Source organism: Carassius auratus, chromosome 3 (assembly GCF_003368295.1).
Source record: "Carassius auratus strain Wakin chromosome 3, ASM336829v1, whole genome shotgun sequence".
NCBI classification, from domain to species: Eukaryota; Metazoa; Chordata; class Actinopteri; order Cypriniformes; family Cyprinidae; genus Carassius; species Carassius auratus.
The window spans coordinates 4,878,762-5,167,119 of record NC_039245.1 but is presented as its reverse complement, the minus strand read 5'-3'; the positions used below and the strand labels follow the sequence as shown (position 1 = coordinate 5,167,119).

At 38.0% G+C, this 288,358-nt stretch overlaps 15 protein-coding genes across 33 annotated transcripts in view; 8 read left to right on the top strand and 7 right to left on the bottom strand.

The window, feature by feature from the left end:
* The window catches only part of LOC113044469 (homeobox protein Hox-B8a-like), a 4,664-nt gene extending 4,369 nt beyond the window's left edge, over positions 1–295 (bottom strand). Inside the window, exon 1 of one of the 2 annotated variants that reach the window (XM_026204506.1) lies at positions 166–295. The gene's annotated coding sequence lies outside the window, so the exon portion shown is untranslated. The remainder of the gene's footprint in view (positions 1–165) is intronic. The other variant, XM_026204497.1, reaches the window with a different exon arrangement.
* A 3,162-nt stretch (positions 296–3,457) lies between these two features.
* On the bottom strand, positions 3,458–9,436 carry LOC113044465 (homeobox protein Hox-B9a). The gene is made up of 2 exons (XM_026204482.1): positions 7,624–9,436; positions 3,458–5,301 (listed from the first exon to the last, which is right to left on the bottom strand). Exons 1-2 carry the CDS (start codon positions 8,135–8,137, stop codon positions 5,066–5,068), a joined length of 750 nt encoding a protein of 249 aa, XP_026060267.1. The 5' UTR covers positions 8,138–9,436; the 3' UTR covers positions 3,458–5,065.
* Positions 9,437–12,177: 2,741 nt separating this feature from the next.
* LOC113044460 (homeobox protein Hox-B10a-like) lies at positions 12,178–17,689 on the bottom strand. The gene is made up of 2 exons (XM_026204467.1): positions 15,211–17,689; positions 12,178–14,121 (listed from the first exon to the last, which is right to left on the bottom strand). The coding sequence occupies exons 1-2, from the start codon at positions 15,761–15,763 to the stop codon at positions 13,850–13,852; spliced, it is 825 nt and encodes a 274-aa protein (XP_026060252.1). The 5' UTR covers positions 15,764–17,689; the 3' UTR covers positions 12,178–13,849.
* A 10,408-nt stretch (positions 17,690–28,097) lies between these two features.
* Positions 28,098–29,923, bottom strand: LOC113041533 (homeobox protein Hox-B13a-like). Its single transcript, XM_026200131.1, has 2 exons — positions 29,126–29,923; positions 28,098–28,733 (listed from the first exon to the last, which is right to left on the bottom strand). Exons 1-2 carry the CDS (start codon positions 29,787–29,789, stop codon positions 28,486–28,488), a joined length of 912 nt encoding a protein of 303 aa, XP_026055916.1. The 5' UTR covers positions 29,790–29,923; the 3' UTR covers positions 28,098–28,485.
* A 9,626-nt stretch (positions 29,924–39,549) lies between these two features.
* LOC113041524 (homeobox even-skipped homolog protein 1-like) lies at positions 39,550–41,426 on the top strand. The gene is made up of 3 exons (XM_026200121.1): positions 39,550–39,751; positions 39,992–40,233; positions 40,648–41,426. The coding sequence occupies exons 1-3, from the start codon at positions 39,748–39,750 to the stop codon at positions 41,065–41,067; spliced, it is 666 nt and encodes a 221-aa protein (XP_026055906.1). The 5' UTR covers positions 39,550–39,747; the 3' UTR covers positions 41,068–41,426.
* A 26,541-nt stretch (positions 41,427–67,967) lies between these two features.
* On the top strand, positions 67,968–71,094 carry LOC113044453 (ATP synthase F(0) complex subunit C2, mitochondrial-like). The gene is made up of 5 exons (XM_026204454.1): positions 67,968–68,101; positions 69,527–69,574; positions 70,364–70,438; positions 70,519–70,706; positions 70,780–71,094. Exons 2-5 carry the CDS (start codon positions 69,536–69,538, stop codon positions 70,892–70,894), a joined length of 417 nt encoding a protein of 138 aa, XP_026060239.1. The 5' UTR covers positions 67,968–68,101; positions 69,527–69,535; the 3' UTR covers positions 70,895–71,094.
* Positions 71,095–72,386: 1,292 nt separating this feature from the next.
* On the top strand, positions 72,387–79,290 carry LOC113044443 (ubiquitin-conjugating enzyme E2 Z). Its single transcript, XM_026204442.1, has 7 exons — positions 72,387–73,096; positions 74,067–74,139; positions 74,581–74,768; positions 75,008–75,119; positions 75,244–75,356; positions 76,030–76,120; positions 77,534–79,290. Exons 1-7 carry the CDS (start codon positions 72,726–72,728, stop codon positions 77,708–77,710), a joined length of 1,125 nt encoding a protein of 374 aa, XP_026060227.1. The 5' UTR covers positions 72,387–72,725; the 3' UTR covers positions 77,711–79,290.
* An 8,348-nt stretch (positions 79,291–87,638) lies between these two features.
* LOC113044430 (insulin-like growth factor 2 mRNA-binding protein 1) lies at positions 87,639–125,366 on the top strand. 2 transcript variants are annotated; one of them, XM_026204430.1, is made up of 15 exons: positions 87,639–88,284; positions 89,531–89,591; positions 113,385–113,433; positions 114,990–115,041; positions 115,247–115,310; positions 115,932–116,222; positions 116,366–116,500; positions 116,794–116,916; positions 117,019–117,154; positions 117,279–117,395; positions 117,584–117,700; positions 118,081–118,155; positions 118,258–118,389; positions 118,923–119,036; positions 119,179–125,366. In XM_026204430.1, exons 1-15 carry the CDS (start codon positions 88,110–88,112, stop codon positions 119,323–119,325), a joined length of 1,788 nt encoding a protein of 595 aa, XP_026060215.1. In that variant the 5' UTR covers positions 87,639–88,109; the 3' UTR covers positions 119,326–125,366. The 2 variants fall into 2 exon arrangements, with proteins under 2 accessions (XP_026060215.1, XP_026060206.1); XM_026204421.1 differs by having other exon boundaries at positions 87,640–88,284; positions 117,273–117,395.
* Positions 125,367–126,580: 1,214 nt separating this feature from the next.
* LOC113044418 (ZW10 interactor) lies at positions 126,581–131,284 on the top strand. Of its 2 annotated transcripts, none has more exons than XM_026204401.1 (10): positions 126,581–126,642; positions 127,014–127,110; positions 127,334–127,457; positions 127,556–127,716; positions 127,904–127,960; positions 128,079–128,221; positions 128,599–128,764; positions 129,167–129,306; positions 129,772–129,934; positions 130,813–131,284. In XM_026204401.1, exons 1-10 carry the CDS (start codon positions 126,620–126,622, stop codon positions 130,876–130,878), a joined length of 1,140 nt encoding a protein of 379 aa, XP_026060186.1. In that variant the 5' UTR covers positions 126,581–126,619; the 3' UTR covers positions 130,879–131,284. The 2 variants fall into 2 exon arrangements, with proteins under 2 accessions (XP_026060186.1, XP_026060194.1); XM_026204409.1 differs by having other exon boundaries at positions 127,334–127,458; positions 127,560–127,716.
* A 1,799-nt stretch (positions 131,285–133,083) lies between these two features.
* LOC113044410 (nuclear receptor subfamily 1 group D member 1) lies at positions 133,084–140,547 on the bottom strand. Its single transcript, XM_026204389.1, has 8 exons — positions 140,202–140,547; positions 137,127–137,438; positions 136,961–137,049; positions 136,646–136,790; positions 135,026–135,744; positions 134,756–134,941; positions 134,452–134,662; positions 133,084–134,090 (listed from the first exon to the last, which is right to left on the bottom strand). The coding sequence occupies exons 1-8, from the start codon at positions 140,230–140,232 to the stop codon at positions 133,894–133,896; spliced, it is 1,890 nt and encodes a 629-aa protein (XP_026060174.1). The 5' UTR covers positions 140,233–140,547; the 3' UTR covers positions 133,084–133,893.
* Positions 140,548–151,847: 11,300 nt separating this feature from the next.
* On the top strand, positions 151,848–166,634 carry LOC113044404 (protein CASC3-like). The gene is made up of 13 exons (XM_026204375.1): positions 151,848–152,140; positions 153,528–153,552; positions 153,880–153,935; positions 157,667–157,861; positions 158,088–158,224; positions 158,385–158,561; positions 159,409–160,250; positions 161,240–161,301; positions 161,980–162,088; positions 162,283–162,399; positions 164,007–164,212; positions 164,308–164,430; positions 165,137–166,634. The coding sequence occupies exons 1-13, from the start codon at positions 151,871–151,873 to the stop codon at positions 165,173–165,175; spliced, it is 2,358 nt and encodes a 785-aa protein (XP_026060160.1). The 5' UTR covers positions 151,848–151,870; the 3' UTR covers positions 165,176–166,634.
* Positions 166,635–178,734: 12,100 nt separating this feature from the next.
* On the top strand, positions 178,735–212,114 carry LOC113044397 (rap guanine nucleotide exchange factor-like 1). The gene is made up of 15 exons (XM_026204363.1): positions 178,735–179,792; positions 193,317–193,395; positions 196,262–196,412; positions 197,155–197,252; positions 197,933–198,045; positions 198,783–198,950; positions 199,164–199,261; positions 199,684–199,806; positions 201,097–201,275; positions 201,711–201,801; positions 202,165–202,215; positions 203,139–203,226; positions 205,025–205,089; positions 206,162–206,216; positions 210,114–212,114. Exons 1-15 carry the CDS (start codon positions 179,411–179,413, stop codon positions 210,236–210,238), a joined length of 1,866 nt encoding a protein of 621 aa, XP_026060148.1. The 5' UTR covers positions 178,735–179,410; the 3' UTR covers positions 210,239–212,114.
* A 150-nt stretch (positions 212,115–212,264) lies between these two features.
* On the bottom strand, positions 212,265–247,028 carry LOC113044384 (neurabin-2-like). 2 transcript variants are annotated; one of them, XM_026204349.1, is made up of 11 exons: positions 246,877–247,028; positions 243,928–245,371; positions 223,667–223,799; positions 222,471–222,591; positions 221,314–221,418; positions 220,098–220,233; positions 217,253–217,396; positions 217,026–217,079; positions 216,651–216,880; positions 216,432–216,528; positions 212,265–215,443 (listed from the first exon to the last, which is right to left on the bottom strand). In XM_026204349.1, the coding sequence occupies exons 2-11, from the start codon at positions 245,272–245,274 to the stop codon at positions 215,390–215,392; spliced, it is 2,421 nt and encodes an 806-aa protein (XP_026060134.1). In that variant the 5' UTR covers positions 245,275–245,371; positions 246,877–247,028; the 3' UTR covers positions 212,265–215,389. The 2 variants fall into 2 exon arrangements, with proteins under 2 accessions (XP_026060134.1, XP_026060126.1); XM_026204341.1 differs by having other exon boundaries at positions 243,928–245,358; positions 246,877–247,027.
* Positions 247,029–248,085: 1,057 nt separating this feature from the next.
* LOC113044317 (uncharacterized) lies at positions 248,086–256,067 on the top strand. 15 transcript variants are annotated; one of them, XM_026204261.1, is made up of 22 exons: positions 248,087–248,288; positions 248,533–248,692; positions 248,780–250,264; positions 250,353–250,492; positions 250,591–250,795; positions 250,877–250,981; positions 251,075–251,265; positions 251,339–251,480; positions 251,974–252,621; positions 252,721–252,792; positions 252,881–252,981; positions 253,062–253,181; positions 253,263–253,310; positions 253,411–253,494; positions 253,576–253,641; positions 254,163–254,221; positions 254,327–254,377; positions 254,584–254,628; positions 254,707–254,768; positions 255,105–255,152; positions 255,302–255,337; positions 255,452–255,605. In XM_026204261.1, the coding sequence occupies exons 2-17, from the start codon at positions 248,533–248,535 to the stop codon at positions 254,373–254,375; spliced, it is 3,675 nt and encodes a 1,224-aa protein (XP_026060046.1). In that variant the 5' UTR covers positions 248,087–248,288; the 3' UTR covers positions 254,376–254,377; positions 254,584–254,628; positions 254,707–254,768; positions 255,105–255,152; positions 255,302–255,337; positions 255,452–255,605. The 15 variants fall into 15 exon arrangements, with proteins under 15 accessions (XP_026060065.1, XP_026060080.1, XP_026060071.1 ...); XM_026204253.1 differs by having other exon boundaries at positions 255,100–255,152; XM_026204280.1 differs by lacking the exon at positions 254,584–254,628 and having other exon boundaries at positions 248,086–248,288.
* Positions 256,068–261,229: 5,162 nt separating this feature from the next.
* LOC113044312 (collagen alpha-1(I) chain) lies at positions 261,230–277,832 on the bottom strand. The gene is made up of 51 exons (XM_026204198.1): positions 277,611–277,832; positions 275,946–276,137; positions 275,550–275,572; positions 275,302–275,337; positions 274,599–274,691; positions 274,175–274,246; positions 273,844–273,888; positions 273,424–273,477; positions 272,877–272,930; positions 272,615–272,668; positions 272,431–272,484; positions 272,279–272,332; positions 272,147–272,191; positions 272,004–272,057; positions 271,663–271,707; positions 271,476–271,529; positions 271,037–271,135; positions 270,900–270,944; positions 270,654–270,752; positions 270,449–270,502; positions 270,125–270,232; positions 269,988–270,041; positions 269,731–269,829; positions 269,566–269,619; positions 269,338–269,436; positions 269,086–269,139; positions 268,919–268,972; positions 268,580–268,633; positions 268,426–268,479; positions 268,147–268,191; positions 267,941–268,039; positions 267,683–267,790; positions 267,447–267,554; positions 267,300–267,353; positions 267,149–267,202; positions 266,898–267,005; positions 266,710–266,763; positions 266,535–266,588; positions 266,263–266,424; positions 265,412–265,519; positions 265,085–265,192; positions 264,931–264,984; positions 264,731–264,838; positions 264,588–264,641; positions 264,373–264,480; positions 264,218–264,271; positions 263,943–264,050; positions 263,570–263,849; positions 263,260–263,450; positions 262,917–263,159; positions 261,230–262,595 (listed from the first exon to the last, which is right to left on the bottom strand). Exons 1-51 carry the CDS (start codon positions 277,690–277,692, stop codon positions 262,449–262,451), a joined length of 4,347 nt encoding a protein of 1,448 aa, XP_026059983.1. The 5' UTR covers positions 277,693–277,832; the 3' UTR covers positions 261,230–262,448.
* Between the last annotated feature and the right edge of the window lie 10,526 nt (positions 277,833–288,358).

Here is a 288,358-nt window from a genome sequence, read left to right as displayed (position 1 = left end):
CTCATATAGCCTACAATAGAGCAAATAATAAAGTGCACTGAATTAATTTATTTTAACATTGCTCTAATAACTTAAAAAACCGAACTGAAAACGTTTAATAATGATTAAAACAGAATTACAAAAATACATTATTAATCATTATATCCTAAGTCTGAGGAGGCCTACCTTAACATTTAAAGACACATTCAAAAGAAGATGTTTCTCAGGATCTTTATCACATAGATTAAGAATCTTCTGTAGTTAATGTGCTTCGTCTTTTTCGAAAGCTCCACTGTAACGGAGGTAAACTGTATGAACCTTACTTCAGTCAAGTGTAACACTGCACATGTCGCAAATGTTTTGGCCCCAGTGTTTCCGGTTTGGGGGTGGAAGGTGGTCAGCCAGTCACTTTTTGATGGAACAACATTGCCATCAAGCGGCAATTGTGTGTTACTCCATGAGCAAATTCAGACGTAATGAGACGGAAGTTCAAAAGCTAATGGTTCTATAAACAACGGACATCAAAACAGAATGAGCGAATTAACAGCTCAGTAAGTGCAAATTCAATGATGTTGAGTAGCCTACTTCTTTTCATTCTCTATAACAAGAAATCAATTTAAAACCGACCCTTGTAGGATCTAGTCTTGTGTGTTTTTAATCATATCTAGAAAAGTAATCTGCGTAGGGTTGGAACACTAACGCTAAGGTTAACCATTAAAAGCAATGAAAGTAAGTAGTTGTTTTATTCCGTCTTACTAGTTTTTTGTTCATATGTTTAACAGTATTGAGCTTAACATCTAGAATGAGGCTAAAATAGAATTACATCTGTCCATGATATGTAATTTTTATTTTATATTATTTATTTTACAGCACAACTAAAGGATATTTTTACCTCTACCATTACCAAACCTACTGATGCTGTTACTACTATTAATAACAACAGTTACAACAACAACTGACTAATAGCTGATTTTAGATGACTTTCACGAATTATTTTTATTTGCATACACAATGTTAAAAAAATTATATATATATATATATATATATATATATATATATAGATAGATAGATAGATAGATAGATAGATAGATAGATAGATAGATAGATAGATAGATAGATAGATAGATATATTCAGGCCTCAAAATAACATTTCCATGCACAAATAGCTACATCCCTTTTTTATTTGGGTTCTATTTTGGTTCTTGTGCATTATTGTATCACTAGCATCACTACAATAATACAATCATTATCATTATTATGTGGACTTTCCTTTTGTTAGTTGTCAGTACTGACAGTACTGACAGGCTTTAAGCTTATGGCCACACAATATATATAAGAATATTCTAGAAATGTTAATATCTATCTCATTCATATATATATTATATATTTATTTATACATATATATTAGAGAGATATTAACATTTCTATTTATTCAAAAGCTTTATTTCATTATTATTCACATCACTGATGATGTGGGTAGTTATATTACTCTATACAACACCAAACTACACACCACGACATGACCATAACTTTTAATGTATTTTTGCACTATCCATTAAAGCAGCTATAAACACAATAAACTGAACTCTATAGTTGTGAAATTTACTGTAATGTGTGGTTTTGATTTTGAGGGAATTTAATATTTTTTCTTTAGCAAACGGCCTTTGTATCACCATGGCACAATCGGATGTGTATCCACAAAATGTCGAAGGGGAGCCCGCTCCAAAAGGCTGTAAACATATTAGCGTTGGTCATCGCAGACGTCTCGCCAGAAATCCTTTTTGTGGCAGTTTATGGCCCGCTATAAGAGCTGTAGTGCGTTCGGAAATGGAACAAAGGGTGGGCGTCGATTGAATTGGACTCAGGGCTCTCGTGTGGAAGTCCCGATCTCACCCATCCCGACCCCCTACTCTGTAAGGAATCTGGACGATGAAAGAACAAACGCTGTACACAATAAACGACAAATGTGAGAAAGGGGAAGAAAAAAAACAGGCTCCCCCAACAGAGACACAGTGTTTACGCAAATCATTTTGCCTTACAGTTATTAGAATCCTGAAACGTTTTTCACATTTTCTTCCATTTTTCTTTTTATCGCGGAGTGTTTGCTTTACAGCCATTTAGTTCTTAACCTTCACAAATTTATACCCTATAAAGTTTTATTACAGTCATATTATTTTATTGCGGCACACCACATTGAATTTCTTTCTCTTTTTTTATGACAGTCGACTTCCCATTTCCTTCGAACATCGAGCGTACATCCTTTCTGCAGTTTGTTTCCTTTCAAAACACCAAAATAAAGGGCGTTAATGGTGTGGCAGGACCCAAAATATCTTCTCAGCCCTAGAATCACCAAGGCAGACTTATGCTGAATTAATATGTGACGAAGGCTGATTTCGCACCCACATCTGCGAGCCAGGACAACTGGCAATGTCTTCAAAAATATTTAATTGTTACAATCTGTTGAATGCAGAACTTTTTTAAGCTGTCTTCTTTATATTTGCATTTGCGTCAATTGCAAAATGGGTAGGACATTGGCTGTCTATATTTGTAGTCAAATCATTGTATTCTTAATTTTATTATTAGGCTATTATTATTATTATTATTGCTATAAAACTGCATGTGAATGGCCATATTTACCATTGCATTTGACAGTGCACATTTCATCTGCTAACAGTGGGCCTCGCGTCTTACATTATTGAGAGTCTAACTTCAGAGCCTGAAACATTTACACCTTATCCCTTTTAGTTTGCATAATTTATCATGCATCGCCTCTGCAGGCAAAATATCCTTCTTGACTCTTGATGCATAGCTTGCATCTGGAGGATGCGGTATAGCCAAATATAACACCACAAATATCGTAAGGGAATCAAATAATACGTTAAGAAGAGAGCCAAAGTAAAGATGTGTCATGGTTATTCTTCTTTCCACATGTGAGCTGCACGTTTCTTCATTCCGATTCAAGATGAATGCTCGAGCGCCCGATAACATATTTACAACATATGATTCTCATTATAAAATGCAGTAAGCATTAAAGCAGAGTAGCATGTCCTTCGCTGAAGCACAAAAGAACGAGATAAAGTTTGGGCTGGTTTACAATCAAAAAACATAAAGGGCAATTATTGTGCCAAATCGGGGAAAGAGGTGACGTGCTAAATAAATAAATAAATAAATACAGGCTGCATACATAAGCTGACATACATAAAAACCAGCAAGGCTTTAATTTCACCAATTAGTCAATGTGTCCGGCTAGTATCGATGACACAAAGACATATCATGCACAGCCATATATATTTATATTAATTATATTAATTACATGATGATTTTTTTGATTCCGAGAGACTTTTGTTGCAGTAATACATCAGGCTGTGCACTCATTTAAAGAGAGAGAGAGAGGTTACATTTTAAATCATATTGTATTTGGGTTACTTTCACCAACCTGCCTATTAGCTCTGTCCATAGAAATGACAATACCTGTGTGTGTGGTCTACATGTAAACTTTAATGAGTCCAGCATCAACAGTGCAATAGCACAGATTAACAATACAACAAAACAATAACACAAAAAGAGACAGAGCAGTCGCGTAAAAAATCTATTTAGAGCTTGCGTTGCGAGTTAAAGTCTGGTGTTGTAATTATTTTTATTTTAATAAATGTACAGAATTTAATAAATGCGTGCGTGTGTGTGTGTGTGTGCGTCTGTGTGTGTGTGTGTGTGTGTGTGTGTGTGTGTGTGTGTGTGTGTGTGTGTGTGTGTGTGTGTGTGTGTGTGTGACTGGACGTGCGTCAAAGACATTGGGAAAAGTTTATGGAGTGATTGACATCTGAAGGTGGCGGCGCTCGATTTCCGTAAAGTCAAATCACAAAAACATAAAAAACAAATCTCTAATCCAGCAGAGCAATATGAATGAACGAGCAAATACAGCAAAACATCACTGACAACGGACATGATTCTGGACATATAGCCTACATGGAACCTGTAAACAAAATAAAAGGTTACGTGGATCAGCTCATTCAAGTATGAATTATCTTATGAAATTCTTTTTACAACATATAAAACATTCAATTAAAAAGAAATAAAACCCCTATTAACGTTTTTACAATAAATTAAAACAACAATCCTTAGACCGCACATAAAACAGCTTCGAATTAATACTAACTTTTCAATAACACATACATAAGAAAACTACACAATACGTGGCATGCGCACATTTATGTAAACAACTGCGACCGAATCTGTATTAAAGGTTGTTATACATTTCAGCACGAATTGACTCTATAGGGTTACTGGCACGCTGCAAATACACTCGGAACCTGCACTCTAAATTTCAAAATGATTATTTTGGGATAACTGAACAAAAAATAGTAGGTAAAACAACTAATTTCATTCGTGTTTAATTACTTCAGTTTGATACTTGATTTTGTCCCCAAATTATACAAACATTATTGAACGAAACTATAATAGAAGCTATAAAGAAAATTATTATTTAGAAATTATTATTATTACTACTTCTACTACTACTACTATTAGTACATTTGAATCAACCAAGACAAGGCTTTATTCCGCTATAATAATAATAATAATAATAATAATTTTGTAAAAGTGAGCTCACGTCTTTAGCAAATACGTGAACCTATTTTACAGATAAGCAAAACTTCCCTTGTATATTGAATGAGGCGTATGTTTTGTTAAATACATTTTGTATCAGCACGTCTATGACGAAAGGAATGATGAAAAATGCAGAATTATAGAGATCAACTTTATGAAAAGCACAATATTTCAGCTGCTCTTAGCCTGTTGAAACCAGTTCCTTATCACCTGTTTATTTCCTGGTGAAGTGTTTCTTTCACACAAGTCATAAAATGCAATAAAAGAAGAGAGAGAGATGGCAAGACGTTTTCCCCTTCCTCTGCATCATCTCACTTCTTCCTTGTTCTCTATATGTTGAACGCTGTCCAGTCCTATGGAAAATGGTGTGTGGATGCGCGTGTGCGTTTTCTTTATGACGCAGCAACACATTCTTGCATCAGCTTCCAGATTTAAAATACTTTTTGTAAACGGCTTGAACGCCTCGCACCAGTCTGCGTTATTATTCTTTGGGCTGGTCCTTATTCATTTTCTTCATTTTCATCCTTCTGTTCTGGAACCATATTTTGACTTGTCGCTCTGTCAAGTTCAGCAGGCGAGCTACCTCGTGTCTCCGGTCTCGGGTGAGGTACATATTGAACAGAAATTCCTTCTCTAGCTCCAAGGTCTGATATTTCGTGTATGGACATCGCTTCTTCCGGGATGATCGAGCGTGTAACCAGTTGGCAGATGGGTCGTCTGCAAATGACAGTCAAAAACAAGAAGAGTAGATCATAATATTAGTACAGATCCCAACATGAAACACATTTCAAAATGCACTCAAAGTTACAGCCTTAACGAAGACGATGAATATTATTAAAACAAAGTGCTTTAGGGGGCCATCACTTACAAATGCATGAAAACCAACGCTATGATTTATGAAAACAAGGCAATTTTAAAGTATTAACTTGAGACGCAGTAATACAGTTCTATACTTAAACTGTACCACCACTTTGTACAAGAGGCAACCTAAATTCACCTGTGATAATTCATGTCATTCATCTCCCTGAAAAGGAGAATGTGCAAGCACTGGATAATATAAAGTTTTCTTTAAAGAGAAGAAAAATAATAAGAAGAAAAGGGCTGAGGGGAAAGAAAGGTTTAATTTGGAACTCTGCAGGGAGTTTAACCATACTGGAATGCACTGCAAAATGAGGTCACATGTGACATGAGATTATCTCCTTTTTAGGGAGAAATGTGGGATGAATTACGGAGGAAGAGCATCTCTAACGAGGCGTCTTCTCCCTCAGTGGTTTGGTCGGGAATGCAGATGGGAGGCTGAAAAATGTCCGTTGTGCTGACTTTTGTTAACATGCACACGGAGAAGCTGAATGTTACAGCGACTCGAGATTCACTGTGATGACGAAACTGATGTCACCTGTGCATACCTTCTGTACCTGCGTGGGTTAAATGACGTCAAGGGAACGATTCTATAATGGTGGTGCTTCGTGCTCTCTTAAAGTATTTGCATGGAAAACGTTCAACGTTTGGTACATTACTTCACTTTTCAGGGGCTCAGGCAGTTTGATTGTGTATGCTAGTAGGTTAGAAAAGGCCACGTTTTTATAGTTGTTTCTCATCTATGCGTGCAACTCCATCGCTTCTGCCTCAAGACATAGGTACTCTTCAGTTGTACATCTGCTTTCTAAGATAGGCTATCCCAAATCGCAATTGTATTTTTATAGTGATGGAATGAGATACACGCATCTAAAATTATTAATGCGCTTGTCATGTCAAGTACAGGCCTCACGGACACATCTATACACCTTGTGACAAAGACAATGGACTTCTGAGCTTAGGACGCTTATTATTGCATAAACGTATGTTTGGACTGAATCGTATTTTACTCTGATAATTTAGTTTTAACGCAACACATCCCAAAGAGCTCATGTACGATTAATGGGGATGTTGGCTCCTCTGATAACTTAATAGACTTGAGACCTATAACTTTTTCCTTCTCATGGGCAGCCATGAGCACAAAGCGGGACGTGTTGTTAACTCCCAACAACATCATTGCCTTTGCCTACAGTTTATTCTGGACTGCCGCCCGGGGTAGCACATTGGGGATTTCTGTCGCACACAATTCCATTAGTACGCAGTGCTGCTGACTATTTCACGGATTAAAATCAATGGCCTTTTCAAATTCATTGCGACAAAATCGAAAACGACCGTTGAACAAATCCCTAAGATTTTAGCTGCTTTTTTGAACTTGTTGGAATACTTTAGCAATAAACAATTTTACGGCTATGAGCTGGAATTATGTGGATTATAGCTACTCTGCACCGGCTCAAACCCACTCTTGAGGGAGCTCAAGAACAGGCAAGATCAGGGGAAAACATACAGATTTATCATTAAAAACATATTTATGTAATATTACAATTATTTTGTGGTTTTCAAACTATACCTTCACCCCTGGGAAATAGTCAATAATATGTTCGCATAAATAGAATAAGATAAATAAATTAGAGATGCAGATGAAAAGCATATAAACGTTATAATGTTTTTGATAACCAGTTTTGCTACTAAACATAAGACCAACATTTGCACTATTTAGTATACCTAAGAGACAATTTGGGGAGTCATTGCACAAAAAGCTGTTTACTGCCGACCTCAAACTGGCTAGTGCACTAAAGTGCACTGACGCGCAAATAAGGGTCTCTAACAGTGACAGAAAGAGAAAGAGTCTAGGCTACTAAAAGTTACTAAAGAATGTAATAAACGCAAATAACATGATTTGGGGAAATAAAAGCATGTTTTATTAACGTGTGAATCTACGTTACTTCAAATGGGCAGATCAAAACGGTCGCCAGCAATGCTATGAGCATAGCATGGTTAAATCATACATATTTGGGTATATACACATACTCGGATTAAAAACCTTACATGCTAGCCAAAACTGGAGAATGTTACATGATCATACTTGGCTGCGTGAGGTATCTGCTGCCCTCCGTTGCTTTGTTCTAGTTTTATGACAGCATTAAACGCTTTACAGAGTGTTCACTTCCTAGGTTTATAACTTACTTTGATCCGGTCCCTCTTTGTCCTCGCTGGCTTCGCATATGTCCTTATTGTCTTCAAACCCAGCGCTGTGAGCAGAATTCATCTCCCGTGCTGTAGAAGACTCCAAGATGTACTCATGCTGCCCGACTAGTTTCGGTGGTTCCCCGAGATGTCCCAGGAGCGGCTCCATCTTGACCTGTCCCTGACCGGGCAGAGGTTCTGCTCTCGGAGCGCAGTCGAGCCATGTGCGGAGGTATCGAGTATCCGTTGAAGGCACTGGCTGCGTCGGTATGTACGGATGGTAGACCGCTGGTAAGCCACTGGACGCGTGGGAACTGAATGGACTCCACGACGAACTGAACACTGGAGGCTTGGGCTGGAAGCTACAAGAGGGGAACTCGGGATGCTCGCCGGGTCCCGGTTGTCTAGCACTGGAGTACTGTACATTGGAGAAGCGGGACGCGTTCGGATCTTCTCCTTCATGACTTATAATAGAATCGACATAGTAGTTGCTTAGAGTTCCAGAAATGGACATTCTCGGACATTATATAACGTACTGTTCATTAAAGGGAAAACATGTACAATAGAAATGTGCTTTACTCCCCTCTTCACGGTACTCCTCTCTACTCGCTCGCCAACGAAATAGAGCCGGGCTGCTGTGGCGTGCGCTCCGAGCGAAGTGATTGGTCAGACTTTTTTCGCGAGCCTGATAAAGCGTCAATGGGGTGTAAATCAATCCGCCAAGAGGCTGTACGGAGCTCTCCTCCTCTTGAGCTCTCTATATTTCTCATCTAAATAAATTGTCTTGTTTATGCAATATGCAAAATGGGAATGTGTCCATATATCTCTTCAGATATCTACAAGCAGTCGGGAAAATGTCAACTTAAATTATGAAAGGTTTTGACATTATATTAAGGGGCAGTATATGCAGGGCAGTGACCCACAATAATAAGTGAGAGAACATTTTCGTCTATTATCTGATGTGGCATTATATCGTGATCTGTACAGTATAAGAGTCCTGAATGGGAGGTTGACAATAACTATTTAATAAAGGCAATTTATGGAGATCTTTAACAGGACTTTGAAAGGTATCACAAAAACCAAGTGACGTCTGCATATAAAGTTTACTCAACCGATTTTTTTTCTCCCTAAACTGTTGTTATACCCCCACGTGTTTAAACCTCCGAGGAGGCAAACCTCTTCCTTCGTGGGGTAATAGGAGTACGTTGAGATAATGAACAGGTTTATTGGGAAATTAACAGTCATTTTCCTTAACGAGGGCATTAAACACCACCGTGCGACAATCCTCTTGTATTTATAGAAGAAACTACATGAACTTTTTTGGTCGTTTAATACTATTATAAAATACTACATCAGGCAGCTTTGATTTTTATAGGCCTGATATACTGCCTGTGGCGAGGACCGTGGACGACTCCAGTGTAGTGTTCAATCCAGTCGCTCATTTCACACACACAAAAAAATAAGATTCTTTTTTTCTTCTATTTTATTACTTTATTTAAATACACACCAGTCAATTATACTCTTTCTGCAACATTTTGCAACAGATATTCAGAATTACGCATGCAAAAAGTCCAATGTTTCAGAAAGGATTCCACTGTCTGTGGTGAATGTCTTGGACCATCAGTGTTATACAATATATCTGTGATTTCAGCGCTTGCTGTGTGTTGGCCGTGCCCAATAAATAGTTGCTGCTTAACATACAAGAATAAATCGAGCCTGTGATGCTATTGTGCCTCAGCTATATAAAGGTGGCAAATCATTTTTTCTACACACAAAAAAAGTACAGGTACTGTGGAGTTAACTGTAAAAAGATAGATAATGCAACCGTCTTCATTCATTGTGACTTCAGATAGCCCAGCTTCGTGCTAATTTGATCAACTACACTCGTAACCATACGTAAACAGAGCACGTTTCATAATAAGATACATTTGTGCAATAAGTTGTGCAACAGAATCTCTAAAACTTCTAAAATGTTAATTACACCAGGAAGAGGCTAAATGCTTAAATCACAACCTAGCCATTTTAAAAGGCATTTAACAACACCCTGTAAAAATCAACCCGTGGTCGGTGCGTTACTTCACGTTATGAATTAAAATATATCTGCCTCGAGTGTCTTATGTTGGTACTACACAGAGAAAAGAGAAGATAATCCAAAAATGTGTATTGAAAGCTACACTTTAATCCTCCACTGTAATCGATTTGGATCATATTTCTACTATGAATAAGAGCATAGCGGAACATAAAGGCTATGAAGCTAGTCAAATGTATGACGTGATAGTCTTAAAAAAAGGAGGCATACCGTCACGCCTTAGCTAAGCATTTATTTTAGTAGTGAAACCTTTGTTTAGAGAAGCTGGCTAATGTTTGCAGTATGTGACCACTATTTATTATTATTATTATTATTATTATTATTATTATTATTATTGTTACATATTCCTGTTAATAAAGAATCAACACCTCTTGTAAGCAAATAAAATTAAATTCAAACAAGTATTAATCACAATGAAGCATCTCAGCACACGTATCAAATAAATAACAAGAATAATGTAATTTTTGACTATTTTGAATATCGTTATAAGGTTAGGTTCCGTTATTTTGTCATACAATTACAAATAGACTTACTCAAAAAGCATCAACAACAAAGATGTGTATGTGCTCTGCTGTCAAAACTCTTCAAGGCAAAGTTTAAGATGCCTTAATATCAGCACCGTTTCATAACTGTTTGTAACTCTCGTTTAATGCAGTGTAGAAGAGTGGACCTTCACTGGAAGGTTAAACTGCACCTCTCACCTTCAATATGGAGAGTTTCTTGTATGGTCTAGTAATAGATAGTTGAAATCATAATTTACATGTTGCAAGCATTTGTGTAGGACATTTTTCATATTGCAAGCAATGCATAACCTTATTCTTATGGATAAAACTTTCTAAAACTACAATTTGGTAATAGTTTTTGCTGGTATACCAATGATTTCAGCAATGCATATTGACTGATTGTCCGAATATTGTTATTATTTTAAATAATCAACAAATGCAGTTTTAAGTTTTATACATATTTTTTTTTTCCTACTGCTCTAATGAATTATCTTAGAAAAATATCACAGTTAATCAAATTTATCACATGATAAAGCATTTATGACAGAAATTATGTTGTGGATTTGCCATTAATTGTGGAATTTTATCGATAAAACTATATTTCAGTGTGAGGCTAAAAATATGCGAACACACACACACACACACACACACACACAAGTTAAACAAGAGAGAAAGCAGTCGCTCAGTGCACAGTACACAATTAAACCAACTACAACGGATGAGATCAAAAGAAACGACGTTTTTTCAGAGATCTGGTGTTTGTTGTAATATTTTTTTATGATAATATGAACAATTTCTGTTTGTATAATATAGTAGGCAAAAATGTACAGGTGATCACAATTGATTTACATTGAATGTCCTAAAACTAAAGCATTTAGATATTTCTATAATAATTTAATATATAATTGAGGCATTATGTTGGATTTTTTTTAAACAAAAAATGGGTTTTAAAATGCTCTAGGACTCACTAGCGCGGAATAAAGACAGACCATTGTGAAAATGGAGGGGAAATTATCGAAGAAACGTGTTTTGGGTGAAAAGATTTATACTGTTCGTAGTCATGTGTTCAGCATAAACAAATATATATATACGTGTATATATATATATATAGATATATATATACATATACATATACATATACATATATATATATATACGTATATGTACATATAGGCCTATATATATGTGTGTGTGTGTGTGTGTGTGTGTGTGTGTGTCAGATACTGAGTGTAGCCAAGTAATATGTCAAAGAAAGAAACAGCGCGATGTAATGGCTGCAATAATGAGCATGATCTGTAAGAAACGCTCCTTCAGATGTTATTGAGCACGTATTTTCAATGAAGTCGACACTGTATCCCCAGTCCACGTCGAACGGACGATGCTGTGTTTAACTGGAGCAATTCAGGCAGTTTCAGGTTCCTGTGAAATTAAACGTCCAGCCCAACAACTTGAAACTACCTAAATCACAGACCAGCTTGGTCTTCTCAGTGTTCAAAGGCAAGACCTGAAAGCCTGCCAGCAGTCTAGCGTCCAAAAGTAGTGAACCAGATGAGCACTCATATTTCAGTGCTATGTCCTCTAACAGAGAGCACCGTTTAACTGAGGACCCGTATTAGAGGGCACTAGAGCTAAAATCTCGAGATATCGACTGGAACATTTCTGACCCACTGTGGGGAAAGGAGATAGCGACAACTGTTTGAAATAAAGTAATTTAAGTTCACAAGCATATCCGGTTCTCTCCAGACTGTCGGCAGTAAAAGGGTCTATTGCCCCCTGTTATAAAAAGAGGCCCCTGCCTGGCCAATGACGTTGGGGATTGTCCCTTCTCAACATGGCGGTTCACCAAAGCAAAGACTGGCTTAGACAAAAGAAGAGGAACTGTATTAAGTCAAGCAACATCAGCATATGTTCAGAAATATTTCTTACGCACCGAAAACTCTCGGACAGAATTGAACAAAAGCAAACAACTGATACATTTTATCTTCACTTAATTGAAACGTACAAAAATATAGCACATCTCATAACACAATACAAATGTAATAATAAACGTCCTTCACAATTCAAAATAACAATGTTTCAAACATCCATATTTAAAGTTCACATACCTTTACCATTATATCCGGTTAACACTTCTTAGTGCACATATTTAAAAAGTAGCCTATTCTCAACCCAACTACGCTCAAAATATTTTTCGGCCATTCAAATATAGGTCTATTAATGCAACCATGAGATATTTGAGATAATGCAAACGAAAGCAGGACGTAAAATGAATCCAGATGGTTAAATATAACTTCACCTTAATTTATAAAATTAAAATCGGATCTCCATTTTGAATGTACAAGAAACTGATCCAAAAGATAGTATAATTTGTGATGCACTTACGCTATATGTTTTTTTTATATATATGTCTGGGTAAAATTAGATAGCCAAAATAAAATGAATAAAAAAAGTAATAATATATTTTATTTTATTTTGAACTTATTGTTAAAATAACGACTCCACATCGTCGTATCAAACTGAATTTCAAAAGGTTTTCCTCAAATTAAACTCAAATATATTTTTCTTATACAATCTATTCTACACCCAAAATCAAGTAGCCAAAATCTGTTAATATATCTAATAATAAAATAATTTGTTCACAATCTGCTAATAATTAAAGTTTTGTAATTTATACAATTGACAAATGCCTTCTCCTTTAATTATAAGATTAAAGAAAGCTTCATGCCAGATTATTTGTCTCCCCAAGCTATATGGTGTCATGAGTTGAATTCTTGAATTCTATAAAATAAAAATAAAAAAGTAGGCCTAATTTAGAATGTAAAGCTTGTATTACACCTTTACATTTTACCTTTATAGCTCTACTTAGTTTTCAAAATGCGTTGTCGCAATACTAAATTACAGCACTGGAGACAAAGTAATTTTCAAAGTGACCACCAAATATACTTAATACACAAACTAAACGTTTTATGGTCACGTAGTGCAAAATTTTGTTTCATGATGCACTGCTTTTCAAAACAGAATTTTTAAGAATAATAGTTTAAGTTATACATTCGACCATGCTTCAGCATAAGAAGAAAATCTGTGCCTTTTCACTCGAACCAATATAACGATACAACAAACAACATTTGAAACAAAACAACAGTACCTTTGATCGATGTAACTCCTCTGATAATGGATTTCCTTTTAGGACTTTATTTATTTCTTTACTCGGGAGTGTCCGCGAATATTCAGCCTACCTAAAATATCAAATGCCCTGTCTAAAAAATGAAATTAAAACAAAGAACCGCTTTTTTAAACTCATAACCTGTATAAAAATAAATAAATTAAAAAAAAGACAACAATAAACAGTGTTCATGGGCCTGTGTAAATATGACAAGCTTGCATCAAATAGCAAAAGACTTGTCTTCTTATTTCATTACATTTTTCTGTTCATCTTCATGCATGGTTTTAAATTGATCTCTCTTACACTTTCCTTACAGAGCACATATTGTGAAACACCGTGGTAAGATGTGACTGATCGCTTCCTCCCGTTATTCCATCAGAAGAAGCAGTTGCATCAATCCACTCGCAACTGATGATAACAGCAGTGATTTGTGCGCTGAGCTCGCTCTTTTTAACCGTCTTACAAAACAAACTAGACAGTGAAATTTGTGCAAGGGTCCCTTGTCTGGTGCTCTTGAGTCATTCTTTTCAGTTTCATCCTGCGATTCTGAAACCAAATCTTAACCTGGCGGTCGGTGAGATGTATGCTCCGGCTGATCTCCAGGCGGCGCTCGCGAGTCAGGTACATGTTGAATAGGAATTCTTTTTCCAGCTCTAAGATTTGGTGTTTGCTGTAAGGACATCGCTTCTTCCTCCCTGCTTTCGCCCAAAGCCAGCCGTTTGCAGCGTTTTCTAAAGTCACGTCTTCAGATAAAAAGAGAAAGAGAGACACGGCTATTATACTACAGTCGCCCTTCACAGTGAGCAAACAGCCACTGAGCTTGACTCTCGCGGCCATTACCTGGCTGTGGCCGACATTTTATGACAGGAAATAATGTCAGCACAGACTACACACTGTGGTCAGTGAGAGGGGGAGAAAGGGAAAAAAAACAAATGAGGAGAAAGGGAGAGAACGATGCAGGATATGAACTGCACAAACATTTTGTAGTTCATTTGTTGCAAATATTCTCTTAACTAAACCGACTTGAATCATTTATATTTTGCAAATAACTGGTTCATAAAATAGACGAATCCTAAGAAAATGTTAATAATAAAAAATAATAATAATGTATTGCCACTCACATTCCAGAGGTTGAAAAGTCATATAGGCTAGCATACTTGTCACCTTTAAAGTTTTCTAATGTATGATAACTTCACTCGTTCTTTCTTAAATTTTTTGTTAAAGGTTTTGCATCATAAAAATATCTTAAAATATTGCATTTCGGGCCAAACAAATAAAATAGGCCTTCATAACAAGTGAATATAGCCTACGCTATACACATACACCTTTTAGAAATTGTAGGCCTCTCCCACGATTAACAGAGTCCTTAAAACGCATGTAGCTATTGGTATAAAAAATAATAGTAGTTATATTTCCGTGCTGTTCACAATCTGCTGACAATAGTTTAGGTTTACATAGGCCTATCCTTAATATAGGCTAGGCCTACTCTACACACACTTTCAGCAATTATATACTAAATGAATCCAGAAGTGAGTCTCTTCCTTACGCATCAATAAAAAGTGTCCTAAAGCAATGTCACACCTGGCCCACACTAAGGTTTCCAGTTCACAATGGATCATTCCGCTGTTTTGATGTTCTGAGAAACGACGTGCAATTTAGTCTGTCTGGGGCAATTCGGTGCAATAAATTCATTTTCAAGCCCTGGCTCTCTTGTCTCAGTGGCTACACCCTTCAACAGCTTTCGGAGAGGGAAAAAATCAAATAAAATCTTGTCTTGTTCTTCGATGGGCTTGCTTAAAACGCTGCTTTCTCTTTTAACCTTGTTTACCCACCTTGCGTTCTCTCTCTGTGAGTTTTCTCGTCTGTCTGGAGAGTGCTTGGCTCTGTGTCGTCTCTGCTTCTCTGACTGATGCTCAGTGTGGTAATGATGCTCCCGTTGGTTCTGCTTCCACTCCACTGGCTTGGGTATTTAGTGCTTTCCAGCGTTAAACAATGCGTTTCGGGTTTACTGTCCGTTTCTGAACAGGAAGGCGCGGAGAAAGACAGACTGTGCAACTGTTGGGAGTCTGAGTGGGAAGAGTGCGACGGGCTCTCTGGATCCGTGTCGGTATTGAGTGATAGGAGTTTGTGTCTGGAGTAAATAGAAGCTTCTGGACGATGGTCTTCAGTACCGTTCAGAGAGCCCATATCTGTCATCAATCTCCTGAAGGCGGAGATGCCGAGACTGGCTTGCCCTGTCGGGTCCACAGAAAAATAGAAGGGGTCCTCTTTTCGATTTGAAGAGCTGATGAGGCACGCGCTGCCATGAGGAACCTGGACGGGACTCAAGTGCTCTCCATCCCAGTTCACAACTCCATGGAGAAACTGGTGACTCGGCAGAGCCATGGCTTACTCAACCGGGGATGTCTGAGTCTGTGTTACTGTCTGAAGCGCATACACTGGGTTGGTCCCGCTATTTTGGATCTGGCAGTCCAGATTAGGACGTGAGCCTCCGTACGCCTCACGCAGAGGATCCTTTAGACCTGGACTATCGGACTATCGAAAGATTTCCCCTCAGACAGTGTGATTTTTCACCGCAGAGAATTTTTCGGAGCATGACATTGCTGGAGCATATTTTGGGCAAATGCAACAGTGTCCCTTACTATTGGCTTTTGAACGAATATGGCGCACGTACGTCTCCTTCTGCTGCATGCCAGCTCAATAGAGACTGGGGTTCACGGGCAAGCTCCTCCCCTTGCAGAACTGCTTACTTCAAGTGCTTCATCAAGCTTCCATCCCAGAACATTGGGATTTCACCTTTTTTAAAGTCAAGACTATACCATTTTATTTGGGATGTTTGGAAGCCAAGAAGACAATCGTATTAATCTTGAAGATTTGAAGATTTAAATATATATATATATATATATAGTCAAGGTGAACTAAACTAATTTAGCAATGTCTTTATTTATTAGGTCAGCATGCATGTTACACTGGTTTTTTTGTGCAATTGATATTGTTAACAAATATATATATATAAAAAAAGAACTAATTGTAATTGCTGACATTAAAAGTAAAAAAAAAAAAGAAAACACTTATGATAAGAGTCTAAAATTGGCAACACGAATATTTAAATGGACCCCATGTATATATTCACAGTTGGCTAATATAAACTGAATTTATTCGCACCCACTATTTTATTATAACTACAATAAACATAGTTTTTATTTTTATTATAGATTCTGCAGCAATAGCACAATGCTTTATTATATATATATATTTTTTTTGACAAATTAATTTAGGCTATATTTTATATTAGAAAAACATAACAGATTCTAGTAAAATAGCAAACTTTGTAGGTCAAATTTTGTTTTGGTCAAATATGTAATATTAATAAATATGTTTAGTATGTAATGTCTATGTTTTGTTTCAGAAAACAAGCTTCAGTGAGAGCACAAAATATTTTAACGGTGTAGTAAAACTACATCTTCAATAAAATGTTTTTTTTTTTTTAAATGGGTTTATCCTCACAACCATTTGTCTAGATTCTAAACGATGTAAAATTAATGATTGTGATATATATATATATATCTCACAATCACAATCAATTTATATATATATATATATAAATTGAAAGATTACAAGACACTGAAAAGACACTGAAAACTTTCTCCTATGTTGCTGTAGACGGTAAAATAATGTTGACACACAACAAACAATTATTATAACGCATCATGAATACGATTACGTAACAAATCCACAAATGTGGAAAAAACGAATTTATCGGCCTCTAATGCACAAATTGTGCATTTCATAGCAGCTTTTATCAGCACGATTTTATCAACTGCAGGATTGGATTTTTGTGACCAAATTAACTTTTTGCTTATGACATAATCCACTAGATATTAGACTTAAAATAAAATACAATTTCATTATAGTTTCTGGATGGGCGAAAGCCGTTTTTCTTCCAATTGTAGTGCGCGCTCAATGTCCAGCTTTTAAAATCAAAATAAATGAGTAATATTCTCTAAAGCAAATATATTGTAAATTAGGTATTTTTATCTACCACAATATTTTGCTATCCTTATTTCCCGAGAATGGGAAGCAATACTGTTTTGTGTGATTGCTCAAGTGCAAAAATTTTAGGACAAATCTTAAAAAAAAGAAGTTTAAAATCGACGATGAATAGGATACAATAAACATTTGTCTCAACATATCGTCATATATTTCATTGCCAATTGTATTTAGTTAAAAGGGTACAGGATGCTCACAATCTTAGTCACTGGATTACTGGTTATAAATAAACAATTTACTAATTAATGCATGTATGATTGTAACATACACTTACATTGTTCTCCTGCCGACCCTCTTTCACAACTGGAAATGAAAACTGGAAAAACTGAATAAGTTTTCATAGATCCAAATAGCTTCGGCGCGAAGAGGCCTTTGGCCTTCGACATCCCACGAATGACTGCTTAGTAAAGATTTGACTTTGACATCACCTGTCTCAAGCGACTGTTTATTTTTGTCTGGCATGCTGCACTAAAACTATCTAACATTTTCTGACTGACATGCCTAACGTTTTTTAAGAAACATCCAAGACACCGTGGTCCTTTCTTCCTCGACTCCTTTTCACTTACAAATAGCCAGAAAGAAAGGGAACCCTGATCGAGTTTTCCTATATTCTACACATTCCAGTTCTATAATCACAAACAGAGTCGCTGGCCCCTTCCAAATGGTGAGAGGATCCTCGGTCAAACTCATATAACTGCAGCCATGACGACCAACAGACTCCATTGCTGTAAAGTTTTACTGCCAAGCCGTCTCTGTGGTGTGTGTCTGGTGTGGAGAGGAGAGGGGAGTTAGCTAATTATGTTTTCTCTCTTTCTCTCTCCCTCTAAAGTTCAAGACTGTTGAATAATTAACAGTTTCTTTCCATAGGCTGGTCTAGTCTGCAGAAATTGTTATATAATAAAACGAAAACTCGTGGTATTGATACACAAAAATGGACTTTGGCGTGCATATGATACGCTTGTGTTTTGCATGCATATAATATCCAGTTTTCGCGTGCATATGATAAGAAATTTGTTGTTTTCTATATGAAACGCAGGTTTCGCGTACATATGATATGCATCTACCCCACATCACTAAACCTACCCAATGCGTAGCATATGCACAACAAAGTCCATATTTTTGTATCAATATCGGGGTAGCTGACTGGAGTAGAGGGCCAGATGTTGAACTTTGAAGGCATTAATCAAGTTAATGTGGCATTATTGTCAATTTAGAAATACCCTGTTGATGTATATTAGTGCAAGATTAAAGGTTTGCCAGGTAAAACTGACGAAATTTAGATTTAGTTAGAAAATCTAATGTTAATTGATCTGGGGTGCGTTTCCCAAAACCATTGCTAACCTGTTAATAGCTTAGTTGGTTGGCAATGGGAAATTGCTATGGTTTTAGGAAACGCACCCTGGTTGTTTCATTTGTTGGATAAAAGCATATAAGAATGAAAAAACCTTCCTTACTTGCCTTACTTAAGTCTTAAAATGTGCGCCACAGAGTAATTGGCAATGCTAGGAAGGATCTATTAATGATTCATGAATCACAAAATAAATAATTTCACTAACATCTGTGCACAAAACCCTCACCATTAATGCTTTGCAAGTCGTTGTCAAAAGATGCGTATGAAATATCTTGGCGGTGAGACAAACCTTACCGTGCAAGGATCCATGCCAGTTCTGCAAACAATTACAAGTTCAAATGCATTAAGCTATATATCTGATCAAAGCAGCATGTTTTCTGCTATGAACGTCAGATGTACGTCCTGTTGTCTTCAGTGAAGTCTTTAAGACCTATTTTTGTTAAATAACTGAGCTTCATGAGGAGACTGCTTGCAACAATGGCTCAAATGTAATATTTTTACATTTTGGAATTAGTACAGACGTCTGAGAACTAAATTAACATGTCAAAAGACAATTTAATTTTTCTGAATGCAGGCGTTCATATGAACATTATGGAACTTATTGGAAAGAAAAGAGAGAGAGAGAGTGTATATGTTGTTGTTATTTATATTAAGTATTTTTTTAAACTAAGTAATGACCCAAATGTAATAATGGATAGTGTAATACAACTTTAATGTTATCAAGTCTGTGAAATTCAAAAGTGTAATTAATGCGCTGCAGAATGAAGCGTTCCCTATGTGTTTCTCATACATCATAGCCTTTTTATCTCCTAATCTTTCTGACCTTTGGAGTCCTGAAGAACAGTTTGCACTATTCGTTTACGAGACCTTGTATTTCATTTCATCTACGATTGTGTTCACCTCCAAAGCATACTTCTATTGGTTTATTTTGCCAGCAGGGGGCAGTGTAATCAGAAAGTAACCGCAAGGATTTTTTTAATAAAATAAATTAAACATAAAAAATATATGTATGAACAGATGAAAAGGTCTTTATGTGTTATTGTGCACTATTCGTTCAAAGTAATGTGAAACCCAGACATAAACATCATGTTCACTGGAAACAAGATTATGAATAATCAATAACAGAAAAACAATAACATATTCATAGTACTCTGAGTTGCTGCCAAGCTGCTGAATGGTGCTAAATAAGTTGTGGGAAACAAGCATTAAGCCAGCCAATACCCTCTATTGACACACGTGGGGAAAATGCACAGAGAGCCTCTGTCTCTGCTGGATACGAACCTACATTTATGATTTATGACGCTGCAGACCATATCCATATGCCAAAGATAAACTAAACTCTGTTCACATTATCACCACCTGTGACCAGTGCAGACATAGACCCAAAATCCCATTCCTCATGGTTAACCTCTTTGCAAAGATAACTGCTCTTTTTAACTCATTTAATAATTATTCCTTAGAAGAGATCAGATATATTTTCTGTGTTTTTATACAATGCAATCCAGTTTAATTTGATTTACAGATAGTCTGCCTATGATGTCAAGTTTTTGCATTTTTGGCAAAGATTAATAAGACTAGAAATGTCAGTTTTGCAGTTATCAAGACAATGTGCCACACTAAATTTGAATGTAAGGGACTGGTTGTGCATGACAAAATTAAACATAAAATCTTCTAATGAACTAAAAAAACTGACACGGACAGTGAGTAAATGTGCTAAAATGCATGCAAACGGATATTAAACGTTTTAATCTATGCAAAGGTAATACACTTTGCAGTAATTTGAATAATTATAATGCTGCTAATTAGGCATACTGGCATTATATGAGCAGTGTTTACAGTTTTTATATTTTTTCTTCCAGCTGATAATGAAGTCACACCTGTTTCAATAAGAAAAATTTTTAGACACTGGCACATACAACAGTTCACAACAGCCATTGCATATAATGACCACGAGGTGGAGGCATTGCACCAAAGTTAAAGTTAAAAGAACATGGGAACAAATACAGAAATAAGAGAAAGCAAATATTTCCTGTCAGCATGTTTCTCGAAATGCATTATGTCGTCGTAATTTAAATTAACTACACACGGAATCAATCAGAACTTTCGCTGACTCGTGAACTCAGTTAACTCGAAGTTATGCATGGCCTGAATCTCATGTGTGAGTTTTATTAAAGTAGTCTATGAATTTACCGAAGTAGGCCTATCGTTGAAAAAAAAAGATCATATCAGAGAAGTTAACAAAAAACGGAGCTGTGCAGAATGAGCACTTCAGTCACCTGTCCTGACCATATGGACTAGCCTAAATCGATCATGTAAAAGAAGTTAAGATATTTTTAAAAATGCATTTCTAATAAAGCTTCGAATTTAATATTTCATTTATATGCGAACAGACATCTCTATCAGTGGACATGGGTGATTTTTTTTATTGTTGTGTATTTCAGTGACGCTTTACAGCCGACAATTAAGTCAAAGAACACACGCCCAATGTCCTGGATGACTATCAGAGCGAGAACAATTCAATAAAGAGGCTTCCCGTAAAGCCCGCAGTGGGTGTCGTCATCCAGAGACGGGCGCTTTTTTCAGAATCGTAAAATTCCAAGTCGTGTTCAAATCAGAGGCTCCACAATGAAATCTGGCGTGACCTTGCTGCACTGTGAAGGGCAAACCTCCAAGTAGCGCGCGTCTCCCTCCATCTGTTCTCCGACAGAAACATCTTATAGTGTTAGACAAAAGTTACTTTCAAAATTTAAATGAATTGACATTGAATTCCACAACACAAAATAGTGTTCTTTAAATCAACGGGACAACAACATTAACGTTTTAAGCAGTAACAATATATTGCCAGGAGATGTCAGCAATGTTCATGCAAACTCATCAACAGCGTACATTCCTCGGTTTTACTACTCAGCAAATAAAGATGCAGTATTTCCACATATCCCGAAGTACAATACGTTGCAAACAGTGTATAAACATATAAAATATATTTTAAAAAAAACTAAATTTTATATACAAAAATAATTACTTCATATATTGAAGAATAAAATTAAATGATTGCTGTTGTTTTTAACCATGTCTAATTAAGAACTAGCAGGTTTATCAGACACAATATTAATAAAATAAAATAAAATTGTGATATTGTTAGCGCTATCATGTTGCCATGTAGAGTTTATAATGTGAGCACTATAAGATCTCACTGAATCCAAACGCAGACAAGAGTTTTTGCTTTTAAAAAATCCCTCATTTGTTATTCGTTTTAGTTTTATAATTTTCATATTTACTCTTACTTGTGTGATATATTTACAAGCTTACCAGAAAAAAAATAAATAAATAAAAATTGCCTATATATTTTTTAAATCCAACGACTGACCGATCAATTAGACACAATGAAACTAAAACAAATGTGTAAATATGTATTTAATGCTATATGGTCTCAAGTTCTCAACACGAAAATATTGCAAACATCCTGTAATATATAATAATTGCACGTCTTCCTGTCAAGGTGATTATAGTTATTAAATATTTATTAATAAAAATAAAAAAACACGGGTTTGGTATGAAAATGTTTTAATAGCCTAAATATTGATGTTGATTTTTATATGAATGAAGTCAACTCATGGTAAACGAATGGTTTCATTTCATCCTGAAGCACAGACACACACAGTACACACAGGTCATGTGTTTATCCTGAAACACACTGGTACTAAAATACATAACACAACTGGGACAGAATCGATTAGGCATTGTTTTTTACCTAGACACTGAACTACAAATGGCCTCGTCATAAGCGCGCGGATGATAACAACTGGATGATGACCGCATCCCTGTAGCCTATAGTGCGAGCTTATGCAGCTGTCCACTACAAATCCCCGCACAACCAACCAGATGATCCTAAGTCTGAACTTCGAGCTAAGATATGGAGATATGTTTGCAGAATTAAGTGTTTAATTTATTGGACATCAAGTCACCAAGTCCCGCAAAATTCGCGGCACTTTCGCACTTAATACAACAAGAAAGAACAAGAAAATGTGTTTTAAACCACAAACAAATGAACCGAAGCGACTAAGAATTTATATTTTTGGTGTATATCCCTAAAACAATCGTGCTCTACGATATTAAGCTCGACATAAAAGTGTAAATGATTCCAGTGTCACCGAAAATGTTGGAATAATTTAGAGCTCACAGTGTCAGAGAACTCTTCCAAAACTCCGATTTATAAGGTCAGCATAATTGTAGTGCCCTGTAAAATTTCACACATGAGTTGCATGTTGCATGCCAATAATACATTTAGTTATTTTACTGTCATAAAGTTATTTCTCTCCATGCACAAACATTTTTTTTCTAAAAAATAATAAAAATAAAAAATCCTCTTGTTCACTAAGATTATAATCACTAATTTAAAATCACCTTCTTTCATAGACAACTGTTTTGGCAATCATTTAATTCACTTACAATATCTCTTTTGTGACTGTGACTAGTCTTGAAAAAAAGAAAAATAAAAAGATTGATTGGTTATTGTTTGTGTTGAAGCTAACTGAATGAATGAATGAATGAATGAATGAATGAATTTATTTATTTATTTATTTATTTATTTATTTATTTATTTATTTATTTATTTATTTATTTATTAATCCATTCATTCATTCATGTTTGCACATTAGGACATCATAAGTGCATTGAATCATGCTTCTCTCCCAAACATCTCATTCTTGTTCAAATCACATGTTCATCTTTTCTCTCGTATAGCAGAAGCGTGCTCAGTACTCTCCAGTTAAAACTAAAATGTAAATTGACTTTTTTTAATATATGGCAGGTATTGGGTTTTATTTAAGAGGAGAGAGCTTTTCTCGGAATTTTAATGCTTTAACCTTAATTGGCCTAAGTCAAATCCAGCTGCACTGATAATGAATGAATGGAAAGGAGGCTCGTAAATGGCTTTGTTGTTGACATCACTTCAAGACCGAGAAAATTCAGTCACGGATTAGATGGAGATGTTGGCGACACTGAAGAGTTCTCAATATTGCGACAACAAATGAAACAGATTTCTACTGGTTTAGCCAGATGGATCAGTTCATGAAAACATTCTCAGAGTTTGTTTTGCGATTTTAGCTGCTTTGCGCGGCATAACGAAGAAGGTTTGCTTACAATGGATTATTTAAATTTGCTCAGGCAGTAGTTACATAATCTCCTGAATTACAAATAAAGTAATCAATTCTACATTAACAAGCAAGAGATGGGTTATGTGTAATAAAAGTGTTACTAAAATAAGCAAAAATAGACTTTTCACATATTGCTTTAAGACATCGCTTAACTCTACGCTGTACAGCACACTGTAAACGTTGAAAATGTGATACTAGTGCATTTGGGCAAATATCATATGTAAAATAAACTCAATACTTTCTATGTTAATTATGTTAAGAGAGTGATTTGTTCAGCGTGAATATAGTATGAATGCGCCTTATTTCACAGTTCTTATTTCAGTTCAATTTTCATTCGATTAAAAAAAATCGCTGGATTGCATACTCTTATCTTCATTTTAATATTTTCTGTCTATTTTTATACTATTCAAGACATGATAAAAAAGAAATTTCATTCCTTTTCATTAAGTACTACTCTCGTAACACGAATGTGGTTGTGTTTATGCAATTGTCTTAGGAAATGAATAATTAAATGCATGTAGGCTACCACAGAAGATTACCACATGCAAAGAAGCATCATAACCATACATAAGTGAATTTATTCAAATAAACTAAATAAATTAGGTCACACCAGTAAAATTTAATGTAATGGTAAGAAATAGCTCTTTAACGTAAAAAAATAAAAAAAATTATTGTAGGTTTCAACTTGTGGACTGGACTGCTGTTCTTACAAAGGAAGTATTGAAACAACCCATTCAGATATGTTCAGTTATAGTGGAAATATCAATTTCATAAAAGCTTCGTAGGAATTACGGGGAGACTAGAACAAAGCAAAGAAATGAGAGAAGTTTCCTTTCAATATTTACGACCACTCTGAACGCCAGATTGCTAGGAAAACCTGCCAATAAGTTGCATTAATTAACTAATTGAGAGAGGCATTGAACTTGACCTTTAATGAAAGCATGCAAGCCAGCTTTGGCTAAGTGCTGACCAGCTGACAACACTGCCAGTATATCAATCATGAATGGCAACTATGACCGTGAACATTTATTTTCTCCGTCGTTGGGGGCCTTTCGTGTGAAGTCGTTTCCTCTCTCCTTTTTTTCCGGAGGCCTCGCGTTACTCTACAGGTCTATTGACAACCGCTGGCCAGACAAGGTCCAGACTACTTATTGTTTACAAGATGTCTCAAGTTCAACTGTGAAGTCCGCCGCTTAACAAAAGCCTGTCCGAAATGCAGACGTGGGGGAAGAGTTTATTTAGGGCTAGAGGCAGCAGACGTCTGGACGTGAACTTGAGGGAGATGAGTCTGACATAACTCACTCAAATAGCTGGCAAAATCTTTTTCACATCCACACACTGATGTTCTTTCGACCATCAAAATAACAACACAAAGCAATGCAATTAAATTAAAATTTATTCAGAAAACTTGACATACATTTTACAAATGTAAACTAAAAAAGAAATGCAACTGTTCTAATTGTGAACAAAGATCAGTATAGTCCATATCACAGTCTGAATGTGATTAGCTGTGCAGCCTAATTGTTAAATTCAAAATTGAACAAATTCCGTGTTATTCCGCATTATACGGTGATTCTGGTTTTATGCCTGGGCTCCACGGTTTCTTCCGCGTTGTCAGCATCACAGAAATCACAGGGCTCTATGGACAGTGCAGTCGGGAAACAAGTTTTAACTGCAAAATGGAGTAGCCTACAACTACCAATAGCGGTGTGCCATGGATTAACATCACACACAAACAAGCGATTGTGTGACACGCACGTGCCAAACTGTGTCGCACGCGTTTAATCAAGTGTAATCAAAGCCCAGAGCAATTTTTGTGCATACACAAAAAGTATGCCACCAGAAAATTGTCATAACACAAGTCAATGTGGATGTGAAGTGTAATCAAAGCCCAGAGCAATTTTTGTGCATACACAAAAAGTATGCCACCAGAAAATTGTCATAACACAAGTCATATTTCACTGAAATACGTTCTTGTAAGGTTTAAAACTTTGCAAAAGATAACTTGTTTTACATTTCATTAGATGTCAACACATACCCACCTGAGCTGGACACGAGGTCACGGTTCGTTTTAGGACCCCGTCATGTTACAGCAGAGAAACTTTGTAATTGGACATTACAAATGACATCTGAGTGGATGTGAAATGAACATTAAGTTTTTGACGTCAGTCTGATTTGGATATTTGACCTGTGTTTTGACTGCAATGACTTTTGTCAAATTCAGGTCTATTGAACATCATTTGCCCACTGGAACACTTTTCAAAAAGGGATGTGGCAAATGGATGCTACTCCAGGCCCTATAAGAAAAAAAACACTACTTAAACTTAATCAGGCTGATAAAGAATTATATCTATCTATCTATCTATCTATCTATCTATCTATCTATCTATCTATCTATCTATCTATCTATCTATCTATCTATCTATGTGTATTCAGTTGCATATTTAGTATATTTAGTATATATTTAGTTATATTCTGTTGTTTCAGTTTTTTCAGACATAACACGTGACTATTTCGTCATAGGCGAAATTTCGGTGTGTCAAGTTGGGTTTCTCGTTCTTCATCCGCCGGCCCCACAGAAAACAAACCCTATCTTACAACGACAACAAACAAAGAATTTTAGTTCTCAACAAAAGCGGCAGTTTTATTGTTAGTGCTAAAATTGGGTGAGCTCTGCGCTTTGTGCGTTTTCAAAAGAGAAAATAGAGTCGCCATTAAATCGCAATGTAAACTCAAAAGCAGACGCACCGTTTGTTTGAATGCTTTTGTCAAGTTCAATGTTAACTAGAAGTGGAAGGAAGGACTTGGACATTTTATGGCACCCTGGGCTGTCAAAGGAAGGTATGGGAGTTAAATGTATAAATCTGTGTGAAAAAACAATTTTTAGAATTCTTACAAAGTTTTACCATTTTTGCCAAAAACTTAATTAGAAAAAATCGTGAAATATATAAATGCCTACAGACATCTGACAGAAGGTTTATTGATTCTGAACTCCTAAAGTTTTTAAACTTCTGTTTGCTTGTGTGCAATGCTTAGATTAAAAATAAAAATGTAGAATATAACACCTTTCTGTGCTGACCCTTCACAGCTGCGGATTTAGACTGAATAAAGAAAGAAGGAAGAGCACATCTTGAAAGTGGACTGGAGCTTGCCAAAGGTGACAACGTGAATCCGCTGAGTAACGACGCACCTTTTCCACCCTTACTAATCTAGACCGACATTAAGTGTAGGTAGCAAAGGCAATAGGCTGCGGCTCTGTTCACTGTATGACTATTAAACTGCTTGCACTTGGGCAGAAACGTAAATTAGGCCTGCTGGAGACTTAAACAAGAACATCCGTAAATCTAATGGTGAGGAAAGAGGTAACTTTACATTTCTGAACTCAACAATTATTATATAGCGAAATATAAGAAGGCACCCAGAGTATATCTTCAGTGTACAATGATGCATGCAGCATTAGCATAAAATCACTTGCATTTGGCGTGGGAATTGACAGACAGTTGCATGCAAACGGGAAGAGCACGCACCCAAGAAAGCTGTGGAAGGTAATGAGAATGTTGCCGTTTGAATGGGTGTTTTGAATATTTATAGTTTCTGGAAAGACAAAAGCTATTTCCTATCTTTAAGCATGTGACTTTCAAGGTCAAGGTTAAGGGCTGATTTAGAACACCTTCTGTAGCTACTCGAGAACCCCCGCAACATCAAAGCACTCCCGCTCTTGCTGCAATCGTGAGGAGGAAACCACATATATGAATATATATGAAAACATTTGGGATATATGCAGCTACTGTTAACTTTTACAATTTGTTATAAAAATACGAAAACAAAAATTTAAAATGAAAAAAAAAGCCTCCAGAAACGGAAGCAACATTTCTGCTGAATCATATGACCAAATCTGATTTAAAATGACATTTACGATTTTACATTGACTCAAGGAATGCGGCTTTCGAAATAAAAGCCTACACATATTTGCCTATTCAGGAGTCACAAACAAAGTGCTGTGCATTGTTTTGAAACAATTTTAGAATAATTTACATCGAAACTACATCGATTTCTTTCACACTGTCATCAATAATTTGGCAACAGAGGACTAAAAAGAGTCAATTACGCAACGTCCAATGATACATAAAACGCAGACTTTGTTATGTAATAAACACTGAATGCAATTATCATATTTATTAAGTTTTGTGATATATGTTATGATGTTTTACAAGCGATATAAACAGTATATACTGACAGGTATAAGCTATAAGACTAATACAACAACAACATTGACATACTTAACATTTAAATGCTAAAAAAGACTAAAAGACTTCAAACGAACACAGTTACATATAGGCAGGCACATGCGTTATTTACAAGCTATATTGTCCTTTCATTTTTTTCTTCTTTTTATTTAGATTAATTTTCGAGTCCATCCATTTATGTGTTTGGTGTAAATGCACTAGGAATAGAAAACATTCAGCCCTCAGTCCAAGAAAAGTCCTCGCGACGACTTTTTGCTTCCCTTAATTTAAAGTCACCGACAAAAACAAAGATTCAGTTCTGCACTATGGCGCGCTGTTCTTAACTTTGGCAACGAATTTCTTTTCCTTAACCCTCCTGTTTTGAAACCAAATAGTGATTTGACGCTCGGATAAGTTGGTTACCGCTGAAATCTTTCTCCTCTTGTCCTTTGTGATGAATTTGTTGGCTGCGTATTCTTTCTCCAGTTCCTTGAGTTGCACTTTAGTGTATGGTATCCGCTTCTTTCTACCTCGACGGAATGAGCCCCCGTCATGTTGGTGGGCCACAACATCTGGAACGAATAACAGAAAGGTTTATTATTAATGGGCTTATTCATTTTCCAAATAAACTTCGTTTCAACAAATTTTGCATTTGTATATTTTAGGATTTCATTACCAATGCATTGATTAGATTGGTAAATTGTTTTCTTATATAAATATGTTTTTTTCTTTTTTTCTTTTTAAATAAAGGCACATTGGTGCTTTTGTTTCCTGGAAAATAAAGGCACATTGGTATAGTTTCTGAAATTTCAAATCTGTATCTAAAATATAATCTGTTTCCTATCTGACCAGAAGGGTAATATCATTTTCCTTGGATATTTATGAGAGCTTATTCCATTCCATAACGCGTAAGAATTTTATTCTGAACATGCATATTTCAGAAGTGAAATTGTTCAAAAGGTACCTGCTAATGCAGACTTCCAGAGATGGCCCGCCTGACTCTGGTCTTTGGAGCAATACATCTGACTTCCCCATCCGTTAGCCAGAGCCCAGGGTTGGTAGCTATCCATAGGCAGAAGAGTGTCGTGTCGCGGCTCCCCGGTTCCAAGCGTCTGTACCACTGACATGTCCAAATAACTGGCCATGGACTGATAGGGACTGGGGTAGCTGTGGTAAAAGGCGAACTCTTTAGCCCTGCTAGGATATTCTTCAGATGTAACCGGGGTATCCATGTATTTTTCTGCAGTGTAGCTGAGTGCACTCGGCTGTGTGCAGGACTTAAGGGAACCCCGCCCCATTCTGCAAGGATAATAGCTGTTGCCAAAGTAGCCGTACGGGATGGGACCGGTGGACGAAGCCTGTGGAACCGTTGGGCAAGGTGTGCACTGCTTGCCCGTCTCTGTAGAACTTGAAGTCGATACGTCCACAGTGGAATAACTGGAGCCGTGGACGAGGCTAGACGGGTGGCCACTCAAAGCCGAGTGGGCCATCAGATTCCTGCACTGGTTGGCCGCAAAATTGCCGCTTCCAACCAGACCCTCCATGTTCTTCAGCTCATCCAAGTTATTTTCATATACAAACATAACCGTGTCTGCCCAGCGAGGATTCAGGACCAGGGAGGTGGTCATAGCACGCTCACCATTCGGACGGAAAATTATGTTGCAAAGACTCGAGTCCGAAGCAGGACATTCGGTTACATTGGTACAGCCGCATTGACGCAATGGACTTCAGTCTGCATCGCAGTGTCTCCATTGGATAAGCGTTGTACCACGTGACGCATAAAATAACCCTTGACTGAAGAATGTCAAAGTTTTTTTTATTTTTTATGTTTTTGACAAGCTCGGATTAAATGTCCAAAAGTAGTCTTCAGATGCTGCATTATTGTTGCATTGCATCTATGCAGTAATACCCTAATGCAAATTATTATTTTTTTACTCACTGAGCAATTGTTTTTGTGAAAAATATATGCTATTTGTTATTTTAATGTTAAGAAATGGTAAGAAAATATTTTTAATCATGATTATTTCAAGTATGCCCAAAGTATAGGCCTATGTTGATGACATACTGAAAGGGTCTTTGTTTTTTTATTTCTTATACTTATTCATGTATCATCTTATGCGCTAAATATGATATCTGAACTGAAGATATAAGCGATCTAACATGAAAATAATATAATTTATAGATATATTAATGGCAGATCCCTTGCTGATCGTCAAATGATCGTCAAAACGATTTCTTCCAACATCTCATTGCAAAAAGCTATATAAATTTTTAAATGGGCCATACTTTTTATTTAGGATGTAATTACACATTGGTCAAGCACACGCTGGAATGTTTAAATCATTACAGACATTTTAAAGGGCCATAATTAGCAGTGCCAAATGTATAAATTCTTTATCATTACCTTAAAAAAATGAAAAATCATAACTTGTTTCATATATACACTCGAACAACGCCTCGTACCATTTTATGAAATGTCAAACTTGAAATAACCCGCTGAAATAAAGAGGCAAAATGCTTCCTAAATGGTTCCTTATTAACTTATTTCTTAAATGTCACTATTGTTATCTGGTGCATTTTACCAGTCTTGGCTTTAACACAAAAATATAGAATTACAATTGCAGCTTTACAAGCTATACAAATATCTATTACAGATTTCGCAAGGTGTTTGAAGGTTTCTAATAATAATAATAACAAAGATAATAAATAAATAAATAAATAAATAAATAACTAGTTTTGCGCCTAATTTAGTGTTACATTTAATGAATGATTGGACGTTTTCCCTTAAAAAAAAAAAAAATATATATATATATAAAAAATGTTAACGACTAAAACTATGAACCCTCTCTCTTCGACCAAAACTCAGTATTTTACCTCTGGAAACTGTGATCTGGTGAACAAGAAAAAAAATAATAAAAAAAAAATAATAATAATAATAATAAATAAATAAAATTCGTGTGCATCGAGATGGGTGTGAATGAGTTCTCGACTGTAAGCAAAAGGCAGACCTCTCTATATGTAATTATATAAGTAATATAACTGAATACACACACACACACACACACAAACACATATACATATATATATATATATATATTGATACATTGAAAATTGGAAAGGACATGTAATTGTGTATGGAAATATGGAAATAAACTGAATATTTTGTTGGGGGAACAACAACATCCTTCCAGTTAAATCCTCCTTCCCACACACACCTCCCCAGACTGTTGTCTTTACAAAGAGGTCAGTAAAGGCCCTCAAGGTCAAGGCCAAGTTTAAAGTATAGCCCTCCCTGAAGGGCCTGTGTAGTAGGCAATGATAGACACGTCCATCCTTAGGCAAACTGTCCAAGTTCAAGGTCTCTGAATCAAGTTGGAATAATAAAGAGGCCTGCAGGTAAACAAAATTGCTTACATTTCAAAGAAATGACTCAAGCAAGAATGTAATTTAAACTCAGATGATCTGTGCTAAAACAAGATGTTAAACATTGAACCATCAATGCTTTCCCATTACCACTGCACAGATGTTACTCTGGGTTCAAGACAGAGCCATTCAGCTGAGCAACCTCACAACACATTGTGCTTGTGCGAGGCAGTTACTGTACCCAGGAAATGCCTTAATGGTTTAATTGTAAAACGCCCTGCCCACGTGCAAGAGGTCTTACAAGAAACTGTGTGCATGAACTAACGTACATCTTCAGAAGACCGACACATATGTATTCGTTATGGACTGGGTAAGTTTGATTATCAGGAATATATTACAATATTTGGAAAAAGTTTCCGCGTAATGTTAGCTATATTAAACTATATAGTTCAAATGATAGCTAAAGAACTCATAAATGAAGTGTAGTCTACTGACGGCGCTGAGCAAACTCGAATAGCCAAGTTCTGCTAGCTTTAGGTGAATTGACCATAGGTTTAATGTGGATGTAAGAGTTATTTATATCAAAAGCAACATTTTGTTTTAAACGCAAAACAAAAGGTATAGTTTTCCCCACAAATGAGGTGTTCAGCGTTTCTTTACCCAACAGTTTGTTTACATTGTGTCAGCGCCTGCATACAATGAGGTGGTTCGTGCTAAAAACAAGGAGAACTGCGTAAGATGTGGCAAAATTACATACATTCAAAGTATTAGGCACTTTCGGAGCAGATTTTCAAATAAAGTACAAGAAAGTTCATTTCTATTTATGAATCGCCCTTTTGATACATAGCCTATCAAACAGTGACTTTTTCAGTATCTTTAGTATTATTTAGTGTACGTTTGATTAACATGCGCGAGACATATAATGGATACTGGTTTTGTGAACTGATAATGTTTGTAACGATAAAAACAAACGTTTCACGGTGTAATTGAAAAATACTGCGACACGATTCCGATTGCAAAACCGCTCGTTTTCTCCATATATATATATATATATATATATATATATATATATATATATATATATATATATAGGTTATATACACACACACACACACACACACACACACAAGTATATGCAGAAAAACGTTACAAATATAAATGACTAATGATAGAGTATGTATATATATATATATATATATATATATATATATATATATATATATATATATATATATATATATATATATATATATATATTATAGCATTATAATTGTGCAGTTTGCTACATTTGTGAGCCAGGCGGTCGTAGTTACAGTAAGAGTAGACCTACATATCTTATTCAAACAATATGGTTATTGTCACTTATATATTAGTACTCTGAACACTTTTGAATAACGCTGGTGTCCGAACTACAATTACGGACCCTATAATGTATGGACAAAATATAGCCTACTCTTGTGTGATCCACAGAAGACAGAAATGCATTCAGGTTCGGAGCTACATGACGGTGAGTGACAGAAAGATTAAGATTTGGTGTGAACTACCCTTCGTTAGTTCAACTGTCTACAACATTTAACACAAAACAAAGAATTCTGGTGATTAAATAGCAAAACCCTGATATCTTCCAGAATCTTTCATGTAGCCTAGTGTCATTTAGACCAGCTGTCTAGTCTACCCATTATTGTAATAAGAATTTTAAATATTAAAAACTGAAAGATGTAATGTCTCTCATATGGTTTTAACATAAATGACATTAGCTGGGGTTACCAAAGCACTTTAGCAAAACGTTAGAAAAGCAAGCAACCTGCAAACCTTTCTTTTTCTTTTCTTTATAAGTGTACAAACAATGCGCAAATTATGGAGCACCCTCGACCTCAACCACTACATATTGTACATTGCATATATATAACATATAATATATAAATTTAATATTAATGGATTGCGATATTGTCACATTCCTGAATTTGCATTAGGCTACGGGATATAACTTCATTCTATCACCTAATAGCAGTTAAAGTTTGAAAGTTTAATAATTAATTTCACATGAAATATGATACACCATGCAATATTGTGAATAAATAAAGTGATTGTGTAAACATATCCTAAATAAACGACACCCACTCATTCATATTCCTCATTATTTTTCCTCAAATAGCAGGTTCAAATCACATGGAGTAGTTCACTGCAGTGAGGATGGGGATGTTTGTGCGCGCATAAATACATTACTGTTCTGCACGATAATAATAATAATAATAATAATAATAATAATAATAATAATAATAATAATACTAATAATAATTCAGATCTCATTTAATCACTTTACATTTGCAGTTTCAATTAGTCTCAGTTTCCGAAATAACATTGGAAATACACTACCTTAAAAAGGATGAATGCACATAACAAATGTTGCATCCACCTATAAACCAAGTACAGTGATGACGACAAAATTGTAAACTGTGTCGTGAAAAGAAAGAATTATATCGTCTATTAATACTGGCATTTTTTCTGTATCCAAGCAACACTATTGAGGGGTACTTTACACCCACGGTTTAAAACTGATCTCCCGCCATGAATTCCATGCAGTTAAATCATACTTTCATGCATCCTTTAATCTGGTCAGAGGGGTTTACTTGGGTCTCTGGACAAGGATCTGAGAACATCGATAGCGACGTTTTAAAATCCAAACACATTAGTTAATATTTACCTCAGAATCCAGAAGGGATTAAATCAAAATAATAAAAATCTAAAAGTTAAATGCATGGACTAAAAGTTTAATACACCATACATGACAAATATTGCAAAACAGTGGTGATGAAGTGAGGACATATGCAACAATACTTCATCCTAACTGAATCAGAATAGTTTTTCAAAATAACATCACAGAGCACTAGACGGCCTGTAAAACATGTCCTTATATGTTTTATATAATATAAAATATAAATATAATTATTTATTTATATAATTATAATTAAATATAATTATATAATTATAATTAAATTTATAATTATATAAAACATGTCCCACTGATTCAAGTTAAGTGATAACTGTAAACAATTCACTTCATTCTATATTTATAAAGTCACACCGAAACACAATCTCTGAATAAAAATCTACGTTTTAGTATAACCGACAGGAATAGATTTAGAAAGAATATAGAGAAAGATGGGAGAAGTTACTTCTGACCAGAAAATATTTGCATTCAATTTGGAAGCCAATTTCTACAGGATTGGTGGGATGTGGGACTCAAATTACTGTGACAAGGGAGAAAGAAGACTGATTCTGTGGGAAAGAGATGATATAGAAATACATTTTCAAATTTTGGTTCAAATGCAATTATGCAAGGTGAACTTGCAGCTCCTCTGAAAAGCATCAAAAACTTGGACTCCTGTGAAGAATGCTTGGTTTCCAAAAAATATATAAATCTGACTACTGCCCTTAATTTGCTTCCAAAAATACAACAAATTCATCCAAAAAGAGCTTCCTTGACATTAGAACTCTCAGGGCTTTCTGATAACAACTGATTTAAATGCAATCTCTTGGTGAGATTGTGTCTTTATGTACATTTCCCAAAAATGCTCTTCACATGCAAACAATACATGCTTGCTAAGAGTGCTCTCTGTTCATTTACATGATACATCATGTAACTTCATTAGTATGAAGAACCTGAGGTGCTGTTGAAAAAAAATGTTTAATTAAACAGTCAAATAATGTGAAAAAAGGATACAGATACAGACTTTTGGTACTGGGACAGTACCCTATAAAAAAATGCTTACTTAGAGTAGATTCTTAGAACAGTTCACCCAAAAATGAGTTTTTCCCTTTTATTGAGCAATACATATATATATTATTATTATTATTATTTTTTTAAATGCTGGTTAGCAAACAGTTGACATTAGCTGCTGACTTCCATAGTTCTATGTGACTTTTGCATCAAACTCCTAATTTGCTGGTTATTAATAGTTAGTAAAGTCGTTGTTATGTTTAGGTAGAGGGTTGGATTAAGGCATCTAAAATATGATCATGCCCAATAAGACATTAACATGTGCTTTATAAGTACTGATAAACAGCCAATATACTAGTAATTTGCATGCTAATAGGCAGTTAATTTATGATGAAAAACTAAAGTGTTACCAAAAGTGCTAAAGGCTAGAAACAAGCTGAGGATGAGTAAATGATGACAGAATCTTTTTTTTTTTATTTTTGTGAGAACTGTCTCTTGAATCACTATACTATGAATCTTTTAGGGGTCTTTTTGATGGAAATTTCTGAGACTGTAAGATTATTCATGTAATCTATTTTTTTTTTTTTCATATTTCTATACTTTCTGATAATTTTTTATTTTATTTCAAATAATTCATTCAAATTTAGGACATATAATATACAATTATTCATAAAACGAAGATTTCCAATAACCAAGTAAATGTCTTATTTCTGTAGCGTTCATCAGGGACATATAGACATAATATAGAGAACTATAACACTAAAAGCACATAATTAAGGCAAGTTGTTAAATATTTATTTAATTTTATTTATTTTATTTATTTTTTTAACGGGAACCATAATAAACACTGAAGATACGAAACTTTCTCTTGAATAGCAAAAAGCTCAAAAAGACCCTTTTGATCATTGTGGATTTTTTTCATTAGCCTATACCGCGCATTATTATTATTATTATTATTATTATTATTATTATTACAGACAACAGTAGTCCTTGCTCTTTTTCTTTTTTAGCAAGTAGTTTGACACTGTAAGTTATTATTTAGGTGCTTTATCTTGCTCCTCATGTACAGTTTCAATTTCAGTTAAAATCAGCCCCTAAACCAGCGCATCACGACCTATACTTGAACACCCAGGTGTGTTGGACCGGGAAACAATAATGTGCAGATCAGCAGAATTTAGTTTTCTTGCTGACCTACGTTAAAATTAAAAAGCCTACTGAGAGTTCATAGCTCCCTGTATAGCGGTTAAAGAGGCAGGTGATGCTATTATGAGTACCGACATAAGAAAATATGAACGTGTCACTTTGTACTATGTATAAAATAACATCCATACACGTCAAACTTTTCACTTTGGAACAACAAACCATTTTCAAGAACAGTCAAGATCGAAGTAGGTTAACTTATGTATTTTGGACGATGCATGTATCCAGCGCTAACAGTCAACGGTTTGTTCAGGTGCACCTGTGTACAATACAGATAATAGTGTGCCTGGCATTTTTGCACAACGCGAATAGATTTAAACCTTTTAAGCAAGAAGATGAGAAGGAAAAACAAAAGGACCAGAATGCAGAGCTAAAGCACCATGTAACATCTCTCATTCGTATATCTTAGATTTTGTTTTGCATTAATTGTTTTGCAAGAAGAAGAAAATATTTTAATTAATTAAACTACTTTTTTCATTAGATTGTACAGCCAAGCAGATCAAGACAATAATATTTTCAATATTTCGAGTAATGTCCATTTATAATGTCTAAAATAAACGTATTAATGCAGAAATCCATATATTAGATGTACTTTCAAAATTTCATGTATTTTCTACTATACATATTCATACACATAGCACTAATATTCAGTTAAACCAGGGGCGTAGATTACGCGGGGGACGTGTCCCCCCAAACACACACTTTTAATATCAGGGAAATTCATCCCCCGCACTTTTTCAATCAATTGTGTGCGCATAGATGTTTTCAAGAGCTGGTGTAAATAAATATAGATTTAAACTCAAAGAGACAGGATAGTCTGCGCATGACCTGACATTTTATTCGGACCCAGAAGCGCTAAACACTGCTGCAGTGTGTGTTTCATTCATCCTCGAAGCTGGAGGCGCTCTTGCGCAGAAAAGTCATATCAGGAAACTCCTAATATGGGCAACAGCGTCCAGCTATATGAAAACAGTTGAAAACTGAAACTTTTGGAAACACGAAGACATTAATATAGGATGGGTACAATATATGGTTTTTCAAGTAATCTCCAGCAGGTGATAAATACAGTATATCAACAAAACAGTGCTAACTGACATAGATTTATTACAGTATAGAGACTATTCTGCCTTATTATGTGATAAATAAGTGTTTGTAGTAGGCTATATTTAAAAAAAAAAAATCATTATTATTTGTTATTGTCAAGCAGTTATAGATTTCTAAGCAAATTAAAATCTAGAAATTACAGAACAATTCAAGTTGCCTATAATATCCACTACCAGTCAAGTCTCTTCTGTTCACCAAGCCTGCATTTATTTGATCCAAAGTACAGCAAAACAGTAAAACGAAATATTTTTACTAGACTATTTAAAATAACTGTTTTCTATTTGAATATATTTAAAAATTTTATTTATTGAGATTTTAAAGCTTGCTAAATAAAAGTATTCATATCTATATAAAAATCTATATTTTTGAATGATATACTGTATAATGTTGCAAAGGCTTTTTATTTCACATAAATGCTGATCTTTGGATCCTTCTATTCATCAAAGAATGCTGAAAAACAATTTACTCATGTTTTAAATATTGATAATCAGCAAATCAGCCTATTAGAATGATTTGATTTCACTGAAGACTGGAGTAATGATGCTGAACATTCACCTTTGATCACAGGAATAAATTACATTTAAAAATATTTTCAAATAGAAAATAGCTAGTTATTTTAAATAGTAAAAACTTTTAAAACTTTTACGGTACTTTGGATCAAATAAATGCAGGCTTGGTGAACAGAAGAGAATTCTGTAAAAACATAAAAAATCTTACTGTTCAAAAACTGTTGACTGGTAGGCTATAGATTACAGAAATGTTCTATTGTAATGTTTTATATTATATTGTAATGTGTGTATGTATGTATGTATATATATATATAAAAAAAACGTACAAATAGGGTAACAAAAAAAAACAATTTGAAACAAAGCAGTCTCTGCTGAGATTATGTAGATTACTGCAGTTTTAAGGATCATAGGACACGCCCACAACCAGTGCAGTAGTTGGCGTGCTGATCACTAATAGGGACTTCTTTCTCAACAGTTATCAGATGGTATGAGGTTTAGTCAACCAAACAGACTGCTCACAGGTTTGTCTGTTCATGGAAGCGCAATTTCTGTCACCTCTACGCAATATCTGCGCCAGTCTCCATACAGACAGCCCTGGAGCCTTTCCCTTAACTGACAAAGTGATCAAAGCACTGGTGCATAACAACACCACCGTGAGTGAGTTAGATAGGCTAATCTGAAGAGTCATGGATGGAAGCATATGTTTGAGATGCTGACTGAAAACCGGATATACCACAGTCTGCGTCACAGGGAAAGAGAGAACAACTCTATATTGGGTTGTTAAATAAATGTTAAATAGAAATGATAAACCACTGACTAATGTTAATCACAAATCTTAATCAGAATCCAAAACTACTGTCTACAACAGGAACGGAAACACTAGCCTATTGAATGAGAAAACACAGTAACCTGTCTATATACTCTGATGTGTAACTCACAAGAAATATGAAACCTTAATTAGTGATTAAATAAATGTTTAAAAAAAATGTTTTTTTTTAGTTAAATGGCTTTGGAACTACTTCATAAAATATTTTCTGGCGTTGATTACATTAACCAATGACAGCATATTCTGTCTGGCGAAGTTGTTTGGTTATGATATTAGTTATACAATTTGTTTTCCAATTAATTGACATTTTAAAAAAAAATCTTTATCTTACTCATACGGCTCATGAAACGCTTTAATCTCTATTATAAACTGTAGACCTCTGCGGTTTAGGGACATTACGATTTTAATGATTGACTTCCAAAAATACAAACATCAAACGCCAAGGAACAATCAGGGTTGGCCTATCTCGACGGGGAAGCCCCTGTGACAGTATGCAAAGGGAGGTCTATCTTAATTCTCCATAACAAAAAAGTACAAAGGCCAGTCGGAGACCAAAGACAATTTAACACCTCCCTCTGTCCGCGCGCCCCGGCGGCGCCGAGGCGGATAGAGCGCGTCTCTCATTAGTGACAAGATGGGACGACCTGGAAGATGCAGAGGTGAGGGAGGGGGGTGGACAGCGACTACAAAAACAACTCATCTTTCCATTCATAAACGAACTTGGCTCGGAAGACAAGCAGTGACGAGAGAGAATTCCCTTTTCTGGGGAGGGCCTGGTCTGGGACTGTTTTGAGGACCATGAGAAGCTTTTGAAAATCCATTCGGGGAATATTTGGATTGCGTACGTGGATATCAATCGTAAAATGCGTAAGTAAGCCTAAAACACTTATATTTTAACAGCATGCATTGGGGACTACTTTTAGAAAATGCGCCCGGTTCTTCATCTAAGTCAAGTAGCCTATATAGGCTTACTGTACAAAAAAAAATGCATCTGTGTGTAGTGAGTTCAGTTAGGGAATTGGGAGTTTACTGAAAACCCCGTCTTTCTGAGTGTAAAGGTGATATACGCAAAGTAAACGAATGCCTAATGTGAAGTAAACTCTTCAGTCGCAGAGGGCAGGGAGTCGCCGGAGTCTACTGTTGCTCATGCTGACAGTGATCAAGGAGAGGAAGAGTGCCCTCGTATTTCACTGCTGAATGGGACAGACCAGAGTCGGCGACACCGGACTGCTTTCACGAGGGAGCAGCTGACCCGTCTTGAGCAAGAATACTGCAAGGAAAGTTACGTGTCTCGACCCAGACGATGCGAACTGGCGGCAGCGCTCAACTTGCCCGAGACTACAATAAAGGTAATTCACGATCTAGACCTTTTAATGCCACATTCAACCTCTGGCCCGACAAAAGCTTCTCAATATCAACAGGCAGCATTTCAAGTGCATTAAAAAGAGCTCATTAAAAAATTATAATAATAATAATTGAGACTGACTTCTGCTATTCGTCGATATAATATATATATATATATATATATATATATATATATATATATATATATATATATATATATATTTAATTGAAGGTAATTTAAGAGAGGATCGTTTGTGTGTCTTGTGAGGCTGGGTAACAGCCAACTCAAGAACCCATAAAATCAGACACCGGATCTCCATCCCTGCTGAAACTGAAAATTGTATTGTACATCTACCATTACCTAATCCCAGCATGCTGTGTCCTTTACTAAGACAATTTATCCCTCTGTTTCATTATAGGTCTGGTTCCAGAACAGGAGGATGAAGGACAAGAGGCAGCGTCACAGTCTGAATTGGCCTAATCCACTGGACCCAAACCTGTGTGCCTTCATGGTGAGTCAGGCGGCTGCTGGACTCCACTACCCACTGCTACCCCGCTTACCCCTTCATCTTTACTCTCATCTGGGCATGGGTGGCCTCTCAAACCACTACAGTGCCACCACAAGGCCACTGGACACTTTGCACCTTCCTCCTTCTACCTACCCCTGGCTCACTGGACTTCCACAGCCAGCTCTCTATTCCCCCGTCCAGACAATGCACCATCCCACAGGATGCCACTGTCCCCACTGCCTGCACTGGAGACCAGACCATCTGCATAAACCAAGAGGGGGGGCTAGGACAGCCACGCAACCCAAAACCTTTGGCAGTGCTTCAGGATAAAAGAACAGTGGTGTCTTTGGCATGTTAAAAAGATAGTTTATGCCTTTTTTTCTATTGTGGGACACAAAATATTATATTTTTTTCCCCCTTATTTTGACATTTTAAGGTTATTGTATCCATGCATCTGTACAGTTATTCAGAATCTTGATTTCGTCACACATGAAGAACTGTTTTGTTGTTTATCTTCCTGTAATATAGACACCATTCTTAAAATACTTGATCTTTTGAAGTTAGTTCATAAACATTTTTGCATCTGTTGACACTTTTGCACCTGAACACTGTGGTAGATGTGTACATATACGCTTTCCAAAAATATATATGACAAATTTGATTATTAAAATATTTATGAAAACATTTTACTTCATGTATTACTGCCTTTTCTTTTCCAGATAAATAATAATAATTATATAATAATAAGGTTATAAAAGGACAGAAAACAATTAATGCTTTACTCATTAACATCCAAGCCTTTTAAGCCGACGCAATTCTAGTAATTTGCACCAACAGTTTTGTCATTGTTTAACACCAACCTGTTGACTAAACAGCACTGTAATCTTAAAGACTACTTATCAATTTACAGACACAAAGCTCCTGTCATTATACTCAATCCTAGACACAACCTGCTGAATTATGATCTTGAAAATCTAAAATCAAACAGCCTGTAACCAGACAAAACATCAGCAGGTGAGGAGCGTCTGAGACTACAGAGACGCACAGACCATGCTCTAATAAATAATGTCTGCAAGTGTGCATGTGAAATGCTTGAATTAATGCAGATAATATTACAGTGGCAACAAAATAGACTTAAGCCACACTTAAAAATAAATGAATGTATATATACATATAAACATAAACAGTTAAAATGTTAATAAAATCCTTTGGCTCAGAAAGGATGCATTAAATTGACCAAAACGGAAGGAGTTTTCAACATGTGTTGACAATGTTTCCTAAGCAGCAAATCAGCATTTTAGGATTATTTCTGAAGGATCATGTGACACTAAGACTGACTGAGTAATGAATGATTGAGCTTTTCCATCCCAGGAATACATAACATTTATCATACAGTATATATATTTTAAACTGTAATATTGCATTACATTATTGTCTGTTTTGACTGCAATGCAGCTTTGGTAAATATAAATCAAGTCCAGACTTTTTAAATGGTAGTATTTCAATTTACTGTAAGGCTAATGAGTTCTAGCTACCATTGTCTATAAAATTATGACACTGTCATGACTTTTAAGAGTATCCTACTTAAAACCACATACACACAGCCAAAAGTAGACAGACCCCACAGTTACCACACTAGAAATTAGGAATTTGAAAAGGTGAAAAGCATTATAGACAAGTTTATGTGGATGAAGGCACCTGTTGAATATCCAGGTGTGCTGGCTTATTTCACCTCCACCTGCTGCAGGTGAATTCTAGTTAAAAGGCTGCTGAATCTGTGTCTCAGTGTAAATTAAACTTGTCTGGCTTGTGTCCCGATACCCCTTACAAGAAAATGAGCTAAATGCTGTACATTGAAACTGATTTGTGGCTACCAAAAAATTTTTTGCTGTAAAAAACTACAGGGAAAAGTGTGCCATTTCATATGAATGAAATATATATATATATTTATTTATTTATGTTTGTAAGGAATTTCATAGCATCACTTTAGACAGAATGCCTTAAACAACAAGGTATTTGTAAAATAAAAATAACTACCCAACACAGTAAAATGTATATCTTTAATACAGCTGCATGTCACATCTCCTCATGTTTAGAGGTGTAAACTACAACACTTTGGATGCACAGAGACTAACAGTCTCCAGTACCCTTGTCTGAGCCTGACAATAACTCAATGGGTGACGTCTGCAGTAAAGCCCCAGCAATAGGTGGGAAATGACAGTAAAAAAACGTCCGATTCTGTGAATTGTGAGTGATGTGGTAAATTGGGATGGACTGTAAAGAGATTCTCCTCTATAGTGACTGTGGGAACACCGATTGAGCACACAGTAGCAGATCCTCTTTAGTCTGGAGAGCACTACCGTGTGATTTTTACAACTTCCTGCTCTTAATACTGCCTCGGCCCTGAGGGAGTCAGAGGTGGACAGGTTGACATGATTGCAAGTTCTCCATAAAGCTTCCTCTGTTCCCTTCAGTATATAAATATAAAAATGATATAAAGTTAAATATAAACTGTTGTCTATGTAATTGATCTATGTAGCCACACATTTCTTAAAAATCATTTTATTGTAATTTTAAGAAGGTGCTTCAAATTGCATCATATGCCATTTCAGATCAGTCTGTTGTTATTTTATTTTTGAGTTATTCAGAAACTAAAGAAAAGTTAAAAAAATAGAGAAAGGTCTCCTGCAGTTCTCAGACAAGCAAACTTTTTATTGCATTGTTCATTTGCAGCATTTTACAGGATTTTGCAGGAGTTTGCAGTCAGTGAGATTTTTATAAAGGAATTATATTTTGAATAATACATTTTAATTAATACTTTTATTCAGCAAGGATGCATGAAATGTGTGTTTTAACGTTTCAAAAGATTAGAATTTCAAATAAATGCTGTCATTTGAACTTTGTATTCATTTATAGAATCCTACAAGAAGAAAAAAAATCATAGTTTGATCAAAACGATTAAGCAACACAAATATTTTCAACACTGATAACAATAAGAAATATTCCTTGAGCAGCAAATCAGCATATTAGAATGATTTCAGAAGGAAACTGAAAATTAGAGTTATTATATATAATATATCAGCTTTGTCAGTACAATAACACAATTTTAAAATGCATTTAAAAGTTATTTCAAATTGTAAAACTATTTTAAAATATTCCTGCTTTTACTGTATTCTTGATAATAATATAAAAAAGTACAGCCTTGGTGAAAATAAAATACCTCTTTCAAAAAACTTTCTAAAAGCTCTTATCAACCCTAATCTTTTGAACAGCAGTGTATTTACTCACTGATTCTCCTACGACTGAAAACGAGTGTGCAAAAACACACTTCATCACTAAATACAGAAACATGATGAGGAAAAGCCACTATAAGTTTAAAAGGAAATTAAGTTAATTACGAAATAGATTAAGGAAAATAAACTCTCAGAGACACATTAGCACTTCAGGGAAACCTGTCTTATAGTGAAACAGATGTATTGCTAACAACTGTAATATCCATATTCTTTTCTAAGTGTAACATTTCCATGGGTCTCAGACAGTCAAGTATATGCACGGAGCTTCACATATTGCTATAGTTGAAAGTAAGATACGGTAAAGTAGGTTGGTACAGAAAGCTTTGTTTGGTTCGTGCGGCAGCCACACTGAGAAGTGCTGTGTGTGCCAACAACCACAGCTGCATCATCTTATGGCTGAATGATCGCCTGAAGCTGCCTGGAGCGATTCCCCAAAAAAATGTGCAAGCGTTTGTCCTGCTAAAGAATTTCCCTGTACAGAGACACAATTCTAAAGTTATGACAATCTCTTAAATTCAGAAAATTACTGTTCAATATTTATTAATATCCTTTAGCTGTTTATTTTATCCAAAGTATCTTACCATTGCACGAACAAAGTAGACTTGCAAGAACAGTCATTACTTTCATCCAGAATCCCTATAACCACTAAGCTACACTATATTCTACATTTTACGTGTTTTATGGTTTACAACAATTGTCTGTCCATGAAATACAATATTAATTTACATAAACCACAAATCATCCAACTAATTTCCTAAGATTAAACCCTTAAACAAATATGAACAAACACAGTTTATATGCATCAATGAATCATCCTCTGCGTCCTTGAACAAATGAAAATCTGTCTTTGTCTCTAGTCTCTCTATTGCTCTCATTTCTGCAATCTTGTACATATGATAGCATAATAGTCACATGCATGCAAATAAATAAATAAATAAATAAAAAGCAAAGGAGAGCAAGCCAGAGAGTTATGAGTATGATGTTTCTATATTGTTGCTAGGACAGAGCTTTATTGCAGCAGTAAAATCTACAGGCTTGGCCTGTGTCAACTGAAGCTATTTAAATACTGTAAAACTCAGATATAGAGACAGAGTGATGAAATCTGTCTGTGTCAAAGTTGTCTGTCTTTTTTTAACTGTCTGTTCAGAGTGAGTAAAAAGTTAAATAGTGATGATGGTTCTGTCAGAGAAGATTTTGAAGACTTGTGACTTCAAGGGCAAAACATAAGTCCATAATATGCTAAATTGAATACAAAATCTACTGAAATGCATTGAATTTATGTCAATATGCATAAAACATATGAGAAGGAAAAAGACAACAGAAAAAAGAACCAAAAAGAAAATAATTACATTCTCAAAACTAGTTTATAATCTTAAAAAATGACCACAATTTCTGTTATACCACCAAATCAAAAGTTATTAAAGCCTCATTCCTCACCGTATCATCCCAGAGCATCACAGAAGACTCCTCCCACCCTTGGACAGACTCTTTTCCTTTCTACCAACCCAAAACCACAGTTGCTGCAGTGCACACGTCAAAACCAAAAGATTGCAATGGTTTTCATTCTCTCAGACTACTGGGCTCCTCGAAGCTCTGGCATCTACTCTGAGGAGAAAGACTGAACTGTTGCACTGGTAATAACTGTATCGCTTTTCAATGGATAGTCACAAATAGCTATTTTAATAAATACATTTTACCAATGCAACACAATGCACAAATCACTTTTTCTGAAATCTGCAACGCCGTCTGGAGACTTGCACAGCTTCAAAATGCCACATTAATGCCAATATCCATGATGTGAATCCCAGGGATAGAAGTCGATATCCAATATCACTAAAAAGAAAAAAAATACTACATTATTTCACACAAAAGCTTGAACTGTATTTGAGGCCCTTGTTAGAAAAACACAAAGGTCATAGCAACCAGATTACCACTAAAACTGCTGCATCAATCTGAAATAACTGACATATCTGGTTTGAGGTGGATGCTGCTGGAATGCACAATGCAAAACCTGTAAGATTTTATAAACATGCAGTGCTTTTAATCATTAACTCGTCAAAACTCATAAAGCGGTGACCTTTGGCAATAACAAAAATAGTTTAAATGGTAAAACATCTGAAATGTCAGACAGAAAAAAAAAATACAAATGTGGAGAAAAAGCAATAGACTTGAATAAATCATACCAGGTCATCTACGATATGATATTCTTTAGTGAAATATTCCATCATTTTAATATTTTGGACCAACAACAGTTCTCAGTCATTACAGGAAAATGGATAATCTTCTGCAGAGGTGGGCACAGAATCTGACACCGTTTTAATTCAGTTTTTCTTCCAGAGTGGTGAACAGAACAGGCTGTAACAATTTCAAATAAGGAGATGATTTGACTTGTTTCGCTTACAGGGCAATAGTTAAACCATGGAACATAGATGTAAGCAGTCAAATTAAAAATAAATCTGTCACCAAGTCCCCTTGTAGCTTGTTTAAGTCAGTGAGCTAATAATTTTCACAGCTGTGTTGCATAGCTTTAGGGAAATGCACCAGCACAATAGTGGATTCCCAACAGGTTGACTAACCTGATAGCTGTTCAGTTGATACTCCAGGGAGGGGACAGTTTGGTTCTCAATCGTTCTCATTGGTCCAGTTATTTCCATGTTCAGGCCATACTGTATTTTGCACAGCAATGTCGAAAGAAAAGAGAATGGCCATGTTCATGAAAGTGAATTAGGACCATCTCCTTGTTTTTCTGAGCATGGCATGATAGGTGCATGAATTGAATATTTTCTGCTAGATCAGGCTTATTTTATTACTATAATTCTTGTTCTAATGTTTTTCACAACATAAAGTAAAATAAGATTTTTAAAGGTTGCAGTTTGGTTGTTTCTTTGAAAACAGTCAATCCAGCAAATCATCAAAAGCATTAACATATGCAATTTGGTGCAGTTGTTGTTATTTATATGGGTAAAAAATAAGAAGAAAATCTGATCGATTGTAATGTAAATTAATTAGACATTTATAAAACTACAGCAAACTACTTACATAAAATGCATGTAAATTTCAGCTGTCTCATATCTCCGAATAATATGTCCAGTAAAATGGTATTTACATGCTTTTTATTTAAATGTTTTATGATCTGTTTTCATTTTTGACTAATCCTACAGTGCAATACAATGATGATTGGAAGAGGTACAAAAAAACGTTCCTCAAAAGCCTTATGTGTCATATTTGATACACTTTACATTGCATGATTTTTCTAAAGCATTATATATAGATAATCAAGAAAACTTAAGTTGGTAAAATCCAATAAGTGTTCGTCTTCAAAAATTACAAACAATATAAATGCTATTCTTACATTCTATGAGCATCAAGATTTCACAGCAAAAATAAACTTGCACCACAATGTGGTATTTAAAATGTTAATATAAGGCCTTTTACTTGCTAAAAAAAGTATAGATCATCAAACAGAAAGCATTTAGTATATTGTACTTTTCAGCAAAGTTTTGATCATATTGATCAAAGAGGCGACACTAGGCTTTACAGCCAGGGTTAATGTACAGTAGAGAGTATGTTATTAGCAAAAGTCCCAAATATATGCTTTTTATACGCATCTAGTTTCGTAATGAGTTGATTAATGGTTGGGAAACAGATTAAATTCATGTATTTGCTATTGTAACTGCCTGAATGCTTTTACAATAAATCTGTGGCTTAATGTTCATACAGAGTTGTGGTTGTGTCCTGTGGTTGGCAGCATACTGTATGTCTGACTTCTGTCAACCTGTTAACTGTAGCTACAACCTTATCTGTTTCAAGATAAAATGCCTGTGGTCGCATATAAATTGTAAGATATGCATGTCAGTGGGTGTTTTCGCAGTCTGGAATGCTGCAGGTTAACTGTTGTGGTTGTATACTACAGTGGTTGATTTGTGTTTAAAAAAAAGCAATGGTTTCTGTGTTATCTGTGTTGTGTGCTATTAACTGGCAAGCTGGAAGCACACTGAATCAAGAACAGCTTGCTTGTACAATGAGCCTGCCAATGAGACATGCCACAAGTTTATGGGCCTCCACAGACATGAGGATTTCCCAAGGTCCTAGAGTCTGAAGCTATATGTACATTCTGCTATTTGTAGTTGGGGGAAAGTCATTCATGCTGTCCCATGTAAAAAAAGAAAAAAAAAAAAGAAATACACTTAAGTTGTACTAATATCAATGCACTTATTTTATTTTATTTTATTTTATTATTTTATACTAGATGCATAAATGTGTTCTTTTTTTGAACTACTAAGATGAACTTTTAACCAATTGCAATGCATTTTAATATAAAAGTAAATAAAGTTAATTTCTTTTTTACAAAGTTAAGCCTGCAAACAGAGAAACAAAACATTTAAAATGTCAGCACTGTCATCTTTAAGTTGTTGAATTTACTTCATCTGTGGTCTTTGAAAACTGCATTGCAGGGTATGTGAAAGGGAAAATAATTAATCAGCAGTGTTTAATATCACATGCTTAATAATTTGTATAGATATATGCATTAAAATGTATTCTTGGCCTGTTTACACACTTCATGTTGTTTTTGTGTGAACAGGCCCTTTGACTGTTCTCAGTTTACCTTTCAAAGCTTGGACTAAATCCTCACCAAGCTTGACATGAGTGTCCTTTTTCATCCTCGTCTGTCGTCACTATACAATACTATACACTGTACATAAGGTTAGAAGTGGCCCAACATCTCTACAACAGAAGTGCTGAATCCAAAGTTAGCATGACACTCAGAGCCCCAACAGTCATTTCAATAAATCAATATATTGGAGCTGGGGGGGAACGTTTATGTTTATGTTTATGTCCCATAAACATTAAGGGACCCCCCCATAAAGCGCAAAAAAAATTTAGTGGAATGGAGGAGATAGCGGGGGCTCCCTGGTTTTCATTAAAACTAGGATACTTTATGCATTCAAATTATCATACAGCCTCTGTCACAAAGTGATACTGTCCATTATTTGTCAGGTATACACGATCAGAAAAAACACATGCAAAACAGCACGTGAATGAAATGTTTAACCTGCAAATCTTTAAAGTACATGCAAATAACAGACTTTTGTGATTTCACAAAGTGCAGTGCCCCGTGAGTGTAACTCTACCACTGAGCGAATGTAAGTCGAGTTGTATAGTATTGGGATGGAGGCACCAGAACTGCAACTGAACTGATGAGCAGACACAACTTTTAAGCACTGTGGCGATGTGAAGTAGGACACGACACGGGAAGGAGGGTAAATTCCCCGAAGGGAGGATTTATTAGATGTACCGGTGAGAGAACCGCCGGTGCTGTGAGGTGGTTTGGGTGTTCGGTGCTCCGTATCTTGTCTTGGAAATGCTTTAGTGCAGTGTGGGTCCGTGCTCTCCTGTGGCGTTGGGGCTGGCGGTCACACGCTGCTGTCTAGGACAGAAGGAAAAGACAACGTTAGCCATTTCTCTTGGAGACATCTCTCACGTCTGTGGCTGCTTGCGGGGTTTAAAAGGGCAGCAGCTGATGACACGCAGGTGTGGCCGCTCAGCCCGTGATGAGTATGCGCAGGTGTGTCAGCACTGTTGCCAGGGCGACGCTGATGAGCACCTGGGACACGTGTCACCCCCCCCCCCCCCCCAAGCGTCGTCCTATACCTCAGGGGGAGTGGGGAGATGGGGGGAGGGTGGGGGGGTGGAGCCTGACAGACCTGCGAAAGCTGACCACAGGCGGGAGAGTCCATCGGCATTGCCGTTGGCCATCGCCACCCGATGTTGTAGGGTGAAGTTAAAGTCCTGGAGCACCAGGAACCACCGCGTCACCCTAGCGTTGGTCTCCTTTGCCCGGCCCATCCACTACAGGGGAGCATGGTCCGTAAGGAGGGTGAAGTGGCGGTCAAGGATGTAATAACGGAGCTCCAGGACTGCCCACTTGACGGCCAACACTTCCCTCTCTATGGTGGCGTACCGCTGTTCTGCGGGGGCCATCTTTTGACTGATAAACATCACTGGGTGTTCCTCACCGTCGTGGCCCTGCGACAAGACGGCTCCCAACCCGGTGTCGGATGCGTCGGTTTGCAGCAGGAAGGGGTGGTTGAAGTTGGGGGCACGGAGGACCGGTTCCGTCGTCAGTGCGGCCTTGATCTGGAGAAAGGCGGCCTCTGTTCCGGGTTTCTACATGAGTTTCTCCAGCTGCCCCTTCCTGGTCAGGTCTGTCAGGGGAAAAGCTAAGGAGGAGTAGTTAGGGATGAAGCAGCGATAATATCCCGCCAACCCCAAAAAGGCCTGTACCTGTGTCTTCGAGGTGGGCCGCGTCGCAGAGAGGATAGCTGCCACCTTCTTCTACTGAGGTCGGACCTGATATCCCAAATATTTGGCTTTCGGCTAGGGCCAGATGACACTTCCAGGGGTTGGCAGTCAGGCCGGCCCGGCACAGCTCCGTGAGCACCCTCCGCAGCCACTCCAGATGGTCCTCCCAGGTCTCAGAGTGGATCACAACGTCGTCAGATAGGCCGCCGCATAGGCCTGGTGCGGCAGAAGGAGGACATCCGTGAGCCATTGGAAGGTGGCTGGGGCCCCGTGGAGGCCGAAGGGAAGGACCCAGTAGTGCCAGTGGCTGCTTGGAGTGGAGAAGGCCATCTTAGGTTTTGCCTGTTCCGTCAGTGGGACTTGCCAGTACCCTTGGTAAGGTCGAGAGTGGATATGAGCCGGGCCCTTCCCAACCGGTCCAGCAGCTCATCGACGCAGGGCATCAGATAGGAGTCAAACTCGGAGACCTCATTCAGGCGGCGGAAGTCGTTACAGAAGCGGAGGGTGCCGTAGGGCTTCGGGACCATAACGATGGGGCTGGACCATGAGCTGCGCAATGGTTCGATCACCCCTAACCTCAGCATCTCCTGTACCTCCTCCTCGATGGCATGTCACTGAGCCTCCGGGACATGGTAGGGCCGCTGCGGGATGATGGTTCCTGGTGGTGTGAGGACGTCGTGCTCCAGTATGTGGGTCCGCCCAGGCTGGGGGGAGAACACATCCAGAAACTGACTGACCAGGTGCTGCAGCTCTGACTTCTGGGCGGCGGAAAGTTGGCGATCCATATCGACAACCACGGGAGTGGAGCTGGCATAGGCGGAGAGCTGGGGTCCGGTCCCGACCCAGCGCTTCAGCAGATTAATGTGATATAGCTGTTCCTCTCTTCTCCTATAGGGCTGTCGCACACGGTACGTAATGGGGCCAACATTTTCCGTGACTGTATAAGGGCCTTGCCAGGTAGCTAGGAATTTGCATGCGGCTGTGGGCACAAGGGCCAGGATGTGGTCTCCCTTCTGGAACTCCCGTGGTTAGGCCGCCCTGTTGTAATGCCGTTGCTGTGCTTGTTGTGCTCTCACCCTATGTTTCCGGATGATGGGCATCACTTTATCAATCCGTTCCCTCATTTCACGCACATGCTCGATGGTGGTTCGGTGTGTCGCCGGTTGTTGTCCCCAGGCCTCTCGGGCCATGTCGAGCAGTCCGCGGGGGTGACGGCCAAAGAGCAGTTCGAAGGGGGTGAAGCCTGTGGAGGCTTGAGGGATTTCCCGAATGCCGAAAAGCACATAGGGGAGCATCTGGTCCCAGTCCCTTTTGTCTTCAGCTTCCACTCGGTGCAGCATCTGCTTCAAGGTTTGATTGAAACGCTCGACGAGCCCATCAGTCTGGGGTGGTACACCGTGGTGCGGAGCTGTTGTACCTTCAGTAGCTTGCAGACATCTGCCAACATCTGGGACATGAAGGGGGTACCCTGGTCAGTCAGGATCTGTGACGGGATGCCGACCCAGCTGAAAAGGAGGAAGAGTTCCTGGGCTATGGCCTTGGTTGTTGACTTCCGGAGGGGGACAGCCTCAGGGTACCGGGTAGCATAGTCCACGACGACCAGGATGTGTTCTTGCCCCCGGGCAGATTTCGGGAGCGGCCCGACCAAATCCATCCCAATCCGCTCGAAGGGCACCTCTATGATGGGTAGTGGTATTAGCGGGCCGGAGGGAATGGTTCGAGGTGATGGCCGATGGCACGTTGGACAGGCCTGGCAGAATCGACGGACCTCAGCCTCGAGGCCTGGCCAGTGGAAGCGATCACGGAGGCACTGTATGGTGTTTTGGGCTCTGAGGTGACCTGCCATCGGATGGGCATGGGCGATCTCGATCACTGCCTCCATCTTGCTGCGTGGAACCACCAGCAGGGTCTTCTCCTCCCCCCACTGCTGGGCGACACAGTAAAGCAGGCCATTTTCCACAATAAAATGTGGTGTTGGTTGGGGTGCCGGTTCCTTCCCCTCGGCGACCCTCACCTGGGCCCAGCAATTTTTGAGGCGATCGTCCTCATGATGGTCCTTAGAGAAACCCCCTGGCCTGGTCACCTGCTGAAACAGATCAAATTAGAGGTTAGGATGAGGGCGGGATAACTCACCATCCCTGGGGCTGTCGGAGGCAAGTTGCATGGGAAGTCGCGGGGCCTTCCTGCGGGGCTTCCTGGAGGGTCAGTTCCCGGCCGGGCTGGTGGGCTTGGTGATGGCGGCGAGGAGGTGGTCGGACCCTGGCCAGTCTCTTCCCAAGAGGACTGGTACGGGGAGGTCTCGGACAAGCCCAACGTCTATTGGCAAAGCGCCGACCAGTGCAGTGATGGTGACTCGCCACGCCGGCACCTCCCTTGAGTGTCTGCGCCGTTGCCAGGGCGACGCTGATGAGCGCCTGGGACACGTGTCACAGCACCTATTAAGTTGTTCTTGGGGGCAGGAGTTGACCTGGCTTTCTAGTCAGGAAAATAAAATGATGATTTCTGCTAAAAACGTTACCACTTCAACAGTGTACAACTATGTGATTGGACTATTACATGCAAAGCCGATTTGAAAAGCTTTGCTCTGATTGTTCAAATTGAATGTAACAAGAAATTACAAACTTACCTAGTGTCACAAAATAATGAGGTTCCAAATCTATACACATAGACGCTTTAAGAAGCATGAAGCTATAGTAAAAGTATAATATTTTGTCAGATCCATTATGGAAACTTGTGTACTTTCAATTTAATTTGCACACAGTATTGCAAAAGCACGATGACACAAAAATGTTTTGAAGAAAATGTTAACAAAGGTTCTGAGTACGAGTTCTGTTATTGAAAATAATAACATATAAAAATACAAAACAATAGAACCTAGTAAAGTAGATCTCGAGAAGGTACAGTTGGTACATAAAATAATCCGCCCATTTAAAATAATATTTTGTTGCTTTGCCGCCTGAAATTAAGATGGAGACAGTTTTTGCTTTATCCAGCTGTATTTACTTATGACATCCAAGTGAAAGATATAACGAAAGAAAACGGAAACAGACACAGAACAAGTTGGAAAAATGACTTTTTTATCAAGGTATGGTGTCCCATACTCTGAATTTGTGCTCTGTATTTCACCCATACAAGTGCACACACACAGTATTGAGTAGTGAACACACACCCGGAGCAGTGGGCAGCCGTTCCACTGCAGTAGCCAGAGAGCAGTTGTGGATTCGGTGCCTTGCTCAAGGATCCCATCTCATTTGTGGTATTGGAAGAGAGCGCTGGTCATTCACTCTGCCCACCTACGATCCCTGCCAGTACCCAGACTCGAAGCCACAACCTATGCGTTACAATTCAGACTCTCTAACCTTTAGGCCACAACGTTAGGCCAAATGGTTCACTCTGGACCCCTCACACCCAGCACGCTCCCTCTTTGAACTTTTGCTGTCTGGTCGGCGCTACAGAAACTGAGCACCAAGACAGCCAAACACCAGAACAGCTATCCATAGTTGATTGTTTGCTTCAGTTGCACTACCAAGAACTGAAATGCTCTAGCAAAGCTCTTTTCATGCTGAGCTAATCAAAATGATCACAGGTAATCACTGTTGAAAGTCAAATGGCTTTGTGTGCCACTGAGAAGGTGATTAGCTTGTGTTCGTCTTTATGTCAGGCTGCAAAGCAACAAAATTTTATTATTTTTAAAGGGGGGTATTTCTTTTCTATACCCACTGTAGATGTTAAGACATATGTACAGATGATACCTATTCAATTGTTGTGACAAATGCATGACTGTCCCCTTCCAGTTACACTGGTATTGGATTTCAGTTTTGGAAAATGTGGAATGAAGTTTCCTTTTTCAAGGTATTTGTCATTTGTTTATTATAGTGAATGATAAAATGGTGTCATTGTATCAATACAGTCTCATGCATAGTTCCCCTCTGGTAGCCTATTTTGCCTAACTAGACTGTGGTCTATAAACATATACAGGTGCATCTAAAAAAAATGAATATAATGGAAAAGGTCTTTATTTTTTGTAATTTAATTTAAAAAAAAGCTAACTTTCATATATTCTAGATTTATTGCACACAAACAGAAATATTCAGTTTTTTTATTTATTTTTATTCTGATGGTTAACACGTAGAGCTTAGTAAAATTAAAAATTCAGTATCTAAAAAATTATAATATTCCATTTTGAGCTTGATTAGTTATTTTTGAGTAAAAATACCGGGTTCCTCTTGTGCTCGTTTTAGAACATGCAACCACAATAATGGGAAAGACTGACTTGAAAGTTGTCCAGAAGACAATCATCAACACCATCTACAAGGAGGGTAAGCCACAGAAGGTCATTGCTGTTCACAGAGTGCTGTATCAAAATATATTCATAGAAAGTTGACTGGAAGGAAAAAGTGTGGTAGGAAAAGGTTCACAAGCAACAGGGATGACCACAGCCTTGGGAAGATTGTCAGGAAAAACCAATTCAAGAACTTGGGAGAGCTTCACAAGCAGTGGACTGAAGCAGAGTCAGCGCATCAAGAGTCATCACACACAGACGTCTTCAGGAAAAGGGCTACAGCTGTCACATTCCTAGAACCAAGCCACTCCTGAACCAGATAATATTGTCAGGAGCATTTAACCTGAGGTAAAGAGAAAAAGATCTCGACTGTTGCTCAGTGGTCCACAGTCCTCTTTTCAGATGAAAGTAAATTTAGCATTTCATTTGGAAATCAAGGTCTGAAGTCTGGAGGAAGACTGGAGAGGCACAGAATCCAAAGTCCAATGTGAAGTTTCTGAAGTCAGAGATGATTTTGGTGCCATGACGTCTGCTGGTGTTGGTCCATTGTGTTTTATCAAGTCCCAAGTCAATGCAGCCATCTACCAGGAGATTTTGGAGCATCTGCTGACAAGCTTTATGGAGATGCTGATTTCATTTTGCAGCAGGACTTTAGCACCTGCCCACAGTGCCAAAACCACTTCCAAATGGTTTGATGACCATGATGTTCCTGAGCTTGATTGGCCAGCCAACTCACCTGACCTGAACCTCACAGAGAATCTATGGAGTATTGTGAAGAGAAAGATAAGTAACATCTGACAAACAATACAGAAGAGCTGAAGGCCACTATCAAAGCAACCTGGGCTTCCATAACGCCTTAGCAGTGCCCCAGGCTGATCGCCTCCATGCCATGCCGCACTGAAGCAGTAATTCATGCAAAAGGAGCCCCTACCAACTACTGAGTGTTTTGTAAAAAAAATTTTTATTGATCTTTGAGAAAATATTCCTGATTTTTTTTAGAAGTCATAACCTTCAGAATTAAAACAAAAACTCTTGAAATATTTCAGTTTGTGTGCAATGAATCTAGAATATAAGAAAGTTAACTTTTCCATGATATTGAAACTTTTTAGATGCACCTGTGTGTATGTTTTGTATCTCTTACAGTGAAGATACAGGTCTATATTCCGAGTTACTGATCAAGTTTTATTTATTTATTTATTTGTATTTATTTTATTGGTCCAAATATGATTTTTTTCTAGCTTTTTAGTGATTTGGTTTTATTAGCAGTGCTGGTCTGAAGAAACTGCTATTTGTCAGGTATTAATAAAATCTGCCTATTTATCCCTGTAAAAATATTTTGACAATCTCATTTGAGCTTTTAGCAATACATATAATAATAGTATTTAATTTTAGTACTATACAAAAATGTACGTTCATCTGTGACAGGTATGAGTATGACTTTAATATCAGGCCAGATCAAAGCTTCTTTAAGTGCTGTTTCTTATTTATTTATTTTTTATTATTATTTGTATACTTTGCAACCCAAAAATCTTCACCTATATAGTTCAATTATGGTAGTAGCTGCATTTTCTGGTTTATAATGCTGGTTTAAAAAAAAAAAATACAGCAAACTTAGAAGCCCTGTCTCGGATGCCCCCTACTGGTCAACAGCACACATGGCATCGGATTCTGCCTTGAAAGCATGTGTGAATGAGATTATTATCAGACTATATAATTATTCCCACAAATTGCAGTACAATTACAAAAATACTTTTGAGACTATTCTTATACATCATATATTCATTCCTTGCCTTTTACCTCAGAAACTGTAACATTAGTACAGCACAGTCAATGCATAAACAAATTGTGGAACTAAATAATTTTAATGACGCTCAGTTCTATAACTGGTTCTTGCAAATCTGCATTCTTTCACCAACAGAACACCTTAGTAAATACTGTTGCTTACTACAGCATAGCATTCTTAATAATTCTTTAAAAATGTCCTTGGGGTTCAGCAAAGAATCATTTTTGTTTGCACAAGGTTCATGAGTTCTTCAGCTGAAATTGTTTCATGGAGATTTAAAAAATGTGTTGAAGGTTCTTTATGTTCTTCAGATCACTGTAATGGTTTCTGGGTAAAAGAACCATGGGCATGGTTTCTAAAGAGCTAGAGAAGAACCTCTTATTACATCAGACCAGACAGCATTTTTTGGAACCTTTATTTTTAAAAGTGCAAAACAAAATGAATCATATTTCAGTTCAATTCTGTCATCATTTACTCACACTCATGTCCTTCCAAACCGGCATGATTTTATTTCTTCTGTGGAAGCATATATTTTGAGAAATGTTTCAGCGTTTCTTTGTTTTTTTCTCTTTCTCTCCATTTAATGGAAGTCAGATGGTCACTAAAACTATTTGCTCACCAAGATTCTTCAAAATATCTTCTTTTGTGTTCTGCAGAAGAAAGTACATCATGCATATCAAGTATATCATTACAAAATAGTGCAAAGACATAAACATGCATAGATTTCTACTGTGTTGTCCTCACCGGCGAGGATCTGACAGAATAAGTGAATAATTTTAGAAGACCAACTAGCAAAATAAATAAATAAATAAGCCAGATATGCTTTCCTAAAGCTGTTGAAATAAAAGAGGCAGGATTGAATTGAATTGTGATTGGCCTGCCTGTAAAAATCATACACCCTGATAGTAATTAAGCAAGAGGGCGATCTGACTTTTTGCGGTTGGGGAAGAGTCTTAAAAAAGGCTCAGCTCTTGTAAACAGCATCAGAGGGAGCTCATTCAGACCGACCTGCATCATTCACATGCCACTTATTACTCGTTCCCCAACCGTTAAGCCTTCTCTCTGCATTGTAAAAAAAAAGGTGTGCACCAGTGTGCAGTAAAGAAATCTGCAATAAACCGCCTTCACTGGAACTACACAAGAGCCCGATCTTTAACTCCCCTGACTCAGAGTCCTTCAGCAGGCTCTTGAATGTCAAGGGGAATGTGAGATATTTTAACAGGGCTTGAGCTGGTGTGCTGGGTGCAAAGGGAAGATCTTAACCCTTAGGAGACAAACATGCATCTGCTACATCGCATGGATTAGCCTGGAGCTTCTGTTTAACTACTGCTTATGCTGAAATTGATGCCTGTACAGTTTGATGACATTCTCAAAGGAAGATTATCTCCATAGAACTGGCTTCTAATGTAACTGAGCTACTTTCCAAACCTTGCACATCAAAATTTGGAAAAACAGTGCTATTGCAATGTTGAGTGATATGTTTAAAGGCTCTCCCTTGAGTTAAAGCATCTCTGTGCAAATTTCCACGCACCACCCAGGCACAACTCACCCATGTTTGGGTGCGAACGCCCCTTAACCAGGCACAGACATCAAACAAGGGCTCATTAACAGGCCAGGTTTGTAGAGGCTGCAACCCAAGACATGGCTTTCATCGTTGGTGCCTTTCAGAGGGAACCCTGGGGGGTCTGGAAGGAGAGGGATGTTGGACACGGGAGTGGTTTTTATAGACAGGTACAGTAACCCGAGAGCACTTCTCCTGCCTGCTTCAGCGTCACCCGCTTTCTTTACAGACAGCCAGCTGGCCATAACCAGTGCCTGCCTCTGGGCATCACGTCCCACCACCCTCTGCTCACAACCTCCCTCATTCACTCACTCTCTGTCCCTTGGTTTGGGAAAAGATGGAATCTATGGTGATTTTGGCCAGCAGAAAAATAAACAGTGTGTGTGTGTGTGTATTTCAAAGCATGCATGTAGTCTAATGAGTCATCATGGGGGAAAAAAACTAACTTTTTATGTTGTTTAAATTTGAGGTTCATGCAAACAACTAGCCAGGAAGATCTTTTAAAATCCTTAATTTGACATCTTTTGCCTTGGTTTTTTAAGATTTTGGGGCTTTAGATGAACCCAGCCCAGATAGTTTTGCCTAAGCCTTTTTAGAATCATGCAGTCTTTAGTGAAAAAACAAAAACAAGATTAAATAAATAAATAAATGTTAGTGTGTAGTAAACAAATGCATTAAAATACCATTAAAAAGTAATATTGTAAAATATAGTAACAATTACATTTTTCCTTTTTTCAGTTTGACTCTTTTCTATTTTCGCGATGGCAAAGCTACATCTTCAGAAGAATTACTCCAGTGTTCAGTGTCATGAACCTTCAGAAATCAGTCTAATATGATGATTTCACTTTATTATCACAGCCAACTTTTTTCCGGATTTATTTGAAATTGAAATTTTGTAACATTATGAATGTCTGTCCCGTAAAAAAAAAAAATATTGCTAAATATAAGTATTACATTTGTTATGAAAATCTTTGAATTGCAGTATTTGTTTTTCTTTTCTCTTTTCTTCAACCCTTTCTAGGAACATATCATGTCTGTTTTATCTATGATTATGTTTTTGCAATATCCCTATACTCGTAATAACTAATAATAATGATAAGTATAACTCTCTCTATATATATTAATTTAATAAAACACACACAATTTCACACTTGTATAATATTTTATAAAAGCCAGTCACTCATATTTTTACATTGTTATAAATAAACGGAATAATCCTAAAAACAGGGTTAGTTGTTGGTTTATTCAGGAGGCGGTGGATCTGTTTCATGTTTTTGATCTTCGGGACCTAGATGGAAAATGATACATTCTTATCGCCAAAAGAACGGGATAAATAGGCAGATCCTATTTTGCACTCAGCTCAAAGAGCAAAGATTAAACACATTTATTAACAAAAGTTGGTGCCACTGTAGTTTATTCTTTAACTTGCCTCATCACATTGTCTGACAGCTAGAGATGGCAATAAAGATTCACTCATGCTTACCGTACAGATTAAAGGTTAATGTTATCAGCAGAACAAAACCTTTAATCATATGCCGTGATATTTATATTTTTATTTTTTTTACAAATGTGTTTTCTACCTGATTTTTTTTCTGTAAATTAAATGACATTTCTATATTTTCTATAAAAAATACAGATAAAAAAAAACAAATGTACAAATGTTGTTAATAAAGTAAGCTGATTAGTTCCTCTATTTAAAATACAAACCCAATTCCAAAAACGTTGGGACACCATTCAAGTAAAAAGGAATGGAATATTTTACAAATCTCATATATTTTATTCACAATAGAATATAGATAATTGTGATAATTTGTTGAAAACGAGACATTTTGAAATGTCATGCCAAATATTGGCTCATTTTGGATTTCACGAGAGCTACAAATTCCAAAAAAGTTGGGACAGGAAGCAATAAGAGGCTGGAAAAGTTAAATGTACATATAAGGAACAGCTGGGGGAGAAATTGGCAACTTATAAGGTCAATTGGCAACACGATTGGGTATAAAAAGAGTCTCTCAGAGTCTCAGTGTCTCTAAGAAGTCAAGATAGACAGAGGATCACCAATTCCCCCAATGCTGCGGTGAAAAATTGTGGAGCAATATTAGGAAGGAGTTTCTCGAGAAAAATTGCAAAGAGTTTGAAGTTATCATCATCTACAGTGCATAATATCATCCAAAGACTCAGAGAATCTGGAACAATCTCTGTGCGTAAGTATCAAGGCCGAAAACCATACTGGATGCCCATGATCTTCAGGTTCTTAGACAGCACAGCATCATTTTGCAAGACCTTGCATTTTCCAACATGACAATGCCAGACCACATACTGCATCAATTACAACATCATAGCTGCGTAGAAGAAGGATCCGGGTACTGAAATGACCAGCCTGCAGTCCAGATCTTTCACATCACAACATTCCTATTCCTAAACTTGAGGAACTTGTCTCCTCAGTCCCCAGACGTTTGCAGACTGTTATAAAAAGAAGAGGGGATGCCAGACAGTGGGAAACATGGCCTTGTCCCAACTATTTTAAGAAGTGCCGATGTCATGAAATTTAAAATCAACTTTTTTTCCCATTAAAATTATACATTTTCTCAGTTTAAACATTTGATATGTCATCTATGTTGTATTCTGAATAAAATATTGAAATTTTAAACTTCCACATCATTACATTTAGTTTTTATTCACAAATTGTATAGTGTCCCAACTTTTTTGGAATCGGATTTGTAAGTAAAGCATGCATATTTATTTATTATAAATATTTTAAACTATTTACATGTATAATACAGAATGCATTTTTTTAATAAAGCAAAGGTAATGCAAGATAGGCTAATAGATGAATAAGATATAGAAGTATTGATAACGGTGTAGTGGCCAACATTTGGGACACCACAAGGGACAGAACTGAAAAAAGGAAGAACTAAAAATTGTTCCAAAAAAGCTCTGCTGCGATGGGACATCTGGTCTGCACTGGCCTTAGTGTGCAAAACTGACCGCAGAAGAAGAAAGCTGTAAAGGAAGGAAGATGAGATCATGAGCAGTATTTGAGTGGACCATCCTTATATTTGATGAAATACTTAAATCTCCTTTGTGTGGTGATGAATGAGTTTCTAACAATAGACCAATGAATGTTGAATGGCAGCCAACCTGAAACCAGCTCATCATGTCTCCAACAGCAAGGTGGCCATTTTCTCCTCTTCTTCTGAGTGAGACCTATAAATCAATACATGCCCCGTACCTTCCCTCCTCCATCCCAGTCCTTTCAATTAATCCAAATGATTTCTACAGGAAATCTGAAGGGCCAATCAATTCACCTGCACATTTCAATACTCTGCCCAATCCGTCCATAGCTCGCTCATGCCTTCATTGCTCTTGTAAAAACATTATTAATTGCTGCTCCAGCGAGCCATCCATCTTCCACGACCTCAGCAAGGGGGCCAAGCAGGCAGTGTTCAGCCCAGGAGTGTAATAATACTTTGAATGACTGCTCGGGCTCTTCACATCCCTCTCAGCCAATTAAAAAAACAGCAGCAGCTCCTCGGGAAAGCACTTGCTCACTGCGCTGACAAGGATGAAGCTGATGTCTGTGAGGAAAGGTTTGTGGGGGATGGTTGTGAAGAGAATCAAGGCATTTGTTCTATTGATTATGTGGTTTTGTTTGTGTATTATTATTATTGTGCTGTTATGGAGTGGCTAAATATTTTCTGAACACAGCAGTTGGGAGGTTTGAAACTGCTGGACCCCCAACAAACCTGTCACGAGTCTTGTATTCTTGTATTGTATGTTCAGATGTCCACGTGTGTCCATGTGTGAGCGTGAATGTGTGGCATCAAAAGGACGGGATGAGCCTTATTTACAAGAAGCTGTAACCAAGTGTTTCCCTCCCCCATCTGTCTCTTTTTCTCTCTCCCTCTCTGGCCAGAAACGAGCAGCTGGTCTCTGGGCTCCAAAGGGTTTTTTTTCTAAAGCCAAAAAGTCACACACACACACACACACACACACACTCAGAGCTAGTCATTGCCTTTACTGTTATCTGTAAGGAAGGGTTACAACAACAGAACAATAATAAATCTGAGCTTTCAAAAAATAACAAAATACACTACATTTCTCTTACTGCAAGTACAACAGATCAGACCTAATGTATCCCACATCTGCAGAAGTACAACACTTTCCTAGATAGATAGAATTTACCGTAAAATATCTAAATTTACCGTATATACACTATTCAATCATATCATAAATATTCATATTCCAACAAGATAAATACAGTTTTTGTGGACTGGGGTGATAGAACAAATACATTTTCCCACAACACATTGTGTTGGATTTAGTAAACTCCAATTAAACTTGCTGTGGATATTTAAATTCATGAAATAAAAAAGTGACCAACTCTGAATTTTGCACAAATCTGCCATTTGTTAACAGTAAGTATAAATTGATTCAAGTGAAATTTGCTTTTCTTTTGTAAATACATTTTTAAGTAAATAATGGCTATAAGTAAATTATGAATATAAATTAAGTCAAGGAACTGAATTGACTGGTGATTTTTTTATCATAAAACCTTAGCAAACTCCACATAGACCCCATCCTCTCAGTCATAATTCCTTTGTCATGCTACTTGTTCACATTCATTATAAGATTCACGTGACTAAGCTGAGACTTGTACTAAAATTAGCATGTGCATGAAGATGATTCATGGACATGATTTGATGTGTTAAGAGCAGGCTCACTGCAGCAGATGTAGTGATCAACCCTACACGCTCACTGTGAGTGTTAAAGGATGGTTCGCACATAGTATTACGCAGAGAACATTGTGAAGGCTGTGCTGATCAATTAGCACACACTGCCTCGTTTGTCAAGGCTGAGGCCGGGAAATAAGCCTAGCTGGCCTGTTAAGAGCCTATTGATTTTACACCTACAGTCAGAGGATAGTGCAAGAGCAGACGTAAGAGGCAGAATGTCGTACGAAGTAGCATTTGCAGCAGATTTGTTACCAGTTTTGTGAATTTATGTGACAAACGACTGAGTGTAAAAGATCTAAGTAGTGCTGGTTATAGATTAGCACATCGAAACTTGTGAAAAGTCCAATAACTGTCACAATCAGTGATAATTTATAAGAATAAAGATTGTAATATATAAGGTGTCTACGTCAGGCAGTAATAATATTGCTTTTACTGAGCTTAAAAAAGGGCAAAAAGTCTGTTTTTCAATTAATGTGTGTGACATATTATGCATTAATATGTCATTACATTAACCACGCCCACCACAATCCATCTGTGCCTTGTGCTTACCAGGTGTGATTTCATGGAAAAAATCCCTGTTGACCTAATGGTGCAAATTTCTCATTCATGTTCGACTGTGATACATCCTCATGTAATTATTTTACTATTATTTTACTGTGAGTTATAACAAAATGCACATGTTCAAGTGTGTTCCTTCATCCCAACACTGGCAAAAAATGATTTTCCTAGTAAGCATTTTTGCCTTGTTTTCACGTTTGCAAACAAATCCTTAAAATAAGTTAAGTATACTTAAGAAACAACACTGAATCATATGAGACATGTTTACATAGTTTATATCTTGAGTTTAACTGTAAAATAACTGTAAAATCTTTTCAATTGTTTTTAAATAGAAATAAAAAGTGATGAATCTGACAGGCCAGTAAAACAACCTACAGTTAATAATAATTTATCATAAGTAATCATACACAATTTACCAATTTAAGACCAAAAGGTTGTTTACATATTCTATAGATCAATAAAATGTTCTTCACACTAAGATTTTTCTTTTTCTTTTTAGAACTGTTCACTGAAGGGCTCTTTGGGGAACCAAAAACGAATATTCTGCAGCATCACTGCAAAAAAAAAAAAAAACCTTTTGGATCTTTTATTTATGTGTTTTTATGTTAGCCATTCTGCGTTTGAATTATCCATTATTTCATGTGCGTGCTGCTCGAGCTGCTGTTCAACAAAAGTGTTCTCTTAGACTCTTAAACTCTGCAGCGCCATATGAATTACTGTCAGGGTGGGCTGAGGGGAATTTGACACCCGTTGACCAAGCTAGCACACATTTTGGTTGACTGGAATGTCCTGTTAATGTCAGCTGTCAGTCAAACAGATCCACAAAAATGTAGTCATATGCAAACTCATTAACATGCCGTGTGCGCATGTAATAGTTAATTCGATTTTGCATTATTGCTATTATTAATCGTATTAAAAAATACCTTAATGAATGTGTGCAGAGTGATTTAATTAATTGCAGGAACAGCAAACAGAGATAGTTCCTTCCTCAAGGACAAAATGGGTCTGTGATCAGTAACTCCAACTTCTGCGATAAATTCTGCAATGTTTTTGTTTAGCGCGCCCTTTCACACTGAACTCATATGAAATCTACATGTGTGGAAAACAGCCTGAAATATCACTTGGACATCTATAGGCCTCCATGGTGCAGTTGTTGAGCCTACCTCAAAATGCTTTACTTAGCAATAATAGGGCATTACAGTGGCGCCCTCTACTGGCAGAATTAAGAAACTGACAATAAAATCACATTCTTTTTTGATGTAAAAGTTACATTTCTTGTTTCTTATTTTTTTATAAACATGCTTGCTCAATTTAATATTTTTATTGTTTCGTTCTGATTTCTAAAAGCTATTTCTCAATATTATTTTAATCCAGATAATACTTTGATGATTTATTTCTGTGTAATGACAACATTAAAGCCAATTAAATGTATTTAGGGGAAAAAAACTTATCAATGTCAATACAATACAATATCAAATGTGTAAGTATGTTTATACATGAAAATATGTAACAGTAAGGGCATCCTTTGCAAAGGAAAATAATTTATGTTTTTTTGGCATCTGAAAACCCCTGCAAACTACAATCAGTTCAGTATATATTTTGGTGGTTTAGCATACGTATTTCACATGCATTCACGTTTCTTAAATAAACCAATACATGTTCATGGTCCTGTTCACATGCAAATACTTTTTTCATTTCTGAAATGTGTGCTGGTAAACTAACTGCTTTGTTTGTTGATAAAACACTTGACATATGTTAAGTGTGTGATTACAATTACTATGGATGTCACTCTGAATGAGCCCAGTGGCAGATCTTAGACATAACTCCACAACTATGCTTCAGCTGCGGCTCTTTGTGGAAAACCTCGCCAGCTTTATCTTGTAAAGACCTGTAATTTATGGCCGCTGTCATCTGTAAAACTTATCAAATCTACCTCCTGCTGAAACTCTTAGAAAGGGTCTGTTTCTGGAATATTCAGAAAATACTTTCATGGAGACCTGCAGCCTTTTTATCAACAAATACTGCTTCAAATTCAATTTCCAGTTTATTTCAACAGGTAAAATGAATTACTCATTTACGACATTAAAGTGGGTTCGATTCTGTGTGAACATAAAATTAAGGCTTTAATGAAACAACCCTTTCTGTTTCAAACCTCAGGCGAAATCCTACTTGAATCTTTCCATTTATCTCACGCTGTACACCTCTGATGAATTGCAGACTGTATCTAATTTCTTCAAAGTATGCTAAAAATCTGTGGAAGCTTTGGATGAATTATTGTGCAGTGAAACACATTTACTTGAGGGATGTGTTCTGCTTCATTTACTGTTTAATCAGTGACACAAGGGCTACACTGTGAGATTGTATTATCTAGGGCTATTTTGGTTATTAACATTTTAAAAACAAACAGGCATATTATGAAAATCAGACAAAAATGGTATAACTTGCCAAGCGAAATGAGTTACAGCAGTAAAACGAAAATTAGATTTTTATATTCACAAAATATATGCATTAATGATTTAGATATCAAATAGGCTTATAAATCAAATATCCATTTGCATCAGTCAGTCATTCATTATCATAAATCAGTTGAAAAGCTTGTTATTGTGCACCATAAACATGTTTCTGAAGGCAGTTTTCCAAAACAAAACAAAAAATAGAATAAAATCACAATTCAGCTTTTGGGGCTTCATGGTTTCAATCAGGCAGCAGATGAAAAATGTTAAGGAGAATATTTTTTTTGTTTTCTTTTCCAACTTGAGGTTTAGAGGAAGAGTTCGATTTGATTTATCATGCCCATAATGCATAAAAGGTCTTGTTCAGAAATGCAGTTAAAATGATATAGACACACTGGGGAGTACAAATGAAACTTAAACAGAGAAAGGTGAAGATCACACCAGACAAAGGTATGCAAGTCTCAACCACTAAAAGAAGCGGTCAGATATACTGCACATCACATGAATGGAATAAGACACGAACGCATGGTACATTGAGGGGGCAAAGCCAGGTTATATGTGAATCTTTCTCAGTGAATTGTAATATAATGCATTCTTGTAAATGAATATATCTATATAAACTACACATAAAATGTATTAATTTATAATTGGAGCCTCTACAAGTTAAGTAGTTCTTGACTGAATACTGCTAAAATACATGTATTCATTGTTTTATTTTGAAATGTTTTGCAGATGTCAGGGAACATTCTCAAAACTTTGGCTAATGCTGTCACTGCACGTGATGCAAGAAACACGGCGAGAGAACCAATTGCGGGTAAGTCGTTTATTTGGGGATAATCCAAAGGGGTAAACAGTCCAGGCAGGGGTCACAACCAAACATAATCCAAATCCAACATAAACAACACACGAAGACAAAGCAAGACAAGGCAAGGCAAGAGTTGACGGACCTGAATAATACACGACATTAAACAAGGACTCCGTAACACAAACTAAGACAGACTGGGTATAAATAGACAGAAGGATAATGAAGGAACAAGAGAACGGTGGGGGACAATCAATTACACAACAAGGAGTAAGGTGACCAAATAAGGGAGGAGGAAGTGATCTGGTGACAGACAGCGTGAGCAAAGAGGACATCCAGTGGAACCCCAGGGAACAACAACCCAGACACTGTGACAAATGCTCTGGCAAGGTTCGTTCAGAGTTATCTGCTTTAATAATGCTCTCAAAATATTAGCAAAAAAAATGTTATTTATACATTGTGGATTTTTTTTTCTTTTCTTCCTGAAACATTTTATTTGGATGTTCGTTAAACTTGTTTAATGTGTTTCAGTGTGTTCAAAGAACATTCAAAAGTAAGATTTCCATAATGTTTGCAAAACTATTAAATGGAATGTTTCCTTAATGTTTGCATAACCAAGAAAAAAACTTTATACAACAGTCAGAAATAACGTTTTTATAACTTAATGGGAATATTATTTAAAAAAAAATAATAATAATAAAAAAAACTTCTGATAGCAATATTATAAATTAATCTGCATTGTTCCTATACCTGCATGAATGTATCACTTTCCTTGAGGCCAGTGTGGATCCAGTGAATGTGCTGCTGAAAATGATGAAAACACAAAGCATATATTAACTAATAATTATTATGAAGTTAGCATATGACATTTTATTATTTTGTAGTAAAATGTGCATATGCCATCTAAACCTGTCTTCCTTGCTGTGTTTCTTTAATCTGAAGTGATCGTAATATGAGGATGTACACAGAGTTTGCGGATATTTTTATATAGATAATATTACATATAGATTATATTACATACATTTTCCTTTACTAAATGGGTGCCACGAATATGACATTGTACTTAAGTTACAAACTGAATGGTCTTTTGTGATGACTACTGACATTTCAAAGATATTTGAGTCAAAAACACGAAGTATTTCTTAGTCTATACAAAATACATCCGCTGCCACCTACTCTCAATTTCACTCAGCTGAGAGAGCACGGGTCGCCCTCTAATGATATTCAGCAGCTATTGCAATTCAGCTGCAGTAACCCTGTCCTCTAAAATCTACGAAGGCAGGATTTCCACCCAGAGCATCCAATAGAAACAGGGGACACGGGATGCGATTCCCGATTTTCCCGGTGTTCTTCCTCAAATCATTTAAACCAATCAAAGAGAGGCCGCCTTCTTGACAACGCACATGATTGGGTATGTTTTATGTATTGACATGCCTTGTAGCCAATCAGAGGAGGCGAACGTGACCCTCTGCCCAATCACAAACGAGGACGTAGTTCCGAAGCTTATAAATCACAAGGTGACAGTTTTACGGCGTACTCGTTACCTCTAGGCGTATCACTGCGACCCCGGTCCTCTAGTGCTGTATCTAATAGGTGAGTCTCTGCATTCATCTGGAGACGCATAATGGGGAACTCTTTGTTAGTTTGTTGTTTTAATGTTGTGAAAGTGTGCTGGAGTTGTCGGCTCGGCTAAGATGATTAGGTTCCATTCAGAGAAGCGCGTTGCTAAAGCTCCGCTAGCCGGCCGCTTGTCAAAGTCATTTCATGTGAATGAATGAATTAGTCAGTTTGCGATCACGTCTCAGGACCCTGACACAAAGTGCAACCGGTAAATAACAAAAATGCTCCGTGTCTTAGATATTTGTATTGCTTTTTAAATGCACGCACGTTTTATTCACGTACTGTTCGTGACGCTTCCAAAATGTCTGTCTCGCGCTGGGCCCACAGCAGCCTGAGAGCTCGCGCTGCACCGAAACCGCTCAACTGCGAGTATTTTAATATCACCGTGACGTGCAATTATAAATGATGTCCGTTTCATGTTGTAAGACGGTTTATGCGTGTCTAGGTTTCAACAAAGCACCAGTCAATGCTGTCATTGACCTTGCCAGGCTGTCCGCGCGAGAGGTTTGGGGGCAAGTTCAACACCTCAAGATTAAGACACAAACTTAATTTTAGCCAATATTATTAACGTCCTTTTATTATGTATTTTGAAACAAATAGCATGGGCCTTATTCTCAGGCTGTTCAAAAGGTCATCTATACAGTCACCTGAAATAAGTCAAAATAGACAACCTGGGTAACTATGAAGAGCCTGTATGTAATATAACCCATATTGTTATTAAAAACTTGCATGAGAGGGAAATGATTGAGTAATCCGTAAATTGAGCAAAGAATTCATGAGTGGACATGGTTTGCTTCAGGTGTCAAAGTGTGGACGATTTAACAGGTTTAATCTAATAACCTCAGATTAGATGGCTTAAACTGTTCCTCCAGTCTACAGTAGTCAACCTTCGAAGTGGATAAAGTTCAACAAAGTTGTCCTTTGACAAGAACGCATTTTGAGTTTTAGGACAACTTTGAACAAGATTTTTATCCACTTCAAATGTTGACTACTGACTGTGTATATAGTGTTAGTTAAAAACTTGAATGACTGTACTCAAAGCATCCAACACATTACCTCTGTGATGATCTTGCATCCTCTGGTTGGAGATTCACTTGTCCAAGCAGATCTAAACCTATCTTCTGTGTGCATACAAGGGGTCTTTTGGTTTGTGTGCTTATGAAATTATGGAACATAATTTCATATTTCTCATTAGCTTTCTCTGAAATGGTTTGGTCTTAAATTGGAAGTCACTTCATTTGTAACTTGAATTCTTGATTGCACAGACCTTTCCTGTTTTTGACTTTCCCATCTCTGTCATGTGTATCTATATAACTTAAGGACACGTGATGAACACTACATTTAATGTGTTGGACATTATTGCTTCTCTCTCACCTGTGTAACGTCTGTTTTCCCCAGGCTTCAAGCATGTACGCGTGTGCTAAGTTTGTCACCTCACCTGCTGTGGTACGTATTCAAGCCCAAAAATGCCCAGAAAATGACCTTAAAGGATTAGTTCACTTCCAGAATAAACATTTCCTGATAATTTACTCACCTCCATGTCACCCAAGATGTTCATGTCTCTCTTCAGTTGAAAAGAAATTAAGGTTTTTGAAGGAAAAAAAAATCCCGAATTTTTCTCCATATTAAATGGGACCCAACAAGTTGAAGGTCAAACTGCAGTTTCATTGCAGCTTTAAAGGGCTCTACATGATCCCAGCTAAATTTTAATTATGTATTTGCAGAAAACCTTAATTTCTTTTCAACTGAAGAATGAAAGACATGAACATTTTAGGTGACATGGGAGTAAATAAATTAAATAAATGTTAAACAATGAAGTGAACTAATCCTTGTAAGTAATTGTCTTTATTCTAACCACATTTATAATCATGCATTTTAAATGCTTGTATTTAAATTTTACGTTTATGAATTTAGAAGGTGCTTTTATCCAAAGCGACTTGCCGTAGAGGAACATAAAGCAATTTGTTGCAGAGCCAGCAATATTCATAGTAAACTATGCCATGTTTATTTGAAAGCTAGATTAGTAAAGGAGCTAAAGCAGTGCGGGAAAAACTTCTCTTCTCTGCAAGTGCAGTGGTTTAGGTTTGTTAAAAGTTGATAACATTAACACCAACTGGATCCTTGCACTTTAATAAATATTTGAATCGGAAACGTGCTTGGTCAAGGTTTGTTGATAGAAAAACATGTGCATATGACTCAGTTCTCATTCTGAGTGTTTTGTTTTTCGTCCCTCAGCTCCGTGGAGGATCCAGGGCTTTGGCCCGGCCTGTTTCAGTGCTGTTCAGCAGACCTGAGGCGAGAACTGAGCAGGTAAGATGAATAAAAGGGCTTCCTCAGAGTAACTCACAGCCTCTCTTGCATGTAGTTAAATTTCTTGCCCTGTCTTTCAGGCTGCTCTGTTGCCAGTCAGTGAAGCAAGCCTTCTTAATGTAACCCGGGGGATCCAGACCAGCGCTGTATCCAGAGATATCGACACCGCGGCCAAGTTCATTGGTGCTGGCGCTGCCACAGTCGGTGTGGCCGGATCAGGAGCAGGAATCGGGACGGTGTTCGGCAGCCTCATTATTGGCTATGCCAGGTAATCGACCTCTTAAACTCAATTTGTTTCTTATACATTTAGCTCGTGCCTAAGTCTCTTTCTGCATTTACAGGAATCCCTCCCTGAAGCAGCAGCTCTTTTCCTATGCCATTTTGGGCTTTGCTTTGTCTGAGGCCATGGGTCTGTTCTGTCTGATGGTGGCGTTCCTCATCCTGTTCGCCATGTAATTTGGATGTCTTCTCCTCTCTCGCGGTTCGACTCATGATCTGGAGACTGGACACACAGATTAGGCCGTGGCACCGCCATTCCAACAAAACAACGAGAAGCTCTCCCTTTTTATGTTTCCCCCGTACAGTTTTTCTCGATCTGAAAAGTTTTATGTAAGAACTCACTTCTCAAGACCATCTGAATAAATGGTTGAAATCTGTTTGCGGTTTCTCTCGTTTTTTTTTCTGCTTTGAGGATGCATTGGAAAGGTAGAATGGTCTGGTGTGTTTTTAAAACTAATATTGGATTGGGGGAATGTTTATCAAAAAACTGAAATTAATTTAATGAACTCTCCATGCTGTCTAAAAAGTCACTCAGGCTAAATGTCTTAAGACTCTTTGGAGTGATTTGTTGCATGTTCGCATTTCAATATACCCAGTATAAACTATTGTTCATAAGTTTGTTAAAGGGATAGTTCACCCAAAAAGATTATAATTTTGATTTTGTGTGTGAACTATCATTTTAACATCCAAATTAAAATATTTAGCAATGCAAAGATGTGATCAAATCACAGAGTAAAGATTTCAACTGTTTTTGAAGAAAAAATTACTAAAAGGTTCATAAAAGATGCACTGTGTGCATATTGCAGTGCAATTTGACCAATATTACACCTTTTTCCAGTCTCCGTTTCACCACAAATAGCTTAAACCAGACCGTTCAACAGATTTTCAGTTTCAAACTTTACTTATTGAGTGTTTATAATGTTTACTTGAATTATAAGTGTGCTAATTTGAAGTAATATACATTGTTACTACTATGGTATAATTTATTGTACCATTTGTAAAATTGTAGTAAGTATAATTACCATAAGACATTTCTCCAAGCTCCTTGCATTGTTTGAGGGAGATCCATGTTTCGTTTCTAGAGGAATAATTGTAGAAATGTCGGTAGCCATGGTCACCTGCTAAATATATTGTGGGTTGTCAGTATTAAAGTAATGCGCAAACTCCCTTTTTGTTTAAGCTAGGATTGATGATTTAAGATAGACGTAATGATTTCGTCTAAACGGTTAACATTGACGGTTCTTGAACATGCATCAGCGACTGCTGACCAAAAGGTCCTCCTTTCAAGTGAATCAAAAACATTGAAGTAGTCTGATTCCCTAACGAATGACTCTTATGAATCGATTCGTTTTAGTGAATCAAAATCAAAGCGCGACTAATGTAATCCGATTTCAGCGGATAAAAAAACGATTCCCGGATCTTTTTAACGAATCAAACACTTAACGGTTAAATACGACTCACTGAACCCCAGGTTTAAGCTAACCAAGAATGGTTACTGTAATATAAGACCGTTTTATATAACAAGTTGACGTGTGGTTTAAAAATTCATTACACGGAGTTTTGTTATAACCAGATAAAGTAATACTGAACGAATCTTTTGACTCCATCACGACTCCGGTTTAGCCTGAATCTCCTCCTCCAGGAGTGCACCGTTAGATGGCACTGTTTCCTTCTGAACCAAGAGGAAGTGCGGAGAAATAAAACAACATTAGGCCGAAGCAGGAGAAACTACGTTTGGGTGCGTTTAGACTCACTTGCTCATTGATGTGAACGTTAAGTGCTCCTCTGAGCTCAGCTACTTCAGATACAACATTAAAATCATCGGCGTTGATTTCGACATAGGTTGTTATAATTGAGGTCGGAAGAGGGGAAAAGGTAGAATATGTAACTTAGGAGTCATTTCTCTCTTCCTGCTCTCCTCCACTTGCCCCCCGAGCGAGGAGAAACAGAAACTAACCCACAGACCGATCGATCTGAGAGCGGATCCGACGGTTTGCTCCGAACGTCGATGGCGGACAGCGCAGGGGAGGAGGCCGGCGGCTCCGGGGGCACGGCGCAGCTCCACGGGACGCAGGTATCCTCGAGTTTGGGTAATTCTGTCCCGGGGCACTCATCGGCCTCTCCAGAGCCCGGCCTGGCCGTGGTAGCCCCCGTGATCGCGCACACCATCAGTCCGGCCGTGGAGAGCGGGCTCGGTGTGTTGACCCACGCGGTGCCCCTGATGTCCGTTCCTCCGTCCGTGCAGCCCGGTCTCGGATCCGGTGTCCCGGCCGGAGCGGGCCTCCTGTCCCAAATACACGCCACCTCCTGGGATCCCACCTTAAGCACCGACTGGGACAACGAGAAGGCGTCTCAGCAGTGCATTCTTCGGATAAAAAGGTAATGCTGGACTGTCATCTAGGTCTGTATCTGTTTTGGCAGATGTAAGAAAACTTTTTAAATTAATCTGCGTGATATTTGCATTGTTAATTTACTTTCCAGCCCAAACATATGGTGAAGAAGGCAATGTGTGTCAGAAGACTGAATAAACAACTACCGATTTAATGCAAAAATTACCCCCCACCTCTCTAAAAAAAAAATTATTACTAAAAAACGAGTATTATTCATACTAGGTTGTTCTTCATTCCGATTTATTTTATTTTAGGTGTGCATTTCTTTTTTTTTGAGAATTGATGCCTGATGCATAAATTTATTATTATGATATTTATATGAATAATACTTATTTTTTTGAAGGAACTATTTCATTTTGTAGTTTAGTCGTTGCATTTCTTTAGAAACCCAACAAATGATGGCATTTATCAGTAGAACAGATTATTGCTTAAGTAGAAAAGATTATTGTATATAGGTAAAAAAATATATATATATATATGTATATGTATGTGTGTATATATGTGTGTGTGTGTGTGTGTCTGTGTGTGTGTGTATATGTATATTGCACAAACCAATAACCAGTCAATCTCAACGTTGGCATGCTGAAACATTTTACAGTCAAATGTTGCAAGTGGATTAATCTGTCATAGGCGACTGTATTTATAAGACACTATGTTGCAACTTTCGGGAATTGTCACTTGACAGAAACTTTGGCCTTGGGATGAATGATAAAGGTCCCCGGAGGACTAATAATGGAGATGTGGACACAAAAAAACCACTCGGTTACAATGAGTCAGTTATGTTTGTGTCTTTAATCCAGGCATTCAGTGATCTGATGATTTTCTTGGCAGAGCGTGCATGTGACACTTGTTTCCTCCTTGTGTTTGGACAAAAATGGTGCAGACCGATGTTTCTTCATATTAGTGACGTCTCTGTGCTTTTAGGATTCTCACACCCCTTTCTTCTTTCCTCCTTTTAGAGACATTATGTCAATATATAAAGAACCTCCTCCGGGTATGTTTGTGGTTCCCGACCCTCATGACATGACCAAGGTAAGCATCAGCACACTTCTTCCTCACAATTACGGTGATTATTTCAAATAAACCTCGTTCTGTTCTCTGCTCCCTCTCTCATTGCTTCTATTGTTATGTTCTTAAAAAACGATAAAGGCATTAATTGCATGTGCACAGTTACAGTATTATGTTTCACCAACTAACAAATGAACAGTACTTTTACAGCATTTATCATTCTAGATTAATGTTAATTTCAACATGCACACTACTAAAGTTCGGGGGTTTTTATTTACCGTTTTGAAAGAAGTTCATACTTTTTTTATTCAGCAAGCATGAAATTTTGAAATTGACTGAAGATTTTAACATTGTTTCAATGCAAATAAATGCATAATGTAGAAATCGCTGTAGTGAGTGAATGTCTCTGGTTATTCTCTCTATAGTGTTTTAGAATAAACCCTGTCTCTTCTCGTGTCTCCACAGATTCACGCCCTCATCACCGGCCCCTTCGACACACCCTACGAGGGAGGCTTCTTCCTCTTCCTGTTCCGCTGCCCCCCTGACTATCCCATCCACCCTCCACGTGTCAAACTGATCACGACCGGCCACAACACGGTCCGTTTCAACCCCAACTTCTACCGCAACGGCAAAGTTTGCCTCAGCATCCTTGGGTAAGAATGATTGCTTTCTGTGTTCTGCTTTTCCTAAATGAAGACCTGTGTACACAAAAACAATAGATATAAAGTTTTAAGATTCATTCTTATTCTAGTCCACACCACATGATCAGTATCATTGAAATCGTTTTCTGAGTTTTTAAGCAAAAGAACAATGATGATGATATGTTTATCATTATAGTTAGCTTTATCAGCTTGCCCTGTATTCAGATCCTGTTTTTTTTTTCTATCCCCAGCACTTGGACTGGTCCAGCGTGGAGTCCTGCCCAGAGCATCTCCTCTGTCCTCATCTCCATACAGTCCCTAATGACAGAGAACCCTTACCATAATGAGCCAGGCTTTGAGCAGGTACTACAGCTCCCACAATGCACTCTTGGTATAGAAGGCCTTTATGTGGTCCTCCTGTAATCTGATATGTGTTTTGTTCACAGTAAATGCTATAGTTTATTCTGCACTGTCATCTTTTTGATAGGAAAGGCATCCAGGTGACAGCAAAAACTATAACGAGTGTATCCGCCACGAGACCATGCGAGTCGCAGTGTGTGATATGCTAGAGGGCAAGGTGTCGTGTCCTGAGGCCTTGTGGTGAGTGATTATCCCTCAAACATTTTGCATAACCAAGGTTATTATTAAAGGGCTCTTAGGCTGTGCTAAACCTTTAAAAGTATTACTATTAGTGATGCACCGACATTTTGGCAACCAATCGTTTTCAGCCGAAACTGTAAAAAATAAATGTAGAGTGTGAGAAATCTACATTTTAATCTTTTTCTTTTAACTAGCACAAAATAAACATTAACGAACATGAGATGGTATGTTGAAGGAAATGGTAATTTACTGAAATGTATTTGTCTCATGTAATACATGACAGGAAAAAAATATATCGTTAAAAACAGCTTACAGCGTTGTATTTACCTCAGGAAAGACATTCAACATCTATAAAGTGGTTCGTCAATAAATAAATGCAGTCTTATTACATATTCATTATATCTTTACTTAACCTGTTGTTGTATAATGTTTATATACAAAATTCTGGTATATAAAATTTGACACACAAACTCCATTATCTACTATTTGAATGTTTGTAACTTTTTAATTGATTTATTAAATAAATTGAATTAATATATAGATTTTTTTTTTTTTTTTAATTTTCGGTTTCGGCTAAATGAAAACTTGAATTTCAGTTTCAATGTTCAAAAAGTTAATTGTTAATTACTATTCACTGAACACCCTTATAAGAGCAATGTTTTTCTGTTTCTAGGAGCGTGATGGAGAAATCCTTCCTGGAGTACTATGATTTCTATGAGGGGGTCTGCAAAGAACGTCTGCATCTCCAAGGGCAGAACATGCAGGTAATGACTGTTTGTAAATATGCTTTGCTACAATTCACATCGCGTCTTATGATGCAGGGTTTCCACGAGTCTTACAAAAAAAAGTCTTAAATTTAGTTGTTCCTCTGCATTGCAAGGATCAATTTTGTTAATACTGATTTCATGTGCATGGTGAAATCACAAATTCAAAAATTTTTACTCCAAAGATGGTGCACACTTTTAGAAAAAATGGCTTAAAGGTAAAAATGGCCATAAAACTAGTTGGAAATTATGAATTTCTATTATTGCTGTGAACTTACCACACAGAAGACAGCAAGCTGTTAGCACAATTAGAGATGAGATATCAGCACAATAACACACTCTATAGCAAAATATTATCTAATTACCATTATCGATTAAATCCCCGAAGATAATCGAAATAAATCCGGGGTATGCGATATAGACAAAAAAAAAACATTTAATTTATATAATTTTTTATCAATAATAATTGTTAAAATGTATATAATAATTAATTCTTCTTAAAATTGGCTCTAATATAGTTAAGCATTTTATAAAACGTTTTGTTTTTGTTAAAACTTGTATCTGAACTGTAAATACTGCATTTTACAGTTTAATATGGTACTATAAACATCGCCCAACCCCCCTCATATGGTATTAATTTTATTTGTGCAGGTCTTAAATTGGAGCTTAAAAATCCTGCAGAAACCCTGTGATGTGTCATTTCGATTGTCATTCGATTAACATTAGAAATATAACCTTATGCAAACATTTAGCATTGTAGCATTACAAACACTCCTATTCGCTGCGGTGAGTCACACACGTCAGCATTTACAGGAGACCAGCAGGAACAAAGAATCGAACACCTCCCAGTACAGAGTTGAGCTGAATCACTCAGCGCCAGCACACATTTCTGTGGGATTTCCAGAGTTGTTATTGTCCTCGAGTCACGCTATGAATCAGCATTCAGGCATTTTGTAGTCGTGTCGCACAAAGTTAAGTGGAGCTGTTGTTCAAACTGTGATTGAGATTATATAACTTTTTTTGTAACTATTGATATACAATTAATTATAGAGAAGGTTTAAATAATTTCAATTTTTTCACCCAGACTGAACTTATTTTAAAATGCAGTAAAACAGAAATATTATTACAGATGAAAACAACTGTTTTCTATTTAACTCTGTATTCCTGTGAGGACGAAGCAGAATTTTCCGTAGACATTCCTCCAGTCTTCAGTGTCCCATGATCCTTCAGAAATCAATCTAATATGTTGATTTGGTGCCCAAGAAACATTTCTTCTTCTTTTTTTTTCCCAAAAGAAGAGTTTTTATTTGACTTGACTTATTGGTACTTGGCATCTTAGTTTGATTTAATATCCTAAATGCTATCATTTTTGTTCTCCATCAGATGTATATTTTTTTGTAATATTTCTTGCAGGATCCTTTCGGTGAGAAGAGAGGTCGTTTTGACTACCAGGGTCTGTTGACCCGTCTCCGAGCCATCCAGAGGCGATTACGGGAAAAGTGCCCGCCCGAGGACAACAACGGCGACTCGGACTCGGACACCAGCTCTTCTGGCACCGATCCGGACAGTCAGGGCAGCTCACAGCCTTAGCGTGCCCTCTAGGGGTGCGAAGCCAGCGAGGTTAGATGGTTTCCCTTTACCTGCAGCTCCGGACTCCTCTCAAGTGAGCACAGATGTAAGGAGAGCTGAAAACCTGGAGATTCTACTGACGGAGGGCAGACAGAGTTTTGGTTAATAGTTTTCCTCTCACTCCTTGTGTGCTGGCCAGTGATTGCCTTTTGTTTTGCTGTTTTGCTTTGTTTTTCCCAAATGGAGAAGAGGTTCAGTCAATAGAGGAATGAGGTGTGTATATGTATGCGTGCGTATGTACATTTGTAAGTGATAAAGATGTATACGCCGGTCATCACATCCTCCACCTTTGACTCCATGTTTCTCTTTCCCTTCCTGCATCCCGTGTAGCGCTTACTGAAAAAAAGAAAAGGCATACCTAGTCAAATAATTAAAGATTATAATAAAAACACTCTTAAAAACAAACCGGTTTACTTATAAATTCACACATTTTGCACGTAGTTTTCGAAAGCATTTTTATTTCGCTCGTGAAATCCTTTAAAAATGAATAAGATCACACATTTAGATGCAAATTCAGAATTAATTGAATACCACACTTTAAGAGCAAGACAAACGGATGCAACTTTAAAAAACAAAATGTGTATATATAATTGTTCATAGAGACGTTTTATCAGCCGCCTGCCAAGCGTTCTAGGAACGGTTGGCTTTTGAGTGTCGTCGACTTGTTTGGTGAACTTCAGTCTGTCTCTAATTGTGAAGCTGTTGAGTGTCAGGTGACACATCTGCTCTGTTATTGTTCTGGGAATATCCTCGAATTTTCAGCAAGACGGAAACGTACCTTTACTCCCTTTTCTTTGTTATTTCACTCAGACAGCGATTCCAGTCCAGCCTCCACTCGTGGTGTCCCTCGACAATGCTACAAATGTTGTTCTCTTTACCGGGATACTGTGGTCACTGGTGTCCTCATATGCAATGGGACGAAGCTGCGTAATGCCGTCTGAGATGATAGTGGGATGATATTCAACTGTTACTTGACACAGAGGTTCATGAGTAACTGTGCTCCTAAATATTTTGCAAAAATCTATTGCAAATCCATCCCTTTAAATAGCAGGCATATAGTTTCAAATAGCAGGCATGCTAAACACAACCAAACCGGCAGCCTTTAGTATTTTGTATACATGTACAATTATAATGCATTTTATTCATGAACAAGCAGATTGCATATAGTCTTCACAAAACAACTGCTTTTACTTTCTCTGATGGGCCCAAGTACAGTTCTGAGGTTTTTTGCATGTGCTAGCATTTTGGTGCAGTTGATTTCTCTTAAATGAGAGAGAATATATTCTGGTCTAGAACATCATATTTCCGTAAGACAACACTGTTAGGTGGCTTGATTGTTTGTTTTAAATGAACAATTTGACTCTTAATAAAGTCTCTGTTTCTCTTCTAGAATGCCTTGCAACAGGAAACAGTTCCCTGACTATAAGTTTGACTTTGTGATGTACTAATGTTAGTGAAATGAGAATGAATTATGTAAATAATTAATGTATGGATCAGTTGCAACTGTAAGGAGAAAGTATATATAAATCTGGTTCTGATTACTTGTGCCTCTCTTTGATTTCATTAGTGTCTTCAACTTACCTTTTTTTTTATCATTCAAAATTGCAGGGGCAGTTGGAGTTACTGCACTTATAATGTGATTAAGGTCACGTTTTGGTAATTTATGTATTTCTATAAAGTCCCGAGATAATTTTGTAACATCTAAATTAGTTCTGGTCTGCTTGAATGTTTCTAAAACGTGCCAAAATATAAACTTTATATATTATATATGGAAGATAAAACAGGGGTTATAAGTTATTCACTTTCATGAAGTTTCATACAGTGTTTTGTCAAAACCATAAGACAACAACAACAAAACGTATTCAGTTTTTCTAAAACACTTTGGACTGTGACTGATTTGGACACCTTTAATTTAAATGTCTTGTTCAAATGTTTTATGCACATTAGATCAACATAAAAAAAGGTTACATTTTAGTTTCAGGGCACAAAAATAGTCCTTGAGTTATTTGAAACATTTATCTGATAATCAAACAATTATATATACACACATTTATTCCTGAAATGAGCTCTTTTAATAATGGAAAACAGTCACTGTGTGTATAAAACTTGTGGTAGGGACACTGCTCTGTCATTAGGGGGCAGTAGTGTGTAGCTTTTGTCCCCACAGACTTTGATTCAACTATCATAATGAAGAAAAAAAATACCCAAAGTTCTGAATTTTTCATGATTTTTAATTTTTTAGATGTGCTTAAATTTTTAGAGGCCATTTGTGTTTGTTATGTGGATGAAACCATAAAAAAAAAATTATGTACAAAACTGTCAATGGGGTGATACCCAAAAATACTAATATGTAACTATAGGAGTAAATAAGCTATTTAAAAATATATACTTTATAGCTATTGTAAAAAGTAACATATTTGTGCCTTTTTTCTGCGAGCGTAAGATCATCAACAATCTATTTGACAAAGAATGAATCTTGGTGGAGATGTTCTAGAGTTAAAACATCTTCATAACATCCCCAAACTAAATGCTTAAAAACAGTTAGAATAACAGTGACCACAAAATTACTAACAAACACACTGATAATCAACACAGAACAAGACATTTATGTCACGGAGATTACATTTTTTAACTGTTCTTTTTTCTTTTCTTTTTTTTTTACTGTTTAAACCTTTTTTCTGTTTTGATATGTGAAACAAACAGTTTTAGGTGAAGCAGGTAAATTATTTTAATTGTATTGTTATATGCTATTGATCACCCGGTGAGAGATTATTAGTTCTGAAATTATCTTTGAAAACAGAACCCCATCGTCTTTATAAGCTTCGGTTATTGAAAGCATGGACCTTCAGCCTCTCGAGTAACGTTAGCTATTCACTCGAATTTAGTTTTTAATTCTTTTCTCTTCAAAAGTATAGCCACATGTGCTTTCGCAATGCCGTCACATGGATTCTGTATGATAGCTTTCGTCTACATGCATCTTAAATCAAGTGGAGCTTCTTTGTGTTAGTTTTTTATGAATAGTGCCTCACTTGTGCGGGATTTCTTACACAACCATAGCACAACTATGACAACATTTGAATTTTAGGGGAGGGGCGATGAAACCTGACGTTCCATTACGTCACTACATCCATCCCGCGTAAATTTAAGCCATCAGAACTCTAACCAACAGAGATCTAGAGGACCAACAGGCTACAACAACAAGACCGTGCACAGGGAAACTAAAGTTGAACATGACAACGAAAGTCAAGAAACCACGAGTTTGAGTCATTAACAGTATATATTACGTTTATTGGAAGATATCAGAGGAAGTCGTGAGGAAAGGTTAGATGGTGAACAGAGGAAAGTCGTGTCTTTTTATGCTTCGTACCTAAGATTTGGACAGCATTGTGCGATATAAAGGCGTTATCCAAGCTACAAAAAGTTATATTTCTCTGAAAACGGCCCATTCTGAACTGTTTGAGTTTCCCTTGATTTGTTTATTAATCCAAAGGATTTATTTTCTAAGATAAATTATTCTCTTTAGAAAAGTCATTTGATTGCCTCGAATTCGATTTGACTTTGGTCTTTCGTTACAGCTGACTGTTTATTTAATTCACACAATTATTACAGAGAGCTGAACATCTTGGTTGTTGTAACAGATTGACTTTGCACCTTTAAAATGTTTTAATAGCTAGTTAAATACACAGGACACAGTTAAATTTGTATTATTTATTTTCTTTACACGTGCTGAAAGTAAATAACAATCTTAGCAATGTGGGGGGAAATGTCAGAATCTGATATGTAGCTATGCTGGAAAATGATATACGAATTAAGCACAACACGTTAACACAATATTTCGTTTACTTGGAGTTATTTTTCAGTCTTGTCGCGTTGAAAATATCTATAAATGTAGCCTATGTCTTTGTCAGTTAGCATTTGTGCACTTGACCAAATAAATAAATAAAACCAATACAGCCTACACGGGCTTTGGGTATCAATATGTGTAATATTGCTAACAGACCTGTCACATCCAAGTGACACATAATGAATGAAATGTCTGGTAAACAACACTTTTTTTTCTACACCCCACGTGACATCAATCTGGCAGAAGCTTCAAGTAAACGAAATCCATTCTGAATCGATTCCGAAGACGCATGCAATCTTCAACAGCCGTTTGGGATTTGCTCTCAGAATATAATGAAAATGTCACTGTGTTCGCTTGAAATAAGATATTAGACATTACATGTCTCAAAGATGAATCCGTTTAATCGATTTTCATATGTTACATGTAAACACCTGCAAGAAATAAATTAGAATATCCACTTAAAATGAATTTCTTACAGTGAACAAACAATTCTCTGCGTCTCAGTTCTTCCGAGCATGCATTATCTCAAAATGCCCGCTTGGTGGAAGCAGCCACGTGCAATACATTGCCCAAGTGGGCATAATATACTTAAAACCCCAACTTCTGACATCTAGCTGTCTCCTGATCTCGTTTTGGGGCGTTAAATATAATTTGTTTGTTTGCGTAAAAGGGAGCTGATACAACTGCAGATAAGTTAGATCTCTGATATTAGAGTCAAAAGTAGCTTGTTTTCCAAAGCACTTTCTCTCTCTCTCTCGGGTCAATCAAGCGCATTGGACACGGATAAATTAATAAACCTTGCGTATTGTGTTCAGGCTGTCAGTACGATAGAAATACTTCAGATTTATGAAGAATAACATACACTTCGAACTGAAACATAACTCGTATATGCAGAAGAGGGATATGCAACAACTAGTGGTGAGTGTAATTGTTCAGATCGTACGTGCGGGGGTGTGTTTTGTACGTCACCCGTTTAGAGGCGAAGCACTTCTCTGATTGGACACGCCCTCCCCCTCTCCATTTTGTTAGAAAACGCATATTAGCTTCATGTTGCTGGTCATAAAAACTGTTTCTTTGTTGCTGGAAAACCGGATATCGAATATTCAACTTGTTATCATCGAGAAGTTTAATACAGTAGAGGAACTGATGATATGAATCAGTCAGGTAGTTCAACAACAGTGTGTGCATTGAATTTTAGTTACTTTTTCTTTCTTTCTCATTTATTAATCTTGTTTTGTTTTATGTTATTGTATGATTGTAGTTTACGTCAAACCGTTGTAAGCCAAAGCCACTTTTCTTTAGTCTGTTAACAAAACAACATTTTTTAAAAAAGGCTTGCATGATTGAATATTTCAGTGGTAGCCAAATACAATTGTGCTATGTATTTATTTATTTTAAAAGTGCGTGTACTATGCGTTTAAATTGCATATTTAAAATGATTACATTTTCTTGTGTGCTGCTATTAAATACTTAGTTTTGTTGGAAATAATTGTCTTCCTAAAGGCTTCAAATATGTTGTACTCTAAACTTGTAAACTTTGTTTTTATAAGAGAAAGAATCATCTTATATAATTAAACTTTAGTGACTTATTTTATTAGGTCATTACATCATACTTAAACTTGTATTAGATTTAAGGAACTTATTTTATCTTGGGGGGCTTGATTATATCAGATATATCAATTAATTTACCATTTGAATTTTATGTAAAATCAAAAAACTGCTTGTGATATAGTGTAAATAAATTATATTGATTTATTTGCACTCAGGATTTTAATCAAACATTTCTATAAACCCACATGTCTTTTTCTGGGTTTGAGCAACAGGTTTTCTTTTAAAAAGTCATCTATTTTCAAAAAGACATCTAGTTTAGATGAAAAATATTTATAGATATGTGTTTATATTAAAGAGAAGACAGATTGAAACAGTTTGTTCAAAAATTTCAATTATGTATGTGTGCAACTAAACAGGAGTTTAAACATACCTCCGGGTCTTCATGCGTCTTACTCCTTAGATTAATAAAGATACAGTTGCAAGATTTTACTAACCCAGGTTATGATGTGTTATTACTCAGCAGACAGCAGAGAGGATCTCGCATCATTTGAGGGGCATCATGGGAAATCACAGGGAACTGCCAATGGTTTTTAACTTCCTCCAAGAGGGCATAAATTGCATCACTCTTACCCAGTATTTAGTATTTTAAGCTCATTATAACCGTATACCCAATGCTGTTTAAGACAAATGTAAAAGATTTTAAAAATAAAATAGATGCATAAAACTATTTGCATGGTCTTGACGGTGAAATTGTATTGTTCCTTATTCCATGGTATTTAGAGAAGGAAATAACTTTTTGAAACATTTGTGTTCTCATGTTTGTTCATGCATTAAGTATAACTAAATGTATCATATTTAAAAGGGATTGAATTCTCTTTATAAAATGGATAGTTCCAGTCCATGGTTCTGATTAGTTGAGCTGTGTTCGAAGCTGTAAATTACACTACAAACATACACTTTTATTTACTTCTGTGTTGCTCTGAAACCACTTTGTTGTGACCAAAACGGTTTCTGAGGAACTACATTGCTTGGTGGAAGAATACTGTTTTTATGTAGATCATTACTCTTTATTCGCTCTGTTTTATTCCGTGAAACCTTAGTACGTATATGGAATAACCATTTTATAAAAGCATAAGCCCCTTGAAGCCATCGTTTACAGTAAATTTATTAACAGCTAAGGGGGTTTTAGGCACTCCACTTCGCATCGTAGCTAACAACACCCCTTAGCTGTTATAAATTCACTGTAAACCATGGCTGCTCGGAGCTTATTGCTTTATTTTAACTGTCTAACTGAATTGTTTAAAGCGCTACTTCCAATTCAATATCAAAAAAAATTATAAGATTTGATTAATGATCAAAACTATTTTCAGTTATTGTTGTATTTAATTTATAATTTATAAATAGTCAGAAAAGTTAATAAAGATTGTAAAGATCTTTCAGTATTACCCTCCATGATGAGAATTGCATGAATATACATAAGAAGCAAGAAAACAAATATGGAAACATTCAAGCAGACCAGAAATAATGAAGTATTTACCTCTTGCACTCTTAGACCTTCTTCTGAAAAATCCTTGAGGTGATCATGTGGGTTGCACAAATATGCATACTAATCTGCCTTTCTTGTGACAGAAAAAAAAAAGAAAATCTATTTTGGGTTATATATAAAAAATCTTGAGGTCTAATCCTGTTCAATAAAAATCATACAATAAAAAGTAATTTACATGCAATAATGTATTCCTAAACTGCATTTCCACAATGACAAAATCACTTATTGTGTTTATTTTTTTTCTTATTTATGTCACTTTTTTTATATGTAAAGAGGCTGATTAAAAATGCATCACCGATTACATTAAAAAATCATTAACTGTCTATGATTTTTTTTTTCAGCTACTGTCTTCCCTTTCCAAGTTTAAGCTTGACCTTGCCTCTAGTTTCTATGTAAATGTTGCTTTCCAACTATGAATTGTTTGAAAATATTCTAAGAATTACAGCATAAACATATGGACTATATTGGACTTGACCAAAACTAATGTAAGCTTTATGTATCAGGTTTACCTGTACTTTGTGTCTTTCTGATTTTCTTTTACACCATTCATTAGGCAATTTTCTTTAAAAAGTAACCTTAAGTTACTGAAATCAACTGAATAGCATGTAAGCTGTAAAGAAACACTTTCACAGTCTTCGTAGAGTCAGCCCCGCTTCTCTTCAGAACTTCCTCCCCACCACGCTTTGTTCCTCTGAGTAAGATCCTGAGCCTTATTGCTAAATGCAACATGACGCAAAAGAAAACAAAGCAATTGCTCATATTTTATAGCATCTAAAACCAATGTTATCAATAAAATAATTATTTAGTGTAATAAGCATAGCAATTTGTAAGGAATTGCAAGAAACTGTTTTCACTTATGCACCATGAGACTCTTAAATTCCTTGTTGTCCTGGATGAGCCCCATGCCTGTGGTCCTCCTCACCCAGAACAGAGATGCCCTACCCCCACACCAGCTATTCCTCATCCCCCTCACAGTGTGTGGTCAGGTCACAATCTCAAATCTCAGAGTACCTCTTAAACTCACAAGGGGTTGTATTGACATGCCAATGCCTTCACAGGACCACATAGTGCACCCCCTTGCAACAGTTAGAGTGTAACAGGATTATGAAGAGAAATTAACATCTTTTGCAATGCAAGTGATGACAACTGTCTGTGGTTTTGCATGATATACTTGCCATTATAGGCTACACATGCATGTGATGCAATAACTTAAAAGCTTACTCAGTACAACCACTCACAAAACAACAAAAACAACAACCAGTGTTTAGACAGAGGACATCAGATCAGTGACCCCTTTAGTTCTGATCAGATCTACCCTGCATGTCAGCTGGAGCTGCAGCAGAGACATCAAGCTAAGGTGTGCAACTGAGTGCTCAATCTGTTAAAACTCATGTATGCCTAATAGAGTGAATTACCTTCGAATGACTTGGAGGCACGACAAAGAGCATACGTTTATGAATGGTGGTGAATGCATATAAAAATCAGGAGAGTAATCATCAAATCATCCTTTATTTACATTGTAGTAAACCTTGCGCAAGGGTACCTCGAGATGCGTAAGTGCGTCAGGGAACGTTTCATATTATTCCAGACATTAAAAAGACAGGATGATTAATCACTACAGACGTGTTACAATTCAGATAATATACACAAGCTCTTTAGTCAACTCATCCTTGAATTAGACATCCTCGCGAAGTTGTGCTTCGAGGCCGTCGTGTGTGATTCAAACATGCGCGAAGGAACTAATGGAATGGGTTTCGTGAGGATCTGCGCGCTTGTTTCGCTTAGAATGTTGCTCTTAATGCATTTCATTGAGCAGCAGTTCTGGACCATCGTAGTACTCTGCGAGACGTGAAGCGCTTCTCACTCTTTGCTGTAATGGACGGGGAGCCATTTTCTCACAGAGAGCCAGTACTGCCGCCACGTGTACAATTTGAGAGCCACGTAACAAAAGTAACCGCTTGAAATTGCCATCTGATTTGCCTTTAACTCGTTTGAATGGGAATTTGAGGTCGGATTTTTCAGACCTGAGTGTATAGCTGAAAACCCCTAGCAATGAAACATCATACACAGCGTGTACACACAAGAGGCAATGCAACAGTTGCTCACTTCCTGTTGGTAGGCGGTATCCCCGACGCTAGGCCCCGGCCTGATGTCTTCTCGTGACTCGGTTTGGAGCAACATGGAGGTGAGCACGAGAACTTTTGAGATGTCTGTGGAAATGTGTCTCTAAAGCTTCGGAGAGCTCGCTGTTGGAGCTGACCGGTTACAGTAAAACTGGATTCTGCGTTACATGCAACTGCCAAGTCCCCAAGAGCCGAATTAAAAAGGATAAAGTGTTTCAATAAAACCATGCATTGAATATGTGTCTTACTGCTTAATGTTTACTCCACCTCAAAAATGTTTGCCATAAACTTTGGTTGTAAAACTACTCTAATTAAATATTTTACTTCACCGCCCTGGTCGTGACCCACTGCTAACAATGTCGCGTAGGCTACATAAAGGCCATTGGTTTTAGTATTCAAAATACGTGTTTCATGATCAACTTAGCAAGCGACTATAAAAAGGGCAAGAATAAGTAAAGAGGCCGAGCGGCATCACAGAGGGCTTATATATATATACACACACACACACACACACGTAGACTCTTGTACAATTTAAAATGGCCTTTTTGTTCTGTAAATTGTCTCGTTGAAATACAACATGTCTTCGTGCATGTAGAATCAATACGTTGAGCACATAAGTAAAACTGAAGCATGTGTGGGCTAGTATGAATATGTATGTATGTGTGCATGCAGAGCATATACGGTACAATGTACAGAAAATGTGCTTTCCAAGCACAGCTTGAGAGAGAGAGGGAGCGCGCGCGCACGAGAGAGCGCGGAGGACCGGCCCCTTCTCTAGCTACTCTGAGACCACGTGGTTTCTTCTTTGCAAACAAAAAAATTTAGTAAATTCGACTCGGTTTTAGAGGCGGTGCCATCGCCAAGCGGTAGGATCTGTGTGACAGTGCAGGGTACAGCTTTAGGTTGAGGGGCAGCGAGAGGAAAGATTTTCTCCCGATCCCGCTACATACTCGCCACTATTCCATCGTAACAAACATCAGCTTAATTCAAACTGATATCATTTCTGCACCGTGCTGGGAATTCGCGAAGCTTGCTACAGTGAAGAATATTTACCACTCGCCTGCAGGACCTGATCAGACTTCAACGTTTACTGTTAGTCGAACTTTCCCCTTTTTATTTTGGATTGTCTTGCAGTTAGATTTTTTTTCTACCCGTTTTTAATTCCAACCGGCTGACATCTACATGATTTTATAATCTGCGGCGTGTCTTAGTCCTTTTTTTAAATTAAGAGCGTTTTGCCGAAAAGTTTTATTTTCATTTCTATTTTCGGGGGGAAGCGTTACAGTTTTTTCCACAATGAATAAGCTATATATTGGAAATCTGAATGAAAACGTGACCGCAGAGGACTTGGTTAAAACCTTTGAAGATCACAAGATCCCATACTCTGGACAGTTTCTCATGAAAACTGGCTATGCGTTTGTTGATTGCCCGGACGACCAATGGGCAATGAAAGCAATTGAAGCATTTTCTGGTGAGTAAATAGATTTTAATGGGCCTTTCGTTGCCGGTTTGCTTCTTCACCGGTTTTCTTTCGAAACTCACCTTGGTTAAGCTCCCATAAGTGTTTTTGTTTATAATTTAATTCCACTGTTAAGATAAAGATCTCGGATTTTTATTGTTAAAAGAGAATCAGTTTCTATTCTTTGCCATTGAAGTCAGGGCAATGTAAGGCACTATAGTGCAAAAGTGCCCGAGACAGTGAACTTTTAAGGGCAGATGGGTTTGTAGACACTAAAAGCATTCATGCACACATCAACCACGACTTTACTTTCTTTGCTCTGACAGGTTTAAAACATGCAGTGTATTCTACCATAAAAAAATAAATATATAGCCTATTTAGCGTGATTCTGAACTGTAGGACGGAGTTCTCCTAATCTCAATCTTTAGGTTTAGTCCAGCCTACCCGGCACAGCTATAGATTCAAGTCCCACCCCTCCCCCTTTTGGCTAATAGGCCAGTGGAGCTAAAATGAAACATGTTTCGTAAAGCCCCTATTGAGTTAACCGATACAATACTAGGGGAAACCTTCTTGCCTTTAACACATCCGACCATGTTGCATTCTTAAATCCAGACTTAATGCCTTTTCACTGCATCTGTCCCACTGACCACAAAGTCTCTTCTCGGTTCTCCACATAGGCTATGTAGCATGTGACATGTGCTCTATATAGCACGAAGGTCGCCATGCCGATAAGGATCCAGTTAAAACTATCCACCACATGAAGTCATGCACGGTCAAGATTATTTCATCTTTTCATCGCTATATGTCTCTTAGGTCTCAAGTAAACACGAACAACAAATAATACCCTACACGTATGGATTCTGTCATAGTGGACGCCAGCTTGTGTAGCCCTGAGCAGTGAACCTCGAAAGCGTCCTAAGATTTTTGTCATTTGACCTGTACCAACCAAATTATTTTTTTTATGATTATTTATTTAATTTTTAGTTTAATTACTTTTTATCAACACCTACCCTAACGACCCCAACTCCTCAAAAAGCTCGTTTTGGCCATTCGCAATGCAAGTTATACAGTAAAAAAAAAAAAATTCTGCACACAGGGAAGTATAACAAAGCATATATTAAAATCGTTGTGACACACATTTATTATGTTTTAAGTTCTTAAAGTTTATTTAGATTATTAGGGCCACTTGAGTTAACTGGTGGTCTCTTTGTGAGTGGGATTAAAAAGAAAAATATATATATTTCTTTCCTTTTTCCAGGTAAAGTGGAACTTCACGGCAAACGAATTGAGGTCGAACATTCTGTCCCTAAGAAGCAGAGGTATTTGCTTTCTCTTGAATCGTTCAACAATTGTTAGCTTACTGTATATAAAAGCTGAATGTATATATGTCGTGGTGTAAATATGAGTGCAGTGTAACCAGTACTTCGCTGTGTGCTTAAATGGTGGATCTGTTTGGTTGTATCGCTCAAGTTGTTGTTACTTTTGAAGAGTCTAGCTCTCTGTAGCTATACGAATATTCTTTGTTTCTCTTCACGTGACGGATCTTATAGTGCTTGGATATTCAAGTGGCATATGCTCGTAGCATTACACCACGTGCTGTTACATTCATAGTTACTACGGCGCTGTATAGCACTCATCCCCTACGTTATGCATATGCGTGCGTGTTTGTCAAACATATAACAATGCTGGTCTCCGTGTCATTTCAATCACTTGTTCCCTGTTGAGTAGGCCTTGGCCTACTGCAAGGCCTAGGCCTCGGTGCTTGATTCGTTTAAACAATTCATGCAACACAGATTTAGTCTCCTAGCCCGCTGTGGTTTTAAAAGCTGCTATTACTTTGGAACACCATCGTTGTTCGTACTTTTGTTGCGGATATTTAAAGGATAGACTCTGTAAGAGAACGACGCTTCAGGTCAGCGCAGGAGAAACAAAGCGTAGTCTATAATGCATGGCTATGTTCCATAAACTACAGTTTGAACGATTTGTTGTCTAAATGATCGTTTCTCCCGTATTTCTGCCATTAGTTGTGAGTGGATGTGAATTTCAGAGTGTAACTTTTGCTGTTAAAAATTAAAATGATATACAGAAATGTATTTATTTGTGTTTTGGGGAGTTTGCATGGCGCGCAGAAGACTGTTTATGTGGAACGAAAAGGTCTCCCCCTTCGTCCCCACCCAGTTCAAAGCTGTTTCTTACCTATTTACACCTTAAATGCATTTTTTTCACAACCATCCGAGCTACACCTGTTAACCTAGCGTTTAACTCGATGGTATAGTGTTTTTAAAATGTTGCATACTGTGGAGAATCTTAATGGTGAAAAGATATGTGCTAAAAAAAAATATAAATAATTTTTTTTTAGCTAATATGCGAGGATCTGCTGCTCAAATATGTTTGAATAATTATGTGGTAGGTACGTTGTTTTGATTTAAACGCTTTCTAACCAGTTGAACCAGCGCTTTATTCATATTCCCCTGCTTTACGCGCTTTAGACATACATCTTTTGTCAGGGGTGTTGTGAGGAAACGTATGCTTTGCATATTTGATATTACACTCTACCTATAATATACCTGTTTTGGGGTTTTTGCATATTTTTGATGCATAAGCATTACGCGTCTCCAAATGTCTGTACTTATAAAACTGCCTTTTCATAAAATTATTTTGTAACAGATACATGTTTTAAATAGATCTTAATGGAATTTGTTGTGATAAGTGTTGGGAGGCCACCGTTACACTGGTAGCCTAGTATGACACGTGGTCGCCATCAGTGTGAAGAGTAACTAACGTCAGCAATTGAGAAAATGGCGTACAATGTAGTCCTCTGTCGAAGGCTGTATTTGCATTAACTTGAATGAGTGCAAAATGCATAGCTACACATTCATTTGATAGCGCCATGTAAACAGTTTACTAATCCGCTAACTAATCCTCAATATAATTGTTAGGTGAGGTATTTTAGATAAAAATACCTTTTGCTCTTAAAATCACATATTTTGCCATTTATGTTTATACTTAAGGATTTTTTTCCCTCTCTCAGTGCGTATGATAATTTTAGAATTCATAAAGTCTGCTCTGGTGAGACACTGTGTGGTTCTTTTGATTTGAAAATTCCAAGTAACCAGAACGCACGTGCGCCCACACAAAACACAACCAGAGTTGTGGAAAATGCATTAGAAATGTTAATTAGAGTGGAACTGTTACTCGTCGCCATTTTGATAAACGTCTTTGTGGGGCTGGCCTCTGAGGTGCGGGACTTTAAAAAGCAGCGTACACCCCCAGGTCAGCATATATGTTGATTTGACCCTTTGTGATTGTGTATGCTTATGGGCTGCTTGAATTATTACTCTGAGGAATTCAAATATATATACATTATAAATAAATATTGTGCATGGATACATTTTCAATTGCTTCGAGATACATTTGTTGTATTGTAGAAGTGTGAATGCAGGATGAGTAACAAGATTTAGGGTGGGGCGGAGGGTCAGAGCAGCTCCTTTCCCATTGTGCACACTCCTTGCGTTTGGTGACATGGGGTCTGTCTTATGTAATGCTTGTAAGTAAAATGAAAAATGTGTTTCATTGAAGATGTCTTATTGTTGAAAATAAACAAATAAATAAACTTAAAGGCCACCAGTAGCTGATATCAAGAGCATTTTATTCCATTGTTTAAAGTAATATGCATGTAAAGTAGTTGCTGGTAAAACTGAAGTTAAATGTGTGTAAAGAATAGAGTGAAGACCATAGAGGGTGTAGTGAGTAAGCCATAATGTTTTGTGCATAGAGCTGTGTGGGCGGCTCCATGTCTCACGCCTTGAGTTTCTCCCTGCTTTATGTAATGTTGCATTGGTGTGACGGGGCCATTTGCAATGGCTTGATGGGCCACTTATGAAGTTCTTTGGCAGGAGCGATTTAGAGACAAGAAGGAAGAGCCACACCTTTATGACAATACCGGGTGTTAAAAGTGTAACAATGGCCCTTCCCCCTTCTTCCAGATGCTACTCTGCGTGCTCCCTTCCCCTTGTAAGCACCTATCAAGGTCCAGCAAGCAGCATGGGTTTTGTTGCTCTTAAAAAAAATTCTCATTGTAACACAACAGGAATGTATATTGACAGAATGTGGCAATGCTGGCAAATTCTTTGTGAGCTGAACAGAAGTAGTGCAAGAGGCCAGTATGGTGCAAGTCGTTGGTGTAGAGCTGCAATAGAAATATTTATTTTATATGTACTAATAAAAATTGCAATGAACACATACTTTGGCAAAGGTGAACTAGACTGACTGCAAAAAAAAAATAATATTTCCAAAACGGGCGTTTAAAATAATATAGCCGCTCATCTGATTGTATGTGTGTATTCTTATATATTACGGGATGGGGATGGGAGGGGGGGTAGAAAAAAAGTGTAGAACACTGTGTTCATGTTAATTGATAAATAGTGAAGGGGAAGACCTGTTGTGGTGTTTGTGTGTGTGTAGTGTTGGCAGTTTCTCCCTGTTGTTGTTTTTTTTTTTTTTCTCTCTTCATGATATTCCTTATTATGACCGTCCAGTCTTTATTTTTCTTTCAAGTGCTCAATTTTGGAGTAAGCTGGAGACTCATTTAGCATGGCCCATGTTTTCTGTCAAATCCATTGTGCTTAAATTAGAGCAAAATATCAGTTTAAAGAACAACAACAAATGGATTGGCTGTTGTCTTGCAATTAGTGAGTGCTGTAAATAGGCGGTTTTATGTTTTATGTGTGTGTTTTTATTTATATATATATATATATATATACACACACACACACACACACACACACACACACACACACACACACACACACACAGAGAGAGAGAGAGTAATACACCCAGTATCTAACAAATGCTTTGGTTGCTTTGACTGAAGGAAAAACCTACAGGCTTACAACAGAGTGTAAATAACAGCAGTTTTGTATAAGTAAGAATTTGTCCGTTTAAAGAAACTATGTCTTACCAGACCTTTGCAAAGCGGATTCAGAGAGAAAGAGGGAGAAAAAGAAGCTTCAGCTTTGAATCGAATCGCGGCGTGTCGCTGGTTAAATAAACGAATGTGTTGCGATTGCATGCTCAGGCCGTCTTAAGCTACACTTGCCTGCTCTGTCCTCTCTCTCCCTCTCTCGTTTTCTTGCTGGCTCCCTCCCTCCTTTTCTCGCTGTCCTTTTCTCTCCATCTCCGCTTGTGATTGTAGTACTACAGAAGGCAGGGGGAGGGGTTTTACGGAGAAGGAGGTGCGACCAATCGGGGGCCAGGAACACCTGTGTGCAGTTTCTCAGAAGCCGTTGATGGTGCTGCACGCGAGGCCACCTTGTTCTCATTCTTCCTCTCTCTCTCCCTCTCCCAGCAGCATGCTCGCTCGCGTGCAGTTTTTTCCCTTTTCTCTTCCTGGCTTGCACTTTTGCTCTGTCTGTCTCTTTCTTTCGCTCTTTTCCTCTCTTTGTCCCTCTGCATAGGCCATCTTTCCTTCTGCTACTAGACATGCCTTTTTGATTGATTCCCACATTTGCAGGGTTACAGAACGTGCAGGCAGGCAGTCTTGTCAGTTCGGTCCTATGACATCCTACTCGCAGGGCTTGCCTGAGCAGGAAGAGGGAGGAGAGTAAAGAAGAGAGGAGATAAGAGGAGAAGAGGAGAGGAGGGGGTGGGGTTTGAGGAGGGAATGCATGGCAGCACTTCCTTGTGGGCTTCCCTTTTTCTGCTGTTACGGAGAGCGATTCTCTCAAAATGACCGTTGTGTTGAACAGGGAAAATAAGAGAGATTGAGAACCAGGGACAAATGGAAAAATGCTCATAGCATGTAGACATGCTGAAAATGTGAAAGCTAAGTGTGTGTTGTGCCTTTAAGAGCACCCCTCCCATTTTAACCCCTCACCAATGTTGTCCTCTTCTTTCCCCCTTTCCCTGTTTTGCACCATCTGTGCTGTTTTTTTGTTGTTGTTGTTTTTTTAAATGGATCAAAGTCCCTTTACCTCAGCTTTGCACTAGTATCAGTACCACAAGCATAATCACACCCCCAAAGGCTTTTACACCAAAAGTAGATGATTTTGTGTAAACAGTTTACAACACATGATAAAAGGGAGCGTTTTTGCTGTGTGTTGAGCGAGGGTTTGGATGAACAGAGTTGGTAAGAGCTGATTGTTGTTCATTCTGTGGTCAAGGAACTAGTAATGGAGAATAAGAACATTCTTGTCCATTGATAACATTTGTGACATGAGGCGTCAGAAATCCTCTCTCAAAGATGAATATATTAACTGCAGAGGCTTGCTGTCAGAAGGCAGCGTGAACAGGTGGAGGGGACTTGGCTTGAAGTTCAGATCATTGGTTGGCGCCATTTTGCAGCATGGCTGCCCAAGTTGCTGTGGGACGGGTTTCAGTGTCTTGCCTGATTCAGATTCATATCTAAAATGTGACCCTGGAGCACAAAACCTGTTTAAAGTCACTGGGGTATATTTTTTAGCAATAGCCAAAAAACATTGTATGGGTCAAAATAAGCGATTTTTCTTTTGTTGCAAAAATCATTAGGATATTAAGTTAAGATCATGTGCCACAAAGATATTTATCAAAACGTAATTTTTGATTAGTAATATGCATTACTAAGACTTTAATTTGGACATCTTTAAAAGCAATTTTTTTTTTTTTTCAGTATTTAGACGTTTTTTTTTTTTTTTTTGCATCCTCAGATTTTCAAATAGTTCTATCTCAGAAAAATATTGTCTGATCCTCCAAACCATACATAAGTGGAAAGCTTAAGACAGGTTTTGGGATCCAGGGTCACAAATGTAAAACGGTTCAATTTTGGAACAGATTTAGAACATTTAAATATTTAAATCGTAAACACTGAATAAATTTGACTTCTGTAGTTAGTTCACATTGTGTTTAAACTGTGTTGGCTTTTCTACAAAAATGGTGCTGTTTGTGCTTCTTGGACTGAATTAATAAGAATTACTTTTAAATTCTCATGCGTCATTTTTTTTTTTTTTTGTACCTCAACCTTTTGTTTTCTTTTGAATGTTCAGATAGCATTGTGGGTATTTCCTCCAAAAGCAGTGCAGTGTGACAGTCTAGGGCTCCATGTGCTTTTGTTTTTTAGTGTGTGTGTGTGGGAGAGTTGTGAGACTAGGGGTGTTTCCCAAGGGGGAAAAAGTTCATGGTGGTTTACCCCTGTGAAGTATGGGCCCCCTGTTTGACCCCCCCATGTCTCTTTATTTCTCTGGTACACTGTTCTGAAGGCGTCGCCATCATAAACACTGGTGGATGGGGGTGCCCCTTGAACCTAAAATACTTTACATTTTTCTTTCTCCAATTTTCCCCAAATGGGCCACTGGATATGTATTGAAAGCCTGTGTCATAGTACATATGATGTTGACACAAGCGACTTGAACTGATTACTATTCATTCAAGTTTAAATGAATGCTCTGCTTGTTTAGGAGTGAAATAAATGAGTGTGTTCCAAACTGGTTTTGTTGCATTGAAAATAAAGCTATTTTTCACATTGTTCCTCCGCAGGATGTGTGTGTTAAAAATGCTGCTGGCTTAAATTCCTGCACTATTTGTGCTCCTGATCCTGCTTGGGTGAAGAAAACTCATGCACAAGCAAATGCTTATTATTCACCTTATTGATATATTTAGACAGTATTTTATATTTCCCCTCTTATATATTTGAGTGAATAATTTTCAAACTGAAATTGAATTGCTCAAAGATTGTTGGTTTTGACGTCTGTGTGCTTTTTCTTATTCTGTGTTAGTTTCTTATAGTGTTAGTTCTAGTTTAACAGCGTGTTCAAGAAATTTCCTCAAATCGCATGCTTTTTGTCATTTGTTTGCCATCTCTCTTTACTGACTCGTTCATACATACTTGCTTTTTTGATTTATATTAAGGTATACAGGTCAGTCAAAACAATCCTGTTTTCCTGAATGTTTCCTGATTCATACATGGCCAAACATTTACTCTAGCATTTGTGGAATTGGGTTATAATAGAAGAAACCTGGCCCCCATCATAGGAGGGCGAAAACTAGGCTTGGGACATTTTTATATGGCTCCTAATGATTTCTTGTGATGCAGTTTTGGTGTTATCTTCCCAAAAAAAAAATTCATACGTGCTCCTATTAATAGCTTCACTCTTTTAGTGAATTGATTGAGGATATAATTGTTCCTTGCACCTACAAATAATTAGAAACTAAATTAATGTCCTATTTGGGTTCCATCTGTTTTCGTACATTGCAATGTAACAAATTGAGAATAGTTTGAAAGCTCTTTCTCTCTCTGTTGCATTAATAATTCAAAAGGAGAAAAATCCCGGAAAATTTAAAAATGAGGATATGAGTCAAGTCCTACAGAATCACATTACTGCTGTATTAATCATCACAAGAACGTTACACCACACATTAGAACGGACGATGTTACTTATTTTCTCTTTAGTGACCATCTCCCCTCTATCTTTGTACAGTATATGAATAATATATGCATTTATATAATGTATCCATGTATGTAATATGTTTTAGAGAGCTGTGTGCCAGCTGACCTGCCATTGCTAGCTGTTCTGACCAAATTCAGCATTAAACGCAAATTTACCATTTATTTGAAGTGCATGTTATTAATCATATTGTGAATGATTCATCTATGCATGTTTCATAAAAAAAAGGTTTATCTGCAGTTTCAAATTAAAATCTCTTAACTAGGTTTTCCAGAGAAACGTCAGACTTCTCTCTGGTGAGGCATGCTGAACTTTTTCAGTCATCTAGTCCACTTAAACCCTGCAGTTGCATTCAATGCTTATTTCAAAATCCAGCCAACAACAACCGATGGATAGAATAGTTTTTTATTTTCTGATAAATCATTACACTTGTATGTACGACACAGTATGGAAAAAGACTGATCAGTATTTTAATATTTATCTGCATTAGGATTGGTTTAGTCGTTTTTATTTCTATTTGTCATTTGCACAGTTCATAATGTTCAATCTGTGTTCCTTCATGAGCTGAGGAACAGATACTTTGTCAAAACATTCATTCGAAAGGTCCACCTTTATTTTTATTTTTTTTGGTTAAAGGGATCACCGGATGCCCGTTTGATTTAATTGTTATAAGATGTGTTCCTGTAGCTCAATTGGTAGAGCATTGCTTATCAACCACAAGGTTGGGGGTTCGATTCCCCGGGAACACATGATAGGTAAAAATTGTTAGTCTGAATGCACTGTAAGTCACTTTGGATAAAAGTGTCTGCTAAATGCTAAATTTCATTTAATATAAGTTCATATGATTCTTAGGGTCTTAATGAAAAGTCTATAACATTCTTTGCTTATAACTTCTCAATGGTAGTCCAAAAGACACCTTTTTTACCCAGTCAAAATGAGCTCTGTTTTTAGCAAGCCATTCTAGTCCATGTTGCTTTAAATGCTAATGAGCTCTGCTGACTCCACCCCTCTCTGTTCTGTGGAGTGAGCAGTACAGTTTTCTTTAGCCGTGAAATTTTTTACTAGCACATATTAGGAAAGGCAGTTTGCAAAGATTCATTAAAAAAAAATCGTATACTCATTTCTTGTGTATGAAGCTCGATCACGAATGATTTGCGTGAACATAGACGCATATATATATAGATCGGGGGCGCATTCCCTTCAAAAGGAAAGTAAAGTAATGTTAATCCACTGCGTCTGTAGCGCCTCAGATGTCGGGAGTAAATGATGACTGCTATGTTCACTATTACATTCAACAACAAAAGACCTCAATCCCTTAATCGAAGATATTCTTGTCTTCCCCTGCATAATGGCAGTCAGCTCTCAGCTCACTCAGGGCGGGTCTTAGGTTAGACGGCCTTGTCAATCAACTATTGTGGGAGGGGCCTGTGCAGAACTACGTCATTCTGACAGGAATCTCAGAACAACACTGATTTGAGAGAGAGGATTTAAAAAAAACAATGGGTGAATTTTTAGCATTATAGGATGGATGTTTACACACACTTCCAACACACATTTATGTTCAAACAACAACAAAAGTGAATGTTGCATCTGTTGGTCCTTTTAGCAACATGAGAGCTAGTATTCAGTTGTCAATATAAATGAACAAAAACAGAAGTTTGTAGTTTAATTTATTAATTTTGCTGTTCACCATGAAAATCCATCATATGCATGGCAGTTTGAAAGTGACAGAGAACCTAAATGGCTGCTTCACGTCTTTACCCCATTCCTCTTCATGAGGCCATAGAGATCAGTCAACGCCGTTCTTCTCTTTTTATGCTGTTTTCTCTCTGTATCCCTCTTCCTCCCCCTCTTCTTCCACATTGCAATTCCCTCCTTACCAGTCCAAATCACTTAAAATGGAGCCTCTAGATCACATGGTCTCATAACAGGCATGTGCTGGTATGGTCATGCTATCCTCCCTTTATACGCGCGCACACACACACGCACACAAGCATTTTAAAAGCACAGAAAGGGGGGAGGGGCTGGCAACACCCCCCTTAGACATACATGGAGTCATACCTTCCTCTTGCAGGGTATAGAGCGTAGGCCTTCTCAGGGGGAGGAGAACTGCCATCTGTGTACACACATACGAATATATATGTATGTTTGTATATATTATGACTATCCATTATATTTTTAGATTGCATGCATTTTAATGTGATGGTATTCAGAGAAACACTGCAGTGGACTTTATGCTCCTGATAATTTCTGTGCTATCAAAGTTCATTCAGATATTGTTATAACTTAGTGCAGAGATTGGTGTGAAATAGAGCTGACCAGGAATTGATTTCAAATTGTAAAGACGTCTCCTGCTTTGTTTCGTTTGTGGAAGATTTGCTGTTTATACAGGGAGAGTTGATTTAAAAAATGCTGTTTCTGTTTGTTGCTCCTCTTTTTATATATATATATATATTTTTTTAATTATCTAATACTGTTTTAATACAGTAGTATAACATAATCAGGGAATAAATTGTTCATGTTTTGAATTTGTTAGTGTAGCTTCTTGTTTGGACTGGGTTTCTTATGAAAACTTTTTGTTTGGAGTTTGGACTGTGTAATTTAGTGTTTTCTTTTTCATGAGGTTGTTCTGTGGACTACTGAGCAATTTATAAACTTAATTTCTAACCCTTTTGGATGGACTAAAGAATATTTCCCCTCAAAGGAAACCACAAAAAAATAAGTCTTAGACAAACTGCAATTTCTAATCGTCATTATTTTGAAAGACATGGCAGAAAGGAGAGAGAGGAGAGATCATGAAGAGAGGTAAGAGGAGAGAGCTGCAGAGCTTGACTTTCATCAGGGGTTGACGTCACACTTTGTGAGGAAGAAGGTCCTTCACTTGGAACAAAAGAAGAAACTGGCTTTGAAAGAAAGACTCTGTCAATCCTTCTGAAATTTAAGTAAAAATGTGTCTTGAACCCACAATATCTGTTTTGAAACACAAGGAACAAATTTATTAAACATTTACAAAGTAGTTTAGTGATTTTTTTCAACTTTTTATTAATATTGTTTTAAAACTCTTTTTTTTTTTACATTTAAATGTTAGTAATTTTTGTAACTTCTTGATATAACATTGTCTGTTTAAACATACTGAGAAAGTATTCAGAGAGAAAACTGGCTTTTTTATATTTATATATAAAAACTGCATTAACAAGAACTGTAAGACAGCATTTCTTACTGTAATGTATTAATTTAATAAATTTGATTTGGCTCAAGTTTAATGTCCAATTATTTGTTTGTTTTAATATAACAAATCTGTTGAAATGCAGATCTTGTGAAGGTTGAGGTGTACTTGCTCCATTTTAAAGTTTTGTTTCTAACAATGCAATGAATTAAATATGAACAATATTTTGTGAATGAAAAGATTTAATTTGTTGGACTATGTAAGGCATTATGTAAATTAGAACATGTTGATAATTCAGAGTCTGATGAAACATATAAGAATATAAAAAAGTATAAATTTGAATTTAATAGTACTATAAGTATCTGCCTTAAAAGCTTACCTTGTTTGTCTTAATATGAGATTATTTTTCTCTTTATTATTATGTTTTTGTTCATCTTAAGAAAGCCAGAGATTTTGAATCAAGTTACTTTAAATTTGCAAACAATAAGTAGGCATATATAGTAATCGATAGAATAATTAGTTTCTTCAATTTCTTAAGATAGAAAGTGGGAATTTTTTTATTTATTTGTTTATTTAGTCTGTGCATGCAAAAATTCAGTTTTAACCAAAAAAAAAAAAAAAAAAACAGCAATTTATTTGATATTAGATGGCCTCAAAAACTTGCTGATTTTTTTTATTAATTAGCATAATACACGTAAAAATTTGGGAACAAGGCAAACTTCTAGAAATGTGACTATACTGTTATAGTGTATGCTTATTTGACTTAAACTATGCTTTTAAGAAACAGATAATTTATTAGAGTGAAACAATGTAAACTATGCTTTATGTGGGTCGAAACTGAGCAGGCCTTGCGAAATATAGACTAAAATATATGCACAAGATAATATCAGACTTTTCCATACACAGGGCATGTTCATTCACATTTGCAGTGTTTTAGACCATGCACTTAAATGAGTCGTTGTGTTTAAAATGTGACTTTCCCTAACAACCTTATGATTGCATCTTTTAACTATAATAGGAATAAATGATTTTACACTCGTATTGAATCTAACATTCATGATCAGTTCAGACTGGAACGAAATAATTTATTCGAAATTATTCCCAGGATTTTTATTGCGCGTTTTATCACCAGAACTATTAATTTGCTAATCTAATGGCAGAGACACGGCACATCCATAGGCTATGAGCTTTGCTCTTAAAGAGGACAGCACTGGAAGCAGCGCGAATTGTGACTAAATCGTTATTAAACCGTGCTGAGTCAGGTGCACTGCATTGTGGCACTTACAGCGTGGACCTTCGGTTCTGCACGAGACAGTTTCTGTTCCGTTCCACACCCCCGTTTCCTCGTCACAGCGCAGATCTCCTCTCTCTACCAACCCCCTCCGTTCCTCGGCGGTGGGCGGTGCAGTGACTGTGTGCACCGCCTCTTTCACGGCGCTGTAGTACTCTCGAGTAGCCCGGTGACTTTATGAATGAAGGCATGTCTCCCCTCACTGCCTGCGAGAAGCTGAAGCCGGAGCGCGCGCGCGTAAAGATGACTGATCCAGAGAAGCGCGAGAATCGGCTCGCCAGCGTTTGCGCAGTGCTCTAAAGACAATCCCTCACATTCGACATCATTAGTCAGATGTGGCTCATATAAAGGAGCTGGTAATGGAGTGTACAGTACTGTAATTAGCAGTGTACGTTGATTCATACACAACAGTGGACACTACACAGTGCAACAACAGTACATAATAGGCTACTGTAGTTTAAAAGATGAGGGTGGTATTAGAATTTGAAGCCATCAAATAAAACAGCAACATTGGAGTTAACATTTCATATTGTTGAGGTCACATGTAGCACTATCATATATGTACGCTATCGCAGTTTCCACATGCACGTCTTTTGTTTTGCAACAGCAGCCTTACGCAAACCACATTTTGCCTTGTGCTGACATGGATGCTTATTCGGCTCCTATATGTCACCTATGGTTTTCTAGCACATTCTGCGCCTGCTCACGTGACTGGGATGTGGTAATTGGGCGTTGTCACTGGAAGATGGCTGATCGCACACTGGCCCACATGGTTGAGATGTATGCAGGCCTATGAATGTTATCACACATCTTTCGCCTGGCTACAGTCAAATTGTATAAGTTTGCGTAACCTGAACTTCCGCGCCTACCTGTTCGCATTGGATATAATGGTATTAGAAAATAAAATGGGTAAAAGGCTAATCACGCAACAAAGGACACTGGCGAAAGAAATGTGAATGTGAATTTTAGTGCACATATTTATTGTGTGGTTCATGATTCACTATATATTTGATAAACTTTTACAGATAAGGTTATTTTACAATTTTCTTTTCTTTTTCTTATGTGTGTGTGTGTGTGTGTAAAAGCTCTGGTAAAGCTAACTGTTAAATTGCGCTTCTCATGTAAAATAGGCAACGTGATATCACCAAAATAAAACAGTTTAACTTTGATAGTCTTGTCTCGGTAAACTTTTTTTTGTCATGGGCTATGTAAAACATTAAGAATTTTATATATATATATATATATATATATATATATATATATATATATATATATATATATAATCATTTAAAAATATATATTTTTAGTGTAAACTAAAAATGTAAACTAAATATGACCAATTCAAATATAGACCAAGTTTATTCATTTTTCCACCACTGCGAGTGTGCCAGTAAATGAAAACGCGCGTGAGACAGAAACTTAAAAAAATAATAATAATAAAATAAAAAATCATTTAACACGTTTGATTATCTGAATATATCGTGTGCACGTGTATTATCCAAGAGCAGCTCAAATGTGATTCTAGACTTTTGAAGCTGAACAAGTGTGTATTGAAGTGCAACCTGCCATTTCGTGTCTTCCTGTACACTTGGCTTTCATGAGATGGCGAACATGCGAGACGGGGGAGGGCGGGATAATATTGCACTGATTTATTAAAAACTCATAAAACGTTATTCAACATTCAACACTGGAACGTCAGATTAATTTATAATTATCTTTGAAACTTGACTGGCGTGCAAGAGTCCTCATTCATTAAAGCCTGCAATGCTTGTCAGATTACGCCTCGTTAGTTAGCTTCATTCTTAAATCGTGTACGTGTTCTTTGTTAAACTACTTTGTGTGTGAATGAATAACAATGCAAATGTATTAGGACATATTAAGCTCACTTTATGTCCATGCACTCTTTAGTCAGTCATGCTGTCCCGTGTTCTGCTCCTGAGTCACAAAATGGAGGCGCGCGCTTCCATCTTCTCCACGCTGAGTAAGGCACAGCAGAGCGAAGCATGAACTTTGACCCAAACTAAGGGCATATCGCCTTTTGCAAACTAAATGGATACTCAAGTTGTTACTCTCTACAGTTGTTAATCACATACCATCCACCAAACCAACCCCACCCGAGGGGGGGGAATGCCTATACGTATGGAATTTCTTTTTAGAAAGATGCAAGCGCGCTCGTGCTCGAGTTGCTTTTCTCCGAATGTACTTCGATAGGCTGCGCACTGTTTACATAAATATCGTGCAAGCCCAGAAGAGATTAGTTGCTTCATTTATGCTAGTTTGTTCTAGTAATAAAACATTCAGACAAGTCATTCTGTTATTACTGATGAATTATGATTCAGGCAGCCCCGTTTTCAACAAGCCTTTTCACTTACCTGGCGGCCTGTTATGAGAGCGAAGGATTTTTTTATTTTTATTTTTTTTGTGCAGCTCACCACAAATGTAATCAATTGTGATTTTAATATTTACTGTTGTATGTTCTGCAATCCCTTCCCCCTTGTTAACAGAGCCGCCATACCTCTGCATAATCTGCAGCCTCTTTGAAAAGTTCAATTGTTTGCTAGTAACCCCAGTCCCCTGCCCTGCCCTACGGCTCTTTTTAAAGTCCCGGCCAAAGCGTTCCCCATCCACATTGGGGTCAAGGGTTGAGATGCAAGGTTGAGAACTACTTGCAGACAAAACTCTTTGTCGATAACATGAAATCTCTCTCTGTCTTTCTCTCCGTGTCTCTCTGTCTCAGTCAAAGCAAATGGCCAAGAGAGAGAAAGAGAGGATGACGGATGAGAGGGAGGGGTGTTTCACATGATAATGTGCAGGAAAGGACCTCAGGTTCTCTTGGCTTCACCCCCACCGGCTGCTGTTTCAGAGGCCGTTTGCATTCCTCAGCTGAGCATGTCGCTCCCTGCACACTTTGACATGCTCAAAAATCTGCAGCCGAAAGCAGAGTCGTTTCCCCATGCTGCTGGGCCCAAAGATCGGTTCAGGTCTAAACTCTGAAAACATTTTCATATCATTTGGAATTGCTTTCAGTGATTTATTTGCATATGATTCTTAATTTGGATTGTATAGATTTTTTAAATCACAGCTAAAGAGTTTGGTATATCAAGATCATTTGTAGAAAGAGAATGTGAAGATTAATTGTTGGTCTTGTAATTGATGCATTTTTAGCAGTTTGAATTGTTTTCAACTAGCATTCAAATACTTTTTTTGCTTTTGACAATGAGGGCATTCTTTCCTAATTGATTACTTTTTATAAAAATTCTATGCTGCTTTGTGATGGAACAGAATTTAGTAAAAAAAAAAAAAAAAAAAAAAACAATACATTGCAGGCAAAAAACGTAATACAAACAAATATGTAAGAACTTTATAAAACATGTCACATTTACTTTTTTGTTTGATTTCATTTGAGAAGCTTAAGCTTCAATCTAAACTTTACAAATTATTATACTGTGTATCTGTTCATCTCTCTCTCTCTCTCTCTCTCTCTCAAATCAGTGTGTGTTGTAACTTTAAGTGAAGAATGACATAATCTTATGATGTAGCTTGTAATGAAAGCAGTTACTTATTGTTGTCTTTTCTCACTTCATCCATCTTTTGGAGTTTATTGGTTCATTAATATTCGCATAATTTTGATTTATTTTAAGATATCTAATTGTAAAACATCTGGCTCACATCCTTGCAGCTGTTTAGAAGATTTGGCTTCCTCAAATCTTTGTGTTTGTCTAATCCATTTTAGAAAGACACTTTCAGTCACTGGTCACTTTTGCATGGACTATGAAATATTTACTCTGATTTTTCTGCCAGTAGCATAAAAAATTTACTGTCACTGCTCTATAGAAGTCTATGAGAACAATTTGTCTCTTCTGTTACATTTGAATGCTTGAATGTCAAGAGATACATTTCTACGTATATGTGTGTGTGTGTTCATTAAATAATCTGTTTATAATGATGCATTTGTAGTTGAATGCATTATTGCACTTTTTCCTGCTCACAATTTCATGATTTTAAAGACTAAAAAAGTTTCAGACCGCTTTTTGTTTTTCATTTTTAAGCAGTTACTTAATTCAGGACTTGAACATTTCAAATGAAAACACAAAAACGATCAGTAACTCGAGTCCCAGATTGGACGGTTTAATACAGATATTGTCCACTCCTGTCATGCTATTGGTCAATACCAGTGTTCAACGGCAAGAGGCACCTCTTAGAGGCAGGAGATTTATTTTTATTGGTTTCATTGTTATACGACTGTATTGCTGGGGCCGGCAGTAAGCAATATATTGCCCCTCGCTCTCTTCTTCTGGTATGTTACGGGTTGCATCAGCATGTGATGATTGCGAAGCTTGGGGAGTGACCTTTCACCTCTCAGAGGAATAGGGCAAGGGGAAAAAAAGTGGAGCGGCGAGGGGGAGGGAAGGCCTATCAGGTATTGCAGAGCAGAAAGCTCCACAGGGAGGAGTGTAGAAAGAGGGAACGAGAAACGGAGAATGAGAAGAAAGCAGGAAAAGGGGGGGATGGGACGTCTGTTATTTCTGGTGAAGTCGTCTCACCATTGCTGCTACTCTGTAGACCACTTTGATTTATGGCTTAACCCTTGCTGTTCCATTCAGCGACTGGTCCCCTCGGGCGAGAGGGTATCTCCAGTGCCACCCTGCATCTATAGCTTTCTGCAAACTGAGCTCCTTAATGTCATCACGAGGATGTTTTCATTGACTTGAGGAACCTCCACGTCCATCTAGACCTTAAGTAGCTTACAACGTCCCTCCGTGGACTTGCTGTTACGCAAAGAGCGGGAAAGGGAGGTGTGTGGCACTTAGGATCCGCCCCTTCCCCTCACACACTTACTTACCCGCCATTTTCAGTGTTGGCTGCAGAGGCCTTGCAGTAATGAAGCTCCGCTGGCAGTTTACTGACTGAAGTTCTGTTGCGTGTCTTCGTCTGTCACAGTGCCTCATGTCGAAAAGGTGCTTTAGCTTTGCATCATTTCAGTTTGGACTGTATATATACACGTCTATACATGACTGATTGAGTGGTATTGAATAGTATTTTTGTGTTTTTGGGAGACTGATTAGATTTGGATTTTTAAATGTGATTTTATTTATTTTTTACAAAAATGATATTTTATAAAATAAGAGCTGCTTGTTGAAAGTAAAAAAAAAAAAAAAAAAGAAAGTAACTAAAAAAAAGCGTTTAATCTCAGTTTACTTAGAATTGTTAAATTTTACTTTATCATATATGTTACTCTATTTGACATTATTTTAATTAGCCTAGCAAAAATGACAGGTTTTTTACATTTACATTTACATTTAATCATTTAGCAGACGCTTTTATCCAAAGCGACTTACAAATGAGAACAATAGAAGCAGTCAGGTCAACAGGAGAACAACAACAGTATACAAGTGCCATGACAAGTCTCAGTTAGTCTAGTATAGAACGCATAGCTAGGATTTTTTTTTTTTTTTTTTTTTTTTTTTTTTTTTATTAAATGAACAAAGACAAGAAAATGAAAAGTACTGGTGTTAGTAGGTTAAGTGCAGGTGAAAAAGATGAGTCTTCAGACGTTTCTTGAAAATTAGTAAAGACTCAGCTGTACGAATTGGGATTGGGAGGTCATTCCACCAGCTGGGCACAGTCCAGGAAAAGGTCCGTGAGAGTGATTTTGAATTTCTTTGGGATGGCACCACAAGGCGTTGTTCACTTGCAGAGCGCAAACTTCTGGAGGGCACATAGGATTTAACCAGTGAGTTTAGGTAAGTTGGTGCCGTGCCAGTGGTCGTCTTGTAGGCAAGCATCAGTACCTTGAATTTGATGCGAGCGGCTACTGGTAGCCAGTGTAACCTGATGAGGAGAGGAGTAACATGAGCTTTTTTTGGCTCATTGAAGACAACCCTCGCTGCTGCATTCTGGATCATTTGCAGAGGCTTGACAGTACATGTAGGAAGGCCCGCCAGGAGAGCATTACAATAGTCCAGTCTGGAGAGAACAAGAGCTTGGACAAGAAGTTGGGTTGCTTTTTTTTCTTCATCAGGTGCAATGTCTAGCAAACTCTTCTTGGAGTGAAATATTTCTGCAAAGCTTTGCGGTGCGGAGTTATCACGGTCTGCTTCCCTTTTTACTAGTTGATTTTTATTAAAGAAATATTATATCTTTGGATGTATTTTCCTGCATTTTTGTATTTGAGTATTTTGTAAAAGAGTATGTATTTTAAAAGAAACGCTTTGAAAGTATTTAAAACAATAAAAGTGTGGTTTATTTAATTTCTTTGATTTCTTTCAGGAACGTTTAACATACAAAAAAATAAAAAATAGCTAGGAAAATGTAAAATCTGTGCATTGTGATTATGTGGACCAAGCTGGCTGTTTAGAAAATAAATTTATTTTTTTACTTAGTAGTAGTTTTATAACAAATAGTATTTTTAAATCAAATTACAGGATTCACGAGTCCTTTGGATTTTTGCTTTTATATTTAGTAAGTTCTTTTTGGAGAAATTTAGACAATAAATTCTTCAAATTGCCACACTGGTGAACTGACTCTATTACCTGCGTGAGCGAATGCATGATGAGTTACGCGTGCTTCAATTGGAGGACTTGCAGCCTCTCATAAATGTTTTAGAAAGAATCCGGGATGCAGTTTAATTTCAGATCCCTCTGATGTTCACATGCAGTTGAAATATGGGTTGATTATTTGCTACTTAATTAGCAATGTATGTTGCATGTGTATTATCCTATTGTTATGTAGCTCCAAAAACATTGGTGACTTAAATTTCATTTGATATTTTTTCTTGTAATTCAGGTATCTGTTATCAGAGTTACACTCCAGCCCATCATAGAAATAAAGACATAAAGCAGTGAATATATATGTGTGTGAGATGCATGAATACAAGTGAATAGTCTTTATCTTGCCGGCATATTCTCTCTCTTTCTGTTCATCTGCCCTTCCCCCGTTTCTAAATCAACTTCACCTCTGATTGGCTGAGGTGGAAATGGCAAGACAGGAAGTTGCACGATGAGGGTTGCGACTTCTAAGGGGTGATTTTTGACTTCCTGTGTACACCGTTTCCTGTTGGACCTCTCACATGGTGGGCCTTGAATGGTTAATGAGAGTTAGATCACTACATTATAAAGTCCTGTAATTTAATGCCACTGCGCCATCAGACACTGAGCTAAATGTAAGTTAACGTAAACTTCAAATCACATTAACCTCCTCTGACTAGTGTATGTCAAAATATTGTAGCTCCCTGTATTTCTCCTGCTCTTTTCTCCAACAAGCGTTACTCTGTAAACAATAAATAAAGGTGTCTAAAGCTTTTAAGATGATTGCACGCTAAAGCTTTTTTAATACAGTGTATCTGTTGAGACTAAACGGAGAGCGATGCTTGTTTATTATCCTCGACAACACTTATTTGTCTTCCAGATTTGGGTCTTTTCTTTGATTTCCTTTGTTCTCCTCAGACGTGGTTGGGTGGATTTGAGCATGTTTCGTATGTTGCCTCGCACCTGTGTAGTGCTGATGGTGTAGGAGTCTGTCTGTCTGGTGAACGTCAGTGTGACACATTTGTTCCCTGCACTGTGGGGTTGTTTGTTGAAATGTTTAGATTGTGAGTCTGTCTCGCATGAGCATGGGAGTAGCAGTTTTGCTTATCGTTTGAGAATTTTCATAATCCTTTTGAAGGAGTTTTAGATACCACGGCCAGTTCTGTTCAACTTAAATGTTAATTAATACTATCATACAAGACAAACTAGAAAACTAGAGCATGTAAGGGATATAGGCAGCATACAATGTACATACTAGTGTGTGAGAGTTTGTGTTTTTGATATGGCAGTGTTAATATAATATGTGAATAAAAGAGCTGATCTGATTAAGAGAGCTCTGTTGATTCCTTCAAGCCCATCATGCATCTGGATGTGCTGGAGGTCTCGCTGATATTTAGCAAAGGTGTTGGTGGTGCACCTGCTTTGTGTGTGTGTGTGTGTGTGTGTTTGTGGATTTACTTGGCTATAGCTGTTTTCTATAACTAATTATAGAGTTACCTAAAAAAAAGACTGTTACCCATTTTTACTTATTAGTAGTTAAATGAACTATGTGCATATATAAAATATAAACAAATTATATAGCTTAATATTTACAAATTAAAATTGACATTAAAATCTAATACAAATATTAAATGCTGATTTGTATACATACAATATTTGTTCAAAAGTGTTTGTTTTTGGAAAAAGTTGCTTGTGCTTGACAAGGCTGCATTTATTTTCTAATAAAAAATTTAATAACATCAAACGTTGATATTGTGAAACATTATTGCAATTTAAAATAGCTATTTCTTTTAGAGATATTTCTGCAGTGTAAAAAATATAAGTAATAATAATTAGCTGTGGTTGCCAGAATAATTCTGTAAAAATACAATAAAGGGGGACATTTAAAAAAAAAAGTAAACAAATTTACAAAACGCACATTTTACAGTATGAAACTGTTATTTACAATAAACAGAAGCTAAATGTGCATATCAGATAACAAAAACAAAAAGAAAACAAATTATTTAAACAAAATACTTTCAAATGTGAAAGTATCACACAGGGAAATCTGGGAATATCCGTTTACATTCTTTCCTGTTTTACTTCTAAAATCTGTAATTTAGCAGTATTTTACTGTAATTATTTTTTTTTTACATGAAATGTCCAGTTAGATCTTTTACATTTTTCCCTGTGTATGTAGTATAACCTATCAACACATTTTTGTTTCCCATAGTATTTTAACAATATTTTACATATAAAATTACATTGTTTTTTTACAGTGCATGATCCTTCAGAAACCATTGTAATATGCTAATTGGCTGCTCTTAATGCTCTTTATTATTTTTGTGGAAACTGTGATTTAATGCATCCTTGCTGAATAAAAGTACTAATTAAAAAAAAAAAAAAAAAAAATTCTCACTGATCCCAGTGGTTTGATATGTCAGTATGCCCTCTTTTAAACCGCAAAGTGTATGTGTTTGTGTTTAAGTACGACTGCATGATGCATGTGTGGAGGAACTGAATGTGCTTAACTGTGTCGAGACAAGGGTATTTTGGGGGGGCTCATGTGATGCTATGTGTGTGGAGCAGGGTTTTGCAAGACGCTCAAGCTAGTTTGTTTCTCTTTACTAAAAGAATGATCTTTTTGGATTATTTAATGATTATAATTTATATCTATTTTTATCATTATTATTATTTTATTAAAAGCACATTTCAAACTCCTGTTATAGTCTGTGGAAAATCTTATCTCAGGGCATATATTCATATCTTTACTGTTTGTTAGTTTTTTTTCACATTAACTAGTTCAAGATAGGGGTAAACTTCAGTAATGTGCTGCTGAGCCGTATTGCTCCTGTAGGACAATACCACATACCAATCCTCAACATACACACACCCTCCCCCTAATGCTATTTCCTTGCCTACACAGTCCTCACCTTTGACCCTTGTAGGGGGTGAATCCTTTTTTTGTTTTTCACTCTCTTCTGTTCTTGTTATTTGGTCTTTTTATGAGCATTTTTATTGTCTTTTAGTGCTGTGTGATTGAACTTGCTGTGATTCAGCGTGTGTTGAGATTCCCATTTTAACTAAAGCCAAATCTAAACATAGATTTTATTTGCCACACCAATAAAATCCAGTGAAACCCCATGCAACTCTTTCTGGAGAACGTGAGCATGTCAACAGATTCGGTTCTGTGGTTGGTATGCCATCATACACTGCTATGGCTGGACGTAAGGCCTGCTGCACATCAGGTAAATTAAGTAATGCAAAGTTTAAGCTCGTTTTCATCTCCCCCCAAAATAGAGACCAAAACCGATGTCAGTCCTCCTCACCTCTTTCATCGGAATCTTTCATTTCCACGCCGTTGACCAATCAGAGTGGCCAGAGACTTAAACTGGTTCAAAGGTGCCAAACAAGAAGGGTTGTTTTTTTAGCATTGGGGGTTGGGCTGAAAAACTCTGTTGCGGCTGAATGTGGGTGGTACGTGGAAGCGTCAGCTTGGGGGATGGGTTTGGGAACGAGGTGATTGATCAGCGGGAGAGCGAACAGATTGGTGGTCTCACCCATCGTGTTTATGTGGCCTTTGCCTTTTGTTAACATGTGTAGTACCTTTTGGTGCTTCCCTGGTCTTAACTTAATTAAAACATGCATGAAGTCATGTTGCTTTTCTCCTGATTTGTGCATAATCTTGGAAGCCAATGAAAAAGAAAGTATGTACTCTGATAAGTGCATCAAGGCCTCCAAATCTGCATGGCCATTTTCAGTATTGGACCATGTATGATTTCAATTGGTTTCATTTGGCCTAAACATGCTCCCATTGCTGATCTTCGTGGCGTGAAACACCCTTGCAGGATTCTTTGTTCTCTGATTGGCTGTTTTGCCCGCCATTTGCATGAAGAGAGGTTGAAAGCAGGCAAAAGGCGCCATTTTCTCAGCTTGTCAACTGGTGGGCGTCAACCTTCCCGAGTTCAGAGGTCTTTAGGGTTTCAGCTCTCAGTCACAGGAAGAGGGTTGCCCCTCCCACATGACCCCTGGCACCCATTTTCCTTCTTGATCCTAAACATATGCATTGCATCAGAAGTTTGCTGCTATGCCCTCTAGAGGTTCCAGAGGGCTACAGCTTTGTGTAGTTTATCAGGTCTCCTTATGTCAATGGTGATGGAGCAATGTCATGCTGCACTCCTCTATTGAACTTTATAGTTGATCCACTCATTTTTCCTTTGTTCCCCAAACCTTGCATTGCTTGGACATTGCTTTAGTTACTTGCATTTCTTTCATTTTCTCCCTCTCTCTTTTACGGGCGATGAGTTTTGGATGCTTCCGGGGCAGCTGGCATTAAAATACATCAGTGTTTAGTTTCAATATACCCATTCAGTCTCCTCTCTCTCTCTCTCTCTCTCTCTCTCTTTCTCCTCTGCCCATTCCACCTCGCTTCCATGAACGACGAGCAGGACGGATGCGCCCAGGCATCTTCACACACACAGTTTAATATACCTATAAATAATACTTTCTAGATCATTTTGAGATATTTTGTCTAACCTCACAGATCCTGTCCTCGATTTTGCATTGATACATGCTGCTAATTTATGAACATAAATCATGTCATATTAGAATTATCTGAATTATTCTACAATCATTCTTCTTATGGTTTTAAGGTCCAGTTCCTAGTTCTGGATTGATCCACATCTAATGATTATGTTTCCATTTATACTTTTATCTTAAATGACTTGGATTGCATTATCAGTTTTATTTTGAAATGTCATTAAAAAGAAACCATGAATGTGTTAAACGCAATGACTTTAATACCATTCTTTTGTTATGAGCACACTTTTTTAATTTCTCAGTTACAATTCATCTAATTTAGTTTTTAGTAATATTTTTGTCATTTTTAATTTAGATTAGTAATTGAGTTTTGTAATGAGCTGTGTGGTGCAACTCTCCTTTTTTTATTATTATTATTTAAAAAATGGAAATAAAGAAAAATTTACTTTGGAAAAAAACATTTTGGAAATTATGATAAAGAGGTTTCAGTGTGTGTTGAGATTCCTGTTTTACCCTTTACAATTTAAGGAAAACATGTTATTACACCAGCCTGAAACTTTTCTTGAAAATTGCATTAAAAGTTTTTTTCTTTTTCTTTAATTTGAAATCGAGATGAATGCAAATTATAAAAACTTGACATGTTTTAAACTAGACATTAAAATATGTTTTGAATGCTGTCGATAGCCTGTTGATCAGTACAAAAACTTTTAACTTTACATTTAAACTTGCAGTGTTAACATTTTCCTCAAAAAATGTATCCATATCTGTTTGTTTGATTTATATCTGTTCGTTCTTATGACATGTGAAAGGATAATTTTTTTATATCAGAGTTAAAATGAAGTACCACTGATGCAAGTTACCATTCATGTGGATTTATCCCTGTTCTGACTTTGACTTTCACCTTTCCATGCATCTCTTTCCACATCATTTATATAAAGACGAGACCAGGACCTTTCTGAACACTAGCTGTCTGCGTAAATCAGCGTTTGGATGATGTTAGGTGTCATTAGTGTAATTAGGTTTTGTGTGATAGTGGGTGTAAACTTGAGCAGTTTTTGTTGAAGATGTCTGCAGCTGTAACTGCTACTCTCATTAGTTTTGTATTGGACATATTGACTGCTCTTGTTTCATGAAGCAAAGTTGACGAGGAAGCCTTTTTTAAACCTCATTTCTCTGTTTTTCTCCCTCTACAGGACCAGGAAACTCCAGATCAGAAACATTCCACCAAACCTACAGTGGGAGGTGAGTCTGGGTGTGACTTCTTCAGACTTTTTCACTTTCTCTCAATCAACACAATGATGCTCATCACCCAAGCATTCTGCCGGAGTGCCAAGGTTGCTCTTAAGGTTGTCGTTTTTTTTTTCCAGACAGATTTAAGCATAATCCTAATCAATTATTTTTACTTGACGACTCTTCTCCATTCATAGACATTATTTTAAGTATGGCATAGAAAACATTAGGAAATTGCTAAAATGTTACATTGGTTGGACAAAGAGATAATCTTAACGAAAAACAAAATAGTGCCAATAAGATACTACAGTTTTGCTCATCTTCTGAATATTTAAGCTACATGTAAGATCTCTTTGCATATTTGGTGGGTAGAGAAGTTTTTTAACATCATCAAAATTACTTTTGAAAATCAGTATTAATTACAAACTAATTATGATTTAATAAAAATGCTATTTTAAAATGTAAAAAAGTATTTTTCAATCTCTTCAAAAAATATTATTTTATTTATGTTTTATTTGAAATATTCTTAAAATGTACATTATCCTGTGCTGGATGGGATGCTCGGACGGATCTGTTTCAGTGCCACTACGTTGCTAAAAAGTTTATACTTTTCAAAAAAAAAAAAAAACAATCACAACAAAAAGATTTAAACAATACATTTGAAAATCAATCAATCCTTTTTAAAGTCTTTTCCAAAAAGAAACCTGGCAAAAAGCAGAAAAAAATTATAAATACATATAATATTGGTGTAAATTTCTGCAACACGTCTGTTTAATCTGACTCAGAGTAACAAAGTTGGAGCTTTCCCTACATGTTCTGGCAGGGGCAGTGCCTTGTGTTGATTTAAACTCCAAGTTTTATCCATGTCATTCAGGTTAGGTGATCTGTGTGTGATTATGAGATTACAGCGTCTGGGTGTGTGTGTGTGTGTGTGTGTGCGGGCGTGGCACAGTGTGTGTTTTCTCTGATGGTTGTTGTACTGGCTGATGTTGTTCTGGCGGGGCGGGGTCTCTCTTGGCTCTTCTCCAGCAGGCCCCACTTCTGCCTGCCACTTGTGCCAACATCAACCACAAGGAGGCGACCCCTTGGTGGCGAAAACCAGTCTGATGCCAACCAGGTTTTAATGGGTGAAACCTGTGGTTCAGTTTGACAGATGTACATTTTGTATGGGAAAAATTAAGCTTACTTTCATTCACAAGATACACACCTGGTTTGGGAGAAGTTTAAATCTGAGTTTGTAACTTTTTTTATTTTATTTTTTACAATACTTAAACTTCCTATCTTAATTCTTGACAAAAGATTAGAAAGTTCCGAAGTCCTAAGTGAAATTAGCATGGTTTCCAAACCAATAAGACCGGATTCTTAGTCAGTAATACAGAATGACATTGTTTAAACTCATTTTTGAAGAGAGCATCCTGGGTAACTTCATTAAATGAACTATACGCTCATGGCCCTTAATTTATAACTCTTGTGTGAAACTAATTCAGTCGGCAGGTGCATTGTTGGCTGCTACAATTTTAAGCAAAGTCACCATCTTCTCTTCTTTCACTCTCTTTTATCGATTGCAGGTTCTTGATAGTATGCTTGCCCAGTATGGAACTGTTGAGAACTGTGAACAAGGTAAATAGTTTTTAGTGCAATTTATGTTATGAATCATGTAATACTAATGAAATAATACAGCAATTTGTATTACTTATGTCCAAAATCTATGTTTAGAAATCATACTGAATACCTGGAGATGTTGGCAGTGCTTTAACGGCATCAGCAGAGATTCAGAAGTTGTAGTTATTTACACTCTTTCTCTGCTCTTATTTTTTTCCCGTAGTGAATACAGACAGTGAGACTGCAGTTGTGAACGTCACGTATGGGACACGGGAGCAGGCTCGACAGTGAGTGAACTTTTCCCTGAAACCTTCAGTTTAAAGCTGAAGTGACGTTTGGTGACTGGTGGAAAAATACTGACTTTTGTCAAATAGATTTCCCTTGTCTGCCATTGTTCGGCCAAACAGCTCCTCTCCTCAAACCCACACGTCGCTGTGTTGGGTTGGTCTGGTTTCTCAATGTTTTAAAAGTGCCACTGTGGTGTATACAATTTTTTGGTAAAAAAAATAAATATACAAAAGGCTGTCTGTGCATAATAAGGTGTGTTAAAAATAACGTATTTTAACCTAAGAATTGCACATTTCAGCTTTAAAATCACTTGTCTTTCTGTCAAAGTAGCATGCGTCCTCTCATTACGCTTTTTCCTTGTTTGCGGCTGACACCTGCTGGTGATTCAGCTGCTTTGCAAGCTTTATTCAGGTTAGCTAAATATATATATATATCTGTGAGTCTGGATTCTTCATTGGATTTAATTGTAATGTAACCATTAAATCAAACCACTTCTGTTGAACTGTGACATCTGTATGGTTTAAGCCTTGTAGAGCAGTCAGCATTCATCCACACCATCCCAAGATCCTGTCAAACCCTCTTGCATTCATGCATATCTTTCATGCTTTTCGTCTAAAAAGGGCAATCCAGAAGCTCAACGGATACCAGTTTGATAACCACGCCCTGCGTGTTTCATACATCCCTGACGAAAACTCCGATGTCGACTCGCAGCGAGGCCCAGACAACGGCCGTCGTGCCGGGTACGGTCCACGAGGACATTCCCGCCAGATGTCTCCTGGTTCTGGGATCCCCAGCAAACACCAGCACACTGACATCCCGCTCAGGCTGCTGGTGCCCACGCAGTACGTAGGGGCCATTATCGGCAAAGAGGGCGCCACCATCCGTAACATCACCAAGCAAACTCAGAGCAAGTGAGTGATTCAAATTATTAATTGTATTTATTTTTTTTGACTGATTGTTTGGATTTTCCTGGTGCCTTTTGTATATTTTACACTGTTTGTTGCATAACCTTTTACGATGCCGCCCTGTTTTCTCTTCTCCTCTCATCCCTCAGGATCGATGTGCATCGTAAAGAGAATGCAGGTGCCGCTGAAAAGCCCATAAGTATCCATTCAACCCCAGAGGGCTGTTCAGCTGCCTGCCGCATGATCCTGGAAATCATGATCCAGGAGGCCAAGGACACCAAAACGTGAGTGGCAACGACTTAATAAATAAATACATATCTACCTTGATCACAGGGATACATGGAAAACCGTTATTTTTATTTTTAATATTATTTCACAATATCAGGTCAAGTCAGCTTTATTTATATAGGGCTTTATACAATACTGGTTGTGTCAAAGCATGTGCTGATAATGCAAGAAGACAACTGAACCCAAACTTTCGATTACATTTCTTTCAACCTTCAGTTCATTGAGAGGTCATGATTGGGTCATGTCTGTCCTCAGATCAGTATTAACAGATATTGTTCACTTCTGGTAGTGCCGATGAGGTGCCTCTGAAGGTTCTTGCTCACAACAACTTTGTTGGCCGTTTGATCGGCAAAGAGGGACGCAACCTGAAGAAAGTGGAGCAAGACACTGATACCAAGATCACAATTTCACCGTAAGAAAAGAAAACACACAAACACAAAACGAAACCAGATGCATCGTTTTCTAGAGTGTTCTTAACATGATTTTGTTTTTTCTGACTTGTCTCTTGATGCAGACTGCAGGATCTGACTCTTTATAACCCAGAGAGGACGATCACGGTGAAGGGCTCGATCGAGGCGTGCTGCCTGGCAGAACAGGAAATCATGAAGAAAGTGCGGGAGGCGTATGACAATGACGTCGCTGCCATGAATGTGAGTCTGTGGGAGAGAGAGAAAAATGTGTAGGAACACAAAAATAGAGAATGATTTGTTGGGGCCAATAAACATGAGTTTTAATCCTAATCTGAAAATCTATTCCGGCTTCATCCAGCAACAGACTCACCTGATCCCTGGACTAAACCTGGGAGCGATCGGCCTCTTCCCGCCTTCCTCTGCCATGCCGCCTCCTGCCCTCGGAAACTCTGTGCCCGGTCCCCCTTATGGCCCTATGGGGGTATGATTAACTTTGTCACTATTCATAATTGTAAAAAAATCATAGATATTGATGTCACATATACTAGACCTCTGTGGCATCTTTACCTTATTATGGTCCGTTATCACAATTCTCTTTTGTGGCATTCACCGTATAGTGTGGTGGGACGCTCTAAGCAGTCATTCATTTTTTTGTGTGTCTCCCCACAGGCCTCTGAACAGGAGACCGTCCACGTGTACATCCCAGCTCAAGCCGTAGGAGCCCTTATTGGCAAGAAAGGACAGCATATCAAGCAGCTGAGCCGTTTTGCTGGAGCTTCTATTAAGGTAACCTTTATAAAAATGCATCGTGGGTAATCTGTTTGGTTTCCAACACTTAAAAAAAAAAAAAAAAAAGAGTATTTACTTTTAAAAGAGAGAGTTCACCCAAAAATGGAAATTCTTTTATTTACTTATCGTTCATTGTCTTTCCAAACCTGTTGCAATGTTTTCGTTTGGTAAACAAATAATGAAAATCAATCTTACAGGTTTAGAACAACATGAACTTTTTCTTCTTTGGGTGGTATTACTGTTAAAATAATGATTACACAGGTAATCTCAAAGCTAATATTGTGTTGATATGTCAGGTAAAATATTAAGGTACATGCTCTCTTTTTTCTGAAGTTCATAGTTGTGTCAAGATGACTCTCCGATGCATTTTTCCTCAGATTGCACCAGCAGAGGCTCCAGACTCAAAAATGCGCATGGTCATTGTTACAGGACCACCTGAGGCCCAGTTCAAGGTTTGCTTGAATGCATGCTTTGCAAACTCATTTCAGAAAATATTTGAGAGGAATATGCTGTCAGGAAGACCCAAGTCATTTAAGAAACCCTGTGTGCTTTAGGCTCAGGGCAGAATATACGGTAAGCTGAAGGAGGAGAACTTCTTTGGCCCCAAAGAGGAAGTGAAGCTGGAGACACACATCAAAGTAGCAGCTGCGGCAGCAGGAAGGGTCATCGGAAAAGGCGGGAAAACCGTAAGTGGCACATCATTAACATATGGCTGAAATATATCGATGACTTAAAGAAAAAGTGTGTTTTAAGTTACTTTGTTTAAATGTTAAAGAGATTATTAGAGAGACACTTATTAGGTGTGCTTTATATATATCAGTGACAGTATGGGTATCAGCCATAATTATGTATTATGGCTTTAAATCATTTTTAGTTATTTGATGTACTATGCCAGGCCAATTGAGATATTAATACACATTTTATGATGTTATTTGTTTTCCTATTATTGGAAGTAGCAAATAGTACACTTTATTTACCAAGCTCAATATGCGTTACCTTTTCTAATCATCTGTTAAAATGTTTTAATTGCTGATTACTAAACTAAAACCATAAAAAAGTGTTACTTACATTAAAATAAGCATTAGCTGAAAATATGTATGTGTACTGTATATGTGAGTGTGTGTATGCACGTATGATAACTTGATGAATGATGAATGTAATGTGCTGATCAGGACTATGCTGCTGATTGAATTGATCTGTATTAAACGACCCATCACAGGTGAATGAACTGCAGAACCTCACCGCTGCTGAAGTAGTGGTTCCCCGAGAGCAGACCCCTGATGAACACGACCAGGTCATCGTCAAAATCATCGGCCACTTTTACGCAAGTCAGGTCAGTCGCACAAATGTACTTCGCTTAGTAAGGAGTGGACACTTAAAGAGTTTGGTTGAGGTTGCATTTGGCTAAAACATTCAAATAAACTGGCAGCGCAAACAATGATAAAATTGTGTTTTTATTTTTGTCTCCTCTTTAGTTGGCACAGAGGAAGATCAGGGACATTTTGACACAAGTCAAGCAGCAGCAGAAAGGAGGTACAGGAGGTTCGCAGGGGTCCCATCCGCAGGGCATGTCTGAGCCGGGGACCCCTCAGGAACTGGCACAAGAACCCAGGAGGAAGTGAGAGGCCGGGGCCGCTACCCAGGCAGACGGACAGACAAATGGGAGGACAAACGAGCGGACTGACTGAGAGAGAGAGAGAGAGTGACACACAGACCCAGCGGTAGACAGGGACAAATGAGCAGCAAAACGAGAGTGTATTAAAAAGACAAAAAAAAAGATGCCTGTGAGAGGGCGAGGAAGCAAGTTTAGTGAAAATGAACAAGAAAAAAAAAAAAGTGAATTTTTTTTTTTTTTTTTTTTTTTTAAAGAGAGATAACTAGTAAACAGAGACCAGATGCCAGGCCAGGTGGAGTGACTGAGGATGCTGAGGAGGTCTGTCAAAACGGAGCGCCCTCTGGTGAGAGCTTTTTACATAGGGAATAGGGTGTAATGAAGGTCACTCAAAAGTGTGTATTCATAAAGGATTCGAGCTTCATGGGACTCTCAGCCATCAGCAGTCACTTCAAAAAAATTTCCTTTTTTTTTTTTTTTTTTGAAGATAGAGATATATGTATAGAAATCTTTATTCAGAGGTATTATTAATGAAATGCAGTGAGGTAGAGTCGGGAAAGAGAGAGCAGAGAATCCATCAAAATGTATGGTGGGGGTGGGGTCACTAATCAAGTGACTTCTCCTTGCCTATCAGAGACGAGGGGAGGGGCCACAGTTGTTAACACTGCTCATGAAGTCCCCCGCGCTGAACTGCTGGGGGTGACGAGATGAAAAAAAAAGAAACAAATGAGGTTGTAAATATAATCTTCATGACTAATGCTGCACGTTTAACCATCGACAATCGGGTCCCTGGTTTAAGAGGGTTGCAGGGGTTTTCCTTCAGCTTCCCTTTTAGGCTGCGTGCCGTTTGTCCGGCGGGACGTGCGGCGAGAGTTCAGTAAGTGTGTGGGCTAAAGGTGACCTCTGCAGTTGTATTGCAGTGGCTCAGCTTTGATGTGCGGAGACCCATCAGTTCTGTCCTAAACCACGCCGCCGATGATGGATCGCTGCAGCGCTGCTCACACCCAAACGGCATATTTTATATATATTATATATATATGATATGTGAGTTAACCTGGCCCCTCATTGCATTAGAGCAGGCAGACACTGGAAAGGAATACATTGTTCTGTGTTTTCCTGGGAATAAATATGCAGAGACAGAATCAAGTACGCCAGGTTTGAAGTAACAGGGAACAAGTCTGCCTTTAGGTCAAAGGTCAAGAACAGCTGAACACAAAATGGTTTCTGTGCTCTATCTCTCCCCCACTTTGTTTGACATTTGCCGTTGAGGTTGCCAGAGTCCTGGCCTTGCTCACTGATCCTAGAACAGATTAGATAAAATGAAATTAAGATTTAAAAAAAAAACTACCTCAGGGTATTGTTACCTCAGTATTCCTAATTTCTTCTTTCTTTTTTTTTTTTTTTTTGGCTTGCTTGCTGGTGTTTTTATATAAAAGCTGATAGTCTTGAATATTTTATTTTTTTAAGGAAGAAGTATTTGACTTTTTCTTTTTGGGTATGAGTGTATGCGTGAGTGTAATTGAGGGTGTTTTTCCTCACCTGAGCTCAGAAGGACTCCCAGGAAAAATTCTGAATTGTTTAGGTGGTCTCTCTCACCTGGGGTCCTTGAAGAGTCGCACTTGAAATCACTGTTCAATGGGACGTAGGACGGGTCATACCATCTCTGACAGGAGCATAATGAACGTTGCCATACCACGGGATTTTAAATCTGACGCATATGCGTTTGTTTGTCATACAAGCTGATCGTAGAAATCTAAAAATGGCTTCTTTTTCTAACTTGTGCCATTTATTTTTGCACCTGTGGTGTGATGTTAATCATTCTGCACTGATGGATTTTGACATCATTGGATGACTTGCTTGAAAGGGCTCGACTTACTCGCCATGCTTGAAAAAAAAAAAAGAAAGCATGATGACAATCTACAGCCCCAAGACACTGAATGTGAACCATTCGACATCTCTCTCTCCTGTATTTTTTTTTTTTTTTTGGGATTGAGTCTCGTCCTTCCCCATTGTCCTTGAGCAAGTGTGCGCGAGTGTGTTTTCTAAATGAGTTAAAGTGTTAAATCTTTATGTTGGGGAAGTGGTTTGGGTGTTTTAAAAAGGCAGGAACATAAAAAAACACTCAATTAAAAAAAAAAACTGACTGAGAACATAAAAGGTACCTTTGCGAAAACGGAAGCCAAAAAATATTAAGTAAATTCAAAAAACAACATTCACATCTCTCGAATTGAAACCTGTAAATAATTTGTTTAACGGAACAATCGGATTAAAAAGCTTTTTGTATTTTTTTTTTTTTTTTAGAATAAAATACTAATTGGATAAAGGATGGAAAGACTTTTAAGCGTTAAAGATGGATGGACACTGCCAGACCACATCCTTTTCGGGTTTCATTCAGACAAAGGGTTTGCTAGCATGTTCATGTGCTTTAACCGCTCATGGTCTTTTATTTTGTTTTTGTGTAAGCTTCCCTTTCTCACAATAGATGGCAGTCTTCTGTTTTCTGCTTGAGGACTGAACTCGTCAATGACTCCTCTCCATTGAGACACAATACAAACTGCTTTTCAGGCGGGACAGAAGCGTCTGTCCTGTTCCAGCCCGTAGACACACTCACACACTTCTGCTCTGTTCAGACTGCAGCAGCCTTTTTTTTTGTATTTTGTTTTACTTTTTTTTTTTTTTTTTGACAGCAAGCTTTATTTGGACATGACATCTGGTTGCGAACTGTTTCATCAATAAAAGACAAAAAAATATGTGAGCGAGAAATAATAGCATAACAGCAGATCTCCAAGAACTAACATAGTGTTGTGACAAAAAAAAAAGAAAAGTAGTAGATATATTATTGTAATTGCATTTTTTGTTATTTTGTGTCTTTTATTATTAATATTCTTTGGGTGAAAGGTGGAAGAGATGAGAGGGAGATGCCCTGGACCATTTCAAAGGCCACATTTGTCCCCTTCCTCTTTTCCCCCACATGTTCTTACCTTTCACCCCCTTCCACCACTCGCTGCCTTCATCCGCTCATTCTGGTTTTGTGTTATTATCCGATTCAAAAGAGACTTGGTCGAGCGACCTGTGGTTTCATTTCTGGAGCTGAGCGCCCTCTCTCACGCTGGCCTCGTTTGTGACCATTTCCTCTGTTCAGTTCAGTCGTCTGATATTGAATTTCTTTTAAGTTTTATTTTTCCTCATTCGTTTTTCAAATTGTCTTCATTTAGTTTGGATTATAGCTAGGTTTCATGATCAGAGTTCTTTATGCACAGACACCTCTTACACTGCTTCTAGTTCATTTGAAATACTAACAAATGATTCATTCTTCACGTAATACCTGTGCCAAACTGGGGTTGGTTTTGTTGTTATACTCCAGGAAAAAGGAACTAATTAAGACTGTTCGCAGTCAGGAACGGATGCAGTGCTCATGTAGATACACAGTTCCCTGAGTACTGCGAGTCGGCCTCCCGTTTGGCACTTGGAAGTGTTTTCTTCTCTCCTTTTTTATTTCAAGGTCCTCCACACGTTGTCGGTGGCGAGGGCTTGGACAAACCGTAGAACCGTTTAGCATACTTGAGCTCAGAAAAGAGATAGTATGTTGTTTACTTATGCAATTCTGTGACGAGTCAAGCGAATTGCTTTCGCTGGTCGCACGGACTGTTAAGTGTCCACTTGGAAAAGTTGCATTGCAGTGATAGATCACAGGTTGAAGCGCGGCTTAGTTGGGTGTGATCATCATATCGACGTTGCATGCCACTGTTGTATCTCACCGTGCTAGTTTCTGGCCTCTCCTTAAGGAAGACATTTGGGTGCTACAAATGACGAATCAAACCTCACATAACTAGGAACGCTACCTCAAGACTTAGCCATAAGATTGTTTTTATCAAGCAGATGAGAGCGAAAGTGCATGTTACATTTGACTTTTGAGTTTTAATTTATTTTTAGCTCTTCATTTCTGTAGACGTTTGGATAGAATACTACTCCAGCTTAGAGCTGGGACTCTTTTGCGGGGCAAGGTGGCAGGACAGGAAACGGATGTGTTTGGTGATGGTTTGCACGGGAGGAGGACCGTTGAAGAGCCTGTGAAATTCTGTTAGTGCACACAGTTAAGTTAAAGTTACGTTGTGACTTATGGTGCATTCAAGTCATGTCGGAAAGATTTATGGGTTGAATGCACATGATTGCCACCACAAAGTTGTGGGAAACTCTTTATTGGCCTTCCAAGATGTAGATGAGGTTGTTTCTTCATTGGAACAGATTTGGAGAAATTCAGCATTACATCAGTTACTCGCCAATGGATCCTCTACAGTCAATGGTTTCCGTCAGAATGAGAGTTTAAACAGCTGATGAAAACATTACAACAATCCACAAGTAATCCACAAGACTCCAGTCCAACAGTTAAGTGAGAAGCTGCGTGTTTGTAAGATTAAACCCATCAAGATGTTTTTTTTAACTTCAAACTGTTGTGAAATGCAAGCCTTTTATCCATTATATTGCTTTACTTTGTGGATTACTTGTTATTGTGATGTTTTTTTTTAACTCTCATTCTGACGGCACCCATTCACCGCAGAGGTGAGCAATTACTCAATGCTAAATTTTTCCAAATCTGTTCCGATGAAGAAACGAACTCCTCTAAGCCCTAAATTTTCAAGTCGGGGGGCGTCCTTGAGGAAAATATTGCAGGCACAATGGATCGCATGCACAAAATAAAGTAGTATTGCGAAAAATTACGATTGCAGCATGCATTTAATAAAAACATTTGCATTCTTTATACATCATATATGGAAGTAAAAAAATCTTTCACACCCATCAAAGTGACTTGAACACACCTGACGTCGTAATTTATAACTTCCCAACTCATAAATACAGACTGAACGCACCATAAGACCAGACTATTATGAAACTAATGGCACAAACGTAACCAGGCCAGCATTCGTAGAGTGACTAACGATACCTCTGTAGATGAAACACATGACTGTGCCTGCTGCGCTATTTCCTCTGTGTCCTTTCCCTTTTCGATGGCACCACACTACCTCCATGCCATGCAGCCTTGACCCCCAAGTACAACCCTCCCCGTTTAGAAGCCCTTTTCTCACTGGTCTTGAAACAGTTTCACCTTCTTTCCTTTTCGGTGAAACTGGATTTCAGTCAGCAACAAATTAGAGCTTCTACTAATATTCTGTCCTCCACCTGTAGTCCCATCTTCTCACTTAACTGCCTGAATCAAAAGGCGCGACTCCTGTAACCATGTGTTTTTCATTTCTTTTGTTGATCTACCTCTCAGAATAAATATAAATCGATATAGAATAGATCATAAAACTAAAAAGGACACAAAAAGTTAATTTTGAAAATGTTAAGCTTAATGAATCAATAATAATAATAATAATAATAATAAATGACTTGAGCAACTGGGTAGCAGCATCTCCGTATACTGTAGTGCATAGGAGTCTTTTACTTCCAAAGATGATTTTTCTTCAGTCGTTTTTTAAATTGTTCTGGATGAATTTGGAAATGGAAATGTGGGAGGGGTAATAAACATGTCAATTCCACTATCCAGTCTCTTTATTTTATAATTTTTTTTCTCCATTATTATTAAACTGACTTTATTTTTAACTTACAAGTTGTTCATCTTTCTGATTTATAGTTCTGATGGCTTTTTAAATATGGCATAGGATTGTATCTCTTATGTTTGCAATAGAATCCGCTCTCTTTCTCTGTGAACCGCAACATAATAGTATCTTTTCAGGCCGCACAGAGCAGCATGATGTTGAAATCGTTTGCATTTTTATTGTTTCATTTCACCTGTAATGATGCAACAGGAGAGGGAAGGTCTGTTGAATTAAATGGGGCACATTTTGGGAGGATGAGAGAGGAAGGAGACTACCTTTACTGGACTACCTTTATCCCTTCACTCCTCTTCCAGCAGGTGCCACAGACATTATCAGGACTTTCAGCCTCTGCCTGCCTGATTTACTTTGATTCTCATCCACAATTGTTTTGAACTCCTTGTAAAGAATACAGAGCATAGATATGAATGTGACAATAAATGATGAGTAAACCGGTGTCGTCTTGTGTCTGGACTGAATTTGTGTGTTTTTGTTGCATTTGGCTTAGAATTTCATCCTGATTTAAAATGCTTTATATTACAGTGCACCATTTTTAATCTTGACTGCTTGTGTTCTTCAGTGAATTTAATCCTTAGAAATTCAATGTAATTTTAATGCAAATATTGCTATTATTTACATAAATACAGCATGTTTTTTGATATGATCATGAGATTAATGTAAACTAATTTGACCAAGATTTGTTGTGACTAATATATATATCAGTAAATATAAGGTTTTGAGTCTGAAGTGCAGTTACACAACTATATTTTGTAAAAATTGTTTTGTATTTTGGTTTCAAACACTTTAACACAGTGGGACTACAGTGAAAGCAGATTTAAAAGAAAAGAGATTTGTATAGGTCACAGAAAGTAATTAATTTTAAATTATCTTCTAAATGAATACATTATGGCAGATTCCCATTATGATGAGTCTGACAACTATAGGCCTGGTCTCCACATATCATTGAAAGAAAAAAAAATGAGAAAGCATTGAAAACTATACATTTTCTTCAGGTGGAATTTTTTTTTTCTAAAAGTTGTGCAGACCTGAGTGTTTTTTTAAGGAGGAAACGAAATTTTGCTCCCCTCCGGTTTAATTGAGGAAGAGGATTCATTAAAAACTTTTTAAAAAAGGGTTATTACAGAAATCAGGAATGATGAAACCACGACTGATAATAATAAAAAGTATTGTATTTAAGTAATTGTTTGTTTGTTCCAAACTAGCAGTTTACTGTTGCTTCATATTTTAATATTTTTTTTTTTTTTTTGCATCTACGCATTTTTTTTATCTATTTATTGATTAGTCGTATTAAACGACTGACATACAACAGCTGAACTGTATTATTTAAACTAAATGAGAACGCTTTTGATGTACGCATAAACATTAATGTGCGCATAAAAAGTCTATTTCCTGTATAAGTCTATGTTTAAATAGATAAATATACATTATTAGCCTGTTGAAAACATGAATTAGGTTAAGTAGCCTACAGTGTGTGTGTATATATATATATACACACACACACTCACACACAATGTATGCAATGTTGTGGATATAATTTAAATACACTAATATGTTGTTATTTGGCTGTAAATTCTTGTCTTTTATGTACAGCTACATGTTTAGTTTATAGATCAATGATTGGTTGGCATTTGTGACGTAGGCGTCAATGTTCTGACCAATCAGCGTTAGGCGGTAAGTTTCAAAACACAAATGGCGACGGAAAGAATTGAAGCGTGAGTATTGTCTGTCGAACCATAAAGATACATGGAAATATTTGAATTGTTTTATAGCGCTTTATACGTTAAGAAATGCCCTTTCGCTCTAAGAATCAAACTAGTTGTCTAGCAAGTCGTTATTTGGATGGCGAAAGCTAAACGCTCGAACTAAAAGTTCGTCGCCTTAAGTCACAGCTGTAACGTTAAGTTAACTGTAGTTTTACACACTGAACCGAGTACATTTTAATTTAATAATTAAAGTCATTTAGTTATTAATGCGTATATTTTGTATATTGTAATATAATACTGACGTGCTATGGTCCTTGTTTTTAAGAGCATGAAATATGAACAAATACGATTTGATAAACACTAATATTTTCTGATTTCAGGCTTCTGGAAAGGACTGACCCTTCCTTCCTGAAATCATGCAACACCACCGAAGTGCAGGAAACCGGAGAGGGAGAAATTATGGCTCCCTATCTGATTGTAAATTTGTGTTCTGCTATGTGTAACTGTAGTTTATGCCAATAACTAATTTTTCCTTCAAATAATTTTATTTATTTTCAGTTGCATTGGCTAATACCCAATTGCCATGGTTTTATTGTAGTAACTATAACTCTAGAGCTGTGTTATAAAATTAGTTACATTAAACATATATATAAAGATGAATGAAATATTGCTGTTTTATGCTCTGTGTTTGATTGCGTAGGACTGCAGGCGAAAACAGAAGCATGCATTCAGACAGCTGTGTGTGGTGGATGACATGATCCAGCTGCTGGCAGGTCTGGAGTCAGTGGATCAGCTGCTGAGAGAGCCATGTCCCCGAAACCCAGGTGACACACACCTCATGGATCATTCTATATTACTGTTCATCGCTGTTCATTTGCTAAACGACGAGATGGTGCCTTGTTTCGTGTGTGTTGGCACACAGGTAATAATGAAGCTCGTTCCGCATGGAAGGCATTAAAAGCTGAATATCAAGAGAAAGTTCAGGAGGTGGAGGGGCTGATCAACACTCTCCAGGCTCGCACTGAGGAGCTTCAGGCTAAACGGAAGACCCTGGAGACTCTACTGTCCACTCTGCAGATAAAGGTAGACTTTTATCACTAAATTCAGGAGGAAAAAAAGCTCTTTATCGGATTTATCAAGCACATAAGATTTATGCATTGGATTAATCTTATAAAAAGCAGATTGCTGTTGTGTGGCCTTAAACTCGTGAATTTAAACACTGATAGCTGAATATAGATACATTTTTACATGAAATCTCATTCTTGTTCAGAAAGAGGAGTGCAAAGAGAAGGAGAGAATCACAGCTAAACGAAATCAGAGAGCTGAGGTAAGCCATCCACTCACTTTAGACTTCCAGTAGTGTCCACTTTTCTTCACCGAAAACGGCTGTGGGACAAACAGGTAGAATCAGCTTGCTCGAATTCTTACTCCTTTCTCTCACACAGAAACAGATCAGCTTTCAGTTGGAAGATTCCCTCCAGGCAGCGCAAAACGCTCTGAATGTGTGTGATTTGCAGCTCTCTAAGCTCAAGGATGAGGTTGAAAAACAGCACGCTCGAATTAGTGACTGGACAATATTAAGAGATGGGTGAGTATGTATAGACCTTTTTTTTTTTGCTACTGTTTTTGCTGTTATTCGAACTTAAGGATTCATCAAAGAATCCCCCCAAAAATCCCAGTTTCCACAGAAATACTGTTTTGAAAAAAAAAAAAAAAGATAAAGGTTTCTTCTGTGGCAAATCAGCATATTAGACTGATTTCTGAAGAATCATGTGACACTGAAGACTTTGTCAGGTTAGATGGCATACTAAACCTGAGAAAGAGATGCATAAATCCCTAATTTAGTCACAGTGACTGTGTTGGGTTGATGATTACAGTGAAGATTCTTCAAATATTCAAAACGTTTTTCCTGCACAAACACAATAAGCTCCCCTTCTCTTCCTCTAATGTTTCTTTGTCTCTCAGGCTGCAGACCTTGGTCTCAGTGACTCACAGAAACATGCAGTACAGGCTGCTGTCAGTCAGTTCCTCTGAGCTGTGCCTCGAGCTCTTGCCTCGTGCTGCCGAAAAATCACTCGAACCCCTGCGTGTGTCCATCACCATGACAACCAGCGATGAGTTTCATCTTCAGGTACTGTGTCTCCGCATATATTTCCCTGTAGTAGTGATGCTGAGATCTGTGATACATGAAGTGAGTGATGAATTGCCAAAGAAAGAAGGTGCTTCAAAATGATAAAAAAATATGTAGTTTGTAGTATGCATACACACACACTTCACTCACAGTACGATGATACTATAATTTGTTATTCTGAATTAAATAGGACAAGAATGCAAAAAAAAATAAAAAATCTACAGCACTATTTACACTAACAAAACTTGGAACATCTAAAACAATTTTAGACAAGCTTTTGAATCAGACTGATGCTGCCGGTATTTAAAAAACTGATATTCTGTTTATATATCTTTTTAGCCTCATCTGGTTTTAATTTTCTTTGATCACATCATTGTAAAGGTATCTTTTTCTGTGTTCCAGGTGTTTCAGGGCACTGCTGGTCTTGTCGAGGAGGCGGTGGACGGGCGTCTTAGGCACGTGAGCGCCGCCCTTGTGGAGGTGATGGAGCGGTACATAAGTCAAGGAGAGATGCTGTCTGAGATTCAGGCTCTGCACTCCAGGTACAGTTTCCTTTAAAGTCTATACAAACATCTCTCATTAATCTTATTATCATTGCTATATTTTATGGAAGTAAAGTTCAGATTCATCACAAGTTACTGATGAAGAAAAAGGTTCATAAAACCAAAAGACATCATGCAATTCAGGCCTTCAAATTGAAAATCGTTTTTATCTTTAACCTGTGAAATGTTGTCAGCCAAATTGTCTTTTTTTATTGCTAAAAAAAGACATTAATTATTTTTAATACTACACCATGCAAGTTTGCAGTAATGCATTTCATTCAAGTAACCTGTTCACCATTGTCTTTTTTTGTTTTTTGTTTTATTAGATCTCAGTTGCTGAGAAATGTTTTAATTTAACAACACTTGATCTCAGCATTCTGTTCTATAAAGCAAGAAAACTGGGTTAACACTATAAAGCAATTTACTTCCTGTATCTCATTTGCATTTTTCTGCTTGTCTGGTCAGGTTTGCGATCGATTGGTGTCCTGCTGAAAAGCTTCTGATCTTCCTCAAGACTGCGACCACTGTTTGTCACCTGAGGGTCGAGGAGGGATACCCTTCACACGGCCGAGCTACTCTCCTGTCTGTGAGGAAAGACGGCAATCTGCTTGATATCGCCCATCATCAGGTGAGGAAGAGTGCAAAGGTTTTATTACAGTTCACTAATTCATGTTTCTTTTTTACTAGTCATGACACAAAACATCAAAATATGGAAAGATCCATGTCTTTGCTGATTTATGCACCAAATTTGTGCCTTATTCAAACTTCAATATATTATTCAAAATTCTTCAAAATTGTGCTCAACGTGTTCATGCTGACCTGGTAGGTTTTTGAAAAACATTTAAAGTTTTAAGAATTAAGTATGAAGTAGTACCATATTTTTCTTACACATTTAATGCATGTGAGTTTTTAATTTCAGAAACATTTTCAAGTGTATATTTTCAAGGTAAAAAGTTAAATATATATGTATATATATCAGAAATTATTCATTTTCAGTTATCATTACCCTTTTGGGAAGTTGCCCCACATGTCATTTTACAAACCTTTTTTTTGATTAGTAGAATAAAATTTTGCCAAATTATTTAACAGTGATTTCTTTTTATGAATTGAATTCATTTAATGATACATTCATGTATTGCTTTATTACGATGTCAGAACAGTTGTGTTAGTGTATATATATATATATATATATATATATATATATATATATATTATTAAATGCTCCAAAATTAATTTTAATACATAATTTGTATTAAATTAATTGAAAGTATGAATTGCATTTTAATGCAAGTTAAAAGATCTGTCTTTTTGCATGTAATGTGAGCATGGTTGAGAGCCTTATCATGCAGCTTAGTGACCCAGCATTTTCTGAAAATATTCCCAGAGCCAAGTAATTATTATATCCCCTCTTATAGGAGGCCATGATGTTACCAGCTCAGATCCTTGCAATGTTTTTTTCTGCCATTTCTGAATTCAGTTTATTCATTCATGCATCACTGTTTTCAGCCGCCGGTGCAGCATCCTGTCCTGACAGAGTGGCTTGAGTTTCTCTCCTCCAATCCAGACATCTGACATCACCAGATTTACTCCAGCCCAGATCTTCTGGTTTGACTTCACCATGAATGTCATGAGTCAGAGTCTATTATATTACACGTAATCCACTGTACAGTTCTGGTTTCATTGCTGATACATATAAATTAATGTTTGTGTCTGCATTGTGAGTCTATATTATCTAACCAACCCAGACTGCCATAATTATTAATAGAATTATTATTGGCATAAATAACCCATGCCAAAGCATTGTAAATAAACAGTATTTCAATTTAAGTCTCATACTGTATGTTTTCAAGTAGCAAAGAGTTGTGCATTGTTCACTTCAGTAAATACAGGTCCCATGACATCTCTCTACAGTGTAGTTTAAATTTCCTGTGTCTAATAAAAAAATCAAAAAAGGTAAATAAACTGAATCTAAAATGTATTAAATGGCACCCGGTTTTCACTCCCTATTTCAGCTCTTGTTTCTCCACACTAGAGGGCAGCACTTCCTGTGTAGAGCCCCACATGCACATGCACATCTTTCCATCCACTATGGTCTGACATAACAGGTTAGGTAACGATATCTGGAGACTCGAGTTTATTCCTCTGCTGCCTGTTTATTTAATACCCTTTTTTTTAACTTCACAACAGTTGTTTAGAATCATTGTTCCCTTCTGAAGTGTTGTATAATTCAATCTCAGACACGAAAAGCTGCTATCACGTTGGCTTCTGGCTTGTTACGAAACAAGAGATCAAATTTACAGTCTTTTTTTTTCTTCCTGTGGTTGTTCTGACATACTCCACTCGACACTTGGAGCATGACTCCACTTTCTGAACCAGTTATCCGCGGCCTCAGGTGCTGCACAACAGGAGCTGCTCTCATTGGCCAGATAAGCTGTGAGGTTTGCTCTGGATTTGGCCAATAGGGAGCTGTGAAGCTGATTACGAGGGCACAGTGACCCAGTTCTGTGTGCATGTGTGTGGAGAGCATATTCTTAGCTTAGTCTGATGTCTGCGATTAGAAAGGGCCTGGACTACGTGATGTGCTTTGACAATAACCTTTGTAGATCACATAATGACTTCTGACCTTTTGAGTCCGTCGTCATCACCTCAGTAAACTATTGCTTTCTGTCCCTCTGTTTATCCTGAATAAAATCTGGTTTTGTCTATGTAATAAAAGCTTTAAAAGGATCTACAGAATTTGTAGTATCTTGTAATCAGTATTTTTTTTTTATATAGATATATTTGAAAATACTTTCTTTTTTTTATTTTCACATTGCTTTGTCATTTTAAAAAAGTACCGTTTATTTCTTGGTATCAGGGTAATGAGTTGATTAATAAATGATTGAGTGTAGGTGTTTTTTCTCCCACTTGCTCAATGTTTTCTGATTACTCATGTTTACTGTTATTGGATGTTTTACCTTTATGCAAAAGTGTTCCTGTATTTCCTGTGTTAGGTAAAGGGATTCTATTGTGTCAAGATTCCGTTTATAGAACGTCACGTATGTAAATTTCCAGTATTTAATATTTTCAATATTTCTCCACTTTTTTCCCCCTTTCATATATGTGTAACTGTTCAAATACTTGGGGTTGGTAATTTATTAATGTGTGTATACATTTAAATATTTTTACAATATACGTAAACTATATTTTTTTTTACATATTTTTTTATAGTGATTCCTGTGTTGACAGAGCTGCATTTTAAGCATCGTTACTGCAGTTTTTTGTGTCACTTGATCATTCAGAAATCATTCTGATATGATTTGCTGCTCAAGAAACATTTCAAAATATTAATTGCTGCTCGTTATTTTTTGTGGAAACCAAGCCTTTTTTTTCAGGACTTCATGAAGGGATAATTCAAAAGAGCGGCATTTATTTTAAATATATATATATTTTTAAATATACGTGTGTGTGTGTGTGTGTATGTATTTTCTGTGACTTTTGATCATTTAAACTAGTTTATTTCTCAGTCCTGTTCAATGGCAGAGCTTATGGAAAGGAATTGGCATTATTTCCTGTTTTCTGTGCTTGTTACACACATCAGCTCCCACTAGAGGACCCAGTCTCAACCTTACTATTGAGGACAGAGATGGTACATTTTGCTCAGTGCTCTCTTGACATTAAAAAGCAACTTTTTAGTATACCTAGTATACTATATATATTACTTCATGTAGGTTTTTTTTTGTCATTCAGTTAATATTTTATAAATTTTTACTTTCTTTACAATAAATGTGTTCAGTACACAGATAAACGCAAATTTATTCAAGATGCAGGTTAAAAACCTTACATAGAGATTTTTTTTTCTTCAGATATCTACTTGAAAAAGATAAAACACTACATTCTCGTTTCATAAAATGCCTTTGTGAAGAAAACAACTGAAATACATGTCTTGATATTCTATAATATGCATACACTCTACTTATATATATCTGTGCTTGAATAGATTTATCATTTGTGTTGAGCATGTGAACTTTACAAAAAAAATATATATATTATACATTTTAAAACATTTAAAGTATGTATACCATATTTACACATATTTTACAAAGTCACAGGGATGTGAATGTTCATGCCACGCATAGCTTGCATTATAGTAACAATGATCATCATTTTCTCTGAGTGTGGGTTTAGCAGGAACCCAGGCCGGACTGGGCACGAGGAGACGCTTGGTTTTTTTGTGCTGTCGTCCCCTCTCTGGAAGTGGCCTGGAGATCCCTTGCAACAGGCATTATGCACTTGTTCCCCGTGTAGATGCAGTCCACATGTGATTGTTTTTGTCTGCTTTATTATTAGCTTAATCTTACCACCCATTTCAGGCAAGTACTGAAATTGGCTCAAGGACCCTTTTATCTGCCCTATATGGTGGTTATCAAGCCATAAAGGCTACTGACCGGCCATTAGACACCAAATCATCCCTTTAAATGTGTCATCAAGAGCTGTTAAGTGCCAACGGCATGAGTTTGCTTTCTGGTGTGTTCTCTTGGAAAAGAGTTCTAATGTTTGTGCCCGCTCTGTCTTTCAGTGGCCCACTTTCACCAGCTTCTTGCAACCTCAGACGTCAATGCGGAACGAGAGCAGCTTCTCTGAGTGCATGTTATTAAGCGTGCGCAGGTCAGGGAGTTTGAGCAGCAGCTTGGTGAATCGGGAGGCGTCACTAGGGGCGTTCTTGCTGACGAGGGTTCGGAGAGCCCGGATTAAACTTTCCTGAAGCATCTCCACTGAATTCACGTTTTCAATGCCGGAACGGTCTGTGCAACAGAAACAAATAATGAAAGATTGAATTAATAAGTGGATCAAACTATGGTACACATATTTTTGAAGCTTTGGAATGACATGATTTAACTCATCCCTTTAAAGGTATAGTTCAGCCAAAATGTTTAATTATTTAATTATTTACCAAACCATCATGTTGTTTCAAACTTAATAAGGCTTTGGTTGATCTTCACAAATTAAGACATTTTTTATGAAACCCGAGAGGTTTCTGTCCATCGGTTGAAGACGTGTTTAGAGATCAACCAAAGTCTTCGGGTTTGGAACAATATGAGGGTGAGTTGATGACAATTATCACATTTGAGTGAACTTTCTCCTTAACACTAATATGCAACTGACCTGCAGACACCAGCACGACTGCAGTGAAGAGTCCCAGTTCTTCTGCTGAGAGCTCTAATGCGTTGAGTTTTTCACTGAAGTCGAACATGGTTCCCAGCAGATCGCCCATGCCCATGCTTTTCAGGGCCTCCAGGCTGTAAGTGGTGCCTGAGATGAACGTTACGGTCCTCTCTTTCACATTAAACAGAGAGGAGAAGCGCACCATGAGGACCTGCAGGAGATATTCAAAAAGAAATACGCACTTAGTAAAACTATCAAGACGTAGCTAGCATCATGATCTTGACACAAATCGACATCGACTTACCTCAAACGTTCCAGCCTTCAGCAAAGTGACCTGGTCGTTCTGGGGCAGCGTGCTAAACCCTGGGATGTGTTTGGCGAACTCCACCACCTCTCGCACCGCTGGGGTGAAGCTAAGAGAGAAGTCTTCCCAGATTTCGTGTGGTGTCTTGCTGGGGTCTGAGTAAGGATGCATGTTCATTGGGCAAGCCTGGATAAAAGGTATTTTCGTCACTTCCAACTCTTATTTACTTGGAAATCACCTTTAAAGTCATTTTAATATCAAAGTTCTTACCAGCAGAATCTCCTTGCGTTTTTTCCACGGACAGCTCTGCCCCTGGGAGCTGCTGTTCATCTCCTGACTGTGGTGGAGGCTGAAGAGGTTACTGTTTGGAGGTCGTTGGCTGTTGTTGTTGAGCTGCTGATGTTGCCCAGGAGCTTGGGAGACCTGAAAATGGAGGCTACTGTCTGGTGGCACCTCGAAGTTGTTACAGTGTTGAGCGACATTATTATCATGGTGGTAGACGGTGTTGTGGCTATTGAGGTGGTATCCAGCCATGCAGTGGTTGCTGCTTCGGTTGTCCAGCTCATCGTTTTGGGGCAGCAGTGCTGGACCTAACTTATCATGGGTGTAGACGAAGGTCTCACGGTGTGCTCTGGTTATAGCGGCGATGGTTTTATCTACACCAGGACTGGAGCACGGTGGTGGAGAAGAAGTAAGAGCCGGGGGACTCTGAGCCGGCTGCACCGATGGGGAGGTTGGGGTCGGAGGGGAAGGGGACGGTGCTGTGGGAACTGTGGAGGGCTGGGCTTGCGGTCCCACTGTAAGCCCCGTGCACGGAGATGAGGAAGAGGTGGATGGGGATGAAGAGGAAGAGCAGGGGGTGTTGGATGTGATGCTCGCCAGCTGGAATTCATTCTGAAGCTGGTTGTTCACCATGTTGTTCATGGCGTTCTGCATCTCGGCCAGCATACGCTGTTTCTCGCGTTTTGGGATACGGCCGAAACGAACAGCTAGGGGTTAAGAAAGGACAGAAAATGTCACAAACTCGTCATGTTTATGTTATATGAAAATGTTCTGTTTAGAAAAATTTCAAGGGATGCAGGATATAATGGTTCCATATCAGATACTGGGTGATATTTAAAAAATAATAATAGTAATAATTTATTTATCGTATCAGCTGATATTTGATATGTAGTGGTGTGTGCTCATTTTCACATTACTTAAGCCATAATCTTTAAAAAAAAGAAAACTAATAATTTAAAAACTAGTGCTATCAAAAGATTAATCGAGATAAATCACATCCAGAATAAAAGCTTTTGTGTACTGTGTATATATATATATATATATATATATATATATATATATATATATATATGCATAATACAAATACATGCCATGTATATATTCAACAAAAACATGTTATTTTTATATATAAAATATATTTATATATAATGTAAATATATAAATGTACATGTATTTAAAAATATATATAATGTATGTGTGTGTATTTTTATATACATAATAAATACACAAACTTATATTGTTAAAAAAAACTTTTATTTTGAATGCGATTAATCGCAATTAATCACTTGTCAGCGCTAATAAAAACATTTTACTTTTAACATTGCTTAACATTAGTACTAATATTAGTAATATTACTTTTAAGTATAATATTTAGCAAATATCAGAGTTAATATAAATTGTTATTCTGTACAATTATGTATATTGACACTTTTTGTTAGTTTTTAAATAGTATAAAGTAAGTAAATTGTATTCATTTTAATATTTGTATTTATTGGTTATAATATTTTCGAAAGATACCAGGTTATCTGTATAATTCAGAATTCTAATATCAGTGCATCCCTAAACTTTTCTCTGTATTTTTCTAAGTCTGGTTGTATAGATATTTACCGTCACGGGACATTCCCACAGACAGACACTTTTTGAAACGGCACTGCTGGCACCGGTTCCGGTTGATCCTCATGATGGTGCAGGTTTCGTTCTTCAGGCACTTCTTGTACTGGATATTCTGCTGGATGCTGCGTCGAAAGAAACCCTGCGGACAAAGCAGAAAATATAAATGTTTTTCAATTAATGCTTCTTTATAAAAAAATATATTTACAATTATTAAACTTTTTTTTTTTCCATTATAAAAGATTTGTTACAAATTGCAATCAACACTATTTTTATGGTGCATGTGTATGTAAAGCAATGCTGTTGTCTTACCTTGCATCCCTCACATGCATGGACACCATAGTGAAAACCGGAAGCCACGTCGCCACACACTTTGCACAGCAACACCATTCCATTCAGCTCTGGGGGGGGAATTCAGCTGTTATAATCTTGCTCCTAAATACCATACTATACATTACTCATGTTTTTTATTGCTTACTAGTAAGGGTGGCAACTGATTTGTTGGGTGAATTGCGTGCACTTCCACCGTCTTCGCGGCCTCTTGGGGATCCACCAGAGCACGATGAGTTTCCGTCCTCTCCTGATCCTGAACTCGAGCTGCTGCTGCTGCTGTTGCTGGTGTACATACGAGAGGAATCATGGGATCCATTGGGGGATGGTGGGAACGAAGAGCCAAAGTAGGGTTGTGAAAGGGACTGTAGGCTGCTGTTGGAATTCTCATTGTACATGGACACAGGGCTGGTGCGGTTGGGAGAGCCACCACACGATCCGATGTATGATATTACCCCACCTAGTGACAGAAGAGAAAGTCACATTTAATAGATAGTCCTCATTGCTGCAATGTGGAAACACAAAGAGAGAGAGGCCCAGCGAGAGGAAGCTGAAAATGTTCTCAGGTATTTTTTCTCCTCCCTAAAATGGCCTTGCATGCACATCCTCGTTAAAATGTTCCCATAAATACTTCTCTCCGCTATAAAAGCAGCTGCACCAAAACAGATGGTGCTATGGAAACAAGGAAGCTGAGGGAGCTAGAGAATCTGTTTTTGTGGAAAACGGATACTTTCTAGGAACTGTTATTGTAAACTGCATGGGGGCATAAAAAAAGAGAAAATACAGCGACCGACTCTTTTCTTCCTGAGTTTGTGCATCAGACGGCGTTTTTAGTGGTTTATAGTTTCAGTTGCACCAGTGTTTCATGTGAGCGAGCCACTTTTGTTCATTATTTCCGTTTATAAAACACGCAACCTTGCATGATGTGTCAGAAGCACATGCCTAACCATGTGTGCATTAATGCATGCTATTTACAACTCTGTTTTGTTTGAGTTGGATCCTGCTCATCAGCGTCCATAAACTCAAATCAGATAAGACTACTCTTAAAACCTTGGCATTGACTCTAGCATGTGCACTATTCCCTAGTGTCTGATACTTCCTTCTGCCTTTTCCGCCTGAAATTAACCACAGTCCTTCGCTCTCATTTTACAGTTTCCTCATCAATGCACATGATGGAAACGATATTTTGGTGAGATTTGTGCTTATGTTGTAAATGATGCAGTGATGGATGGATGGATGGATGGATGGATGGATAGATAGATAGATAGATAGATAGATAGATAGATAGATAGATAGATAGATAGATAGATAGATAGATAGATAGATAGATATTGCTAAAAAATGGTATTATCCTATGAGACTAGAATTATGTTGAGATGTCTTTGCAAGTATAATCTTTACAGCACTTTGAATGGCAAATGCAAACTGCTGTAGATGTTACATAACAACTGTACACTAGCACAAAAGGTCAAAAAGTCACTGTGTCAGGTGGAGCCAAGACAGAGAAATGTGCTGTAGCTTTGACTGCCCTGTGGTGCTCTAGAAAACTTGTCTCGCATTAGATTTATCAATGCATGTCCAATAACCTGCAATTTTGACTTAGTGAGTGCACTGTGGATATTTCTGGTAGGCTATGGTTATATGAAACGGTGGGTTCAGATGGTCAGATACGTGCCTTTTCTGGCTCCTGGTTGTGTTTCAGTCCAAACACATAGACTGTCAAAGGAAATGTGTGAGCACGACGCGCGCGCGTGAGCTGTTGAAGCGCGTCATTGGGGAAGCACGCCTCCCCTCCACGTGCGCCACACAAGGACCGCCTTTCAACGGGACTCACTTCTTTAGGCACGCCTCTCAAAACACACCCGCTTTTTAAAAAAAAACTTCAGCGTTGATTTACGCCTACACGCAATGAGCAAGCCTTTTACACTATACTACATTAATAAACGCTGTCAGTGTTTACGTTGTCCCGTAAGCCACAGTTAAAGGGTATTGTAAGACGATGCGAACCGGAAACCGTCTCATTCGTGATTAAAACTAAAAACTACATCGCTCAGTAAATAGTAAACATTAAATAAATCCTAGTAAACCTTTCCCCAGTTCATCATATGATTTATTAGAATTGAGTCGAAAACATTCGACGAGGACAAACAATTTCATAGGCTAATTAACTAACTCTAAAACTCTTTCCTAGTTGTTTTATTAAGTAAAGTTAGCAAGCATAACTCGCTCATAATAAATGTGTTAATTGCAAGAATCTATAAAAGGCAGAGGAGGGGATATTTTGTGACGCTGTATTCCTGTCAAAGGGAGAGAAAAAAACTGTTACGTTAAAGTGGATCAATTTCTCGTCCCACTTCTGCAGTGAACACGGGTTACAGTGAGGTCCAGCCCCGCGCATCGCTCTCCGGTCCAATCGCAGCGCGCACATGGCTCAGACTGCGGCGTCACACACGGGCTCGCGCTGGGAGGGCAAACACGGCGCGAGGCGGAATTATGTAATGAGCGCCTGCGCTTACCAATGACTGTAGGCGGAGATCGAATGAAAACAAAAAGCACATGGCTAGGCACGGCGGTCCATGTGAATCGAGCGAGGATCTTCGACGCTCGCCTGCATCACAGGGATGTCCGTACACCTGACTTTGCAGTTATGACCTAGTTCCCCGAAATTCACGAGAACAGTGCCTTAACCCGTGATGTCCTCCTTGCCATAGTTATAGTATTTACCTTCTATACATATCCAGAACTTTTATCACACCAGATACCACAGAAATATTAAAAGTATGCATGCTAGAACAGCCGTTTTCATTTCGCACATATTATGTTTTGAGAAGGCACAATGAAGTAGCCTATTTACACACGCAAAAAAGGTATTATCATAATACTGTTATGTACATATTTAAACACACCTTCGGCACTGTTTATTTCAGAACCATGTCTTAAATAGGCTGTTACAAATTGACGAGGTTATTCGTCGAGCTACACCGCTAAATCGATTTACTAACATGTCAGGAAGGGAAATTATTAGGCTATATATCTGTGCCGCCCCACTGCGCCAAGATGTGCTTATAAATGTACAGTGTAGATCCGTAGCGCAACGCACAGTAGTGTGTAATACAAACATACTAACATGCAATCTGACAGTGAAGCAGAGAGGCGATTGATGAATAATAATAACAACAACAGAATGATCAACGAAGCTGTTTCTTAAAGCAGAAAGACTCACCTGTGTTGTTTGTATCTACTGCAGTCGTCATGTTTGAGCCTCAGTAAAGTCACGCAGGTTTATGACAGAATCTCCAACGCAACACACAAAGAGATTCACTCTCTCCAGATGCACTTCAGTGTTTCTTACAGATCAGTTATTTTTTACGATAAAGTCATAACTGTAACGTAATGACCGTCCTATAACCGCATAAAATACGAGCAAAAGATGAGAAACTCTGCGCAAAGACGTCAGGGAAATTTGGTTAATTCAGTTCAAGTGTATCATACGCCAGTGCGCTCGTCACTCGCCCTATCTGTGTCGCTCTGAACTGTTCTGTCAAGTCGACCCGGTTTTGCTTTTGCCTCGTTCCAAGGAGCATGGATGAGATGAGCGCAGGCGCGCGGCTGCACGAGGCTTGAAATGTGTACATGTGACCCCATGAGCCTCGTGGCCCAGTGACACAGTTTCTCCAGAACACATCTCGGTGCGTATTTCAAAAATCCCCACGCACGTGGCTGCATCGGCATTGGGAAATGTAGTCTAATGTGAAGAGTTTGAAATCGCCTGTTGTCGAGAGGAATAGTTTGTATGACTGTATCTGGTTTCTTGCATCTCATGCATGAAACGTGTTTCTGATTGAGCCAATGAGGGGAAGTAAAGGTGAAAATCTCCGGTACCTACTCCTTGAACATTTATTCAGAATGGTGGAAGATCTTTGCTCTCGCTACAAAAACAATGCATAAAAATGTAATCGCGAATATTACAGATCATGTCTAATGTGCAATTTCAAATTGTTTAATGTCTGATATGATGTCTGAAAATAGAATTCTTCTGTATTATCACCTGAGTGTATTGATTATTCCATAGAAAAACACAGAGAAATTGCAGATAGGTGTAGGATATATATTATACAACAAAGAATAAGTCCATATTTAGATAGCTAAGTAAACGTGCATGCTTATGTTTTGGAATTTCTTGTTATTTAAATTGTTGTTATTTAATAATTCCACAGCTTAAGAACGATAGTGTAAACTTCAGCAGATCTTCTATGTTAAACTTATGTGTATATATCAGTATATGGTCATTGTTCTTAAGGTGGATTTCTTCCCCCAATCTTCCCCTATACGTGTGTGTGTGTGTGCTCTTGTTTTTGTGACATATCAGGACACAACTCTGTATAATGACAGGGGTATGGCACAGGTATTACAAGGAGAGGGTGACTTATGAGGACACAACCCATGTCCCCATTTTTCAAAACGCTTATAAACCATACAGAATGAGTTTTTTTTTTTTGAGAAAGTAAAAATGCACAAAGTTTCCTGTGAGGGTTAGGGTTAGGTGTAGGGTTGGTGAAGGGCGATAGAATATATATTTTGTACAGTATAAAACTATTACGCCTATGGTATGTCCCCACTTTTTACAAAAACAAACGTGTGTGTGTGTGTGTGGTTATAATATGCAGGATGTACAAAATCCTAATGTCTAAAGTCGTGTGTTTTGGAGTTATTTTGACACTTTTTTTGTCCCTTTTTAGCATTTGAAGCTATTTTAAGGTTATTTTCAAAACAGCAATTTACCCCCAAAATAAGTTTCCACTGTGTCCCAGATAAAGCGCCTCCCTTAGAGAAAAATGCACCAGCCTTTGGAAAGCCATTATCCTCTTTTGGGGCTCCGGCAGGCACGTGGCTGAGAACAAGCAGTGCTACTTATAAAAAAATAAATAAAAAAAAATAGACCATCTCGCAGCAATGAGATGAGTCACATCTGTAACATCTATTATGCTGACCATGGTGGCGCTACATGAGCCGCTATTGCATTCACGTGAATCACTCTGGAGCCTTACTGCAGGTATGAATAATCGGTCTCACCTGTATAAGAACCGTGCATGACGCAACACGTGACAAGCGGGTGGAAAACATAAACGTGATGATTCACTGGTGTGACGAAGAACTGTTTGCACCAAGTATTGCCTGAAGTTGTGCATTGACCACGCCTGATGCTTCTATTTTCGGACTGTGACTTTATGAATTTTTGTGCTGGTTGTTTAGACTATCGCGGACACGGATAACATAGCATAAGCGAGATGGTAAAGCTTTCGTCACATTTGCCCATCACGTTACCTTGACCAAACACAGTGTAATCAATTGAGTGGACTTACAGCTCTTGTAGCAAAAGCACGACTGTGTCCCAAGTGTGTTTGACACGTCGCTGAGTTATCACATGCAAAATCACTCCGCTTTACACGCGCCCGCACACCTCACATGGAGCGCACCGGTGTACCATAATCTTTGTTTATACTGTTACCAGACACTCAGTATCTTGGTCAGTGCTAGATTTTAAAGGCAAAACTTAAACGGAGTTTTATGTCGAACTTCGAATTTTATGCTACAGTGAGAAGCATTAAATAATAATGAGTTATTTTGAAAAACAAACAAACAAAAATTCTCCAGAAAGTGATTTGACACTTGTTTTTAAAGATATGCGTTCATTTTTAAGTTATATAACGCCCCTCTGACACACTTACATAAAATATTTAAAGCCAGTTGTTGATTCGATTGTATACAGAATTAATTAGCTGCAATACTAAATCCTACGCTGTATAAAAACCTGTAATATTAACAGTAAAATAGGCTATCGGCAGCTATGGTTGCCGGAAAAAAATGCTACATTTTAGGTTTTACAAACTTGTGATACCACCATGAGAAAGGTGATGAGAAAGGCACATGATGAACCAAAGTTCATCCCAGCTTTTCCTCAAGCTGAGAAGGGAAATACTTATAGAAGGTGCACAGTGTCATTCACACAAATATCAAAACACATGATACTGATATAATGCAATAAACATTATTTTAACAACATTAGATGTAAGATAAAACCATAATGTATATAAGAAAAAACTGAGAACAATCCTTTTTCTAAAAGAAAAAACATCAAATGTGAATTGACAGGGTTTCGCTCTGACAATGTTTTTCTTGTGTTTTGGTTCATGCGTCTATGTCTTGTTTCAGCTTTGTTTGTTTTTCTTGTCCATGTGCTACCTAAGCCCCTCCTCCTTGTTTCCTCTTTGCCACGCCCTCTTGTCTAATGCCTCGTTTCCACCGCAGGAACTTTACCCAGGAACTAGGGACTTTGGTCTGGTACTCGGTGTGTTTCCACCGCAAGAAACAGGAACTAAATAAAGTTCCAGGTAAAAAAATGCCCCTCAGAAACAGTGGTGGATACAGAACGTCATTAATAGGTGGGCCTGGTGAATATATGGAGGGGCCTCTGGTTTTTTAATCTTATACACCTGATTCCAAGGCTCCGTATTATAGAGCTTTCACACTACGCGCGGATGCGGTCCGGCGATCCATTCCATGTGCGGTGCAGTGCAGAGATCGTTTCCGCACCGAGTCTATTTCTGATGTGCTGCACGCGCTGAATTAAAGTGACAGGCTGACAGTGCATGGTTCCTCAAAATGAACACAGATTGACATGAAAATATAATAATCTCACCATAAATGCATTTAATGAAATGAAATGTATTAATCTCACCATAAATGCATTTAATTATACTCTTTTACACAGTCATCTTTTTTTTTTTACTTTAGGACCGTGGTAAAGCAAGAAAAAATAAAATTTACTTCAACAAGGCGACATAATGAACTACTGTCGTCTCATTCATGGTGGAGGTGAAAAAACAATTTCTTTGTGACATGCAATATTTATTGTATTAAAACTTAAATGCAAAAGAAAAGGCATGATAGTCGGCTGTTTTTGTCAGTTGTAAGTTTTAATTTGAAATGTTTGCGATTTAATATAAGTACTACATGGTTAAATATTTTACCACTTGTTTGAGCAACTTAATATATAAATCTATATAAGTAGCACTGAATAATACGTTGTTTAAATTGTGTTAAAACGTTTATTAAAGAGTGTATATGTACAAAGAGAATCGCAATGCTGACAAACCTTTTTTTTTATTTATTTTTTTTACTTTTTTTAATAAAAGTTTCTGATAACTTCTGGATTTGAAATATGTGGTTATGTGAGTATGTGTTTGTGGTAGCCTACAGTCATGGATCAGTCACGCACTGCACACACGGTATGTGTGTTTCACAGTGTAACAGTGGCGTTAGGCCACTTTTAAGTCAGTGCGCGCACAGAGAGCGTGTGGCTGGCCCGTGCAGGAAAAAAAAATCAGAAGACAATGAGCTGATTTTGTGTTTTAAAAAGAATCATGACAGAAAAAAACAGGTATGCTATGTGTTATATATTCACAAGGCAAACAACCAAATGCTTTTATTAATCTAATTGGGTGGGCCACCCATAAATCCGCGCCTGCTCAGAAAGTCCCTGCTGGCGAGATGGTACTTTTTCAAAGTTCCGGAACTTTCGGGGGCGGGGCTTGGAGCACTAAACATCCTGATTGGTTGAGTTCACGCAGCATTGGTTGACTTCAACCACCATTTATTCAGATCAACATTTTCAAAATATTACTGTTATTGTGTCATGAAATGTAATTTAAAAAGTATTTCAGGCGACAATGTAGTTGTTTAAAACTCAAATCTGTTGTTTAAATAGACAGCGCCTATTTAAAAATGTTTTTTCGCCGATCTCGTAGACGGTGAGCTCCACTCGATCAGCAAAGCTCAGTGATCATCTATCTGCCGAGAAGCAGCCTCACCTCGGCTAGACCTTCTCATATGTGCTGCTGGCTCTGATGTCTCTTTAGTGGTTAAACATAAAATATAATTTGTTTTGGGTAAATCTAACAGGTTATCTTTGGTCTGTATTCAATTTATTTATATGTTAAAATGAAAATAAAAAAGGCAAATCTATATAATATTTCATTTCATTGTAATGGCTGTATATACACATATCCCTGAACTAAGTACATTTCTGCAGCTGTTATTATGTTTAAATGAAAACGAAAAGAGGCAGTGGTATTTCATATCCTATTTCGTTTTATTGTAACTATACAGAGAGGAAAATTGCAATTAGCCAAAGCGAGCTGACTGAAGATATCAAGTACGCTGCTGTTTTCAGATTTACCGGATTTGCATCGTCGCGGACATCACACTCCTGAGTCGAATAAGCAAAGTCTGAACTACCAAGGATGCACGTCCAAAATCAGTGTACTTTGTATTGAGAAACACGTGCAGACCTACATCACCAGTATATTTGCCTAATCTTCCCAGTACTTTACACCGTGGTGGAAATGCAGAAAGCAACAGGTCTGGGGGGAAAAAGTTCCTGCGAAAAAAAGTTCCTGGTACAAATGTTCCGGGTAATTTTGGTGGAAACGCGGCATAATTGTGCTCACCTGTTCCTCATGTGTTTTCCTCTCTACTTATAACAAGTATGGTCTCTGCAGGAAAGTAATGGGAGTTACCAGATCAGGGTGTTTTTACACTATGATACCTGATTGGTTGACGCCATAGTGACGTTAGGTTTAGGGGTGGGGTTGGGTAAGGGGGATCATTTAGATTGCATGAAACACCCAGCAGTTTGAAAACACCCACAAGGTGATAAACGCCCACTTTTGCTCTATACAGAGACCTAAGTCTCACTTAGGCCCCGTCCACACGGAGAAGCGTTTCTGTGAATACGCACAAATTTATCGGATAGGCGTTTCGTCCACACGCATCCGGCGTTTTCTAAGGTGAAACCGCTATTTTTTGAAACCAGGTCCCAAAGTGGATAAGGCCCCGTCTTTGCGTTTTCGTCTGAACGGCTAATCAGTATATTATCAGAAACGATGACGTCATCAGCCCACGTCTCCCCCCTAGTCAGACACCTCTACATCACGTAACAGCAACAAAAACATGAACAAACACTGAACGATTGTCTTTTTATTAACTAACATTAACACAGATTAATACATGTATTATTCCATGTTCGATTGTGTACCACGGGCAAGGTTTATTAGCATAGTCCAAGTCTTCTTCTCTGTTTTTAGTGTATCTCTGTGTCAGAATTACAGCGCCACATACTGGTCTGGCATGTATACTACATCATTTTGCGGTTTCGTGTGGACGCGGATATTTCTTGAGACGAGGAAAAAAAAGATCGGATTGGGGTAAGCTCCTTCTCTGTGTGGACGGGGCCTTACAGTGCCCCTTTCCCTTTTGTGTTTGCTGGTACGTGGTCATTTCACCCCCTCTGTCACTATCTTAGTCGCTGTCTATGGCTGAATATGTGTCCCTGTCTCCCTGCCTGCCTGGTTGGTCTTGTGCCCTTATAAGTGTAGTTCCATGTCCTGTCTTGCTCCTTGTTTAGTATCTTGTTTGTTCTTGTTTTTTACTTTTATTTGTAATACTTTAGTTTTTCTATTCCTGATTCTTGGTTATGTTTGATATTCTCTTGGTTAAATTTGGTAATTCCTTACTTTTGAATTTACTCTTTATTAGTTAATTGGTTTATTTTTTCCCTTGTCTTCGGTTTAATTTGTGTTTCTGTGAAGCTTTGTCCTGTCTAGTCTTGTGTTAGAGTTCCTGACTTGTTCCCGTGTGTCCTGCCCTGGTTCTTGTATAGAATTACATTTGGTTCAATATAAATGAACGAAACTTTATGAAACAGTGAAGTGTTTTTCTTCCTTTGTAATGGCGTATTTTTGATAGTTTCTGAAAAAGTTACATTCAGTTTTATAAAGTTTCGTTCATTTATATTGAACCAAATGTAATTCCATATTCTTCCTGCCTGGCACTTGGTCTGCTTCAGAGTCGGTGGTCAACAAGTGTCTGAGCTCTGCTCTATGGTGCCTTGTGTGGTCTTCGTCATCAGCCTGGTCTTGCCGCCCCCTCTGTTGCCAAAGTATTCTGCCAGTTGTTTTCTGAAGCTGTCCTAGTGGCCTTCCCTAGCTGTTTGTGTGCCTGTTGTGGTATCACTTGTGCACTTCACTACCCTCCTGTATCAGTCTGTTTTGTTAATTAACCCTTGTTATCTCACACTGCAATTGGGTCCTCCTTTCTAGATCCCTGACAGTGAAGTGTCATGCAGGGAACTGAATGTCAATTTTTATGGGTTTTTCACTGTTATTAATACATAACTTGTTCCAAATACAGTAACTTTTAACAGAAATTTACTGTAAAATTACATTAAATGTAAATAACTTTAAATTTCTTTACTGTGGCATTTTTAGTCTTTTACTATGTATTAAAATCGTTTTTTACATTTATGTTTTAAAATACATTAAGTCCATCAGAGATATCATGAGTATTATAAATTTGAGCTTAAATATGTAGATCACATTTACAATGTTACTGCCCTTAAAAAATATTCTACGTTGTGCTCTTAAAAATAAAGGTTCTTTAATGTCATAGTTGGAACCTTAGTTGTGTATCTGTATGGTGCGTGTATATATATTTTTGTGAGGTTGATGTTTTATGGGCTTCTCCAAGGTAGGCCTAATAAAATAACATTCAGTGTCCAAACCCTGTGGCAGCTATGATGTAGAAAACTGTTAATCTCATTATGCTTAATTGTGTCATTACCATGGTGTTTGCTTTAAAATTTAGATGACACATTAAACCTTACAAGTTCTTTAAATAGCCTTATAATCCTGGCTCTCCAGAAATCACCACACCTTGTCAGCCGTGCATATTTTTAGTAACTGACATATTTTTAAAACTCAACCATTCTGCTGTAGTTTTATGCTTGTGATAAAAGCAAAACGATGAATTGAATATTGCCTATTAGATTGTTTTATTAAAGTCTACACCTCAACCCTAAACCTACTCCTTACAAAATTATTGTAGTACAGTGTGAGAAAAAGTACGCAATATTGCTGTGTGCATGCAGTAGTTTTTTCTGTATGCCATCTAGCCTTAACCTAGTTGTATCCCTGTGTTATTTTGTCCTCTTTGTGCTGTCTGGCGCAACAGCGCCCGTGCTCGACAACGTGAGGAAGTCTCTGCATGGCCAGCACTCATCAGCCTCTCATCACTGCGGTTTTCCTCTCGCTGAGAACAACAAAGGCGCCAGGACAGCCAAGACCATCTAAACGTGCTGATAAAATATTCAAGATGAGAAAAGCAATAGTCTTTGGACATTTACAGGACTTAATGATGACATACAAATAAAGCATTTCAAATCAGCCACACAGCGGACGGACTGAGAGCTATTTAAAACAATGAATTCTTAACAAAGCTCATTAATCCTTATATATTATCAAAAAATAATAATACAAGGAGTTACATAGCAACAGTGGACCACTAGCACGCTACTCCCATCGGTCTAAAATGAACAAAATCCCCATAGACGCTATTTGTTAATATTTTAAAAATAATTAGTTCTGTGCAAGATGAATCTCAACAGATCGCACCCTGCAACTTTACCGTAGACGAAATTCTTAAAACAGTCAGCTGAAACTATAACAAGGCTCTGTCATCATTAAAATAACGTTTTAAAATGCGAAGACTAAACTGCAGCATTATGAATCTAGGTCACTCGGGCCGCCTCCTAACCTACTGTCCGCGTGACTCCAGCGAGGGCTCTCTCTTTCTCCCTGCTGCTTTAATCACATGTTTTTAAATCATCTCTTCATTCCGAGATACCTGGTGGTCGAGTTAACCCTTTCTTACAAGGCTCATTTCTGTGCGATTCGTGTCAAATTTATGTAGTGCCTCCATTTCCTGTTTTTATTTTTTATTTTTATTAAAGCATATTTCAATACAGTCGTTTCTCTTAACTCAAACAGCGGCACTTCACTCGCTTTTCATGCGCGCGCCTCTATAGCTCTATAGAACGCTCGCGCTGGATCTTTCAGTCCTCAAGCCAATATGATAAACGACATTCGAAACCTCTTAAATGCGGCACAGAGAGACGTTTTCCCTGTTTCTCTGCTCGCTTCAGTCGCAGGGTCCCCGTGTGCCATGTGAGTCGTCCCGTACCTAGGAGAGCGCTGCACGCCCCGGAGCGTGACAGGGGTGTGTCGTCACCGACGGCCCTGTTGCGGATGCGCGCGGTCACCCGGCAGGTCCACGTGCGCGCACGACTTCAGCTCTGAAGTGGAACAGTAAAGTGGGCGTCGACCCGGCGCTCTATTTTCGGGGAAAGCGGGTAGTCTCGGTCATCCACTAATATAAACATCTCAGCGGTCTGAGGGAAACAAATAGTCATGTAACTGGGGTGTCGCTCTAGTTCAACGTGGATTCATACATGCAAAGCATACATGCTACCTGTCTACGTGATGATAAACATGTTATTGTTCTTCTCATTCAAGTGGCTTTTGATTAGCTCCTTGGAAGCTCTGATGTGCCTTCTATCCCAGGGGACCTTCAGGTGAAAAGCTAACCCATCATTTTGATCAGGACACAAAGCATATATGAAAAGTTTATATTTTATATTTTGTTTTTAAATCCCACAAACAGAAGGACGTGAAAACTCTGGTTTTGACTGGTTCTATCAGTCGTTTAAAGCTTGGTAAATAATTAGCAGAGATCTTTTTTTTAAATCTTTTATAAATCAAACATCAAGAAATCAAATTCTGAATAAACTATAAAATCCATTAGTCATGTTTCTCTGTGTAGTTCACAGAGGGCATTTTATGACACATGGGTCTTAACTGAACTACTGGCCTTGACCTTGCATGTTTTGCAGGACATAGCAGTATAACATTTATCTTATCATGATATAGCTGCTATTTCTGGAAACTCATCCACTCCCATATTTACTTAATTGCCTCGTGGGAAGTTACAAATTAACATTGTCTTACTACAAGGCAAAAACAGATAACTTATTAACAATGTAACCAAACTGTACACCTTATCTTTAAAAACAAAGGATCATAATCTCACTGTTTACATGCTATATCACTGTTTACATGCTAAAGCAGAGCCCTGTATGTATGCGTTCAGTAAGATGCTTGTTGTTCAATGAAGAGAACAGGATAAACCTGGCAAAGAGTGCATTCTAGTGGAGAAGAATGATCATTACAGCTCAGTTTTTTCACTCGGCATGTCAAACTCCATCCCAGTCCCCCCTCTACAAAATAATAATAAATACATTTAAACTAAACCAGTCTAATGGGGTTTTTTGGACAGTTAATTCCCGTTCCCAGAGTTCACTGCAGTTCTTATGCTGGATGATATTGTCATCGGTCACTGTAACGCAAATGAGAGAAGTTTTGTCCCAGAGACGGCGCACAAATCTGACACGGAGTTAATTACCATATTAACTGTCTGTAAAGGCATAAACTAGGGCATGAAAACCAAAGCATACTATTTCATTGATTACCTAAATTATTCGAGAAGTAATTATTCTGTAAAGGTCTTGTGTTATTCTCTTGAGAGTGCATTAAAAAAGTAATTTCATACAGATAGTTGTATTATGTAGGCTACACTATTGAAGAGGAGGTGAGATGATCTTGAGAGGTAGTAGCTTGAGACGATGGAGGAGGATGACACACACACACACGATGGGAACAGGAGGACACTGGAGATCGCTGGAGAGCGGTAAGTAGGTATACGTTTAGTCCTTAGAGTTAGCAGGTAGGTTTGACCTAGTTGCGAACGAGAATGGACAGTGTGTGTGCATGTCTTTTAAGTGCTGGGGAGATTTCAGGTTCATGAGGGGCAGGTCAAGTTGTCCACCACGGCTTCGGGAATCCCAGATCTCGCGAACCTCGTAGGCAGAACCATCATCCAAGATGAGTGGAAGGGGGGCTTCGGCTGGGTCAGGCTCTGTGGAGAGGAAGACAGAAGGTCAGAAGGTGGTGAGGTTTGAGGAGTGACACATCAAATGTGGGGTGGATACGATACTCAGGAGGGAGTTGTATCTTGTAGGTGACCGGGTTGATCTGTGATGGTGAGGCATGGTAGGCAGATCTCTGGTTGACAGCCAGACCTTCTGTTCTAGTTGGTAGGCTGGAGCTTCGGAGCGGTGAAGGTCGGATGTCATCCAGTGTCTACGTAGGGCCCATTGTAGGTGATGGTGGGCCGAGTCCCAGACCCTCTCGCTCTCTCGGAACCAGTAATCGACGGGTGATATGTCTGAGGGTTCTCCTGACCAGGGAAAGAGCGGGGACTGGTAGCCGAGCACGCACCGGAATGGAGTGAGTCCGCTGGAAGGTTGGCGCAGGGAGTTCTGTGCGTACTCGGCCCACCCCAGGAACTGGTTCCAAGAGTCCTGGTGGCCAGGACAGAAGGTATGGAGGAAGCGACCAATCTTGGATTTTGCTCTCTGTCTGCTTGTTCGACTGAGGGTGGTATCCAGATGACAGGCTGACGGCCACACCTAGGAGGGAGTGAAAGGCCTTCCAGACTCGGGAGATGAATTGGGGACCTCTGTCGGAAACAATATCATCAGGGATGCCAAAGTAGCCAAGAAAACGTGGTTGAAAATCAGCTCCGCGGTTTCCATAGCCGTGGGTAGTCCCTTTAGAGGAATCAGAATATGATTGCATAGTTGAAAAGGGAGCCATCCCTGATTGAAAAACATGTCAAAAGCCCAAATTATGCCAGTACCCTGGTACATTTTGTTACTGTTTTTATTTATTTACCTCAAAAAAATGCTGAATGTTTAGATTATTAGTGTACTGTGGTATTTCTTAATTTGTTAGCAATACATTGGTAGTTTACTATTAAAATGTAGTCACATTAATTAATTAACGATCCCAAAGTGATGATCCAAAACTTTTGTGAAAAGTGATTTGGAATCATCACTTTTGGGATGTTTAAATTATTTTTTTTAAGTCTCTTTTATTCATGGAGAACAAGAGTGGATATGACGTACGCACGAGCCCCCATAATTCCGCGCGCACATCCGCTCTCCCTTCCTTGAGAGTTAAGATGGCGGACCGGCGGCGACGGAGACGACGCGCCTCTCAGGACAGTGAGGAGGAGGACGAGTCCGCCTCGGGCTCCGAGGGCGGGAGATCCCTCTCGGCCGGCCGCAAGCCTCGTGGAAGAGACCCCGAGCCGCTCGAAGCGCCAGCGGAGCGCGTCGTCCCCAAAAGCGACGCGGAGTCGGAGTGTGTGAGTGCGGCTGTACATCTGCTTTTATAACCGATCCGAGTGTGTATGTGCGCGCGCGGTAGTGTTTCACATTGAGCTGGTGTCACTGAAACACGGGTTTAGATGAGATACACGGCTACACGTTTGATGTGAGAGAAATGTTCAGGTTTGGATCAGACGCCTTATTTAATTCACAGGGATTTAAAGTTCTTGGTGTGTCTGTGGCTCTACACTCACATAAATGTGGCGTAGACCTCGTTCGACTTTAAAATGTGTCGCCTTTCATCATCTGACCCCGCGGTTCTCCATCAGGGTCCGGGAGGGTCCCCTGTCCTGCACATCTCGGATGTCTCCTCTGTTTCACGCCCAACTCATCTTCCTAAAGAGCCCGTCTGAACTGAACTGGGTGTGTGTCAGATTAATGAGACCCCGAGGTGTCTGGACCTCCAGGAACCGGGCTGAGAAACACAGACGCTTGCATGAAGGGGAAGTAGTTCCCGAGTCGGTCTGCTTGGTGATTATTTAGGTGTCTGATAAGAAATTAGAGGACGTTTGAGGTTCCCAAGCATTTGATATCTGATCAGTCAGTCAGACGATGCTGTTCTGCAACGGGAACAGAAAGATCTGCTGACCGCCAAGAGGAAGTCCAGTTTTAAACTGGATGCGCCGTAGTTATTCAATTCAAGTTTATTTGTGTCGCGCTTTTTACGATACAAATCATTGTAAAGCAACTTTACAGAAAATTAAGTTTCTACAATATTTAGTAGTAGCTTATACGTGGTGATCAGTTTATGTGCAAAAAAAAAGTGTATACAAAGAAAAATGTATACAAGACATAGTCAACCAGACGATAAACACTATTAACAGCAATTATTATATGATGCAGTCACACTTGTAGTAATATTTGTTAGTTCTGTTGTTGTTTCGGGGTTAACATCATCTGAGGTCCTCTGAGGGTCAGCATCATCTCTTCTCAGGTGTTCTGGATCCAGACTGGAGCTTGTGTAAATCCCGTGGCAAAACAGAGAAACAAATAGAGACCTCATTAGTATAGCTGCTGTTCCAACAAAGTAAAATTAATTAGTTTAACCCAAGCTAAAGAATAAGATATTGTGTATTTGACCAGATGCAACTGCAGTCACAATTTAAGAGATGCATTATTCGAATGCTTGGGAAAAGATGTATTTTTAATCTAGATTAAAACCGAGAGAGTGTGTCTGAACCCCGAACATTATCGGGAAGGCTATTCCAGAGTTTGGGAGCCAAATGCAAAAAAGCTCTACCTCCTTATGCATTCACAAGTTTGCTTTTCTTGAATTGTTGTTTCTGGTCATCTTTAAACAAGGCTTTTGGTTTATTAAGTGTTCTTGCTTGGCTGGATATTTGATTCTCATCTCTTTCTGTTTAGGAAAGTGAAGATGGCGCTGGTGAAGGTGAGCGGATATTTTTATCGCTTTTGTCTTTTTGCTGCCGTCTTTGTTTGTTTTTTTTGCCATCATATTTGACATCAAACTCACAAGCATCTACTTCCAAAAGAGACCCAAATGATTGCAAATTATGTGATTTTAATGCGTTTTTTCCCTTTTTTTTATAATGTTAAATGGTTATGAACTGTCACTCTTGATAAAGTTAATCAAGACAAACTTTTAAAAAGCCAAGCCTGAAAGTTTCACTCTTAATGAGCCGTTCTATAGTCATATGGTTATTTGCTCTCAGAAATGTGAACAGAGTTGCTCAAATGGCTGATTTCTCTTCTCCAGCGGTCTTATCAGACTATGACAGCGCTGATCTGGAGGAGAACGGATCGCACACTGAGGTAAGTCTCTATGGCCATGTCGTTTATGGGGCTTGTTGGACTGCTGTGTAGAGGGGATGAATGTCTCCATTGCAGCCGAACTGTGTTTTGCTCCATCATGAGAGTGCTAACCTCTCTTAATGTAGATTTAAGGGTGTGTTTATGGTTTGATGTAGTCGATAAGTTCCATATGGAGCTGTCTAAGGAATGATTTAGAACTGAATTAAACGAGACTCGGCTGGGGAGGTTTTTGTATGAAGGTTTTTGCTGAAATTGTCAAGAATATTTTTGCTCCTCTCTCGTGGCGTTATGAGTACTGCCAATGCCGAGCCCCATGCTGTTAGTGCATCTGTACTCCTCATCTAATTTTAGTAGACACATGACGCACCGTCCACAGTTTTTGCTGCTCTTCTTCCTTTTGCATGTAGTCTTTTGATGAATGCAGGATGATCTGGTAATTCAGGCATATTAGAGAAGGCTGGGGTGCATTGCTTATGAGGCCGTGGCTTTAATTCACTACAGACAAGCACAGTCTCCTCACAGATTCAAAATGCTCTTTAAAGAAGATTTCCTAACAGGAATGTTTTCTAACATTATATGCACAGGTGCTGGTCATATTATTAGAAAATCGTCAAAAAGTTGATTTTTCATTACATTAAAAAAGTGAAACTTGTATATTATAATAATTCATTACACACAGACTGATATATTTCAAATGTTTTTCTTTTAATTTTGATGTTTATAACTGACAACTAAGGAAAATCCCAAATTCAGTATCTCAGAAAATTAGAATATTGTGAAAAGGTTCAATATTGAAGACACCTCGTGCCACACTCTAATCAGATAATTAACACCTGCAAAGCCTTTAATCGGTCTCTCAGTGACTACGTTTACATGCAGCCAATAACCCGTTCAAAACCGGGATATTAGCAATAACCCGGTCGCGCACGGCCATGTAAACACTGGCAAAAACCCGGATATGCTCATGGTTTTAAAAAACCGGGATATTATAACCTGGGGTACCCCTGTTCTAGCCTGAATATTTGGTCTTGTAAACACGTTTCGGCATATCCCCATCAAAATGTGTGTTCTGCGCATGTTCTATTCACAAGGAATCTTGGTCTTTTGAGTCTTTGGATACAGGAAGAAGAATCGGAAATGACGCATATTTCATATTTCGTCCAGACGCTAACCGTACGTCGCTGTTTACATCGGGACTTTAACCCGACCATAACCCAAATTTTAACAGCTTGTAAACGTAGTCAGTGTGTAGTTCTGTAGGCTACATGATCACGGGGAAGACTGCTGACTTGACAGTTGTCCAAAAGATGACCATTGACACCTTGCACAAGGAGGGCAAAACACAAAAGGTCATTGCAAAAGAGGCTGGCTGTTCACAGAGTTCTGTGTCCAATCACCGTAATAGAGAGGTGAAGGGAAGGAAAAGATGTGTTAAAAAAAATTGTACAAACAATAGGGATAACCGCACCCTGGAGAGGATTGTGAAACAATCCATTCAAAAATGTGGGGGAGATTCACAAAGAGTGGACTGCAACTGGAGTCTGTGCTTTAAGACGTATACAACAGATGTATGCAAGACATGGGTTTCAGCTGTCGCATTCCTTGTGTCAAGCCACTCTTGAACAACAGACAGCGTCAGAAGCGTCTTGCTTCAAAAAGGACTGGACTGCTGCTGAGTGGTCCAAATTTATATTCTCTGATGAAAGTACATTTTGCATTTCCTTTGGAAATCAGGGTCCCAGGGTCTGGAGGAAGAGAGGAGAGGCACACAATCCACGTTGCTTGAGGTCCAGTGTAAAGTTTCCACAGTCAGTGATGGTTTGGGGTGCCATGTCATCTGCTGGTGTTGGTCCACTGTGTTTTCTGAGGTCCAAGGTCAACACAGCCGTATACCAGGCAGTTTTAGAGCACTTCATGCTTCCTGCTGCTGAACAACTTTATGAAGAAACAGATTTCGTTTTCCAGCAGGACTTGGCACCTGCGTACAGTGCCAAAGCTACCAGTACCTGGGTTAAGGACCATGGTATCCCTGTTCTTAATTGGCCAGAAAACTCGCCTGACCGTAACCCCATAGAAAATCTATGGGGCATTGGGAAGAGGAAGATGTGATATGCCAGACCCAAGAATGCAGAAGAACTGAAGGCCACTATCAGAGCCACCTGGGCTCTCAAAACACCTGAGCAGTGCCACAGACTGATCAACTCCATGCCACGCTGCATTGCTGCAGTAATTCAGGCAAAAGGAGCCCCAACTAAGTATTGAGTGCTGTACGTGCTCGTACTTTTCATTTTTATACTTTTTAAGTTGACCAAGATTTAAAAATCCTTTCTTTAGTTTGGTCTTAAGTAATATTACATTTTCTGAAATATTGAATTTGGGATTTTCCTTGGTTGTCAGTTATAATCATCAAAATTAAAAGAAATAAACATTTCTGTGAATGTGCGACAAAACTACAGAATGCCACATTTTATTATTAGGTCTTTCGACACACATGTTTTACCAAATAAAAAGGACAGCACTTTTAGAGTTCATCCCACTATTTGATGTGAGCATTGTATTGGAACGGTTTCATTTAATGCAGATGTAAAAGATTAAAAGCTAATATTTAGTTGCAGTTCTCTTGCATGCAATCAGAGCGAGTCTGCAACCCATAGACATCACCAGACTCTTGCTCTTATGCCTTGAAATGCTTTTCTCCAGGGGAGTTTCTGTATTTAGTCCTCTTCAGCTGGTGAAATTAATGTTTGATCGGATTTAAATCTGGAGATTGATTTGGGCAATCTAAGACTTTACATTTCTTTGCCCTGATAAAGTCCTCTACTGAACTGGCAGGGTGTTTTTGGGTCATTGTCCTGATCCAATATGAAGTGCTTTCTAATGAGTTGGGTGGGATTTTCTTGAATATTGGTAGCCAAGATGATGTTGTACCCTTCCAAATTCATTCTGCTACTGCCATCATAGATGAAGTGATCATTAAAATGAAGAGGTCCTGTTCTAGAGACAGCCATGCATGCCCATGCCATGACTCCACCTCCACCAAGCTTTACAGATGAGCTTGTATGCTTAGGATCATTTGCAGTTCCCTTTTTTTCTCCACACTTTTGCTTTCGAATCACTTAAAGGTTAATCTTGGTCTCATCGGACAATCAACTCGGTTCCAAAACTCTACTGGCTCACATTTGTGAATATTTTAAGTTGGATATGTTTTTGTTTTGTGAGGTCTTGTATACGTTGTCTTGCTGTGCCAATGATGATGTTAATTGTAACAATAACCAAATGACATCAAGAACGTTTTGTTTGTAAAAGACTTGATGTGATAAAATGATTTAAATTCGTAAAAAAAAAAAAAATATATATATATATATAAGTAGTAGTCAGTGTGGTTTTTGTTACGTGCTTTTTTTTATGATAGGAAAAAGCTTGTTTTTGTTTCTTATCAAATGTTCTGATATTTGGGCATATTTTTTGGTGTGCTTGTTACAGTGCAATTATACAAATAAGTACTGCGTAATAATGACTAATGTCTATATAGTGTCAGTTGCTTTTTGTTATGCATCACTTAATGCTATTACTGTAGTAAGTACATGTAACATGTAACAAAGACACTGTAAAATAGTGCTACAAATTTCTATAATGGGTTTGTGTGCTTGATCGGAATGAAGTTTGAAGTGATCAGTTTTGGTTTGTGTTTTCTGACCTGAGCATTTGATGTTTGGTGCTGCTTGTTTCAGGGAGGAGAGGAGGAGGAGGAGGGAGAGCATATCAGTGAAGAAGAGGCCTCACATCCTGCCGCAGAACCGAAGCCCGCTGCAGATGCACCGACAGAAGAGCTTGGTGAAGAGGAGGCGAGAGATGAAGGGGCCAAGGAGGTTAAAGCTGATGAGAAGGGGAATCTAGCCGGGGAGCGACAGAGTGGGGATGGACAGGTCAGCTTGTGTGGCGGGAATGATATTTAAACCACTTTGGTTTGGTGAAAACGCTTAATTTGAATTAAAACAGTCGCACATAATTAAAATAATCCTTTGACTGATTTAAAGCAGTTGGTCACAATGCCACATTCTGGATTAAGACGATGCTAAATCACACTGCCAGTTTTAATTGTAAATCTTTTTTTAGGCCAAAACTGAAGTTGAGACCTCTACATGTTTACAGGAAAGCACCGAGGACCCTGAGAATAAATCGGGCAGCAAGCTGGACGATGATGAGGACCGGAAGAATCCAGCCTACATCCCCCGAAAAGGCCTTTTCTTTGAGCATGACGTGAGAGGCCAGGCTACAGAGGAGGAGAGGTGAGGGACCTGCAGGTTTTTCATTCAGGGAAAGCTCAATTTTCAACTATGCAATTATATTTCAATTAGTTGAAGATGAGTTTCAGGTGTTGAATCTGACACTAAACCCTGTGCTGTCTCTTTTCCTCCCCTCTTTTTCTATGTTTCCATCTGTCATCAGGCCTAAAGGCAGGCACAGGAAGTTGTGGAAGGACGAGGGCCGTTGGGAACACGACAAGTTCCGGGAAGAGGAGCAGGCGCCAAAGTCACGCGAAGAGCTAATTGCTTCTTACGGCTATGACATCCGCAACAGCACTGGGCAGAGTGATGGACGATCGTACCGTTTCCGAAAACCCAGGTGAGGCCCATGTTTGTTTCCTTGCAGTCTGGTAATGAGTGCTGTTGGTGAAATATAACGTTTAGTTTTGTACTAGTATATAACTGTGTACCAGTGATGGATTCACAAATGATCTAGGTTGATATAGTAAGCAATTTTAAGGGTTTACTCCCTTTTCTTACTTTTTTCAATAAATAAACCATTGCAATTTCTGAAGTCATTGTTAAATGTGATTACACATAGAAAACAATATATAAACTTATAAAAGTATCTAAAAAGTGTATTATATAACCAATTGTAGAGGTTTATGATTAGGTATGTAACTATTCTCTCAACTCACGATTTAATTTCGATTCACAAATTATACAATTTGTTTTTGCTTCAAATTTTTAAATTACACAATGTTTTGACGTCAGTTTTGTGAAACTATATATAAAAATATCTTCATGAAACCGCAGACGAGCTGAATGAGATGCAAATTCACTCTCTGCCAGCAGGTGGCGCTTAAAGCGTTTCCTTGGTTTCCATTGTAAACAAAGCAGGTGCAATTATAAACTTTAATATGCATTATACAGAGGCAAGATAAAAAGAAGAAATAACATCTAAACAGACAGTTAGTCCCCCTCAGACATGCATTCATGTACTCTACTCCTAATTGAATCGCAAATTATTTTTATTTTCAAGCATCTCCACCTATTTTAATCTTCACACAGTTGAATCGATTTCAACTGACTTGCGGTTAATCATTACAGACCTATTTATCATAATTTTATTTTATGTATAATTTGCATACACCCTACTATTCCAAAGTTTGGGATCAATAAGAAATGTTGCACACTAATATCTAATATCTCTTGTTTCTTTGCAGATATTCTGGCTCACCCAGTCGGGAGCCTAGGCGCCATCGTGAAGGTGAAAAGTCAGTGCGTACAACGTGGCAGGGGCCTCCACCTGGCCATCGTAATACCGCTCCGTCTGTTACCCTGCAGTCAGGCGCACCTCCTGGTCCCCCTGCAGCACCTAAACCCTCCGGCCGACCCTCAACCCAGCCTCCACAGCGCAGCTTCCAGAGTAGTCGAGCCCTGTCGGCCGCCCACAGGACAGAAGGGCAGAGACACTCGAAGCCCAGTCTAGACGGCCCACCCCCCCGAGGAGTGCGGCCACAGCCTGTGGAGGGTGAGAGGGGCCTGAGGAACAGGGGCCGTGGTTCACATACTGCTCACACTGACCGTACCCCAGCCACGGTGGTGGAGGACATCCACAGTGAGGAGGAAGAAGAGGAGGAGGAGGGTGAGATTCCAACAGCCACAACTACATACACCGCTCACCACTACAGGACGGAGAGAGAGAGGGTACCTTCTCCACGGAAACAAGAGTCTGGCCCAGCAATGGAAGGGGGCAGTGCAGCCGGTCAGGTGCGAGAATCGTCTCCTCCTCAAGAGAAGCCGGTGGAAAAGAAATCGTACTCTCTTGTGCGAAGGGCGACGCGAACACGACCATCTGATCTCGGTAAGCAGGCGTCATTAGATGACTCCTCACCCGCGGTCCAGCAAGCCCCTGCGGCGGCAAAGAGTGAGTCGTGGCAAGAGCAGAGTGATGCTGGAACACAAGGTGGACTGACGGGGCTCGACCAGGACCTGGCTCGACTCAGCTTGGCGGGGCAGAACTGGGCCCAAAGCCCGCCTTCTTACTTGCAGGCTGAGATGAGAGGTAATACTTAATCTTTATGTAAGGCCTGGTTCACACGGGACGATTTTAAAATTGTCGGCCGATTTTCCAAACCTGAGAGACCCCACACACGGCGATAAAAAATCACGGGTCTAACAGTTTTGGTCGTTCAGTGTGTGGTGTGCAGCCACACGGCAAAATCAACACATCCCACACGAACCGATTTGACTCCCGAGCATTCCCAGGTCAGATGGGAAATCTCACAAAATCCCTCGAGATCAAACGTGACTTCAGAGTAAACAATCATGGCGGACGAAGAGGATGCAGTGGCCATAGTTTGTGCTTTGTTTTTAACGGGAAAAAAAAACATAAGAAAAACAAGAAAATGCGATGGTCAAAGAGGTGGAGACAATGCAAGCATGGACTATACTTGCTATATCATAATATGGAGATAAGTTGTTGTTTTATCTCATAGAAATGTTGTTACGTACTACACAGATTAATAACCGTTGAAATAAACGTTCATATATTAGTTTCCATGTACTCTGGTGGACTGCAGTTGTGGATGTAGTTATGCCCATCGACTTTATTTGTATTTGTTATATTATATACGCCGGCTGTTTTGATTTTGTTTCCCGGTACTATCACTGCCTCGTCACCTCGCTTTCTGATTGGCTACACGCCACAGTCCACAGGCTGCGTGATTGTTTGTCCTCGGGGGACACCACACACGAGAAGAAATCGGGCCAAATAAATCCAACATGTTGGATATCCCCGATTTGAGATGGGACCGGTCCCGACATTCTTCCGAGCAGAGGAGATTAGTCTTAACACACCACACACGGCAGGAATATTTGATCAGATTATTTTACGATATTCGGAGCATCCTAAGATTGTTGGAAGGGGTGAATCGGGGCTAAAATCGGCCTAATTATCCTGCCGTGTGGACCAGCCTTAATTCATTTTACAGATTTTTTGGTTTGCTTTTTTGAAATGTTGGTTTAAATTTCCTGCCTTTTTGTCCCCAACAGGCATCCGTAGCTCAGTGCACATAGCAGGAGGGCCTCCACAGTATGGAAACATGGAGGATATTGTGAGTCCACCGGTCCATCATTAATTGTCTAATATGGATCAAAAAATCCCAAATACTGAATGAGAGTGTAATACTGAAAGTGGAATATCACCTATTCCAAAGCGACTATAGCACATTTCCCACATGCATGTAGTTTCAGTTTTGCTTAAATTCATTAAGGCCACTATGTTTACCCCCCCAAATACAGTTTAATTTAAAGGATTTAAATTGTGGCATAAGGGGAACTAAAATGTTTGTAGTGTTTATAATGTTTGCAAACTATTTACAAACGTTATTTATTTCTGAATATAGTAAAATGTGACTTACACAGCAATGTGTTTTTTTTTACCTAAATTTATTTGCAACTTATTTTCTTAAAATACAGTATGTAACCAAAAATTTGATCTCCTAATCATGGCTTAAACCTGACCCTGCGAGCTCTCATTCATCTGCCTCTGATTTAGAGTGCAGTGCCCATATCTCAAAAGCTAATCAACAGCTGAAGCATCTCTGTCCTGAATTTTTTGTTTTTTGAAAACCTGTTGAACTCAGGGAGCATGAAAAGTTCTGTTGTTACCACAGTTTCATCATGACTTTAACACTATTTTAAAAGTATTTTCAGTTTAGGAAATGTGTATGAACTTGCTGACCAAAGTTGTAAGCTACTACCTTGTTTCAGCAGTTGTTTCTTGTTATCAGGGTGTTGGTGGTGGCCGGGCTAAGCGGTATTCATCACAGCGCCAGAGGCCAGTTCCAGAACCTGCACCCATGCACATAGGAGTCATGGAGGGCCATTTTTATGAACCCAGTGAGTGCAGTACTGCTTCTGGCCCATAGAGGACAGTATTAAGTTAAACGGGTCATGGGAATGTGTCCTAAAATCACCTACTGAATAGTTGAACTTATAGTTAGTCCTTCATTTGAAAACTCAGGAGCTGTTTAGGAAATGTCATTTTTAATTATTCCAACATCCAAGATAGTAACTTGCATTTCCAAATGCAGTGTCATTCCAGGGACCAATCTACACACACGGTGACAGTCCAGCAGCCCTGCCCCCTCAAGGCATGCTTGTTCAGCCTGAGATGCACCTGCCACACCCCACCCATCCCGGACACCCAGGTGAGAGTTGTGAACGTTTGGGGACTTCTGCTTGAAGTGGGACAGTTAATGGAAACACAATCGCAGCTCCTGGTAGTCTGTCTGATTTCCTCTCCTGAAATTAAAATCATAAACTGGTTAAAAATAATATGAGGAGATTTTTAAAAAAATGATTTTTTTTTTTTTTACATTGAACAATGATGGAGCTATTCTTTACCCATCTTCTATGGTGTTTTCTTAGCAGCATACTGTATAAAACAAAAATAGCTCCATATATATATATTATATTACGGTCTGGCTGAAATGGGCTCGTGAAGGAATATTGTAACGGGGCTCAATTACATTAAGCATGTTCTTAAAACCTGCGTTTTCCACTACAGAGTAAGGCGCTCGTTCACTCAGTATGCGCTGAAGGCTCGTTGCAAAATGGCTAAAGGGTCTTTCACACAGGACGCGGTGTGCGCGGCAATGGACCCAGGGCTCAGCGTTGCCCTTCAGATACAACGCGATTTGCGCTGCACCATGCCAAGAGCAAAGTAGGTGGAGTTTTCAAAACTGCCCGTGCATACGTTCTATTTATAGCAGTTCTTCTATCTAATACGTACAGGCCTGTTAATTGTATCGTACTGCTCAGGAAATTCCGACACCGTACAGTACTAGTCCATTTTGATTTCCGTGCTTGTTTGGATGCCCCGATCGATTGGTAAAGTGCACCCATACACCAGACCTGTTGGTTATTTGAGGATCTTCTGTTAAACGCATTGGCCATTTTGCAACGAGCATTCAGCGCATTCAGCTGAGTGAGCGAGCGCCTGACTGAGTAGCCTAACATAAACATATAAGTTGGTGTTTTTCTTCTTCTTCGGGGGTGTCAGGGGCGTTGCCTGTTACGTCGTTTGGGTTATTGGGCAACCTTGTTGAACGCATATCATTTATATTTCACTTTTTTAAATTTATTTTCCAAATATAATTAATTAGGCCAACGAACCGTTCGGTACGTAATGCGTACCGCGTACCGAACCGAAAGCCTCGTACCGAACGGTTCAATACGATTACGCGTATCGTTACACCCCATATATATATATATATATATGTATATGTATATATATGTGTGTGCTTCTTAAATTGATTAGCTTATGGTCTAGATTTTACCATAGACATTGATGTTGTTTCAAAAGAATGTTTTTTATTCTATTATCATTATAGAAATATAAATTCTTTAACCCACCCCTTACCTTTTTCACTGGTCTAGAGATTGCAGGTATGGTTGCTTTTAATGTCAGCATGATAAATTAACCCAATCTACTGTCCAAATGCGTGTAATTGATTTTATTGGGATCAATTCGTCCATGCATTTTGCATTTAAAAAAAATAACAAACTTGGCTCATTTGTATTAAATATACAGGACTTTTTTTTCTGCAATTGACTACAAGCCTGCATTCAGATCTCCCATCTAATAACCAAATGATAAAACAAAGTTCCCACCCTAATTGTTTTCTATTTGTATTAATCCATTGCTCTTGGATGTACGTGGCCATACAGTAGAAAAGACCTGCTGCTACTTAAGTTAACATGTGATCACTCCAGATGACAGTTCAACATTAACGTGTTAAATATTTTGTTTCAGGTTTACACCCGCACCAGTCAGGAGGGCCCTTGCCCAATCCGGCTCTTTACGCCGCCCCACCTGTTTCTATGTCACCTGGGCAACCGCCTCCACAGCAGCTGCTCCCCCCACCCTTCTACCCTCCACCAGGTGTCATGACCTTTGGGAACACCAACTACCCGTACCCTGCTGGCGCTACGCTACCTCCAATGTACCCCAATCCCCAGGTGAGCCTGTTTGACTATCTGTATCCCGAGACACTCTTCAGTAGTGAGTATCACAGTTTTTTTTTCTTGACTTCCTTCTCTCTGTCTCTCTCCAGGCACAGTCACAGGTCTACGGTGGTGTGACATACTACGACACGGTACAGCAGCAAGTTCAGCCCAAACGCTCCCCGCCCCGACGCTCCTCTCATCCTGTTACAGTCAGACCTCCCCCTCCTGAGGTAACAGCACATTAAACAATACATCATTCATTACATTCAGCCAGGAGAGATCAGGCAGGGTTTTTTTTTTAAAGGAGTGCACAGAATATCAGTACCGTATTGGCTACCTGCTGATGCTAGAGTTTAATAAGATATCACATACCAGTCATGTCCAAAGTGAATGTAAACACGTGACAAAAAATCAGATATGGTCAAAAGATTGGATCTGTGCATTAGGAAAAACAGTCATATAGAAGAAACCTTACTATTCCAGGGGTCTCCAACCCTGCTCCTGGAGAGCAACCTCCTGCAGATTTCAGCTCCCACCCTAATTAAATACACCTGAACCAGCTGATCAAGGTGATCAGGGATACTTGATGATTACAGACAGGTGTGTTGGAGCTGTCCTGTCTGCAGGACAGTAGCTGTCCCGGAGCAGGGTAGGACTAATAAGTGGTCGACTGATATGTGTTTGACTGCCGATATCTTGGAAAGCGGTCCTCGAACACATCTGCCAAGCAGAAAACTTATCGGCCGATATTTGAAAAATGCCAAATATCGGCTGATATATCGGCCTTGCCGATTATATCGGTTGATGACTAGGACTAATCCACTTGTTTTTACTTTTTAAAATATGAAAGAAATGATTGGCGATTTACATTATATTTATAGAGAATATTAACAGCTGATTTGTGGATTGACCTTAGTCCCTTTTTCCATTCGTCAGGACCAGAGCAGAAAGCCCGCTGAGGAGATACACTCCTAGCTGACGGAGGACGAGGGGGCTGCATGTCAGGACCAGCACCGCTTTTGTATAAATTGAATTCACCATTTAGGTTTTAGCTTTAGTTTTTTTCTTTTAATACTGTTTGTGTATTCGTTATGCCTTTTTTAGGTCCACTGTCTCCATGCAGGGTTCTGTTTTGCGGGTCGTTCCTGTCTGTGGTATATCCATTCATAACCAGCAACGTGTTTTACCATTATATGCTGTTCGGCTAGGAATTGAATGTGCAGTCTTAAGCGGCGAGAGGTTTTTATTTTTCTCTAAGCAGCTCCTGTATCTCTGATGTCTCTTCTGACAGACGAGAATTGAAATTGTTTGAGGCTGCTGGACTTTCTGAATCGAGTTTGTTTTAAATCTCCTTTTACTCTTTTGGGAAAACAAATGGAGAAAAGCACTAAGATGAACTTGAGTATGGGAAAAAATTGGCCCTGCATTTTTTAATTCTGGACTAACGGTCTCCTGTTTCACAGCTTAGATGCTTGGAATGGAGCAATGAAGCCTGCAGACGGCTGTCATACATGGCAATGACCTTCAAATGCACAAATCCAAGACCGTTTTGGGTCAAATTAAAGCCCATTTTGCATGTTTTTGTCCGTTTAAGAGTGCCTGCTTAACCTGCCGTGATGGTGCTAGTCCCATTTCAGACTGGGGCTGAACCCCTCAAACCTCCTGTCTTCGTCGGTCCCTTGTATCTTTTGACATTGTGCTGTGTTGGATTCAATACTGTAATTATCAAAGTGAACAGTTAACCTTGCCAGATACTGACCTACTTGACAGTGTAACTTGCTTGATTAGCTTTCTATTGTAAGTGTACATATTAAAGTATATTGAAGCCAGTGGTTTAACAAATAATACTAAGAACTAGTCATTTCTGAAATGCTGTCAATATGAACAAAGGTAGCAGGGAAATCTAGCCTAAGCCTCTGTTTCTTTCATTTTTTAAATTTTAATTTCTGTAGTTAATCTGCAATTCAATGTGTTTTTTTTTGTTTTGTTTTTTTATGGTTGCATTTTTTTTTTTTAGGCACTGTACAGGCATGCATGGTTTTATAGATATATTTCATTGTGAAAGCAATTTTAGATGGCAACCTTGGCTGTGAGCTGTTATTCTTTGCCCCACTGTGGGAGTGCTATAAATGCATCTTTTTCAATTGTTCCCTTTATGATTGTTTCCGTCTGAAGAGAAATCTAACTGTATAACTGAGATGTTGTCGTTCCCAACATTGTTTAGACATGGCTCATAAAGACTATTAGAAGATGTTTAATTAGTTTCTATGCCTTAAAAGAGTTAATTGGTTTCAAAACATATCTGTTTTTGTTTGATTAGACCTGACAACACTGTGAGGGCTTGTATGTTTCATAGTTGAATAAGATTAAAATCGTTTCATTTTATTTTGGGGAGTAGTGTCAGGAGATGAAATTAAACAAGAACTGAATATAACATTTGACTTGTGTGTTCATGTATAGACACACCGATGTAATATTGGTACTTGAGTGTATTTTACTTTTAGCTTTGGATTTATTGTCGTTCAAGTTGATAACTTGATAACATTTGTTCTAGAGGCCATGCATAATGTGCATGCAAATTCAGGCAGCTTAAATTGCTTATGTTCACCAGTAAACATGCATAGCCGGTCTTAAAATGCCAGAGAAAAACTTAATTATAGCTTATTACAGCAGTAAAATGTGAAACCAAACCTCCGTGACCGAAACGTGCTTTAAAATGTCCACTTGGGGGAACTCATGTGTTTATTCTTCACTGCTGCACTGTCACTCTTCTTCTTACTGGGACTACACACTAAAACTGTTCATACCAAACAATTATTATTGTAGTAGCTGATTTTCCCTTCCTTTAAATCAGAATTTTTATATATTTACTTTCTTCAGTTATAATTCAGCTTGATTGATTGATTAATTATTGGGCTTTTTGACATTTAATTTTACATAAATGTTTATGAGTTAATTCACAATATTAATAAATACTGTACTTTTAATCTAAAACGGGTCTTTAACCCGCTGATGGACAGAGAGACTGGTTCATATACTGAGTGTGGAATTTGTTACCTGGCCTATAATAACATATTACCATATCAATGTACCGTTTATGATGCTTTTGTGAAATCATTAAAATAGTCACTATTTAGAGTCGTATTATTGCTAATGTTTTGCTTTACTTTTAAATTTTACTTAATACATTTTAATGGATCATTTAGCTTCTTAACTTAGTTAAAGGGATACGCCACCCCAAAATGAACATTTTGTCATTAATAACTTACCCTCATGTCCAAACCCTTAAAAGCTCAGTTCGTCTTCAGAACACAATTTAAGATATTTTGAATGAAACCCTGGAGGCTTGAGAGGAATGCAAAGTTGTCGTCAGAATACTCCATCTGCCATCAGACGTCCAATCTGGGTTATATGAAGCGACAACAACTTTTCGTACATTTTATGGACCTTGACACTTATTTACTTGGCAGTCTATGAGACAGCTTTAAAAAATATATATTTTTACAAGATATTTTGTTTACTACCAAATTCACCAAATTCTGTTTGTGTTATTTAATAGGTTTGATGATCTATTATTCTAAGCTGTGTAAAACCATAACAAAATAGTGACAAAGAATGAGCAAGTGTGTCCAAACCTTTGACTTGTGCTGTACATGAAGTTATCAACTTGAAAAGCTCTGTTTTCTAGAAGACTATAAATAGTCTCAGTTCAGAGTAACCCATGGCCTTAACCAGAGTGTGAAACTCACTTCTAAGTGCTTCGGTTTTCAGACTCGGCTTCTTAAGACCATAAGCTGCCTCACCAAACCAGTCTCACTTGCAAATTGAGATTGACCCCTATTGCTGGAAACAATGACTGATGCATGCATCATCTCGACTACAGCCTACCAAAAAACACCCTCTTCTGCCTCTTGAATCATCATAATATGATGATTATTATGCACAACATAATAAGGAACAGGGAAACTGCTCATAGTCTCACTGACCTACTTATAGAAGTATTTAATCTAGTGCATTCACTCTTTTGTGAAGCACGTTGGGTAGAGCATACCTGCACCATTGCTTACAGGTTCATGTTACAAATGTTAATTGGTGAGTAACAGTCCTGTGTCACTGCTGAAAGGGTGAAACAGGAAGTGGAGGGTTTTATATGACCAGATTTCTTATTACAACCTACGCTTCCCAGGGTTCATGTATAATAACACTTGCTAAGGCAAACGCAGACTAAATACTATTTGTCATATTAATGAATGGGGATTTGTTTTAAACTGATGAACTTTAGTATTAGACTCGAGCTATACTAAAATGTATACCTCAAACTTTGTGGCTTGTTGATGACAAATGCTCTAGCATGATTTTTACCCTGCAGATGATTTAAGAAAAAAGCTAGAAAATCCTATTTGTATTGAAGGAGGGACCCGACACAAAAAGTCTTTTCACACTTGAAATAGTTCACCCTGGGTCATTCGAAACCCTGGATGAAACTAAATCCCGGGTTATTTTGTTTCACATTTCACACTATTCATGCTTTAATTGGTTAACAATTAGTCTTGGGTATTTATAATCTGAAATTTCAAACTGTGAAACCCTGGCTAATGTTCTTATTTGCATATTTGCAGTGTCAGTGTCACTGATTGGATAAACACAGCATGTGACCTGCTTACATACAGGCTGTAGCATTGCGCATACTCATTATTTTGCTTACTGTACAGTCAAGTTTTTTTACCTGAATGGACTTTTCTTACTGTAAAGGTAAGAACGTATGGAAGGCTGGTAGGGCCAAAAGTATTTAAATCTGACCATGTCAGCATGCACTGTTTGTCTGCGTTAATGCAACAACATACGCAGCAGCCAATGAAGTTTCTGTATCTGAGATTATATTTGCACGTGACATGATGGTACATTGGTACATACACATCAGACGCCATGTTTATTCATGAAAGATGTCATACTGGTACACATGTACGCAAGCATCAGCCATGAAGTCAGTCTTATGATTTGTCATGTCCTTTTTAGTAGTTTAGTTCAACGTTCTTTCTCAGGTGGAAAAGTCAGTTGATATCAGTCAAGCAATGCTACAAAAAAAATAAAGAACGGATTATTATGTGGATAAATCTAGAGGTAAATCTGCTTTTAAAAGTACTGGGAGACATGTTTCCATTTGTCATCTTAACACAGTAAAATTGTTTAAAATCTTTACACATACTAAAGAAATGTGGAGGAAACTGATGCCTTAACGGGGCCAGTATGTGCGTGTCTACACACACATACAAAGGAAACACATACCAAATTCCCCCATTAATACAGACAGTTTGATGACAATCAAATTTCACAGGTTCCATTTAAAGACTTCTGGCCCAATCTGCCTTCCATATAAAAGAAACAGTCTCTTCTTCACAATTGGACTATTTCCCCCTTAAACATGAAAACTACTGTTTATTCAACTCGCAGCATTTCCGTGACTGTCCAGCGCACCTGAATATGAGGCACTCAATTGAGTGTCTGTTGCTAAGTGTGGCGCTACATAACATTGTTTCACACTGTACAAGTTTGTCCTTCTTCCAAGCAGGGTTAAACAAGAACTTCATAACCCTGCATTTAAATAACAAGTGTGAAACGTCCATCTACCCTGGGCTAAAAGCGGGATTTAGAATGACGATAGGGTTAAATGTCATGTGAAAAGCCATTTAGAGACCAAAATATTGAAGCAACTTTGCAGTTGACTTTTTTTTTTACTGTAAGCAACCTACAGAACACCCTAAATATCACCTTACCAACCACTTAGCACAAGCCACATTTTAAAACAATCTAAAAATCAAGATTTATACTATTAAAGTAGTGTTTTTTTCAGCTCTCTCCTCTTTTTTTATCTAGCCATTCCCACTCTTTCACTGACAGCAACCCCATGCATAAAGCAACCCCTCTTCGCTCTTCTCCAGCTGACTTCATTTCTCTTCATCTGTTATGTATGGAATCTCTCTTATTCTGTCTCTCTGGAATAGCAGTGACTTGCACAGACTAGCCAAATGTGGGCATTAGGTTCTGAATTTTTTAACAGCAAGCCTTGATATATTTCCAGTCCGACTGATGCAGTGTTTACAAACACACTCGCAGCAATGCTTTCCCACAGCACATGAAGGATGCCGGTCACGTGGCTGAATGTGTTTGTACGCTGCATCTGAGTTCACTGAAATGTGACCTGACTTCTGGCTTCAGGCCGCAGATGACCTGCACAAACCTGACACGCGTCACAGATTCTTTTAGAGTCACAAGCCCAAACACATTCCAAGATGTCACTGTGTAGGATGCGCCTCGTTTGCTTAAAGATTTGCATTCTTTTTCTGACCAACATCCAGTTCCTTTTTGTTTTTGTTCTGATTTGCGCAGTTTTGTAAGATTTATGCATATTTCTGTTTATAAATGTAGCATGTAGCAAATGTGGCTTTGGATTCAGAAAGGCTGAAGAACCCAGAAAAAAGCCCTAAAAGTTATACAGCCCTAAATCTGACACATATTTAAAACTCATGAATTCTGCACAATTAGCAAACCACTTTTAAAAGCTTTTTTCCACCAGTGCATTTTTAATGCTTTAAGTTGACAGTCTCTGTATATTTAACAGTATCTTTTCTCTCATCCTTTGTTATGTATTAGAGATGCACATGGGCGAGGTGGGGCCTCCCCCTCTGGCGTCTTTGTGGAGTGACAGTAACCAAACAAAGCCCACTGTCTCTCAGGGTGATGTCATTTTGGGTCCCCATCCCCCTGCATGGGCCAGGGCTGTGTGTTTATGTGGGTGTCATTAAACTTTCGCATGATTCATGGGAGCTGTTTGGAAGCACCCATGCATTGAGACAAATGATGTGTTTGTATAATGAGAAGTGTGTGTGTTGTGTGTCAAGCTCAAGTAAAGATGCTCACTCACACAAAGTGACTCAGATGTCTGAGACCCATAGAAGCTGTCATTTCTTTTGATTGATTTTCTCTCTGTTTTCTTTTCCTCACTTTCATGATGTATTTTTCTCACATTCTCTTCACAGCTGAGAGCGGCACGAAGGTGTGATATCACAGTCAAGGAAATTGCTTTAACCTGCATGCATCCCTAGGTGAATGCAAGAGAGCGTGTCTGTAATCTGCGGTAGTGTTCCGCAATTGTAGAATAAGAAAAAAATGAGTCTCTCTCTTACTTCCTAGTCTTTTCTGTCTCCTTTTATATTAAAACTAGGTTATTTTTCATATTTAATTAGTAACGGTTTATGTACATGGAATGGTCCACCAATGTGGACGAAACATTAAAATACTCAAAAGTGTTTCCTGCATCAAAAATCATATAGTGCGATTATAGTAAAGTCTGATACACGAGTGAGTCATTTTTATGAGCCCTTTCTATTAATCAAACACATGCAGCGTGATAAACACAGAGTCTGATTCTTGAGCAACTGACTATTGTGAGGGGATGCTTTTTATTGAATCAAACATACATCATGATAAACACACACATGCAGTTTTCTTGCAAATTACTCTCGCGCTGGTTCTTCTGCACGTTCTGCAGGGGTCACATTACCATCTGAATCTGCCAGACCGACAATAGGGCGGCTGCATTGACGTAAGACAAACGGCTTTCCTCCTTGTGATGTTTTTGGATGTGTATGGGCATCAGGGTTGAGAAGGGGGGCTTCTGTATGATAGTGTTTAAAAGTGGTTCTGTTTAATGAGTTAAAGATAATCTTCTTACAGCATAAACAGCCCACACACACGACTGATCCTGCACTCTAGAGAGGTAAAGCATTCATCTGAGCTGCTGTTTGTGCATGTGTGTGTATAAAAGAGTGAGTGTGTGAGAGGCTTCTGTCTGGATTTGAAGGGGTTCCCAGTCTACTCTAATGTGTGTGAATGTTGGACATGATTGATCTATTGTTTATTGTGAAAATACAAAGCTGAGTGTCTCTGTATTCTGACTAAGGACATTAAGTTTTGTTGTGTTTGTCTGTACAGGCTCTTTTTCACAGTGCAGAATGACAACATCGTGAGCTTGTGCACTAGTGCTTGTGTGTTTGCATTGTGTACGATAACACATGGCATTAGGATGGCGTTGTGACAGCGTGGAGGGGTGGGGGATGTATTTAATGAGTCATCCCAGATGTGAGCTCTGTTCTCCTCACTCCAGGGCAAGTGCGTTAGGCTGCTGAGGTCATCCATCATCTGCGTCTGTGTGTGTGTGTGTGTGTGTGTGTGTGGGTGTGGGTGGGTTGATGCATCCACAAGGATTGGTGGGCTTCACTGCCAGGCAAATATATTAGAGAGTCATGTTCATTATGAAGACAAATATGCTTGTGGAATTACCATGGTAATGACTTTGTTTGCTTTTGTGGAAATGCTGCTTTGTTTCTGTTGGATTTCTAGGTGGAAACTAGCACAAATGTAAAGACACAAAAGGTTTTATGAGTAGAGATACACAATATCTAATGCTACTTGGGCCAATTGCATCATTTTTAAAGTTATGAACATAAATATGATAAAGCTGATATTGGAAGCAGATAATATTAAGATAATTTCACCCAAGTCAAAAACAGTAAACACTTTTCTATGCCAGGTTAACATTTTTTACATTATGCTCAGATGTAAGCATAAAAACCTATGTTTATATATATATGTACAATGAAAATTTGTGAAAATTTCACAATTACAAAGACAGCAAGTAACATTAAATTAAACAAACATGACATTTTGAAGAATTATATAACTACAATATAACTATATAATATAAATAAAATATTATATAACTATAGATTGCAATACTATTTTCTTCAGAAACATTTGTATATAACAAAATAAAAATGTATTTTTTAATCATAAGAATTGCATACTGTACTTAAGCTTCAGTCTGTTACTTATATGAAATGTAAAACATACGTAAAACACCCCCCCCCCACACACACACACACATATATATATATCATAATCAGTTATCGTTCGTGACATAAGTATTTTCTGTGTCTGTGCATTCCTAATTCTGTCATTCATTCATGTCATTCCCAGTTGCAGGACCTCATCTGGCCTCAGAGTTAATTTATTTAAGGGTTCATTACCCCCTAAATTCTCCTGTTGAGAGCACAGAAAACATGATATAGTCATTTGCAGCACTTGGATGGCCAGCCTAATGTTGTTGTGGGGGTTCTTGTGATGAAGTCAGACTATGCATGTTAGCATTATGTCAGTCATCTTCAGAGAAGTTGATGTGACTAAACGGCATGACAAACACTTGACCAGGTCCTTCTTTTGACACACACACACAAACACACACACGTCCACATCTGACAGCGGGCCTAATGCTGTGTACTTCCTTGTACAAAAGGCCACAGAAACCTCAGAGTTAGAGGTGGGATAATGGGAGAGATGACATGTGGTGAGATAAACAGGGGGAAGCCACTAACCGGGAGATGTACTAGAACAGATAAGTGCATAAATTTGGAGAGAATGAGTGTGTTTATTATGTTAGTTTTTTGACTAGTGGATGACTGCATGGTTCACCCGATTTGTGATTTCCACTTCTCTGCAGAATGGTTTCGCTCTCATTTCCATGGTGACAATGAGGACCTATACTTACACAGAGCTAAATTTATACCAGGAGTCTTTTTTTATGGCCTGCTGTTTTGAACTTGCAGACAGGCTGAGTGAAGTCACACATGTCTCATATTCAACAGGGTCATATAGGATGTAGCTAAAGTGCATTTCACACTGCCTAACTTCAGCACGTGCAGTCAGTGTAATGTCACAGACGGCAGAAATACTCATTCTGAGGTTTTTGCAGTGCACAGTCATCACATATGATGTGTGGAAGAAGATCTAACCACAGCTGGGTGGGTTCATCACACAGTTGAAAATTAAACAGTCGACCAAATGCAGATATATGTTTTTAAAGAATAGTTCACCAAAAAATTTAACTATGAAAATTTGCTCATTTTAAATCCTGCCAAGATGTAGATGAGATGGAGAAATTTAGCATTACATCACTTGCTCAACAACGGATTCTGGATGGATTTTCTTACAAACACACAGCTTTTAGATTCACAAGACATTAATTAATGGGCTGGAGTCATGTGGGTTATTGTGATCCACTGTTTGGACTCTCATTCTGACGGCACCCATTCACTGCAGAGGATCCATTGGTGTACAAGTGATGTAATGCTGAATTTCTCCAAATCTGATCCAAATCAAACTCATACATCTTGGATGGCCTGAGGTTGAGTAAATGTTCAGCAAAATTTAATCTGTGGGTGACCTATTCCTTTAACCCTTGTGTGTTTTTTTTTATTAATTTTTTTTACATTTTGAATATTTAATATTTAAATCGTAGCTTCATCGTAATGGTATGAAACTTGGTGACTTTTATGGCACTTGGCATGTGAACTAAAAAATTGAGGGTATGATTCGAAAAAGCTAAGTGCTCATAAGAAAATCACACTCATGGTTTCAGTCAAAAATGACCAACCATAGAAAATTAATGGGAAATGGCAAAAAAAAAAAAAAAAAAAAAATTCCCCAATGATGCAGAAAAAAAAATTGCATAGCAATGAAGGGGTGGAACTCTAAAACATCTAGAGTGCAAAATCAACACATGTGCGGACAAACACACTTATACACACACACACACACCCCTATGAACTGGTGTGCCTGTAACACAGCAACTATGTAAAATAAAACCAATAATTCAACAACAATTTAGTTAAAAAAAAGTGGACAGCAAAGAAGGCGTTACACTCTAAAACATCAAGAGTGCAAAACAGACACATTCACTCACACACACACACACACACACACACACACACACACACACACACACACACAACTATACACACTCAAATGAACTGGTATGGCTATAACCATATAACCAAAATGAGACAGAAAACTGAAATAAGAGGTTAAAATCAGATCAGGCCCATATAGATTTTTATGTTTTGTATAACAAAATGCTTTCTGTATTCATGTTTTAATGTAGTAACAAAAATTCAAAAACTGACGCTTCAAATCAACATTTAAAACAACAAAAAAACTTGCAAAAAGTCTTCGAGAATGCCTAAATATATATTTAAATCAAGCGGCAACCTTCCGCTCCCTCTCTTGAAACCAAAGCCCCTTTCACACTGCACGTCGGACCCAGAAAATTGCTGGAACATTGCCCGGTCACCTTCTGTGTGAACACAAACATGTTCCGGGATTGATTCCGGCACTGATCCCGGGTCGGGGACCTAGTAACATTGCAGTGTCCAGTCCCGGAACGAGCGCTGTGTGAACAAAAGCCAGGACTAATGCCGTAAATGGTGTATCGTAGTGATGACGCATGTTATCACACGACTCTTTTAGTGGGTGCTTTGAGGGCAGATCAACGTTCGCGACAAAACAAATATGTGCAAACTATAATGAAGCAGAGATCAGGTAGTTCCTCACTTTCCACACTGAAGCTGAGATCATTCGCCAGTTTAAGTGAAAGTTAGCATGCCTAGCGTTTTCGACTCGTACATTACACGGCACACCCTGATGTCACATTTACATTTAATCATTTAGCAGACGCTTTTATCGAAAGCGACTTACAAATGAGAAAAATAGAAGCAATCAGATCAACAAGAGAACAACAACAGTATTCAAGTGCCATGACAAGTCTAGTACAGTTAGTCTAGTACAGAACATGTAGCCAGGGTTTTTTTCTTTTTTTTTTAAGAATATGAGAAACAAGAAAAGAAAAGGTAATTACTAGTATTAGTTGGTTAAGTGCTGGCAAAAAAAGATGAGTCTTTAGATGTTTTTTTTGAAAATGAGTAAAGACTCAGCTGTTCGAATTGAGTCACGTGTCATTACGGGACCTTTACGGGTTGTGTGTGAACGCTCGCACATATTTCGGGTAATCAACGTCAGTGTGAAAGTGCAAAATCTAGTGACCCGGAAACAATTGCTGGGACACATTACCCGTGTATTTTCCAGAATCGCAGTGTGAGGGGCTCAACAAGGAAGTGACTAAAACTACACTTGATTGACAGGTGGATTGCTGTTGCTGTCACCGTCGTCGAGCTAGTTGGGTGTGGTTTCACCAACGAGCTCCCGCCTTTTTGGCCATTTTCGATGTCGGTAACACTACCAGGATGGCGACTGCCGCCTCCACCCTCCTTTGGCTTCAAAAACGCTCTTCGGAAACTAATGGTGATGTCACGCAGTCCATGATTTAAATCCACAACCTAATAAAAGTAAAATATGATGTATTAGAATGACTAGGCAATTCAAAAGCCTCTCCATAGATTCCTATATAGGCATCTAATGGTTACACCATGAAATTACAGGTTTTTCTTTCTTTGCTCTCACCAGGAGGTGCTAATCTGACTTTTAAAAAATTATGTTAAAGGCCTAGTCTCTATTTTTTAATCAAAGATAAAGCATTGTTTGAACTTTTTTTTTAATTAGAGAAATAAATATTTTGTACTGTTTTCAATGGGGAAAATGTATCACAGTTATTGCATAAATATTGATTATTACCATAAAATTCTCTCAAAATACAAAAAAAACTTATTATTGAACAGGTTAAATTTCCGGGATCCATTCACTTTTGATGGCGAAGACCATGAGTGTGACTCCCAAATGAGGAGCGCACAAGAGTTAATACTATCCCGAGATAACTGCTGTACAAGATAAGCAACAAAAGATTTAGTTTTATGCCATACTTTTTTTTGTTTTTGAGTTTTATTACAGAAAGCCAGGCCATACGGGTTATGTACAACAATAGTTTATTGTGTTTTATAAACCACATTTAACTCACATATAAATATATATATATATATATATAAATATATATATATATATATATATATATATATATATATATATATATATATATATATATATATATATATATATAATAGTTAATCTATTAAGAAGATTCTGTTCTGTTCCCACTATTCTGTATTCAATTAAGTGCCAGCATAGTGTGTTAACTGGATCCCATATTTACAACTCATAGGTGTCTTGGGATACTGTTTCCTGACAGACATTTGAACAAGACAACCACGCAGGCCTCCTAAATGTAACTTAATACTGATAATGAAGTTGCTTACCCTACTGGCTCATAAACCACTTGTACCTTGACCAGGCCTGAGGTCTGACGGTGCCTGAGCGTGTCTCCTAATAAGTGCCTTTGATTAAATGCAGTGCTCGTGTTCATGAAGTAGTTGTGGAGGAGATAACTCCTCTTTGTGCTTTCCAGCTGCGCAATTTGAAACCATACAGCTGGCGAACTGTAGACCTAAAGGACAGCAAGGCACATGCCAACTGTAATTGATACAGAACTTTAGTCTCAGGTGGTTCCTTAATGAATTTTTATGCTTTAAAAATTTGTTTATTTTATGTTTTAAAAGATAGACATAAGGACTAAAATATGTTGCTTTTCTACTAATATGCTGCTTTTTTTAAATTCTACGTATTATTTGTATTGTTTTTATTTCCACTATTTCTAAAATATAGAGGTAATGCAAATGCACAAAAAGTTCTTTGTCATTTCTTACAAAATATACTATAAACTTTTAAAAATAAAGGCCCAAAATTGTGTTTTTAGGGGGGGTTGACCATAGAAGAACTGTTTTGCATTCCCAAAAGAACCTTTTAATTACACACACACACACACACACACACACACACACACACACACACACACACACGTATGTGTATATATATATATATATATATATATATATATATATATACATACATACATACATACATACATACATAAATACACACACACACACACACATATATATATATATATATATATATATATATATATACAGAAATATATATATATGTATACAGTATATATATTTATATATATAATCTGTGTGTGAAGATCAATTAAATTACCAAAATTACTTTTTCCCACTATAAAGAACATTTTGTGCAATGGTATTAAAACAGTTCTTCATCGAACCAGAGATGCCAAAACAATACCCATATTTTAAATGCCATAATAGTTCATGTCATAATAGTTTACTTAATTGTTTATGCCATAATTGTTTACTTAATAGTTTAGGTTCAGCAGGTAAAGTGGGCATTCTTTGTTCTAAATATTAATTTAAACACTTTAGGGGTAAGTAGTTGCTTTTTACTAATTTAAACTGTTGCATATAAATATTGTAAAATGATATCTAAGCTTGAGACACATAGGACAAATATAGTGGTAGAAACATGGTATTGTTGAGCGATAACGATTGCCAGCAATAAAGTGAATAGCAGGATAATTCTTCAATATTTCGATAGGCCTATAAAAGTCCCATTTTGACCTGGATGATTAAAACAAATGGAAATGCTTATTCTAATGCTGAGCCTTTGGCGCACATGTGGGCTCTTGTTAGTATATGAGCTTGTGACTGCAATTGCTGCGATTCAAAGCAATTGAGCAATATCTCTTGACACCACCAATAACACAGGCACTCAGCTGCAGAGAAGGCGGGTGCACAGAGAGAGAGAGAGAGAGAGAGAGAGAGAGAGAGAGAGAGAGAGAGAGAGAGAGAGAGAGAGAGCTCAGTATTTGTGCGGACTCGTGGCGCAGAGACACTCGGTACCGTGAGAGAAAAATAACTACGGATACCACTGAAGCGGTCAGGGATCTACAGACACGAAATCCTCATCAGCATCGCGTCGCGCGTCTCGTCTGCGACAGGAGCCTGTTTCCTTCGGTAGACGATTCATTTATATGGTTCGGCATCTTGGCAGAGACTGGTTTATATATGTATATGCATTTTTAAGATACACCTGCTGCTCTTTTAATCTTTTTTTTTTGTCTGATTATTCGTCTAATTAACTCATCGATCAAGGCTTCGTTGACAGTGGCAATGGTAGCTCGCATATAAGCCTTCTTCTTCTCGAGCTGAAGGACTGCAGTGGAGGACGGGTGTCCCTGGGATACGTTTGGATCATTTTTTTTTCTTAGCGTAGTAAGGACTCGATCAGCATCCACTTGTGTAACGTGAACACTGAACATGGCCGTGTTTTATTCTTGACACCTTAACACTACGGAGAATCATTTCTTCAGGCATTTTTCCAATCCGAGTTGGGATCCATCATCATCCAGCTATGATGTAGACGCTCAGGTCCATACGGTCGTCATCACTGTTCATTATTGAGTATTAATTAGGAGCAATCCAGGGCCTTCTTGCGATTTCTGTCATCAAAATGCCGGCTGGAATGAAGCCTCTTGAAAAATTCTTAAAGAAGCAAACCAATGCACTCACTCGGGCGGGTGGATTTGGGGAGAAGGCCACCGGCACCGGGGCGTCCAGGCGGCGGGCCAGCCTGTCCCGTGTGGTGCCGTTCTTCAGGGAGACTTCTCCCGAGAGCGGCCCGGCGAGGGAGGTGTTCAGCCCGGAGACCGAGGAAGCGCCGTGCTGGCCCTCCGCCACTGCGGACATCAGGAGTCCGTCGCTGTCCAGTGATGAGCAGAGCTCCGAGGCGAGTCTGGACACGAGCTGGACCCCGCTGCCCGCGGACACGCCGGACAATCTAACGCTCGCGCTGCTGGATAGTGTGGCAGGAAAGCGCTTCGCCAACTGCACAGGTGAGACGAGTCCGTTTCCCACGCTCACGCTCCACTGACAGACGTTCTTGGCGGGTCTTTGAAGATCATCGCGTTCGTTTTAGAATGTTGTAACGTTACTAGCATCGTTCCACTGTGTTGCTATGGTGACCGTTAACGGCGCATAGTTGTAGTAGTGGGTTACAATAATAATCGTTTCCGCAATTCCTTTTCACGATTATCAACAGATCGCTAATTTTGGCGATAACCGCTATTACCGTGCTCTTTGAATTCACTTCCTTTTTATATATTTAGAAGAAATTTGATGAATGTAGCGCAGACATTAATTGCTAGCCTACTGCATAAAATGTCAATAGCAGGTTAATAATCAGTGTTGATATTATGTAATCCAGACTGAAGTTGGATTAAAGTGGACCGAAACTATTTCAAACGTTTGTAAACGTGTTAATGTTTAGTATCAGCGCCATATTTGTTTATGAATATTTAAAGGAGACGTAGAGTTTATTGTATGACTCTTATGTGATTGAATCACTGATCTATATTAGAGATCATACATAGATCAGTGGAATAAATACATTTTTCGTAAGATGTGTTCCTGTGTTTATAAAGAAAGTGACATAAACAGTTTCAATCTTGAATAGCTGTTTGGTTTGAATGAAAATGTATCGCCAGATCATGATAATGCCATGTCTGCAAATGACTTTAACCATTAGCTTACTTTTATACTAGATTTTTAATTTGTTAGTCGTTTTGTTTCATGTAGTAGTTTATTTGTGTCATGCCACAAAATGTTTTTAAGATGACGCATTAACAATTTAACTTCATATAATCAATATGAAAGAAGACAAAAAAACATTTTACTTTGGGAATGTGGTGTATTTTGGAGTAAATTATTATGTTCAACAAGAAAAAATGGCAGGGCGTTAATTTTATTTAAATTGTAATTGATTAAATTGTGAAAAGTGGGTGTGTCGTCGAACCAGAATGGAACCAGACTTTAATGTTGCAAGAATAACCAAACTGAATCCCTTAGATTTTCTGGCCTCACAGCTGGATTTTCAGGAATCTACGGAATCTTGACAACTAGTCTCTTACATCATATAATGCAGTAGCACTTCTGTAATTTACTTTAGTCACTACCCCTATGGTTACAGATGTTAGTCACTGCTATTATGAAAATAATTAGTTCATAAAGACAGTATTTGTAACACAATTTGAATTTCACACCAAATATTAGGCATAATCTTTACATCCATAAAGTTATTTTTTTTTATGCCATGACATATAGTAATTCGGTTAAACAAAGATATATAAAAAAATTTAAACTGAGGAAAATAATTATTGTTTTAGCCATGATTATTTAATATATATGTGCATTTAATACTCTCTTTATTTTACCGAAATGTGGCATGACACTGACAGTATTCCACTGTATTCAAGAAAGGCAGTCAAAACTTGTCGTAAAACTTAAGTTTAATTGAGAACTGACAACACTTAAAAGGTCACACCAAAAAGTCTCAAATACTGTCATAAAACAAAATGTTTTCACATTATTCAATCACTAAATGAGGAACTGACTGCATGAGGAAAATCCTCAAACAGGGTGGTGCTTAGGTAATTCCTTGGCTATGGGAAAGCGAAAGAAAATGTTAAATGTTTCAGGTGCTTTCCTTTCTGTCTTTCCTCAAATTGTTGTTATGGATGTTTCATGAACCGTTGAGCCATTACCACCCACATACAGCACTGAGCACCTGTATGCAGAAAACACCACGAACCAATCAATTCCTGTAACAAATGAGGGGATTTCTATTGTAGACTCAGACAAAGGATGTTTTACAGGGAAATGACAAACTGTGATGTGTAGTGATGGGAATGGGGTGTCTTTAACAAGTGCATACATGTTACCTGTTCCTGTAAGAGCCAGGACTTTTGTGCTATGAAGAATGGCTCTCCCACACATTCATTGTCAGTGATGCTTTGCCGCCATAGTGCAGCAGTTCACATTGCATATGTGCATTAGACTGTTTTTGTGAAGTAACCATGGAAACTGGAGGGGTTTCGACAGTATGCCAGTGCATAAAGAGAGAATTATGCTTGATGTAAAATCAATGACCAGACGGACCATTTGCATGGTTCAATGCGTTTTTAGGATATGCAGTTTCTGGAAAAATGTCCCGTTTTTTTTTGGACAAGGTAAATGATGATGACTGTTCAACCTGTGTGAATAGTTGAAAGGTGAGGAAAGGTTTTGTGCACATCAAGCTGAGTTGAGGTAAACTGTATGTGTAATAAATCAAAAGCTAAAAACACAGAGGCTTTTTAAGGACATGTTGGATTTTTGCATCAAAATGGACTTTCCTTAATTTGTAAATGTGGCTTGAAATATTAAACTTTTGAGGCCAAAAGTTCACTCAACATGTTTAATTTTTTTTCTAAACACATGTTATGTGAGCCCTTGATAAACTGATGTCTCGACCTAAACTGTCATTCATTTTGTACACTTGACAGCTCATGTCTCTCTTCTTCCTTTGGAGGTGATTTTAAGCAATTTATCTCAAACATCTGCTCTATATCTAGAACAGATCAGAGAGATTTCAATTTCATGTCACAGACAGAGACATTTGGCCTCATTCTCAACCTGTTTTACTTGTGAAGGGGGATGCCTTGCCTCTAGATAAGGCTGACATTTTCTCAGCAATTGTTATCCAAGCCCGGGAAAACGTTAAAAAGTGCCACTAATTCTGGATTAGCCAACATTGGGCTTGCAGTTTGTCTCATCTAGTGTTGTTGTCCGAGGGAAGTCCACTGATCCAGGGTCAAGAGGTAACGCACTGAAATAAGACACTGCTTGCATATCAGTTCTGATGCACAGTCAATCTATCAGTGTTAAGACAAACAGGCCAGCTGTTGACTGAATGAGTCACTATAAAGAGCATTTTGTGCAATAGAATGGTTCCATAGATGTCAAAGGTTCTTCATGGAACCATCAATGCCAATTAAGAACCTTGATTTATTTATTGTTTTTAGAGTGTATATACTTTTATTACCTGTATATCCTGGATATTGTATTGTGCTATTTAGTGCTCTTCCAAGACAGAACTTCTAAAAAAACAGCTTTATCTCAGGAATGTGCACGGACACCTCATGAGTGTGTGTAATGACTGCTAGTGTGTAATGGAGTGATTTGGTAGGGCTCATTGAACCGAGATTAGCAAGTCGATCATTACATAACTTTGTTTACCTTTAGCCCTTCCAGTTGTGAGCCAGAGGCATCAGTAGTTCTGTCGGCTGGCGTGTCAGAACAAAGTTCCAGTGGGCAGGGCAAGAGCAGTGTAATGGCTGTGATTCGTTAGTGGTGTTAGTTGACAATTTTAGGAATTTTTCCTCCACTTTTATGTGCCGAGGGGTGTGGCTCATACCGTCATGCTTTAAAGCTTTTTTTACTGTCAATAAAAATGTTCTATTGTGATAAAGGTTTTGTTTATTGAAAGGTTTGGAATGTTATCATGTCAGCCCCTGCTGGCAGATGCTGTAACTACACTATTTGGCTGCAAATAGCATCTGTTTTTACATTGATGACTATTTCAAATTATATTGAATATTGTTTTACAAATTCTATATCTATCTATCTATCTATCTATCTATCTATCTATCTATCTATCTATCTATCTATCTATCTATCTATCTATCTATCTATCTATCTATCTATCTATCTATCTATCTATCTATCTATCTATCTATCTATCTATTATGACAATAGCCAAAAATACATAGTATGGGTCAAAATTATAGTTTTTTCTTTTATGCCAAAAATCATTAGGATATTAAGTAAAGTTCCATGAAGATATTTTGTAAATTTCCTACTGTCAGTATATTAAAACGTAATTTTTGATTAGTTATATGCACTGCTAAGAACTTCATCTGGACAAGTTTAAAGGCGTTCCATATTTAGATTTTTTTGCATCCTCAGATTTTCAAATAGTTGTATCTCATCCAAATATTGTCAGATCATAACAAACCATACATCAGTGGAAAGCTTATTTATTCAGAAATCTGTTTTAGGAATTGACTCGAATGGTTTTTTGTTCCACGGTCACATATCTTTTTTAATAAAATACTTATCACAATGTAAATCACATTGTTGCATGATTTAACTTTCACAGTTAGTTTGATATGCATTTGACTAAAAGAACCGGTTCAACAGAGTAATAAGTTTGGGAATCAGACTGCACAGTTTGCGCTGTGTTTATGATGCACTAAAAATATTCGACTCAGATGAATCATTCGTTCAGGGCAACTTGCATATCAGTCCTGATGCACAGTGCAGTGAAAGTTTGATTCACTAAAAATAAAAAAAAATTGTGTAAATTAAAAATTGTGTTCCTGTAGCTAAACTGGTAGAGCACTGCGCTAGCAAGCAAGCAAGCGCAAGGTTGGGGATTCGATTCCCCGGGAACACATGATATGTAAAAATTGATAGCCTGAATGCACTGTAAGTCGCTTTGGATAAAAGCGTCTGCTAAATGCATAAATTTAATTTTAATTTAATTTTAATTTAAAAAGAACCAACATTCTGTAATTGGACTTCAACACTGATTTTTGTGCTGTGAATTCACTCAGGTAGCATTGCTGCAGCTTCACTGAACATTCACAGGCAGAATGATGCATGTGTGAATATCACGAATGAAGCCAATCGTCATTCTGTATTAATTTTTTTTTTCATAATGAATGAAAACTCGATCTTTGTTCGAGCCATACTCTTAAAAGCCTTTCACATCTCAAGGTCGTTGGCAGTGAAGGTTTGGGACTGTGTGCGTTCTCGTGGTGTCAATCAGCATTTTCATGACGTCATTGTCCTGTGGTTCCACAATGATGCCATTTGCAGCTGGTCCAAACCAGATTTCTTCTGGAATTATTATAGCTGATTTGCCTTTTCATCATAAGCAAATTAAGGCAAAAAGAGATGTAGGTAGTCTCTGGACTGAGGCCTGGTTGTGTAAGGACCACCCCACTCTCCACGTGCTGCTTTCCTGTGGGCCGAAACTATCCTGAGGGTGTTTTAAAGAATCAGCAAGTGTGGAGAAAGAAATAAATGCATGGAGGGAGAGAGAGAGGTGTGCAATCAGAAAACGTGTATTCGTGTAGGAGGAACGCTGGCATTTTTTTTTATTGAAAAGAGTGAGAGATTAGAGTGGAATGACTGCCCACACACTGGCCTCCCTTTGCAGGGCTTTACATAACATCCTACGGAAAAGTGAGATATCGCTCTTTTGTTTTGCGGTATCACCCTCTCGCCCCCACCCCCTTCATCTTGATACTTAATGGTTAGCCCACTCGTTTTGTGCTTATCCATGCACCTGGGCAGCTCTCCGCTGAAGAGAAGCTGTGCCGTCTACCCCGACTGTGCTTTTTAAGTATGTTTATTTTGATGTTAATGCTGCAGATTTGATGTGATTTGTGGAGGGGGTGGTAGTATATACACAGTAGGGCATTTTCAAGTGCTTGTTGTATTTTGTGATAAATGTGACTCGTTTGCACTGTTCCTGCATAGGCAACATTTGCTACAACTCAACACTCACTGAGCAAATGGAGCTCACAGTTGATTCCAAGACAGCAATGCTATATTATCTAATAAGCATAACATAATCATTCCATTTATGCAATTGACAGATGCTTTTATATAAAATGCTGTTTGTTGCATGCAAAGTGTACACATTTGATCAGTTAACGCAAAACCATGACCTTGTTGTTGCTACCACAAACTGTTTTAAGAACGTTTTGTTAACGATCCCATTAAGTCACGAAAACATTATTTCTGAATGTTCTGTAAACTTTCAAAATGTCCAGCTTTTTAGTAAAAAATATATATATATATATATATATATATATATATATATATATATATATATATATATATATATATATATATATATTGGCTATGCAAGCATTAGGGGAATATTCTATGTTATTATTTTATAAATATTACAGAAACATTACATTTCAATGTTTTATGAACATTCTGAAATAATAGATGAACATCCAACTTAAATTTCAATTGGATGATGATGAAAGTTCTGAAAATCTTATAGTTCATTTAACGTTTTAATCACTATTTTACAGTGTTGCATTAAATAGATTTAGAATCCACCGTTCTTGATAAAACATTTTTCTCTGAGCTTTGCACAGTAGTGCTGCCTCAGAATTTGGTGGAGAAACATATTTTTCCCTCTCAGTCTCAGCACCTGTTCACATGGCAACTGGCGCCCTCGGAGGAGGTGGAGGTGTAGGAAGATGAGATAAATGGAAGGAGGGAACAGAGGCATAAGTGGAAAGCAAGTATTAGAATTATGCAATAACTTTTAGGGCATGTTATGAGGTCTCGGTCTACTGTTGCTATGGTTACCTCATCAGATGAACGCCTTTTCGTGTTGCGAGGGTGTATTTACTGCAAGATGAAAATTCATACTTATATTAACTTGCAATCATGCATTTGTGGTTACAGACGTTTGAGAACCCTGACGAAGCACAAATAACCAATAAGCTTCTTGTTTTGATCTTCTTTTGGTAGGTCATGTCTTGTTTTAAGCATTATATTCTCTTTGCAAACCCCCAGAATTCATACCCTGATGTTACTGGCTACATAGACACAATATTTGAAAGCGATTATAAGGCCGCACTTCTGAAGCGCTCCCCCTCTCTCTCTCTCTCTCTCTCACTCTCTTTCCCTGCTCTTTTCATTCTGCATTACAAAAACAGCATTGCAGTCAGTGCGAGTCAAAGGCTAAATCAAACCATAGCAAATGCGCCACGTGACGCCCCTTTGAAGTGACAGCAGAGGTTGCTCTTTTTCACCACGCAGTTTGCACAGTCAAACACACACGTGCACACGCACACACAGATGGCCTCGAGCTCCCGGATCAGTGGCTTGACCGACAGCCCTAATAACAGCCTGAAAACAGCCTCCTGCTTGCTAGAGAGAAGGATGTGATTAGCACACAGTGATCAGTCCCACCAAGAAGCAGGCGCACATGGAAAGCCTCCTTCCAATCCAAACAGCTTCCCAAGACTCTTCGAACAGCATCTCATGCTTTTAGATCACAGGCGTAAATCGTAATGCAGAAAACGAAGAGCGTAGGGAGGAGACATACCAATCACTGCATACTATAATGGTGATGAAGTTCTTTCACTCTAGTGGAGGAGGACGATGATTATATACAGGAGCGTTTGGAAACAGAGCCATAGAGGAGCTTTTAGCTTTGATGATGATCTTAATCAAACATGTGTAAGATGTTATTTTGAAGTATTCTCGCTGTGACGATAGGCTGGGTGTGTGATCTCTCTTCGCCTGCAGGAAAAAGAGCAATGGGAGGCAGAAAGTGACTTTTTTTAAATAAAGTTTATGTTGTACAAACACAGGCTGGCTTCAGCATATTTACTGTATATATGGCATTGAGGTGTGTGATACATTTTTAAAAATGACATGATATTTTACCCAATTCTCTTTCTTACTAAATGGTTTTATTGTTTATGATTCATCAGTGCACATTATTATTATTAATATTATAATTTTATTTTGTTTTATAATTATTGTTGTCACTGAAAATGCGACATGGATGGATAGGGGAACATAATATTAACCAATAATATCTTTTTTTTTTTTTTTTTACCAGCATAATTTATAAATATACATTGCTGGAAAAAAGTTTAGGATTATTGAGGGTTTTTTTTAGCTTTGAAAGGAGTCTTACTATGGCCATATTTATTTGCTCAAAATAATAATAATAAATAATATTACAATTTAAAAGAACTGTTTTCTGTTTGGAAATATTATAAAATGTGATTTATTCCTGTGATATCAGTGCTTATTTTGTAACATCATGACTCTAGTCTTCAGTGTCACATGATTCTTCCGAAATCTTTCTCATATGTTGGTTTGCTGTTTAAGAAATGTTTCTTAATTTATCTAAAAAGACATACTTACCCTGCATTTTTGAATGGTACACATACATAAGAGTCTTAAGAGATGTGTGCAATTTCTTTGAAGAAATCATGTGAGAAAAATGCACGCATTCAATTTCAATAAATGCAGCAAGAAAATTTGCACAAGGCCTCGAGTAATAGCAGCATCAGCCATCTGCCTCCAGCGTTATCACACAATTTGAGAGCTAGGTTCGAAGGTTGTGCAAATGGTTAGCAAACAAAAGGGTGCTAAATGAATCCATTACCTCTGCTGTGGGTTTGGATTTGTTTTGCATGGGTGTTCACTGGTAGTCTTGCTGGGTTCTGTTGTGTCGTGCTTTCGTGTGGGCACATCTTGGACTGATGTTGTCCAGCTATTAGAACTACATCTCTCTCTTTCATCTTGTGCAATATCAGTTGTGAAGGTTTCAAATCATTTCTCGCGTCTGGCCAGAGAGCAGACTTTAAAAATCTATGAACAACCTTTCCTGGGGCCAGTCTGAATTGGGTTAGACCAAAAAAAGGTCTAAAAAAAGTGGTGCTCTTCTAAATTCAGCAAGCTCTGTTTTAGTTTACAGGCCGTAAGGTGTGTGTTTTTTTTTTGTGTGTGTGTGTTTTTTTGGAGTCACGTGTTAATCACGTGTTGTGCTAGACTGGTGGCTTGACGTGGACTCTTTCTTGCTTTTGTCTTGCATAGCACATGTATTTTCATTTGCACCTGCTTTCTTCTTTCCAAACTGTATGGGAAGTTTCACCACGAGCATTCATTTCAAAGGACTGTTTCAGGAAAAACGGCGGTCCTCCAGTGGCGTTTGTGTATTTCCTTATAGTTGGCGGCCCGCCAGAGGAGATTTGCATGTGAATGATGGTGTTTTGTGTTACGATCCAAAGAAAAGATGGGAGTTGAAGGGTGAAATGCCTCCCAGAGTGGATGGATTTTGTGCATGGGGGCCGAGATAAAGCAGATATGAAGAACAAGTGCATAGAGCCTCAGAGAATGAGCAGAGACCTTCAAAGCACACACGAATGAACACACACGGTGCCAAAAGGCACCAACGTGAGGGAGGGAGAGATGAAGAAAAGACGGCGTGAGGAAGAAAAAGGAGAGCATGCGTGGGTAGTGGGGGGTTCAGATGTGATAAGGCCTCCATGGTAACGGAATGTCTGTCATGGTTTATGCAACGCCACCGTGGTCCTCTCCATTACGCTCTCCTGAAATCCCAATCTGAGATCTCCAGCTGATTACCATCTACACTGACCACATCCGTGCAGCTGGGACTCTCAGCGCTTTTTACTGACAGCCGTTTATTGAGTGTGTCATGAACCCCCATGACCCCGAACCTGAAGGTCCCAGTGTCTAAAAAAACATTTATATATATATATATATATATATATATATATATATATTGACAAATGATGCTACTTTGTATTTTCGAAAGACCTGAAGGAGTTCAAAATTTGTAAGGCATGGGTTGGCCAGTTTGTAATTCATCTTAAACTCTTTTTAAAAAGTTTAAAAAGTATGTAAATGCATGGATCCTGTTATGTTCAAGTGAGCTTTATTTTCAGTCCACTATATGGGGAGACATACAATTGAGCGAAACGTTGAGCCTCACAGGACCATGGTGCTTCATATTTTAACATATATAAGCATAGACATAAACATTTAATCATATGAAACTCATAAAATATAAAACATATAAACAAAGACATACAACATGCATTACCTGTTGAAAGAAGTGATCTGACTAATATATATATATATAGCTATATGGACAAAGGAGAATAAAAGCTCAGCCTTATGTGTTGAGAAATGAGTTTGATCCTAGTTTAGTCTCATGAAGGTCATTTTTGTTGCAACTGAAATTCTTCCAGACGGCCTTCAGCTGCACACTCCCCGTTTCCTTCCATCGTCTCAAGGCAGTGAGGTTATGGTGTTTTCAGTTGGCAAGGGCTTCTCTTGACCTCAAGAATAAAAGAAAGGGAGTGATTTTCACTTCTGAACGATGTGTGATGGGTGTCTGTCTGAACTCCCTCTTGCATTTCAGTCTCACAATGCGAGAGCATGTGCTGGTGTAGAGAATACATGTGCAGTTTCTATATTTGACTGTGATTGTGTGTGTGTGTGTGCATTTGCTTGTGTGTGGTGTGTGCATGTGGGTATCAGGGTGGGTGTTGGATTTAGCTCTATTCCCACTCTTGTCATTTAAAGAGAGGTGCTTTGTGCCTATGTGGGCTGGAGATTTGCTACACTTCATAATGTAAACTAGTGAGTCGAGAGAGGAAAATGCATGAAAGGAGGCTGGAGAATGTGGGGGCCGTCAGAGAAATAAGGGATTAAATGGAGAAAAAAGCATGCAAGGCGGAAAGGTGTCATATTTGTGTCTTCTGTGCCTCATCTTCATGCCGATTTATATTTCCAAGCTAAACACCAACACTGACTATTTTACCACCAAGGGTAGGTATCAAACTTTTACACAGTAAATCCACATAGATAGTTTCTTATGAAAGCCTGTTTTCACCTAAAACAAGGTCAAAGAGACAGAAGATCACATTTAAAATAAGAAATTAACACATTTTGAGATAAAAGCTACAGTTATGAGCTATAAAGGCACAGTTAAAGTAGCAGTTGTAAGATATAAAGTCACAACTGAAACTGATCTAAAGTTGCAATTATAAGAAATAAAGTTGCAGTTGTAAGATATAAAGTTGAAATTTAGAGATATCAAGTCACAAAAGAAAATAAGTTGCAACATATAGTCACAACTGAGACATATAACCGCAACTATAAGATATAAAGACGCAATTAAGAAAAAATAAAGTTGCATCTGTAAGCTATAAAGTCAGAATTGAGCGACTGTAAGATAAAAAGTTGCATTTATGAGAAATAAAGTTGCAGTTATAGATTTGTATTTACTAGAAATAAATTCAAAGGCTTTTATAGTTCCTGCCTCTGCAAGGTGCAAAAGCACAAATTCTGTTTTCTGTTTTATTGCTTTGCTCTACCTTGATGTATTAAAACTTTATTAGCATAAAACTCATCTTAAATTTGGCTCGTATCTGTTGCGTCAAAGCCAAGGACAGCTGGATGCATTAAATGTGCGTCCTGCAGTGATTCTTCACGTGATTCAGGAATTTACTTGGCTCTTTACAGCAGATTTGATGCTCTCTGCTAAGCATTATATGCCTGAGGGAGGCAAACAGACCCACGCACTCACATAACACAAGACTCAATTACAGCTGCAGCAGTTCTTTTAAAGAATTATAAACTCACACTCTAATTTAATCTCAACAGCCATGACAAATGCTAATCAAGAGAGATGGTCATTGCTCTAGAAAAGAATGTTTACATTTGACCGGAGGGTGTCCAGAAGTGTTCCCGTCAGCACACACACCCGCTACAGTCACTAAAAGTAAAGTTGCTTGAATATATTTCACACCTCATCATTTCCTCATCAACTTTAATAGAACTTGTCTGGTGCGTATTTTCTGTTTGGTTACTAGCATGTGCCTTCAAGGGTCTGTGGCTATCAGAGATGGTAATTAACCCCGTCGACTCCTCCTCCAGTCTTTCTGGTCCTGTTTTTCACAGTAACTTGACTAACTCGTAGGTCGGCGTGTTGCTGTTTCTGGCTTTGCATTCCATTTGCTTTTTTGTGGGTTTTACCTAGAATCTTTTTTGCCCCTGTCTCGCTGTGTACTTCCTGCTGTATTTTGTCTGTTTGTCTCGCTCTTGGTCTCTCATCTTTTTTATTTCTCCTTACTCACTGTGCAGCATCTAAAGTCAGCGTTGCCATAGCAACCCCAAAAGATCTGCAGCTGCAAAGATGTGGAAGTCTGACTCCAACGTGCATATATTTTATTCAACAAGTATGAAGTTGGAACCCTTTAAAGTCCTTCTAAAGTCTGCCATACATGGTAAACAACACACACACACACACACACACACACACACACACACATATATATATATATATATATATATATATATATATATATATATATATATATATATATGTATATATGTGTGTGTGTGTGTGCGCGTGTGTGTGTGTGTATGTTTACACACATACGCATTTATTTAAATGTAACATAAATGTTTATTTTAAATACATATGTATGTATAAAAAGTAATGGAATGCATTATATTATTAATTAATTATTTTATCAATATTAATTTGCCTATATGTTCCCTATTATATATATAACATTTATTTTAAAAAATAAAATAATACGCTACTGTTTAAGAAGTATGAATATATCATTATTTAAATTACTGTAATAATATAAATACTTTAAATTCATATACTGTATATGATATCAAGTGATACAATTATTTATATTATTAGAAATATATAAATATTAGATATTTTATATTATTTCAGATATAATACAATAATAGACTGGTGTGCATGTGACCTTATTTTACCCACGCTTCCATGATGCCTCATCCGTAACTCTCAAAAGAGGTGTGACTTCACAAAAAAAAAACATGCACAGATATGTGAAGTGTGCAGGTTTGGACATGTTACATTTCTAAACTGCACGGCAGAACGCCTTGTGTCCCGTAGTGACAGGAGGACATTTGCATCATTTCTCGATAGTCCAAATCAAGAATTAAAACAAACACGTCTGCACCAATCATTGATCGGTTGTTGCTTGCAAATCAGTATGCAAAGCAGAGCATGATTGTGGGAAACTTTGCTGTTCAGACGAATGAATCAACTGAGGAAATTCAACTGAGAGTTCATCTTAATTAAATTCATTATCTGACTGAACCAACGATACACATTTATTCTGTGTCCAAGCTACTGCTCTGAAATGCAAATGGATTAGTTCAGCTTTTAGAATTGAACCCTGTTTTGCTCTAGTTCATACATGCTTTGCTTGATTTGCATGACACGTGAAAGCCTTAGCATTTTGAACCGACGTGTTCATTTTGTGCGACTAATTCATTTCTCATTCCTCTCAGCGATCATGATCTTAATAGTTTAGTATCAATGATTTATGTGCTCCACATTGATATAACCCAGATACATAATCAGCATCATGTCCTCTCATCTGTCAAAATATAGTCCCTGAAAACCTCACTGTCAAGATGTGCCCCAGATCGAAAAATATTACGCACATTTCTGTTCCTTTTTGCAGATCAAGTTTTCCAAAGGATGTTTGTAATGCCTTTTTCACTGTTTGTTGACATTCATATGAGCTAGTTTGTTAGTTTTTACTTTCAGCTGCTATATTGTACAGACAGATGTGTGTACAGTACATCACAGCAGCCTTTGGGAGTGTCAGTGGGCCAGAAAGCATCGTGATTTCTTCAACCCACAAACCCACTGTCCTTGAGATGAGCTAGCAGAGGTGAAAGCTGGTGCTGTCAAGTTCAATTTCTTTTCTCTGCACACATACTCACAGAGCGAGTGTTCACAAGTACAGTTGAGTCTTCACAGAAGACATCATTTTCCAGAATTATACAGTCCTCCTCGTGTCAGTCGCTGCAACCCAACACTTTCAGACAAACATGAGCATCTTGCTCAGTTGTGATGTCACTAATAAGGTTGTGTTCATCTCTCTGTCTCCTTGCAGAAATACTCCTGGATGACTTCATGCTGACGCACCCAATCTTCTTGGCCCCAGACAAGTTCCAGCAGTTCTTGCTTCAGCAGTATCCTTTCCCCTCGCCAGAACCATAAGTGACAAATTTACACCTTTTAACTTCTGAAAATCTTCACTGGACTGTAACCCTACCTTAATGAGATTTTTCCAAGTAGAACAGGGTTATTCAAATCTTGGCCTGGAGGGCCAGTGCGGTGCAGAGTTTGGCTCCAACCCTAATCAATGATCCCAAAAACAGTGTGTTTGACATCATATTTGGAAAAAACATCTCTATTAACCAATTTTAGGGCTATGACTGGGATTTGGGGTCTTATCAACATATAATTTATGTTAGCATTAACATCAAGATTAAAGTTTAGGCTGCAGTTTATGATAGGAATGTTCTGGCATTTGGTAAGGGCAAGTTTAATTGTTTGTAGATCTGATTTTTTACATTTAATTGAATATTTTAAGATTGTACTTAATTTCATTCCCTTTGAACGTATTATTTATTCTTTGTTTTGAATTATCTATTAAAACAGAAGCCTTATAGGATTGAGGGACATGAAAAATTATGTTTAAAAAAACTATATTTTGCTTTATGTTTCTTAGAAATGTGATACAAGAAAACGCAAAAACGTTGAAATATTATTTCTCCTCCCATCTAATATTTTTCCATCAACATCATGTCCTCTTAGGGGCTCTTTACTATAGAATGAGGTCATATCCTGCTTTCTATAACTATTACAGTGTCTGGGAAAAAATTTGACATGATCAAAGTCTAGAGTATTTATTTTTTTAGCTAAAACTCCATTTGTTTTAGGTCTCGTTTGTGTTAATGCTATTGATGATCACACTGACAGCTATGCTAGTGTCCTACAAGTTCTCCAATCAGTTTGTTTACGTCACAAAACTTCAGAAGAAGCATTTGGCTCTAAATTATCAAGCACAACACTTGAATGTCTTCAAATCACTTCCAAAACAAACTGAATTATCTGCCATAAAACAGCCAGTACACACAACCGAAGAGCCTGGCCTCTTTCTACCGCAGGGGGCTAACAGTCGCACATGCCGTGTAAGATTTGGGTCAGAATGATTTTAACAATTAGCCGCAATGCTAACCTACCTCTGTTAGACTCTGCAGGCTAACACCCCCCCCACCCCATCCCATCCCTTGGGATCAATTGGTTGCCTAAATTCAGATTAGAAGTGTGCAATGTGGGGAATGCTTGTTTTGTTAGCTTTAGGCGTTGTGTCAGAGTGTGTATAAGTGTGTGTGTGTGTAGAGGACACCCCTCTCTCTCTCTCGAAGTCCCCTTTCATTCAGTGACCTACATTCCTTCTGTGAATGCCATAGCCCCCCCTGCCCAGATCATAATGCCGTCTGAGGGGCTTGTCTGCGGATTTAAGCACAAAGGTATTCCTGGGGAGGTCCGTCTGCATGCCTCAGCGCTCCTAATGCAGCGTGTCTGCTGTGCGGCGGCCCCCCGAGTGTCTGCGGCAATCAGTGACCCTCGCTAATCTTCCCAGACTGCCGCCATCACCTCAGCTTATGATCCGCTCCTCTCTTTCTCTTTCCTCTCCCTCCTCCCAGGCCATTTATCTTGACACTTTCCACACCTTTTTTCCTGGTCTTTGACTTGACCTAATCCAGGCCTAATCAGATCTTTTTGTTGAGGCAACATGTCTGCTTCCTGCTTAGAAAAGCCCCGTCTCGTAGACTTCCCACCCGTCAGGGCTCATTTGAGGGGTTTAATAAAAAGATTTCAAAGCAGGATGATTCCTTTTCACTCAGGACTGATAGGGCTTTTAGCTCTTCACACATTTGACAGTCCCGGTGGAGTCGGCCTGGCCGGACTCCAAACCGCTGCTGCAGCCGCGATCCAGGGCTCGTGCGAGGGAACCGAGTTCAAATTTCGCAGTTGTCCAGCGGCTCAGACTATTTTTTAGCACCCAAGCAGAGGTGACGGCTCTGGATATAGATTTACTAGATCTGTGATGCCATTTGCAGAAACTCCTCTTGGGTCTTTTTTGTATGGGAATAGCTGTCGATTTTAGATGGGGTGTCGGGACTCTTTAATTATAGGCAGAGAGGATCAGGGATACTCCAGTTTAAATTTAGTCCGCCTTTCAGTTTTTCTGCTCATATGAGTGGTAGGATTGGGGACAGGGAGTCTTTGCAGATTTTCATGTAATTTTATGTGCCGATAAAGTATATGTCTTTGCTTAAATGCTACAGTGTGACTTTACTAACTTATGTAAGCCTCCGAGTACAGAAAGATTCATTCCGCGTCTGTGTTTATGTTGTAACTTCTGTGTGTGTGTGGGTGTGATGGGTGTGTTGCATCGGCCTCAATACTTTTCAAAGGTTGTAATTATTCTGGCTGTCTGACCACAGAAGCATAGATTTAGTTTTTCCAGTGCGGCATCTGTGTCAGGTGATCAGACAGCGGCTGTCTGAGTATGTGTTTATCTGCAGACACTCGTAAAAACACACTCAGTGCAATTTCTGTGCTGAAAAACTATCTATCTATCTATCTATCTATCTATCTATCTGTCTGTCTGTCTGTCTGTCTGTCTGTCTGTCTGTCCGTCCGTCCGTCCGTCCGTCCGTCTCTGTCTGTGTGTCTCTGTCTGTGTGTCTATCTATCTATCTATCTATCTATCTATCTATCTATCTATCTATCTATCTATCTATCTATCTATCTATCTATCTATCTATCTATCTATCTATCTATCTATCTATCTATCTATCTATCTATCTATCTATCTATCTATCTATCTATCTATCTATCTGTCTATCTGTCTGTCTGTCTGTCTGTCTGTCTGTCTGTACAGGTTAAGACGTGTGTGTACAGTTGTGTTCAGTGTATCTATTGAGCACAGCTGTGTGTGTGTTGGCTCGTGAGTGTGTTGTTTCTTAACTCCTGGCTCAGATTCAGCTCAGAGGGGAAGCAGGGTGAGGGTTGGCCCGGCTGGGACGGAGCTGAGCGCAAACTTGCAGTTCTGACTGTGGCCTTCCGCTTTCTGGACACATACAGAGACTTACTGCAGGAGGAGGGAGATCGCTCCAACACTTTCCCAAAGGTACAACGCACACGTTTGTAAAAAAAAAAAAAAAAAGTCTAATAAAAACCTCATATTTTTCCACATTTTTGAATGCATACAAATAACAAAATAAAAAGCAAAAAAAATAAACAATAATCTGCAAAATAGACTGAAAAATTATAATTTTTGAGTTTTTTTATGTTATTATTTAATCACAATTTTTGTCTTGCTTTCTCAGTAAAATATCTAAAGAACTTTATTAATTGATTTGGGAAACAACATAAGTACTGTTCAAATAATAAATCTTGAATTTCTTACCCCATTGGTCATTGTTTTAAGCATGAACCTTGTTAGAAGTTTATTTAGAAAAATAAAGCTAATTTCAGATTTTTATACAGTCCTCAGAGTTTCATCACTGGTATAAGACTATCAGGGTTACTATGGAAACCCAGTTAAGGAAAATATTGCACATCAGTTTTTCTCAATTAAAGACAAACACACCTGTGCTCCAGATGTTGTTTTTTTCTTGTTTATCATATTTTGTTCTGGTACATGACTACACAAGATTTATTTTGAAGCCTGTTATTTTCTTATGTTTTCTTGCAGCTGTTTTTAGAACATCAGACCATGAATTAGAACAGTCTGTTTTCACATTGTCGTTTCATTAATATGAAAATGCTTATTGAAATTCTAAGAATTTATAAAAAAAAAAAAGGTTAGGTTAGGTTTTCATCGTTGTTTTCTTCCTCCTTGTCTTAATAATAAATGCACATCGTTTCAGGAGCTGTATTTGTGCGCCGTTCAAGAGCTCAGCCGTTTTCCTGAACTGGTGGAGGACGTCCTGAAGCTTCAGCGCTGGAGTGAGATATTACACAGCCCGTAAGCATCAAATCCCCTTCAACCTCGCAGTAGAATATTAATATAAGCTATAAATATTTTTTAAGAGCTATAATGGCTGCAGAAATCATAGAAGAACAGAAAATAATTTAATATATGAAGCCTCTTAGTTTGGTGAAGTCCAACATGAGTTGTAAAGTATTAAATGAGGCACATGTAGTAGCCCATTAAGAGCTTTAGAACCAGATGAAGAATTAATGTGCAAAGAGATTAATACTCTAATGTGTTTTGTTCGATTTCGATAGTGTCATTAAAAGCCTCTCAACAGGGCAGCAGTTTTGTCTTAAACCCTCAAACATTTTTTCTTTTTTTTTTTCCCTGTAGCTAAGTTTATAGAAAAAATAAACACATTTTTTTCCTGGCACTGGCATGTTTGGTCTTTCTGCATCTTTAAATTATAAAGATGCCATGCAAACATAATCAATGCCATTTATATGGTTTTGGAAGATTGGAGTTTAACATTTCTTGCTGTCCAGTTATAAACAGTTTAAGAGCGTGCAATGACTGGTCCTCAAATATCTGTCCCATGCATAGAATATTTTCCATCCCCGATGCCATTACTAAACACATTTTTGGTTAATAATAGTCTTTTGGAGACAAATAACTTATTCAGTTGTTTACTTGTGAATTGCTGAACCTGATTTGTTATATCAATCCGACAGAACCGAGGAGGACAAGGAAAGTCGCAAGAAGCAAGTCCGCCCTCTCTTCCGACACTTCAGACGCATCGACGCCTGCCTGCAGCCCCGAGAGGCTTTCCGTGGCTCGGACGAGAGTACGTTCAAACCTTTGTTTTAATAGGATGCATGAATATTGCACAGGCTGACCACAGTTTATTACCATTGCTTTAGCTTAGCCGTGCAATAACGCCCATGAGAATACTGTAAGTGGATCATCTTATTCATCCTTTTTTACTTTTTGCGTGTGAAAGTGCCAGTCTGCTTCCACTTCATCCAGTCCAGGATGACAAATCAGGTCACAGAAGCAGCGTCTGCCAAGATTTATAGATGCAATGAGCTCATCTGATGAAATGAGACTCTTTGTCAGAGAAGTGGCTCAAGCCAAGCTAAGTGATTTCCCAGACCTTAATCAATAGGCAACAAATCTGACAGACAAAACGCTGCTGACCCTGAAGCCTCCAGTGACCCAGTTTGTGCTTTTGTCAGAGCCGTGTCTGGTAAACGGAGAGGAAGTCAATAATGTACATAATTACTACTATACAAAGTTTTGCCTCTTACTTGAGATAAAATGATTCACTAAAAATGGGTAATGGCGATGTTAATATTTAGAAAGTCTGTATATATATATATATATATATCTAGTGGATCTTGTGTTCTTCCAGATTGATATTTAGTCAGGAGAAACATAGGTCGATGCAATACCATTCAACGATTTATATACTAATAAAAGTATTTTAATCAATTTTATAATGTACCAGAAGCCAGTGCAGTGAGACTAAGATGGGAACGATATGTATGGGGTAATGGATTTGACTGTTTGGTCCTTGTTTAGTTTTCTGCAGGGTTTACACACCAGATCACTCATACGTGACCATTCGGAGCCGTCTCTCGTGCCGGGTGGAAGAGATCTTGGCTCTGGTGAAAGAGAAACTCCAGTACAGCGAGGACCAGCCCACCCTACCCGCCAACCTCATACTGGTGGCCGTCACCTCATCTGGGGGTAAGAGAGTTAAAGCCCGTACACACGAACACCATGCAAACTTACTACGACCACACTTGCACACTGGAACCCCAAACAGCGTGTAAACATTTGTGTAAAGAGGCATGACAGTTTATGATGATCCAGACCTTGACATTGTTTGGGAACAAGACATTTTTTGGTCTGACTTGGCTCATCTGCTTTAACATCCCAATCTAATCTGTGTTTGTTCAGAGAAGGCTGTGTTCCGTCCCAGCGACGAGGCCGTTTTCACCACTCTGGGCGTCAACACGCACCTGTTCGCCTGCGAGCCCACGGAGCTCGAGAGCTTGGTGAGAACCGTGGAGGAGGAGGGGGGGTGCTGCTCCCATAGAGACCCTCATAAATTGCAAGCACAAGTGTTCTGTATTTGCTACAGTCATCCTGGAATTCTGGGATTGTTATAAGTTAAACACCACAAATTAAGATGTTATCTTCTGCAGCGATGAGAACTTGATTCAGTGGTTTAGAAAGCTTTTGTTTGCCATCAAAATCTTGTTTTATTTAACCACAATGCTTTGTATTGTAAAGTAGCGTCTCATCATGATTTAAACAGAGAGCTGTAGTTATTTAAATAAGTGTGGGAGAAGAATGCGGTAGAATGTAAGCAAATGTCGAAGACTTGGGGGCACCTGATGTTAAAGTTAGTGAAAAACCCATGTTGGCAGTGTCTTTTGGTGATTATGGTCCTCATCCACATGTCTCTGTCGGTCAGATACCGCTCCCTGAGGAGATCCACTGGTCCCCGGGAGACAGCAAACTCCATGACATGAGCGCAGAGGAGGTGGCCAATCAGCTGGTGGTGTTCGACTGGGAACTCTTCAGCTGTGTGCACGAGGTCAGGACACTACAGCCATTAGTATTCAGCTTCACCACAGACAGACACAGGCCCAATACTGCAGTGTATCGTGCACAACATATCAAAATCTTTAATGTTTCCACATCTTTTTTAATTGGAAGATATCAGGGGATTCATTCTTAAAAGACAAATTCCTTATATATTAGTTGCATGGTAGTGTGCATGGCAGATGATTTTTATCTAAAGCAAATTGCAAGGCATTTGAGACACATTTTATGTGAATTTGGGAATCAAACCCATGAACTTTTTAGTTGCTAGTTTCATGCAAACAATTAATTAGTCATTTTACATGAGTAACCTTTATTTATTTATTCTTTATTAGTTACGTTTAAACTTTACGTTTTAAGGTTTTAAATGCACAAATAAATGGTATCCTTAGATTCTTTTTTTTGTTTGTAAGATTATTTAATGTCTATTTCTATGCTACATTCTTAGTTTATTTAATTTCCTAAAAAAGTAAGTTACCTAAAACTGAAATTATTAAAAATCACAGTGGCACTAAAACTAAAAGTATTAAAAATCACAATGGCAAAAATGCAGGGTAAGTATGTCTTTTTAGATAAATTAAACAAAATAAAGGTTGTGAACGTTGTTGTTGTTATCTGAAAATAAACCTAATAAGATTGAATTTGGGAATTATAAGAAAGATGAAAGTAAATAAAACAGAAATATCCGATGAAAAATGTACTTAAAAAACGTGGAAATATTGCGGTGACAATCAACTGAAATAAAATATGATTAGGTATTGAAATGACTAAAACCAAAACTAGAATAAATTATCAAAGCTTTATAGAATAAAAAAAAAAGGAAAAAAAGAAATACAATTAAAAATACAAAAGTTCCCAACAAAATTATTAATACTTAAACTAGAATTAAAATAATACTGAAAATGTAAAATAAAGGCTAATTCAAAATAAATATTATAATAGTATATAAATAAAATGTAAATGACACTGTCCTGAAATTGTAAACAATATATCTTAATTTGTCAGTATGCGTATTTTTAATTGGTAAATCCTCATATTACTTTTTTACTACAGTATTTACTACAGATACTGATACAAGACTTGTCTAGTGCTACAATGCATCCTCTGTAGTTTTCCATTGCAAACAAATTTGTGCCTTAGGAAACTGGCTTAGTTCAAGGCTAGCCACACAGCAAAGTTCATGTAAAAACAACAAAACTTTATGCACGTTATGCAATGTTTTCCGCGTGTCTTTGTTCCTGTTCATGTTTGATTTTTTTGGGGGGCGGGTTTGTTTGAACAGGTGGAGTTTGTGTGTTACGTGTTTCACGGGGAGCAGGCTCGCTGGCGCCCCCTCAACCTGGAGCTGATCCTGCAGCGATGCAGTGAGGTGCAGCACTGGGTCGCCACAGAGATCCTGCAGTGCCAGTCGCTCCCAAAGAGGATACAGCTACTGCGCAAGTTCATCAAGATCGCAGCCTTGTGAGTGTATATGTCTTCGGGAAGGGTACAAGCTGAAACCGCCTATGAAGATGACAAAAATGAATTATTCAGGAATCATCACGGCACTGAATTGTGTCAGAACTGTGAAAATGATAACATATAACACCCCATCTGTATCAACACCTATTCAGTATTCTGGCTTTCAGACGGGGTGGTTGGCCAATCATAAAAGAGTTCAGTTGATATAGTTTTAATGGCCCAGTAGCAGAAAGAAGTTAGTTGCCAAACATTTTTTAGTTTAAATTAAAATTTTTCATCATATATTTATTTATTTGATTTCAGCTTTATTTATTCAATTACCAAAATTGTGGTCAAATTTGTAACAGTTTTAGAAAACTATAAAAACACTGTAACGTTCTTTGTTAGGTTTGTGTATGTAATGAGTGCTGTTGTGTGTGTGTGTGTGTGTTTCAGATGTAAACAGCAGCAGGATCTGCTGTCGTTCCTGGCGCTGGTTTTGGGACTGGACAACCCTGCAGTCAGCCGCCTACGCCTGACCTGGGAAGTGAGTGCATTTGTTTGTTAATCTCACTTTTCCACGCTCACACACAGTCTCTTAACACCTCTGCCTACTCTCGTTCCTAAGAACCGTCGAGTGTTATTCTGGGCAGGAGGCTATTAGCCGTTGTGACAACAGAACTAAATTAGCTTGCGCTGTTCCAAAGGAAATATTTCTATGTCCACCTGTACATTTAATGTCAGATTATGCCTTTTTATTTAAAAAATAATAATGACCCCTCAATCCTCTGGATGTTTATTTGTTATGTTTTAAATGCGTTCACTCATCCGATTCCTGACAGAGTTTTAATTGGTACGTGAAATGTGTCATTCGCTAATTGCATATGTATGTGTGTGTGTGTTTTTGCAGGGTTTGCCAGGAAAGTTCCGGAAGCAGTTTCAGCAGTTTGAGAGCATTGCAGTAAGTGGAGAAAAATCCCCAATGCAATTTAATATCTGAACTGTTTCTGTTAGACAGCAGTGAGATTAAACGGAGGGCAAGCGGAGACTTTTGCTTAGGTCTTCTGCTTCTCCGTTGCTTATCTCCAGAGAAATACTCCTAGAATTTCAGATAACATCTAAAAATGTCTTAACTGAGTTCAGATTTGCAAAGAACAAAAGTTAGAGAACTCAGTATGTGCCAGTCATTTGTATCATTTCATATCATTTTTCTTTTGTTTTATTTATTAAATTCTTCCATGATCATATTATCTGAACTATAAAATCCATGTTCATTTTAGAACTCTGCAATCTAACTGTATGTCAACAATTGTCTCATTTGTCTATTTTTATTTCTACTCCGTACTTGTAGAAATGAATACTTGTATTTCTTTATTTCTAAATGAATATGTTATTTTTGAGTTTAAGAATAGTTCACCCAGAAATGTTTCAGTTAAATTCATGCCATCCAAGATGTAGATAAGACAAGACAATGGGCTCCGTCACTTTAAAAGGCAAAAAGGCAGTTACAGGAAACACAAAATGAATAAAATAATTGTGTTTCCTGTACCTGCTGTTTTGATTCTCAAAGTGACCGAACCCCTTAACTTGCATTTTATAAATCACCAAGGACCATGGGTTCAGCTAAAAATCTTCTTTAATGTTCTACCGAAGAAAGAAAATCACCTACATCTTGGATGGCCTGAGGGAGAGCAAATAAACAGCAAATGCTCATTTTTGGGTGAACCATGCCTTTAATAATTGAGTGCGGTGTAACTGAGAACTCCATTAAGACTCTTGATCTCTGAAAGAACAACCTCTGAGCAATGAAACTTCTCACTCTGAAGGATCATTTGACATTAATCGACAGCATTTGTGATGATGATGTTGTTTGTGCTGCTACAGGACCCGTCGAGGAACCACAAGTCGTACAGAGACCTTCTAGCAAGCCTGAGAGCCCCACTCATCCCCTTCACTCCACTGCTGCTAAAGGGTGAGTCTCTCAAACACACACACATTCATATGTTACAGCAGCACCAGTGTGTTCTCAGTCTCTTCCTCCAGCTGTTGTCCATATGTGTTCCTATAAAGTCCCCTCCTGTGGTGACTGCCTCTGTGATTTGAAGTCAGTCTGAAAGGCCCCTCTTCATTAATTAACACCCCTCTGATCTGCAGCTCCTGTTTATGCTGGGTTTCATACCCCCTGCAGCCAAACATGCACCAGGGATCAAGACGCATGCATGCACATTAGTGATACACACAAACACATGTGCATTTTGTATTATGATGGTCCCAGTTTGTGTCTTTTGCTAAATCAAGTTCAAGTTCAAGTCTGCTTTATTGTCAATTCTTCCACGTGTACAGTACATACATACAGAGAATCGAAATTGCGTTACTCTCAGACCCCCGGTGCACTCAGATAACATTAACAGTAGAGCCTAAAAATCTTGATCAAAATATAAAATGTAGATACAACTATACAATAAGGGAATGTTAAAAAAGACATATAATAAAATTAAAAATAAAGTTAAATAAAGCAGGGCAAGGCAAAAGGCAGATAGAGTGCAAATCAATGAAGTGAACAACAGTGCAGATAAAAGATTATTTAGTGCAAAAACAAAAGCTTATTAAGTCTGATTAAAGTGACAAAGGGCTCATGAGCAGTTATTTTATTTAACTGACTGATGAGGTAGTGGAATGATGTCAGTTCCATGGAGAATGAGGTAGTGAGCAGACCAGTGCTGCACAAAGTGACTGGTGCATGTCATCGTATATTAGTCAACTACTAACATCTGACTCCGCAGTCAGATGTTACTAGTTGACAGACAGTATCATTTGTGTCTTAAAATGTAAACTGATCTGGAACTCCATCATACCTTCAATGTGAATCCAGCAGGGGTCGTGTATGTGTGCACATGTGTAATGCAAATGAATTTGGCATCTCCTCTAGTGAATTAGATTATGCTGATTATGCTGCATGCTTGAGGACAGTAGCCACGTAAATGTAGATTGAAGCGTCAAATATGTTTGAAAATCGACTCAAGTGATTTGGGTGGGCATTTTCAGAGTTTAAGAGCTAGAACAGTGACCTTCATAAGAAACCTGGAGAGGTCGTTTGAGATGTTTGTTTGAGAAGGCAAGGAAATGTGACACGTGTTGCATTTTTAATGGCTTTTTTGTTAAAACCGCCTTAGGCCTCAGAGTAGCAGGTCAGGAGGTGAAGCATGATGCACCCCTCCTTCTTTCTCTCGTTCTCAAAATTCAGATAAATTTATTGCCATGGCTAAGAAAACACATTTTTTATTTTATTTTATTTTATTCCACCATTTTTTTCTTCAGTTATCAACAAAACTCAGTATAGCAGGGCTGCACAACTCATTAATCGTGCACTGTGCAGAAAGACAGTGAGCTCACACTGAAACTGTAAGCATGCAGATATTCACTTTTATAGGCCGATACATTGGCACCTGGCCTCTCTCTCTTTTTACTCAATCATCTGTATTCAGTACACTCATCCTGACAGCTTGTAGTGTCTCTAACATCCTCCTTTCCTCTCATGTTACCTCTCTCTCTCTCTCTGCACAGACAGATCACCCATCATGACATGATGCCTGTTCACTTCTCTCTCTCTCTCTCTCTCTTTCTCTTTTCTTGCGTGTGAAAGTCAAGCCTCAGTTCAGCTCAGCTAGAAAGAAGACGCCTGGCTGAGCGAGTGATGGCATGATGGCATGTCATTACATAACTGTTCCCTTTATTATGCATTCACTCTCTCACTCTCTCTCTCTCTGCAGACCTGACCTTCCTCCATGAGAGCTGTAAGACTTTCCACGGGGAGCTGGTTAATTTTGAAAAGATGGTGAGTTGGCATATATAACGGAAGTAATGATGTGCTTACATTAATGCACACACATGTTTACGTAGCTACTTAAATGAGGACATACCATAGACTTCTGTAATGCTTGACAAAGATAATTATAATTTCTACAGACTAGCTCGAACCTTAATCCTTCCCCTAACAGGAAATTTTCATAAAAAAAAAAGTAAATTAAATTGAACAAAAAAACAATATTATTTGCTGTATTTAAGACTTTGGTTGAATTATTGTTTTTATATATTGTAAACACTTTCCATGTTTTCATTAATGATTCTACATTGCAGTCAGAACGGAACAATAAAATCTACATATTCATCAGAGACACCTATGCTTTTTTTAGTGTTGTGACAACAAGCATGCATCTTAATTTCTGTCAACTGTGCATGAAAATGAATAATTAACTTTCAAGCAAATGCCTAACTGTTTCTCACAATTTCAAATATCTGTGTAAATATTGATTATATATCCATTACCGTTCAAATGTTTGGGACTAGTAAGATTCTTTTTTAAAGAAATCGATCAAAAATGACAGTAAATACTTTTATAATGTTACAAAAGATTTCTAGATGAAATAAATGCAGTTTTTTTTACTTTTATTTACATAAAAAATATTAAGCAGCATGTTAATATTAATAGCAAATGTTAATAAATGATTAAGAAATGAGCAGCAAAACAGCATTTTAGGATAATTTTGAAGGTTCATGTGACACTGAAGATTGGAGTATTGATTCTGAAAAATCAGCTTTGCATCACAATATTACATCAACAATATTACTTTTTTTTTACTGTGTTTTTCATCAAATAAATGCAGCTTTAGACTTTTTTCAAAAACATCTGAAACAAATTGATGAGGGAATGCAATGAATGCAATAAGAATTGTTTTCTTTGTGCATTCTTTTTCCCTCAAAAAGACTCAAATAATCATTAGAAGTATCAAATGAAGTCTCTGATTAATACAGGATATCCTGTACAGCTAATTATTGCCCACAGGTACAATATTTTTTTTGCCGCTTACCATTCACAGAATGACTGTCTCTGTCTTTTTTTTCTCTAGCACAAAGTGGCTGAGATGGTGCGAAGCATCAGACGGTTTAGGAGCACTCAGCTAGGTATGTGTATTCCTGCGCGCACACACACACACACACACACACAAACACACACACACAGACATCGGCCTGTCAAATAGGATTAGTGCAATAGTAGAGCATGTCTCCACCCGCCAACATAACAGCATACCTACATGAACTCGTACACACACACACACACACACACACACACACGCTCGCATACACACCTGTCTGAGTGGATTAGTTCTAGGAGACTGCTGCTCCACCCTGCCACAGCCCATCTGTTTGGGACAGCACAGCCCTCGGGGCCATGAGCCACAGGGCACCGCTTCATAACACACACATACACACACACGGCCACAACAACACACACAAACACAAGCAACAGCTGGCCAGCGCTTCAAAACTTTTATGCTCTAAGTCAAAAAGTATGATTAGTGGTACATGTGTTTGCATGTGCATAATGAGTCAAAGGATTGATTATAGAGTGCAACGGTCAGGTTCAGAGAAAGAACTTTTCCATTTTTACTTTTAAAAAGACAGACCTGCTGTGTACTCCGAGGTTGTTCATTGATGGTATGTGCTTTTGTTAAATTATTCGCATTTTTATTTTTTAAAGTTATTTTAAAATAATTGTGTTTAACAACAAAACATGGCGACTTGGTTTCTTTATGCACTCGAAATACTGAAATAAATGATTGTTTTATAGATAAGGTCAACAAATCTCAATGATTAGTTTTAGACTCAATGCTGTTCGAAATGTGGATGGGCATTAATGCACTCTATTGCTCTTTATACTGTCAGTGGGTGTTCAAACTATGTGCCTTTTGTGCTGAACTTAATGTCTTTTCTCTGAAAAGAGTTTTTTCTGAAGCTTAGATTAGTTGAATGTCACTTTCTGTCTTGATTCCACTGTTTTGGAATCTTGACTCCCTAGATTCAATCTCAACAATCACAAAAACCAAACATGGCTTCCATGGTTACTGTGGCGTTCCGTGAGGTGTCCTGACTCTGCACACACCCACACACTCTTCAGTTCATCGTATCCATCTGCACCATCACAGCCTGCACCAGATTCTCATTCCCTTCCTCTCCATGAGGCTGCTTGTTTTGAGGTCGTCGTGCATAATTTTATCATTATCATGATCATTTCAAAGCACCATTTCGATGATCATCAAGTGGTAAACAAAACAAATTGACATGATTGTGGTAAATGCGCTAAATGTATTATTTTAAAAGAGATTTGAATAAGATTGAGAATTCTCTATAAAAAAAATGTAATCCCGAGAAGAATAATAGTGGTTGAATTTTTATAATAGTAGTGATTTTTTATTTATTTATAATAATCGTGACAACCGTCTATCCATAATCATCTATTAAGTACTTTTATAATAATAAAAAATATATAATTTTTTAACTCAACAGACAAACTGTAGCTATGACAGGAGAAAGCAAAAAAAATCGAATTAGAAAACTCAAATATCATAACTCTCAATATAGCAGTTTGAAAGAGGTATTTTATTTTCTCAAGAATGCACATGAAGAGCCAAGCTCTGTTGTAAAGTATGTTATTGAAAATCTTAAGCAACAGGAGATGTACTTTTATACTGTTGTTTAAATTTTGGAATCCTGAAAAATCCTGAAAAGAACGAAAAATCATCAGCGTTTCCACAACAACATTAAAAATATAACTGTCCTTAACACTGATAATAATAATAAATGTTTGTTTAGCAGCAAATCAGTATATTAGAATGTTTTCTGAAGACTCATGTGACACTGAAGACTGATAATTTGTCATCACGTTGATAAATTAACATTTTAAAATAAAAAAGAAAACGATTCCTTTCAACTGTAATAATATTTAATAATATTGAAGTTTTACTGTATGTTTAATTCAATTAATACAGCCTTGGTGAGAACAAGTGACTTCTTTCAAAAACATTAAAAAAAAAACTGACTGACCTTGAACTTTTGAATGAAAGTGTATTTATTTCCTTGCATGTTATGTTATGTATTACCATACTGCTTATTACCATAAAGGAGGAGTTTCCAATATGGCCCTCGAAGCCACTTATTAATATTGTGCCATATATGAGGAGCACTACAACTGAGACAGCCAAATGTTATTTGAATTTTTTTTCACTTATCTAAATAACGTCTTTTGGGCGATTATTTTAGTAGGATTATTTCATCAGTGCTTTGTTCACTTCTCTAGCGGCTCTGCATTGTCTCCAGTTTGTCTGGTGCGTCAGGACTCTTATTTCCCTGTCTCTGGCTCTGATTGAGAGCTCTGTAATTATCAGGGCTCATTCTCTCTCCATCTACCTGAGTGGATTGCCCTCATCCATTTCAATTAGAGGGATTGATGCCTAGCCAAGCGCATGGCACTTTTTTCAGTCTGGTGGCCTTTCTTTTTACAACCATCCATTTTTCTCAATGTGCGGCAAAGGATTTCATTTAGATGCATCCAAAACCTCCGTCCACCGTCATCACACATTCAAAACACCCTATTGTGAGCTAATATTTATGTTGAATGTTTGCTGGTGTAGCATGACATTCAATCTCTTGCCCACGTAATGGGACCCCATTTGCAATGACATTTCTATATGGTGGCTGAGGCTCATCTGGAGACGTATCGAGGCCAAAGGGCATCGATTTAAATAGATACACTGCAGCCATTGACATTTGTAAGATCATGCAGAGCTCCTCCTGCCACCGTTTCTCTTACAGCAGGTTTGAACTCGGATTTGAGACTTAATGACTCTGTAATTGTCTCTAATGCGCTCCTGCTGACAAAGTGTCAACGGAAGCAGGCTGCAGATGATCTCAGATCAGTTCTGTGATCTCTATTATTGTTAGAAAGAAACAAACTCAGAGGAAATTAAGTAAGTCTCCAGTGTTGCTTCAAGACTTTGATGAGACGCACATGCAAATAGTCATTTTTCAGCTTGAAATTCCTTATAGGATTTAAGATTAAGTCTAAGATGAATTGATATGGGCTCTGCTATCTACATTTTTTTTTTGTGTTATCCTAAGCTATTTTTAGGAAACATCTGAGAAAAAATTGCATAAATGAAACATGACCTCAACAAAAGATGAATGTACACTAAGGTTCAAAGTTTGGAGTCGACGCGATTTAAAAAAAATGTTTTTGAGAGAAAACTCTTATGCTTAGCAGTGCTGCATTTTTACAATCAAAAGCACTATAAAACAGTAATATTGTGAAGTCTAATTTTCAGCATCATTACTCCAGTCTTCAGTGTCATATAATCATTCTAATAAGGGAGATATATATATATATATGTATTTGAAATAGAAAATGATTCTAGCAGCATAGGTCAAAGTAAATGAGCGGTTGGTCTCGGATGTGTGTGAAGCTGCATCCGTCTCTCCATAACTTGAGTGACAGCTGAATCTGATGCAGAGGCGGAGCGACAGATTTTTTTGTCTTGAGATCAGAGAGGACAATGTGCAGCTATTCATAGCAACTGAAAGAGCTGTTTTCCTTCCTCCTGCTTTCTCTCTCTCTCCCTCTCTCTTTTTGAAAAGTGTGGCTTAGCAACGGATGCTGTGTGTGTGTGTGTATGAAGTCAGGTCAGCTGGACTTGAGTGTTTGTGATCATGTATGCTGGTATCTCAGCTCTACCACGCCACCATGTGTTCAGCCACAGTATCACCTCTAAATCAATACATATATTCCTCTGCAGCTTACAGTAGTTATTGGAGAAAGCTGTCATCATTTGCCCAATTTAGGACGACTTGTGAGGATTGGACAACCCTGCCATCAAAATTTTTTACAGCTAAAAATCTTAATTGTGTGATTGCAATTTTAGCTCTAAAATTTAAATAAATTATTTTAAATAATTAGTTTGTAGTAAGTTATATCTATTAAAAACAGTTCCTTAATTGATTTCTTTTTCTTTTTCTGTCTTTCTCAAGCAATGGAAGCCGAGCCGTCCCCCTCTCACCTCCAGACAAAAGCATATGTTCGGCAACTGCAGGTCATCGACAATCAGAACCTGCTTTTTGAGATGTCCAGCAAACTGGAGCCAAAAGACATGTGAAGGGACCAAGCGTACCTACAAGCCATAGTTCCCACCAATAAACCCCCACACCCAACCCTTCATTCACCATTGTCACAGATCAACCCAGCTGGGCTGTCAATCATCTCAGGCTCCGCCTACAAATCATCAAACGAGGAAGCTTGTTCATGAAAATGGTGTGAATAGTGCTTTGAGTGAGTCTGTGTCAATGTTAATTATGACCACGCATAGTGGTCTGGATTCATTTCTATTTTGTATTTTTTCCTGGCTGTTCATGACTGAAGGGAAACCTGTTCTGATTGCACTGCCATCAGTTGAACTGAACCATAACGGAATAAGCTTAATCTGTACAACCTGTCATCCAGGCCTTCAGAAACACAGACTGCATTTTGGCCATTCATGACCCCTAAAATACACGAGACAATCTGACCTCTTGAACTCTGACCTTTGGTCAAACTTGGCACTTACTGCAACTCTGTGCAATTGTTTGCAGTCATTTGATGTTAGTGTTCTGAACAATATGGATCCCCAGCCATCAAAAATGAGTCCCGAATCCAAGACAAGCTCCAACGTACAGCATAGTCTTTAATGAACCTGAGTAATGTAAATGATGAAGTCAGAATATATATATATATATATATAATTTAATTAAACTGGTCTTGTTTTAAGGATGTTTAGATAGAAAAACAAGACTAATAATTTTTTGCAGCTTTGAATCCAAATTAAACCTTGCTGTTAATTTCTTAAAGATTAGTTACAGAGCAGAAAAACTGACCAGATGCAGTATTTTGTAATGCAGTTTGCCCTTGTGTTATGGTGAAAGGGCCTGGTGTGAAGTTAATTCTCATAATAAATGGAAAAGTGTCTATTTGCACCCAAGTTTTTCTCCAGAAGGATCCCAAGCTGAAAACGGGCTCTGTACGGGACGACTTGTCTTGGATCGGACTCTCTCAGGATCTCCTCCTGAGGTCACACAAGGGACTGCACTGTACATATGTCATGTAAATAGCAAAAATAAATATGAATATGACTCTATTTTATGTAAGAGCTATGAGATGGACTCTCAAGATGAATATTTGTTTTGTAAATCTAAGAAAAAAACATACGTGTACAGTTTAAAAGGCGACGTCCCAGACAGAGTCTGTGGTTTGCGATGAAAGAATTGTATAGCATATTCACTGGTTTCTGTTGTTTCGGTTTGATATTATTTCTTATCCATTACAGATGACTTGTACATATCCTCTGTTTTGGTTGCATATTTTTTTTTTGCATTGTCTCCAATGGATGAATTGTACAGCATGTGGGTGGTTTAGTTGGATTTTGCAGTTTTACTTTGGTCAAAGTTTCTCATTTGTTTCTGGTTGATCTTTTTAAAGCGGGTATTCTCTTCTCGTTTTTTTGGTTTTGTACAGAACTCCGTGTTTACAGTGCGATTATCTGAAACGCAGACATGTCCAGTGAAAGACACTTTTTTTTCTTGACATGAGTCAAAGATGCATCTAAAATAAAGCCTCTTGTGATGAGCTCTCCAGACGCTCGGTCTCAGTAAGAGTGTGTATGTGCATGGTGCAAGAATAGTGTTTTATTTGATATTTCTTAAAACCTAAAGGCTTTCTAGCCAAAGATTTTAAAATGATGACTTTTAGACCTTGTTGGTAAGTATAATCAGAGCTCTCGAGCTTCATATTACTCTCGTTTTTTGCTCAAGTCAAACAAGACCAGGGGCCAGTTGCATAAACAGTCATTAAGTTAAAATGTCTTGAAATAATAATAATAATAACAATGAAAATGGAATAGCAGAAATAATTACATATCCAGACATACTGATATCACAGAAGCAATACATTGTTATTTTTTTTGCCAGTTTTTGTGCAAATTAAAATGTTTGTGATGTACAGACAAATTATGACTCTGTGGTCTCCTGTATGTTTATATGAATGAATAATTTTTCAATATATTACTAACGCTATTCAACTTAACACACGACAGCAACTCTCTTTCTCATCGATCGCACATTGACTTTCAAAACAGACACAATTTCAAACTGTTGCTCAGCACACTTCTGCATTTATTATGACAGCACTTATGCAATTATCAATCATGATGATGCCGTTTATTTCATATGAGGAACATCTGCCTCTGGTTCATGTAGCGATTTACATGGCGGGGTGAAAAAACAAAAAACAAGTAATTAAAACAGTACAGAGGAAATGGAGTCGAGTTCGTTAAACAACTATTAAATCAGGGTTCCTGCTTTATGTTAGGTGTCAGACAAATGTGCCAGTGTCACAATTACAGCAATTACCCTCAAATTACAAAACTGTGGCATTTGGAAACACTTCTTTTTCTTCTCCAATATAGTTCCAAGCAAGTTGCTGCTTGTTTAACGACACAGCTACGTAACCTCTTCAAACATGTTATCTGTACTCATCTTATTATTATTATATGAAGTACACTGTAGGACACCAAAAATAAAGAGGAACTTACTATTACACCAGCAAAAGTGAGGAGAGAAACACAGCTCTGTCCTGTACATGGAAGCAAATTCATTTCATTAAAGGCAGCAGCTAAGCTAAGCTAAGCTAAAATGTGAAAATTTAAAAGCGTTTATAAGATTCAAAGGGTCCTTTACCTCCAAAACTGTGCCACTGTCTGGACATCCATACACATGGTCATCATGTACTAGTCAGCACATTACAATATTACATTTCAGATAACAGAGGCTCACAGTAAACAGAACTATACACAGCAAATAAGACCGTTTTATTCAGATATCTTTGCTGAGGTCCTTGTCAAGCCAGAGGGCTTTCTTACGTATGGGAATTCAAGGTTTCCTTGACACTGTGCAAATAAAAGAAAAGAAATCCCTCAATATGGCTTTATTATATACATTTACTGCTGCATTAATCATTGTGGAATCATTTTAATTTCTCAAACACCATTCTGCACTTGGTTGCTAGATAACAGGTGTCTATTTGGGTTAAAGAGTTAAACTACGAGCAGTACAACTGAGAAAATAGTCCCATCTTTAACAGAGCGAGAATATAATTTCCAGTCAGTGCTTGTTCTCGCTTGCTTGGACAATTATTTTAGGTGACTATGACAAGGAAAGTCAGACTTAAACTCAGTCTAACTGTGGTTTATTAGGATGATTGAAGTTCATGTAGGTTAGCAGAATAGCAGTGACTTTAAGATTCCTATTATATGACTTTCCTACCAACTGTTTCAAAAAACTCCTCAGTGTTACCCTGTTGCTTGATCAACATGACGCTCAATCGATGTAAGACAGAAAATTACTTGTAATATTAAAAATAAAAACAAAAAACCTAACGAACGGTCACATATACAATGTGAACAGTTCGTAAAAAGCTGAACGACAAATAATTCAAGGAGGTAAATGGGAAGAACTACAATACTCTTTAAGGTTTTCAATACTAAGCTGGGAATATGGGTTTTTTGGCATTTGAAAAACCAACTTGAATCTCTTTCATTAATATGGTTGACGTGAGAAGCCCAATAGTTAAAATAGGACACAACTATACGATTGAACTAAAGAAAATGACCTGCACTCCACGAACTGGGCACTGTTCACACAGAAGACGTTCTGTTGCGTAAATACAGTTTAACTAAAGGAGAAGAAAGGAACGCAGGGTTCACACTTGACAGTCTCTTACAAACGCGAAGCTCATATGTTTTGCGTAAAAAAAAAAAAAAAAAAAAAAAAGCAACGCAGTAGAATGTAACCCTTACATTTACGTGGGGTTGGTTGAACCAAAATGCCTTTTTCGTTTTCACTGCTCTACTTTTGTGTAAACGTGTGCTAGATGGACGTGATCCACCTTTGCACTGGCGTCTTGTGGCTTTTTCAGCATCTTGCACATGTAACTGCATTTTGCTCCAATTACAGTTGACACGTCTCAAAACGTTTTTGTGTGGAGAGGGGAAAACACAGGTTCAGTGTGAATTGCCCCCAAGAGTGGCTTAATGCGAGTTTAACAACTCATATCTGCTTGTGTCCTACGAATGAGGCTCAGCATCTCGAACATGCTAACTTAAAACCGTATAATTAAACTCTCAAATTCCTTCAATTGCCGTGTCAAAATTCCAGTTTTCCCAGGAGGACAAACTCATTTAAAAAGAACAAAAGATCCAACTACAAGGGGATTCCTCATCATAGTATAGGGGACGATAATACTGAATAAATCCACGTCCATCAGGAGAGAGGAGAGGAGGATGGACATGACTTTAGGATTCTCCTGGACTCTATAGTACAATCTGAGTGCACTTACATCGGCGTAAACACACGACGAGTCTGCTTTAACAGAGAGGGCTGGACAAAGGTTGTGGGTAGCAATAAAACAAGGCCATATTTCTGATGAATGCAGAAGCAGTCTTTCTCTGATGTGTCGGAGAGTCAGACCACGTTGCAGGGCTGATCGAGGCACATGAGCACTGCACCGACACCACAAGCACTGAAGAAATCATCACCCAGAAGCCCCTACTCATTCTACACTTTCATTTACAAAAAAAGCAAACATGAGAAGCCCCTGAATGCTAACTGTAAATGTTCAGGATTACACTTTTCACACCCAATTTTGTCCTAAAAAGGCTATTTTGCCATGCAAAAACTGGACCGTTTTCACTGTATTATTTGCGTAGATGTGAAAAGTAAAGCCCTTACGCCGTTCCTCCCCCCAGCACATTGCTTAAGCGATTTTAATATTTAAATATATGCCAGAATATGTACAAACAGTCCTCTTGTCAGTCACTGCTATACAGGCCGCCTCTCGCTCAGATCCTACACTGTGGGCATGCCATCTTTGTCCAGCAACCGTTTCGTGTTTCTCCTGCAAGCATGTGAGTGAACATTTATTAACGAAGAGGTTCTACATTCCTGCCGAGAGCAGAGAGGCTTTAATACTTTTAAGGGCGCTTAAAAAGAAATGGAGAAGACGACTAACAAATGACTATAAAAAGGGCCTCCTGATGGCTTGACGTCCCTCAGGTGTCTGGTACGGTGTTTGTTTTGTCCCCTCTTTGTCCCCGGTAACATCCCCTCGGCATGTTTCCTGTAGTTCATCAAGCTCTTCAGGTCATGGAGGGAAAATGTGGTCGGAGGGTAGAGTGGGCGGCGTTCCTGTCGTTCTCTCCATCATTTCCACAGCGGAAGGTTTACGACGGCTCCAAGCTCTTCAGAGCACCGACCTTTGACTCCAAGTCTGTGAGCTGAGATGGGAAAAGATGGAAATTCAGGTCAGTTACACTTAATATCAACTTTTGTTTTTATGCAGACATTCCGGTTCAAACGTTTGGGGTTGTTAATACTTCTGAAAATGTATATGCTCACCAATGCTCCATTTATTTGATCACAGATACGGTAAAACAGCAATATCGTAAAATATTACTACAATAATAACTATAACTGTTTTCTATGCAAATATTTTTGACAAATTTGATTTATTCCTGTGATGCAAAGCTGAGTTTTCAGCATCAATCCTCCAGTCTTCAGCGTCACATGATCCTTCAGAAATCATTCTAATTCTAATCATGCTAAATTAATATCTTGTTCTCAAAAATAAATAAATAAATGACCCCAAATTTTGAACAATGCAATAAATGTAAACCCTTAGGACAGGTTCACACAATTGTTCCTTTCCCATGCATTATCTTCCCATTGTTTTCTTTGTGCTCTCTATGCTCACGTCTCGCATATTTTGCAGCATCTCATGCATGAAACGCCTCTGTAAAACTGAGGCGCTCAACTAAAAACAGAATTAATAATAGTGATTTTTCAGGTTTATTTCTATATTACAATTTAAAACAAAAACACAGTTAAGGAGGTTACATAAAATACTCTACAATACATTAAAAGCCAAGAAAAACAAACTTTAAAATCAGAACGTGTTTGAGCACTTGAGGCTCTTCCACAGTTTTGGTACAGCTACTGAAAAAGCCAGATCATGTCTCAGTTTTATTCTTGCACCTCTGATCTGAAGATCTGAATTCTGCACATAGACCGAAGGCTCGATTTGTAAGTAGATGCCTGTTTAAAGATTTAAAGACTAATTAAATAATCTTTAATTTAGAAGGCACCACTAATAAATGCAATATAAAACCAGTACTTGCATTCACCCTGTAAATCTCCCAGTGTAAATCTTGTAAATCTCCCATTGTGAGAGTGAATGAGTATAAATGGTTTCCTGAAAACACGCACCTTCTCCTGGAGGTTTTCTGTCTCCACCTTGTGGGTGGCCTCTGACTCCTCTTGTGCTCTGCGCTGGGCCGTCTCCTTCTTCAAATACTCAATCTCTCTGCATTAAGACACACACGTAAGCATTAAACCCTTCGAACATGCTTATTTTGTTTTGTGATCCTGATTTAAGTGATTATATTGAGTCTGGATTTGTTAATATCCCCAATGCCCTGCACTCACTTCTGCTGGTACTCTTTGATGAGGCGTTTGGCTTTGCTGTACTTGCGCTCCAGTGCTTGGTACTGCGCCTGTGTCTCTTTCAGGTGCTCGTCCACCGCCTGGCACAAGCTCTGAGCCTCCATCCAATAGCCCTCCAACTTCTCCATCCGCTCCTTATTCTCTCTCACCGTCTGCTCCAGCTGAGCCCTCTCCATCCGCCAGCGCAGCTTATCCTGCTCGGCGTGAGCCAGCTGGAGAGAGACAGAGAGACCGTCACGAGGGCAAGTAAAGGTTGTTTTAAGATCTCTTACAAATGTTTATTACTCTGAAACTTTAAAGCAAACGCAAGCAAATAAAACGGCATGTACAAGTGATGTCTGGGACGGAGAGTCATACCTTCTTCTTGAGCTGCTGGATCTCAGCCTGGGTCACGGCATGTTTTATCTGGAGCTGGAGACACAGAGATGCACATTTCTTTTTTGATTACTGAGTTCATACAGATATCTACAAACAGTTCAGTATTGGAGCTTTACTTCACATTAGAACGGCACATTGCACTTTTTTTTCTGGTCATGCGTCTGTAAGTCGTCAGCTTTAGAAGTTTTCTTGTGTGTCCCACTGACCTCCTTAAACTTGTGTGTAAGTTTCTCAGGGTCCATCTCCACAGGAGAGAGCATGTCTTCATTCTCTGCCAGGTCAAACACCTCGATGGCATTAGGGAACATGGGGCTCGTCTCTTCTTCTTCATCGGTGGCATATTCGCCCGTCTGAACATGAGAAAGAAGAGACATTGATATTGAGACCCGTGCTGATTTCAGTGAAGCTGAGATAAGTATATCTGAGCTCAATCAATTCATGGATTTTAAAGCTAAAGAGATTTCTGTATCAGACATTTGATAAGGATTCTTGACTTAAATGACTCGGGCATGTGTTGGTTTCTGATTAGTGTGTTGGTAACATTAACCACTAGATGTCAGAGTTTAGTTAGGCAGAAACCAACTGGATCAAGGGGAAACACATGCCAGGACATTGTAAAAAACCCTGTGACTGGCCAACCACCATTTTGAATTGACTGCAGCTGCAGGGAGAAGTGAAGGAGAGTAGAAGCAAACGGACAGAATTGCAACCACGCAAAACAGTGATGTGCCACATCTGAAATGATTTGGGAGCGGTTGAGAACATCTCGGACCATAAACAAAACATACAAAGCCTCTTGGGAGTTTCTGAGGATCACCCCCATGAAAGCATGTCCCAACACATCTGAAATAAAACGTGTTCTCCACATCCTAAAACTGCAATTACTCTGACCTCAAAAGGCTCCCTAAGAGCCACTGCAAATACAGCACGATCACAAACATGCTTTTAACAGTGGACTTCCCCTCATATTGGGACATGAGCAAGCAAACTCCCTCACGATGACTTCCTGTCTGGATGAGTGAACGCAGTGCAAACTCTCATCAGTTAATGACACATGACACAATCACTTGGTGAACATCTCGATTCCTCTGAAGAAACCTTTTCTTTTAAATGACCTTTTCAATTGGTCAGTTTTGTATGTTAGTATCAGTTCAGCATCAAGTGATACAATTAATATTATTTGCAATAAAGAGTGGAAATCAAATTACTACAGTATATACAGTTGAGTATATATATAACTGTATTATATATATATATATATATATATATATATATATATATATATATATATATATATATATATATATAGTTAACATGAATGCTCTATAAAATGTCATTTACTTACCACTTGTCACCAATACAGCCAATGACATAGAAAATCTTTTAGAAATTCCATTGTAAAACAAAATTTTCTCAGCAAACTGAAGTACAAAATACTTTAGTTAAAGAATATATTTTCAGATCAAATATTTATTTTTCATATATTATTATATACATTATTTCATATAGATAAAGAAATGAATGTAAAACATTATAACATGTCTGATACATATAAATATAAATACTGCATTATTAATAAACTTTAAATATATATATTAATCAATATTTACTTAAATTATGTCACCATTTATTATAATTATTTTATATTAAGCTTGAGGTCAGCACATTTTTTAAAAATGGTCTTACAATTAAAAAAGCTGCATTTATGTAATGAAAAAAATAATGTAATCAAAACTGTAAGGTTTTAAAATATTACATTTTAAAATAACAGTTTTTTAATTTTATTATATTTTAAAATATATTTTATTCCTGTAATACCACTAGCAGTCATTACTCCAGTCTTCAAAATTCATGCTGATTATTAAAAGAAACATTTCTCATATTTTTTCAATATTCTTCTGTGAATATAAGATTCAAAAGGACAACATGTATTTGAAAAAGTTTACATTGTAAATGTCTTTTCTATCACTTTTGATCATTAAGTATACATACAGGAGAGAGGACGGGCTTCTGTATTTATAAATATATTTTGTCATTCTGTCTCCCCAAGTCCATGCATCGGTTTGAGCTCTGCAATGTGGGTGAAGCAGTAGTTTCGGCACCTCTCAAATGTTAAAACGACATCAGACTGATGTGAGCTCAGTGTTGCAGAGGAGAACGCACTGAGAGAGCACTGAGCTGGCAAACCTAGCTGCGAGACGCACTGCCGTGGCATTCTGCCTTCACTTTCACACCCAAGATCTCCAAGAATACAGACTGCAAGAACTATCGAATTATTAATCAATTCCCCTCACACCATGCCAATGTGAGCAGGTGTGGAGGACAATTAGGAGACATGTACAGCACTGTGATTTCATGATTCCTGATTGTTGACGGTGTGTGTGTGTGTGCACACTGGATGGGTAAAATGCAGAGCACGAATTCTGAGTATGGGTCACCATACTTGGCTGTATGTTAAGTCACTTTCACTTTCATTCCTGAAAGAGTGTCTCAGTGAAGAAACAATCTGTGACAAACCGCCTTCCACTGCATGCAACCAAAATCACTTTAATAACCCATCATTAAGGGGTACAGCTAGATTAAATTGCAATTAAATTGTATGTGACATATGCAATACACAGAGTGCCACGCAACTGGAGGCAAAATAAGAGATATTCTAGAGGTTCTATAAAACCTACAAACTAAAAATATATCTGCATTTAAAACATCCGAAGTGCACACACACAGAGCAGTGCACACACACACACACACTGTGAACACACACCCGGAGCAGTGGGCAGCCATTTATGCTGCGGCGCCCGGGGAGCAGTTGGGGGTTTGATGCCTTGCTCAAGGGCACCTAAGTCATGCTATTGAAGGTGGAGAGAGAGAGCTGATCATGCACTCCCCCACCCACAATTCCTGCCGGCCCGAGACTCGAACTCACAACCCCTCGATTGCGCAAACACGCAGTGCATATATTTATTTAATGAAGTCCCATGTTACTTACACTCAATCCATCTATCACAAATCAAAAAAAGTGCAATCATCGTGTATCCGATGAAGCTTTACCTCTTCGTCCTCTTCCATGTAGGGGTTGTAGCGTTGCTCCATCATTTCTCTCTGCCATTTCTCCTGCTCCAGAGTCTGCTGGATCAGCTGGGCCACCTCACTCTGTTCCCCCGGCTTCTCCCGGCCAATCACAAACCTGCAACACAAACACCAGCCAATCAGACCTAGTGGACTAGCTGTCATTCCTTAAGTGAGTTCTCCACTGTTTTCAGGTGTGATGATTAACAGGAAGAAAAGATCTGCATTATGCAGCCTAAAAGGCTTGTAAACTTCATCACCATCCTGCTCGATGCTTTCAACTGCATCCTATTTAAAAGTGACTGATTGTCAGTCGCTTCTGTGCTGAGGTATTCCACAAAAATAAAAGTTATTATTAAACGTGTTCACTCCCACTGGACTTAAGCTTCGTCTATTAATCACATTTTCCATTTCCCGGCGCTACAATCAAGCACCATCCATGCCTCGCCAGAAGAGCTTAAGAGAAAACAGGACGCAAATGCGTGAGCTTGTTTGAAATGCTACCCAATCCCTCATCTTGACTGAAGATACAATCACACAGGTCAAAAAATCAAAGTAATAAAGCATTATTAGAGATGATAATGAATCAGTGTACATCTAATGCCAAATGAGATGACAGAAGATAATGCTGGATTAAATAGAGAAATTAAATTCTAATACACTAAAGCCTGAGGTCTACCTGAATATGATAATAATCTAATGAACATATAGCTTTTTAATTATTATTATTATATTTTTTTAATTGTTTGGATACAGAAATAAAGAAGTGTGGCATTGGTCTAGATATTTTTTAAGTATTTTTGTCATATGTAATTCTATCACACACACATTACTGTTTCAGATCACGAAGATGAAAATTTTTTAATAGGAAATGAATGCTTTTATTCAGCAAGGACACAATAAGCTTAGAAAAAGATAAAATAAATGCATGTTAATAAAAAGAATGATTTCTGAAGAATTGTGTGACACTGAAGAGAAATGGGTGGCAAAATGACTTAATTAAAATATATTCAAATATAAAAAGGTAATTTTAAATGTAATACTAATCAACACAATTCATGTTATGATTGTATTTCTAAATAATAAAAAAAAAACTTTAATAATAAAAAATAAAATAAAATAAAATATGAGCAGGCCAAACCTTGACCTGTGAGATCCTAGATGAAGTTTCAATGAGAAAGTGGTTTCATTTCCTTACTTGACAGTGCCGCTGGTGTTCCTTAGGACCGTTGCAGCGAAATTCTGGGTCACGCCCACCAGACTGGTTCCATCCACCTCCACGATCAGGTCATTCACCTGGATCCTACCAAGAAGAAAAATAACCAGCATAACAGCTCAGGGAGGAAAAGAAAAATGGCTGCTACACCTTGGGCCAAGACACTGATCAATCTCATCACTATACGTGTAAAGGAACTGACAAAAGGAATCATTTATTCAGTCTGAAAGCTGAACTAAACCTCTTCTTGTATTCCAAGCCGTTAAAATGATCGATCCATCCTCTCAGTCTTAAACATGTCAATCTATCCAGCCCCATCCAAAACCGTCCCCTGTGTTTGATAAACAGCAGGAGGACCAATGAGAGTGAAGGTGAGGTCCTTTCAGAGCGCAAAGTGTCTGTCCCACTCAATATCTAAGCACTTCTGTCACACGTGTGGCGACAGCTCGTTTCGGCATTGGTTTATTCGATTTTTATATCTCCTGTGGCTTCCAGGCCCACTGTTTTTTTTACTGTCATGCCAAAATGAGAAAGAAGCCACTGCAATGCAGCAAGAACCTACTGACTCAAGACCGGAGAGAAATGTTATGAGTTTTTATTAAGATTGCTAACACTCGCTGAATCTCCTGCGATCAAAATGAACGTCAGAAGCAAAAGTGGTCTTCTCTAGGCCGAACTGCTGTTATTTCTCAAAGCTCTTGAGCTTGACGGATAGAAGTAGCTTCTCTGTGACCTCCATGACTCACTCCAGGGCCTGAAGAGCTCAGATGCCATTGCAAGGTCAGATTCTACTCATTATAGATCGATAAATAGCATCCCTCCATCCATACACATGCGTGTTGACTACATACTCGATCAAGAATAACTCCAGGTGCACTTCTGTTTTATAGATACAAAACCATGAACACTATTCATTTTGACAAAAGCATAAATGTCATATCATATTATATCAGTCTAATGCATGATCCTCACAGTTTCCACTGCATGCCTGTGTCTTTGGTATTTAACCCTTTTTGCAGACTGACGAACGCAGATGTCCAAGGAGTAATAAATGGCAGAAGGTAAAGGAATCCCAGTATATTTTCAATCTCGTTTTCACTCATATAAATCCCACTCTATCCTGTAATTCTCCGACTGACCTTCCGTCTCGGTGGGCGGCTCCTCCTTCCGTCACTGTCTTGACAAAGATTCCCAGTTTTTCCAGGCCCATGTCCGCACCAGCACCCATCCCGATGATGCTGATTCCCAATCCGTCTTTATCTGACCGGAAGGAATCACAGCGTTACGGTTTACATGACTTCTCATAAGTGAACACAACATCAAGCATTAGTACACAGAGGTACAAGTAAGACCTCCGAGCTATGGCAGATGGGAAACTTTGAATAAAGGATGACAGAAATCTTTTAACTTTTTCTTTAAAACTTTTAACCAGGAAGAAATGAAGTCTATAGACTGTAATGCTGTGGAAATTACCCAAGCAGTCATATGATCAATATAACAAAACCTTCTTTAAATCAGTGTTGCTATTATTAATTCAAGTTTTGGGGAATTAAAATAAAGCTGAAATAAGATTAAATATAAATATTTGATGGAAAAACTTTTAGAAATTAGAGATTTAACCTAGACCGCTAACTGAAATGAATACGTTTTGCTAAAACTAAAACACAAATAAATTAAAGCTATATGGAAATATAAAAAACTAAACAAGAATTAAAAAAAAAAAGCTAAACTAAAACTAAACTAAAACTAAAACTACAATTTTAAATGAAAACCACAAATCTAAAAATAAAAGCTAATTCAAAATAGTATTATATACTAAAAAAATGGTAAATGTGCACTTCAATAGAGATTTAAGGCTTTTAGACGGCAATAACTTAAATATTAGGATAATGAGCTGGAATTAGTATGGGACTTATCCTGTGACTGTAAATCATTTGAGCAGGTTTTAAGATTATAATTATTTAGCAGTTATAAATACATTTGACTCCAAATAATCCTCTTGAAGTTATATCGTTCTTAATCACTTCTTTTCAGCCCAGAGCGGTTATAACTGTAATATTCCCACTGGAATATAAAACTCCACAGCTGAACACAATGCCTCTATGTCTATGCTGTGATATTCGGTATCTATCGTAACCACCAGACCGCTTTAGGAGACAGGGCCCGACCCCTCCGATTTTCTAATCAGGAAAAGCTGCTTACTTTACGGATCAAAACAAGCTGCTTCAGTCAGTTTGTTTGGAAACAGGAAGTTAAGGACCCTCAAGATAACATGTCACACAGGCTCTAAACACACATGGTTTAGTCAGGAAATCTCCATCAGCGGCTCGAGTACCTTTCTCCAGCTCGACGGGGAAAAGGTCCAGTCTCTCCACCCTCTTCTCCAGTTCATACTCGGCCGAAGCCGCCATGGGGTCGACCTCATCATTACGCCTGTCGTAGTCCTCGTTCGAGTATGTGGTGAAAACCTGGGAAAACGAAGCCAAAAAGCTCAAGTTTAATGTATAGAGTAGTTTAATTTGTGTTTTTGCTTTTCTCTGTAAGTCATCCTCACTGACAGTAATAGAGCAGGTCAATTACTGTAAGAATTATGAATTAATTAACACTTGCTGTCTGGAGACTTGGGTTCAGATACAGGTCACAATTGCTGAAAATGGTTTCACTGGGCAACAGCAGATGGAGTACAAGTTTTTAAAAATTGGTATGAAAAATTTTGTCTATAGCAGACAGTACAGAAGTACAGATTCATAATAAACAAGATCGAAGAGCTTGTAAATTGTAGTTGTAACACGTGCCAAATGGTTTCACATGGACTTGAAAAAATTTGTTTTTCAAGAAATTATCATATATTTATGGTAATATAATAATAATAATAATGGATCAAAATAATCATAAAACATTTTAAAATAGCATTAAAGTAGTTTTTAGTCAAGTACATTTTTCACAAATATTGTTATTTACTTTGAGGAGTCACATTATGTGATATTTTAAAAGCTGAAATATCCTTGCGTGTCATAAAAAGGCCAAATGATCTGATATTATGATATGATGGAGTGAAGGGGTCAAACGTAGCATGGGCAGTTTCATGTCATGACTTCAACAGTCCTCAAAAAAATAAAAAATAAAAAAATTGCAAAAACAATGATTTCATCAGAATACAAAGTTATTACTTGAATGGCTATCAATGGAGAAAGCAGCTTTCCGTGTCCAGATGCTGCAGTTCTGACCTCCACCAGCAGGCGCTAATTGGGCCGTGCTACTAACACGCCAAACAATGTCAGACAGATGGAGTGTAGGGCAGACAATCGTTATTTTAAAGTTTCATTTGGTGCAGCTAGTGGAAATTACACCTTTTGGAAAACAGTCCAGATCTGAAGTCATCTTCTTTCAGTGAAGATGTTTTTTTCTCTCTCTATAGCTCTGGGCACCACTTACTGTGCAGCTAAAGCAGCAGTTTATACAGATATAGTCATGCATCATGTTCTCTGTCAGAGAGAACAGGGCCCTGAAACCACAACAGCATAAGGGTGCACATCCGTGGGTGCACTTATATGCTGAGAACTACAACAGTAAGCCGGAAAAAAACTAGTGCCATTCTATATAAAGAAGCATAGTTTACCCACGAGTCTTGTGTACATCTACTGAATATCTGTTGGTTACAGCTTCCTGTTTAGGGTCGTCTTTGATCTAAGCATATTTTCGTTCTTACTAAAGCCCATGTTACAAGCACTGAGGGGGAGTAGCAAAATACAGGAAGTCACTCTTTCCATTTGACACTACTTGACAAGAGACAAGAGTTATTCATTCAACAGATTCATTCAAAAATGTAGACTTAGGGACAAAACCAGAACTGTCTTGGTGAGTAATCATTGAAACATTCAATCAACCCTATCATTTAGCACATTTGTTCAAAAATATTGAAAGATTCGGTGCTGCTCACTATTAATAACAGCAGTCTTACTCATACATCATTTCAATATGTAATATTATGTGATTAATCCATTACTTGCCAATTTTTTTTTACATGATGATAGATTTGAAAAGAGTTTCAAAACACATCCCAAGTTTAGAAATATATTTATTACGGTCATGTTGAAATCTGACTAGATTTTTCCTTCCACCATCCATCGTTGTTGTTTAATGTAGATCACAAAGTTAAACATTCATTCTGAAATAAATTCTGACTAATGACATAAACGTATTTCAAACAAGGCGAAGTTTTACAGATAAATGATTAAAAAAACCTCCCCTCCCCTCGTTTCTTTTTTTTTTCTTTCTGATCTGTTCCCATTCTACTGCAAATCATGATCATATCAAAAAATGCTGATGGACGAAATGTTGGAACAGTAGCTCTAACACAAGCAGTAGTGATCATTCCCCAATCTATCTCTCTGGTGCTGCTCTCTTTTTCTTGGAAAACTTCAGAAAATTATGCACATAATAGTGGGGTACATGAGGACATAATGCAGCAAAATTGCAGGCATTTATTTTTCTTTTCATTTTTGTTTAGTCATTTTCAACTTCCTCATCCCACCCCATCCTACTGCGCTTGTGTCTTTCACAACCACTCACTTCCTCTTGTTTCATCTCCCTCTTTTCATCTACTCACCCTGTACATTATATTCTATCATTCCTTTCATTTTAAGGAACGGTTTACCCCCCTAAATGAAAAGGTTTTCATTTACTACTTCCTTTTCTTTTGTGGAACTCAACAGTTTGCGCAGGTCTTTTAGATACGCAGACAGTTCACTGACAAAAATGACCTAAAACAAACAAACAAACAAACAAAAAAACATAAAAGATTCTATGAGTGAATCATGAATGAATATCCCAAAAGAACTACCGTATTTTCCGGACTATAAGTTGCACTTTTTTTCATAGTTTGGATGGTCCTGCGACTTATAGTCAGGTGCGACTTATTTATCAAAATTAATTTGACATGAACCGAGAGAAATGAACCAACAGAAAACATTACCGTCTCCAGCCGCGAAAGGCAGTAGACGGTAATGTTTTCTCTTGGTTCTTGGTTCTAAATGAATGTGACTTATAGTCCAGTGCGACTTATATATGTTTTTTTCCTCATCATGATGTATTTTTGGACTGATGCGACTTATACTCAGGTGCGACTTATAGTCCGAAAAATACGCTACCTCAAAAAAGCTTTAATTACATAGCGGAGGGGGAGGGGCTACCAGACTCCGATTATGAATGACAAAATAACCTAATAATCCTACATTACATGGTTGAGTGCATAAGTACATACACAGCGTATAAGTGCAGTGTATAGAGCCTTACAGCTATTGAATATAGCGCATGAGTCATATTGACTTTGTTAACTGCCATTTTTGGATCTGAACAGCTATTGTCGCTATGAAGCGAATGGAAAGGACCAGAGAGAATATTCTTCAAATATCATCTTTTTTCACTCTACAGAAGAAATAAAGTCATTCAGGTTTGGAATGACAGGGAAATGAGTACGTTACCAATAAAGTATCTCTTTAATTTCTCAAAACACCAAATAAAATGGAATTTTACATGTTATAATTGAGGTCCAAGGTCACCAGCTCCAGCTTTAAACCCAGTCTACCTGCCATCTAGACCACCTAGATACAGCTACCATCAGGATTTTCCAGCACAGCTAGATTTAGTGTACCACATCACCGTTTTATTTCTCTCTCACACCTCCTCACGTCTCTTCTCTGGGTCACTCCTCCCGTCCTCAGATTGCTGCATCTCTCATCTCTCAGCAGGTCGGAGCACCCTCACTGTGAATGCCATAGGCCTGCTCACATGTCTCTGTCTCCATGGCAATGGCCCGGATTGGCGATTGTAGTTATGACGTTGTGTCACCCCCCACCCCCCCACATTCTCTCCCTCCCCCTCCTCTCTCTTTATTCCTGTCTCCGTCTTGATGGTTGTGCAGTGCAAATGTATTTAATGATGACATCATGTCAACCTTGCCTGCATCACTGTATATGAAATTCCTGACTAAAGTTGAATAAGATAAAATGCCATAAATTGGAATTCTGGGATCTCTGGATTCCAGCACACAGATGTGGTCAATCCCTGTCTTGTAGGCCTGGTCAAACAGCGCATGCCAGGTGCCATCTGTCTTAGGCTAGGAGTCTGTTCCATCTTTCTGTCTCTTTTTGGTGTCTCCCTTTTCTGTACCTCTCTCTCAGACGGAATGTTGGACGGGACGACAGAAATTCACAGGCCAGATGTGTCTGAAACACATGCAACCTCTGTGAACTCCTTCCTCAGAGCAGAAGAGAGTTCATAGTCTTTGTAGACCTCAGTCAGAGTTCATGCCACGCTTAATTTGATGCAAATGAAAACAAGGATTTGGCCGCATACCGGACGCACTAAATGGTTTGGGAAGTGATCAACTGAAATGAATCGTAACAGTGAATCCTTTAAATCAGGGATTTTGAAACTGGGGTCCAGGATCTTCCAGGTTTCTTGGGAGTCCAGACCCTCCCCCGAATAAATGGACAAATACATACAATGAAATACTTCTAAAAAGTTTGTAGTAGACCAACTGAAACTTTATAAAACCAACTAAATAGATGGTAGATTTGTGTTAAATGGTGAGAAGCCTCTTCTAAGGTACACATTACCACTATTTGAGTCTTGTGGCTCACTTCCCATCATTATTCTCACAATCAAAGACATTAGTGTCTAATGCCTTCTTGACGCACTATATGACACTAAAACAATAAATTACATGATGTGACAGATAATACTGCTAATATGAGCTCTAACCCGGACATGCATTTGCAGTGTGTGCATGTGGAATACAGCTGGTTTGATTGTGTGTTTTTGGCTCACACACTCTAAACTCTCACTGGTATACATGGGGACAGGGCAGAGTGTTAGCATTACACACACACACACACACACACACACACACACGCACAGTGAAACAAACCGAACCGAACTGTGAGCAATCAGAACCGTTACATAGTTTGTATGCACTTTTCTATTCCACTAGCTTATGTATTGCTCTTTTCCAAGTAAGCGACTGTGCTAACACCTTTCTCTCCGAACCACGGTGAACATCAGCCTCTCTATGCACAGTTTTGACACTCCTCCCCTGGTTGCCATGGAGATTGTCTTTATATGCAGACGGATACACACTCCACACACACTAATAACACACTCACAAACACGAACACAAGGTGACACCGGCACACACACGAGAAACCCTCAGCGTTCTGAAAGGAGGTGACAAATATTCTTAACAAACTGTGTTTGCCTAATAATCAAAGACCTCAAAATCACATGTGATTCAGGTGCAGGGTGGTCTACAGTATCCCACCAAGACAGGTCAAGAAGAGTGAGAGAGCGAGAGAGAGAGAGAGAGAGAGAGAGAGAGACAGAGCACGCCAGCACAGAACAGCACTGAACGATTGCTTCGTTCCCTTCCAATTTAATATTCATCTAATGCAGATTAGCTCATCTGCATATAACAAAACCAGTGAGGTCCTTCTCTTGTAGATGTTTCATTAGTATTTAATCCTTTGTTGAATTTCCAATTTATGGCCATTTATGAAATATTCAGACTTATGAAACAGACATGTGCAAAGTTTTTAATATTTAAAGTCCTCTCCATCTAATGTTATAATAACACTAGTGATATAGTATGTACTGATGTTCCTGACCATCACAATAAAGGATGGTGGATAAAAACTGGCATATACCAGCATATACAGTAGCTTACTGCAAAGTATATCATGGCACAAAATGCTTATAGGTTTTTTTTCTGAAACAGCATGCAGTATGCAAAATCTTCAAACAGTAGTATGCTATACTGGTTATCGACTTGATGTTGTATATTAAGCAGATATCAGCTCAGGAATAAATACACTAATATTGTATTTTAATAATAACAATAATAATAATAATAAAAATATGTTACTTCTGGCTCATTTGGTAAATGTTTTTAATAAAACTATTAAATTACATTTAAATTAAAATAGTTAAGTAAAATAAAGCTAAATACAGAAGAGGATTACGGCCAAGCAATAATAAAAAAACTCAAACCATCTCGAAATTAAAGTTGTTCAATTTCGAGAAAAAAGTCGCTAAATTGTGAGAAAAATGTCAAAGTAAAATGTACATCAGTAAATTCCTTTAAAAAAAGTCTAGAATAAACACACTGGTGTCATGCTCGCTTCATCTCGTTGGACAGTGTTATTCAGTGTCTACAGTCGGGTGGGTCGGAGAGTAGTGTATGATACGATCATCTGGGTTCAAGTCCGTCTTTTGCCAAACTCACTTTTCTCATCACACACCGGTAAAGTGGAAATTAATTGCATTATGACTCCGAGTGTTTAGTATTAATGTATTAATTGGTAGGTTTAGTCTTACTACAGTAAATCCATTGTAAATATTAATTTGTGGATTGAAAAGTAGCCTATTCTTACTGCACTGCTGTCACACAGTGTTTCTCCTGTTTCTCAGTGTTGTTGAGAATGGCAGCGCAGTTTCATCTGCCTTTAAACTAGTCTAAATCACTGTGACATCTGTGGATTGTATAGGAGAGCTCTGCTTCTCACAGCGCTGTTTAGTGACTGAGACCTGCGAGTAAACACATTTGTTCTGAGCTCGCGCTGTGCTGTCTTTACGCAGAACTAATAATGATCCATGCTGCATGCTTCACACGAATAACGCTCTTCCGCTTTCAGTGTGCTAAAGAAAATTCACAGCATATGAGAGAAAATAGCCTTTCTATTTACGTTATGTTATTTATGCTATTAATACTTAGTTATTACTTAGTATATTTATACTTGGCAGATACTATTCTCAGTAGCGTTGTACATTAGCAGGATGCAATAATAAAATTAGATTTTATTAACAATAATTTTATCTATTGAAATGATTAAATAGATGCTGTCTTATTGGGACCACAAAGCCCTCCCTATAGCCTGCCTACCACTTATTAATACATTATTATTAAACACTTGTAAAGCAATTAATTTCCACTTCTCTGATGTGATATCTGATGAGAAAAGGAAGAAGTCTCCAGTGCATTACTCTTCGACTGCAGACAGCGTCCACTGCAGATGCTAATTAACAGCGTCCAACTAGATCAAATGAATGTGTGAGTGTGTTTATTCTCAACTCTTTTCTTTAAAAATGTAACTGTTTTTTTTCCTTCGGAATCAACATTTTATTTTGACTTAGTAGTAGTGGCCGGGATAGATTTTAAATATCAGTTCCACTTGCAATCTAATCCTGTTTACATGAAATAAGCAGCTCCCGGACAGGTTTAAACTTATGGATCTGTTGCTATGACAGCAAATCCAGGATAAGCCTCGAAGAACCAAATAACCCAAGATCGTGCCAAATCATCAACGATCAAATCCAGCTAACTGAGTTAGCGATGTACGAAGAACGGGCCCCTGAAATTGTATTAACCTTTGTTTTATTTACAAGCAAATACGATTTTAGTCTTTCTAATTCAAAGTTTCAAGTTTAATTCAGTGTGCTACTTGGCATTTCTTTTTAAGTATTTGTGAAATTTTAAAGAAAAAATTGAAAACTGTTTAAAGTCATTTTTCTGTGTAGTTGGTAATAGTCAGCCAGTCAGGATCTTCAGGTGCGTTTGAAAATGAAAGGCTGGCATGTAAGAGCAGAGTTGTGGGTCTGTAATAAAAATGAGATACAGTGAGCAACCTCTCACTCATTTTTACCAAAAAAAAAAAAAAAAATGTAACAAGCAAAGAAACAGGATGCCAACTTTCACAACAGGAAGTTGTTGATTACGATCGATGCTTCACCAAGCAGGGTAAAACACTACATAGTATTATAGAAGTGGCAAAGGAAGTCCACTAACACATAAACTATTAGCATTAACACCTTCATAAATTTCACCCTTGTTTAACTGTGACATTAAAACCTATCCGTGGTAAAACACTCATTTGTGTGCTATTGATCCTGAGAGGCATTAAAGGGAAGCCAATCAATCAACTAATCAATTGATTAATAAACCAATCTCTTACATCACTGCATAATGATCTGCCTGTCAATCTGAGTGTCGTTTTCCAGTTTGCCCAAAATGCACGATTTCAAACACAAACAATATTATTTAATTTTTTCCCCTCCATTTTCTTAATTAGGCATAGTTTTTATCCTCTACAGCATAAATGTCAAGCATCAACAACAACAAAAAAAAAACACCCACATCTAATGATCATTGAAATACACACATCCATTTTATCCATCTAGGAAAACAGACCCAGAACAAGTCTACAGCTCTCACCCTACCTCATCTCTGACTGAGTTGAGAATAACACACATTTATTTGAGAGAAAATGTGACAGTAGGCGCCTCCACAGAAAATGTAAGTACATTTTTCCATTTAGAGGTCATGTGTGAACAGGACTTGTTGTTGAAATGAATTTGGTTCGGCAATATGTCTGACTAAAGATCCTGTATTGGAGCAATGTGTGAAAAAAAAATCCATAGTATTACACCGTTTACACACCAGACACAAGTGACGGGATGTCCCCAACATGACAATAAAAGTGATCATAAATAGTGATTCTGAATATACTGGATGCATCATTGCGGTGCAAACAATCTAAGACTAATAGAGAATACTTTGTGTAAACCATGGAAAGTTGTTGCTTTTGAGGAAATGCTGTATCTTTGACTGTAAAGTTTTTTTTTTCTTTGAGCAATAAGCTTTTTAATAGATGTGTTTGAAGGAGACTAACCACCCACAACAAGTTAAAATACTAAGAGAAGCACGGAGACACATTCTATTCAAAAATGTATCTTATGCAAAATAGCTTCTATTTTTAATTGCTTCTATTTTTATTAGATATTTTTATATTTGATCAACTTAAACTAAGCAAAGCTAATCAGAATAAAAATGCATTTTAAAATATATTTCTGCATGATAGCAGCAGACTCAGTGTCACATAATTCTTCTGAAATCATTCTAATTGATTTTTTTTATGCACGGGAAACATTTATCATTATGTTGAAAACAGTTGCACTGCTTAAATGTTTTGTAGAAACTGTGATATATATATATATATATATATATATATATATATATATATAATTTTTTTTTTTTTTATGAATAGCAAGCTCAAAAGAACAGCATTTAATTGAAACTGTCTATTGAAACATTATAGAAGTCTTTACTGTCACTTTTGAACAATTTAATGCTAACAAGGATTTGTTCTTTTCTGACAAAAAACGGACTCTTACTGACCTCAAACTTTTGTACAGTAGTGTATTTATTTGCTGTGTTAAAATGTGTGAAAACACAGTGGTTATAATAGATAACAGTCCTCTAATCCATCGCTTCTAATCCTTAAGAATCAACCTGTTGGTTTAATCTCTCCGAGCTGCTGTGAGCCCTGAGGACAACTGACCTCCGCTCAAATCACTGCTGTTTGCTCTGTGCAGTCTGTGACTGAGGCATTGTGGGTGAACGGACATGGACGAAGAGCTAAAAGTAACTTTGTTTAAATGGACTAAACATCTTACATCAGCCTAAAGTGTTTACATCACATCTAAACAAGACAAATTCAGATTTTTTAGTTAAAATGCATGTACACATACACGCACTTGAAGCATAATGGGCTCTGATGATGTACAGACCTTGAAAATACTATCATTTACTCATCCTCGTGCCATTTCAAACCTGTATTTACATTATATTATTTCTTCTGTGGAACAACACTGGACCCCACGGACTTTCATTGTATGGACAAAGATACTGGTTTGGAATGACATGAGGGTGAGTAAATTATTTTTGGTTGTATTATCCCTTTAAGAGTAGGGATTTTTTGTATACTAACCCAACACCATATTATATTATTATATTTAGGGCTTGAGCAATGCTTTGCGAGGATCCTATTGGAATTGCTCCATTTATTACACGAGAGTTTAGCAGTGTGATTAAAACTCAGCACATACTGTACTTGTTATTCATTGGGCAACTGGAGCTCACAGAGTCTGGGACAGTATCAGTGAAGGTCATTTGAGTAAAATAAACAGGCTCTACCAGATGAAGGAAAAACAATCCAGTCGCACACACCTTCAGGGCTTCCTGTCCAGGCCACAATAGCTGGTCCTGCTGCTACTAATACTACCTTAATATTGATTTATGGGCTGACCAGCTGTTCCAGCAGTTTCCAGTACAAACACACAAATGTGAGTAATTGTATTACAGTCTCTGGACACCAGGACTTGCTATTCAGAGCGCTGGAATGCAGTCTCTCGGGAGCGAATGACTTAAGCCTTTGTGATTAACTCAACGACAAGTTTTAACGGCTTGTGCATCAGTAACTGTAGCCAGTCTGTTTCAGGAACATCACAGCAAAAGGAGAAAGGGATACAGGCTGCATTTATGTTATTACTGTTGTTGTAGTTTTCTATTTTTTTTAAATATATTTTTTAAATCAAATGTATTCCTGTGATGGTAAAGCTGAATTTCCAGCAGCCATTATTCCAATCTTCAGTGCCATATGATCCTTTTTCTAATACGCTGATTTGATGATCCAGAAACACATAGCTATATTATCATCACTGTTTAAAATAGCCGCGCCGCTCAATATTTTTGTGGAAACTGAGATACATTTTCTTTGACTACTTGGAGGTTCAAAAGAACAGCATTTATTGGAAACTGAAATTAACAACTTTACATACATCTGTATTGTCACTTTTGGTCAATCCGATTCATTCTTGGTGAATTGGTGAAGTAATACATTAAGATCTTCCTGAAGCAAGAACTTCAAACACTGATGTACATTCTTCTGTAGAACAAGAAAGGTTCTATGGAGAAAACTCTGGCCACTCTTTTCCATATAATAAAAGTGGACGGGGATTATAAACTACAAACGCCATTACATAAGTAACAGACAGGAAGACGTTCACTTTTTGTGTCACACAGAAGAAAGTCTGTGGGTTTAGAAAACCATGAGAGTGGAGTAAATGAGGACTTTTTTTATTTGGTAAGCTTGCCTTTAACTACTGACAGCAGGTAAAGCTGGCGACTGTATCTGCAGTGGTGCTGTCAAGATGTGAGCACGACAAATGGGTTTAATAAAAAAACATAAAGGGCAAAGCAGCTCTCGATTTGTGCCTGCCTCCACTCCAAGCCCCTTCTCTGGGGCATTCAGGGAAACCCATCCAAGGATCTGCTCTCAGAGCAAACAAAGCTGCCCAATATAGACACTGCAAACTGTCACACACACAAAAACAATGATAACATAGTAAAAAAAAAATAAACAATGTTAAAATAATCCCCACCCATGCTGACTACTGTGCTCCAGCGTATGGGCTGTACTGTACTTTCATGTCTCCGAGAGCTTAATAAAGAGAGTGTTAACAGAAAAAAGGCTGAGTGAGATAATGTGAGATGAAGAAGTGGAGAACAGAGGCTTCAGTGTGCCACATTTCTGTCTCTCCAGACGGCCAGCGCTCGAAGAAGACAGCTATAGAGAAACAGACAATGTGACAAGAAAGAACGAAAGAAAGAAATGAGTGCATAACAGACTCCCTGTGAGTTTTAAGGACTGACGTTCTGCTCTTCCACACAGAAGGAAAAAAAGATGCTTTCTGCCTTGGCTGGCATTTATTAAACAGGAACCTGAAAGTGGCTAAAGGTGTACTGTGGACTAAGAAAGACAAAGACTTTGACTCACAAGCAAGAACAAAAATAACTCCATCCCACACACCTCAGTCGAAACATGTTCAGAAGAATACTGCTTCTGTCTAGTTGATGTCCTCAAATCGGCTAGATCAGATACTGGTCAGAGAGCTCAGAGAGGGACACATTCCTGGCTGAAAACATCTGGGACGATTATGAGAAAATTACAGCTGAAATATGTATCAAACCAAATAGATTTGCTCCAGAGCTTCAGAGACCAAATCACTCAGCAGCAAACACAAATGATTTAGTAAGCATGAGCGGTTATTACATTCATTATTGTATTGAGCTTGGTTATGTGCAGAATCTTTACATTAGGCAGAACAATGACTGCAGAGCTGTGACCTAGTGATTCAAGATTTGATCACCAATGTGTGTGTATATATATATATATATATATATATATATATATATATATATATATATATATATATATATATATACATACACAAAAAATAAACACTTGTCATTATAATAAGTGAACTAACAAATCACTTCAGATTAAATGCGTTGCTAAATTCTTAGTTTGTGGCTAATTGGGTATTTGCAAAAATTAAAAAAAATATTTTATGTGACAGCAATTTATTCTCAAACAGTTCTAGTCTAAAATAAAGATGATAGTATACTATATAAATAATACGGCATCACATTATTAGTCATTATTATAAACAAGATCTTTACAATGTATTTGATGTACATTGTAATGATGATTCATTTACCTTGTTTTACCTGAAATCTATTTAAAATTGTTTCTGTATAGAAATATCGTAACATATCAATAAATAAATAAACACATTTGTAACTGATTTAAAGAAATAAATAAATCTTGTTCTATTTCAGTAAACAAATACATCTACACATTTTCTCTTTTCTGCAGGAAGCATAAAACCAATTTTAAATTGTTTCTGCATATTGGTCATTGAATATGTCACTTAACAAAATAAATAAATATTTAAATAAAAAAATATTGTTCTCTCTTTTAGTAAACAAACAAACAAACCTTGGTTCATAATTTTCTCTTTTCAGCATTTCTCTGCTGCTCTAGCTTGTGCAAATCATGTTTATATTTAAAACTTGGCATTGTGTTCTGCAAATATTAGTCTTACAGAATAGAATAGAATAGAATAGAATAGAATAGAATAGAATAGAATAGAATGTATTGCCATTTGCTCAGGTACATTTTAATTCTTGCGCATTTCAAAGGGTCCATTTTTGTAGAAAAGGTAAAGAAAAAAAAATCACGAATGAAAACCAGCTCGTGATGCACCTCAGTTGTAAGTCAATTAGGATAAAAGCTATTAGATAATTATTTCAATAAATAAAGGTAAACTGTCATTAGTACAGTACTGGGCATAACGATAAGAAAACAATAGACTAATGCTTGATTTCACTAAAAAATAAAGGCTTAGAGAAGACATTTCTATAATTTGTCATAGGACAATTTGCACAGTCCATCATTAGAATTATTATGCAAACTGATACAGCTTTTGCAGTGCAACTATGCCATTATTTGTCATTCAATAAAGCAATTTCTCCAGAAGCTAATGCACGTCTCATACCAAGACAATCCCACCGGTTTAATGGGAGAGGTTTTTAAGATGGCGAAGCTGATGCAGAATGCAGAGCTGTATTATAAAAAGATAAACATCACTAAATGGCTCGTAACATGAAAGGAGCAGCTGAATAACGGCTCGGAGCAAAAGACATCTGACAAGACAGAAGCACCTCTGATCTCCCCGTGTATCTACTCTGACTCTCCCCAGGAGCGAAAACAACCAACTACAAGCCACTGAGAAACACTAGAAATGATCAGTTAGACTACAGAGTCGATCAATGGAGGAAATGACAGCTTTTCCTTGATTTGACGCCACTGTTCATTGCTGCAGTAGACGGAGCAATGCTAATGATAATAAAACAATCAGAAACACCATCTTAAAACCTTTACAAAAGTACTAGAAATCAGCTTCAATCAACCAACAGGCTTAAATGATAAAACCTCCATCACAAAGTTTTTTGTCACTTCCAATGAAACGCACATCTGGATATTGGATAACCTTTAGTTTTTTTAATTAAAGTCAGACTTTAATATTGGCCATCAAGTCATATTTGCCAGACTGCTGCTAAACAAACATATATTTGACAGTGAGTTTAACCTTGTTAGTCGTTTTATACTGGGAAGCTTGTAAATATAAAGTCTGGGTTTGACCTGGAGGCATTTAAACACATCAATATCATAATCCACCATCCGAATCTGAAATTCAAAAGCAATTATGTTTGGAATATTATGATCCAGTCTTCAAAACAACAACAACGATATAAACGAGCTGCTTTGAAATTGTGATCCTTATCAGATTTTATACATTGCCTTTTTGAAGCCATTTTCATATGAAAATGTCAAATAATCATTCTCAAAATAGTTGACCTAGTCTGCTTAGCACTTAAGACCCTGTTTTTTCCCCCAGGAATCACTGCAAACTGTGTGAAATGCCAGACAAAAAAGATAGAGAGAGGAAAAAGGCATTCAAGAAAACGACGTACACTACCCTTATAAAGTAAAAGATAGCTACAAATAATCTTTTGTTAATGCTCTTCTATCCTTATCGAGAAAAACAACCAGAAAAAGGTTGTGCTGTGATATTTCAGTCTTTTTTTTTCCCACGGTGAGTAATAAGGATGCCACAATACTCAATACAACATTGAAACGTTCGGTTCAATACGTGCTTGTGAATTGTGTTTATTTATCGGTTTTGTGTTTAAATAATTTCCATGAGCTCACGGGGTGAGTTGAGGAAGCGCGTCACTGCTTATAACATGCATTAAAAAAAGCAACACACGTCGAACATCCACTGTAAAGACGTGTAATGAGAAGCGTTTCTAAACCCGTTGTCCACCAAAAGAGAACATTATATTCACTCCACAACATCAGTCGAATGTGAAAAATCTGTAAAAAAAAGTCTATGCCAATTAGCAATGGATTACAAGTATTATTAATTACTACCGAGATGGCTTGAAGGACACAGACATAGTGTCAGAGTACATTGTCGCAGTTGATTGTTTATTGTCTTAATGTTTGATCATTTAAATCGTTTCTATCTTCTCTAGAAGCGACACGAATAAGACTTTCTGTTAAATAATCGCTGTTGTCAAAATCCCCTAGCCTACTCTGTAGTGAGCATTGAATGCATAAATCATACTGTTTGACATCTACCGTAAGTCAGAAGTAATCCAAAAATTATTCTTTATTAGTGTCATTGATATGTTTTTAGGATAATGCTGACATAAAGATGCTTTTGTGTTCCCTGCATGAACACAAGCCACCAGCCCAGGCCTTTCTCTGTTATGTGTAAGATTTTAAATGGTGTAGCTCACAAGAATATACTAATTATTCAACTTTGTGGGTTGGAGGGATTGTTCTTTTATGCTGGTTATATGGAGGGTGATTTTACCCCAATTTCTCAATGCAGATGTGAATTGTTTCGTCATAACTCTATCTGTACTCCCTGACCACAACCATTGCTTATGAAGGAGATCCTCCTTCTGGACTCCTTGTATAGTAATCAAAGCCTGGTTTTGGAGATGACCAGCACAGAGACATCTTTGTTCTTATGGCATATAAAGTCGACAGTATGCAGAAATCTCCATTCAATGTCCGTCAGGTGAGCTTTTCTATTTTCTTTCTTAAAAGGTTTCTATAAAGTTGTTGTACTTTATAGGAATAAGAACTGAATACTAATCCTGTAATATTTCAATTTCTGTCAGAGTGACATTCCTGCCATCAGGGAGTGGTGGTGAGCAGTTTGAGACAGAGGGGTAAGTGTACTAGTTTCTGTACATCTCAGTGTGTTGTATCATTCTTGAAGTCCCTTCCCTTGCCAATGAAAATAACTGACCGTACTAAGGCAACACAGCACAGATGAAAAATGCTAAATGCATAGTCATAAGACATCAATGAATCATGCCTTGTCATTGCTTTCATAATCACCTCAGTAAATGTTTTTAATGTCAAATGGTTTATCCATAATGTGAGACCATCACTCTAAAAATGACTGTTTTTTGTGGTTATATAGAAGAGACACTTTTAATTTTGTTGTAAAAAGCTAAACGTGTGAAATAATTCTTGGCTGTTTGCGGTGTGATCAATTCTTTCTCTGGTAGTCCATTTTCTGTGCTCTAGTTTTTGATAAAAATCTGTCCATTCATGAAGGCTGAGGAAAAATTTCTGCGAGGACCATGGGAAACATGGTCAAACATGAGATCCTGCACTTATTCACATATATTTTTTTTTCTACAACTATCCAATTTTTGCTTTTTGTGGGGGCATTTTGACAGCAGGAGAGTCATCCATGTTCACGTTTTGAATAAGTGCTGTTAATAAATAATATTGTTACTTCATACCAAAAAAAGTTGTCTTTTTTTCTCAGATGGCTAAATGGCCCTTGGAATTTTAGAAAGGGATGAACTGTGTCTGTCTTCAACACATATGCAAAGAAAAAAGTCACACAAAAAAACACTCTGATGTGCCAAGCCATCAGAACCAAACTGAACCGAAAACCGTGGTAAAACAACTGAGGTATGAACCGTGGGCTAAGTGTATTGTTGCATCCTTAGTGAGTACGCCTGAGGTCTGACTGTGTGCAGTACTCCAGCAAGCCATTGACTGAGGGGACGGGCACGGAGAACTATTTAACAAAATGAGGTCATACATCAATCAATAACCTCACCAAAAGCCAGCCAAAGGACTGAACCAGCCCTGCTTGTTAGTATATTAAACAACTGGCCTAATAATGTCTCTGTCTTTTTCAATCAATGTACACCACTGGATCACAACATATCAGCATTCTAATCGGAAGGTTAGGTTGTAATTCAGGCAAACTAACAGGCTTGTTTGGCAACCTCATGGCTAAAAGCAGGGTTATTCCTATTGGATTAAACAGACAAATGACATAAACAACTAAAATATTCTTAGCCAATGCACATATAGATTTGAAGTTATATTTGAGATTTGAGTTATATAGCTAAAATTTTATTTAGTACTTAGTAACTGAATTTAGTTTTTCAACTAAAATAAAACTATTACAAATATTTTTGTTAACAGAAATTAAGCTGACATAAAATAATATTGGGAAACCCCAAAAAATAAAAATAAAATTGAAAATACAAAAATAAAACCTAATTCTATAGATTTTACTAACTACAATTGTTGGTAATTTGATTAAAAATGTTTAATGAAAGAAATAAAGCATAATTATAATCTATGATTATAAGCAAAAATTTAGAAGTTGTTTTCTGTACTGTATTTCACAAAAAAAAAACGCAAGAAAAATCATATTCAGTAATTTTATTAATATGCACAAAATAATATGCACCCTAAAAATAATTACTAAATCGTTATTTACTGATGCTCAAATTCTACAACTAACAAATATATCATAAATATCTGGCATATCTACCCAGCAGTCCTTGACGACATTCTTCAGATACGTTAAATCTGAATGAATGATGCATCATTAATGTTGCTGAAGAATAAAAGTGGGCTGTTAAGCTATGATGGTATGCTAGATTAGTTTTCATTTGAGGCATAGCTTGGCTATGAGGCAACCAACCAGATGCATCCACTGGTGTCAGCTCTTCATTAAAAAATAAAAAATAAAATCTGCACTGCCCCTTTAAGGCAGAATTTCCTTTTTTTTTCAGTTTCCTGTTGCAGCCTGATAACGGGCCTCATTCGGCAACGCAATGACACCCCACAGCACTACTATTCCCTGTGTTATTGCCTGGAATCAGTGCTACCTTGATCCAGAGAAAGCTCCATCACCACCTGTAGTGCAGAGAGAGAGTAAGACTTTCTGGATTATGTGAAAGTGGAGAGAACACTACTATTTTTAGCAGCAGGAATGGAGGTTGTGAGCTGCTAGAGCACACATATGCCAGCTGAGACAATCAGACAGGGTCCAAATACAACGGTTTATCGAGGCTGTGAAACAGCAAGGTGTAAGTGTAATGTTATGCTATATGGTGGATGCTGTTCTGCCATATTTTCTTCATGGAAAAATGACCTATATGCATCAAAGTAGGTAGTGGCAATCTAGAATATTAAGTGTCTAGAGTCTAGACAACATTAATATCACTTCCTCTGTGCTGTTTTTTCCTCCAGTCTACCTCAAGTTAAGTAAAACTTTCATTTTGCATGCTGTTTTAGGATCTGATCATCACATCTAAACCCGGAGCTTCTCTCTTCTGAGATAAATTGCAAACAAAGTCTGAGATCAGCTCTGAGAGTCAACTTCTACCAACGGTCCAGCATTAACCTCCTCTGAAATTGCTGTAGTTTTTCCTATGTTTGAGAGCATAAGAGGGTTTTTCCACGCCTGTCTGGACTCACAAAGCACCTAGTAATAAGTCTGCTCTATAAACTAGACGTGAATGCTAAATCATCGACCAGAATCCAGATGGTGCAATGAATATTAATGAAAGCAAACATGTAACAACATTAGCATGTAAACAACAGCAGATATGGTTTCACAAAGAGTCTTTCTTTTCTTTCCTCCACAACCAACCCAAATTTACACAGTTTAAATACTAAATACCAGCGATGGGCAAACTTTGTCCAGGAGGGCCACTGTCACTGTTCAATCCACAGCAAAGTGTTGTGCTGTTTTGGATGCAAAAGCATGTTACAAAGCAAAAAACCCAACTTTGCTCTTTGTTGACCACATGCATGAACAGTTTGAAACGATGACGCTCTGATAGTGTTGATTATTATGTGAATGTGCCACTGTCTGAAGAATGGAAATTCAGTTGTGAAAGTCACCAAAACACAGAGGAACACAACCATGTGACTCTCATACAAAAGGACACTGTGCACCACCTGACCAACCATGCAGTCTGTTAATTCAAACAAAAAACATTCAGCGAGAGATCGCTCTTAAACCAGCAGAAGTTAGCCGTCAGCAGCTGGAGAGGGCCAGAGACATGCGTGTGCTGTATCAAAGTGCTGACAGTGTTCAGAGGTGACTCTGCAAGCAGTGAAGCAGTCCTCCCTTCATTAGAGAACCCTTATCTGAACACTGGATGAGACACAGGCATCTACCACTTCAGCGTCACGCCAATAACAAACAAAGGCAGCGTATATGTTCCATTCAAAGGGCATTAAAGTGAGCGAGACGTGAATTTTAATTGTCTTTATTTACAGAGGTATGTCACACTTCACACATCTCTAGTAGGTTTCGTCTGTGTGTGAAGACGCTGCTAGCCATGGCGGGCCTAGTTCTTATCTAACTCAGGGATCCAAAACTTTCTTTGTCAGCTGAATCCCTTTGACATAAACTATTACCCAGAAATACCCTATGAGATTTAAAGTTAATATTTCAATAACTGAAAAACACATTTGCTTGTTCATAACGCTCTGATGTTTATTTATGGTAACATGTAGGTAGGGTAAAAAAATGCATATTTGATCTATTTTGAATATGTATAAAATTATTTATTTTCATTTGATATGGTTTAATTATTATCTTTATCAACTACCCTGCAGTTCCCTAAAAACGGATCCAATGCAACAAAACTCATACATTTTATCAGTGGCAAGAGTGCTTTTTGGTGGCCACTCTATGTACGAAAACAAGTCATGCACATCCTTATTATACACAATAAACAGTTATACACAATACTTGTCTTCATAGCATTTGGTCCTTTTAGTTCATTAAACTTCCTACTGTTTTACAAAAACCAGCTCACGACCCTGACATTTACATACAAACACACTCACACACTTCCACTGCTACAACAGGCCTCTCTCTATACCTTGAACAGAGATCGAGGATCAGAAGTGGTCTACTGACACCAAAGCGGAAAAGACTAATGAGTCTGTGATCAAGGGATACAAGAGCTTTTTGTTCATCTGAACTTGGCTCATGGTGGGCTGATGTTCATGCCCGATTTTTATTGAATGTCAGTAATGAAAAGGTCAACATGCAGTGAAAAAGTATTGCTACTGCTAATATTTTTGATGTGATTTAACGTATGCTACCTTTTTTCTAGGAACAGAAAGAGACCAGGTCAGCCACAGTTTATTAACACAGGGCAAACCCCCTGGTATCACATCCCCTTGATCTCAGTGAGATTACACAGTGTTCACTTAAGATACAGCATGCCTTTGGTATGCCTCCATTGGGAGCTGGCAACTCTCATGCTGTGAATCCAGGTCCTGCACAGCAAAGTGTCGTGCTGTTTTGGATGCAAAAGCATGTTAGAAAGCAAAAAACCCAACTTTGCTCTTTGTTGACCACATGCATGAACAGTTTGAAACGACGTCGCTCTGATAGTGTTGATTATTATGTGAATGTGCCACTGTCTGAAGAATAGAAATTCAGTTGTGAAAGTCACCAAAACACAGAGGAACACAACCATGTGACTCTCATACAGAGGACACTGTGCACCACCTGACCAACCATGCAGTCTGTTTATTCAAACTAAAAACATTCAGCGAGAGATCGCTCTTAAACCAGCAGAAGTAAGCCGTCAGCAGCTGGAGAGGGCCAGTGACATGTGTGTGCTGTATCAAAGTGCTGACAGTGCTCAGAGGTGACTCTGCAAGCAGTGAAGCAGTTCTCCCTTCATTAGAGAACCCTTATCTGAACACTGGATGAGACACAGGCATCTACCACTTCAGCGTCACGCCAATAACAAACACACTTTTATGCACAATTCCCCAAAGAAATGCAATCTTCAAAGACTGGTTCCTAATTTCTTATGCCTGTGGGCATCCAAACCCTTCCCATCCATACTTAAATACAAAGTGTTGGCTACAACCTACTAATAATTTATTCCAGCAAACCCAATATTGAAACTGTGCCCACAGCTTTTAAGACAGAGTACACAGTTTCTTCCTGTCCTTGCTTTCACATGTTTTAGGAACTTACCTTGATGGCGTTTGTACTGAAGCGGATCTTCCTGCTGGGGGGCGGTTCGTCTTCTGTAGGCAGCCCAGGGATTTCCGAACAACTGGATTCTGGTTCGTAAGCATCATCGTCCTCAGCCTCCTCATCTTCATCCAGCTGACTCCCACCAGAGTCCTCTCCGATCCCGCTGTACGCGCTGACGTCCACCAGGTCTGCTTCGGAGATATCCTCTCTGTGGGGTTCCTCCTCGGCGCAGGCCTGTCCGATTTCCTGCTTTTGTTCTGAGAGCTCATGGCTGTTGGTGGCCTCCCCATTTTCCAGAGAGGCGTGGACATCCGCCTGTACCAGTCTGCTCCCTGCATCGGGTGCTCCTGGTGCTGCACGCTCCTCTGGTTTGGAAGCCTTGCCTGATGCATTATGGATCTCTTCTGACCTGGACATACTGAAATCCGTACCAGCATTGCCAGACGCCATATCCACGGATGATTTGCTTTTGGGTCCATCAGCTTGGAAGCTTGCAGGTGCAGCCTCTTGGTCTTTGCACTGAGCTTCCTCTCCTTGATTCTCTGTCGGAGGGGAGACTCGACCCTGTCTAGTGACAATTGTGGAGCTGATTCCTTCCACTTTGCCTGGGGTCGAGCCTACCCCGTCAGAAGGCAGCGGGGAGGTTGAGGACGGTCGGTGAAGGTTGTTGCGCTGGTCTGCTCGTTCAAACACTGCGCTCAGTTGGCTGACTGTAGGGGACACTGCATCTGCACGACTGTCCACCGTGTCCAGTCTGTCTAGTGACTCCGTGCTGCCATTGAAGCGCACCAGCACATCCAAACGGCTGTCTTGGAAGCCAGATGCCCGCTCTTTCTTCAACAGGATTCGATTAGTCGCAGCCTGCTTCTCTTGCAGGTGGCGCTGCTCAAATATCTTCCGTGTCTCCTGTAGCTTGGAGAAGCCTGAGCTCGGTCCACGGGAGCTGCCACCGTCGGTCTTCCCATCAAAGCGGCTAACTCGCTCTGACACAGTCCCGCCGAGTTTGAGCAGCGCACTGTGATTCACGTTCTCATTCAGACTGCTCGCTCTGGGGAGGGAGAGTCGGATGGACTGGTCTTTGGGCTTCGACGGATCCTCTTCATCCCCAGGGGAACCCATCTGCATGAACATATTCTTGATGCGGTGCACATTGGAGCCGTACCTGCGGCCCCGGCCCAGTGGTCGAGGTTTCCCATCCTCCCCGTTAGCAGCACTGGAATCTTTTACCGGCTTGAGAGATTGAATTCCAGCTTCATAGGTGTTTCTGTGCGGCGATGCGCTTCTTGCTACGAGGGTGGTGCCAGTGCTTGCGCTGGCTGCAGATGAGGGTTCAGTCTTCATCATGGTTAATCAAACAGCAGTAAAGACGAGCAGAAACAGCATAGCCCTCTGCTTCTCCTCCTTACTGCATGAATAAGAAGTGGCAGCCTTCAGGGTCAGTCCATATTATCAGCCGCAAAACAGAGAAAAGGACAAAGTATGAATAAGACAGAAATATTTGCTGAATTATATCTGCTGAATTATCTGCTGAATTGTGTGTAAATTACCTGAATCAGTGCATTTAAATGGAAAACATTTAACCAAGTGGCATTCGCAGACAAATCAGTTTTGTTCATACATAAAACCAGTTCACTAAGAAAGACATTAAATGAGACATCATTTGATATTTTGCATCTAATGCAATGGAATGTATTTATTTTTAAGTGTAGCCTATGTACTGCATAAATACTTTTGACAGCTCATTTACAAATCAACTAAAAACAGCAACTATATAGGGCAAATGTCTACATGTTTAGTAACCTAATATGGTTATTGAGCATTGACTGACAGCGCTGCCATTGCTAAACAGATGCCCCAGGGTCATAAAGCCAGAAAAGCTGCATTCTCAGATGCCTCTTACTTTTACAGTTCACCTAAAATTACACTAAAACAATAGTAAATAAAGATGCAAGGCCAATTTTTTTATCTACAACCTTTAAAGAAAAAAAAGGTAAGCTTACATAAAAATCACAACAATATTAAAGACTACAAAGGAAACGGTTTACGCAGTGATGCAAAACACTTCCGTAATGATTCAAATTTCCTTGAGATGTACTTTGAGGTGTAGTCTACATCTCACATAACAATCTTCATAGCTTTTTAAACACAAAACATTCATTCTGGCAGACAAAGGTATTTAAATGAGGCTGATAGCTGTGCTTTGGTACATGGGAGCTTGTTTCTAGACGGTCTCAGGTGATCATTAGCTGGCAGACCATCGTCAAAAAAGCCTCTTAAGATGACCAAGCTGGTTTTAAATCATAGTAGCTGGTCAAAAATCAGCAAGAAAATGAACTACAGTCCAACCACCATGTTACAAAACACAGCTCCCAGCTTAAACTGGATCTCTCTAGAAACAAATTGATCTTTCTGTCAGATAAAGGAAGTCCGATCAAGAACGAAACCGTGAACAGAGTCACAGGAACTTGAGACAACTTTAAGTAATTTGATATATTAAATAGTGCTTGAATTCTTGGGAAATACCACGCATACTGGCATGGACAAGCAGGCTTTGTTGTGATCCCATGCTGCTGCTGCCAGTGGATTATTTATCTCGGCAGCATACATCAACCAGCGCAACATCAGCTGTCGTTTTAATTCCGCTTTGCATCGAGAAATGCAAGACAGACAATATCGCTAATTAAAATCGGAAACTGTAAGATATATGTTTTCTGCGCCGCCAGTTGTGTTAAAGGAGTGTGAACAGACTGAAGCTGCAGCCTGTCAAACCTCACACTAGGACCCTGCGGCGCGAGCGGCCCGCTCTCTGCACTGATGCCTCGACACAGAGACGTCGCTTCCTGCATCCTCCACCGTCCAAATAACGGTTCCACCGTTACAATCGAATGGAAATTAGGAAAAGCGCGACATACACCGTGTCGCGCTCTCCTCAGAAACGGGACATACCTTGTTTCTCGTGCTCATCGAAGACTCCGTCCTTTAATCAACGAAAAAGTCCTTCCGTTCGCAAATCCATTGTGTCCACGAGCCGTTTCCACTCTCTTGATTTCCCCCCACGAGCTTGTGACGCGCCTGCCTGCCTGCGCGCTCGCGCTCGCGCTCTCTCTCTCTCGCTTTCTGTCTACCTCTCTCTCTCTCACTAGGACACAGCAGCCTCGCATATCATTTTAACCCTTCAAGCACAACAAAATATATACATATACAGTGGCAAAAACTGAACAGTAGATTTCCACAGTAGTAGCATAAAAAGTAGCAGCGGCGTAAGCTGGTAGAAATAAATAAATAAATAAATAAATATAATGTGTACATTAATTCTCGAAATAATAATTTATACGTAATCCACTTTACTGTAGCTACTATTGTTGTAAAGTAAACTCCAGTACTGCAAGTTTGAGATATTTTATAAAGCATACCATATATAGGCTACATTTCACCCCCGTTTTTATAAACTAGTGATATAATGTCAATATAGAGATTTATTTTGTACGCCTTTTTCATTTTTCTCTTCATTTACTTCAGATTTATTGTCTCTGTTTTGAATTTCTGTATGGTAATATTGAGACTAATCATTTGTAGGCTATCTATCTATGTACACTTCTTAAAATTGGGCATATATGTGAATTCATCCCATTTTATGTAATTTTAACTGTACTTTGTCGTTTCCATTTTATAGAATATCTTAACCCGCCTTGTTTTATTTACTTATTAATTTTTTTCGGTAGCTTTAATAATGTAAATAGCCTACTGACAATCCTGCCAGTACAGCTTTGGTGATTGATAGATAGATAGATAGATAGATATATAGATGGATGGATGGATGGATGGATATGATTCTCAAAAGGTAATTAAAAAAACACAAGCTACATACTGAAACATTATGGCCAGAGCGTTCAATAAAACTCAAATCTGTAAATAAACACGTTTAAAACAGCAGTCAGCGATCTACTGGGCTAAACTCTTGTCTAGTCGGTTTTTACTCCACGTGTCCATCTCTTATTCAAACCACTGCAATGCGTGAAGACTTAGACACACTGACCCATTTGAGCGAGATTTGAGCCTCTGGTGTGTAGAGGGCGACATCGTGTGGCGAGTCTTAGAAGTTCAGACTGTCCCTAACCATTGAACAGACTGTAGCCAGGACAGCGAGACTGTCCTCGCTGCAGCCTGTAGCACGATGACGTAGCTGGATCAGATCCAATACGTACTGGACGTTGTTACGAGCATGCGCGGTGGTGTGTTTTGGTGACGTCATAGACGCATGCGCAGTAGTAGAGAGTTGGTAAACGATCGCACGTGCTTTGGTCTTCCTAGAAGAGTCTACAGAAAACGGTGGATTAATTAACAGTGATTGTTTATCGGTAGGTAATTAATCTTTCTAATCTTCATTTAATGTTTTGTTGTTTCAACATGTATAGTCTTGTGAAGTGTTATGTATCCGAAGCGTTGTAAACGTGTTTAGCTGACATGACTTGCATAATGCTCACAGCGATTCTTATTTTAATCTTATACTTCAGTACTATATGGATAGACTGCAGGGCTAATGTAAAATTAACCTGATTTTGCTCGGCTAATGAATACTTATTTGTTATTGCATTGTTCTAGATGAATGTCTTTAAAAAGGGCAGTTGTCCAGTAATTTCAAGGTGCACAAGGTGCTGTAACCAGTACCACTGCCCTTTTTGTGAGACGTACAAAACCACATCACAACTATCCATTGATAACCATGTAGAGAATCATCTAAAATTGGCAGTAAATCATGATGGTGAGTATAATTTCACCTCTACTAATTTTATTTTGCTTTATAAAATTTGATCAGAGTAATGTCATATGTCTGTTTCCCCCCCCCCAGATTTTGTGATTGTTAAGTGCAATTCACACTGTAGAGAAAATGCACATTTTCATTGCTGTTACTGTCCTGCTACAGTAATAAGAAAAGTGCAGTTAATTACTCATCTTAAAAAATGTAAACAAAAGTTGACTATTCCTGGGCAGGAAGCTCAATCTCCATTCCTGCATAGCCCAGCAGCCACTGCTCCACTTTCTACTATTTCAGCACAGACTTCTCATGTCATTACACAGGCGCCTCCCCTGTCTTGCCCCATGGCTATCCAAACATCTTCATCTCCAGTTACATCAGTGTTTCAGTCTCCAGCAATGACACAGTTTTGGACAAGTCCCTTATGTCAACCTTTGCAACCTGTGACAACGTGCCCTCTTTCTGAAGCTCCATTCCCTCTTTCTGCATCCACTCAAGTACTTCCGTCTCCGACTATTTCCTCTGTCCTTGTTCCACCAGAGCAACCAACAGCAAAGCGTTCTCAACCAAAGAAGAACAGAATCAGATGTGATCATTGTGATATGGAATTGAATAAAAAGAACTTGCGAGTTCACATTAGAAGAAAGCACACCACAGTTAAAGAGGCCATCACATTACAACGACATTTATTTTGTCAGGTCATTGACAGTAAGCATGGAATTTTTGCAGTAGCAAAATCTTTCAGTGCACCGTCAATACCCATCCATGTTCAAAAAAAGATCTGGGGTGTGAATGACAAAGTTATGTGTGAACTAGACCAATGTAATGCTAATGCGGATTTTGCACAAAGGAGTGGCCTGAAACCATTTGAGTGCTGCCATCTCATGTCCTTAGCTTTCTGTCCCAAAGATGATGGCAATGCTGTTAATCTCAAAGAGGAAACCCTAAATGAGATGGTGAAAGAAAAATGGTTTGGAGAAAGTAGGAGAGATGCATGCATCGAAAGGCAGTGTTTGGCAAACAAAGATGATGTGCCACTTTCTGTAGCGATCACATTTGCTGGGCCCTCAACAAAAAAATACATATCAGTGTATGAGCCAAAAATGTCTTATTACTGCAGACTTGGAAGAGTGACTGTTGTATATGACAGTAAGAAGATCACATGGGCCTGTCCATGTAATAAAACAAAACAGTCATGTATTCACAAAGCAATAGCTAAATGGCATTTGTTTCAAAGTCAGAGAGCTCTCTTCCAGAAGGTGAAGACCACCGAAAGGATTGATTCCATGCAGATACCTCAGCAGCAGTCTGAGAATGTGGGTGACTGTAGTGATCATCAGTACCCACCTAATGATGATGGAATAGAGAGGATAGTGCGCTATTTGATGAAAAATAAATCTCTGCCTGTGGACCTTCCTCAAAATTTGGTTAGTGGTCTACAACATGGAAGTGAATTTAGACACCAACTAATTCCTGAAGAAACATTCTGCTCCGAATGTGAGGGTAATCATGTTCTAAGCGAGCCAATTATTATAACCTCACGAGCAAAGATTCTGACCTTTACTGGGGTAGTTGAAGGTAAATATTGTTAAATGGAACATTCAAATTGTTTAAAGAGTGTTATTTTACTGTTATTTTGTATTTAACTTTTATGCTCTCTGTTAAGGAATTTCAACTTACTACAAAGTATGTAGCAACTGCAGCATGATGTACAGGTACCAGGAATTCACTGATGGTATCCATAACTTCAATGACCACCTTCTGCTTTCTCTTCACTTGTGTGTAATTCTTCGCAATGCTCTTCAGGTAATATGTGTAACTATTGATGTTGATATGGTTTTGTGTAATAAGTATTATGCCGTGTAACATAATCTTTCTTCTTTATACTCTGTGAATATGCCTAGAATCACACTGCTGTCAGCAGAGTAATGAGCATACTTGAAGCCACTGCTAAAGCAAAATTCCCCAGCAAAGACACAGTGCTCCATGCTTACCTCCACTTTGAAGCCTTGAGCAGCCATGTTTATTCTTACACCTGCATCAATTGTGGATATTACCCCAAAGTGGTGATTATGGATCTCCACAAGAAAGGTGTCTTCAGTATTCCTTGTAAGTATGTGTTGTGTACATTGTATTACAAATGCTTTCTAAAAACGGCATGTTCCTGATTTCTGAGTTTGTGTTTTGCAGTCAGTGAAATAGCCACACCACCATCAGATTTCAAGGGTGATACAAACATCGTCTCTTTTTGGGAATCCGTAACGATGGAGATGATTGGCCGGGGATTTCTTTCAAGTAAGTTATTTAATGTGTAATATTATTTAGGTCTATGTAACTAAAGAAACTAATTTTCTTTAATGTACTTATACACTCTGTATTTCTCTTAAGGTGGCAGGAAAAATCCCTTTGTAGTTTGCCCAAGTTATGATTGTTGGGCTCCTTGGATTGGACCTAACACCCGAAAGTCAGACATTGTTCTAAACACTGAGCATGCAAAACTACAAAAAACAAAGTCCTGTGATGTTCCAGATCTTGACGTCACAGAGGAAAGGTTAGGTGATGAGCTCTTTAATCTTAAGGTAAGAACACATGCACAACATCTAATTATGTTTTGCAACAATTATGGTTTTAACCAAAGCCTGTCATGTTTAGGTTGATGCAGTGAGGAAGCTGTGCAAAGAATGTGGATTGGACACAAAGGGATCAAGGATGGATCTTGTGTTACGTTTGCGAACAGAGATGCAAAACCGTTCTGCGTACGACAAAATCTTCCAGCAGATTTGGGGTGCTTCTGGTAAATTGTCATCTCTTAAATGTCTATATAATAATAATAATAATAATAATAATAATTCATTTAATAATGCATACATATGTAGCTTTGATTGGAAAAAAATAATAATAATGTCCCTGGAGTTTAAAAATGTATCCTGATGGACATTTAATTTTCAGCAAAGCATTCATTGGAAGATGCAATATTTCATTTGCTATAAGAACCTACTTGCAATTTATACATGGGTTAATTAACACTGAGGAAACTAGTCTCTGAGTCCACCCACTGACAAATTGTTGGTAAAAGTAGGTAGATTCACAGGTATGAAGAAATTATGAAAACCTAATGAAAAAAATAAACTAAATTATATATATATATATATATATATATATATGTATGTTAATAGTTGAAGTGTTATTTTTATTTTTATTTTATTTTTTTGTAATTGTAATGATTTTTACATATATTTCTTTACATTGTACTTTCTTTAAATTGTGCTTTTGTACATTTCTCTTAGGTGGCTGGGCAGTCATTACATGTCCATGTGGAATAGTGTATTCCATCAAATTCAACATAAGAGCAGAGTCTCCCAGAGACTTTGCAGACTTGCTGCTGAGTTGGAAGCACTTTCCTAATGTGGTAATATATGACTTTGCTAGAGGACTTGCAGCACACGTTAATCTACGGAAAGCAGATTCTCTACCTTTCAGTCCCCATGAAGGGAGACTTGCTGAACCCACTACAGCAAATATCCAGCTAGCAAAGGAAGGCAAGCTCAAAGTTAATCTACCATGGTTGAAAAATAAGAAGGAGGAGGAGGATATCAACTGCCATCCTTTGACAGGATCATCAGAGCATTATGCTCTGTATGACAGATTTCATGAATTTAACACCAAAGACCCAAGAGATGCTCTTAGGAGAATCCAAGTAGTCCCAGAACTCTGTGGATGGGTAAATACTCAAACCGCAGAGCAACTTTTTGGTTCAATGCGCAAGAACAATTATTTCTTGAACATGCTCACGCCATCTGGACACACATTTTTGATGCGCAACATCATTCACCACTATAACACAGCACAGAATAAGAACATGGAGGACAGCCTAAGAAAAATTGTATCACCAAGTGATCAGTTAACCTTCAATGGTTATGGTCAGATAGTACTGGGTAACTTTTTTTTTTTTTTTTTTTTTTTTTTAAACTTACAATGACCATTCATTTTTTCATGTATTGTAAAAATCACTTTGTCTTGTACTTTATGTGAAGGTACACCTCCACAGTCCCTAAATGATAGTGAAAGACACACCTGTGATATTACACAAATAGACCAAGTACACTGTAAGTAATGTCATTATAACACCGCACTTGCAAAATCTCACTTCACTTAATAAATACAGTTGGATCATAATATTTTCTCTCTTTTCAGGCCCCAGCCAAGGTTCAGTGATTGACATGACAGCCCTACGAAATGTGCAGCCAAACAGGGCATGCTGGATGCATCCACAAAGCAGTGACCAAATAAAGATGGTATGTTGAATTTTTTGCATTTTTATGCAAAGTGTATAATCATACTTACACTTTTTTTTCTTTTTTTTTCGTTTTTCTAGATAGAAAATGCTTTAAATGAAAAGGAATCACGACAACAATTTTTGGCTCAAGTAGGAGCAACAATTCTGAACAGATCAGATTTTATTACCTTGGGACATCCAAATGATGTTGAAGGGACTGTGAGTATTATCACATTCAATATCATGCTTTTGTTTTGTGAGAAGTGAATATTAAATTTGTTTTCTCTCAAATTATTACAGATTTTGAATGCCTGCCTTTCAATGGTCAGAGATATTGCTGATTTAAAGGTAATATTTTATATCTTCTGTGTAGAACTGTTTTTTTTGGAGTGAGAAAGTGTGCACAAGTGATCCTTTATTAACTGTAATTTTAAATGGTATCTAACAGAACATAAAGGTCCATTGTTTTAGCTCGTATGTGACGGTGACATGGTTGCCACCATTGTGTGCAGACCCTTCAGCTAACTTACCTGTAAGTATGACTGAAATTTTTAATAGAAGTTAACTAGGGTCATTTTAGGTGCTATTTAAAAATGTTTGTTGTCTGTATAAGGACCATATAGCAGAATGTGACTTCATCTTACTCCCTTCCTGGGCATCAAACCATTGGATGATATGTGTAAGTCTATTTTGTTTAAATTATCAGTTCTCCTTAATGCAAGTAACACTGAGATATTTTGACATAACTAACAGTTGTATCTTCCAAGAATCATTTAATAGAACTAGTTTTACAGATCATGAAACCAAAAAGCAGAGAGATGTATTTGCTTGATTCACTGCACGGCACTGACTTCAGCGATTGTCGTTACATTGATCCCTACAGGTTTTTTCAGAAAAAATATTAAGAGTTCAAAAGAAGTTCAGGATTATGGTAGTTCTGTTTTGTGCCATACATCCTTTTGCATGCATTTTTTTTTTTTTTTTTTTTTTTATGGCTCATTTTTCATTAATGCTTAAACTATTTAAATCTACCTTATCGCTGGAATTATATTTTATAGTTCAAAGAAAACATTGTTTAAACGATGATAAATGAGCCAATAATTTGTTTGGGGATTTGTTCCACCCCAGTTTGTTTATTAGTATTTTATTATTATTTTTGTTCAGTTTTTGTTTTAGTTGTTGTTTCAATGCTTTGTAGAGTACTTGCACAGCAACTACATCCTGGGCTGTGGAAAGAGTATGGACGTGATGATCTCAACGTAAGCAGTTTTCTTGTTGCCATCACTAAATTCCATTTTAGATATTCAAACACATTGTTAGTTTTTGAATAATTACAACATGTTTATTTCAATTTAACTCAACAGGGTGCTCCAAGGCAGAATTGGTCAAATAATTGTGGAGTGTTTGTGTTGATGGTAGGAAGAATTGTTTAACAATAAGTAATGTTTATTTTCCTTGATAGATTTGTCAGATTGCTGTCTTTAATTGTTAATTTATTTTTTAGTTTGAGCAAAATCAATATCCAACAAACTTAAGATATTGATACAGTCAAACAAAACCATTTAAAGTTGATTACTATTGTTTATGTCTGTTTTGATGTAACTTACTATTAATGTTACAGTACACACTCTATGTTGTAATGGGAGGCATCTTTGATTTTTCTGAGGTGAGCTATCAAAATTAATAATTTGGCAAAAAGTTTATTCTCAAAGGGTGATTGATTTACATTATGCATATTTTCCAGTCTGACATGGCTGCAGTAAGGAGATGGTGGTGCTTGCTCCTGCTAACAAATTATCCTGTGAAGTAAGCCTATTTCCAAGTTCTTCCAATAAATAAAACATATTTATTAGTAGTAGTGGGTGATGGAGGAGTAGAAGTAGCAGTTTTTTATCCTCTCTTTAATAATATTAATTTGCACATTATTTGATATTTTGATATTTATATATCATTGCTCTTCTGATTGCTTCCATTGTCCTCATTTGTAAGTCGCTTTGGATAAAAGCGTCTGCTAAATGACTAAATGTAATGTTTTTGGTGTTTTATGGTGATTTTTTTTTTTCCTGTGTGGAGTAAATACTTTCTAGGGAAACTAGTTCACTTGTTTGTTTTTTTTTTTTTTTATGTGTAATTTAAGATCAGATGCTGAAAGAAAGCTACTCAGAAAAAGGCGCAAAGAAATGAAAACAGGTATAACTTTAACTAAAATAGGTTTGTAACAACTAATCTGACAACTGAAGATAAAAGTTCCTTTTTCCATAAATATTTCATGATTGATGTATTGGTGTGAACTTTCTTTCTCTTCTTTCTTTTCGTTCTTTCTTTCATTCTTTCTTAAGGAGAATTGGAAAAGGAAGCAGAAGCTGATTACATAAGTAAGGTGGGAGTTTTTCCTATTCCAAATGTTATTTTTAACATTTTAAATGTATGCTATTATTCGACTAGTATTTTATATTGAATAATATTAACCAAATTTTTTTTTTCAGCAGATGCCACCTGAGATCCTGAGACACATCCTCTTGAATGTGGTCAAAGAAGATGGAGATGTGGCCTTCTTCAGACTGTCTCTGACGTGCTGGCTTTTCCATGATGTTGTTTGTGACGCATCATTCAGAAAAGACGCTCATTTAGCCTGGCTTGACAGTAAGTTTTCATTTTATTTTTTTATTTATACCAGTAGATAGTTCCACACATAAAGTTTAAGCTGCAAATGCATTTTAAACTTTGCTCAGAACTTTTTATTGTTTTAAATCTCTTTCTTACAATAGGTGTTGTCAACTGGAGTGCATACTCCAGTGACTACAAGGAGATGTACCGAGTGCCATATAAAGTGACCAGTTGCCTTTGCTGTGGGGACTTATTTAAAGACTTCCCACCAGGCTATATTGGAGATGGAAGGAAAGGAATCCTTCGTGCATTTTACTCGACCAAAGAGTTTGAAGGTTACTGCTCAGCAGACTGCTTCATTTGTGACGGCAATCACTATAGCCCCAAGGACAACAATTTATAAAGTTAAATAGGAATTGTCACTTAGGTGACAATTGCTTGATCTGACTGCTGTGTTTGTATATTGAACTTAAATTCAGGGTTTGTTTTCTTTTATTATTATTTTTTTAATAAATGTACTTGCATGTCTTGCAGACACTTAACAGCAAATAAAGAGGAATCTTATGTACAGATCACGGTTGAAAACCAGACAAAATATCATTTTTTTTATATATATATATATATATATATATATATATATATATAGCACTTTTGTTTATTTTGACATCTGACAAGTTTTTATTTTTCCTTGTTGCTGTTAATATTTTTGCGTTTTCCCCATGAGTGTGTACTGGTATTTTAAGTTGTATACAGCCTTTATTGTATTGTTCCTTTTAGGATTAAAATTACAGAGACAATTACTTGACTCATTTTTGCTTCCACTCAACAGCAATTATGACCTGAATAAAATAAAATGGTTTTATTTTAAAATGTTCTATATACACACATTTAAAAAAAAATACTTGCGGTGACATTATGCTATTATTCCATCAAATTTAGGTTTAAAAACTTTAAAATCATGTGATTTAAAATGTTGTCCAGACTATTTTGCATGTGTAGATAAACTGTAAATAATACAGATCTTTAAATATATGTAAATAATTACTTATTACTATTTATCTATACTACTACTATAGAGGTAAGAACATCATCTTAATACGATATTGAGCATGCGTCTCACTCAAGACCAGCGCATGCGCATTATAATCATAAATCGGTAGTGCGCATGCGTCTATGACGTCACCAAAACACCACCGCGCATGCGCGTTACAACGTCCAGCACGTATTGGATCTGATCCAGCTACGTCATCGTGCTACAGGCTGCAGTGAGGACTTCTTGAGGACAGCGGGGCGGAATCCCACACCCTGGGGTGTCTTTGTTACCCTTCCAATCTGTGATTGTGGAAACCGTGTCTGTGGGCACTCAATATGGACTGGAGATGAAGCGAGACAACCTTTTCAGCTCCATTCGCATTGCAATTTGACATGCTGGAGCAAATAATTTTGAATGAAGGGATAAAGGAGATTTTTCCTGAGCCTATGATGTAGCACACTGCAGGTACAAAAGATAGACAGATAGTGTGTGACAATCATGTTTGTAGAATAGGAATCTGGTTCAGGGGCTGTGAGCTGGCTAACAAACATTAATCTGACTATTATTATTGTATTATTATTAAATATTTTAGATTACAAATGAGTGACCCACATTGCCAGTTTAAGTTTGTAGATTATAAACTCACCTTAAAAACCCAGATTTGTAACTGAAACGGTAGAAAAAAAGGTATTATTTTTATGTAATAATTGTAGTTATATTATACTGGATAGCAGTTGCTACAGAAAAGGTTAATTTAATGTTATACCACATAAAGAAGTTCATTTAAACAGTGGCACTCTCTCACGTTCCTGGTGACTGCAGAACAGTGGGAGCAGATGACTTCCCTTGGGACTCAGAACAGCTGAACACTGCACTTCCAATCTCATCGCTAACATCTGTGTGGTTGCAGCAGCAACACTTGCATACTGGCTGCCACGGTGACCCAAATTTCCTCTGATAGTAATCTCACTACTCACATAGCACACACAGACTCCCCTGCACTGGGCTTTAATGCAGGGATGCTCGGTGAAACAGGATCACACAAGCTATTTTTTGTGTCTTTGACACGGATCACTCTCAAACAGAATTACAGCGAGCCACGAGCCCCCTCTAGATACTGAACTACTCCACATGAATCATTGCTCAGTTCATTATTATCCTATCTAGGTGGGTACATAGCCAGGGAGTTGGATTCTCTCTCTAAAAAATATTATTCAATCAAATTCTGAATGGCCATTGGCTGGGCTGACTTGATTTGATTTGTGTTTGGATTCTTTGTTGCTGTTAAACTGGACTAATATTTGTGTGTATGTTTCACTTATTGCCTTTTCTTCATAATCCTTGTTCTAAGTCTGCCTCAATGCAACTACAGTTGCTATCAAAATATTTCTACCCCTCAGAGGCTGCAGTACTTTACAAATAGGCTGCAAGCTTTCCTGAAGATCCAGGATTTTATAAAAATTGCATCTACAGGGCTTGCAAAATTTCAAAATCCCTGGTGGCCCTTTTGGCAGGTGCTCTTCAGATTTTGGTAGCCCGAACATTTATTTAACTAGCCCAAATTAAAAAAGTACTAAAATATTTTTATTTATTTAACATAGAAAATCAGATAGGAGTTTAAATGTCAATTAAACATATTTTTCAATACACAATCAACAAATATGAAGGAAGTATTAAACAAATCTATTTAAGACATGTATGACCCATTTTAAGAGCTGCACAAGTATGAACTCAGAGTAGGGTCGGATAATGTCCATGGTAAAATACAGTTTATCAGTTTATAGTTTACATCTGTGATGTACCTGCTTGTTGTTTTACACTCTTTGGCCACCAGGTGGTATTGTGTGCTATTGAAACCACAAGAAATTAACCCTTTTGTGAACCGCGTGGCTGAAAATCTTCAATGCTCAATGAGGATAATTTCGCCACCACTAAAAATAAATAAATCAGAAAACAAATTTTTACATACATTTAAACACTAAGCTCAGCGTTTTAAAAAAACTATATGATATCAAACATATACATATAAATTCAGTCTAGCCTGATGTAAGCCCTTGATTTTAGACAAGGGGAGGGGCGACAGTGATGGTGTATCTGCCGTGCATCTCATTAAGGATAAAGTATTTCCATTAAGGCAATCAATAAAGGTATGAGGTCTGTTGTTATCGGGGGAATTTTTTATGCCAGTGCTGTTGAGCTTCTTGCCGAGGCTACCGTGCCGGGACGTGGATTGGATCTTTTACTGCGACGTGCGCGAAGCGATTGGGAGGGATAGTTTATATATTTAGTCTTGGGTTTCCCAACTAAAGTTCGGCGGACGCCGGTTGTGTTCCCGAGCGCTGTACGTACTCCATGTCCGGTAGCGGAAAAGAAGACCAGGGGTGTATTCCAGAAAGCAGGGTTAACTTATCGTGAACTAAACCCTGAACTCTCGGTTGATTAACCCCAAACCTTGCTTACTCGAGGTATGTGGTTCCAAAAACGCTACCGGGAGTAAGTTCATTAAACTCAGAGTATGTTCCTGGTTAAGACTCAAGACATTCTCAACAGAGTGAAGAATCGACGAGTCACTATAGAAACGGACACTAAGAAAAAGCGCGCCAAGCTGTTTCTTTCTTCTTCTTTTGTTCATTAGTTGTTTACATGCTTAGTGCATATCGCCAACTAATGGATGGTTGTGCAATCATTTTTATTTTTATTTCCATTTAATCTTTAATCCTTGAGAATGTGAATTAATATAGTTTGTTTTATGCTAATTATACATTAAGTCATATCAGATATGTATTTTGATTTAGAATTTAGACATTATAGAAAATACCTCTCCATGTGTGAGATATTCCATGTAATAAAAAAAAATAAAATATATATATAAGTTAAACATTACCTTGTCATAGTGTTTTATAATTTATGCATACGTCTTAATACATAATTTATAGATAAATCTTATATATGCCAATAAAAGAAATAATTATATTAGAATAATATATTACCTTATTTATTACTTATGTTAGCGCTTCCTCATTAACATATATATATATATATATAAAATAGGCTATATTACATATTGTAATATTATATAATGTTTTATAATGGAGCAGGCTACAGTCAGAGAGTGAGTTGCTAGGACTGCTAACATACCCTGAAACTTACTTCCGTTTTTGGAACCGAAATTTGAGGTTATCCGCTTACTTACTCTTAAACATACCCGGGTATGTCAGATAACCTGCTTTCTGGAATACCCCCCCAAAAGAGGGGAGCTTATCCCGCCCCCTTCGTGAAGGAGTCACAGGATATGACTACAATCTGTCTCTGAGAGGTTAACGAGGGGCAATGCAGCTTTGATGTATTGCACCTGTCAGGAATCAACCCAAATATATATATCTTAAATTGCCTGTATTATAAATACATTTTTGTGCATAATGTACTGGATTCAACATAACTGAAACCTAACCCTAATAAACTGCAACAAAACCATCCCATACGAAAGGAAAATATATTTACCAATATATTTCTTAAAATATATTGTCATATATTGTAATATAATATTTTCCCTTTTTATTTCCTAATATATTATATATTTGAATATATTTAATAATATATTAATGAAACATATATAATATATTGCAAAATATACATATGATTGCCACTTTCAATATATTGCAATATATTGGAAAAAAATAAATATATATAAGAATATATGCCTAATATATTACATGATATTTTCCAATATACTGCAATATATTTTTGTTTCATAAGGGATAAACACCAATAATGAAAAGAAACTTTAAGTTTTGTTTGTTTACTCCTAATAAATAAAGCCCACTCTTTCACTTTAGTTTGCTTTGCAATGTTTCCCCTTCCCCAAAGAATTTCGGTTTATTAAATTGAAAGTGAGCGCATGGATCTAGTTAGCTGTTCAGTATATTCAAGCCCCCCACTACGGAAGCCTCCGCATACCTTACCATACAATGGCCCTGTTGTGTCCTACAGGACTACCACCTTCACCACACACCACCTTTAGCATTTGAGTGAACACTGCAGCAAGAGTGGTTCACCTCAGTTCAAGCTCCACAAAAAGTTATACTTTTAAATAATTAGCATTTAAATATTTAAAAACTACAATTATTTTTACAGCAACATCTCTCATTTTTCAAGTCAAAGGAATTCTCTGCTTGTGGATTATACTTTCCTCGACAGCTTGGATGACCAGTGATGTGGAGTTCTGAGCATCAACCAACACAATGAAGCCTCATCTGGATATTCACCAAAGGATCATTTGGATTATCAGTGGAATACTTTGCACATCAGTTTGGAGTGCAACGACTTTAAGTCATTTTCTTTATATCGCAAGTACCTCAAGGCTGCACCAGGTTAGTACACGCAAGCATCAGAATATGCAGTTTTTCCTATGCTAACTTTAAGATACTTTGCTCGAAAGATGGCTTTTTCAGTAGAGTTTGCTTGGTAGAAAATGAAAAAAATAAAAACACCCCAAAAAAGTATCAGACATTTCTGAGATTTTATTTAATCTTTCCTTTTAGTCAAAACAACTGTGACAGGTGCAAGCTGTGCTTCATTCAAGTCCATTGGGCAGTCAGGGACGAGTCAAGATCACTTCGGACAAACATAAGGTCGACAACTTAACATGCTTTATTTCAGCATTCAAAATAATTAAAAACATCTCAAATTATTATACATATACAAAATAGGTACAGATCCTCTTGTTTTAACCCCCCATGGTGTGCTTCTCTCATCATTTTAGGACTTTTCTATTTGATTGCCTGTTTTATGAAAAAAAAAAAAACCTGGGTGAAGACAAAATTGATGATTGCAGAAGGATGGGAAGGAAGTGGGGATATAGGTCAACGCTGGGGGGTGGGGGGTATTTTGTAAAGAAACCAAAAGACAACAACCAAAAAGTGTCAAAAGGTGTTTGGAAAATAAAAACAGACTCCACCTGCTTATTCTACACTTGAAAAGACTGTGTGTATCACAGCTACAGTACTGCTTCTTAACAAAAGCTCTGCTGTCTGGCTCTTAGCTTACACTTCAGAAAGAGAGGCATTTGTTACAACTGGGCAGCAAGATATTAGGATTTATTTAGCACCAAAGGCCCTGTGAGCAAAGCAATGAACAATACATTACTTTAAGAAAAAGCAAAACTCTAGAATTTCTTGCTGACAGGACCTCATGAGGAAATAGCACCTTTACAGCTGTCACTTGATCCTTTAACCATACTTCTGCCACGTAAAATCCTGACCTGGTGTTGGTCAACACTAAGAATTGCAGGTTTCTTTTTTGAGGTAGCCATAAGACATCAAAACAAAGTTGAACCCCTGTCTCTACTAGATGTACTCTGTGTGACTCTTGAGAGGAATGTTGGCATTCGGCACCCGGTGGTCCTAATGGGTATAACACAAAGACACTTAAATGTCATTTTACAGATTTATTTAACACCTGAACATGGTACAAAGCATTTGGTTTTGCTCTTTCATTGTCCTTCCTCAGTGGTTGAAAAAAAAGTCACTTGCATCAGTGATGTTTCTTTAAAACTCCAGGGGGATTTTACACTTTATAAGTATATATTATTTTCTTGTTGCCAGTGAAACAAATGAGTCTTCTAAAGTATCCTCAGTGTTGGTGGTGACAAAATAGTGGTCCAAAAAAGCCTGATAACACACAACCACTGTCTTCTGAAGCGCAGGTCTAAGCAAGTGGACCATTTGGACAGCCAAATTGAATTCTAGGGTTGATTTTAATGCATAGAAAAGATTTTAGAGAGATGACTGCTAGAAAAAAACAACAACACACACGCACACAAACAATCTCAAGTCCAGATTTCTTTTTTACAAGAAGCAGACTGGGCCAACTTCAATGCCAAATTCCTGATTAGGTGCACCAACGTCCATAGGGGCGATGTCAATAATAGGCAGACGGGATGTTTTCGTTGTTTTGTAGTCAATGACTGTCTTGCCCCATGCACCGGTGTGCGACTGGAGAGATGGAAAGAAGGAAAAGAGGCATAGAATTAGAGCCTATACAAAACCATTCTTTGTTGCTATAATAATAAACAGTTATGTTGCTAAATGGGTAATCACTTGTTAATTCCCTTCTGCTTTTAATCTCACAGTTAATTCAGATGAAAGCTACTGCTAAATGAGTAACTGTAAAAGTAACCCCACTGAAGTCATGCTTTGATAATGACATTGTCTGTCATTTTAACAGTTTATCTTGTTAGGGTTAGGTTGAGGTATTAAGATGCTGCATTACTGTGTGATGGTCACATTAAGAAAGGATAAAGATGGAGAACTCACCGTGCAACCATCCTCAGTGACACTGTATGTGAAGCGGCTGTTGCCCTCTGCTCTGATCTCGATCTCGTTGGAGCCCTGCAGCAGAAGAGCCTTCTTCAGGTTGCCAGAAGCCTGGTCCATGTATGCAATGCTGTTCTTGCAGTGGTAAGTGATATTCTGGGAGGCCTCAGTGGACATGAGGCGCAGGAAGGTGAGTTGAATGTTGACATCCTCAGGCTTAGAGCCCTCGCTGCCATACTCGAACTGTAGGTTTTGAGAGGAAAGCACAAGAAAATTAGCAAATTTAATAAACAGACATGAAGATAAAACCTGTTATGTCTTTTCGCATAGTTGACATCCTCACCTGGAAGCCATCGGTCATGGCCTCTCCAAACCAGACATGCTTCTTCTCCTTGATGTTCTTGCTTGTGTACCAGTTCTTCTTGGGAATGGAGGACTCAGCTGGGTAGACGCAGGTCTCGCCAGTTTCCATGTTGCAGTAGACCTTGATGGCATCCTGGTTGCAGCCCTGGTCAGGGTCAATCCAGTATTCGCCTGTGTTTTATTTTTGAGAGGAACGGGATTAATTTAGGCATATAGAATGAAGCAGGGTGAGAAATGTCTTTAGAATTTAGAAATTTAGAATTTTTGTGCAATGGAGAAAGGGAACGTACCGCTCTTCCAGTCTGGGTGGCACATCTTCAGGTCACGGCAAGTGCGAGCAGGATTCTTCTTGGTGCCATCTGGGCTCATGATGCTCTCAATCTGTTGGCTCAGGGACTTAAGGGTGGTGTCGACCTCAAGGTCACGGTCGCGCATCACATTGGCATCATCGGCACGGTAGGAACGGAAGGGATCAGGGGCCTTCTCCATTGGCTGGGCAATGAAGCCGATATCAAATCCACCACCAGAGGGTCCAGGAGGTCCAGGGAGTCCGGGAGGTCCAGGAGGTCCCTATATCAGAGAGTAAACCAAATATGCTGGGGTTAAATTGTATATTTGGTTTTCTGGGTTCAAAGTCATGTAGAAAAGGGAAGAATCACCCACAGCTGGTCCAATTTCTCCATTGCGACCACGGGGTCCAGGAGGTCCAATGGGTCCAGGAAGTCCGCTCATACCATCCTTACCAGCGGCTCCAGCAGATCCACCTGGGCCCTATTAATATAAAAACAGAAACATCCAAATCCAATCAGAATGAACACCGAAACATACTTAGGCAACCGTGTATGTGTAATAAATGATTAGCAGAGAAACAATGGAAGTACAGATATGCAACAAAACATATTTTATAATAATTGTAAATATTTTATAATAATATTTACTCTAGGTCCAGCGGGTCCAGAAGCTCCAGCAGGTCCAGGCTCTCCAGAAGGTCCCTATGGACAAGAATAAAAGAGATGAAAAACAGGTTTCAAGCTATGGATGTTATATTCAAGATTTACACTCTAAGTTCCATAAGTTAAATAAAGTCACTTACTGGAGGTCCTGGGGGTCCCTGCATTCCGGTAAATCCTCTGTGTCCCTTCATGCCTCTCTCGCCAGCCTCACCAGTTTCACCCCTGTCTCCACGAGCTCCAGCGGGTCCCTGGATAAAGACATTACACCTCAGATGATAATATAATGTGTATTACAGATGGAGCTACATGCAGACTCTGGTTTGGCAATTCTTTTGAGGTTTGAGTCGGGACTTACAGCGGGTCCACGGGGACCAGCAGGGCCAACAGCACCGGCAGGACCAGCAGGGCCCTAAAGAAGGAAAAATTGACTATTTATAATACTTGCATGGTTTTTAAGCCATCAACAGTTAATTTCATCATTGGAGATGGGACACTTACAGACTCTCCACGATCACCAGTCTTTCCAGCAGGCCCAATGGGTCCAGGAGCACCAGGAGGCCCAGGAGCACCAGGAGTGCCAGCAGCGCCAGTCTCACCACGGTCACCCTATATCCGGAACAGAAGAACATCATTTTATAAGGGACATAATCTGTGTCACACAGCCTAATGTGTGGGAAACCATGAAGACTGCAGCTCACCTTTGGTCCAGCAGCACCATCACGTCCAGCAGAACCCTCATTACCTGGAGTTCCCTAATGTAAAGGAAATTACATAGATGTCAACAAGGCAGGATGATATTTATGGCTTCAGTTATGGCAATGAAATTCAATAGGTATAGGTGTATATCCTCACCTCACGACCAGGCTCACCGGGAGGTCCAGCCAGTCCAGGGGGTCCCATGGGTCCAGGAGGTCCACGTTCACCAGAGGGACCAGAAGGTCCTTGTTTGCCAGGCTCTCCCTAAATGGCATGATGAAGAGAATAATGAAAGCTTTACCATGATTGATGCCAACTTTCTAACAAGACAAACACTTGAAAGTATACCCTGGCTTAATGCAACAACCATAGCTCATGACTGTATGGAAGAACATCAGAGATTTACGTGTTCATGTGTTACGTGTTTACTTATGTTCAATTGAGTCATCAAAGAGAGTAAAACGAGGGAGCCAGAATACTCACAGATTGGCCGGGGAGACCAGGGAAACCACGCTCGCCTCTTTGTCCAGGAAGACCAACAATACCACGCTGACCAGCAATACCTGCAGGTCCAGGGATACCAGCAGAGCCCTGAAAGAAAAGTATTAGTGGAATATTATTGATATAATATAGGAAGTACATCACAGGCACAGGCATGTCTTTACTAGACAGTATGATTGTGTTCAAAACTATAACTTTTTAAAATATCTAGAACAATTAATTATATCTACCAATCTATACTAGCATGGACATCAAGATGGAAGACCAATCAAGATATGGAAGATGAATCGCATTTCCCTTTAGCAGAGAATGAACTATGACCAACAAAGTGTTATGTGTTAAGCACAAAGTTGTCTTCGAATTGGCCTCTACCAATAATCAATTAAATAACTACCACATGTGCAATTATTCAAGTTGTAAATTTGTAAGATAACTGTGAAAATTTAACTAAAACGCATAAAGTAAAACAAATCCATAAATTAAGAAAGAGTACGAATTAATATCCTTGCATTTCAAGACATGTTGCCTGTAGCCAGTAATAAGGAGATACACAGTTTACTGATCACTATGCAAAAATAACTATATTAAAGCATGTCTGCAATTTGCCAACAAGCATTGCATATTGCCAGTTGCAATGTTGGAAAAGATTCTGAGGTCAGATGAGACCAAAGGAAATAAGTTGTTCACATACGGTGTAACACTGCCCAAAAGTGTGAGGATTTGAGACATCCTAGTAATTTAGCTAGACACTGCAATTGACTCTGGTTACGGTCGGGTATTCGAAAGGCCAGAAGGCAAGGCAACAATGTTATTGATCATGATGAGAGACTTACGGGAGCACCCTCAGCTCCGGGATTTCCTTTCTCACCAGGGGCACCAGGTGGTCCAGCAGCACCAACTTCACCAGTGCGCCCGGCAGGTCCAGTCTCACCACGGTTACCTTTCTGGCCCTCCTTACCAGGGGCTCCAGGAGGTCCTGCGGGTCCAGCGTTTCCCTAAGACAAGAAGCAAGCAGAGAACCATTGTTAATTATGGAAGAGGATTACTTTTACTTTTTTGATGTATTAATTAGTACTATCTATATCAGTGTTGTAGAGATTCTTACAGCAGGGCCAGGGGGTCCAACTCTGCCAGCAGCACCAGGGAAACCAGTAGCACCCTTAACAAAAAATGTAATAATGAATTAGCCCAATTGTAATATGTAATTTACAAGTGTCTTTAAAAGAAGAATATACTGTAAGTTTTTAATTGTGGTAAGTATAAACATAAGTCATACTCACAGGAGGACCAGCAGCACCACGGGCACCCTTGGGTCCGGTAGAACCAACGGGACCCTGCAAAACACAAATCATTCTGATTAAAAATGTGCATGTTAACATTAAGAAAGAAACTATGTTATTACATAGGTCAAACATTATAGACCCAAAAGTCTATTGGATGAGAAGATTGTCTGAGAAGATGATCAAACCTGAGGTCCGGGGGCACCAGTTGCTCCTGCAGGTCCTGGAGCACCAGCATCACCCTTAGCACCATTGTCTCCAGGCTCTCCCTTAGCACCAGGCAGACCATCGGCACCCTGTTGGACAGAAATGAGATGTTTGACATAAGAACTGGCCTGTAATAATTTAAACATTTTATAAGGATATATATATATATATATATATATATATATATATATATATATATATATATATATATATACTAGAGTTTTGTACTCACAGGAGGTCCAGCAAATCCAGCGGGTCCAGGAGCACCAGTCTCTCCACGCTCACCCTATTTGTAATTGAAGAAAAAGGAACTTCAACTTTCCTTCAATTCACCAATTTTGAGTAGCATATATGTGTATCTTAAAGTTAAGGATTGTGCTTACAGGTGGTCCTCTGGCACCATTAGGTCCAACAAGTCCAGGAGCACCAGTCTCTCCCTATGTTAAAATACAAATGATAGAACCATGGTTGAATATGTTCTTCGACTTTGTGAGATAGATGCATTGGAATCTAGCCCAAAAGACACTCACCTTGTCACCGGGAGCTCCAGCAGGTCCGGGAGGTCCAATTGGTCCGGTCATACCACGGATGCCATCTTTACCAGGGGCACCATCAGTACCCTTGGCACCTTGGTCACCCTGGGATAAGAATTTGTCATCAGTTTTGAGAATTTGTACCATTCAGAGTTCAGTTTGCTGAGTATTTGTATTGGTCTTTCGTCAGGAGCAGATCTCAAAGTTCAGAAGAGTGCATCATTAGTACTCACTCTGTCACCCTTAAGACCTGGCAGACCAGCAGAACCACGTTCGCCGGGCATTCCTTGAAGTCCGGGAGGACCCTGAGCACCAGGGGCACCTGGGGCACCAGCATCACCCTAAGGAAGCAAGAACAAGTCTTAATGATGATACAGTGCAGTCATACAGTTCAGGAATCTGATTCATATTTAGGGGTATCCTTCAGATTTTAGCCGATTACTGTAAATTTGTGGTCATCAACAAAGTGTGTCAGGATAGGTGAGACTCACCTTGGCACCATCATTACCAGCTGAACCAGGAGAACCACGGGCACCAGCAGGACCAGCAGGGCCAGGGGCACCACGCTCACCAGGGAATCCTCTGTCACCCTGGGTAAAAAAGTAAAGAGAAATACCATCAGTTGTCATCCACCTCACAAATCTAAACCTACAGTCAGCATCATGTGCCACTTGACAATCATGCTGTAGATACTCACTCTGGATCCAGCAGGTCCAGGAGCTCCAGCCTCTCCAGGAACACCCTGTTATGGGCCAAAGAAGGCAAATTAGCAATGCATCACCTGGCCCTTCATTTCTAATGAGGGTTTCTAAGAGACTTCATTACTGATGCCCATAGCCAAACTGTATTATCAAGTGTCCTTTAAGCGTGAGTGTCTTTGCAAGGACTGATAGACCATAAATCTCCCCTAATTATTTTATATTATAGGAAAAGTTTAAACAGCAGTTCTATATCAACACACTGGATAGCAACCCACCTGCTCACCAGCTTTGCCAGGCTCACCAGTTGCACCCTGAGGTCCTGTCAGACCCTGTCAATCAGATGCACATCAGAGAGATGAGCACACCGACGTCAATGTCTATAGCAAAAATATTGTGTTTTGGGTTGGGGAAGATGAGAAACTAACTCACCTGGAATCCAGGAGGACCAGCAGGTCCCTGTTCACCTCTTTCACCAGTAGGCCCCTTCATGAAAAATGATCATAAGACACATTAGCCAAAGTGATTAATTCGAGTGACAATATTTTAATGTTATAGAGAGTATTATTACAATGTAATAGATTGAAGGACAATTTAAGTTGAAGCTATATATCTTAATATTGTATTTACGGCCATAATATGAACATTTTGAAACTGTTTGTGTTATGCGTTCTGATTAGGAGGACGGCTGTTTTAAATGAGACTGAAATTATGTTGCATGAAGAAAAACCACTTGGCAAATGCCTTATGGGATATTGAAGTGCTACTTACAGCAGGTCCAGGAGCACCAGGGGCACCAACATCACCATCTTTACCAGGAGCGCCCTATAGTTAAATACAAAACACAATAGAATGAACAACGGACTATGACACTATGAACCAAACAGGGTAAAAGTTGAATGTGGTGTGGAAAACGAAAAATAACTATAGCTACTTACAGTGGCACCAAGAGCACCCATCACACCTCTCTCACCAGGTTTGCCAGCCTCACCCTGTACAGGGGCAGAAGTAAACATCAAAATTAGATGCTTAGTAACAATTACACACTGAATCTGACCTCAGAAGTTTCTTGTACTGTACATTAGAAATTAAACCATCAAAGTCTGATTGTCTGTAATTCGGTCTATACAAAGAGCATATAGACTTTTTATGCTGTCGTTTCAAACTGAAAGAGAATAAGGATCACTCACAGCAGCACCCTTAGGTCCAGGGAATCCCATGACGCCAGGCTGTCCTCTGGCTCCAACGGGACCAGGTGGTCCAGGACGGCCATCTTGTCCAGAGTTACCCTGTCAAAAAAATCAAATAACAAGAGCTTGATCCATACCCACCGTGTATGAATCTCTGGATATGCATTGTCTGCATTTATGACTATTGAAATAAAACATTTTTGTTGATAGTTGTGTGTGGGCACTCACAGGAGCTCCGGTCTTTCCATCAGGTCCAGGGCTGCCAGGGCTACCAGTCATACCCTGTTATGAGCATGAAGATAGAGGGGGTCAAACAGTGCTCACTGGCACATTAATACACATCCAATACAACCAAATGACGTATAGCATTCCTGCTGATATCAACATTCTCACCTTGGATCCTGGCAAACCAGGTTCACCGTTGCGGCCAGGCTCACCAGTGGCACCCTTAGGTCCAACGATTCCAGGGCCTCCACGCTCACCAGTGGCACCCTGTTATTAAGATCAGAAAGTGTTGCATTTATCATGATCGCTATTTACCACTGGTGAAAAACTGTATATGAATATGAGAATATCCTAAAGAGATTTCGCACAAATTTCTGCTTAATTGTTCATTTGAAAATTATGTTTTGTATCTTTTGTAGACTCACCTTAGGACCTGCAGATCCATCAGCACCAGGGAAACCACGAGCACCAGGAGCACCCTGCACAAAGAGGTGTGTGACTATTATGTTCAGGCCCAATTTTAAGGTCCTTGCTAATGTAGAGGTTTGATGTGGGTACATACACGTTCACCAGGGGGTCCGCGTGCACCAGCAGAACCGGGCTCACCACGAGGTCCTCTCTTGCCTTCCTCACCAGAGGGGCCAGGGGGACCCTGAACTCCTTGGGCACCCTGGGTAAGCACACAAGAAAATGAAGATGGTTAGAATTTTATCAGATTTTTTTTTTTGTACATTTTTGTAAAAGTTGCTTTGTGAAAAATCAGTACTACGCCAATTTTTTAATAAAGCTGTATAATGTTTTACCAAAATCTTGCGTGATAAGATGGAAGATGAAATGGAGTGAGTGACAAAGTTATCAAGATCAAATAAGTGAAGTTTATACTTACAGCCTCTCCCTTAGCACCAGCCTCTCCTTTGGCACCAGGAGCACCAACCTCACCCTGTAAAATGAACAAAAATGGTCAAGAGAAGTAGGCAGAATGACCTTTTCTTGAAAAAACTAAATGGTAAATGTATGAAATAACTCATATTTTGTCAAAAAAAAAAAAAAAAAAAATGTAGCTCATGATCTGAGAAGAAATGGACACTTACAGTGTTACCCTTAGGGCCAGGGGCACCAGCAGCTCCAGCAGGTCCAGAAGGACCACGAGGTCCAGGGAAACCTGGAGCACCAGCAATACCAGGAGCGCCCTGCAGGAGGCAGCAGAGAGTAACATATGTGGCTGTTAATTTACTAACACCAATGTTTTAATTCAGCAAGAGGAAATATGTTGACCTAATTCTGAACTCTTATCAAGAAGGAGAGCAATTGTTGAGAAATATTAAGACAATACTTACAGGAGCACCCTTAAGACCAGGGGCACCATCAGCTCCATTGTTACCCTACAGAATGCAACATGGACAAGGTGTTTAGGACTGAAGTGCACACATGACTGGAAATTGGGATAATGTAATATGTAAAACGATTCACTCACAGCGGGTCCAGCAGCACCAGCAGGTCCAGGGTTACCAGGCTCACCACGGGCTCCCTGGGGTCCCTCTGCACCACGAGCTCCCTGAGCACCAACCTCTCCCTATGGAAAGCAAAGTGTAAGAGTGCGATGGGACATCACCTATGAAGTGCACGGGCATCTCAACCCTCAATGTAAATTCAGCATTGTGTATTGAGTCTATAAAAAAAAACCCAAGTATTTCTATGATGCTAGAGGATACTGTAGGTTTGTTTGTCAGCTTTGACCAGCTCTTCATTAATTGTTGGCCTACATAATTTAGATGATGACAGCGCTGTCAGGAACATCTGGCTCCATCAGCCCAATTACACTGCCACCTTGTGGCACTCTAGCTCCTGTTTGGTTTGATTTGTAACATGAATATGTGTAATAATGTGAATAAATGAGAGTATTTTTTTTTTACCTTAGCTCCAGGGCCACCAGGGAATCCTGGAGGACCAGCAGGGCCAGTTGGGCCCTAACAATAGAGAGAGAAGATAGATTATAGTTAGCTTAAGTTGTCCTTTTTTACTCATTATAATTTTTCAGATTGATTTAAAACTGGTGCATTTACAAAAATCTGAAAAAAAAGGAGAAAAAAAGCCACTTACAGGAGGACCAGCAGCTCCAGCGGCACCATCGTTACCACGAGCACCCTGAAAAATAGAGAACATATAATTATTTGGAAGTTATTCATTATTACAAGGTTTAATCTGTGCACTGTAAATACTGGGTTTTATGTTTGAGGGATGATCTCAACCCATTTAAAGGATCCAAAAAGGGCAGAATGTCTTTTCAAAATGATGTTAAACTAGCATGAAATTCTCAACATACACGTCTGTACTTTATTTACAAAGTGCACAGTGTCAGATCTACAAATAAAGTATAATACTGTGACATAAGTCGTATAGCAGGACATTAGGGTTAAAATCATGTTCATAAGGTTACTCACAGCAGCACCAGGAGGACCAGCGCGGCCTCTCTCACCAGGCAGACCACGAGGACCCTGGGAAACAGAGTTACTTTAGTAAAGAACTACAAATGTAGATGTTGAAAATAGGATGAAAGTCAAGGTTATTCAGTGTGATTTCTCACCATAGCTCCAGGAGTTCCGTTCTCACCAGCAGCACCAGGCTCACCCTAATGGGCAAAGCAGCATGTTATGGGGTCTGCTTACTTTGAACTTCAGATCTAAAGTGTGATATTGATTTTAATTCTAAATTTCACCTTAGGTCCAGCAGGGCCAGTGTCTCCCTTAGATCCATCTAGACCGCTGAATCCCTGAGGTACAGAGGATGCACATAAAGATTTAAGTAATGTCGCCATAAGTTGATATTCATCAAACAAGAGAAACTGCTTCCTAGAGTTGGAGAACGTACTCTGTGTCCCTTGATGCCTGGAAGTCCTGGGGTCCCGGGGAATCCACGAGCACCCTAGATAGAAAGAGAAAGGGAGAAAATTTAACAGCCATTTCTCCTTTTGTGGCTCGCACACTACAATGCTAATACAATGCAATTATAACAGCAGTAAAATCCTGTGAAGTGTGCTTTTGGCAACACTCACCTGAGCGCCAGGGGGTCCGCGCTCACCAGGGCGACCGGGTTTGCCAGACTCACCCTACAGAGTCAGAAAAAAACAGACAAGAAGAGATTGAAAAGAATGATGCATTATAATAGTAGACATTGATAAATACAATCATTGGTTTCCTGAAATCTTAATCAAAACATTTTACAGTATTATAATAGAAGTAAACTGCATAAACTAATGAAGTTCATTTCGTATATCTTCTTAAATTTAAAAGTAGTGTTTGAGTAGAATTACTTACATCTTCTCCGTTCTTTCCAGGGGGACCAGCTGCACCACGGGGACCCATTGGACCCTAAACCAGGAAAGAATCAGAAAAAAATCTAGGTTAGGAAAAAAAACATTTGTGTCCATGTGAGTGTATTTATGTGTTTCACATTGTGGCCGCATGAGTGAGTCACACTTTGGCAGTGTGAATTATCCAGAAGAAAAAAAGTAAAATCTTGACTAAAAATACTATTTGCTTGCTAATAAGAAACCTCTATTATACACAGACTGGATGTCATGCATGCATCCATGCAAAACAAAAACAAAGAAATAAAAAATAGGTGGCTGAGGTCAAAATTCATGAACCCTGTACCTTTTTGACCTCATTTGACCCAAATGCCACATATGCAAGGAGGTGAGGGTTATTTTAAAATCATTTTTGATTTCTATGGTCTATCTGCGAGCTCTTCTTAAAACGTCAGTAGAGGACATGTAATTAGGCTTTTTGCTATTTGTTATTTAAAAAAAAAAGCTGTGTGTTTGATTTGATGAGTGCAGGGATGATTCGTTTAGATACTTACAGGAGCACCAGCCTCACCAGGCTCACCAGGGGGGCCAGTAAATCCTTGGGGTCCCTGTAGAGGGGGACAAAGAGCACATATTACAAGAAACTCAAAACTGAAGAACACAGTGCAAATTAAGTTAGACAGTAAGCCTTGAGGAAACAGGTAGTGGCTCATTTTGACTTCCTGGGTTGATCAAATTAAAATGAATTTATTCAGATTTTCCTGGGTTCCAAATTGCATTAATAAAACTAATTTTTGGTTTTAAACTGGTTAATGAAAACTGCTACAACTGTATGGAGGATATTTATCTCGAACTGCATGGTGTATACTTAACTTAAAATAATAGCTTGATTTTATTATGACTTCCAGTATAGAACTGGTTTAAAATATATGTTAAAATTATATGGTTTCTTAGAACTCATAGGGAATACTCACAGGAGTTCCAGGAGGTCCAGGAGGTCCACGGGGGCCCATAGCTCCCTGTAAAAAAACAAAAACAACAGAGATACTGTAAGGAAACCTGACGAAGTAATAACTGATGATTGCACAGGGCTTCATATGCCTTAAATTAAAAATATATTAATCATGTGTTTGTAGTGCAGCGGCTGATATGTTGCTGTGTGTTAATAAAGAGCTGAATTGTGATTATATAGATAGACAAATAAGTGTATATGTATATTGTACATTTATTGAACTGACATTTGAATCACTCAGAGATTTGTAGGAAACATGTGTACTGTATGTGCATGCATATGTGCATTTTTACCATGGGGCCTGGGACGGCCATTCCTCCTCCGGATTTCTCATCATATCCACCAGACATCTGAGGAGAAAAGTTCTGTGGAGGGACAAAGAGAAAAAGCAAACACCTTGTCAGTCAAAAGATGAGATGAGAAAAAAAAAATCTTCTCATTTTAGCATTGGACAGGATGAACTGTAACTGAACTTATCGAGCTCATTCTTAGGCTTAAGCTTTGCATGCCTGAGTGCAACTGTGGCAACTGCCCTGAGGGGGCTGTCCACTTAAATGGTGCTGAAATGTGTCAGCCATGTGACCTAAAGGTATTTTAAATGCAATCTGATTTCAATTGATGGCCTAAACAACTCCTGAAATTTTTCACCTGGCCTAAAGCGACATATAAGTCACACCTTTCACCTAGCTTTTGGGGTGTTTAGGGTGAAATACTTACTCCACCAAGGCCAGGAGGTCCAGGGGGGCCTGGAGGCCCAGGAAGGCCAGGCTGTCCAGGGATTCCGTCATTGCCGGGAGGGCCAGGAGGACCCTGTTTGAGATCAAGGGAAAGGAACATTAGGATTTAAGTGAATGAGCCTAATGCAAAACTATGATACAGACAGGTTTGAACACCGAGCAGTTCACATCAAAACCCATACAGTTCAAAACGAAGCCCCACATCTATAGATCAGATTTTTGTAGAGGTATAATTAGAGGAAAGTGGTGGGCTGATATATAATTCTGTTGTCTTTTTACATTAAATACAGACCAAATCATCTCTCTCATCTCAAGTGTGAAGAGTGCCACATGCACCATATAATAAGACAAAATAAACCAGCAGCACTTGCTTGTAGCTTTTATCACATTTTTGTTATGAAGACTTCTGTTTTCAGACATATTATTATATAAGTGTGTGTCTATATATATAACTTGAAAATTACAATCATGACTTGTTTTAGATCAAATCCAACTGAAAATCAGGTAAACTATAAAAAAAATAACTAATCTTGATTATAACCTCTAAAGTTGTGTGCTGTGGTAATGAAAGCTGGTTTGAAATGTATGTTTTTTGATCTCCAAGAACTTTAAGATGTTCTGCAATAAAAACAAAACCCCTGATGAAGCAATACACTGATAAAAAGATTGAAATATAAACCTACCCTGTCCCCCTTCTCACCGGCAGGACCTGATGGTCCCTAAGAGAGAGAATGATGAACACAAAGGCATTTATAAGGATTTGTTTTTTTCCAAACAAGTAGCAAAATAACTTGCTTCAAATTAGTTAAAATTAGGCCTTGATTATGGTTTACTTATTCATGTAGGCCATTTATAAAGATCACTTTATAAAGGAATGAACTGAAAACTTATTTGAGAAATTATAAGCTGATAAAAGTAAAACAACATTTACCTCAACACTGGGCTCCAGGAATTCTATAAAATTGAGGGGAAATAAAAATCAAAATTAAAACCATATAAAAACAGAAATGAATCAGATGCCTCTTTTGGTTTGTAAATGTTTAGCACTAAAATGATAACAATCGGCCTAACCAGTGAGTCTGGTTTTCCCCAGTTAGATTTTAGGCCTTGAGCCTGATTTAGGCCCACTAAACCATGAAGGGAACCACAAATTAATCCAGTGAGTGACCATAAAGCCGGAAGCTCGAAGATCTCATTGAAAAATCCAATAGGGAGTGAATGTTGTGGCTCCATCTGAATTTTCCCTGACATTTAAATGAAGGGATGTGGGGTGGTTCTGTTTGCCCAAGGTAAGAAAAAACGGGGCGTGAGAATCAAGGCGTCGTACCGTCGTCTGGGCAGACGGGGCAGCACTCGTCGTGGGGAATCACTGGGTTGGGGCAGTGGGTCGTGTCCTCGCAGATCACCTCGTCGCACATAACGGTGCCACTGTCGCACACGCAGATTTGGCATGGCTCTGGTTTCCAGACGTCCCTGTCATTGTAGACCTGGCCGTCCAATGTGCAGCTGCCACCTGTGCCTACGGGAACAGGGAGTAAAATAGTTGCATGAGTATGACAGTAGAAATGTAAACATCTGATACTTAAGTATGTCACTGAATGTAAGATATAGGTCAATTTGTTTCTTGTTTATTGCCATATATGCATGAAGTTAAATCGGTGACAGAAGGTGGGAAATGCTTAGAAGACACTTTTTGTCGTCTCTAAATAATCGTTTAAATCTCGCGAGGGAAATGCGACTGGTTTGGTATTCTATCTATCTATCTATCTATCTATCTATCTATCTATCTATCTATCTATCTATCTATCTATCTATCGATCGAAATGAGGTCATCTCTTGAGAATTTTGTTTTGTAAACATTTCCCGTGGACGTGGGAACAGAGCAGCTCGTGTAAAACGCGCACCTTTACTTTAGCTTGAAAAGGTTTGTTTTGAGGTTCACCCTTAGGTGGCGTAGTGCCTTTATGCCCAGATTCCATTCATCGGGGTGAAAAGCTTGAGGGAAAGTTTCCACGTCTGCAGAAGCTGACCGTCCATCATGAAGTAATTGAAAAGTGTCGGCTTGGCAACGAGCAACGTTTTCCTTCAGTGGAAAGTCTGCAGGGTCCGCATGTGTTTTCAATCATCATAACAGAGGGGGAAAAGGGGGGGTTGTTAAAATAAGATGTCATTGCATATTTAACCACCAAGTGGCGCTGTGAGACTGCCAGAAATACTTGAACTCTTCGACAGGTAAAATTATGGGTCTGGAGTACTATTAATTAAAAGTAAAACGTACATTTAAATGATTTGCATTTCTTTATATTTGTACAGACAATCAAGTTTTTTTTTTGTTTTAATTTAGTTAGCAGACTTAACGTTTTATTTTGGAAACAAGAAAAATCATCCAAAAATGAGATAATCGGGTTTTCCCTTTTTCTTTCTCTCTCTCTCTCTTTAGTTTGGGGGAAAACTTTTTTAATGGATGTCGCCCGTATAAAGATTTTTTTTATTTTGCTGGATTTGCACATTTTTATTCTAAGTTGCTTGTTTTCCCCTCCTCCAACTCGCCAATCTAATCACTATGCAGTGACTTAAATGTGAACTTTTTATCTTAAAGCTTTAAGTTCATTTTTTTTAAGAAGTACTGAGCACATGGCCTATTCTCTTTGTCTGCTTTTCTCTTTTAGCAGCTGTTGATGATAATAAATTGCGCGTGGTGGAGAGCCTATAACCTGTGCCAACTTGTCTCCAAAGGCTCGCGCATGCAGAGCGTGAAAAGGCCCAGTGGGTCTACTGCACATCCAGACTGAACAAAAGTTCTTCTCCTATATCAAAATGGAAAACATAGCTAATCTATGCTTGAGGCTATAAGAAAACGCCTGCATAACTTGTTCAGTCATGAGAGAATAATTTCTCTCCACAGCATCACAGAATAGCATCACTGCTTCACTTTTGCTCTCACTATAGCCTCCAGCAAAAGCTTGAAAAGTTGTAGAAAAGTTATACTTACGATCATCCTCGCCTTGTCCTCTTGCCAAAAGCACCGTTGCGCTGAGCAACAGCGCCAACCGAATATCCACAAAGCTGAACATGTCTAAATATTAGACATGTAGACTCTTTGAGGCGAGGGAAGTTCTTTTTTTCCTTTAGACTCCAATCATACACGGTAGGGTCCGGTCTTCAGTGACTCCAATCCAGACCCCAGCAGAAACTCCCTACTGCCTAAACCAACTCCAGCTCCTGGCTTTTATACCCCAAACTTTCTGGGAGGCGCCGGGAGCCCCAGATAACTCAAGCATGTTCACGTTTAATAGAAGAGCGTCCCTCCTTCACCGGACAGGGGGCTGTCTTCACAACGTTTTCAGAGCGAACATCTAAAGAAACTTGATCTCTTAATAAAAAGGTGAGGCTTTGCTCTCAAAACTTCTTTTTGGTGAAGCTAGGTTGTGTGCCAAGGTGACCACCTGTATTGTGGGCATATCTCCGGACTTTTGTTTCAATCTCGAATTCCGGCGAGACCTTTCGACCCAAAGACGTATTTTCTTCAAACGAAGACCGGGAGATGAGGACGACGCAATATTTGTCATCGTTTCTTTATTCTTTTTCTTTCTTTATTTTTTTAATGTGTACACCGATGGTACACTTCTGTTTTATTTATTTATTTTTATAATTATTTTTTTTAATGTAGAAGGTTATTTTTGCAGCCAAGTACTGAACATCTATTCCAAGATAAAACTGAATGTTCACTAGCAGAAGAATGTTCTATCTATCTATCTATCTATCTATCTATCTATCTATCTATCTATCTATCTATCTATCTATCTATCTATCTATCTATCTATCTATCTATCTATCTATCTATCTATCTTAAAGTTATATATGCAGGCTATTGTTTGGACAAATTAGGTTTATAATTATTATTCACCCTTATTGAAATTATTCGCCAAATATCTAAAAAAGTAGTTGTATTTGGTGAATATCTGTAGAGATTAATGCTGATTAATGATGGGCACACTTTCTTATATTTTTCCGTATAACAACAAGATTTTCTTTTATCTTGTCACCATCAATTCTATAATTTATAGGCCTACTGGACTGTATAATTTTCCTAAATTTCATGCGTTTCATTTGATCAAAAATTACATTCTACGTGGTCGAAAAAAATCCATGCCCTTGGCATGGTTTTAATTTTATTTAAAACTTTATGTCATCACTTAACCTTTTTTATTTATTATTATTATTTTTAGTGGGCTCATTAATAACGGATACGCTCTTAAAGCTGCATATCCTTAATACGCGGCAGGCACGAGCCATAAAAAGTGATTTGGCTCGTGAGCGGCTGCATCTCTCTTCCGCAGACACGTCGCACCTTTGGAGCTGGCCAATCAGAGCTTACGCTCTCCCCTTCTCTCTTCATCTTCATAGCAGTGTCTCATCCAAGAGCCGCGTCTGCCTCCTCATTCCGTTCAGAATCAAGCAGATGAAAGGAGTCGCGAGCCTTGAGAGAAAGGGAGGGGGAGAGAGAAAACGCCACCTCATCGCTTTCAGGTGCACTTAGGGTCAGTCGCGAGGAAAGCACTTGTGCTACTTTCACACACCATATATGGAGAATCAAAGCAATATGACTGCAGGCATAATGGAAAGGAATTGATATTTAAACTAATAACCTTCTGAGAAACTTTGATTATGACAAGTGCAAACAATGTCAGTATGATCTTTTTTCATTATTTTATTTTTTTGCAGTTAAGTGTTGTGTGCTTAATACTATTATATGTACTAATATTTTTATATACATACGTTTATGTACATAAATTATGGCATGAAGATACAAAAATGAATTTTTCTTTATTAATTCTTAAACAAAAAATATCATTTAATAAGAAGGCTATTTTGTTCAAAGAAATTTACAAATAATTAAAAGCCAATAAGAAGCCACATTACCAAGTACAAAATCAGAGGCAAACAGAGAAAAGATTGAAGAGAAAGTGTTTTTAATACATTTTTATTTGATGTTTTTTTTTCCTGTGGTGAAAAGCACTGGTATTGGCAACACACACTTTGTCCTCCCTACAAATCCACAAAAATGAAATTTTTTTGCTTCTAATTTGTTCCCTCATCCAACAATTTTCACAAAAATAGTAAACAAACATATTTCAAATGAAAGGCATGAAACAAGAATTTCTGCCAAAGTCTTGCCAAGACATTTCTACTGAACAAAACAGCAAAAACACATTCATCTACTCTACTTATAAATATCAAAAGTTACAGAAACACATGTATAATATACAGTCATATGCAGTTATAGCCGACCTTAAGTTATAGATGATTTCTGAAGACTGAAGATGGTGTACATTTGAAAAAAATTTTGATGCTTAAAATCAAGCAAATTAACTTTTCATTGCCAATCATAAAGTACTTTGTAGTAAATGCTTATGAGCAACACTGTGACAAAAAGTGCAATAAAATAATTAAGTGTCAGTGTTATGCTAAAGATGTCTCAAATTCAATACTGTATATAGCATATTTTGCCATTCGCTGTCAAGAAATGTGCAGAATGTGCAGAAAAAAAATGTCTTCACATGGCTCTATCATTTGTCTACGTACTATAAATAAAGAAATACCCAGCAGTGGCCAAAGTAGACTTGAAAATTTATGAAAATGGATGCAACCACAAGAAGCCAAGTATTAGTGTTTAGCCTGGGAGAGCAAAGCCTTCTGGGAGCTCTCACATTGTCCAAAGCCAGCATGAGCTGCAAGCAGAGAAAGAGCCAAGCACAACACAGCACAGACAACTTCTAAAGATGGGACCTGGAAAAGGCAGCAGGATAGAGGGAATAAGAAGAAGAACTTTTCATTGAGCCGAAAAATTGATCATAAATGAGATCTAGTTGGTTTTGTATAAGTGACTTGAATGAAGGCATCTGTGTCTATACATTTAAAACTGTTCTCTCTCTCTCTCTCTCTCTCTCTCTCTCCATGCAATTAAATCCAATGCATTTTAGACCACATTGACATTTACTAAATGGACAAAAACCTCTTCAAAATATCTTCATTTGTGTTCCACAGAAGAAAGAAGGTAATTTAGGTTTTGAATCAATATAATGGTGACTCGGTAACAAAGGCTGCTTCTGTTGCCTCATGACAGCTTTTGAACGTCCACAAACGCATATGACTCTTTCATTATCAAGCAGAATCAAGCTAAACACTAGCATTTGATAGGCTACATTCATACTTGAGGACAAGGGACATGCTGGCGCTGCAGCACTGAGGAGTTTTCTGACCGTCTTGTCATTATAGCCAGCTCAGTCTTGCATGATCGGAGACTCTGTGCTTTGATAGGTGGGTGTCTGTCCTGAGCAAACAGGTGTTGTGACCCACCCCACACTTTCATGATACAGAAGGCCGGCTCTCCAAAAATACCAGCTTCACTCTGCTTCTGCTTCCACAGCTGTTCCCCTTTATGGTTCACAGTCATGCACACACACGCACACACGCTCAATATGATGAAGGATTTGGAAATATGGGAATCCTGTGCTGCACAGAATAACTATGTTAGATGCAGGCTTGCTCGTCAGGAAGCTGTTTGTTTTATTTTACATTAAAACATAGTCAGGCTTCTCCAAAGTCACTCTGTGTAGTTTGGGTGCTTTTCATCTCAGACCGATTCTTCAAAGCTCAGCTTTTTATTCTAAGTTCCTCTAGTTCGAACAGGGTTTGATTTAATGGCACGAGGAAACCACATACTACAACATAGATTAAACAGTTTCTTGTAAATAACTACAAGCTCAAGTCTAAATTTATTCGGTTTGCAGAATTTTATGGAAGTAACTCCAAAAAGCTCAATTAAAGGACATATGCTTGCTTTCTCGAACAACATGTACGTTGGCTACGACAAGGACAATGATGTAGTCTTTTTTAAGAGCATTGTCTTGCCAAAAATACATTTAACCATAATGTTTTTGCCAACGAGTCAATTTATACAATCATGATATCCTTCTCAATATATTGCCCTTTTATATTACACACCAGCAGGGTCAAGGGTCGGCGTACTTGGATCTCTGCATCTTATTGACAATATACAAATAAGGCTTGCACAAAATAAACAGCAATATAAAGCTAGTGAGAAACCTACAAACTACATTTTCAGATGTTAATTGTGTATAATATAGCTCCATACTTATGGAGATTCATATGACATGTTACTGATTACATCTTAGTGCAGTGGAGTTGTGAGTTGATAGAAAGCTAATAATGTAATCATAAAAATGTAAAATAAAACAATTAAAACACTTATAAAATATAAATATTTGATGTGTTTAGCTGCATATCAATGTGACCATTAAATTTACATCAGAGAACTATGAACACGCAAAAGTGATATTTAATTATTGAAATATTACCTTCAGCAGAGATATTGTGAATTGTGTAAATATCATGTAATCCATTAAAAAAGTAACTGTAATCTGATTATGAGTATTTTTTATTTTTTTTTTAATATAGTTTAAGTATGGGTTAATTAATTTTTGGAACCTGATTACGTAATCCAGATTACATATGATAAATTAAAAAAACTGGTCCTTGCGGTATCTTTAGATTAGACAGAAGTTTGCAATCATGAAGGCAATTGTTATATATTCTGGTGAAACTGTAGATTTCAGTCATTAACAACGGTGTCTTTGCAGAAACGGTATCTGTATCTACTGAATTTTCAGAAGAATTGATTGAAATGTAGGTCTAAAAAAATTCTCCTGGCTCAGGAATGCCAGTCCACTAGAGACTAGAGAATGAACTAAAATGGAAATACAGATGAGAATCTCTGGAATGGAACAGGAAAACTATTTTCATTGGATCCTTATGTGGAGTTGGTGACACTTTTCAATAAGGTTCATTTCATTAACATTAACTAGTACAAAATAACATATGAAATAACAATTTTTCAATATACTATAGTTTATAATGCATTAACTGATTTTTATTTATACAAAAAGTTAAATATGATACCTAATGCATGAACCTTATTGTAAACTACAGTTGAAATATGTTTGGGATTTAAGATGTTTTTTAAATTTATTTATTTAAAAAAAATATTAAGCAAGGATGCATGATCAAAAGTTACAATAAAGACATTCATAGTCTTACAAAATATAATTTTTTAAAATAAAGGTTATGTTAAATTTTCTACTTATCAAAGTATCCTGAAAAAATGTTTCAGTTTTCACAAAAATATTAAGCAACTGTTTTCAACATTGATGCTAATAAGAAACGTTTACTGAGCAGCAAATCAGCAGATTAGAATGATTTCTGAAGTGACACTGCACTGTAAACCCTGATAAGTTCACAGAACTCAAAAAATATTTTGTAACAGATTACACAAAAACATTTAAGTGATGTTTTTAAATGTTTTAAGTTTACATAAACTTAAAAAATGTAATTCCAGTTGCCTTAAATTATCTCAGAGTTATCTTAAATAACTATATTTCTGAACTTATAATTAGGGAGTAATTCACTCATAATTTTATCTATTTTTCAACTCCTATAATGTGGGAAATACACTCAAAATTAGGCTTTCGCTGTCCATCCTCAGTCTAACCACAGGCTCTCCACTTCACCACATGGTAACACTACAAATCCAACATAACATAAACCTTTGTAAAATCTAATATAACACAACATTTATTTATTAACTTATGTCCCTTTATGTTAATCTTGTGTAAAAACACACAAAATAACACTTAATTTCTAAATTTATTTTCCTTGTTTTCTGATGCAAAGCATGCTGGGAACTAGAAAACACAATCATTTTAAGTTCACCTCACTACAAAAAAATTTTTAGTTAACAGAACTTATTTAAATTAAGTCCAGTGAACTTTCGTTATTATTTGAGTGCAATTAACTAATTTCATTTTATTAATTTCACTGTTCGGTTTTACAGTGTGGTCCTGAATATCACAGCAATAAATTATTTTTCTAAATATATTAAAATAGAAAAAAAAGTTATTTAAAACTGCAATAGGCTAATATTTAATCTTGCTTTTTTCATTTGTTTTATTTTTGATCATATAAATGCAGCCTTGATGAGCATGCACTGTAAAACCGAACAGTGAAATCAATCAAATGAAATTAGTTAATTGCACTCAAATAAAAAAGAAAGTTCATTGAAACTCAATATTTTGTTGTAGTAAGGTGTATTTAAAATTATTGCTTTTTCTAGTTCCCAGTATGCATTGCATCAGAGAAATTTCAATATTTATACGATAACACTGAGATAATTTAAGGCAACTGGAAATGTTATTTCTAATTTTATGTACACTTAAAACATTTAAAAACATCACTTAAATGTTTTTGTATAATCTGTTACAAAATATTTTGAGTTCTGTGAATTTATTAGGGATTACAGTGTGAGACTTCTATTCAAACAATACAAATCTTTTTGAGCCTAAACTTTTGAACGGTATTAAAAGTATTTAAATCCAATAAAAGGAAAGGTTAATCATTTCTTGACTATGATTGTGTGGACTCTCTGTGCTTTAGTGTCATCTATTCTTAACTAATGACACTCAAAAATAAATTTAGGCTAACAAATGAAAAATGACAGCAGTTAAATCACTTCCATGTCATGCACTCTCATGTTGATTTCTTTGGTGTTTGTGGTGGAGGTCTTCAGCATTCACTGAGTTTACGGAGCTCCAGTGGCAGAACGGCACAGCGTAGAAATAGAAACTGGCATTTTCAGAAGCTCCTCTCTGACCCTGCTCTTTGTAATCTATAGTTCTGTGGTCAGAGTCTCAGTAGAGGAGAGAGCTAGTGATTATGGGTGGAGTCCCACCGGACTGAGAGCTGAGGTTAGATCCGAGGAGAGACATGCTTTCTTTCTTTCTTTCTTTCTTTCTTTCTTTCTTTCTTTCTTTCTTTCTTTCTTTCTTTCTTTCTTTCTTTCTTTCTTTCTTTCTTTCTTTCTTTCTTTCTTTCTTTCAGTATACAATGACACAATAGAATAATAGCTGATTGAGTTTGCAGACGGTCTGCTGCCTGATGACCGGAGGGATGGAGGATTGTGAAGTAGTACTCATTCGGAAAACAGACACAAAAGAACTTGATTGTGGTCAAATGGTTGTTCAAAAACTAGGTTAGGACGTAAATGTGTCTCCACAAAACGTATGCATGAATGGAGGTTATTTACATAAGATAAAATCAACAGATTTAAGAGGAATGAATTGCAGTATACTTTATGAAGGCAATGGCTTCCAAAAGTGTGTATATCAGAGAATTTGTGAACTACTATACAATATATTCTTTATTGAATTCTTTACTGTATATTTTATAATAGATACTACTGGTTGAAAATAACATAAAAAGTTGGAATAGCCTAATTATTATTTTTTTTTAAGTCTTATGCTCCCCAAGGCTGCTTTTACTGAAGCATAATGTAAAAAAACTAAACTGTTTATTAAAGTGTGTAAAAACACTATTAGCCCTATGGAGTTTTGTGGAAGCATTATGAATCCCATGTGAACAGCTGCTTTTTCATCACCATTCATAATAGTGTCCTAATGAGTACACTGTAGCTGTCCTCTCTGACTGCCTGAACCAAAAGGTGCCTTTCTTTGAAGACCTCGCTTTTATGAACGGAAGCAACCCGTTTGAAGAGCTGGATGCAAACACACACATCCACAACACATAGTTTACACACATCTGCCGGGCAGGAACCAGCACACCATGAAGCATCAGAGCACAGCTTCAATGAAACACTCCACACCTGAGGCAAAGCTGCTCTTCTTCCACATTTCTCTGCTTCTCTCTACAGACAAGCCGGAGTTTCTATTGTCAAGAAGATTTGTGGCAGTACAGCAGGAGAAAGTGAAATTGAATGGCTTTGTTTCCTGATGAAATCATTTATCACTGGGACTGTAGTATATCAGGGCTTTCCTGTTCATGTGGCTCGAAGTTGTGTGGTTATATAAACACACTACACGTTGACTTGTAATATGATACTCCTTTTATAAAAACGGACCTAGTTTTACAATGTTATATTAGTGCTAAAGTACCATAATCATATTATGCACTGCCTGGCCAAATAAATAAATAAAGTAGCCATCTGGATTTAAATAAGCAAATACTTTTTATAATACATAATATATAATTTTAGAATTGAATAATTATTGCAGAGATTAATATGTTTCCGGTTTTTGTTTGTTTGACAACAATAACTGATGCAGTGTGTAGGCTTTCACCTTTCATGTCTGAAGAGAAGTACCTCTTTCCAGGAAGACAATGCCAAGATTCATCAATTTGTGAAAGTTTGGCCACTACAGATTCCTGACCTTAAACCTACTGAAAGTCTTTTTGATATGCTGGAGTAGTCTTTACATCACCAGATTCAAGTTGCTTTTACTGATGCAGCGGTACACTGTGTTAAGTGACAGCAGATATCCGAAGTACTCCTGAGCCCATATGGCTATATTTAACACTGCAGGATGATGGTTTATAATATAATGACATCAAAAGTTCAAAGTTCATGCACATGAGGTTTCCTGTCTTGACCTATATCTTCTGAAATTTCTCTGAATCTTTTCACAATATTATGTATGGTAGCTGGTGAACCACCTAAAACTTTTGCAATTTTGCATTGAGAAATGTCATTTTTATTTGTTTGACACCCTAACTCATGAAATCTGGCATAAAGTGGCTTTGCTCCATTTATACCCAAACATGATCCACTCACCAATTCAACTGCTTAGTGTGGACTGTTTTAAATTAGTTTAACTGGGATATTCTAGAACTTTTTTAATTTTACTTTACGTCTGTCCCAATATTTTTGGAGTGTGTTGCAGACATCAACATCAAAACTTGTTTATATTTACAAAGTACATTTAAGCTGCTCAGGTGAAAACCTTGGAAATCTTTTCTTTGTACTTTTGCCAATTAAGAGTTCAGGGGGAATTAACGAATCACAGATTATTGATTTCACTGCATTTTGCCAAATGTTTTGGAATTCATAGTGAAAGTGTTTGCATTTGTTAAAATGGTGTATAATTGTTTAATTATGTTATCATGGTATCGTGGACTCGCTCTCATTTCATTCAAACGCAGCTGCTGCCATTTTGCTACAGTTTTGTACGCTGTAATGGCTTCTAAGAGAACTGACAAACTATTTTTTGTCTTAAATCCTTTATTGCCTTAATTATTTTTGTGGTGAACTGTTGTGTAATAATTGGTTTGACTGCACCGTTTCCCTTAAATGTCCGTCTAGTTTGAACTTGCCACTAGCTTCCAGCTTCTGTCTTCACGGAAGCTTTGCGTTCAGATATTTCGACTCAAATCAATATTTTGTGTCAAATTATTTAATTATGTGGAAAGTAGCCGTGTAATAAGCAGGATCATGTACATTATCCCTGACATATCATATTGGTGTGGCTTTTGAAGCAATACTAAATGATCTTTGAAGCATGTGACTAAATATACTTATATGATATTTTCAGAAATAGCATCATTTTACAAATATCAGGGTTAAGTCATGGTTATCATGTGAGATACATACATATAAATATATATATATATAAAAACCTTGACCATATTTCTCAAATGATAACCATGATTTAACTATGATTTCATTAGAAAGTCTCTTATGTTCATTAAGGCTGCATTCATTTGATCAAAAATACAGTGAAAACCATAATACTGTGCAATATATATATATATGTATTCTTTAGCAATTTTAAAATAGCTGTTATCTATTGTAATATATTTAAAAAAAAAAGTTTCTTCTTGTGATGCAAATAAGACCTGTCACACAGCTGGCATTGGAAAGATGGACACATTTCAGACGTTAGATGCACTACTATGCCTCTCTCTGCTTGTAGCAGCTTGTAGACAGATGTTTCATATGGCTGTGCTTGCCCAAGGCACTGCACGAGAGAAGAAAGTTTAAAGCAAGTACCATATAGCTGCCTTGTTACGCAGGGGCCTTGTAGTCTGCGGGCCATTTCAGCATCAGGAGAAGTTCATACAGTAAATGTCCTACAACAGTGCATAAAGAATTATCTTTCCTTCCTCTAAATATAAACTGAAGCCAGGCCTTTGAGACCTAAAATTAACGCCCCCATATTAAACCAAAGACACTGCAATTTCTCTGCTCTATAATAAGGGAGTAATAATATGCAAACTCCTTGAGTATATGTGTTCTGGTCAAGATAGTCTTTCTCTATCCATCCATCCTTTTTTACTACCTCACATTCATATTTTATTTGTAATTCTGCATAATGATTTTTTTTTGATACCTCACATTCAATTCAACTCCTGGAGTTAACTGAAATTTAAAAGGCAATCTCAACTCAGTTCAGAATGGAACAAAACCTTGAGAGAAATCACAGCAAACCTTGATTATTATTATTTTTTAAAAACAAGCCAATTGACAAATAACACACAACACACGTCTGCATATGCACCATGTTCACGCTGTGTGTTTCAGTTGGTGTGTGTTTACTGGCCCCGGGAAGTACCTGTTGGCATGTTTGCGTGTGCACTTTGCATATGTGTGCCAAACAGTAGCTTCAGGGCGTGAGACACACTTCACAAGCTCCTGTTAGAAGTTAAAGAGCAACGTGAATGTGCTAGTTGGCGCCTGCGCTTACCAAGACACTTCTGGAGCTCAGCAGGTGAGCAGTCACACAATTACACATGCTTTTACAGCATCAGCTCTCACTCCAGAACCACAATGCAATTTAACAGCTTCTATTAAACAAAAATGAAGCATGCACA

Coding starts and splice junctions, on each gene's coding strand:
- LOC113044465 (XM_026204482.1), bottom strand. CDS start 8,137: ATGTCCATTTCTGGAACTCTAAGCAACTACTATGTCGATTCTATTATA. Junction 5,302..7,623: donor CAAAGAGGGACCGGATCAAA/GTAAGTTATAAA, acceptor TGTCATTTGCAG/ACGACCCATCTGCCAACTGG.
- LOC113044460 (XM_026204467.1), bottom strand. CDS start 15,763: ATGGCTCTGCCGAGTCACCAGTTTCTCCATGGAGTTGTGAACTGGGAT. Junction 14,122..15,210: donor TCACAGAGAGAGAACGCAAG/GTGGGTAAACAA, acceptor TTTTATCTGAAG/ACGTGACTTTAGAAAACGCT.
- LOC113041533 (XM_026200131.1), bottom strand. CDS start 29,789: ATGACCACCTCCCTGGTCCTGAATCCTCGCTGGGCAGACACGGTTATG. Junction 28,734..29,125: donor CTGGAAGTCTGCATTAGCAG/GTACCTTTTGAA, acceptor TATTCGTTCCAG/ATGTTGTGGCCCACCAACAT.
- LOC113041524 (XM_026200121.1), top strand. Junction 40,234..40,647: donor TGCCCGAGACTACAATAAAG/GTAATTCACGAT, acceptor GTTTCATTATAG/GTCTGGTTCCAGAACAGGAG.
- LOC113044453 (XM_026204454.1), top strand. CDS start 69,536: ATGTACGCGTGTGCTAAGTTTGTCACCTCACCTGCTGTG. Junction 69,575..70,363: donor TTGTCACCTCACCTGCTGTG/GTACGTATTCAA, acceptor TTCGTCCCTCAG/CTCCGTGGAGGATCCAGGGC. Junction 70,707..70,779: donor CTCATTATTGGCTATGCCAG/GTAATCGACCTC, acceptor CTGCATTTACAG/GAATCCCTCCCTGAAGCAGC.
- LOC113044443 (XM_026204442.1), top strand. CDS start 72,726: ATGGCGGACAGCGCAGGGGAGGAGGCCGGCGGCTCCGGGGGCACGGCG. Junction 75,120..75,243: donor ATGAGCCAGGCTTTGAGCAG/GTACTACAGCTC, acceptor TCTTTTTGATAG/GAAAGGCATCCAGGTGACAG. Junction 76,121..77,533: donor TCCAAGGGCAGAACATGCAG/GTAATGACTGTT, acceptor TATTTCTTGCAG/GATCCTTTCGGTGAGAAGAG.
- LOC113044430 (XM_026204421.1), top strand. CDS start 88,110: ATGAATAAGCTATATATTGGAAATCTGAATGAAAACGTGACCGCAGAG. Junction 116,501..116,793: donor GAGGCCAAGGACACCAAAAC/GTGAGTGGCAAC, acceptor CACTTCTGGTAG/TGCCGATGAGGTGCCTCTGA. Junction 119,037..119,178: donor GCCACTTTTACGCAAGTCAG/GTCAGTCGCACA, acceptor TCTCCTCTTTAG/TTGGCACAGAGGAAGATCAG.
- LOC113044418 (XM_026204401.1), top strand. CDS start 126,620: ATGGCGACGGAAAGAATTGAAGC. Junction 127,961..128,078: donor AACGAAATCAGAGAGCTGAG/GTAAGCCATCCA, acceptor TCTCTCACACAG/AAACAGATCAGCTTTCAGTT. Junction 128,222..128,598: donor TGGACAATATTAAGAGATGG/GTGAGTATGTAT, acceptor TTTGTCTCTCAG/GCTGCAGACCTTGGTCTCAG.
- LOC113044410 (XM_026204389.1), bottom strand. CDS start 140,232: ATGACGACTGCAGTAGATACAAACAACACAG. Junction 137,439..140,201: donor AGTAGATACAAACAACACAG/GTGAGTCTTTCT, acceptor TTCTGTCACTAG/GTGGGGTAATATCATACATC. Junction 134,663..134,755: donor TGAAGGCTGGAACGTTTGAG/GTAAGTCGATGT, acceptor TATCTCCTGCAG/GTCCTCATGGTGCGCTTCTC.
- LOC113044404 (XM_026204375.1), top strand. CDS start 151,871: ATGGAGAACAAGAGTGGATATGACGTACGCACGAGCCCCCATAATTCC. Junction 157,862..158,087: donor GACAGAGTGGGGATGGACAG/GTCAGCTTGTGT, acceptor ACATGTTTACAG/GAAAGCACCGAGGACCCTGA. Junction 162,400..164,006: donor CACCCATCCCGGACACCCAG/GTGAGAGTTGTG, acceptor ATTTTGTTTCAG/GTTTACACCCGCACCAGTCA.
- LOC113044397 (XM_026204363.1), top strand. CDS start 179,411: ATGCCGGCTGGAATGAAGCCTCTTGAAAAATTCTTAAAGAAGCAAACC. Junction 193,396..196,261: donor CAGCAGTTCTTGCTTCAGCA/GTATCCTTTCCC, acceptor CTCCTGGCTCAG/ATTCAGCTCAGAGGGGAAGC. Junction 199,807..201,096: donor TCTTCAGCTGTGTGCACGAG/GTCAGGACACTA, acceptor TTGTTTGAACAG/GTGGAGTTTGTGTGTTACGT.
- LOC113044384 (XM_026204349.1), bottom strand. CDS start 245,274: ATGATGAAGACTGAACCCTCATCTGCAGCCAGCGCAAGCACTGGCACC. Junction 222,592..223,666: donor CCCCGTCGAGCTGGAGAAAG/GTACTCGAGCCG, acceptor CCTTCCGGTCAG/ATAAAGACGGATTGGGAATC. Junction 217,397..220,097: donor ACATGGAAGAGGACGAAGAG/GTAAAGCTTCAT, acceptor TCTCATGTTCAG/ACGGGCGAATATGCCACCGA.
- LOC113044317 (XM_026204244.1), top strand. CDS start 248,533: ATGAATGTCTTTAAAAAGGGCAGTTGTCCAGTAATTTCAAGGTGCACA. Junction 251,266..251,338: donor ATGAGCTCTTTAATCTTAAG/GTAAGAACACAT, acceptor TGTCATGTTTAG/GTTGATGCAGTGAGGAAGCT. Junction 251,481..251,973: donor GCAGATTTGGGGTGCTTCTG/GTAAATTGTCAT, acceptor CATTTCTCTTAG/GTGGCTGGGCAGTCATTACA.
- LOC113044312 (XM_026204198.1), bottom strand. CDS start 277,692: ATGTTCAGCTTTGTGGATATTCGGTTGGCGCTGTTGCTCAGCGCAACG. Junction 270,753..270,899: donor CTGGTCTTAAGGGTGCTCCT/GTAAGTATTGTC, acceptor TGCCTCCTGCAG/GGCGCTCCTGGTATTGCTGG. Junction 267,203..267,299: donor ATGGTGCCAGAGGACCACCT/GTAAGCACAATC, acceptor AATTACAAATAG/GGTGAGCGTGGAGAGACTGG.